The 217,500-nt window shown below is 42.2% G+C and overlaps 14 protein-coding genes, 1 long non-coding RNA gene and 3 other non-coding genes across 20 annotated transcripts in view; 6 read left to right on the plus strand and 12 right to left on the minus strand.

Annotated features, from left to right (window-relative positions):
* Positions 1-19,852, minus strand: part of mipol1 (mirror-image polydactyly 1) — a 36,270-nt gene extending 16,418 nt beyond the window's left edge. Inside the window, exons 1-10 of the mRNA XM_084743129.1 lie at positions 19,767-19,852; positions 19,566-19,609; positions 19,153-19,249; positions 18,889-19,080; positions 16,963-17,086; positions 16,628-16,733; positions 12,177-12,303; positions 6,448-6,481; positions 6,172-6,342; positions 1,029-1,082 (exon numbers count right to left, since the gene is read on the minus strand). Of these exons, the coding sequence (XP_084599255.1) occupies positions 1,029-1,082; positions 6,172-6,342; positions 6,448-6,481; positions 12,177-12,303; positions 16,628-16,733; positions 16,963-17,086; positions 18,889-19,080; positions 19,153-19,249; positions 19,566-19,609; positions 19,767-19,852 (1,035 nt within the window). The remainder of the gene's footprint in view (positions 1-1,028; positions 1,083-6,171; positions 6,343-6,447; positions 6,482-12,176; positions 12,304-16,627; positions 16,734-16,962; positions 17,087-18,888; positions 19,081-19,152; positions 19,250-19,565; positions 19,610-19,766) is intronic.
* Positions 19,853-30,704: 10,852 nt separating this feature from the next.
* Positions 30,705-34,039, minus strand: c18h5orf63 (chromosome 18 C5orf63 homolog). The gene is made up of 4 exons (XM_084743128.1): positions 33,909-34,039; positions 32,417-32,523; positions 31,384-31,440; positions 30,705-30,932 (listed from the first exon to the last, which is right to left on the minus strand). The coding sequence occupies exons 2-4, from the start codon at positions 32,516-32,518 to the stop codon at positions 30,762-30,764; spliced, it is 330 nt and encodes a 109-aa protein (XP_084599254.1). The 5' UTR covers positions 32,519-32,523; positions 33,909-34,039; the 3' UTR covers positions 30,705-30,761.
* A 2,937-nt stretch (positions 34,040-36,976) lies between these two features.
* On the minus strand, positions 36,977-50,244 carry traf3 (TNF receptor-associated factor 3). Its single transcript, XM_084743121.1, has 14 exons — positions 49,919-50,244; positions 43,563-43,725; positions 43,205-43,370; positions 42,898-42,949; positions 42,709-42,813; positions 42,120-42,284; positions 41,517-41,597; positions 41,350-41,424; positions 41,123-41,215; positions 39,533-39,673; positions 38,507-38,684; positions 37,956-38,299; positions 37,525-37,716; positions 36,977-37,018 (listed from the first exon to the last, which is right to left on the minus strand). Exons 2-14 carry the CDS (start codon positions 43,720-43,722, stop codon positions 36,983-36,985), a joined length of 1,788 nt encoding a protein of 595 aa, XP_084599247.1. The 5' UTR covers positions 43,723-43,725; positions 49,919-50,244; the 3' UTR covers positions 36,977-36,982.
* A 1,555-nt stretch (positions 50,245-51,799) lies between these two features.
* Positions 51,800-57,649, minus strand: rcor1 (REST corepressor 1). The gene is made up of 13 exons (XM_084743124.1): positions 57,013-57,649; positions 56,849-56,908; positions 55,928-56,008; positions 55,788-55,840; positions 55,551-55,712; positions 54,425-54,543; positions 54,210-54,288; positions 54,091-54,141; positions 53,867-54,013; positions 53,706-53,783; positions 53,504-53,561; positions 52,452-52,690; positions 51,800-52,348 (listed from the first exon to the last, which is right to left on the minus strand). Exons 1-13 carry the CDS (start codon positions 57,191-57,193, stop codon positions 52,304-52,306), a joined length of 1,353 nt encoding a protein of 450 aa, XP_084599250.1. The 5' UTR covers positions 57,194-57,649; the 3' UTR covers positions 51,800-52,303.
* Positions 57,650-61,083: 3,434 nt separating this feature from the next.
* Positions 61,084-62,750, plus strand: ankrd9 (ankyrin repeat domain 9). The gene has a single exon (XM_084742427.1). It carries the CDS (start codon positions 61,382-61,384, stop codon positions 62,207-62,209), a length of 828 nt encoding a protein of 275 aa, XP_084598553.1. The 5' UTR covers positions 61,084-61,381; the 3' UTR covers positions 62,210-62,750.
* Positions 62,751-64,629: 1,879 nt separating this feature from the next.
* On the minus strand, positions 64,630-86,472 carry tecpr2 (tectonin beta-propeller repeat containing 2). Its single transcript, XM_084742484.1, has 28 exons — positions 86,339-86,472; positions 84,668-84,817; positions 82,697-82,805; positions 82,274-82,414; positions 81,994-82,122; positions 80,021-80,152; positions 79,671-79,828; positions 79,393-79,546; positions 79,061-79,213; positions 78,807-78,939; positions 78,418-78,650; positions 78,097-78,319; positions 75,550-75,781; positions 75,241-75,463; positions 74,874-75,113; positions 74,690-74,757; positions 74,350-74,465; positions 73,970-74,143; positions 73,104-73,284; positions 72,474-72,615; positions 72,143-72,368; positions 71,959-72,048; positions 71,477-71,574; positions 71,245-71,380; positions 68,373-68,521; positions 67,403-67,544; positions 66,997-67,146; positions 64,630-65,852 (listed from the first exon to the last, which is right to left on the minus strand). The coding sequence occupies exons 3-28, from the start codon at positions 82,775-82,777 to the stop codon at positions 65,701-65,703; spliced, it is 4,056 nt and encodes a 1,351-aa protein (XP_084598610.1). The 5' UTR covers positions 82,778-82,805; positions 84,668-84,817; positions 86,339-86,472; the 3' UTR covers positions 64,630-65,700.
* A 54-nt stretch (positions 86,473-86,526) lies between these two features.
* Positions 86,527-93,154, plus strand: znf839 (zinc finger protein 839). Its single transcript, XM_084742485.1, has 10 exons — positions 86,527-87,330; positions 88,591-89,700; positions 89,810-89,941; positions 90,107-90,220; positions 90,327-90,419; positions 90,580-90,726; positions 90,816-90,920; positions 91,384-91,471; positions 91,563-91,689; positions 92,065-93,154. The coding sequence occupies exons 1-10, from the start codon at positions 86,527-86,529 to the stop codon at positions 92,525-92,527; spliced, it is 3,183 nt and encodes a 1,060-aa protein (XP_084598611.1). The 3' UTR covers positions 92,528-93,154.
* A 1,935-nt stretch (positions 93,155-95,089) lies between these two features.
* On the minus strand, positions 95,090-97,507 carry cinp (cyclin dependent kinase 2 interacting protein). The gene is made up of 5 exons (XM_084742487.1): positions 97,377-97,507; positions 96,194-96,371; positions 95,956-96,094; positions 95,735-95,864; positions 95,090-95,611 (listed from the first exon to the last, which is right to left on the minus strand). The coding sequence occupies exons 1-5, from the start codon at positions 97,381-97,383 to the stop codon at positions 95,409-95,411; spliced, it is 657 nt and encodes a 218-aa protein (XP_084598613.1). The 5' UTR covers positions 97,384-97,507; the 3' UTR covers positions 95,090-95,408.
* Positions 97,508-97,705: 198 nt separating this feature from the next.
* Positions 97,706-101,724, plus strand: LOC146310388 (uncharacterized). Its single transcript, XM_084742486.1, has 4 exons — positions 97,706-99,420; positions 99,511-99,705; positions 100,384-100,594; positions 100,881-101,724. The coding sequence occupies exons 1-4, from the start codon at positions 98,766-98,768 to the stop codon at positions 101,113-101,115; spliced, it is 1,296 nt and encodes a 431-aa protein (XP_084598612.1). The 5' UTR covers positions 97,706-98,765; the 3' UTR covers positions 101,116-101,724.
* A 1,421-nt stretch (positions 101,725-103,145) lies between these two features.
* dkc1 (dyskeratosis congenita 1, dyskerin) lies at positions 103,146-110,119 on the minus strand. Its single transcript, XM_084742488.1, has 15 exons — positions 110,027-110,119; positions 108,160-108,212; positions 107,987-108,073; positions 107,204-107,295; positions 106,929-107,113; positions 106,699-106,763; positions 106,134-106,260; positions 105,693-105,823; positions 105,317-105,460; positions 104,898-105,018; positions 104,568-104,686; positions 104,385-104,488; positions 104,029-104,071; positions 103,567-103,746; positions 103,146-103,415 (listed from the first exon to the last, which is right to left on the minus strand). Exons 1-15 carry the CDS (start codon positions 110,040-110,042, stop codon positions 103,350-103,352), a joined length of 1,533 nt encoding a protein of 510 aa, XP_084598614.1. The 5' UTR covers positions 110,043-110,119; the 3' UTR covers positions 103,146-103,349.
* LOC146310390 (small nucleolar RNA SNORD83) lies at positions 104,763-104,840 on the minus strand. The gene has a single exon (XR_014772372.1). It is a non-coding gene; the product is annotated as a small nucleolar RNA SNORD83 (small nucleolar RNA).
* LOC146310391 (small nucleolar RNA SNORD83) lies at positions 105,179-105,256 on the minus strand. Its single transcript, XR_014772371.1, has one exon. It is a non-coding gene; the product is annotated as a small nucleolar RNA SNORD83 (small nucleolar RNA).
* LOC146310392 (small nucleolar RNA SNORD17) lies at positions 107,629-107,826 on the minus strand. The gene has a single exon (XR_014772381.1). It is a non-coding gene; the product is annotated as a small nucleolar RNA SNORD17 (small nucleolar RNA).
* A 4,478-nt stretch (positions 110,120-114,597) lies between the features above and the next one.
* On the plus strand, positions 114,598-173,435 carry crybg1a (crystallin beta-gamma domain containing 1a). Its single transcript, XM_084742357.1, has 25 exons — positions 114,598-114,938; positions 143,016-143,157; positions 148,385-149,841; positions 151,886-153,021; positions 153,656-156,009; positions 156,313-156,367; positions 156,968-158,655; positions 159,908-159,946; positions 160,050-160,168; positions 160,312-160,489; positions 161,020-161,159; positions 161,641-161,767; positions 161,869-161,904; positions 163,390-163,550; positions 163,643-163,769; positions 164,007-164,152; positions 166,851-166,977; positions 167,167-167,196; positions 167,308-167,420; positions 168,297-168,429; positions 168,558-168,697; positions 170,048-170,171; positions 170,397-170,555; positions 172,343-172,505; positions 173,038-173,435. Exons 1-25 carry the CDS (start codon positions 114,613-114,615, stop codon positions 173,124-173,126), a joined length of 9,309 nt encoding a protein of 3,102 aa, XP_084598483.1. The 5' UTR covers positions 114,598-114,612; the 3' UTR covers positions 173,127-173,435.
* Positions 173,436-174,292: 857 nt separating this feature from the next.
* rtn4ip1 (reticulon 4 interacting protein 1) lies at positions 174,293-188,691 on the minus strand. Its single transcript, XM_084742762.1, has 9 exons — positions 188,255-188,691; positions 186,085-186,236; positions 184,327-184,395; positions 182,442-182,566; positions 182,038-182,086; positions 181,491-181,627; positions 179,534-179,717; positions 175,242-175,334; positions 174,293-174,496 (listed from the first exon to the last, which is right to left on the minus strand). The coding sequence occupies exons 1-9, from the start codon at positions 188,535-188,537 to the stop codon at positions 174,371-174,373; spliced, it is 1,218 nt and encodes a 405-aa protein (XP_084598888.1). The 5' UTR covers positions 188,538-188,691; the 3' UTR covers positions 174,293-174,370.
* A 130-nt stretch (positions 188,692-188,821) lies between these two features.
* Positions 188,822-196,944, plus strand: qrsl1 (glutaminyl-tRNA amidotransferase subunit QRSL1). Its single transcript, XM_084742761.1, has 11 exons — positions 188,822-188,971; positions 190,194-190,353; positions 190,437-190,535; positions 190,627-190,723; positions 192,147-192,308; positions 192,406-192,581; positions 193,735-193,847; positions 194,288-194,480; positions 195,300-195,417; positions 195,616-195,821; positions 196,467-196,944. The coding sequence occupies exons 1-11, from the start codon at positions 188,918-188,920 to the stop codon at positions 196,682-196,684; spliced, it is 1,596 nt and encodes a 531-aa protein (XP_084598887.1). The 5' UTR covers positions 188,822-188,917; the 3' UTR covers positions 196,685-196,944.
* A 13,056-nt stretch (positions 196,945-210,000) lies between these two features.
* Positions 210,001-212,114, minus strand: LOC146310396 (uncharacterized). Its single transcript, XR_014772272.1, has 2 exons — positions 212,037-212,114; positions 210,001-210,727 (listed from the first exon to the last, which is right to left on the minus strand). It is a non-coding gene; the product is annotated as an uncharacterized LOC146310396 (long non-coding RNA).
* Positions 212,115-213,800: 1,686 nt separating this feature from the next.
* Positions 213,801-217,500, plus strand: part of iars2 (isoleucyl-tRNA synthetase 2, mitochondrial) — a 30,275-nt gene continuing 26,575 nt past the window's right edge. For 2 of the 3 annotated variants that reach the window (XM_084742022.1, XM_084742024.1), the window contains exons 1-7: positions 213,801-214,084; positions 214,489-214,611; positions 214,792-214,945; positions 215,031-215,179; positions 216,135-216,184; positions 216,302-216,411; positions 216,567-216,657. In XM_084742022.1, coding sequence (XP_084598148.1) covers positions 213,812-214,084; positions 214,489-214,611; positions 214,792-214,945; positions 215,031-215,179; positions 216,135-216,184; positions 216,302-216,411; positions 216,567-216,657 — 950 coding nt within the window. In that variant the 5' untranslated portion in view covers positions 213,801-213,811. The remainder of the gene's footprint in view (positions 214,085-214,488; positions 214,612-214,791; positions 214,946-215,030; positions 215,180-216,134; positions 216,185-216,301; positions 216,412-216,566; positions 216,658-217,500) is intronic. The other variant, XM_084742023.1, reaches the window with a different exon arrangement.

Here is a 217,500-nt window from a genome sequence, read left to right on the forward strand (position 1 = left end):
TCTTGGAATATACAAAGATTCTGGGTGGAACCAGCTGGGTGTGTTCTTGATAAAAACCCTTTAAATATAAAAAGGGAGAGGGGTTCTAGATAGAACCTCCAGAGAGGGAGACCATCTTACAGGGCTTCTAGGGGAAACCTTTCACAGATGGTTCTAGGTAGAACTCTTTCAAAGGGTTCCAAGTGAACTTTTATAAAAAAGTTCTAACAGGAACCAAAAACGGTTCTCCTACGAGGACAAGCTGAAGAACCCTATATGGTTCTAGTTAGCACCCTTGTTTCTAAGGGTGTGTGTAATGCTGTCACAGAACGTACCACACATACAGGAGTTTTGGGGTTTTAGAATCAACCCAGGGGGTTCTACCAGGAACCGTTTCGTATTATGGAACAAAGAACCCCTGAAAGAGTTCCTAAGAGATTTCAACAATCCTTGAGGAACTCTTTCTTCTACAACAGGTTCTGTGGATGAAAAGGGGTTCTTAATGGAACCCCTAATGGAACCTTTGACAAACCCTTTCTTCCAAAAAGAGTTCTTCAGAAGCAGATTGTTCTGGGTAGAACCACAGCCCTTCAGGAAGAACCCTTTTGGAACCCTTATTTCAGAAATGTCCCACAGAGAACCGTTTAAATCTGAGCTGGTCCTCACAGAGATAGAAACACACACACACACACACACACACACACACACACACACACACACACACACACACACACACACACACACACACACACACACACACACACACACTCTCTCTCTCTCTCTCTCTCTCTCTCTCTCTCTCTCTCTCTCTCTCTCTCTCTCTCTCTCTCTCTCTCTCTCTCTCTCTCTTGCATATTAACTGGTGGTCTCTGTGTTGAATGATGATGATGGGATGTCTGCTCCATCGTCATGACAACCTGCCGTGGAGACGCTGCAGCTTGTTTGCCAACAACTTGTTATTCAAACAGGGTCCCTGTGTGTGTGTGTGTGTGTGTGTGTGTGTGTGTGTGTGTGTGTGTGTGTGTGTGTGTGTGTGTGTGTGTGTTTACCTCACTCCTCCTCTGCTCTCTCTCCTGAATCAGATCCTGTTCCAGTCGTTTACACTGCAGAGACACGATCAGGATTATTATTGATCTGATCAGCTGATTATTAACATCATATAAACACACCGACAGGAAGTGACACCTGCTGACAGGACTGATGACATCATATATTACTGTTATATATCTTGTAGCTAAGGCACCAGCACCTTTACACACTTTTCATTGTACATATTTTTAATAACGTGTAGTTTGACCAACGTCATACTGAAGTAGAACCAGCTGGAACAGGCCTGGGAGGTAAAAACATGAAAAACCTGTCAGGATAGTGAAGCTTCACATCGGTCGATATCGATACTTATTGATCATGTAGGTTGTGACTTATGACATGTTGTGTCCTCCAAAGGTTGGAAGCAGCTGAGGTGATAAAATGAGTACCAGGAAAAGTTTCTCCTGATCGTCTAAAGATAAACTCCTAAAACTGTCCAATGACTTTTAAAGAGACAGACATTAGAAAAAGTTTACAAAAGGGCCAGATTGAGATCACTAAAGGGCCCGGATTTGGCCCACGGGCCGCAGAGTGTGAACCCTCCGTTTGTCATTGAACATTTTAAAGTTTGTCATCAGAAGTTTTTCATCACGTCTGTTTGATACAAATATAACCATCACAAAGTTTTAAAAAGTAACGGTACCCTCAAATCCTGCTGGACGCTCCACCAAGCTCCGCCCGAATCCACCAAGCTCCGCCCGAATCCACCAAGCTCCGCCCGAATCCATCAAGCTCCGCCCAAATCCACCAAGCTCCACCCAAATCCACCAGGCTCCGCCCAAATCCACCAAGCTCCGCCCAAATCCACCAAGCTCCACCCAAATCCACCAAGCTCCGCCCGAATCCACCAAGCTCCGCCCAGCATGTTACAACACAAAACAACAGGAAGGAGAGACCTCACGGAGACGTAGGGCGAGAGGAGACAACATATAGATGAACTTTAGACAAAACATTTAACTGAAACAGTAAACGTGTGTGTATGTGTGTGTGTGTGTGTGTGTGTGCGTGCGTGTGCGTGCGTGTGTGTGTGTGTGTGTGAGTGTGTGTGTGTGTGTGTGTGTGTGTGTGTGGGTGTGTGTGTGTGAGAGCTGTCTTGTTAATGCAGACACATAAATGAGGGATTTAATGAACATAACTGAAAAACATTTCACACTGCGAGATTCTGACAGAACTGCAGGTTTCTGTTTATTTATGAATTATTTATGAAGTTAAATCGATTCTGTTCGTAGCTCAGACATTTTTCAGGTTACAAACAAACTGCTGGGAAATTTTACACTTAAACAATTTATTAAGTTCAACAGAAATACTTACTTATTGTATAAAATTACATATTGACTGATTTAAAAAAATTCCCAGTATATATTTTATTCCATTTAGATGTAATCAGATTAATCAAACATCATCACTGTAATCAATCTGACATTAATCCATTATTCTGTGGTTGTATAAACATTTAATTATTATTAAATTATTCCTGTTTTCATTTGAGTAAACATGAAGATTAAAATAAAAACTTTTGAGATCTTTAGTATCAACATAATCTGCCCGGCGACAGGTGACTCCAGCTGTTAGCAAAAAACAGTGGACTGGTCCTTTACAGAGCAGTCTGTGGGAATCAAACCGACAACCTCCCCATGTGACGTCCAGGTGAGCTTTAATAACCTGTAATAACCTGTAATAACTTGTCATCACCAGATATTAACTCAATAAAAAGCAGCAGCAGCTGTCATATGAGACGGCCGCAGACAGACACACACAGACTGGGAGCGCTCAGGGAGATGCCTCCCCCACTTTTCTAATATTTCCCAGAAGTCCCGGCTGCGGCAGGGAGATAATCCCTGAGAGATGAGGAGAGGGAGCGAGGGATTGGCGAGCGGCGGGGGGGAGGAGAGGAATCCTCCAGCATGGAGTGTTCTCTCTCTTCTTCTTCTCCTTCGAGGATTACAGCGGCATTTGAAACATATTTCAGCACGCCGCGGCAGCGGAGCGAGGGCGGGATTAAGGTGTTACCATGGAGGGGTGGTGTTAACGCAGAGGGGCGGGGTGTTAAAAGATGGCGGAGCGGTGATATTGGCGGGGGTTAGCAGCAGTAGGCTGGGTGATACTGAAGTGATACCAGAACAGACGGGAGTTTTGTGAGGTTAATGGAGGCAGGGGTGGGGGGGGGGGGGTGTTCAGGTGTGAGGCGGATGGGGGCGGAGCCAAGACAAGCAAAGATGGAGGTGGTTTCACACTTAAACAGGTTCAAAGGTTTGTTTCATCTCTACAACAACCGCTTCATCAGTACAAGTACAACCTCATCTTTACAAGTACCACTTCATCTTTACAAGTACCACTTCATCTTTACAAAAACCACTTCATCTTTACAAAAACCACTTCATCTTTACGAAAACCACTTCATCTTTACAAAAACCACTTCATCTTTACGAAAACCACTTCATCTTTACAAAAACCACTTCATCTTTACAAGTACCACTTCTCTAAAAGTATGACTATCATTTCTAAAAGTACCACCTCACATCTACAAGGACTGAATCAACACTAAGAGTACAGCTTCATCTCTACTACTCTACCACTTTATTTCTACAAGTACCCCTTTATTTACAAGTACCACTCCATCACTACAAGTCACACTTCATTTCTCATTTCACTTTCATTACTCTACATGTACTTCTTCAATTCTACATGCAGTGTTTCTATAATTACTGCTTCATCCCAAATATTGCCTCATGTTTCTGAGTATCACTTCACCACTACGAGTACTTTTTCTTCACTTCAAGTACCCCTTCAGTACTACAGGTACTCTTCATCTTCATCATCATCTTTCTCCTATAGAAGCGACGTTCTACCTGTGAAGACAAAGCCGTACTCGTAAAGTTCCTCTTTAAAAGTACTACTTCCTCTCTAGAAGTACTATTTGTAGTACTATTCTTCACTCTGTTCCATTCCTCCTCTGCTCCCCCGATGACGGTTGCCATGGTTTCCGCTGTGCAGCAGTGCTGCTGTGGGTCGGTTACCATGGTGACAGCAGTCCATCACAGTGAGGGAAAAGATGAAAGTTTCTGATCTATCAGACACATCAGGCGGAGGCGGAGCTTCTGAGCCACTGCTCGGCATGCTGGGAGCTCCGCCCTCCCTCTCTCACTCTCTCATCTTGCCCCTCGATCGTCCCCCTCTCTCTCCCTCTCTGTCATCCCTCCATCAGTCAGACGTCTCATCTTTTTCATTTCTGCCCCCCCCCCCCACCCCTCCCCACACTGATCCTCCCACAGAGAGCAGTATATGAATCCAGATGAATTGTGGGTAATAAATCCAGGACTCTGCAGGTTTTGGTAATAAACTCTGTGAAGTGAACTTCGATAATAATCAGCCTCCAGAGGAGTGACGGACGGGAAGACGAAAATCTGGATTTTCTTCTCCAAACTTCTGAATCATCCTCTGAACATCAGCTTCGCTTATTGATTATCGACTGACACTTTAACCTGATGTCATCACCGATTAGAACCTGAAGAAAACAAACCTGACGGAACGTTTCTGCTTCAGAAATCCAGTCCAACTGATCACACTGAGCAGAATATACAGTAACGTACACGACTGATACTGTAAGAGAACGCATCAGAACATAAAAACACACCGCAGTACTTTATTTAAATAATCAACCAACAGATCCAACGTTTCTTTTTTCTATTTCAAACGTCAGAATTAATTTTGAGTCGCAAAAATTTTCATCTCCATCTGCTGATGAAGGTCACATGATGGAGCTGATGAGAACTAGCTGTACAGGTGTGTGTGTGTGTGTGTGTGTGTGTGTGTGTGTGTGTGTGTGTGTGTGTGTGTGTGTGCGTGTGTGTGTGTGTGTGTGTGAGGACTAATGGATTTGCTCAAATTATTATTCTTCAGTTACATTAAAAAAATGAATATCGGCCAATAATATCATCCAGATTTTTTTTAAAGTGTCCAATCACTACGTGTGCATCAAATATTCAGCACGTCTGATAAACTGGAGAGGAAACTGTTGACATCACTCAGGTGATGTCATCCAGGTGAAATAACAAGGCGAAACACACACACACACACACACACACACACACACACACACACACACACACACACACACACACACACACACCTGCAGAGCATCCGTCTGTCTGATTTAAATGTGTGTCCATCAGCAGCTCCTCCGTCTCTGAAGCAAACACTCAGCAGAGAGATTACATTCAAATAACACACACACACACACACACACACACACACACACACACACACACACACACACACACACACACACACACACACCTGAGCAGACAAACAGGTGTATAAACAGCGAGTGTTCAGCAAACATCCGTCTCACGTCAGCCTCGTCAGGTCGACTCAACCTGACTGTCAATATTTGTCTCCGCACCGCTTTGTTTTCACACCGTTTAAAATATTCATGTTCAGATTCAAACTGCAAATATTTGAGGTTTGGGCTGCCGGGGCCTCCGTAACCCGGCCGCCGCTACGCACCACGCAGAGCGCCACGACAGGCGCCGCACCGCGCCACAACAACCAGGTTAAAGAGACGACTTAGAGGTGGTGTTACCTGCAGACAGACTGAACTCAGACAGGGACAGACTGACAGTGGAGAAAAGTCTCAGAGACTCTGAGGACACACAGAGAGGAGACAGAGGAGAGACAGACAGGAGACACAGAGAGGAGACAGAGGAGACAGAGGAGAGACAGAGAGGAGACACAGGAGACACAGAGAGGAGACAGAGGAGACACAGGAGAGACAGAGAGGAGACACAGGAGACACAGAGAGGAGACAGAGGAGAGACAGAGAGGAGACACCGTCTGACGGGGGACACACATCACTGTTTACACTGTTCTAATTAAAAATATTAAAGTTTGAACATTTACTTTCACTTTAATGAATTTACTCAAAACATTTTTTAAATACAATGTTTCTAAACTTCGAAACGTAAATTATCTCAACAAAAGATCAGCAGCTCGTGGAAATTCATGTGTGCGGACAGACAACTTGAGGACATAATGTCTCCAGACATGGCTGTCACCTGATTATACTTACAGTAAACAGACAGACGGACAGGTAAGTGGACTCACCTTGGCCACAGAGCCGTCTCTCTCCTCCATCACGGCCTTCATCTCCTGAGCAGTGATGTCATGTCTCCGTTGCCTCACCAACCGCAGACGCTCAACCAGAACTGAACCAAACTGTTCGACTTCCTGGACGGAGTCGGCGTCGCAAACACACTGAAGGAGCTCGTCAACATCCTGACAAATAAGAAACAGGCATCTGATTAGATCAATAATCTGAGTTTAAATCACAAAAACAACAAGCACACCGCTGTTATATTGATGTCATGTGAGTGTTTTTACCATGTCAGAGTCCTCAACATGAAAACTGTCCAACCTGAAGAGAAAAAGAGAGAAAGGTTTGGTATTCTTCATCAGATTCAGGATCTGTTTGAAAAACTGTGGTTTCAAGGTCAAGTTTATTTATATAACACATTTAAAACAACCGAGGTTTGCCAAAGTGCCGTACAATCGAGAAGCACTGAAGTATTAAAATACAACTATAGAAATGGAAAGTAGAATATTAGAGTGCACAGTACACAAAACATGTAACAATAGAAAACAAATAAAGTGCATAATAAGCACAAAGTTCAATAATTCATTCAATAATTTCATATCAACATTTCTGTAAATCTGACGAACAAAAGCCAGAAAGACATTTGAATAAGAACTGAAGACCACATCTGATAACCACCTACAGCTGACTGATAACCACCTACAGCTGACTGATAACCACCTACAGCTGACTGATAACCACCTACAACAGACTGATAACCACCTACAGCCGACTGATAACCACCTACAGCTGACTGATAACCACCTACAGCTGACTGATAACCACCTACAACAGACTGATAACCACCTACAGCCGACTGATAACCACCTACAGCCGACTGATAACCAGCTGACTGATAACTGACTGATAACCACCTACAGCTGACTGATAACCACCTACAACAGACTGATAACCACCTACAGCCGACTGATAACCAGCTGACTGATAACTGACTGATAACCACCTACAGCCGACTGATAACTGACTGATAACCACCTACAGCTGACTGATAACTGACTGATAACCACCAAAACCTGACCGATAACCACCTACAGGTGACTGATAACTGACTGATAACCACCTACAGCTGACTGATAACCACCTACAGCCGACTGATAACTGACTGATAACCACCTACAGCTGACTGATAACTGACTAATAACCACCTACAGCTGACTGATAACTGACTGATAACCACCTACAACAGACTGATAACCATCTACAACAGACTGATAACTGACTGATAACCACCTACAGCTGACTGATAACCAGCTGACTGATAACTGACTGATAACCACCTACAGCTGACTGATAACTGACTGATAACCACCTACAGCTGACTGATAACTGACTGATAACCACCTACAGCTGACAGATAACTGACTGATAACCAGCTGACTGATAACTGACTGATAACCACCTATAGCTGACTGATAACTGACTGATAACCACCTACAGCTGACTGATAACTGACTGATAACCACCTACAGCTGACTGATAACTGACTGATAACCACCTACAGCTGACTGATAACTGACTGATAACCACCTACAACAGACTGATAACCATCTACAATAGACTGATAACTGACTGATAACCACCTACAGCTGACTGATAACTGACTGATAACTACCTACAACTGACTGATAACTGACTGATAACCACCTACAGCTGACTGATAACTGACTGATAACCACCTACAGCTGACTGATAACTGACTGATAACCACCTACAGCTGACTGATAACTGACTGATAACCACCTACAGCTGACTGATAACTGACTGATAACCACCTACAGCTGACTGATAACTGACTGATAACCACCTACAGCTGACTGGTAACTGACTGATAACCACCACAACCTGACCGATAACCACCTACAGCTGACTGATAACTGACCGATAACCACCTACAGCTGACTGATAACTGACTGATAACCACCTACAGCTGACTGATAACTGACTGATAACCACCACAACCTGACCGATAACCACCTACAGCTGACTGATAACTGACTGATAACCACCTACAGCTGACCAACAACTAGTAATAGGTTACAATAAGCCACCCAGAGGTCATAGAAGTTCCAAATGTTCTGTGTGGCCATATTTTGATCAATTGACTGATACAAACTGAACTGAGCAAAGGCTTGAAAGAGGCTCCTGCACTTCTGCATGCAGTCTGTCAGCTGATATGTTTATCATTTATGTTCTTAAATTTCTACACATTTAGAACATGTAGCGATTTCTGCTCTGGGGCCCCTGGTACTTTAATCCACGTTGCCGCCGCTGACCAAATTAAAGCTGGACCTCCGCAGCAGCCTGTTAGATGACCTGAGCGCCGCGCACGGCTGCAGCAGCTGTGCAGTAATTTCGTCCTGCGCTCCCCGAAGTCCACCTGAAACTCTCCATCATTTTAAAATCACTGCAAAGCTGCGAGGGCGTCGGCCGGGCGGACCGCTCTCCTGTTCAGGAGTTTATTTCTTCCTCTGACAGCAGCCATGATGGTGGCCGTGGAGCTGGTAACTAGCTGATCTCCTGCCTCTCCTCCTGGGAAGCTCTTTTCATTTAGCCTGCTGCTGTTTTTCTGTAATAAACTGTAATAAGGTGGCCGAGGCGGCTCCGCTCTGCAGGGAACAGCAGGTAATGAAAGACCAGCCGCCTCCAATAAAGCTCCTCTAACACCCTGCTTACAGCCCATCCAGCCCGGCTCAGCTCGGCTCGGCTCGGCTCGCTCCACAGTCGTCATTAACGCTCCCACACACACACACACACACACACACACACACACACACACACACACACTCAACAGAAACACAGACAGCAGCCATCAATGGGATCCATTGATCCCAGTGAGAATAAAATCTTCATCATCAGTTCAGAAAAGTTTCAGCTGTCAGAGGACACAGTCTCCAAAGGGACTCTGTTATGATGGGCAGCTCATGTTATTTTAAAGTTTCTACTGACGGGACTTTAATGTATGTACACACGAATACTAGTACGAGGCTGACTGCGTCACGTGTCTGCGTCCTCTCTGTGTAAAACAGAGACGATGTTTGTTAAATGCAGGGACGCTGAGACAAAGAAAAACTTCTCTAAGTGGACAATAACGTATGTCGTTTTATATCGTGGACTGAATATCTCATCTCATGATAAATTTACCCAACGATATCTACAGAGACACGACAGATTCTGCTCTTTTTTTAACTTAATCTGCATACAAAAAGTTTTATTTCACCGGACCCAGACTTGATAAACTCACAGTCTGTACAGGTTTCGTTCAGTTTGTCTCCATCACGTCCTTTTACAGCAGAGTTTCCCAACCCGAGACTCAAGATCCCTTCAACCGGTCACCAGATAATAAAAGGAGATAATGGACAGTTAAATTATTACATTAATATCACTGATGTGCAACGATAAGTTGAACTAATAACTATAAGTCGATCAGGAGAATCTTTAGTCGGCAGCAGCTCCTTCATAAAAATGAAAACAAGTCTGAACTCGAGCTGCTGAAGCAAAATAATGCTGAATATGTTTATTAAAACAACGAGCTGCTAATCTGGGATTACAAGGGTTCTTTGTTCTTCTGCAGTTTTGCACATAATGTTTCTTTTGTAATTGTAAAAACAAATAAAGTGGAGAAATTTTTTTTAAAAAGTTCACTGTATTAAACATTTAAATCTACCTTCACAGATCAGTTTTTAAAACCAGCCTTATTTAATAGGCAGGAAGTAACTAAGTAAAAATACTACATTACTGTTCTTCAGTAGAGTTTTCATGTTTCTTGTTACTTTAGTTTGAATGACTCTGAGGTTATTGATTATTGTTATTTTGCATCGTGTGCCGCCTTCAAACATCAAAAATGATGGACGGAACAATAAGACAGAAAATCCTATTAGTGTCAAACAAAACAGTCAAATATATGGAAAATCACTGCGAAAGAGACATAAAAGAAGTAACAAGATGAAAACAACATAAAAGACGTAGGAAGACAACAGTATGAAAGACAATGTAAAGACCGAACAAAACAAAAATGACATAAAAAAAGAGCCTGAACTTTTTCACTTTTACTACAGTAAACAAGTTGAATCAGTACTTCTACTTTTACTCAAGTATCTGTACTTATACTGCAGTAAAGACTGAGAGGACGCCTTTGGCTGCAGACTGAACAATTACTATATTAATTCAAAACTAATCAGCGGATTATTGAATGAAATCATAATCATTACATCGCCACGACAACTGACTGTTACGTCATCTGAATGACATCGTTGGCCATCTTTTAATCACCTGTAATGACCTCAAACTATTTTCTGACCTTTTATGGACAAAATTAACGATTGATCACTTAACTGTCAAATAGATTGATCGATTAAAAAAGGCAGATATTTCCTGTTTGATGAATGAAAACAAACAGCGGCTTTACATCATTCACACACACAAACACACACTCTTCAGTCTGAAACACACATTTACAAAAGGTATTACAGGCCGCCTCTTTCCATTAGGAAAACACACACACACACACACACACACACACACACACACACACACACACACACACACACACACACAGAGTAACACACTGTGGGTGCTGACAGATGGAACATGCTCCTCCATATTCGCTCCCTCATAAAGAGGATTGTGGCCTCCAATATCAATTACCCTCTCATCCTGGGGGGTGGGGGTGGGGGGGGTGTTGATGGAGTGATGGAGGACAGGGGGAGGTATAGACGGAGGAGGTGGGGGAGGGGTATTATCTGTAATTAGATTTTCTGGTCTATTTGGAGGCTCCTCGAGGAGGACGAGAGCTCGTTTCACAGCTCTTAACAAGACTGAGGAGGTGAATAATGAAGAGGAGGAGGAGGAAGAGGAGAGGAGAGTAGGAGGAGAGGAGAGGAGAGGAGAGGAGAGGAGAGGAGAGGAGAGGAGAGGAGAGGAGAGGAGGAGGAGGAGAGGAGAGGAGAGGAGAGGAGAGGAGAGGAGAGGAGAGGAGAGGAGAGGAGAGGAGGAGAGGAGAGGAGAGGAGAGGAGGAGAGGAGAGGAGAGGAGAGGAGAGGAGAGGAGAGGAGAGGAGAGGAGGAGAGGAGAGGAGAGGAGAGGAGGAGAGGAGAGGAGAGGAGAGGAGAGGAGAGGAGAGGAGAGGAGAGGAGAGGAGAGGAGAGGAGAGGTTTGCTGTTTTCCTCCTGCATATAAACACATGTAAATAAATGAATCAACATGTTGGGGTTTGTTTGTTTGTTTGTTTGTTTGTTTGTTTCCTCTGAGGACAAACAGTCACCTGATCACAGAGACCTGCAGCTCTTTTTAAACATCCATTATTGATTATTCATTATTATGTATAAAACTGTGATATGACTTTAACAATTTAAACAACTTGTGTAAAAAAAAATAAATTAAAAAACACAACTTGTAAAAAGTTTTCAACCCATGTTTGATTGAACAGAACAAAGATATTTAATGTTTGACAAGACAAAAACAACATAAAAGATGAAAAAGGGGTAAAAAAGACAAGAAATGTCATAAAAGATGTGACAAGACAAAAACCATAAAAGTCAAAAATAAAACAAAAACAACATAATTTAATATTTAATGATCAAAGTGATAAACTGTCCATTAATACTGAAAGGTTCATACGGGGATTCAGAGAGACACGTGCCGCCATCACTGACGTCTTCCTCAGAGACGTCCCTGATAATTTCAGAGAGACGATGCTGAGACACATTGTGGACGTGTTCCAACAGCGTGTCTTCGTAGTAAAAGAGTTCAGGTACTAGACTGACCTGCCTGAAGTTACCTTTAAAACTGGACATTTACAAAAAACAATAAATTATTAGTTTGAACAGGAAACACTTTGTATCATTGTTTTTACACTTGTCTGTCTGACGAAGGGACTCTGAGGGTCAGAGGTCATCATGGTGACTGTGTGTGTGTGTGTGTGTGTGTGTGTGTGTGTGTGTGTGTGTGTGTTGCGTACTCAGAGGCCTGCTGCAGTTGGCGCGCGCGAAGCACGGCCTCGTCCCTCTCCTCATTGGCCAGCAGGAGTCGTGACATCAGAGCCTGATCCCTGTCTTTCTGAGCGGCCAGCACCTCCTCCAGCACAGCTGAGGAGACGAGGACAGGAGGAGACGAGGACAGGAGGAGACACGGAGAGGAGACAGATCAGTCTCAGGATGAATTCAGCGGAAACATCAACCTGCTTCTGTCTCTCCTCAGACCGATCGTCCAATCAGAGCTGAGACGTGTTTATTAGCACTGATACTGTGTGTGTGTGTGTGTGTGTGTGTGTGTGTGTGTGTGTGTGTGTGTGTGTGTGTGTGTGTGTCCTGTGGTCCAGGTGTAATAATGCAGAAATGACCACAGCTCATATGAGACTCAGAGAATCACGATGATGTGGCGCAGCAGTCATGAAACGGTCTGAAACGATACCGTACCGCCCTCTCATTCGTCCGTCAGGGTGCAGCCTGGGTCGCCATGACAACAGATAAAATACCTCCGTTATGAAAACATTGGACCGATCTCACATCTCAGCTGTACCTGAAACAACCCGTCTCATCATGGCCGCCGCACCCTGACCTTTTGACTGACAGCTCACTTCAGCCAATAGGAGCATCCGTGTCCTGACCGCAACTCACAACAGCCAATGAGAGTCCAAGATGACAGGAAGAGGACGCCGTTCTTGTTAGGCTGAATGAATTAGGATAAACATCTAACTGTGATGATTTTGACAAAAGAAGAAGTAGATGGAACAACGCGAACAATTACGTGAAGTACGTAACAAGATAAAAGAACGCGAGAGATGTAACGACAAATACATTTTGTAAAAGACAAAAACATATCAAAAGATGAAAAAGATGTAACAAGACAAAAAGTGGCGTAAAATACACAACGTCCACGTCTGTGTCAAGGCAGAGCAGTCATTACACTGTCATAACTGTGTCATTACACCTGCCATGAGCATGAAGGAGTCCTTACGAACGTTTATGACTGTTATGTCACATTTAATGTAAAGTTGACTTTGCGTCTTTGTTGAGCTGAGCTTTTGTCATTTTACGTCAAAGTTTCCACCAGACAAAACCACGTCGAACAAACTGATCACCGCCCTGATTATTGATTCAATATCCATGAATACTTTTTTAATTGGTTACATTCTTAATAGCAATTAATTGATTAATGATTAATATCGTCACTCCGAACGTGCTGCTGCAGCGTTTTGTTTCTGGCAGGGATGGAAGTATCTGATTACAAATACGCATGTTACTGTAATTAAGTAGTTTTTTGGGGGTCCTTGGGGTAATTGTAGTACTCGGTACGCGACTATGATTTTAAAAGTAACTAAGTAGATTACATCTTGTAATGAATACTCGAGTAAGAGTAAATGTACAGACTTGAAAATCTACTTATAAAAGTACAAATACCCCCAAAAATCAGTCAGTTTTTTTTTCAGTGACACAAACTGAAGATGAAATCAAACGTGGACGAGACTGTTTCTGAGATAATCCCACACCCACACACACACACACACACACACACACACACGCACATGCACACACACACACACACACAGCTCAGTTAAATCAATATTACATGTGATTACTGGTTAAACACACACACAGTTCTGCTAAACTAACAGCTGCTTGTTAACTGTCACCTCGTTACCACTGCTGTTGTTTTAATTACTGTGTGTGTGTGTGTGTGTGTGTGTGTGTGTGTGTGTGTGTGTGTGAGTGTGTGTGTGTGTGTGTGTTGGTATTAAACACTGTGCATGAAAAAATAATTCAAATATTGAAGAAGTGGAGGTTGGATCAGATCTGATTAAGAGGAGAGTAAACTCCCAACACCTCCCTCCTCCCTCCTTCCTCCCTCCTTCCTCCCTCCTTCCTCCCTCCTTCCTCCTCCTCACCTGCAGGTCTCTCCCAGTCTCAGGCCTCCCTCTGCTCCTCCCTCAGCTCCCCCTCCACCTCCCACCTCCCTCCTTCCACCTCCCTCCTCCCTCCTCCCTCCTCCCTCCTCACCTGCAGGTCTCTCCCAGTCTCGGGCCTCCCTCTGCTCCTCCCTCAGCTCCCCCTCCTCCTCCCTCCTTCCTCCCTCCTTCCTCCCTCCTTCCTCCCTCCTTCCTCCTCCTTCCTCCTCCTCACCTGCAGGTCTCTCCCAGTCTCGGGCCTCCCTCTGCTCCTCCCTCCCTCCTCCCTCCCTCCTCCCTCCTTCCTCCCTCCTTCCTCCTTCCTCCTCCCTCCTCCCTCCTCCCTCCTTCCTCCTCCTTCCTCCTCCTCACCTGCAGGTCTCTCCCAGTCTCGGGCCTCCCTCTGCTCCTCCCTCAGCTCCCCCTCCCTCCTCCCTCCTTCCTCCCTCCTTCCTCCTTCCTCCTCCTTCCTCCTCCTCACCTGCAGGTCTCTCCCAGTCTCGGGCCTCCCTCTGCTCCTCCCTCAGCTCCCCCTCCACCTCCCTCCTTCCTCCTTCCTCCTCCCTCCTCCCTCCTCCCTCCTCCTTCCTCCTCCTCACCTGCAGGTCTCTCCCAGTCTCGGGCCTCCCTCTGCTCCTCCCTCAGCTTCCCCTCAGCTTCCCCTCCTTCCTCCCTCCTTCCTCCTCCTTCCTCCTCCTCACCTGCAGGTCTCTCCCAGTCTCGGGCCTCCCTTTGCTCCTCCCTCAGCTCCTCCTCCACCTCCCTCCTCCTTCCTCCCTCCTTCCTCCTCCTTCCTCCTCCTCACCTGCAGGTCTCTCCCAGTCTCGGGCCTCCCTCTGCTCCTCCCTCAGCTCCTCCTTCCTCCTCCCTCCTTCCTCCCTCCTTCCTCCTCCTTCCTCCTCCTTCCTCCTCCTCACCTGCAGGTCTCTCCCAGTCTCGGGCCTCCCTCTGCTCCTCCCTCAGCTCCCCCTCCACCTCCCTCCTCCTTCCTCCCTCCTTCCTCCTCCTTCCTCCTCCTCACCTGCAGGTCTCTCCCAGTCTCGGGCCTCCCTCTGCTCCTCCCTCAGCTCCTCCTTCCTCCTCCCTCCTTCCTCCCTCCTTCCTCCTCCTTCCTCCTCCTTCCTCCTCCTCACCTGCAGGTCTCTCCCAGTCTCGGGCCTCCCTCTGCTCCTCCCTCAGCTCCCCCTCCACCTCCCTCCTCCTTCCTCCCTCCTTCCTCCTCCTTCCTCCTCCTCACCTGCAGGTCTCTCCCAGTCTCGGGCCTCCCTCTGCTCCTCCCTCAGCTCCTCCTTCCTCCTCCCTCCTTCCTCCCTCCTTCCTCCTCCTTCCTCCTCCTTCCTCCTCCTCCCTCCTCCTCACCTGCAGGTCTCTCCCAGTCTCGGGCCTCCCTCTGCTCCTCCCTCAGCTCCCCCTCCACCTCCCTCCTCCTTCCTCCCTCCTTCCTCCTCCTTCCTCCTCCTCACCTGCAGGTCTCTCCCAGTCTCGGGCCTCCCTCTGCTCCTCCCTCAGCTCCCCCTCCCTCCTCCCTCCTTCCTCCCTCCTTCCTCCTCCTTCCTCCTCCTCACCTGCAGGTCTCTCCCAGTCTCGGGCCTCCCTCTGCTCCTCCCTCAGCTCCCCCTCCACCTCCCTCCTCCTTCCTCCCTCCTTCCTCCTCCTTCCTCCTCCTCACCTGCAGGTCTCTCCCAGTCTCGGGCCTCCCTCTGCTCCTCCCTCAGCTCCTCCTTCCTCCTCCCTCCTTCCTCCCTCCTTCCTCCTCCTTCCTCCTCCTTCCTCCTCCTCACCTGCAGGTCTCTCCCAGTCTCGGGCCTCCCTCTGCTCCTCCCTCAGCTCCCCCTCCACCTCCCTCCTCCTTCCTCCCTCCTTCCTCCTCCTTCCTCCTCCTCACCTGCAGGTCTCTCCCAGTCTCGGGCCTCCCTCTGCTCCTCCCTCAGCTCCTCCTTCCTCCTCCCTCCTTCCTCCCTCCTTCCTCCTCCTTCCTCCTCCTTCCTCCTCCTCACCTGCAGGTCTCTCCCAGTCTCGGGCCTCCCTCTGCTCCTCCCTCAGCTCCCCCTCCACCTCCCTCCTCCTTCCTCCCTCCTTCCTCCTCCTTCCTCCTCCTCACCTGCAGGTCTCTCCCAGTCTCGGGCCTCCCTCTGCTCCTCCCTCAGCTCCTCCTTCCTCCTCCCTCCTTCCTCCCTCCTTCCTCCTCCTTCCTCCTCCTTCCTCCTCCTCACCTGCAGGTCTCTCCCAGTCTCGGGCCTCCCTCTGCTCCTCCCTCAGCTCCCCCTCCACCTCCCTCCTCCTTCCTCCCTCCTTCCTCCTCCTTCCTCCTCCTCACCTGCAGGTCTCTCCCAGTCTCGGGCCTCCCTCTGCTCCTCCCTCAGCTCCCCCTCCACCTCCCTCCTCCTTCCTCCCTCCTTCCTCCTCCTTCCTCCTCCTCACCTGCAGGTCTCTCCCAGTCTCGGGCCTCCCTCTGCTCCTCCCTCAGCTCCCCCTCCACCTCCCTCCTCCTTCCTCCCTCCTTCCTCCTCCTTCCTCCTCCTCACCTGCAGGTCTCTCCCAGTCTCGGGCCTCCCTCTGCTCCTCCCTCAGCTCCTCCTCCACCTCCCTCCTCTGCAGCTCCTTCTCTTTCTGGACCAGCTGATCCTGCAGCTGGAACACAGCGGCATGTTCGACACGTACGTTTGCAAAAAAACACTTTAGGTACAGGTGAAAAAAACAGGCGGAGCACACAGACCACACGCTCCACCCGTTTTTCCACTGACAATTTTGTAACAGGATCAATTAATTGATTCATGTATTGATAATAAAAAATAACTGTTACAGGGAACACTTGAGTTTTATGATGTAAACTCAACTGTACATGAGTGCGTGTATTTACCTTCTGGTTGATGTCTCTCAGAGCGTCGAGCTCCTTCAGCAAAAACGAGACGTTCTTGTCTCGGTCAAAACTCTGAACTCGACCGGACGCCGTGATTGGTCCAGGTGTGACCTCCCACTGAGGGCTGCAGGAGACAACCGTCGGTTAAAACAGAGCCGACTACAGACACGGTCTGAACTTTAATCTGCTCTGTCAGTCTGGACAGTCGAAAATATCCATTTGGATTAACGCAGCTCTGAAATTAGTCAGAAGAAAATCAGCTGCTAACTGTTTTGATAATTGATTAATTGTTTGATTGAATCACTGGGCCTCGTGCAAGAACCACCTGTACGAACAGATTTGTTCTTCAGTGACTGATTTTAGGATTTTCTTGTAATTTGAATTTTCTTTCAGATACGAACAAAATGGACGAGTGGTCTGGACCTCTTCTGTTTTCATGAATGAGCTCTTCCCGAGATAAAAGGGCAGGAAGTGCATCCATATATGGTATTATTGTGGCGTTAATTATGCTAATTTCCAGTCTGATGCACATCTGTAAGTTTAACCTGACATGGCGAGATCGTGTGAGCGCTACACGAAAAAAGTACGAGAAATGTCCGATAAGAATATGAAAACGTTCTAACATGAGGTTCAACATCTGGTTGCAGCTTCTTAAAGGGATAGTTCACCCAAAAAAGAAAATTCAGCCATTATCTTGTCATCTTCATGCAGACTGAAGGTCAGGTTTAGTTTTTTTAAGTCATATTTTTAGTTTATTTTTTCAGGCCTGATTAAAGTTCTACATGAAAAGCTTTAAAGATTTGAAAAAAAATAAACTGTCAGATTGTCAGAGCTGAATATTCTCGAGATGTTTCACCTCCTCTGCGTGAGCGAGGAGCAGGTCAGCTGGTGGTCAGTGAGGCTCCGATTGGTCAGGGCTGTGGTGACATCATCTCGGTGAGTGTTTCATTAGAGGTTCACCTGTGTGTAGTCGGGTCAGGTGTTTTAACCTCACATTATCAGCCGTGAGGAGCGGAGATGAAGGTGGCGGTGGCGGCGGCGGCGGCGGGTTATGAGGCGTTGGTTGCTTTAATAAGCAGCGACTGATGTTCGCCTGTAATTCTCTCATATCACCTTAAAGGTCAGACTGCTTCTTAGCGTAATAAAGCGGGTAAATAAGACACTGAAATATGGCTGACACTGTCTTCTGTAATTGACTGTTTCTGACTTTATAATATCAGCTGCTTCTAATCAACTTTGCTCTCCTGCCGCTTCGACTGCTTTTACTATCTTTCTATTTCTGTGCGCCTCTCTGACGCTCGCACTAATCAAATCAAATCTAAATTTAATAGGTCACATTTCACACAGTGATGCAACTCAAACTGCTGCACACATTTCATTTGAAAATGCACCAAAAAGACACAAAAGACATGAAAAGAAACACACGAATTAAAGAATCTAAAAAAGGCTGAAGTTTAATGAAAAGCAATAAACTTTTTAATAAATCTGCTCCTCACTGTAGAAACATTATAAACATGTTAACAGTGTGAAAAGAAACCAAAGAACGTCAACCAGATTATTATTTAGACCTTTTAATAATCTATAGATCTGACAGACCAGCTCTCTTTTTTCTTTTTGTTCTTTAGAGACCAAAGGACACGAGCACTTTCACTTCACAGGACACTTTCATACTTTTCACTTTCACTTCTTCAGTCTCAGAAAATTAAACTTAGACTGGTGAACTAATCCAGAGCAACATCTTAGACAGCATTAATTAAATATTAATAATTAATTTAACTGAGCAGAATTTCTGGTGCCAGACGACTAAACATGAACACTTTGACTCCTTTCACCACCTCCACCGTTTCTCCTTCAATGAGCACACACTCCTGCACGCTACAGACAGAGTATTAGTAGTATTAATAGTATTAGTATAGACAATCTCACCTGTCATCAGTGCTGACCAGGTGTCTTCTGAGGGCGGGACTACCAGGACCTCTGGATGCTCTTCCTCCATCAGGGCCGTCTCCATAGCTCTCTGCCCGAGGAGAGGGGCCTCGGCTGGGGACAAGGTCCATCTCCATCTCCCCTGCACCTCCTGGAGGCCTGGAGGACAACAAAGAGACAGGAGAGACAGACCTCCTGTCTTTGAGAGGAGAGACAGGAGAGACAGACCTCCTGTCTCTGAGAGGAGAGACAGGAGAGACAGACCTCCTGTCTCTGAGAGGAGAGACAGGAGAAATGGACCTCCTGTCGGCCAGAGGTGAGGGGGAGCAGGAGGCTGGACGCTCCTGGAGGTGCTGAGGGGCTGGAGACAGACAGACAGACAGACAGACAGACAGACAGACAGACAGACAGACAGACAGACAGACCTTTCTGTCAGACAGACTTTTCTGACAGGAAACCACCGTTATATAAAACAAACATCACTCTCTACAAACCAACCAAACTCCTCTGACAAAATCAGTCATTGTAGCTGACAGAACAGAGGAGTTGTTGGTCTGCTGCTGCCTCATCTGTTAGTGTGTTTGTGTTACTGTGAGACTGATTTTGTCAGAGGAGTTTGGTTGGTTTGTAGAGAGTGATACATGGTCAACGATGGGGTGAGAACAGATGGACGTTACCTTGAGGCCAGTCAGTGTGGTCCAGACTCAGGCTGATCCCAGATCTGATGTAAGAAACAACAAACAGAAGATTAATCAACTAATCATTGCAGCTGTGACAGAAGGTGGTGAATTTTCCCTTTAATGACGTCCCTCTCAGGACAAACTTGTCTGCGTTCAGACTGCAGCTTTAATAGAGACCATGAGACGTGTTGTATGTACCTGTCAGCGCTGCTCAGTCTCTGTGTCCCAGCTGACGGGAGACGCTGTCTCAGCTCCACGTTCACTCTGGGATTAGCTGAAAACATAAAACACACACTGAAACAAACTGGAGACACAACAAGTGTTCACATCACACAACCTGTCTGTCTGTCTGTCTGTCTCACAATATCTTGTCTTTCTGTCTTGAGTTGTCTCTTGTTTTGTCCTGTTTGGTTTTGTTTTGTCTCGTCGTTCTGTCTTTTTTGTCTTGTCTTTCTGTCTTGGTTTGTCTCATTTGGTCGTACCTGTCTTGTCTTGTTTTGTCTTTCTCATTTTCCTGCCTGTGTCTGTCTGTCTGTCTCTCTGTCTGTCTCTAGTGTTCAGTAATCCTGTCGTCATGTCGAGATTTCTAAATACTTGCAGCTCATCAGCAGAACAAACACAGCTTTAATATCTCGTTAGGCCTCGTTAAGGATGGTTGACGGCTCTCGTTAAAGAAATCCACCAATCAGAGCGCAGCTCCTCAGGTGTAATTAAAACAGAGGCAGAAATCACGTTAAACGCTCGTTAAGTCAAAAGTAAGCAACCACACACAGATCTCACACACACACACACACACACACACACACACATACACACACACACACACATACACACACACAGCAATTAACACACTGACAGCGTGTGTGTGTGTGTGTGTGTGTGTGTGTGTGTGTGTATGTGTGTGTATGTGTGTGTGTGTGTGTGTGTATGTGTGTGTGTGTGTGTGTGTGTGCAGCAGCAGTCTGTCCTCTGCAGGAACCATGTAGAAGACAGACAGGTGGACAGATGGGTGGGCAGACAGACAGACAGGTGGACAGACAGGTGGACAGACAGACAGACAGACAGACAGGTGGACAGACAGACAGACAGACAGGTGGACAGACAGACAGACAGACAGGTGGGCTGTTGTACTTAACGAACCAATGAGCTTTGAGTCCTGCAGAACGTTTGAGACAGAAAGTGAACGGAGCGATGACATGAAAATTATTCAGACTGCCTCGTTTTGTTTTGTCTTAACTGTGACCGGATTAATTAATTGTGAAAATTATTGATAGATTAATTGATCATGACAGTAATTGTCGGGTTTATTCATTGATCCACAGCTTAGAAACAAACCAGTGAAACAATCAACACCGTGAGGCTTCAGCCATCAGAAGAAGACAGATCCTCGGTGGCGGTCTGATGAGGTCACGGCTGGAAACTGTACATTATCAGTTAATGGTCTTTAATCAGTTACAGCGAGTAATCAATTATTAATACCTCTCGACCAGGTCAGACTCAGAACAGGAAGAGGTCCTTCAAAGTAAACTTCAACCAGAACTTTTGACTGATATAATTTGTGATGTTAGAATTAATGATTGTTTTAGTATTTTAAACATGTTAAAATGAATCTGAACGTGAACCAAACAAAGATGTTTTTTAGAATCTGATGTGTAGGACAAGACGTCTCTGTCTCACCACATTCATTCAGTTTAACATTTAAAGACACATTTAGTCTTGAACAAATATCACTCCTCCTGTGATGTGAACGTTATAGAGAGTCATATTGTGATTTCGATCAAATCTGGATTCACTGTGAACTCGAGTTTTTCAAACGTCTAAAACTCTGCAGCTCAGACCAAAACTGTCCAGGCGGACAAACAACACTGCAGGTCAACATGAGGTGAACTGTCCCTTTAATGTGTCTTCAGTTCACCTGTGATGGTGGAACATGAAGCAAAATCTGAATCTGTGGAACACAGTCTGGTTCTGCCACAGTTTGTCTTATTTTATTTTGTCGGTCTGTCTTGTCTTATCTTGTCCATGCAGATGGACAGATAAACATGTGGTGAACTGTCCCTTTAACGTCTCTGTGACGGTGGAACATGCAGAACAATCTGAATCAGTGAGAACCAGTCTGGTTCTGGTTCTGTTACAGTTATTGAACAATTTCCTCTTTTTTTTTCATTGTCACTTTGAAACTTTTCTCATTTCCTGTCGTTCGTCCTCTGCCCCCCCCACGCCCCCCCCCCTCGTCCGTCCCCCCCTCAGTGTGGACTCAGAGCTAATTGAGCTGTGCGGCGGCTCCTCTTATTATTCATGTACAATTACAGATGTGATAATGTCTTAAATCCTTCTAAATGACCGTTCATGCCTCGCGCTCGCTTTGAAGTCTCGTCAAAGATGGAAAAATCTGCAGAAAAAAGGGAAAATACAAAGGCCAATCAGAGGACCAATCTGCATGAGCCAATGAGGAGAGGAGGGGGGGGAGGCAGGGGGTGCGTGTCCCCCCCTCCTCCCCCTCTTCTTCTTCATGTAATATAAACTAAAGTCCATTAATTTTTTAAGCTGTATTTAATACATTTTGTGGGGAAAGTTTGGTGCAGAGAGTGTCGGGTGTTCCAGCTGACTGCATGAATATTAATGACGGTGTTACGATGATTAAAGAGGCTTCAGCTCAAATCCAACACAATCCGCCTGTGATCCGCCCGCCACACCGCCGCCGCCACGCCGCCACCGCCACACCAGCACCGCACATGAATTTAGATACCGACATTAAGCCCGAGAGACACACACACACACACACATATGTATGTTAACACACGCAAACATACAGTAGATACTGATGTACACACAGGTTTCATCCTGTTAAAGTTTCTTCAAGCTCATCAATCAATCTGATTAATCAATTAATCTTTTCTACTGAAAAATAGATCCAAACACGTGAGAACAGGTGGAGCTCCACCTGTTCTCACATTAATCCATTGATCGATCAGTTGTGACCACGGACGTACACATGCACACGTCACATCGCCGCCATGTTTGTTAGGTCCAGACTGACCTGTGAACAGATCCATCTCAGTGAGGATCTGTGTGTGTTCAGAAGTCGGTCTCGACCCGACAAATATGGCGTCAGCATCGATGCAAAATCCAAAGAAGAAGACGGCGTCTACATATCAGTCACAACTTCAACGACGATCAATAATTATCGATAACCCACCCATATAAAACTTTCAGCCGTATCACCCAGGCCTAACATAATGACTAACTTAATACACACACACACACACACACACACACACACACACACACACACACAGGCCGGTCAGTAGATTAATAACATGACAGAAGATGACAACAAAGGCCGAGCGAGGCTGAGAGTGAATGAGGAGAGAGAGGGAGGAGATGGTCGTGTGAACTGTGTTTAATCTGCAGAGTGGGTGGTCCACGCACACACACACACACACACACACACACACACACACACACACACACACACAGTGTATTGTTAGATGAGGGTGGGCTGCAGCCTCTGATTTGTTTGAACAGACTGAAGTAGCTGCTATTCATGTCCCTGTGCAGGAATGTGTGTGTGTGTGTGTGTGTGCGTGCGTGCGTGCGTGCGTGTGTGTGTGTGTGTAGCAGCTGCTCAGTGATCAGTTCTACTTGTTTGTGTATCAATAACGTGTCATTAAGATGATTAAAGGTGTCAAACTTTATTTGCTGACAAAAAGTTTTGACTTTAAAATGATGACGAGCAGAAGAAGAAGAGTCGACAGCAAATCTGTTCCTCGCTGTTCTTCACTGTTCCTCACTGTTCCTCACTGTTCCTCACTGTTCTTCTCTGTTGACCTAAACACGTTAAATAAATCAGGAGTAAATATCTAATCTATTATCTATATTGATCAATGTAATCACCATCATTGATGTAGAACAGTAGGGTTCTCTGATCTGGTTCTACAGCTCTGGTTCTACAGCAGGAGACTCCACTGATGTTCTGGTTCTACAGCAGGAGACTCCACTGATGATCTGGTTCTACAGCAGGAGACTCCAGTGATGATCTGGTTCTACGGCAGGATGATCTGGTTCTACAGCAGGAGACTCCACTGATGATCTGGTTCTATGGCAGGATGATCTGGTTCTACAGCAAGATGATCTGGTTCTACGGCAGGATGATCTGGTTCTACGGCAGGATGGATCTGGTTCTACGGCAGGATGGATCTGGTTCTACGGCAGGATGATCTGGTTCTACGGCAGGATGATCTGGTTCTACAGCAGGAGACTCCAGTGATGATCTGGTTCTACAGCAGGATGATCTGGTTCTACAGCAGGATGATCTGGTTCTATGGCAGGATGATCTGGTTCTACAGCAGGATGATCTGGTTCTACGGCAGGATGATCTGGTTCTACGGCAGGATGATCTGGTTCTACAGCAGGAGACTCCAGTGATGATCTGGTTCTACAGCAGGATGATCTGGTTCTACGGCAGGATGATCTGGTTCTACGGCAGGATGATCTGGTTCTACAGCAGGAGACTCCAGTGATGATCTGGTTCTACAGCAGGATGATCTGGTTCTACGGCAGGATGATCTGGTTCTACGGCAGGATGATCTGGTTCTACAGCAGGAGACTCCAGTGATGATCTGGTTCTACGGCAGGATGATCTGGTTCTACAGCAGGAGACTCCAGTGATGATCTGGTTCTACGGCAGGATGATCTGGTTCTACAGCAGGATGATCTGGTTCTACAGCAGGATGATCTGGTTCTACGGCAGGATGATCTGGTTCTACAGCAGGAGACTCCAGTGATGATCTGGTTCTACAGCAGGAGACTCCAGTGATGATCTGGTTCTACAGCAGGAGACTCCAGTGATGATCTGGTTCTACAGCAGGAGACTGTGACTGACCACTTCAGCGTCAGTAATAAATGATATATTTCTATATTTATTTGTGTCACTGCTCCTTTTTTCAAAGTCACTTAACAGAAACGGTGGAATTAAGACCAAATATTCCACTATTGTTCTAATGTATGTGTCTATTTTTCATGATTCTAATTAGAATTAATAAATAATTACTTCTTATATGAATCAAATAATTTAAAAATAGATTTGACCATAACAGAGGAACAAAGCCGCCTGATGTTTTACATGTTGTGGAACTTGTGTTCCTGCGGTGTTTCAGTTATCTGATATTTCCACTGCTTCTACTTTTAATATGTAAATGTGTCGCAGAGTGACGGGAGTCAGTATCTGTTTGTGTGTCTGTTGTCGCGTCTGTGTGCTCTCAGTGTTTGTATAAAGTCATGTGGACCTCGGAACATTAGGAACCTCCACTGCGGAGCGTGAAGACGATGCGAATGAAGAACAGAGTCTGCGTTTTCAGAGAACCGCATCCATCACTTCACTGATCTGCGAGATTTTGCGTTTGCGACAGACTCGAGGCGACGGCGCTTCTCCTCGTCTACGGGAGGAGAGAAACAGGAAACGGAGGGCTGAACACCACAGAAGAAGAGAGACAGAAATAAATAAAGGCCACATAAGGGAGGTGATCAGAGTCTGGCTGAACAACTGAATACAGTTTCATATGGAGTGTTTGATCTGGGAGAGAAACGCCGACAGATGACGGATTATCGCCGAGAGACAGACAGTTTCACACCAACACACACAAACACACAACTGAAACATCGACCCGACGAGACGACAGCAGATCTGTCTGCGTGGGGGAACCGGAGGTTCTCCAGCACAGAACGCGGCTGCACGGCTCAGACTCTGACAGCAGGGTTCCCGCAGCTCCTCCAAAGCTCAATTCAAGCACTTTTCAAGGTGCATTTTCAAGCTTTTCCAGCACCGGAAAATTACATTTATACACAATTTAAATATATGATAAAAAAATAATCCCCATTTAATTTATTCTCCTCATTAAATCAGATTTTATACATGAACAAAATTATGTTTTGTGTTAAAATTCTGCAGAAGGGTGACAAAGAAAATAAAAAACAGGAGGTTTAATCTTTCAAAATGTGCCACCTGCCACAGCAGCAACGATTAATCAATTATTAAATTAATCACCAACTATTCTGATCGACGATTAATTGAGTCACTTTATAATCAAAAGAAAATCCAAATTCTGTGATTCCAGCTTCTTCAATCTGAATCTGTTCAGGTTTCTTTACTCCTCTCTGACAGAAGGTTCATAAAAGATCTGACGTCATCTTGAAGGCCGACTGAAATCTTTCACTGTTTTCTGACAGTTTATTGATCAAACCACTAATCGATGAATGGAAAAAATGCTCGACAGATTGATCAGTAACATAAAATAATTGTTTCTGTTTTTATCTACAAATCAAAGTCTTCAGTCAGAGACTGACGGACCAGTTTACGAAATAATGCAGCGACTTTTTGAAGCGCTTTTCAAACCTTGAAAATTCTGCATTAAAATTCAAGTGTTTTCAAGGATTTCCAGCACAGAGTGAGACCTCTGTGAGTGTGTGTGTGTGTGTGTGTGTGTGTGTGTGTGTAAATGTGAATTTGAGCGCCCCCTCCTGTCAGCTCAAGCCGCAGCAAGCAGACAAACTGTCAGCAGACACACTGGGACGTCTCCAGTTCTCCCAGCTGAGAGTCACTAGTTTATAAACTACAGAGTGACGGACGGACGGACGTTTGTTCTCATGTTCCTTCAGACTGCAGACAGACAGAACATCAGCCCGTCACAGCTGCAGACATGAAAACTTTTATTCTTTCTTTTTTTTTTACTGTTTCTGGCAGCATTTTATGTCTATTTCATCCATTTTCTTAACTTTTATGTGTTTTTGTATTTATTTACAGTTATTTATACTTATTAGGGATAAAACACCACCAAAAACTCAAGGAACAATAATACCACAAAAGAATATTTAAAAAAGAGATCAAATCAGAAATCAGATGTTTACAGCTATTTTTTTGTTCGTATAAAACATGTTTTTCCTTTTAACTTAAATTGCTTCAGCTTCCTGTTTTAATAAAATAACAAACCAAATTAAATAAAAGATGCAGCCATGACATAAGCACTGCAAAAAGTGTCTTTTCCAATGAATATCTGAATTATGTACGACTGAAAAACAAAAACACTGCAGTCCTTTTATAAGTGAAGATATTCAGATATTTTGTACTGCAGCACGGTGATATTTATTAAATTGTTACGTCAAAAATAAGTTGAACGTTTATTGTTTAACTCAGTCAGACTCCTGCAAGACAAAACTCAGGGACGTCCACACGAGGGTCTGTCAACCAATCAGACACAAACAAACAGATGTTCCAGGTGAGCGACTGTAACGGCGTAACAGAACCTGTAAACCGTGGACACTGAGGCTGGACCGATTGTTGCCGTAGTAACTGATAATCATTGATCTCCAGCGGTTTGATCCTCTGAGTTAACACCAAAGCTCTCAGACGGCAAACAGAACGTCCAAATATACCGACGTCCTCCACACTCATTTACACAGCAGATTACATCTGATCAACTGACGGAACCCGACGTTCTCCGCGCTCGTTTACACAGCAGATTACTGAGCAGACACTCCGCCATGTTGGAGGAACTGATCATCATCATCAGAGTACTGTCCAACAGACGTTCCACCCCGTCTAACTGAAGGAACCAGACGTTCCACCCTGTTTAACTGAAGGAACCAGACGTTCCACCCCGTCTAACTGAAGGAACCAGATGTTCCACCCTGTTTAACTGAAGGAACCAGACGTTAAGGAACCAGACGCTCCACCCTGTTTAACTGAAGGAACCAGACGTTCCACCCTGTTTAACTGAAGGAACCAGATGTTCCACCCCGTTTAACTGAGGGAACCAGATGTTCCACCCCATCTAACTGAAGGAACCAGACGTTAAGGAACCAGACGTTCCACCCTGTTTGACTGAAGGAACCGGACGTTCCACCCCGTCTAACTGAAGGAACCAGACGTTAAGGAACCAGACGTTCCACCCTGTTTGACTGAAGGAACCGGAAATTCCACCCCGTCTAACTGAAGGAACCGGACGTTCCACCCTGTTTAACTGAAGGAACCAGACGTTCCACCCTGTTTGACTGAAGGAACCGGACATTCCACCCCGTCTAACTGAAGGAACCAGACATTAAGGAACCAGACGTTCCACCCTGTTTGACTGAAGGAACTGGACGTTCCACCCTGTTTAACTGAAGGAACCAGATGTTCCACCCTGTTTAACTGAAGGAACCAGACGTTCCACCCTGTTTAACTGAAGGAACCAGACTTTCCACCCTGTTTGACTGAAGGAACCGGATGTTCCACCCCGTCTAACTGAAGGAACCGGACATTCCACCGTTTAACTGAAGGATCCAGACATTCCACCATGTTTGACTGAAGGAACCAGATGTTCCACCCTGTTTAACTGAAGGAACCAGATGTTCCACCCTGTTTAACTGAAGGATCCAGACATTCCACCATGTTTGACTGAAGGAACCGGACGTTCCACCCCGTCTAACTGAAGGAACCGGACATTCCACCGTTTAACTGAAGGATCCAGACATTCCACCATGTTTGACTGAAGGAACCAGATGTTCCACCCTGTTTAACTGAAGGAACCAGATGTTCCACCCTGTTTAACTGAAGGATCCAGACGTTCCACCCTGTTTGACTGAAGGAACTGGACGTTCCACCCTGTTTAACTGAAGGAACCAGATGTTCCACCCTGTTTAACTGAAGGAACCAGACTTTCCACCCTGTTTGACTGAAGGAACCGGATGTTCCACCCCGTCTAACTGAAGGAACCGGACATTCCACCGTTTAACTGAAGGATCCAGACATTCCACCATGTTTGACTGAAGGAACCAGATGTTCCACCCTGTTTAACTGAAGGAACCAGATGTTCCACCCTGTTTAACTGAAGGATCCAGACGTTCCACCCTGTTTGACTGAAGGAACTGGACGTTCCACCCTGTTTAACTGAAGGAACCAGATGTTCCACCCTGTTTAACTGAAGGATCCAGACATTCCACCATGTTTGACTGAAGGAACCGGACGTTCCACCCCGTCTAACTGAAGGAACCAGACGTTCCACCCTGTTTAACTGAAGGAACCAGACGTTCCACCCTGTTTAATTGTTGTAATTAAATAATTTTGGGTACATGCTGCTGTTGATAAAATATTAAACATCACTGTTTAAAAGTAATTAATACTCTGAGTACTTTTTGAGAAGAGTACTTGCTACTTTTACTGAAGTATTGTAATAACAATAGTGGCTTAACTTGTATTTGAGTAATACTTGAGTAAAGTAAAAGTAGTTGAGTACAGTACTCTCTCTCTCTCTCAGTGTGTGTGTGTGGTTGCTGAGCTCAGCTGTGTGAAGGAGAACAGCTCCACCCGATGGACAAACTGACTCATTACAGCTCTGATGGTCACATGGAGGACACAGACTCCTGACAGCAGAGACGTTTGGACGTCAACTGTGGGTCAAACTGTGGTTCCTCAACATTTGATAACCTTTAAACAACCTTTCAAACCTGAGACTAATCAATAAAACTAATTAATAAACTCATTGATGTTTGACGAGTCACATGATCAGGTTCCACTGCAGAAAACAAACTTCTTCCTGTTTTCTGTCTCAGTTATGATTAAACTATCTGTTACCATAGTAACCAGTAAAACCAGTTTACCTGCACATCCCTGCTCCTCTGTACCAGTATTTTACATGGGTACATGTGTATTTGTAGTATTTATAGCAGTAGTAGTATTTTACCTGTGTACATGTCCACCAGAGAGTCCCTGAGCTCCTTGCTGGGCGTCCATGTTGACGGACTGGTCTCCAGTTGACTCTCTGAACTGGTTTGTCTGGAAACAGAGAAGTGACATGAGGGCCACCTGGAGGACTCAGATTCTTCTTCTACACGAACGACAGCAGCAGGTTTGACCATCAGACCAGTCAGACCAGTAAACACAGACCATCAGACCAGTCAGACCAGTAAACACAGACCATCAGACCAGTCAGACCAGTAAACACAGACCATCAGACCAGTCAGACCAGTAAACACAGACCATCAGACCAGTCAGACCAGTAAACACAGACACCGACCTGCTGTTATACTGAGTTCTGTACATCTGATCACATGATCGCCTACAGGTCACATGGTTGTTCCTGCAGCTTACTGGCTGTTTAATCTGTACCACGCTGTGACAGTTTACCCAGCATTCCTCTGTGCTCCTCACTGCTGACACGTCTGGTTCTCCTGTATTGATCCCGTCAGTGAGCCGTCTGTAACTTCTTACATCTAAACATCTAAACATCTAAACATCTTAAACACTCTGGACCAAAAAAAAACTCTCTTTTCCAGGTTCAACCCTCTAGCCTCTGACTCGTTCGGGTTTGACCCTCTAGTCTCTGACTCGTTCGGGTTTGACCCTCTGGCCTCTCTGACTCGTTCGGGTTTGACCCTCTAGCCTCTGACTCGTTCGCGTCTGACCCTCTGGCCTCTCTGACTCGTTCGGGTTTGACCCTCTAGCCTCTGACTCGTTCGGGTTCGACCCTCTGGCCTCCGACTCGTTTGGGTTCGACCCTCTAGCCTCTGACTCGTTCGGGTTCGACCCTCTAGTCTCTGACCTGTCCGACTTGTTGCTCAGTTGCTGCTGCAGGTTGCTGATCTTCTTCTTTGCTCTCTGCAGAGCGACCTGAACGTCTTCAGCTCTGCTGCTGCTGGACGCCATCAACACACCAACTCAGCTGACCGTCTCCACGACAACGAGAACATTCTACACCACCTCACAGCACTTCCAGGTCACACAGACGGAGGAGGGCTGTGATTGGCTGACGGCCAGAGACTCTGAACTATCAGCTGGTGAAATATTGATGAGCTCACGGCATCAGGTGAGTCAGGTGAGTCAGGTGAGCCGGGTTTAAATACACACTTACATACGTTTATAAAGCTGTTTTCTAAAACTGAAATATTTTCCTTTATTAAACTGCTGAAGTGACATTTTGGACTTTTATTTTTCACTTTTACAGATGAACTTCAGAACAAAAGTGCCTTTGAAATGCTGATTAACATCAGAGCAGCAGGTGAGGTTCAGAGTATCGATGAAGTCACTCTAAATGTTATTGATCAGGGTCAATGACGACAAAAAAAATAAGCCCAGAAGAAGAAGGAGACACCAAAGACACATTTATCAATTATCATCTCGTTTATTCATAATGTTCAATAATAAGCAAATAAACATCCTCATTTTTTCTGTGTCTCAGCGTCCTGCAGCAGTTTGTCCAGCAAGGTGACGTCCACCCGATGTTTCATCACAAACTGTCCATTCAGGTGGAAGACGGGTATGTCCCACCTGTACCTGTCGAACCACACGCTGTTCTCTGGAAGGGTGATGTCCACCTGCTGCAGGACAAACTGGAGACAGACAGACAGAGAGACACAGAAACAGACAGAAATTATGACTTTTTTTTTACATTAATTTTCAAATATAACACAAACGGACTCAAATTATGTCACTTTTAATACAAAGTTGACATAGTTTGAGATGTTTTTGTCTCTGGTCTGAGCCGGGTTAGCTTAGCTCTTATCCCGGTTCTCTTCCTGTGGTGATCGTGGTCCAGCTGGTCTGGCTGGGTGACCCGTCTCAAGGTCCGCTGCACTAATCGAGTCCCTGCTCTTCCTTTTCCCACATTAACGAGTGTATTTCTGTCTTCTATCATGTAGATATACCTGCTGTATTTCACCATCTGACCAATGTTAGCTGAGATGTAAGCTAGCTTTAGCCTCAGTCTGTTAGCATTAATGTTATATCATGTACGCAGCTGTTAGCTAACTTTACATAAACACTTCATGCACAGAGACTCACTCTGTGTTTGAGCGGTTCCAGCACTTCTTTAGCTTCATCACACAGAGGACACGGATCCTACAGACACAAGAGTTAATATCATTATTATACTGAATACACACAGGATGGACATCAACACTTATTATACGTCTGAAATCATTACAAACAGAACATTTAATGCATAAAAACTCAAATAAAGGACAAAACATTCAAACTGAACATTTGACAAATGTCAATAAACTGACTAATGCTAGTGAGATTACTGACTTCAAAATAAAAGCATCTATAAATGCGGTGACTCGTTCCAAAGCTTTACTGTCCAAAATAAACATCAGTTAAATTGTTTACATTATTAGAACCTTTAGTAAACGTCTCAGTTCTAGCAGAAGTTTAACATTTTTTCTTTTACCAACCCAACATGCTAATGTTAACTAAAAAAAATTATTTCCACCATGTTTTTATCCTGAATCTTCGCTTTTGGAGCCACATTCACATGCACACTGTCTGAACTGTGTGTGTGTGTGTGTGTGTGTGTGTGTGTGTGTGTATGTGTGTGTGTGTTTGTGAGTGTGTGTGTGTGTGTGATGTGACATGTGACGTGCAAACGGCATGTTGGGACTTTAGGAGATGTGGATTACAGCAGACAAGCAGCATGGAGGATTTTTGTGTTTTTATTCCTTTTTTTTTAACGTTCGAAAATTGGTCACCATTCACTTCCATTGTTTGTGAGATTCTGTTTTCCTGTGAAACTCCAGCAGAGTTTTCTGAACTAAAAAACTAAAGAGGAAAAACAACATGTGACCGCTGAGTGACTGCTGAGTGACTGCTGAGTGACTGCTGTTTGGTGAAACCAGATAATCAAACATGTTGAGGATTTGATCTCTGCTGGATCAAAACGCTGCGATGTTAAAACTGCTGTGATCAGTTCAGTCTGCAGATCTTCTGTCTGACTGTCACCTTCAGGTTTCAGTTTTCACCTGTAGAAGTGATTTGGAAGTGTGAGAACTCCAGAGCCTCTGTGGTAGAACAGAGGGAGGAGGTTCTGCGATGTTACCTTGGTGAACAGAGTGAGAGTGGGTAAAGGGTTGGTAGAGGACAGTCGGAGGAGCTGCAGAGCTGCAGGTCGACTCAGAGGAAAAGTCTTCAGGAAAAACATTTGATCTGATCGGAGAAACACAGAGAAACAAAACTGTTACTGACCTCACAGCGCTGCCAGACGAACCAATCACAGAGCAGGAGGGAGGAGAACCACCGAAACACCAGCTGAATGGCGACGCGCACGTATAAACATCCTCGTTTCCGGTCTCCTGTGTCCTCTGAGACGCTCCACCGAGGACGGACGCAGGAAATCCTCAGATGCCGCGTTTTACCGAAATGAAACGTCTGTTTCTGTTTCTGAAGTTACAGACGAGGATTCAGCTGGAGAACGGTGGAACAGCAGAACCAGAGCTGGTTTAATGATACTGTCTCTGCAGAGTCTCCGTCTCTGAACATCCTGTCTTCACTGTTTGTCTGTCCTGTTTATTTATTCCTGTAATTTAAATTTGTTTATCATTGATTCTTCAAGTTTAAATAAAGGTTTGTATCAGGGCTGAACAGTTTAGAAAAAAGATCTTAATTATGATTATTTTGACCGATATTTAAAATTTGATATGATTTGTGATATTAGAGGTATTGATCATTTTTACATCATTATTCTTATTTTGACTGAAAAACAACACATTCAGTCTTCTTCATTAACTTTGACGAAATAAAAAACAAAATGCTGCTGACTTTTCCGAACAGTCTGTATTTTTATTTAAAATGTTTTTTATATAAATGATACGAAAGACAAAAGAAAACGAGATCATTTTTATCCACAGACGGTCAAACAGACCCCACAGAAATTGCTGCTGTTTCAAGCTGCAACATTTAATTGATTGTTAAATTAATCACCGACAATTTTGATAATCGATTAATTGTTTTGAGACATTTTTTAATAAAAATTTCCAAAATCTCTGATTCTCTCTCTCTCTCTCTCAAATATTCAGGCAGATTACAGATGAGCTAAAAGTTTTTCTTCTTTTATTTCAAAGTTTATTTCAAAACAGAGTTTGAGTTGGGCTGGAAACTGTCTTGAAATTTTAAGTTGCCTCAACATTTTTTTTTAGGTTTGTTTTCTTGATGAGAGGAAATAAAAACAATGAGATGAAAGTTTATATTCTTTTACGATTTAGTGTTTCTATATTAATATTGTTATATTCTTTATTATTTTCTTTTTTGTTTCACTTTTAACATTTACTTTGCTGCTGTAACAGAAAAGTTTCCCAAAATCAATAAAGTACTAAATAACTATCTATCTACTTTATATTATACTGTATGATTTGTGTATAATGTGACTTTTTGCTTTGGCAACTTGTTTGATGTAAAATGTCATGAAAATAAAACTGATTAAATTAAATTAAGTTTGGGAAACTCTGGTTTAAACCGGTTAGCCTGTTAGCTAACACCTGGAACACGGATGCTAACCTGCAGAGCTAACGTCTCCGTCCCCGGGTTAAACTCACCGAGTCCCGCTGATCGGTGCCGGTCCGGTCCTGAAGGAGATCCCGCTGAAATCCGCTCGTCCCGTGGGTTTGATTCAAGTTTCTGTCAAACTTTGATGGAAGTTTGGAGACAAACACAAACACAAACACAAATACACTGCTGCTCTTCTTCTTCTTCTTCTTCTTCTCCTTCTTCGGCTTCTCCTTCTTCTTCTTCGCGTGTTGTTTTTTTGGCAGGTTACAGATGTTTTACCGCCGCCTGCTGGACAGGACGTGTGTTTTTCTTCATTAACACACTTTTTTCTCTGAACTCTTCCCGGATGAAACTCCTTCATTTACTGCTGATGTCAATGAACTTCTTTCGTCATCAGTCGGTAAATCTTCGACTGTTTCCGGTTTCCGGTCTGTGTGAAGTGCAGAAGGGTTCAGTGTAACTTTTGGTTCATTGGATTTTCTTTTCAGAAACAAACAAGTATGAAAAATCAAAAATGAGGTTATTTGATTATCGTTATAAAATACAAAAATTAAAATTGAAATGTGCCTTTTTTTTCAGTTTGCCATTTTTCCTCAGTTCTTCACTTTCTTCTTTCTTAAATGTGAATATTTTCTGGTTTCTTTCCTCGTCTCTGACAGTAAACTGAATATCTTTGAGTTGTGGACAAAACGAGACACTCGAGGACGTCATCTTGAACTTTGAGAGACATTTTATGAACCAAACAACTGATTGATTAGTTGAAAAATTACTCCCAGATTGATCCCTGGTAAGAACTTTTTATTATTCTAAGAGTTTTATCTAGAATCAGCTGAGGAGGTTCTACTGAGACACGCGTCCCTTATTTTTCAATTGACAAGACTGTGACAGAAAAACAAATCAGTCAATAGAAACTTTCTCAGCTCCACTGAACTGATCTGACCCGATCAAATCAAACACACACTGCAGTTTTTCTTTATACTTATTTATTTTCACACTTGAACAAACAGTCAAACTGTGCAAATGAATCCGATGAATTCTGTCACACTGGAAAAACTCAAAAGGCCACAGAGGAACTCCAGCAGACTGACTGGGAACTAAAACAAGACTCCACCGGTTCCTCGCCACACGTCAGACGAGGCAGTTGCACGGGGGCCCTGCAGCCACCAGGGGGCCCCAAAAACAGCGTGATGTAGTGATGATCTGCGCTCAGTATCAAAAAGTAAGACTGTCCAGAGATCAGCGGGGGAAAGCTTTACTTACTCACACGTCACTCACATGAACACACTTAGCAAGAATGCTAGCAGCTAGCTGGGTTATTTGTTTATATTTCATTTTGTAATAGATGAGCATTTTTCATGACAAATTTGAATAAACTGAATAAATTCTCTGTTTCAGTTTCTTAAATGTGAATATTTTCTGCTTTCTTTCCTCGTCTCTGACAGTAAACTGAATATGTTTGAGTTGTGGACAAAACGAGACATTTGAAGACGTCGTCTTGGACTGTGATCAACATTTTCTGACACTTAATGGACCAAACAACTAATCGATTAGTGGAGAAAATCACGGACAGATTACAGGAAACGCTTGGAAAAAAGTTGCAGATGTTTGGAGGTATCAAGTTTTGGGGACTAGCTTTTAGTTGCAGAGTATATAAAGTTTATGACCAATCAATTAATCAGTTTGAGTCATTTTTGAGACAAAAAAACAACATAAAAATTCTCAGATTTCAGCCTCTTACATGTGAATCTTTCTGCATTCTGTTGTCCTTGATGGCCGTAAACTGTGGACAAAACAAGACATTTGAGAAAATGACGGACAGGTTGATCATTAATACAAATAAACATTAGCTGCAGCCCTAGTATATAGTTGTTTATAGGTTATTATGCACTGGTTTTACTGGTTCAGTCCACTTTGGATCAAATTTAACTGCACGTGGCCCCTGAACATGAACTAAGACCAGTCTGACACCACGGGGGTTGAAGGGATTTTGTTTTTCATTCCATTTCTCTTTCTAATTTGTGAACACTAAACACATGGACACTGAAAGTCAGTCAGGTCTTTATAACGACCCCATACTGAACAGTTTGTGACAAATAATGAGTCTCAAAATAATTAGAAACTTTCTAAATGAATGAATAATGATGAGTGAGTTTCTCATTATTTCGATAAATTTTCTTGTTATAATAAATTACAGGACCTTTCTCACCTTCACATTGGCTGTAACTAAGGCTGGGCCATAAATCAATATCAAATCATATTGTGATATGAGACTAGATATCATGACACTAATACCATACTGAGGGGGCACGGCTACTATATCAACCAAATCTCACTCTCCACAAACCAACCAAACTCCATTCATAAAATCAGTGACTTTAGCTCACAGAAGTCAGGAGTTGTTGGTCTGCTGCTGCCTCCATCGGTTCATGTGTTTGTGTTACTGTGTCACTTCAGTGAACTAACCCTTTAAAACACTGAACGCCACAAATAATATTGGTGAGATCAGAGTAATCGGATACTTTTAGTTCGCACTGGAATCTACTGGTCATTACAACAACTGGGTCAGTTTTACTGGTCTGCACTGAGTCTCAGTTTCTGTACTGGGTCCTGCTGGTCTGTACTGGTCTGTACTGGTTGTCTGGGATCCTCTGTGGCTGCAGTGGATTTCCCAGCATGCCTCAGTAAACAGGTAATAAACAGGAAGTAAAGCTCGATGCACAGCATCAGTAACGAGCAGCAACAATGTTCTGGCTGCAGCGGCCATGTTGGCTCTGAGTGATATCACCATGGTGATGTCATGGTAACACTGATCCATTCACACACACATACACACACACACACACACACACACACACACACACACACACACACACACACACACACACGCACACACACAGTTCAGTTCATCAGCCAATCAGAAGAGGACCCGCCCTCCGGTCTCTGTAAAGTTCACTCTGATTGGCTGCTTCCTGTCTGACTTCTACTTCTTCTCTTCTGTCGGCGTCACTGTCAGAAAGACGAGCCTCCTCCATCGTCACTGATCCTTCCCATGATGCTTTTCTCTGCCGGGCGTGGACAGGTGAGCTGATCTCAGACCAGCAAGGTCAGATGGGTCACAACATCACGGGTCAGGAAGGTCAGAGGTATCCACGGTAACCTGCAGATCAATCAATCAACATTCACTTACAAATTGAACAGATGATTCCTCAAACCTATGCAACTAGTCCACAAAACTCAAGAACTAGTCCCCAAACCTCTGAAACTAGTCATCAAACCTCTGAAACTAGTCCTCAGATCTTGGTCACTAGTCCCTAAATCTCTGCCACTAGTTCCCAAACCTCTACAACTACTTTCCAGACCTCTGAAACTAGTCCCCAGACACCTGCAACTAGTTCTTTAGTCCCAAAATCCCTCCAAAAATCCTCAAACATTGGTAACTAGTCCCCTGACCTCTGCAACTAGTCCTCTAGTCCCCAAACATCTGCAAATAGTCCCCAAATCTCTGCAACTAGTTCCCAAACCTCTACAACTACTTTCCAGACCTCTGAAACTAGTCCCAAGACACCTGCAACTAGTCCTTTAGTCCCAAAATCCCTCCAAAAATCCTCAAACATTGGTAACTAGTCCCCTCATCTCGTCTTCTTTGCATCAAGTTTCAATCACCTTGATGAAGATGGTGTCATCTTTGATGTAGCTGCCGCTCTCCAGGACGCTCTGAGACACAAAGAGAGGACAGCCGGAGGCGATGTTCATCTCTGCTGCAGGACGTCTGAAGCTGCTGCTGTTTGGATCAGGCTTGAAAGCATCACCCAAGTGTTTCCTCGACGGACCCTGGTCCATCAGCATCAGAGTCACCTGACAGACAGGAAGTGTGTTAGCATCATGTTGGCCGCCAAAGAACAGAGAGTTAAATCTGTTTGAATCCAGAAAGCCTCACTTATCAAACACCTGGTTAAAGTGTCAGTAATCTGTCAGTAACCAGACAGTGCCCAGTCAAGAGACCTACAAAACCAGCCTGTGGAAGGGCCAGGGTAGTGGGGCAATCAACCTCAGTAGGTAACCAGTCAGTAAACCAGTAAGTAACCAGTCAGTACCTTCTGTTTGAAGGGCCAGGGCAGCAGGGCATCGTATTCGCCCCGCATCACCACAAAGAACAGCGACAGGTGTGTCCCCTTGCCCATGCCGTCTCCGTTCAGGTAGACACGGGCGCACATCTTGTACCCAAAGTACCCGGTGTAAAACGGTTGCGAGTACAGTGACAGCGTCTTCGCCGCCACTGCTTCCTGTTTCCGTCTCTTGTAGTCACGAATCTTCCAGATCAGAGTTCCATTGTAGCTTGCCGTCTCCAGCACCTGGAAACGCAGGTCCATGTCGGCCAATCGTATGTCATGGACACTCAGCATGTCGTCATGGCGATTCATCTGAGTCTCCAGGGACGCTGTGGAGAGGTGGACATGGGTTATTTAGTTACCGACTGACTGTGTGCAAGTCCCCTGGCCTCTACAGCTAGTCCTCAGACAACTACAACTAGTCCCCTAACTTCTGCAACTAGTTCTTAGACTCTTCAACTAGTCACCAGGCCTCTGCAAGTAGTATCTGAACATCTATAAATAGTCTACAGTCCACAGTGTGTGTGTGTTCTGACCCAAAGTATGTGTTGTGGATCCTGTCCCACTGCGTCCTCCTTGTTCCAGAGCGTTCAGTCTCGTCCGAACGTTCTCCAGCGCTCCCCTCAGGTTCTCCACCTCGTCTCTGAGCACGCGAAGAGAACGCAACTCCAGCTCCACCTCCAGGAGCTTCTCTGAGTGGGAGCTCATTAGTTTCTGTGGAAGAGACACGTGATTGGCCGATGTATCTTACAAATCAAATGATGACCTTTTAATCATGAAACAGATAAACTAACAGAATAAATACGTTAATCTCTGTCTGGTATTTATTGTGAGAGAAAAGAGAGTTTGAAGGTCAAAGGTCAAAATGATGTTGGGATGGATCAACTGTTTGAATCAGGTTTGTTTTAACACCAGTCTTTTCTCAGCTCGACTGATAAACCTCTCAGAAAACTACAGCTTCCTCATAACGCAGCAGCCAGTTGACCATCAACTGATGTCATTTCAAGGTTTTAATCCTGTGACTAATTTGTCTGATTTTGGTGGAAGTTTAACACTTTCAGTGTTTCTCAAACTCTCAGTAATCTGTTCCCTTTGGGGGTTTTCTTTTCAGCCAAATACTCACTGACCAGCAGAAATAAAGTCTGTATAAAGAGGGACAGAACAGTCCTGCGCCGTCAGTTTCGGTTCGTCGAGGTAAATCCCAGTAAAACGGATTCTTCCTGATGATAACGGGGTTTTGTTGGCTCCGTTTTCACTTTCTTTTTCGCTTGTTCCTCCGTGTTTTCAGCTGTAAAACTGCTGCGTTTCAATCACTAATCCATCTGGTTGACTTTTGTCTGTTATTCAAACAGAAACAGAAACTGTGGTGGTCCTTATTTATTTATTCATTAATCCTGTATTTACCCAGAAGGCCCCACTGACATACAAGATCTCTTCTTCCTGTGACAGTTGAGACTTTTTGATTAACAACTGTATTTTAAAAACAAATATTGAACATGTGGTTTTAATTAGGTTGGTTTCACGTGAACATCTCAGTAGAATGAATTTTAGATTGGTGTTACCTGCATGGTGGCCAGTTTCTGCTCCATCTGTCGGTTCTTCTCTCTCAGCTCGTCTTTCTCGTTCTCCAGTTCGGACAGACGGCTGCTGAGAGCTGGAAGAACTTTATACCTCTCCAGTAGCTCACCTTTAACGTCCTCCACCTGGACAAACCAGACACACATCGGTCAAAGTCAACCTTCTGCTGCAGGTACGGTTACCATGTGAACTGACCCTCTGTCTCTCTGTCCCTGACCCTCTGTCCCTGTCCCTCTGTCCCTGTCTCTCTGTCTCTGACCCTCTGTCTCTCTGTCTCTGACCCTCTGTCCCTGACCCTCTGTCCCTGTCTCTCTGTCTCTCTGTCCCTGACCCTCTGTCCCTGTCTCTCTGTCCCTGTCTCTCTGTCCCTGTCTCTCTGTCCCTGACCCTCTGTCCCTGTCTCTCTGTCCCTGACCCTCTGTCTCTCTGTCTCTGTCTCTCTGTCCCTGACCCTCTGTCCCTGACCCTCTGTCCCTGTCTCTCTGTCCCTGTCTCTCTGTCCCTGACCCTCTGTCCCTGTCTCTCTGTCCCTGACCCTCTGTCTCTCTGTCTCTGTCTCTCTGTCCCTGACCCTCTGTCCCTGACCCTCTGTCCCTGTCTCTCTGTCTCTGTCTCTCTGTCCCTGACCCTCTGTCCCTGACCCTCTGTCCCTGTCTCTCTGTCCCTGTCTCTCTGTCCCTGACCCTCTGTCCCTGTCTCTCTGTCCCTGTCTCTCTGTTCCTGACCCTCTGTCTCTGACCCTCTGTCTCTCTGTTCCTGACCCTCTGTCCCTCTGTCCCTGTCTCTCTGTCCCTGACCCTCTGTCCCTGACCCTCTGTCTCTCTGTCCCTGACCCTCTGTCCCTGAAGAGGACACACCTGTTTTTATTGTCCACAGTCCACAGATTCTGTTTTGTAGTACAAGTTCAGATACTTAAATAAAAAAAGTAGAAATACAAATTCATCTTGTTTAAGACTCTGGAATAACTGAACTTCACCTTTCTTCGTCTGTTGTCGCTTTCATTTTCTTACGTCTTTTCACTGTGATACGTGATACGTCTATGTCTACTTTGTTTTGTTACGTCTTTTATGCTGTTTTCTCCTCATTGGGTCGATTTAAGATTCGTTCTGACTTTTTGACTTGTTCAATCTTTTTCAACTTTTTTTACGTTGTTTTTTTCTTGTTATATCATTTTTTGACTTGTTACCTTTTTTGTCTTACAACATTATTTTTACGTTGTTTGTCTTTTTCATCTTGTGTTGTTTTCCGTCTCGTCCCGTCTGTCCTGTCTGATGTCCTCTGATGGATCCTCCAGTCAATCGTCTTTTCTATGTCTTATTGTTTCGTCCATTTAGGTTGAAATCAGTCTAGATGATTGAAGGCGGCGCACGATGATGCAAAATTACAATAATCAATAATTCACCTCAGAGTCATTCAAACTAAAGAAACGAGTCTGTTTAGAAAATGTGAGGAGGAGAAAGTTCAGATATTTGTGTTCAGATGTCAGAAAAATAAATGCTGAAGTAAAAACTTGACTTCAGCATAGTAACTAAGTATTATATAGTTAGTTTTCTCGGTCTGGTTGCTATGGTTACCTTGTTCTCTAACGTGGAGTTCCTGGTCGCCATCATCCTCAGGTGTTCAGCTGCGAAGGTCGACTCATGTTGCCTCATGTCCTGATTCAAACCCTGAAACACAAACAAACACAGTATTTGTATCTGTGTGTGTCACATGGGACACACTGAGAAGACAAGAAGAAGAAGAAGAAGAAGAAGAAGAAGAAACAGAGGAAGAGAAGAAGAGGATGACGATGAAGAGTTACCTTGAAGGTGCAGCCGTAGCGATGAAACTGACAGCTCACCTGAGCTTTGGGACAGTCGTGTTGATGACTCGTCAGCTGAAACACAAAACCAATCAATCAGTCAGGTTTATCAATACTAACTGCTGCTGTCTTCTGATTGGACGGCGGAGGACAAAGTGGATCAGTACCTCGCTCCGGGGCAGGGAGGAGAAGGAGCAGTGGTTTGGACACGACACCGGGAACGCCGGACACACCGTCTCTTTGTGTTTCTGAAAACAGACATGTTCTTCATCATCATCATCATCATCATCATCACATCAAAAACCTAAAAAAAAAAAATCAATATCGTAATATTTTCACCTATTTATCTTTCTGTCAGACAGACTTTTCTGACAGGAAATCACTGATAAATAAGACAAATATCATTTTCTACAAACCAACCAAACTCCATTCATAAAACCAGTGATTTAACTCTCACCAGTTTCACACCTGCAGTGGCTGATGGGTAACGGTTTGATAACTTCTTTAATCTGTATGGCTGCTCTTCTATTTACACACTGACAGAACAGAAGATGCTGTGACACTGCAAAGTATTTCCTGTCTTAATTATGCGTAATTAAGTGGGCGTGGCCTCTTTGAGCGACAGGTGGGTCACAGGTGGCTAGCCGCTTCATTCGGTCGCCTCAGCTCCACCCACACCTGAGAGTTTGCCGAGTCAGGCGCTGACAAGATGGAGACGTGTTCTCTACAGGTGGGTGAGCTGTGATGTCAGCGGTGATGTCATGAAGTACCTGCAGGTCGGTCAGGGGCATCTTGGTCATGCAGAACTCGCAGCTCGTCTCTCTGTGTTTACACTTCCAGCTCAGGTGGTCGGGAATCTCCTTCCTCATCATCCGCTCTTTACATTTACCCAACGGACAGGGAACCTCGAAGAACGGACACACATTCAGGTGGTCCTACAGGCAGACAGACAGGTGAGAGACAGACAGGTGAGAGAGAGAGACGGACAGGTGAGAGACAGACAGACAGGTGAGAGACAGACAGGTGAGAGAGAGAGACGGACAGGTGAGAGACAGACAGGTGAGAGAGAGAGACGGACAGGTGAGAGACAGACAGACAGGTGAGAGACAGACAGGTGAGAGAGACAGACAGACAGGTGAGAGACAGACAGGTGAGAGAGAGAGACGGACAGGTGAGAGACAGACAGGTGAGAGAGAGAGACGGACAGGTGAGAGAGAGAGACGGACAGGTGAGAGACAGACAGGTGAGAGACAGGCTGAGGTGTCCTGATATCATCATGGTGATTAAACTGTTTGATTAATGCAGGACAGCCCACAGCCAATCAGAGAGCAGGACAGCGTCACATGTTGTTTTGCTCACAGGTATCTGCTGCAGACTCATCTGCTCCTGACAGCCGTTCGATTCACTGCGACAGTAAACCTTCAGCGCCATGATCTCCCGATGGCAGCAAACGTCTCGGAAGATCTGAAACACAAGGAACCGATCAATAATCGACCAATAATCAACAACGACAACCTGATCTCTGCTGTGATGTCACTTCCTGCCCACCTTGTCTTTGAACAGAGGCTCCATGTCAGCTGGACATACCGGGTTCGGATGGCTGCAGGACAGAGGACATGAAGTTACTGAAGACGAACAACGTCCGTCTGCGTCGTATTTTTCAACCTTTGATTTTCCAACTGACGAAACTGTGACAGGATTAATTAATCAAACTGAGAGAAAAATGAACAGATTAATCGACAATGAAAATGATCTTTGGTTGCAGTGAAGACCCACTGCTCTTTACGGTGAAAGGTGGCGTAACACACACCTGGAAACCAGTCCACCTGTCTACCTGTCCCTGTGCGTGTCTCACCTGAGGATGTCGTTGATGCAGCTCTGACAGAAGCGGTGTCCACACTCGGTCTGGCGGGGCTGACACAGGACCAGCCTGCAGGCCTCGCAGCAGTATTTGGCTTCTGGAGTTTCTACGAAGTGATCTCTGAATCCTCCGTGAAGAGGCAGGAAACCTGCGGGGACACCTGGACACAGAGACACACCTGAGCTCAGACAGCCTGGACACAGAGAGTCCGATCGCAGCAGCATCCAGTGGACGTCTGAGGACCTGCGGCTCAGAACCGTGCTGATTGGACCTGAACAGAGCTAATTAATTGATACAACTCTTAGCCAATCACGGTGCGGGGCTGGGACCAGCTGATGATGTGGGTGTTTACCTTGTGAAGCGGTGGGGTCGCCGGGAGGCCAGGGATTGGCCGGGCGGTGAGAGGGCGGTGTGATGGGTGGGACCACGGAGAGGGGTGTGGCCAGGGAGGGCGCCACCTGCTGGAGGGGAATCTGCACCTCCCTCCCGTCAGCACTCCTCCCCGCTGACATGACCTGAGGAGGAAATGAAACAGTTAACTGTCTGCACATGCTCAGTGGAGGCCAGCAGAGGGGCGTGGCCAAATTAAACGAAACTTTCAACACTTCAGCTCCGTTACTTCAACTTCAACTGACACGTCATCAACTTCATAAACTCAAATACATTAAAATAAGATCCAAAAATAAAGAAACGGAAAAACTTTCTTGCAATTTTCACTTCAACAACCAACTAAAAGCTGCAAATGTTTTCAGAAAAGCTGCTGTGAAAAAAAAAAAAAAAAAAAAAAAAAATGAGAGTCAAAATAATCACTATTAGAGATTTTCTCTGAAATGTTCAGCTGCTGTCTACACGTCCTCGAATGTCTCGTTCTGTCCTCAACTCAAAGATCATCAGTTTACTGTCAGAGACGAGGAAAGAAACCAGAAAATATTCACATTTAAACAGCTGAAATCACAGAATTTACATTTATTTTTATTATTTTCTATTTTACTTTATGATCCTCATTGTTTTCTTGTCGTTTTGAAAAAAAAACAGCCAAAGCAGCTGAAGTTTCTTCATGTCAACGCAGAAGAAAACTTAAGTGAGCAAAATACAAAGAGATGGCCTTTGACCTCTACCATGACCACACAGAATCAGCTGTTCTACACACACACACAGACACACACACACACACACACACACACACACACAAGAAACAGAAACACACATCACTTCCTGTCACGGCTCAGCTGTGGGGATGCTAGGGGCTTTTCCATCGCCTGCATCATTAACACACACACACACACACACACACACACACACACACACACACACACACACACACACGCTTACTTCCTATGCGTGACATCACCACAGACTCTGATTTACTGACCAGACTTCAAAATAAAAGCCCCGAACGATTCACCGATCAGCAGATATGATCCCGTGTATGTGCAGATGTTTATCAGTTTGTTACCACGGCGATCACATGTTCACCGTTTCCTGAGCTGCAGCTGCAAGATTGAAAAAAAAAAAAAAAAAAAAAAAAGACTAAGAAGAAATTAATTTATTAATTGATCCTGTCACGATCTCGTTAGTTGAAAAACAGGTCCAAACGTGTGAAAACACAGAGGAACGTCTCAGCAGAACCTCCTCGGCTGATTCTAGATAAAACTTCTGCAATAAAAAAAAAGTTCTTAGCAGAACCTCCTGGTTCTCCTATGGCAACAAGTTGAAGAACCCTTCGTTGTTCTAGTTAGCAGCTTCATTTCTAAGGGCGTGTGTAACGCCGTCAGAGAACGTGGAACATGTTGCCATGGAAATAAAACTTTGATTGAGGGGCTGTTTGCTAAATGAAACAGTTTTAAGATTTTGTAAGTCTGATTAATCGATTAATCGATTGTTAATTTTACGGACAGAGCTGACGGTTTACAGTCCGAAAAAAATTCTTTATTTAAATTTAATAGATTTTTAAGGCCGACTCAAACTCCTCAGTTTTACCAGCTCATAATGACACCATTAATTCACTGATAAAAATTCTCTGGTTTCAGCTTCTTGGACTTTGGGAAACATTTTTCAACATTTTCTCAAGCTTCTGAGATTTTATGGACCAAAAAAGAATCAATTAGTGGAGAGAATGATTGACAGATCTGCTTTCCAACTGCTGATCATTATCGATCAACAGATGAGGTGAAAACGTGGATAAAATAAGACGTTCTTTCATTCGTTCCACAGCAGAGACATTTTCAACAACTTCTGACAGATGTCGCTCTGAATGCTTCACGTGTTTGCACCTATTTTTTTAACTGACAGGATAAATTAATCAATTAATTGAGAAAATAAAGGATAGATTAATCAACAATGACAACAGTCGTTAGTTGCAGCCCTTCTTACATGACATCTAGAACATTTTCACCACTTTATCTTTCTGTCAGACAGACTTTTCTGACAGGAAACCACCCTAATATCAGACAAATATCACTCTGTACAAACCAACCAAACTCCATTCATAAAATCAGTGATTTTAACTCAGAACTCAGAGGTTGTTGTTCTGCTGCTTCATCTGTTAGTGTGTTTGTGTTGTTGTGTGACTTCAGTGTTTTAAAGGGTTCAGATTCACCGTCTGTGTGTGTGTGTGTGTGTGTGTGTGTGTGTGTGTGTGTGTGTGTGTGTGTGTGTGTGTGTGTGTGTGTGTGGAAAATCCCTGTCAGCTCTCTGAACTTCTGCCTCATTTGTTCAAAGTGAAACTTCACCTGATGCAGTTTTCACTTCAGCTCGGACATTGGACCTTTTATTGGAATCATCCACAGATTATTATTATTATTATTATTATTATTATTATTGTTGTTGTTGTTGTTTGATTAAAGTTGTGATTTGTGATATGATGAGTAGAAATGATCATTTGTGCATCACAATGTTCATTTTTACTGAGAAAATCAAATCAGATCATGATGATGTAACATTTGTTGGCTTCTTTCACCTGGAGAACAAGATTTTTTTCATCATGTTTTCTCACATTTTTCTGTTTTCAAAGCATCGTGATCTGGTTCCGGTTCTGCGATTTCAATATTACCCATTTTAAATGAAATATTGTGATGCCGCAGAAACCAATACATCATTCTCTAGAACAGTGATTCCCAAACACTGGCTCGTGACCCACTGGTGAGTCGCAGGAGGTTTTATTTGGGTCAGCAAATAAATAAAAGACTGTGGAAGAAATTCTGAAAAACTGAGGATTTATATCTGCGGTACAGATTTTATAAAACATTTAAAACGTGTGTATTATTTGACGGATGAGACAAAAACAAAAGCTTATTACTTCCACCTAAAATCACTAATTTATCCTCGTTTATGAAGTCGGCTAAAATGTCCTGCACTGTAAAAAAATAACTCTGAATTGTGGAAAACTTACTTGATTTTTGAGCTCAACTCAACTCAAAGACGTCTTTTTTTTTTAGATAATTTATTTTTCTTCTTTAGATAAACTTGAATTTGAATTTGACATTTAGAAACCCACAAATATATATTTCAGATATTACTGAGTAAACCTCTTTAAGTGAAAATGAATAATGGTTGATATTTTCATATTTTCAGCACAAACATAATGACAAATCAGCTCACTGTGGATGTTTTTTTGAGTTTCTACACAAGAACGAGCTTCAAAAAGCCTTGAAATGGAAAGCAATAACTAATTATAATGTAAAATGATTAATATTTCGATCAATAATAATCCATTCATTGTTTTGAGTTGTGGACAAAACGAGACATTTGAAGACGTCATCTTGGACTTTGAGAGACATTTTATGAACCAAACAACTGATCGATTAGTGGAAAAATTATTGGCAGATTGATCACTGGTTGAAAATGTCCAAACATGTGAGAACGTGAGAACATGTGAGAACATGTGAGAACAGGTGGAGCGATCTTCAGACCTGATTTTCAATGACAGGATTGTGACAGGATCAATTAATCGATTAATTAATAATTTAAATAATAATCACATCGTGCAGCTGTGGCTCAAAACAAAGATGTTTTGTTTAGTTCAGATCCCTGAAAGAAAGAAAAAACACACACTTCAGTGTGTTTTTCAAAGAAAATCTGATTAATGATGTAAATTTTCTTTTTGCAAATCATATCGAATCTGAAATATCAGTCACAATATTTGCAATTTATATATTTCTTTATATATTCCTTCAGTCCCAGCTTACAAAGATCAAAGTTTCCCCTCTGGTACATAATTTGCAGAAGTAATAAAGTACAATATTTATGTCCTCAGAATACTCAGCGTGTTACTAAATATTTAAAAGTGTAGTAATATTGAGGCCTCTGGTCCTTTTATTTATCGTTATTAAAAACACCAGTTTTTAGTTTCAGCCCCGTGAATATCAGCGGCCGTACGTCCGTGAGCTCCACCTGTTTTTCAACCGGTGATCAATCTGGCAATGATTTTCCCAACAATCGATCAGTTGTTTGGTCCATAAAATATCAGAAGATATTGATCACCTGCTGATTAGTAAAACATACTGAGGGCAGGTAGATTTTCTGACCAGACAAGTGGGGAAAAAAACAACGTTGAACTCGGTTTGGACACTCGGACACTCGGAAAGACCTGACCTGTGACGTCAGAGGACGTTTTAAATACGTCGGACTGAAGGGCGGGACTAAGACAGAACCTCGACGTCCTGCAGGCAATCCTGCTAAAAAGCTTTTTTGTCCCTCCAACAGACCCGTAGTTTGACTGAGCAGTTACTGATCTGATTCTGTTGTCCTCAAATCATGAATCAATTATTGAGACAGAAGGTGGCGAGACGTCCGACATCATCCTTTCATTTATCAATTATTCATCCTCGTTAGTCGTTTAAAAATCTCAGAGCTTCTCTTTTCTTTCTGTTTTCCAGTCCTGTTTTTTTATACTGCGTTCAAACTATCGTCATGACAACAAGATCCACCATCATCACGTTTTAATACTTAATAAATACTTTAATGATCCCAGAGAGTCTCCACCAGTAAACTGTTCAAATACTAAATGATAATAATCAGAAATAACTTGATAACTAAAAATAAAACAGCGGTTTTCTCATCCACGCATTCAGGATGTAGGAAAATATCGATCCAGATGATTACAAAGATATCACGTTTCCTGATACTGTATCAATTTTTAAAAAACTGTATCATAATTGGGAGTGCTACAATTTCAATATTAAATCAAAAATCAATCAAAATGAGCTTTTGACCTCAGTGATCAAATGATATCGACTTTAGAAGAGAAAACTTCACCAAAATGTTGATGATTATTTAACATTTTAAATAATTTAATTAAAGAGACAAACACTCAGAACATATGAATAAATGAAAACGATGATGAATATTTTAATCCTGTCGACGTCAGTTTGGAGGAAGAAGCAGCTTCTCAGTATTCATACGAGAGCTGCAACGACGTATTGATTATTAAATGATTATTGAATTAATCACCAACAATTTTGACAATCAAACGTTTCGAGTCAATTTTTAATAAAAAAAAAAATCCAAATTCTCTGGTTTCAGTTTCTTAAATGTGAATATTTCCTGGTTTCTGTCCTCGTCTCTGACAGTAAACGAGACGTCGTCTTGGACTTCGAGAGACATTTTCTAACATTTTATGGACAAAAGATTATTGCCAGATTGGTCACTAGTTGAAAAGTAGGTCCAAACACGTGAAAACAGGTGGAGCGCACAGACGTCCGTCCATGTCCCCCACCTGTCCTCACAGGTTTGGACCTATTTTTAAGTTGACGAGACTGAGACGGGATTCGTTTTTCACTATTTTCAGACATTTTATGAACCAAACAAGTGACCGATTAATGGAAAAAATGATCGACAGATAAATTGACAATGAAAATAATCATTTTTTTATCTTGCGTCTTTTTTGTTGTTGTTTTTCTTGTCACACCGTTTTTTTGTCTTCGGTCTCTTTTGTCTTTTCTCGTCGTCTTACATCTTTTTCATCTTGTCACGTCGTTTTTGGTTTGGATTGATCAGTCAAATAATGGAGAAAATGAGACATTTGAAGACGCCATCTTGGACGTTAGGGGAAACAGATGGACATTTTTCACCGTTTTCTAACATTTTATGGATCAAACAACTAATTGTTTGTTTCCTCAACAGATTAATTGATTAACTAACTATAGATCCACTGTCGGTCTACTTTTAATAGATAATAAAGACTAATAAATGAACAATAATTCCAGAGCATCTCTATCAGTCAGTGTGAAACACAAACAGTAAAACTTTGATCAAAAAGAGATTCAAATAATCAATAATCAAACGTCTGAGTTTCTCTGTCCAGGTTTCAGGTCACACTGAAACTTTCATTTACTTTCACTCTGAGTTTGATTATTCAGGTCTGTGTGTGTGTGTGTGTGTGTGTGTGTCAGATTTAACAAACACTTCTATCACGTTTAACTCTTTGATTCTTCAGTTATTGATCTGATATTGGTGACTGATTTCTCTGAAACTCTGATGTAAACACACTGATGCTAACACACTGTTAGCATCTTTAGCTTCTCTGCTGTTTGTCCCACACACACACACACACACACACACACACACACACACACACACACACACACACACACACACACACACACAGAGCTAGCTGTAGCATCTGTTGTATTTCCCTCCACACACACACTCAGCTAACATGTTCTCCTGATGTTCTCCCGGTGTTCTGCTCGGGTTCCGCGGACTCACATGAATCTGCTCTCAGGCCACAGCTCGGCTCCTGTCTCCTGTCTCCTGGTGTCCTCCTGCTGTCGGTCTGTCCTCCTGTCCGGGATTCAAACCGTCCTCCCGCCGCTGCCTCGGAGCCTCCGGGCCTCAGGTGGACTCCTCATGGTCCGGGTTCAGGTTCTGCGTTCTCCGGGTTCTCCGGGTTCTGTGTGCGTGTGAGAGACAGAGAGACAGAAGCGACTGGGATCCAGTTCAGAGATCCAGCGGGGAGGACTGGGCTGATCACACTGGAAACCCCCTCCGCTGCTTCCGCCCAGGAAATCCCCCAGCTGCCCGGAGACAGGAGCGGCCACAGGGGGCGCTGTGACGCACGCAGGCACGCTGCTCCGGGCTGCGGCACAATGAATGGGGCGGAGCCTGGTGGGGGCGGGGCTTCGCGACTGGCGGGTGGGGCGGGGCCTACGTTAGCCTATTGAAACGAATAACACCATCTGCTGGACGAATGAAGGAAACACAACATACAAATCTGGATTCAACCGAGACGAACTTTAATTTAACAACAACCTTCCACTAATTAAATCTATAAATATATTTTAAAAACACCTTTTTACTAAGAAGATATAAATCTATACTCAGCTAATGGAAACTTAGATTTTAAAACAACTAAATGTATAAATATAAATAAAAAATAATATTTAAAATGAAATATAAATATTTTAAAGTACAAGATATACATTTGTACTCAATTACATATGATGTTAATTTATATTTAAACAACTCCCCGCTGATTAAACGCATACATATATTTTGAATGAATCCGTTATGATCTATTTTTAGATGTACTTTGTTTTATTTAACATGTATAATGTGGTAATATTACACACAGAGCAACGGGGTTCACTAATATTGTTTTAAGACGTAAGTCTGATACTTTCTGTACTAAATTGATTTAAAATATTTTGTCGATCTTAATTATATACTTCATAACTTTAAAGGCACTCCTCTTTGTCAGTTGTTTTAAGAATAGAAGGAAAAGTTTTTTCATTTTCATGCCACAAACTTAATGTTGATATCTGGATTCTCAACTATTTTTAATGTTAATAACTGGGTTCTTCGCACTGATATCTGACATAGAATATAAATATTAGCAGCTTTAAATGCTCAGAAACATCCCAAACCATTGAAATAATTAGATTTGAAAAGTTACTTGGAACAACACAAGTGTTGCATAAAATAATAAGAAATGCTGTAGATAAATAATAATAATTGACTTCATTATCAGACTGAGGATTTGATCATATTTGGTAAAAGTGACACAAATAAAAATCTTTTTTCTCAGTCCTGCTTGTTTCCTCTGTAGGGCAGAAATGGTGCTTTCACAAAATATTAACAAATAAGACTTTTGATCAATAATCTTCAGTAATGACTAAGTGGGTAAAGACACATAATGGAGCAGCTACAACAGGAAATGACATCACTTTACTTCAGCCTTCTTTTCCTGTCTGCTAAACATGAGCATATTAGCTCACTAGCATGACTGCTGGATGTTTATTATTGTGACTCAGATATCAAAGTAAACTTGTTTAATATAAATTATTGAAATTAGTTTTTTGTAAAATATAAAATATAAAGAGTTCAGATGTTTCTGACTGTAATATTTGAATTAAAGTGTTTGATAAAAGTAGCTTTAGCACAAAGAAAATGAAATCAGAAACATTGAAATAAAACTTTTCCTGATTCCTGTCAGCGCTGTGAAACACTTGATTTTCACATGAAGTAACTTCCTGTTTCCTGTTGTTTTTTGTGTCTCCTCGTCTTTGTGTTGATTATATTAAATATTTAATTTAACGTTTGGACGTTCAGAAAACAACAAACACGAGTTTAAAAAAAAAGAGATGAAACTGAGGAAGAGAGAAACTGATTTATTGATGAACTTTGGTTTTATTGTCACTCCGCAAAAAGATCATAAAATCCCTAAAACAGGATGATGTCATCAGGAAGGACAGGGCACACCTCCTACCTGGGTGACATCATCCAACATGGCTGCTTCAATTCACCCCCCAAAACAACCTCCTACACACACACACACACACACACACACACACACACACACACACACACACACGCACAAACAAGGAAGAAAAATTATTAAAAACAGAAAATATCGTTCAGAAATCAGAAAAAAAATAAAAGACAAAAACAGGTCCCAACCACTCTTTGATTGACAGGCTAGGTCTGATTTCTGATTGGTCCAAAGAGAGCAGTGATGACAGACAAAACACAAACCTCATACCTGATCATTTAAGTCCAACAGACTAACTGATAAACTGAGAAAATAAAATAAAATAAAATAAATTGCATGATAAAAGCAGAGGGGCGGGGTCAAAGGTCAGAGGTCAAACAGTCTCAGGAGGCTTGAGGCTTCTGGGAGTCTGCTGGAGAGGACGAGCCCTGCAGCAGAGAGCACAAGTGCAGTAGAGTCACAATAGAGTAAGCAGAATCACAGTAGAGTCAGTAGAGTCACAGTAGAGTCAACATGAAACCTTGTCCTCACCTCCTTCGTCTCCTTAGCAGTGGCCTCCTCCTCCTCGGCAGGACACACCTCCATCTTGTCCTCCTCTCCTCCTCCCCTGTCTCCCGCCTCCATCCCATGTTCCGCCTCCCACTCTTGAAGAACCTCGTCCAGGTTAAATCTCCGTCTGTAGTTTACCAGGAAGTTCTTCACCTGAACCACTGACTTGTTACCAATCACGTCTGAGATCGCCTGGAAGTCCCGCCCATACTTCCTGATGGCTGTCATTGGATAAAAGGAAGAGTCACTGATTAACAAGTTTCATTACAGTAATGAAGGTTGAATTCATCCAGGTGTTTGTTAGTTTCACCTGGTTACAGGTAGTTCGGGAGTGTGAGTGTCACCTGCTTAGAGGTAGTTCAGGTGTGTCAGTTCACCTGGTTACAGGTAGATCAGGAGCGTGAGTGTCACCTGCTTTGAGGTAGTTCAGGTGTGTCAGTTCACCTGGTTACAGGTAGTTCAGGTGTGTCAGTTCACCTGGTTACAGGTAGATCAGGAGCGTGAGTGTCACCTGGTTACAGGCAGTTCAGGTGCGTCAGTTCACCTGGTTACAGGTAGATCAGGAGCGTGAGTGTCACCTGGTTACAGGCAGTTCAGGTGTGTCAGTTCACCTGGTTACAGGCAGTTCAGGTGCGTCAGTTCACCTGGGTAAAGGTAGTTCAGGTGCGTCAGTTCACCTGGTTATAGGCAGTTCAGGTGCGTCAGTTCACCTGGTTATAGGCAGTTCAGGTGCGTCAGTTCACCTGGTTACAGGCAGTTCAGGTGTGTCAGTTCACCTGGGTAAAGGTAGTTCAGGTGTGTCAGTTCACCTGGTTACAGGTAGTTCAGGTGCGTCAGTTCACCTGGTTACAGGTAGTTCAGGTGCGTCAGTTCACCTGCTTACAGGCAGTTCAGGTGCGTCAGTTCACCTGCTTACAGGCAGTTCAGGTGCGTCAGTTCACCTGGGTAAAGGTAGTTCAGGTGAGTCAGTTCACCTGGTTACAGGTAGTTCAGGAGTGTGAGTGTCACCTGCTTAGAGGTAGTTCAGGTGTTACCTTGTACAGCGAGCAGCTGCTCCTCTGTTGTCCAACGAGTGTTAAACTTCTGAGTGACCTGAAACAAAACACAGGAACACTGAGACACAAAGATCAACAACTACAGCAACAACACACAACAACAGACAACCCGCACCCACAGACAGTGTTTTCCTACAGGTGGTTACTATGTTGCTGCATGATGCTGTGTTGCCGTGGTTACCTCAGGCTGTCTGAACTCGTCGACTCCTGAACTAATTTTCTCCTTCAGACAGCTGTTTGACTGTTTGATGGTTTGAATCTGAAACACAGAGGGAGAGACAGGTGAGGAGCGAGAGACAGGTGAGAAGAGAGACAGGTGATCACACAGACAGCTAGACAGACCTGTCTCTTGATGGAGACCAGCTGACAGTCCAGCTGTCTGATGAATCCCTGAGGAGACGAGGACGAGAGCGAGACGACATCCTCCTGATTCAAAAACATTCCTTTGGGAGGACGTTTCTTCAACCGCTGAGACGCCTTACTACCTGTCTACAGGTACACAGAGAGACAGGTCAGAGACAGACAGGTATGGTACAGGTGTTCAGGTGTTGATCATATGTTATTACCTTCAGTCCAGTAGCTGGTTTGACATCTGACCTCTCTGATCCAGAACTCACCTGAAACAAAACCAGAGTCAGACAGAACCAGCCAGTAAACAATGAACAGTCAGTAAACATTAGTTTACCTCCTTCTTGTCGTCTTTATTTGGGTCGAACTCTGAGTCACTGGAAGGATTTATGTTTCCATCTTCAACTTCATCGTCACTGAAACAGAGTCAAAATGATATCTTAGGATCCACCAATCACATCACAGGACTCGATTTACAGTGTCCACCTGTCACGTTGTGTTACCTGAAGTGTTGTGTGACCTGTCTTGTTACCTGTGCAGGTTGCAACTCACCTGTCACCTCTCTCTCTCTTGTGTTTTCGTGTCTGTCGGTCCATCAGACTCGTTTTACTGCGAGTTTTCTTCCAGGAGTAATAAAACCGAACCAGACTGGCCATCGACTTATCTGGTAACTACAGACAGAGAGACAGACATCATACAGCAGAATATAATGTACAGCGTCTGTACCGGTCACAGCGTCTGTACTGGTCCAAGTGTCTGTACTGGTCACAGCGTCTGTACTGGTCCAAGTGTCTGTATTGGTCACAGCGTCTGTACTGGTCACAGCGTCTGTACTGGTCACAGTGTCTGTACCGGTCCCAGTGTCTGTATTGGTCCCAGTGTCTGTACTGGTCCCAGCGTCTGTACTGGTCCCAGCGTCTGTACTGGTCCAAGTGTCTGTATTGGTCCCAGCATCTGTACTGGTCACAGTGTCTGTACTGGTCCAAGTGTCTGTACTGGTCACAGCGTCTGTACTGGTCCAAGTGTCTGTATTGGTCACAGCGTCTGTACTGGTCCCAGCGTCTGTACTGGTCCCAGTGTCTGTACTGGTCCCAGTGTCTGTATTGGTCCCAGCGTCTGTACTGGTCCCAGCGTCTGTACTGGTCCCAGCATCTGTACTGGTCCAAGTGTCTGTACTGGTCCCAGCATCTGTACTGGTCCAAGTGTCTGTACTGGTCCCAGCGTCTGTAGTGGTCCAAGTGTCTGTATTGGTCCCAGTGTCTATACCGGTCCCAGTGTCTGTACTGGTCCCAGCATCTGTACTGGTCACAGCATCTGTACTGGTCCAAGTGTCTGTATTGGTCCCAGCGTCTGTACTGGTCCCAGCGTCTGTACTGGTCCCAGCGTCTGTAGTGGTCCAAGTGTCTGTATTGGTCACAGTGTCTGTACTGGTCACAGTGTCTATACCGGTCCCAGCGTCTGTACTGGTCCAAGTGTCTGTATTGGTCCCAGCGTCTGTACTGGTCCAAGTGTCTGCACTGGTCCAAGTGTCTGTACTGGTCACAGTGTCTATACCGGTCCCAGCGTCTGTACTGGTCCCAGCGTCTGTACTGGTCCAAGTGTCTGTATTGGTCCCAGCGTCTGTACTGGTCTCGGTGCTCTCAGGGCTGTAAATGAACTGGTTTTAGTGGTCCCCTACCATCTGCTGGATGCGGTGGAAGCTCTTGCCGTGGAAACTGAAGGCCTGTTCGAACAGGACTCTGTCCTCCACCGTCCACTCGTCAGGAAACGGAGTGAAGTTTGGCAGATCTGCCAGAGATTTCTCAATGTTGTGTTTGTGCCAGAAGAGCATCCCCAGAGCCTGAAGACAGACACACAAACCGTCAGAGACACCGACTCTCAGTCGGCACGCAGGAAGTCGAGGATCAGAGTTTACCTGCTCCATATTGTAGCCATGTTTCTCTTTGGCGATGGCGATGTACTCGTCCACTGGAGGAGAAAACACATGGTGACCGTCTGAGACAACAAACAGCAGCTTCTTGTTTTATTCTGTCAGTTCAATCTGCTGTTTCTTACACTGAGTCTGGTTCAGACAGCTGCTGGGGATCCAGACCAACATGCCGAGGTTTTCTCTCAGCTGAGCTGCTTTGGCCACCTCTGACAACACAAACCAAACTCTGTTATTATCAATAACAGCAACTTTATTAACAACAGGTCACGTTAACAGCTTGCTCAGTCTTGTTACGTCTTTTGATCTTCTTAAGTTGTTTTTGTCTTGTTATGGCTTTTTGGTCTTGTTTTGTTGATTTTGTTTCATTTTGTTGTGTGTTTTATGTTATTTTTCAAATTAGAACTATGAGGACCTTTAAAAAAATAAAACGGTTGCTCACTACGACTATGCTGTGAAATTAAAAATGGAACATGGTGTTGATTCTGTAGGACGTCAGCTCTGGCGGGGGGCGTCCCTGTGGTTCAGTTGGTGGATCGTGCACCTCGTGTACTGAGGCTGTTATCAAAATAGTTGGTGATTAATTAAATGATTGATTAATCGTTGCAGCTCTACAACAACCTTCTGACTGCTCAGTATCTCCAGAGCAGAACTGGAACCAGTGTGTCAGAACCAGTATGACAGATAAACTATAGTACTAGAACCAGTTAGAGACACTGATTAATCATTTTGAGTCATTTCTTGGGAAATGAAAACCAGAATTCTCTGATTTCAGTTTCTTCAATATGAACATTTTCTGGTTTCTTTACTCCTCTCTGACACTGAGTGTCTCTGAGTTGTGGACAAAACGAGACATTTGAGGACGTCATCTTGGACTATGATCAACATTTTTCGACATTTTATGGACCAAGTAGCAAATCGATTACTAAAGAAAATAAATAATAATCGTTGTTTGCAGCCCTGCTGCTGATCACTATCATGTACTTCAGTGCTCGTGTTGTTCGAGGCTACCTCGTCTCCAGGCTACCGAGCCGTGCTCAGAATCTTACCCGGGTCAAAGTCTGGAACCACGGCCTGGTACTGCGGTCCAACCCGCATCCCTCCTCCACCTGCACACACACACACAAACACACACACACACAGTAGTACTTAGTAATAGTACTGAGAAGTACTCGCAGTACACGGCTGTACTACAGTGATCGAGGCTACCCACCATGCTCCTCGTCGCTGCTAGAGCCTGAACTTCCTTCTTCCCAGCAGCTGGTTCCATTACCGGACAGACTCTTCCCGCCGAGGTTCGCTGCTGCCCCGGGCCCGCTGCCCGCGCCGCTCCCCGGGGCTCTGCCCCTCCGCTTCCCCGGAGCCTCCGGGTTCCTCTCCAGCATCGCCGGCATGCCGGGGACGGAGACAGCTCGGGCTAACAACTAGCTGCTAACTCAGGCTAATAGTTAGTTAGCTAGTTAGCTTAACGTAGCTGTTCTGCTAACGGAACCGAGCCTGGTGCTGAGCCTCGGAGCGGAGCTGAGTGTTGACCCGGGGAGCAGCAGCAGGTCCCGGGGTGAATCCGCAGAGACTCCGCGGCTGGAGACACCGAGCCGGTACTGAAGCTAACAGCAGATTAAAGATGCTAACAGACGACCCGAGACCGGAGCTTCACACCGAGTCCCAAAAGTTCCGGAACGAGCTGCCAGAACCAGAAGAAACCAGATCAGACCAGACCGACATCCACAGACAGACCCACGGACACCAGGACAGACTCAAGTATCGATCAGGACCGATATACAGCTGATCAGAGCTGATCAGACACACTGAAGCTGATCGATCCCACTGGAGGGGGGAGAGAGAGAGAGAGAGAGAGAGCGAGAGAGAGAGAGAGAGAGAGAAGCTGTGTGTGTGTGTGTGTGTGTGTGTGTGTGTGAGAGAGAGAGAGAGAGAGAGAGAGAGATCTCTGCTGTCGTCACAGGTCACACATTAAAACATCAAATCATAATAAAATCTAATAAACAATAACAAATAATTCACGTTAATGACATTTAATCCGAATCCGTTTTTAATATTGATCATTGACTCTGATCAGCTAATATTTTTTAAATCCTCCATCAGCTGGAATAATGGAATAAGACCTCCAAACGATCAATTGATTGACAATAATTGATGAATCTGAGAGAAGAATTTCTGAATGTAGCTTATAAATGAGTCAGCAGCTCAAATTACATTATTACAAATAAAAGTGACAGTTTCAGAGCTCTGATGTCTTTATGATCAATGAGGTTTATTGTTGAACTGTGAAATATTTTGCCTCCGTTACATTTCTTTGTCATGACAGTTCACTTTTAAGTTATCATTATTATCATATGTGTTTATGTAAAACTGCAAGGATTAACTGATTAATCAATTATGAATTGATTATTAAATTAACTGCCAACCATTTTGGTAATCAATTCATTGGTTTTAGTCATTTTTTTTTAAAGAAAAAGTTTCTTAAATGTGAATATTTTCTGGTTTCTTTCCTCATCTCTGACAGTAAACTGAATTGTGGACAAAACGAGACATTTGAGGACGTCATCTTGGACTCTGGGAAACTGATTGACAGTTTTTTTTTTTTTTGAAATCATTTTATGAACCTCAAAATCCATTAATAGACAAAATGATCTGCAGATTAATCGACAGTAAAAATAATCGATAGATGCAGCCCTAATATCAGTATCTTGATGTCAGAAGTTCTTTGCTCTCTAACATGTTGTGTCACATGACAAAACCAAAAAACTGTTATTTAAAAAGCATTAAGACTCAACACTCATCCACTTAATTCAGCCGATCCACTTAGTTTGAACCAATCAGACGACAGCAGAGAACCATGAAGAAATAAACGCAGGGGTCTGCAACCTCCCGACATTTTAATTTTCTCTCATCATTGTCACACAAACACAAACGTTTAGTAAACTCAGAACTTCAAGGCAACATGCTGCAGTAGACTTTTTTGAGTTTTGAGCCCAACTCAGATTCAAAGTTTTGAAAAAGTTTGATCAAGTACTGATCTTTAGTTGAGATAATTTACTTTTCTTCTTTAGATAAACGTTAAATCCCCCAAAAAACTTAAAAAAAAAAAAAAGATTGAGCAAATGCATTGAAGTGAAAGCCAATGATGTTGAAGTGACATTTTCATATTTTCACATAAAATATTAAATAATGACAAATCAGGTTCACAGTTCATTGGGGCCAACTGGTAAAACGGATTTTTTTTTTTTAAACTGAAAGGTTCAGTTTTATCTGAAAAGCAAAGTAAATCATCTCAACTCAAGATTATAGGTTGTCTAAACTTTTAAAAGTTTATTTTAAAACTCAAAAAGTTGAGTTGGCCTCAAAGCTCAGAAATCTATTGCAGTACTGCAGCTTGAGTTTTCTCGACTACTTTTGTACAGTGTAAAATGATTCTTACATTCTCCAGCTGTAAAAATACGCAGCCTAAACACCACAATTTTCAAATTTTTTTAATATTTTATCAACTAAAACGTGCCAGCATCCGTGGCACACTGCCTCTTCTTGGCGGAGTCTCCATAAAGTAGCTATGGATGTCAAATTTTAAAAAGAACAAAAGTCTCAAGGCAAAAGATGGAATCTAATTGTTGCAGCTTTAGATTAATTTTTTGTCCTTTTTCGGACAAAAAAAATAAAAATGACACCGAAGATCATTTTGTTGAAAAATTCTGAGGTGGTCGATTAAAAAATGAGCTGCAAGATGAAACCAGAGATGCAACAACTTCCAACTTCATTCAATATCTGAAGTTTCACATAAAAAAAAAAACTGATGGTAAACTGACAGCATGTTTGGCAAAGAGACACTGGGACTCGTTTAGGACTCGAAACTCAAGTTTAGGACTCGTGACGATGACTCGGTCAGTCGGTGAAGGGATCCAACACAGGTACCAGATCAATAAACCAGTCACTGTGTGTTTACAGAAGTGATCAGCAGCTGATTTCTGGTTATAACCTCTGAACTCTGAACGCTGCGATGTGATTGGTTCTAAAACATTTAAAATGTGTGCAGTTGCAGCCAATGAACAGCAGGGGGAGAACGTCATCATGTTTCATGTCCACTGTTTTCACTCTGACAGCAGATCAGCTGCTGATGATGATGATGCTTCACTGTAACTGAGACCTTCATCTTTATTGATCAGCTGTACTGATGTAATAATCAGGTATAATCAGTTTATGAACGTCTAATAAATGGTTTATAAAGCTCTCGTTCAGTTTCACACTTTTCTTACAGCTTCATATCTCCAGATGTTTCTTTTGTAATAATGTCGAGGTCAGTTCATATTTATCAACCGGTTGATTAGAGCTCCAGGAAACTCTGAGTTTGTTTACAAAGTTGTTCATAAAGCTGCTAGTTTGTTTATCAACACAAAACTGTTTTCACCATCTACAATCCATCATTATAGAACTTCATTGTCTCCGCTGTTGATTGATGTCTTGATTAATTAATTGGTTAATTGATCCTGTCACAGTCTTGAAAAATAGATCCTGAGTCACTGAGTGTCAATAATCAGAGACAAAACCAAACCAAAAAGTCTCTGCAGGTAATCAGCTGGGAAAGTCCAAGAAACTACAAATTATTCCAAAAACACCAGATTAAATACAGAGAGGCTGAAAAACACAGGAAATGAAACAAGGAGAAGGAGGAGAACTTCAAAATAAAACAAGAAACAACTCAATTAAACCCCAGAATGAACACTGTTACTCAGACTATCAGTGTTTTATTATTATCATTATATTATCACATTTCTGCATTGATATATCTGATGTATTAATTGGTCATTTCTCCCCTCTGGATGATCAATAAATGATCGTCTTATATCGTATTTGTTGTCTTCCTCTTCTTATCGGCTTATATTCACATTTGAATCCACTGAGACATGAACTTTGTGTTGTTTCTGCACCGAAAACCAATAAAGTTTAGACTGAAGATCAATAACTGATAACGGACTGAGTCATGTGACCGATATCAGGTGAAAAACACGTATCTGCACAATCCGCGAAAAGTTTTAAAACTTTAAATGTAAAGTGTTTTTGTGTGTGTGTGTGTGTGTGTGTGTGTGTGTGTGTGTGTGTGTGTGTGTGTGTGTTAAGCAGCTGACTGTAAACAAACCTGTGTCCTATTTCATACACACACACACACACGAGGCCGCTATGTTCGCTATGTGAGACACTCTATCCGCCCCGCCCCTCCGCCGCGGCCCCCAAAACAAACATCCACACATGGAGCTGAACTGGCCACAGGAGGAGGAGCGGTGCGGTGCGCTGCGCTGCGGTGCGGAGCGGCAGAGCGGCGGATGAAGCGGAGAGCCGAGCGCTAAGATCAGCTGTACACAGCAGGAGGAGAGAGGAGCGGCACGGCGCGGCAGAGCGGCGAGGCGGCGGAGGAGCTATAAAAGGGGTTGAGGAGCAGAGAACAGTGTTTGACTGAGAGACAGACTGAACTAGGACAGGAACAGGACATCACAGGAGCAGGACCTGCAGCAGGACAGACAGATTAAAGGTCTCAGGTGTTAGTCTCAGACCAGGTGATCAGGTGCATCATCATGCCGTGGGTGGTGTCCTCTCAGCTGGACTGTCTGTCCTCGTCTCCGTCTCAGCGGCAGTGTGAGCGGACAGCGTTCTCGTTCTACTGCGCAGTCCGTGAGCAGCTGCCGGTCTGGACTCTGGAGGACATGCGGTCCATGGAGGTCTTCTGCTGGGACGATGGACGCCCACGAGCCTTCCTGCCATCTGAGGCGCTGCTGTATGCGCTCGTGCACGACCACCAGGACTACGCACGCTACCTGCTCAGCAGGTACTCGGTGAGCGCGCTCAGAGCACCACGCTGCACCTTCTGCTGCTGCCGCGGCAGCGGCTCACCGCACCTCTCTGTGGCGGTGCGCTACGACCGCGTGTCGATCCTCGCTATGATCGTGGAGTCTCTAAAGGACTGCGACGCACAGACCGGGTGGGACTACCTGGACGGCTGCGGCGGCTGCTCACACGTGGCGGACTCAGGGAAGACTGCGGTGCAGCTGGCGGTGGAGCTGTCGCGGCCCGACTGCCTGCTGCTGCTGCTGGTTCACGGCGCGCGGCCCGACGGTCTGGACGCCGCGCTGCAGCGCCTCGTCTCCTCTGACACGTCAGAGCGACGCCACGCGCAGCGTTGCCTTGACTTCTTGCTGCTCTTCCTGCCCAACCTGCCGGCGTTGCCCCGCCTACAGGACGAGCCGCAGCGCTGGAAAAGCCTGCTGGGAAACGACGTGTTCGGCTGGCTGTGTGGACTGGCCCCGCCCCCTCTCCTGCTGCAGGCGCTCAGGTGTTTGGCGCGGTCTGGCCCGGATCAGATCGCCGCGCTGCCCGACTTCCTGCAGCCGCACAGCTGGCAGTGACAGCATCTGTCACCATGGCAACACACCGCGGACCGCTGTGATTGGACGGTGTGTTGATGATGTAAATAAAATGTAAATAAAGACTAAAATCAGACTGATTGCTGAAACCTCGAATCTCCTGACAGGCTTTAGGACCCCGAGGAGAGTCAGCAGATGTGAGGTTTTAATTTGACGTCATGAGGACGAAGATGATGAAGATGTGACTGTGATGAGTGTGTGCTGTTTCCTGAGGACTTTTATTGCGAAAGAGTGTGAAGACTGAGTCACTTCCTGTTAAACAGAGTTTCTACCTCAGACTCAGTCGAGTGTCTTCACGTCTCAGTTGGACGTCTGAGACAGACTGTGAGACATCAGTCCTGTTTGATCTGTGGCAATAATAACATCATATTGATCATATTGATCAGATTAGTGGGCGGAACACGAGACCACATGTGAACTGATCCACTTTGATGTCTGTACAGTTTGTGTGTTTGTGACGTCAGTGAGGACTCGGACCTGTAACTTATTTCACTGTAAATAAAAATGCTGACTGACAAAAAAACGAAGTGCGGATGTGTCTTCAGCCCTGAGTTTTGTCTGCAGGTGTTCCTGTCAGGCTGCATGATAAAAGAGTTATTGTTATGTAGTTCCTTCATGCTACACACAAAATACAACATAAAGACAGATTAGATAAAAATTCAGAATAGAACAGATGAACTTTTTTCTTTTCGTTTTTGAATTCCTACGTCAGTGAACATGTTTGGAAAATGAGGAAAAATCTGATCTGCTCCTCTTGAGATAGAAAGTTTCTGTAATATGGCCCCTGGCCTCCAGGGGGCACCCAGGAGACACAACCCTCAGACAGTAATCAATAATCAATAATCACTGGTGTCAGTGTTTAAACAGGTTTATTAAGTTAATGAATCACACAACAGGTGAGTTTACACTGAATCCAACCTATCAGCTGACAGCACCATGACATCATGTCATACCTGCTCAGGTTTCCATGGCAACACTGTCAAGCATTGAGGATGAAGAGTTGACGTTTAAAGGACCATTCCAGAGGGTTTTTTAAAAGTCTTTAATTTAAATAAATCCAGTTCAGACCTCCAACCTGAACCAGAATCCACCAGGGTCCATCAGAGTCCACTATAGTCCACTACTGCCAATCAGGGTCCGTCAGAGTCCATCAGGGTCCCCCACCACAGTCCAAGTTTTGTTGATTTCAGGAGTTTAACTCGTTTCAACAAACACAGACGTTAATTTAATTTACATTTTTACATTTTGTTCATCCGTCAGTCCCAGTGGGCCCGCCTCCTGCCTGTTGTCGTGGTAACTGTCAGACAGGCGGAAAGCATGCTAGTTCAGTCCAGTCTGATCCCAGTTAGAGGAGCAGGATCAATTCTGGACACCAGTTTAGCCCAGTGCAAACCCAGTTTAAGCCAGCGTGATTTCAGCTGAGTGGACAGAGTTTAAACAAAGAAACACTCGACTGGTTCTCTTCAACACATCAGAACCTGTCAGTCGACGACTTGTTCAACTGCAGAGGAAACATAACTGAAGAAGTTCAACAAAGAAGAGGAAGACTCAGATGATTAAAAACATGAAACCAAATTTAAACAGACAGATCAGCAGGTTGTTCAATACAAATCAGACATGAAGGTCCAGCTCACTTATTAATACAAATGATCAAGTCGCACATTCATCACAGAAACTGGAGTAACGGTCTGTGAAATGTCCCTTTAACAATAAGCTTGAAACTAACTGATAGAGAACCAGTTAGAACTGGTTGGAACCAGACTGAGGCAGAATAAACTGAAGTAAACATGTTCCTCTGCGGTGAAACGTCCCTTTAATGTCCTCATACAGAACCAGAATGAACTGAACTGGGATACTTGGAACTGATTTCAAACCAGTTAGAACCAGTTTGAGCTGCACCAGACTGGACCGAATGAGACTGAGCTAAACTGGACTAAAAGGTGGCAAATTTAAAACTCATAAAAACCAGTTTGAACCAGTCAGACTAAACTAAAGTCAGAACAAGTTAGAACCAGGTAAAAGTCAACTTCACTAAACTACGAGATGTCCCTTTAATTAAAATAACCTGGGAGGTAAATAGCCAAGTACAACCAGTTACAGCTAACTGGAACCAGCCACTCTAAACAAAACTGGTTGATTAGTTGATTGAGAAACCGGTTACATCTAGTTTGAACCAGTCTGAGCTGGAGTAAACTGGAGAATGTCCCTTTAATACGCTCACATGGAACCAGACTGAACTGAACTGGAATAAACTGAGCTGATTTCAAACCAGTTAGAACCAGTTTGAGGTGATCAACACTGGACTGACGGACTGAACTTAGAACCCATAAAACCAGTTTGAATCAGTCAGATCAAAGTATTGAGAGCTGATCTGAACAAGTTACAACCAGTCTGGTCCAGTCAGAAATGAACTTAACCAAACTATGAGTTTACATTTTACTTGAACTGGGAAAAATGAAACACTTTCAAACAGTTACAACTAGCTGGAACCAGTTGTAACCCCTGTAAACCATACTGGATACAAATTAGTTGACTGAGAAACCAGTTACCATCAGTTTGAACCAGTTTGAATTAGTCTGAACTGGAGTAAACATGTTTCTCTGCAGTGAAATATCCCTTTAATGTTCTTACACAGAACCACACTGAACTAAACTGGAATGAAAAATGAGCGGATTTAGAACCCATAAAACAGTTCGAACCAGTAAGAACCTGTAAATCAGACCCAGTCTGAACTAAACCAACAATTTAGAACCAGTCAGAACTAGTTGTAACCAGTCAGATCTAGTCAGAACCTGTAAATAGGACCCAGTCTGAACTAAACCAATGATTTAAAACCAGTTTGGTCTAGTCAGAACCAGTTAGAACAAGTTAGAACCTGTAAATATTGCCCAGTCTTAACTGGGCCATATATCAACTTAAACAATGATTTAGAATCAGTCAGAAACTGTTAGAACCAGTCAGAACCAGTAAGAATGAGTCAGAACCTGTAAATATGATGCAGTCTAAACTGGTTTAGAACCAGCCAGAACCACTTAGAAACAGTGACAACCAGTTCCTGTAAAGTCCACTGTCCCTGTCAGAACCAGTCAGAATCAGTTAGAACCAGTCAGAGCGATTTAGAACCAGTTTGGTTGAGTAAGGACCAGTCAGTACCGGTTAGGACCGGTTAGAACCAGTCTCTGTGTAGGTTAAAGTGCTTCCTATTAAAACAAAAAAAATAAACAGTCTTATTTCACTTCATTTCCCAGCAGCCACCTGTGCTCCCTGTGTGTCTGCCATCTTCTTTCAGAACTGTCACAGGAAGTGATGTCACCTGCCTGCTCAGTGACATCAAACAGCCCACTTCCTGCCCATGCCTCGCTTCAGGAGGACATCTGGAAACAGGAAGTGGTCTCACTGGTCACTGTGACATCACAACATCCCATCAGACAGACGGACACCAAACGGTGGTGACGTCACAGTGACATCACGATTCAGATTAGCTCCCACTCGTCGTCAACGTCGTCCCCGCTGAGGGAGGGGCCCGGGGGGGCGGGCCTGCAGGGGGTCTGCGGGAGGAGCTTTGTCAGGCGACGCGACAACCCACCAATCGGAGTCACCGCCCACAACTCGTCACCCGGGGTCACTGAAGACAGAGAGACATTAGAGAGAGACACCTGAGACAACAGCTCACCTGAGCATCAGTCCTCCTACATACACACGACTAATTTTCCCACAAAACAAAAAATTCATGGTCGGATACTGTGACGATAAAAAGTCCACGATATGATATTTATTAAAAGATACAGAAACATGTCGACTTGAAAAAATGTCCACGTCCACAGTATTGTTGTTCTACAGCTGCGTCCATCTGTTGGTGTGTTTGTGTTGTTGTTTGGTTGGTTTGTACAGAGTGATATTTGTCTCCCTGCTGACTCTGTCCTCAGCAGGACATTGATTAACTTCCTATACCAGTAACTCCTGCTGCTTCTCCAAACTGGAGGCGGGTCGACAAACTGTCCCTTTAAAGTTGACCCTTGCAGCTCGTCTACAGTCTGAAACTGGCAGTTCCACTCAATTAACATGAAAAGAAGTAATTCTGATGAAACAAAACTAATAAAATCTGCGTTTGGAGGCAGCAGGACGTCAAACCCTGAAGACGTGAGGATGCCGCAGAGACAAACCGCAGACGCAAAACATGAAGAGGCAGCGCAGAAACAAACTGAACAGCAGAAACTGTGTTATGTAACTCCAGGCCTGCAGTCATGAGGTGATTATACAACAACACGGCGTCTAAAGCAGACACGCCGTGGACCGCATCAACATCACGGACGCAAGGTTCCTGGAAGACGAACATCCGAGTAGCACTGACTGACCTAAATATAGTGCTGGACGGAAATCAAGGTGCCCGTGACTGAATCCAGCCGGGTTCCTCCAGGGGGAGAGAAACCAGAATCTGCATAAATCATTATACTTTTTTATACTTAAGTGTTGCATGAATTACATTCAAGGCAACTTTACCTACATGACAAATTTCCTGCTGTGGGTAAATTTAAAGTAAATTCACAGATAAAGCAGAGGGACGTGACATCACCTTGTATAATGTTTACGATCCAGATTATTGACTTTAGGTCAGACAATACAAATCATTTATTGCTGCAAAATGAAGTTACATCAGTGGAGCGTCTAACTTTAAATCTGATCATTATCCCAGTGATTATTTTGGAGTTAAACACACTTCCTTCTGTGCAGTGACGCATGTACGTTCACCAGTACGATCCCCGTCTTACCAGTTAACCAGTTGGCGTTTCCAGGGATCTTCTTCCAGTAATCTCCTGCAGGGTTTCTGTCGGAGACGCCGTAACGTCGAGCCAGGTCTCCGTTTACACACCGAACCCAAACGGTCCGCAAGCTGAGGACCAGCTGACTGACGGCTAACCCTGAAATACACAAATATACACACATTAAAGTGCAGTTTTACACACACTAATCAATCAGTGGAAAAATTATTGCCGGATTGATCACTAGTTGAAAGCAGGCGGAGCGCACAGACGTACCGGTTTTCACATGTTCGGATCTACTTTCAACTGACAAGATTGTGAAAGGATCAATTAATCGATTAATGGAGAAATTGCATCCTGTTATTATTTGTCCTGTTCACACCTGAACAGGTGCACAGATCAGACAGGTGTGTACCTGGTACCAGCTCCCAGTCCGTCCCCACAGGCATCTCATCACTGAGCCCGGTCCTGACAAAGACACTTCCTCTGTTGTCCAACGCCCAGAGGAGACGATCGTTGGGACTCGTCTGAATACTGACCAGCTGCACTCCTATTGGCTGCAGAGATATGATGTCACAGTTACTTGGACAGGTGATGCACACTGTGTACAGGTGGTTCTATGTGGACCCAGTATTACCTGTACAGGTGGTTCTATGTGGATCCAGTAATACCTGTACAGGTGGTTCTATGTGGATCCAGTAATACCTGTACAGGTGGTTCTATGTGGATCCAGTAATACCTATACAGGTGGTTCTATGTGGATCCAGTTGTACCTGTACAGGTGGTTCTATGTGGATCCAGTGTTACCTGTACAGGTGGTTCTATGTGGATCCAGTAATACCTATACAGGTGGTTCTATGTGGATCCAGTAATACCTGTACAGGTGGTTCTATGTGGATCCAGTAATACCTGTACAGGTGGTTCTATGTGGATCCAGTAATACCTATACAGGTGGTTCTATGTGGATCCAGTTGTACCTGTACAGGTGGTTCTATGTGGATCCAGTGTTACCTGTACAGGTGGTTCTATGTGGATCCAGTAATACCTGTACAGGTGGTTCTATGTGGACCCAGTATTACCTGTACAGGTGGTTCTATGTGGATCCAGTAATACCTGTACAGGTGGTTCTATGTGGACCCAGTAATACCTATACAGGTGGTTCTATGTGGACCCAGTATTACCTGTACAGGTGGTTCTATGTGGATCCAGTGTTACCTGTACAGGTGGTTCTATGTGGATCCAGTAATACCTATACAGGTGGTTCTATGTGGATCCAGTAATACCTGTACAGGTGGTTCTATGTGGATCCAGTAATACCTGTACAGGTGGTTCTATGTGGACCCAGTAATACCTATACAGGTGGTTCTATGTGGACCCAGTATTACCTGTACAGGTGGTTCTATGTGGATCCAGGCTGGCAGCATCATGCTCGGGTTCAGAGGTTGGGTTCCGACTCTGAAGTAAACGACTCCTCGACTGTCCACGGCCCAGACGTTCTGACTGCCGCAGCTCACACTGACCAGACGAACACCTCCTGGAACACACAGGTGACATTTGACCTCAACACACCTGCACACACGTTTACACAACAACATGTGACCAAAGAACACTTTGCACCTGAGACAGGCGTGTAGGAGACGGGCGAGAAGACCAAAAAGACTCCTGCTCACCGTCTACCTTGTAATGTTTCAGCACCTTCAAAGCTTGTTTGTTTCTTTAGGTGGTTCTACAGGTTCCTACGGCAGTTCGACTGGTCCTTGAGGATGATGCTAGAGTGGCCAGTAATGCAGTAACGATTTCAAGCCGTTTCAAGCACTTTATCCAAAATCCAAGCACTTTTCAAACCTTGAAAACACAAGGATTTACAGCACCCTTAAGAACCCTGTGGACCCCCAAGGACTGCCTTTAGGACTCTAACCCATCCTCTGGACCTGAACCTGTTTTTGATCCGTGGAACATCGTTACGACTCTCTACATAATCTTCAAGGACCTCTGGAACCTACTGTATCTTTTCCATTTCCATCTTCATGTACACTTCAAATCTGAGTTTTTAAAATGAACTGCCCCTAAATGTTGAAGTTAAATTTGGTATTTTGTTTGATTTGATGTCGATCAGGTCACGTGCAGCGCCGTCCAAACAAAAACGGGATCGACTGACCGCAGCTTCACTCACAACAGATTCCAGGTCAGCCTGTTTTAGGGAAACAGCCTCATAGCTGAGGTCTGACTGACAGGCTGTCCTACTGACCTTTGACCTCTGAAGGCCTCACCACCGTGCTGCTGCAGCAGTCCACCATCTCTACCTCTGCGTTTATGTCTAAAATCCACTGGTCAATGTTAAAAACAATATTACAACAGACTAATAATAAGAAGAGCTCCTGAATCAACAATTTAATTTAATTTAATTTAACTTGGACACAGCGCTTGTCAATCAGAGATTTGACTCTTTGTTGACTCAGTGACGTTTGCTGTAACATTCAGATGAAGTTCCTGAACAGCTGATTGAGGTTCTCTGGATACTAACTGATGAAGAGAACCTGCGGCTCCACCGTCCACAGAGTCGGGACGATTACTTTAAAAATGTATTTCGACACAGTAACTAATTATCCGTTAAAACCTGTAGTTAGTCTTTCTTTCACCAGAGGTCAGAGGTCAGCTGTGTGTCACTGGTAGGATATTTGATATATTTTAAAACTGTAATCCTATTAATAATACACAGTTTTACTGTGGACATTTTACTGCAATGTTCTTTTTTTTGGAGAGAGGAAATAATATTTATAAGTATGATATTTAAAAAATGTCCACAGTGAGCTGATGTGTCATTATTTGAGTGTTTGAAAATTAAAAGTTTAGTCAATAATATTTGCAATGTAATTTCTGGTGGTTTCTAAAAGTCAAAGATTTATCTAAAGAAGAAAAGTAAATTATCTCTGAGATTTTATTTGGGTCACCAAATAAATGACAGAGTTTGGGAATCACTGGTCAAGATGACATAAGGTGATGATGATCATTTATGCACAAATTAACTCTCCCAAGATTTATTGATGAGGCCTGTCGTGAATCAGGTCGTCATGGTTTGTCATTTTTAAAAATGTGGGTCACCAGAAGAAAAAAAAAAGTTTGGGAAACACTGGTTTAGAGTCACATGACTGTGAGAGTTTATTCGTCTGTGGTCAATTTTAAAGAGCAAAGAGACAGAGACAGAGAGAGACAGACAGAGAGAGAGAGAGACAGAGAGAGAGAGAGAGAGAGACAGAGAGACAGAGACAGAGAGAGAGAGAGACAGGGAGAGAGAGAGAGAGAGAGACAGAGAGACAGAGACAGAGAGAGAGAGAGAGAGAGAGAGAGACAGTCATGTGGTCTCTGATAGTGAGAAGGGCAGTGTAACTAAAAACAGATCTGACCCAGCAGTCAGGTTACATTATGACGTACACACACACACACACACACACACACACACACACACACACACACACACACACACACACACACACACACACTCCATGTTGACCTCTGAGTTACTAACCTGTTACACAACCTCCACCTGTCAAAGTGACAGAGAAACACAGCTGACAGAGTGTGTGTGTGTGTGTGTGTGTGTGTGTGTGTGTGTGTGTGTGTGTGTGTGTGTGTGTGTGTGTGTGTGTGTGTGTTTGTGCGTCACACTGAACCTTACAAAATAAAAGACATTAAAGGGCAGAAGTCAGATTGTTTCATGTGAGCTTTGAACACTGAAAATCTTTCTTATTCTGTATAAATATTAAGACACTACACATCATATTTGATATATGAGCGTGTTTGTGGTTCTTCTACACAAACTGATTGCAGATTTATACTGGAGTCTGGTTTGGGGGTGAAACCTCTTTATTAAACAAAATCTAGCTTTTTCTTAATTTTTACACCAGCCTGAGTCTCCGAGTGACGGATAGGCCTGTAACCATAGTAACACCCACACTGCCTACCTGAGCAGCACATCTGCATCTCTGCACCTCTTACTTTTAAGTTTTTATTTTATTTTAGTTCTATTTTTTTGGGCATTTTGGCTATATTTGATAGGTGAGAGCTGAAGCCATGACAGGAACGCGGGCTGATGGCCTCAGTACAGAAACAGACTCAGGAAGTTGGTCTGCTTGTATGATTCTTAAACTTGTCGGTTGTAAACACACGGTTGAATGGACTGACGGTAAGTCAGTTAAATACATGTAACGTGATGTCAGACTCCACCCACTGCCCACCTGTATGACTCAGGTAACGTACCGAGCTGACTCAAGTCCAGGGGGGTCCAGTGGAGTCCGACTGGACAAGACGGGGACAGCGTACGAATACTGACTCGGCCGTGAGTGTCCAAACCCCACAGAGCATCGCGACAGGCAGACAGGTGAGTCAGCTCCACCTGAGCACACAGGCAGAACACAGCAGAACATCAGTAGAACATACAGGGAGATAACAGTAGAACAGTAGAGTCAGAATCAGAGACAGGTGTTTTTACCTCGGGTGGTAGAGGGACAGATGAGGGGCGGAGCTCTCCATCCTGGTCCCAAACGCAGAACAGATCCTTCCTGCTCTGAGCCAACCACAGGAACGTACCTGAGACACAGGTGACACACACAGGTGGGCTTGTGACCAGGTGTGTCTTCATGTGTGTGTTTAGTCTTACATATCAAAGAAAGGCAGTGCTCTACTGTCCACACGTCTGGGGACTAGTTGTTGAGGTCTAACGGTTAGTTATGGAGAGTTAGGACTAGTTGTTCAAATCTAATGACTAGTTGCAGAGGAATGGGGACTAGTTGTTGAGGTTTAGGGAATAGTTATTTGAGGTAAAGGCTAGTTTTTAAGGTCTAAGGACTAGTTGTTGAGCTCTGAGAACTACTTGTTGAGGTCAAATGACTAGTTAAGAGGTCTGAGGACTAGTTTTTAAGGTCTAAGGACTGCTCATGAGGTCTGGGTGAGTGCGACGTTCAGGTGTCAGACCTTCTCTGTGAGGAACAGCTGAAGATGTGATGAAGGTCCACCTGGTGGCTGAGACTGTTCCTCTTGGAACAACGTTCTGCCAGAACGTTCCTGAAGGAGCCAAACACAAACGGTTGAGAAACTGCTAACTGTACTCTAGAAGTCTACGTTTCTGTTAAATTGGATTCTACTGGATTCTACTGACCCACAAGGCTGCCGCGGGCCAGGTGGAGCTGGTTCCGTCCTGAGGCGACCCAGACTCCACTGGCATTGGCGCTGACCAGGCTCGGCTGGCACTGCGAGTACTGTGACAGGAAGGCCACCACCCGCTCCACCGGGGCCCTGGTTACCGTGGCAACACTCTGAGTGGCCTGCAGCAGCGTCTGGAACAGACTGCCCTGATCGAAGACTACATAGTCCGAAATACTGATCTGATGAAGATGGATGGACAGACAGACAGACAGAGACAGTTCAGTTGTGCAGCTTGGCAGTCTGTCTGTCCATCTGAGATGAGAAAAGGACAAACTTCTGTCTACCTGCCACCAGTGGTCGTCGTCTCCCTGCGGTCTGGATGAACAGATGCCGGTTCTAAACCACAGGCTGCCGCTGGCATCCAGCGCCCAGGCTGTACCACCGTCTCCCAGGGCAACACACATCAACTCCAGACCCTGAGCCTCACTGTGACACAACACACACACACACACACACACACACACACACACACACACACACACACACACACACGAAATATGATTCTGTTTCAATAAGGGAAATGAACTGGTGGCCATTCTTTCTTGATATTCGACTTCAGCTGCTCAACAGTCCTGAAGTCAGTGCTGGGAACAATCTGGATGGTCCTCTTCCTCTTTAGCCCGGAGGACACGACGTCCATGATTAGTGAAAACAGTCTGAAATGTGGACTCGTCAGACCACAGCAGACTTTTCCACTTTGCGTCCGTCCATCTCAGATGAGCTCTGGTCCAGAGACGTCTGCAGTGTTTCTGGATGTTGTTGATATCTGTCTTTCTCTTTGCATTGTAGAGTCTGAACTTACATTTGTAGATGCAGAGACAAACTGTGTTTACTAAATTCCTGCAGTCTGCAAACTGTTGAACTATTTGCAGATTTTTTACAAAGTGGTGCAAGTACCGTAGCAGGAGTCTTACCTGACGGTGTCGTACTTCCAGCCCTCGCCCTCGCTGCAGTAGCTGTTCAGGCCTTCTCTGTAGAATAAAGCTTTGTGTTCACTCAGAGCCCAGACCACGCCTCCTCTCACACACACCTGGCTGAACACGCAGGGGGAGTCCACCTTCACAGAGCGAGCGCAGGGTCGGTCCACACTTAGACCTGACGGACACACGGAGATAACAGTTGCTATGGAAACAGCACACAAGACGTCCTTGATCACCTCCAGCTCCTCCAGGAAGATCAGTAAGTGTCCCATGTTTCCCTCCATTTATTAATGTACATATGTGTCATATTATTTGAATTAACTAACACGAACAAATCATTAATTAATCAAATAAGACATATGTATAATAACTGTCCTCCTGTAGTGTGACTGAGCCTGCAGAGTAAACCTCAGCTGTAGGTTCAGTTTGACACAGACAGCAGCAGGGCGCCCCCTGCTGGCCACACAGAGTCATTACAGCTGCAGGAGGCGTTTTTCAAAGATCAGTGAGGACAAAAGACGTCCTGTTCATTATACAAATCTGCTATTTAATGTTTAAATAAAGTTTTTTAACAAAGGCAGGAAAGAGATTCTGGCTGTGACTTTTCTAAACTAATCTGATAATTCTGCTCCCCGCCTTGAAGCAACTGTCGTAGTTTATCGTGTTAAAGCCAGACAGTTATCTTTCCACAGAACAGTCTAAAACAAGACACGTACTTCCAGGTGGGTAGTCACCTGTCTGCAGGTGGTTAGTCTCCTGTCTGCAGGTGGGTAGTCATCTGTCTGCAGGGTCACCTGTCTGCAGGGGGTTAGTCTCCTGTCTGCAGGTGGTTAGTCACCTGTCTGCAGGTGGTTAGTTACCTGTCTGCAGGTAGAGGTCTCCGTTGGTCCTGATGATCCAGGCAGAGTCGTCACTCAGAGCCACGAATCCCGTCTGCTCCACAGCTTTGTACCAGTGACGTTTTCCTTTAACTGACACTTTAGCACAAGCATACGCCGTCATGCTCTTCTGCTCCACCTTCCACAGCAGATTACCTGACAGAGTTAGCAACAGTTAGCATTCAGCTAATGCTAAATACACCTGTACACCTGTTTAACACAAATGTTTTAACAGGAGTCTGGTGATATTTGAAAAACAAAGTAAAATCACAGATCACTGACAGTTTGACGTTACCAGAAGCAGGTGGTGCAGTACAACCTGCTGTTCACAACAAATGTCAGGTGTGATGTTAGTAACTCACCTGAGGGTGATAACGCCATCTGGTGGACGTTATCTTCAAAGCGCTGCCACGTGAGTCCAGTTTCAGGCAGAGTGCTGCAGAACAGTCCTCCTTTAAAATCCAGACACCAAACATACCTGTAACACACGTCACCTGTTAGATACTTATAAGAGACCTGTCTAACACCTGTATGACACCTGCCAAATATCTGGCCTGTGAGACACCTGTCAATCAGTTGTAAGACATGTATAAGACACCTGACAGACACCAGTAAGAAACCATAATGAGTCGTCCCACTGACAACAAATGAAGTGAAACACAGGTCATAATTTATTCACCTGAGAGTCAGCTGACCACTCACCTGTCAGTCACCTGCAGGCTCAGTATTCCACATCCTGGTCCTGAGTATCCCATCCAGCTTTCTGCCAACTAGACAGACAAAAGAAAAACATATGTCAATACACCTGCTGACAGTCTCACCTGTGTGTGTCTCACCTGGTCAGGTTTGTGTGTGTCTCACCTGGTCAGGTTTGTGTGTGTCTCACCTGGTCAGGTTTGTGTGTGTCTCTGTCCTGAGCATCCTGGTCCAATTGTCTGTCTTTTGTCCTCTCCATCTGATTGGATGGACAGTTGAGGATGTCCCCCCTGCTGCTAGCAGGCGGCACAGCGTGACAGTATATGTCTCCCTCTTCATCACTGGACATACTGGGTTTCCTGTCCAGACTGGAAACAGTGGAGTAAAACATCTGGTCCATCAGACCAGCAGGGGGCGCCAGGTCATCACCCTGCACACAGACACAGAGGAGACAGAAGATTTCACGAGTCTGGACCGTGGCATCTTTTTTGTTGTCTAAAACACCGAGCGGATGTGTGAGGAAAGGATCAAACTTTGTCTTTATTACATCAACCCACCTCCTCCTCGTCCTCCTCGTCTTCTGGTCCAATCAGAGGGCTCAGAAACTCATCCTCCTGCTCCTCCATTGGCTGCTGCTCCTGTCCATCGTCCTCTTCAGTATTCTGCATGTAGGAGAAGGTGCACTCCAGCAGCAGGTCCACGTCAGGGGTTGGGGGGACGACCTCAGTCTCTACACCAGGACCTAGATCCGGGTTGTTCAGACCTTCGAGGAGCAGGGAACTGGGGACAAGAAGAAGACACGCATGAGACAGACAGTCAGGAGGAAGTACAGCAATACTGTGTGTGCCTGTGCTCTTCATACTAACCCAGACTGGCTGAAGGACTCTTCTCCATCCTTCACACCTCCACTCTGTCCTTCCCGTGAGTCCTGGTCCTGGCTCTGTTCTGGGGAGTCCTGGTTCTGAAGGTCCAGGCCGACAAGGGACGCTCGGTCGCTCAGAGGAGTCCCACTTCCTCCGTCACTGCAGCTGCCGTCCTGGACTATAAACATGGAGTCTGAACAGCTGCTCTCAGAGAGACGGTTCCCACTGCTGCTGTCTGAGGACAAAGACAGAGACACAAAACACTCAGTCAGTCTGTCTCTGTCTCTCTGGGATCTATTTTCTGTCCGTTGTGCAGGTAGTACACGTATTTGTGCTCATCTTAAAATGAGACGCGCTCTGGGCCTTTCAGCTGCCTCGTGAGAGCACTGCACCGCTAACCAACAAAAAAACTGGTGCGAAGTCAACGGTGCAGAATTTCTCTGTCCTTTAAAGGACACACCATTCAGACAGTAAGATAAGTCTTAATAAGAAGGTCCACAGTGCACATACACTCCGCAGTTACTCCACAAATCATACAAATTAACATCAGAATCAACATTCTGATTGATAACAGATGATTACAGGTGGGAGAAATAGGGAGAAGGTGTGTACGCATTTACACACGAGGTGCAGCAGCTGTAACTTTTTTAGTTTTTAGTTTTGCTGCTGAAATATTAATGACATTTGCAGTGTGGAAACATTTGAAATGATGGAAAGCAGCCATCCTGGTCACTGAATCATCTTTTAAATGATGTCAAGTAAGGATGTGCGTGAGTAGTCAACCATACGATTAAACGTTGCCAGCCTCACCAGTCGGCACCAGAAATACGAGTCAGTTAAACTATTTATCGATATTTTTTTCACACACAATGCCAGTTAACTGTTGCATCTAAGGTGTTATGCAGCCACCCGCCACTAGGTGGGACTGCAGCCCCGTCAGATGGCAGCCCCTCTCTCCCAGTGCCTTACCCTGATGGCCCACCCAACACCTTATTTTATTATCAGCAAAGCTGGGCAGATGACGGCCCGTAAAACCAGTGCGGTTTGTCAGTGTTTTAATCTAGAAAATGAAAATAAGGTTGAAGACAGGCTGTGACCGAATAAACTGACATGTAATCACTCAACAGGAGCAACATGTGACCACATTCAGCACAGACACAAACATTAATCTGCAGGCTGCTGCTGCTGCCAGCGCTGCTAACATTAGCCACATGGCTGCAGCTAGCATCAGGTAAACAGTGTAGTTTACCTGCAGCGTCTGTGACCCTTTTTGCTCTGAAACACATTTAGTGAGTTGTTGTCATGTTTTGTAGGTTAATGTGTGATGTTTATAATGACCAGCACAAAGTACCACACATTTCAGCAGCATTTAAAATATGATTTGGTGATTCTAGACTGTGATCAACAGCTTCAAATGACTCTTAATATACACAGTATTTTTCATACAGTGTATAACATTATCAATTAATAAACTGTGTTCAATTTTAACTGTGTACTGAGTGTTTTCTTACTGTCAAACTGGTCTAAATTACAATTTGCGTCAGGGAAATTAGTCGCCAGGAACATCCTGAGCAGCGCAAGCTTTCCAGGTGATTTCTGTACTTTGTATTGTGTTGATGTCTGTGTTTTCTTTAAAGGGATAGTTCACCCAAAAGTTTCACAGGAAAGCAGTGTTGCAGAATCTCCCAAACAATGGAAGTGAATGGTGACCAGTTTTCAAACGGAAAAAAAAACCAAACAAAAAAAACATAAAACACCTACATACTGCTTGTGTGATGTGATCCAAGTTTCCTAAAGCCCCGACATGCAAAATTGATTTGAAAGTCATCATTTACACCGTGTTTTTAGCTTGACTCTTCACTGTAGATCTTTAGCTTGGAGCCACGTTCACGTGGGTGTCCACAGTGTCTGAACTGGGTGTGTGTGGTGTGACGGTGTGCAAACGGCATGCTGGGGCTTTAGGAGACTTGGATTACACCAGATGAGCAGCATGGAGGCATTTTGTGCTTTTTTTTTCATGTTGTTTTTCCCATTTAAAAACTGGTCACCGTTCACTTCCATTGTTTGGGAGATTCTGCAACACTGTGAAACAGAGTTTTGTGGAATAAAAAACTAAACGTTACCATCAATCAGCATGAGGGTGAGTACATAATGACTGAATTTTTAATTTTGGGTGAACCATCCCTTTAAAGAAAACAGTCAGGCATCAATACAACACACATTACAGAGATCACCTGGATGCTCGACATCATATAAAAGCTGATTTAATGATTTTTCTTCTTTTGAGTAGGGGGTGACACGGGAGTGGATTTCTGCCCTGGTCTCGTCCCACTCTCATAATAATACTCCTGTCCTGTCCCGGTCCTGGAAGAATGATTCCTGTCCCATCCTGTTCCTGTCCACAGCATGATGAACTGTGAAAGTGACTCCTTTATTTTGTGATCAGATTAAGCCCTGTTTAAATAGCAAAGTGGAGTTGGACACGTCCTCAATACACCACTATAGATTGTATGAATAGAGCGTCTCTCGGTCATTCGGTCTGTCTCTTGCCTTGTCGTCTCCTCCTCCTCTTCTTCACTCTGATGGCCTTCACCACGAGCTCCTGCTGCATCTCCCCCTCTCCCAGGGGGGCGCTGTAGCGTCTGGAGTTCAGCTCGCAGGAAGCGGTCACCGGGGCGTTTCCATGGAGACTGTCCCAGGAAGTGACAGAGCTGCTGCGGCTGCGAGAGCTGCTGGTCAACAAACCGGAGCGCTGGCCGACCTGCTCCGTCACCTGGACAAACAGATCACATGACACAGACGGTAACAGGTGAGTCGACCAGTCTGTGAGCAAATGTGTCGACCAGTTAGACCAGTCTGCTCATCAGTCACCTCCAGCTGCTCCTCTGCTTCCTCCACCTCCTCCACTCCGTCCTCCTCTTCCTCTTTCTCTCCCTCCTCACTGTGCCTCTCCCATCCTCCTCCTCCTCCTCCCTCTTCCCTCCCCCCACCTTCTACGATGATAGCCATGGTTCTGATTGGCTGAGCCATTTCCACTGATCCAGTTGGTGGGAGGAGAGTGGGTGTGGTCAGCGGTGAGGACAGTCGGACGGAGAGCTCAGACACTGAAGGACAGAGACAGACAGGTTAAAAAATGTCTGACGATCAGTCTTAATGAGCCGTCAGTCAGGGCGACTAAACATCTTCACTGTCAGCTGGTAGTGACTGGTACTAGAACTGGTACGATTACCAGTAGTAGTAATCGTACCAGTAGTACTCACAGTTGGAGGCCAGTCCCTCTGGGCTGTTTGAGAGACGGATGATGTCTCTGTCTCCTTTCAGGATGAAGATCTCATTGTCACAAGACGACACTGACACGATGTCTCCGCTGCTCTCCAAGGCTCCAATTATCACCTGAAAACATTAAACACAACACTGATCAGATATTATACAACATATTAAGACAGCTGAGGACATAAATACTGTACTCGTTAATAGAGTACTATAAGTAGAGTACAGTAAGTCATTTCCGTACCTCGTTAAGACAGTCGAGGACGTAGATGCTGTATTCGTTCCAGCTGAGGATCCAGCCCTCTCTGAGGAAACAGCTGAGCAGACCGAGCTGCCTTTCTGCTGGACGGTAAGCTCCGATTGGACCGGGACGAGGAAACAACTCAAACTGAGGAATCTGGTTAAGACAGGAAGACAGACAGGAAGACAGACAGGTAAACAGACAGACATGCAGATGGTTATTATCAGTCCCTTTTCTTGGAACTGTGACAAAGTACAAATAGATACAGTAGCACACGTAGCGTAGCATGATTAAAAGTACGTGTTGGCAGTACGTCCCCAGTGTTTCCAGCGTACCTGCGCGTTGAAGAGTGGTTTGAGCAGCCGGGTGTCCTCCACCTGTCCTCTGACATCAGACCTCCACAGTCTGAGTCCAGGTCGAGCAGCAAACACCTGAAGATCGCTCTGTTTACAGAGGCCTGGCAGGAAGCAGGCGCCGAACCTGCCGCTGCTGCAACATAAAAAGTATTGCTGTAAAATGTGTACTACTACTGACTCGACATAAAACTATCATCAAAACATGTACAACTACTATATCACATGTGTTGTGTGTGACATGTATGTAGCGTGCTGACCTCTTGCGGGGCTTGGTACCCAGCTGCTGGACTTCCTGTTTCTGTGTGCAGTAAAGCAGAGACCTCTGCTGTGTTGAGACCAGCAGCACCTGGTGACTGTACTCCATCTGAACCACACCTGAGGACTCCTCCAACAGCAGCACAGGTTTACACACCCCCTGCACACACACACACGCACACACACACACACGCACATTTAGGATGGTGTGTATTAGCTAGAGCTGCAACAATCACCTGATTAATTGATTGGTTAATCATTAGCTTCGGTAGCATATAATAAACTAAATTTCAATAATCTCAATAAATAATATTAAAACTCAGTACGTGAGAACATCTAGTGTTGGTTTCACCTGGTCCAGATCCAGAGAGGAGAACACGATTCGTCCTTTATCGTCTCCAGAGAAAAGTTTCATCCCATTGGTGCTCCACGCCAACGACGTGACGGAGCCTTTGTGGAGGCCGACCACATCAAAACGCCTCAACTGCACACAGACAGACAGAGAGACAGGTGTGTCAGAGCTACAGAGACAGAGAGAGAGAGACAGGTGTGACAGAGCTACAGAGAGAGAGAGAGAGAGAGAGAGAGAGACAGGTGTGACAGAGCTACAGAGACAGAGAGAGAGAGACAGGTGTGTCAGAGCTACAGAGAGAGAGAGAGAGAGACAGGTGTGACACAGCTACAGAGACACACACACACAGAGAGACAGGTGTGACACAGCTACAGACAGAGAGAGAGAGACAGGTGTGTCAGAGCTACAGAGACAGAGAGAGAGAGACAGGTGTGTCAGAGCTACAGAGACAGAGAGAGAGAGACAGGTGTGACAGAGCTACAGAGACACACACACACAGAGAGACAGGTGTGACACAGCTACAGAGAGAGAGAGAGAGACAGGTGTGTCAGAGCTACAGAGACAGAGAGAGAGAGACAGGTGTGTCAGAGCTACAGAGACAGAGAGAGAGAGAGACAGATGTGACAGAGCTACAGAGACAGAGAGAGAGAGAGACAGGTGTATCAGAGCTACAGAGACAGAGAGAGAGACAGGTGTGTCAGAGCTACAGAGACAGAGAGAGAGAGACAGGTGTGTCAGAGCTACAGAGACATAGAGAGAGAGACAAGTGTGACAGAGCTACAGAGACAGAGAGAGAGAGAGAGAGACACAAGTGTGACAGAGCTACAGAGACAGAGAGAGAGAGAGAGAGAGAGAGAGAGAGGTGTGACAGAGCTACAGAGACAGAGAGAGAGAGAGAGAGACAGGTGTGACAGAGCTACAGAGACAGAGAGAGAGAGAGACAGGTGTGACAGAGCTACAGAGACAGAGAGAGAGAGACAGGTGTGACAGAGCTACAGAGACAGAGAGAGAGAGAGACAGATGTGACAGAGCTACAGAGACAGAGAGAGAGAGAGAGACAGGTGTGTCAGAGCTACAGAGACAGAGAGAGAGAGACAGGTGTGTCAGAGCTACAGAGACAGAGAGAGAGAGAGAGAGACAGGTGTATCAGAGCTACAGAGACAGAGAGAGAGACAGGTGTGTCAGAGCTACAGAGACAGAGAGAGAGAGACAGGTGTGTCAGAGCTACAGAGACATAGAGAGAGAGACAAGTGTGACAGAGCTACAGAGACAGAGAGAGAGAGAGAGAGACACAAGTGTGACAGAGCTACAGAGACAGAGAGAGAGAGAGAGAGAGAGAGAGAGGTGTGACAGAGCTACAGAGACAGAGAGAGAGAGAGAGAGACAGGTGTGACAGAGCTACAGAGACAGAGAGAGAGAGAGACAGGTGTGACAGAGCTACAGAGACAGAGAGAGAGAGACAGGTGTGACAGAGCTACAGAGACAGAGAGAGAGAGAGACAGGTGTGTCAGAGCTACAGAGACATAGAGAGAGAGAGACAGGTATGACAGAGCTACAGAGAGAGAGAGAGAGAGAGAGACAGGTGTGTCAGAGCTACAGAGACATAGAGAGAGAGACAGGTGTGTCAGAGCTACAGAGAGAGAGAGAGAGAGAGAGAGAGACAGGTGTGTCAGAACTGATTGCCATAAAAAAGAATTGCTGGGAAGAACAGAAAGAATCTGTATGCACTGTGGAACAGGAACCTATTTTGTCATAATTTTCCCCCAAAATAAAAAAAAACATGGAGAAATGTAAAACTATCATTAGAAGGTCCTGTCTTGTTACACGTCATTTTTATCTTGTTCTGTCTCATTTGTCTTGTTCAGACCAGGCTGACGTGTGTTGGTGGAACAGCTTGAGCCTTGAGTGAAAATCAAAGTTAATTCAAGTCAGGCTTTCCAAACAATCTGAAACACACCTGTCAAAGTTCTCACCTGTTTGTTTCGCCCAGGAAGTGGAGACACCAGCTGGAACACCGCAACTCGACCAGATGCTGTTCCCACGGCAACCAGATCATCAAAACAGCTGAGCAGCTTCACAGCTGTGATCGCATCACTCTTTCCCTGTTATACACACACACACACACACACACACACACACACACACACACACACACACACACACACACACACACACAGGGACAGCCCATGTGAGCACTGAAGCAGGTGTATGGACTAAGCACCACAGAAGAAGAAGAAGAAGAAGCGCTCTGACCTCCAGGCTGTACTTGTTCATATGTGCGAGGCGGCGACAGTACAGGTAAAGCATGCCGATGCTGCTGCCCACTGCCAGGAAGTCACTGCTGCTGTCCAGAGCCGTCAGGTAGACCAGGACCGACCTGAATCCACGCTGCACCTGCAGCGGAGAGAGACAGGAGCCTTCATCACCATCATCATCACATTCATCATCATACCACAGCAAATTTCATCTCTCCAGGCTTCAAGTTATCTGTTTGTGTCCACACCATAAGTGGTGCATCTGCTATAATACCCGAGTGTCCAGTGCCCCCTGCTGGGAGAACAACAGAACACCTTTACAGTTGGCACAAATAACTGGATGAAGTCCAGCATGCTGACGGATGATGGACCAGTTCAGAGGTTCGGAATGGTTCCGGTTTTAAATGGAAAGTTTTGGTACCTTGGCCGGGATGGCGTTCAGCAGGTAGTAGAGCGGGCAGAACTCTCTCAGGACGGACGGCGGGGTCGGCTGGGCTGCCATGTTTCTGCCGAAGTGGACTCAGCTGGTCCTGAAAGTCAGTTTGAGACCTCCATTATAAAAAAAAAAGACACATGAAATTAAGCTGAGAAGAATCTTACATCATTACTCTTATTTTGAACATGTTAAAATGACTATGGTGTGCTTTTTTTCTAGGAATCTGTACCAAATGAAGATGTCTTTTAAGTCTGCAGGAGGACATCTTTAAACAAACATTGCACCTCCTGTGATTTGAAAATTGCAGAAAGTCAATTTGCCATTTCAACAAAATTTCAATTCCTGGTGCAGCCCTGTTGTTTGACTCTGTGGATCAAAACATCCTTATTGCATAATTACAAACCACGTTTTTAATGATTTTTTTTTTTATTATTTGAAGGACAGAGAACACTGTGTATTTATAGACAGGCAAAATTCAAACAGAGCTAGGTTACTTTGTGGAGAACCTCAGGGTTCCATCCTTGGACCTTTCTTGTTTTGGATATACATAAATAAGTGATCTACCCTGGGACTGCAATAACGTACTGCCTCTTTTATTTTCTGATGACACACGTTTTGTTGCTTCACATGGAAATTTTAGCACATTGAAGATCGAGAAACTATTATCCATTTGTAAATGTTTCTGATGAGCAAACTCTCTCAATATAAAACATGTAATTTTAAGATATTTTGTAGCAAAACCTTTTTTAAAAGTATGCTAAAGAAAAGTCAATACTAAGACAATATTAAAATAATTCAAATCCTCACATCAAATCCCTAGAAATCATAGTAGATGAAAAATGAACATGGAAATAGCATACTGAATTTGTTTGTAAGAAAAATAGTCCACTGATATTTTGAGCAGAATTCATTCATTGATAAATCATTGTTGTACCATTATTTATAAACATCTGAAAAGGTATCTTATTAGCAAAGCCAACAATTCTTGGACCACACTGTAATCAAAATCAATCAATCAATTAAATCCAGTAAACACACACGTCTGTGTAAATTGTTAATTTTTTAAAACTCTTTATTGTATTACTGCTTAGTCTATGTGCAAACAAACTAAACCGAATTAAAGTTAACTCTTCACCACATCGTTAGAAGTCTTGCTTCTTGTCTAGTGGGGAACACACCTAACTCAGCTGTAGAGATAAGTATATTTGACGTTTTTTTTTAAATGAAGTTTGGTCTGACGAGTGCCATGAACGTTCTGCGCCCTAATCAGCTGGTGAGAACTCTGCACCAAACTCGGTTTCAAAAATGTGCCGTTTACATTTCCGCTGCCCTTCGTCTAACAACACAGAACACTGTTGGAGCAAGACAGTAAGAGCCGTCGGGAGTCATTTAAGACAACGCCATTAAGCATTCTCCGACAATAAAAGTGAAGATTCATGATTTATCTGCAGTTTCTCCTGCACTATTGTGTCCTTACTTGAGTCACAGAGGGCGGTAACGAACAGCATCAACAAACGTAAACAGCTGAGATTTAACAGCATGTGAACGCTGTTTGGTGGACTAGACATATGCCGAACTAAATAGAACAGTTTGTGGACGTATATGAAATGTTACAAAGTGCGCTACATTACAAGTATATTAGCCTAACTTGAGATAAACGTTAAATAGACGATTTGTTGAATGAAGTTTGGTGTGACGCTGTCTCTACAGGAGATGACGGCGCCGTCAGATGAACGATAGCTCAGCAGGCTGTTCTGAAACCTGACAGCTGCCGACAGACATCCCAGAAACAACGTGTGATGTCATTAACAACAACGAAAAACGAACAAACATAATGTTGTGTATTAAGTTAGCTTCTCAAACAGCGAGTCCAGGCTAGCTAGCATCATATGAAAGGAGCTAACTGTGAGTTAGCAGGGCAGGCTGACGTCAGGAGGAAGACCGCGAGTCACTTACTCAGAGTTCACAGGTTACACTCAGTCAGATGTTGGTCCAGATGTTTGGATCACAGCTGGATGATATTAAAGAGGTGACATCGCCCTGTTTGTCTGACAGCTTTCATCCTGATACTGACACCTGCTGTCTGTCAACAAACTGCGCCCCCTGCTGACAGGACACACAATGACACCCGTTACTTTCTCTTTAATTTGTCTCTTTTCATGCGGTTATTCAGTTTGTTGTATTTCCCTCCAAATACGCCAGAAAAGCGCAGATTTTCTGTAGTTCACGCTAACTTTAACGATCTCCACCTGCAGCCGGAGGATCATTTCATCAATAAATGTAGAAATGAATGACAGGAAGCGGAAACTCAGTCACTGCTGTTTGGAAAACCGGGAAACTGGATCTATCCTTCCATTTCAAGTCAAACCAACTCCTTAAACCCCAGTTTAGTTTTTAGTCTAAACCAAGACTAAATTTAGTTCTGTTGCAACAAATCATTCAACTCCAATTTAAACTGTGACCCAGTATTAACTTTAAATTTACACTGGATGGGGTGTAACTTTTAAAATGGCTAAAAAAAAAAAATGAGTAAAAGAATCAAGTTTCTTGAAGAAAGTTAAGGGACAGACTGAACTCAACTCAGTTTTATGCTACATCTCTTTTTTTCACTTTCACTCCAGTTAATAATTTAATCAACAAGGTTTTTCTGAAAAGGAAGAATTAGAGCTTCTCTGCTGAGCCATCATCAGTAGGCTAATTAGGCTAACTAACTTTTTAGTTGGCTGATGAAATATGTTTGGTTAAGTTTTAAGCTATATAGAATATAACATTTTTCATTTTAACTTTTGGCTAAGTAACAGACTTTACCCTGCCTTAGATCCCCGTCTTAGCTTATACTTAGCTCCTAGGGTCTCAAAAGAACTCAGTTCATTTATTTATTTATTCATTTATTTGTTTATTTTGTTATTTATTCATTTTAATTTGAGTAAGAGAGTGCTACCATATTGATTACACTATTTTAAATCTTGGTGTACATCAATAGACTTTGATTTACTGAATGTACATTAGTTTTTAATCATGCAATGTTTAAATAAGTCTGGATTTATTCATATTAAACTTAGTTAAAGCGAATCTAAGATTAAATTAATCTGTATCAGTGCAACATGGTCATAGAATTATTTCCCTACCAAAATGTCCAGTTAGGAGATTTTTTTTTATTTCTCATCAACATCATTAACATAACCGAGCACCTATTTACAGTGTGTTGCTGGGCACAGCTTAGCACAATTTCCCTGTAATCAGTACAATTTTTACCCCAGTAGATTTTACATAAGGAACAACAGTAAAATTCAACAAATAAATCAATTCAAAAAATTAATGATTTTATTCTAGTGGAATGATGATTTTTAAATGTAACCTTTTATAAAATAAAAATAAAATTATGTTTTGTAATTTATTTAGAAATAAGATGAAATATGCTTTTGAAAACGTTAATGTGAAATGTATTTCATATAATAACATATTTAATTTTACATTCATAATATAACTAACTTTAAATAGTTTAGTTTCATATTATGAGTCCGTTCCGTTGGTGGCTAAACTCCGTTCCGGGAAGTTCGCGCTCCCCCTGCTGCCTGACGGCTAACTAAGCTAGGCTAGTACAAAACGCCCCCAGCACCCCGTTACCTGCTCCCGGTGTCCCCAGTCCTGTTAATGTCGTCCTTCATCCCTCTGAGCGGAGCGTTTTATCCACCAGCACACACAGCTTTTGTCACAGAGTATCGATTCGGTGATATCGATCGACGATCAGGTTAATTTGATCCACCGACTGGCCCCCAGTCTGAGCTAAGCTAACAGTTAGCCTCACAGCCAAAATGGCGGACAACGAGGATGACAGCGGTTCGACCAGCACAATAACAGCTCAGCCCCCCGCCGCTCAGTGCGCCCAAACCGCGGAGAATGTATCTGCAGCGGCCGCCGACCAGAGCAGCCAGCCAGGGGAGAGTTCACAGACAGTTACCGGTGCAGGGGGCAGTCTGCCCGGGGAGGGTTCACAGACAGTGACCGGTACAGGGAGCAGTCTGCCCGGGGAGGATTCACAGGGGGCTGGATCTGGAGCTCAGCTGACGGACTTGTTACAGAGCTGCTCGGAGGAACAGAGCATCCTGGTGGGCACAGAGCTGACCGGCCTGGGCCCGGAGCTGGTCAACACCACCATCATCTACGTGCAGCCCGACGGCAGCCTGGTGGAGGGCTCCGGACTGACCGCCGAGGAGCAGCAGGCTCTGCTGGACCAGCTCACCAAGCAGCAGGTCGTCCAGGTGTCCGACACCGAGGCCGCCCAGCTGCTCCAGCAGGGCCAGCTGGTCAAAACCATCCCCGTCCACAACACCGCAGCCCTGGACCCGAGTCAGCTGCAACAGGTCATCAACCAGGTCGCCAAGTCCCAGCAGCAGGTCCACGTCCAGGTCCCCCAGCAGACCCAGAAGCAGCAGGTCCAGGTCCCGCAGCAGGTCCAGAAGCAGCAGGTCCAGGTCTCCCAGCAGAAGCAGGTTCAGGTTCCTCAGCAGAACGTAAAGACCAGCAGCACCCAGAACAACGCCTCCCAGCAGCTGAAGAGTGTCGCCCAGCAGTTCGCCATGCAGACCAGCAGTCCGGTACAGGTGGTCCAGAAGGTGGTGAGTCATTTTTTAAGGAAAAAAGTCCAGATTCTCTGATTTCAGCTTTTTAAAGGGATAGTCCGCCTAAAAATGAAAACTCATTCATTATCTCCTCACCCTCACGCTGACTGAAGGTCAGGTTTAGTTTTTTTGATCCACAAAACTCTGCTGGAGTTTCAAAGGAGAACAGTGTTACAGAATCTCCCAAACAATGGAAGTGAACGGTGAACAGTGTTCAGATATGATGTAATCCAAGTCTCCTAAAACCTGTAGAGTTTTAGCTTGAAGCCATGTGCACACTGTCTGAACTGTGTGTGTGTTGGGATGGTGTGCGCACAAGGGACTTTTTTAATTAAAAACACTCTTTCGTGTTGTTTAATGAAGGAACCCTTCCTAACATACAGGCCTCATGGAATTATAATGTATTACTATTATTATTATCCTGGTTTGTAATTCTCATGAACACACAGATGTAGATCTGGGTATCAGTGCTCAATACCTTTAAAGGCATCGATACTCATTGCTCGTATTTCCGTGGGTAAATGACGTGGTGCGCTCGTACGAGCCCACCATACAAAATAAAAGCGGGAGAAAGTTAAGGTCAGGGCTGCAACTAACAATTATTTTCATTATCAATTATTCTGATGATTATTTTCTACAATCGTTCGTTCAATAAAATGTTTTTAAAAAAATGAAAATGCTTGCAGAGCCCAAAGTGATGTCTTCAAACACGGCCGAGCAATTTTGAAAAAATATCTAATTTGTTATTATTTTGACTGATGTTGCAATTGCAATATGATTTGTGATATTAGGAGTAATACTAATTTTTTACCTCATTATTCTTATTTTCATTTAAAACATATTATTGGTGTGATTTTTGCAGAGATTAAAATGTTAGTTCGACACACATATTGCACCTCCTGTGATATGAAAATTGCCCCGAGCCATATTGAGATTTTGATAAAATTTCGATTAATTGTTCAGCCCTGTTTGAAATGTCTTCTTTTGTCTGATCAACAGTTCAGAACCCAAAGACTCTTCACTTACTGTTAGAAATAAGAGAGAAAAGCACCAAATCTTCATATTCTAGAAGCTACAAACAGAAGATGTTTGATATTTGTGCTCGAAAAAGGTCTGAATCGATTAATCAATTATTAAATTACCTGGTGATACGATCACATGAGTAAGATTAGAAAACCAAGTGATTGACCCTCAGATCCTGATCTCTTCAGTAAGAACTGTGTCTCTGACTGGTCATCTGTTTTTCTGTCCTTTTAGTCGGAGCCCGTCAGGATCCAGATCCAGGTGCCCTCCAAACAGGAAGTGAAGCCCGGCTCCGCCCCCCAGCAGAAGACTGTAGCTGTCAGTCATCCGCAGGTGAAGCTGTCGGCCAATGGCAGCGTGAGCAGCGCTCAGATCATCCACATCCAGCCTGTGGTTGGTCAGCAGGGGCAGCAGTTCTTCCTGCAGCAGCGCCCAGGCGACGCTCCCATCCAGCTGCTGCTGCAGAGCCCCACCCCCGTCGTCGGATCTCTGCTCCCATTGGTTCACAAGGTCACAGGTCAGACGACGACGACGTCGGCAGGCACCGCCTCCGGTCCAGGTCAGAAACCTGCAGCATCGCCCATCAGAGTCCAGGCGCCCTCCACTGTTAAGACCCCTCCACCCTCTATTGTCAAGACCCCGCCCACATCTGCTGCTAAAACCATCAGCATCCCGCTGATTAAAACAGCTGCTAATGGCACGACGACAACTGCCTGTAAGAATCCCGTTAAACCACCTGTCGTCATCACGACGGTCCCGGTGCAGACTGCCACACCCGCTGCTGCCCGACCCGCCACAGTAGCTGCGCCCCTGGTGACCCCAGCCGCAACAGTGAAGGACAGAGACAGAGAAAAAGAGAAGGAGAAGAAGGCGAAGAAGAGAGAAAAGAAGGCTGTAAAGGTCCAGACTAGATCCGGTCGTGTCTCCAGACCGCCGAAGTACAAAGCCAAAGACTACAAGTTCATAAAGACAGAGGACCTCGCCGACAGCCACCAGTCCGACTCCGATGACTACTCCGACATGAGCGTGGAGGAGGAGGAGGCCGCGAGAAAAGATGTTCCCGTGCCTGGCTCCTCCCCCTCCCTCACCTACAGCCACAAGTCCCGGTCCCACCGCTGCCAGACCTGTGACAAGGCCTACATCGGCCCCGGAGGCCTGAACCGGCACTACAAACTGAACCCGACCCACGGAGAGCCCGATCCACCAGGCGACCCGCCCAGCAACACGCCGCGCCCCGTCAGAGACGACAGCCAATCGCAGGAGACGACGGCAGGAGCGGTCAGAGTGGAGGAGGAGGAGGAAGACAGGAAGGAGGACAAACCTGCTGCCACAGCAACAAACAGAGTGAGAGACATATCCACCAATCAGAGCTCAGATCTGGGGGGATGATCACATTTCTAATGATTAATCTGATTGGTCATTTACTAAGTAGTTTATTTTATTTTGTTTTTAGGTGGAGGGGGGTCCAGCAGCAGCTGTAGGACTTAGGGGCCTCCATTATCGAGGCCCCGGCCGGCCCCGCGGACGAGGGAGAGGCAGGGGACGGGGCAGAGGACGGGGTAGATCATTGGGACCGCCTCCTAAGGTGAGATCACTTAGAACTGCGTTTTAGAAACTGGACCTTTATTGATCATTTTGAATCTGATCACAAACGATCGAGTCAGGAGGTGTTTCATTCAACAGGTGAGTTAGTCACACCTGTCCAATAAAACAGTTTCAATCCGTTAATTTGATTGGTCGATTCTCTCAGGTGACGGTGGGCCTTGTCAGTAGGCGGGGCCGTCGCGGCCGGCCTCCGAAGATTGCCGTCACTACGGTAACCGCTGAGCAGCAGGCAGAGAGGAGACGAGACCGGCTGCAGGAGGTAAGAGGAAGGAAGTGGAGACACAGACTTTCAAAGTAAAGCCTTTCTTTAAGATGCGATGAAGTGACCATGATGTGTTTCCATGACAACCACGCGTTGTTTACAGCTGGTGGAGCAGTGCGAGGACGAGGAGCTGATGGACACTGTTCTTCCTCGTTTGACGAAAATGTTGAGTCTCTGGGAGCTGCTGCTGGCAAAGGTACGCATTCTGTGTGTGTGTGTGTGTGCGTGCGTGCGTGCGTGCGTGTGTGTTCATATATCCAGTGAAATTCGGCTGCAGTCTGAATTTGATTTTGTTTTATTTCTTAGTCATAAAAGTGATTACAAGAATTTATTTCCTCTATGTCCTCTTGTTTCAGGTGGAGCGCGGCGCTCCGGCTCGCACTCGGTTTCCAGACATTTACCGTGAGTTTGAGTCCCTGCAGGCTCAGGTGAGACAGGCGGCTCAGGATTACATCATCAGCCCACAGGCCGGAGCTGCGCCACTGGAGGTCCGGAACATCGAGGTGAGTTCTACCGTCCTCTACTCTGTGATCTACTGCGATTCACTCTGTGATCTACCGCGTCCTACTCTGTGATCTGCTGTGTGCCGCAGGTCGCCAGGTCTCTGGGGATCCTGGATGAGGTGAACAGGATGAAGGTGGTCCCTGGAGCGTCTCCCAGCTCCAGTCTGACCAGTAAGAACGTCCGATACATGGAGGTAAACACGCTGTCAGGTTCAGCAGGATCCAGTTTTGATCTGGTTCCAGTATGTTTACCGGTAGTCTGGTGTCTCTGGAGGGTCTCTTTAATGTGTTTACACCAGAGACAGTAGGAAAAGTGGGCGGAGCCACTGTGATATCACCCATTGGTATGTGGAAGACCGTTCTAAAGCCTCAACTTTGGCAATGTAGGGGTCGCCATCTTGTTTGTTTTTTTTTTACAACCAGAACCTGCTCAGAAACAGAGCTCATAAATCAACGGAGAAGTTTTCAGTCAGTGGTGTCGCCCCCTGCTGGACCGTAGTGAGAATGCAGATTCAATTTTCAGAGCCAGAAGCTCCATCCACATTTTCCTCCGCTTTCTTTGGTTTGTAAACTTCAGAGTCTGGTTCCAGAGACCCAGATCTGTCAACTGGTTCAGTCCAGGTTCGGTATTATTCACTCAGAAATTCTGTCTCCCAGAATTCCAAGATGCTGCCACCTTCAAAGAGATTTAAGATGGAGAACAGCGTTACAGTTCACCAGAATGGCATCGAGACGCCAAGAACAGGTACAGCTACTGCATCTGTACCACATCTGTACCGAGTCAGACAGTTTGAACTGAACTGATCTTTATGTCTTCCCGCCATCTTGTTTCCAAGGTGAGACTACTGTGACCCCTGTGACCCCTGCGACCTCCTCTCTGAAGCCCTGCTCCGTCTCTGTGGCCCCTCTGGTGATTCAGGCTGGATCCAAACCGCTGACCACCACTGCCGACTCTGCCTCCAGGTGAACTGACCCTGTCCCCTGTCCTCGAGTGTCCACCTTGTCCTTTTGCTGTGATATGTCAACGCTGCCGCCATATTGGTTGAGGCAGGACTGACCTGTGAACAGATGCATGTAAATGAGGGAGCTGCGGCTCCTACAGGAACCAATAATTACAGACTTTCAGTTCCCAATCATACATTTTTATTTACTTTGTTTACTTGTATTTGTTTACAGACCAGTCTGATCTGGTCCAATATGGCGGCCGCGTTGATGTACGATGGCCAATGCAGCGTCTACGTGTATATGTCTGTGTGAAGAACATTCAGAGGTCCACTCTGGTGTGTCGAGTCTCACACCTGGACCAGGTCTAATGATCTTGTCTCTCTGGTCCTTCAGCTCCTCCATCCAGACTCCGCCCCCTGTCACGCCCATGGACGTGACCCCAAGTGAGAATCAGGGGGAGGAGCCTCTTCCGGTGAGTCAAGACCAGGTCTTGAGCACCACCGACATCACAGCCCAGATGAAGGAGCTGGAGAAAGCTCTGGGTTCAGATCCGGAGACCACCCCAAAGACACCTGAGACCTGCTCAGCCCAGACCCTGTCCTCCTCCCAAACCCAGTCCCAGTCCACCTCTGCAGACCACAGTGAGCCCAAACAGCTGCAGGAGGGTCAGGAGATCTACATCCAGACTGAGGGTCTGACAGTCCAGATGGCAGAGCCTGGACTAGACCGGATCGTGATTGTCAACGGGCCGGACGGGACTACCATGCACATCCAGACACCAGAGGGGGTCCCCCTGGAGGCGGTCCAGGCCCTGCTGGGCATCGAGGCGTCTGACGGGGCCAAAGCCCCACAGTGAACCCGAACACAGTCCAGACTGATCTGGACCGGACCTGAACCACATCACACCGACTGGAGAGTCCAGAACCACAAGGTGGTCTGAGCTCTGACCTGCAGGCTGCCTGCAGGGGGCGTTGATGTTTCTTTGCACCGCCGGTGTCAGGTGTTTCTGTTGTACGCATTTCACACCTGGAGAAAAACTGCTCCTTTGACATCACACCGGCGTCAGCGTTCACACCGCCGCCGTCGTTCAGTCGACGCGGCGCTCTCTCCTCATCAGACTGGGCCTCCTGAAGGTTTTCTCGGATCGAGGCTCCTCGTGACCTCATTTTCATGTTCTTATTGTTTTATTGTTCGCTGCTCATATTTAATATTTAAACGGCGTCAACCTGAGAGAACAAAAACGTTTTCTGATGATCGGGCGTCTTTACAGAAACTTCTTTTGTCGAGTCTTGAGTTAAGATATGAAGCATCAAAGACTGGATTTATCCCAGTTTGGTGTCACAGAAGCAAACTGTCTTCATCTCAGGAAATCCTGCAAATTCAATCCAACATCGCTTATTCCTTTTAAGTCTGTTACCTAGCAACCAACACTTTATTTCTCATCTCCCCGAGTTAAGCTTTAGAAATGTTTTTTTTTTTTTTTTTTTTTTTAAACAAATGGAAACACATTGAAACATAGAAAAAAAATCCAAAGATGTTCTTTTTGGTAAATTTACACTTAATATTATGACTACAGTACCGTTAGCTACTGTTAGTGAACATTACCGTTAGCTGCCATTAGCTGGTGGGTAAGTTAGCTACTGTGGCTAATATCTGCAACTCAGGCAGCGTCCGTAATTCAGCCCCGGTGTTATCAGTAGACCCAGGGCCATGTTTCAGACATTTAGTCATTTGCAGAGCCTGTCTAACTGTTTGGTAACCATGGTAACTGGGACTCCCAAGTTTAAATTCCTAGCTGAAGATAGGTTTTATTGTTTTACACAAGCGCTATCGTCCCGACTTTACAGAATCTGAAATAAACTCTCCAAACTTCAAGTTAACTTTAAGTTTTACACCTTTACTAGCAGCCAACTTCATGACTAGCTAACGGTAGTGTTAGCTAACAGTAGCTAATAGTAGTGTTGGCTAACTGTAGCTAACGGTGGTTTTAGCTAACTTGCTGAATTTGTATGGCTGCTCTTTTATTGCGTTGACACGGTCTTTTATTTCCCGAGTTAGTTAGTTAGATTTAAAGTCTTTAGATTTCTCTACAGACGTTAGCGACCTCCCGCACCTCTGTGTCAGTGAATTTAAAAAGTTACAAGTTGTTTTGTTCAGTGACATGAGAGAAGCAGCCATGTTGGATTGAGTCTTCAGGATTAATATATCTGAAACAAGATTCCTAACGATAATTAATATATGCTTGTCTAATCAAATTGATAAGGAAAGTCCTATCTTAGACTCTTCATATCTTAAGATACAAGAGAGAAAGTTTCTGTAAAACGACCCCTGATCAATATCTCCTGATCAATGAACTCCTGACCTCAGGTTAACAGTCAGCATCAAAATATGAGCAACGTTATTAGAAGGAGAATCAATTAGTTCCACCTATTGTCCTCTCTGGGCTCCTGTACTCAGCAGCCACGAACAAACAGTCTTATTTATCGTCTCGCTTCAGCTCGTCGTTTGATTGGTTGGCTCAGTTCTCACCTGTGATGATGTCAGCGGCGGCTGGTTTTTAAGGAATCTGGAGTGATTGTAAATTTGTAAACTTGTTTTTTTGTTTGTTTTTCAGTGTTTCCATATTTGGATTTGTTGTTCATTTAAAACTAGAAACTGATTAGTTGGCTGTTTATATGTAGATAAATATGAAAAACAAAGTTTAAAAAAAGTTGCACTATTTTATTACTTTTTATAAAACTTCACGGCGGAACATTTTCCAAACGTCAAGTGAACGTTTGTCTTTGTTTGGAGAGTCGGTGTGAGGACGGACTGAAGCAGTTTGGAGGACATTAAACCGATGTGTCATGTTGATCGTTCGAGTGCTGAATGCATTAAACACATTTCATGTTCCTCCAATAAACAAATGTGACAAACTCGACTCTGTGGAATGATGTCATCGTGATGTCATCAGACAAGGTGACCGTGCACGTTTCTGACCTTGCTCAGAGCCGTTTCCTGTTTTGTTTCTTGGACTACAGATTGAGACGTGACGTCGGGACGTCGGTTTATGTTTTCCTCTCGTCGCTCTTCGGTTGCCGTGTTTCGTTCGGCTGTGGCGAAACAGGAAGTCCGCCATCAGGAAAAACTCGCAGTGGCGTTTCAGGGTCTCTGCACATTCTGATGGAGTTTTATTTCAGTTCTAACCTTTAAGTCAAAATTCAGAGAAATGTCAGAATTCTGAGAAGAAAGTTTTGACTTCACTTTTAGAACTTTTTTAGAATTTCTCTCAGACTTTGGTTGTTATTCTCAGTGCGCACTTTAAACTCAATCTTGACTTTATTCCCTGAATTTGGACTTTGTTCTCAATTCAGACTTTTGTTTTGGACAATTCAGGAAGAGAACGTTTGAACCTTTTGAAGGAAAACTGCAGCATCTCTGCTATATTATACATTTATTTACTTTCTGATGGCAATTAATAAATATTTAGACATTTCTAAATATTCACATTGAACTCCAGGCTTCAGAGACTCGAGCGGCTCGAACAGAAACACACCTGCAGACGGACGTCGAAGAGTTAAAGTCAATCAGCTGATCAATAGAACAGTTCTGGTTCTACACCTGTTCAATAAACCAGGTGTGTTCATCAGACAGTTTCTCCCTCGGCCTCTGGTCTCTGGGCTAAGCTAACAGGCTAACACCTGTACCCTTGGGGATGACCACGATGTTGATCACGTGACTCTGGAAGACAGATGACATCACAGTGGGCGGTGCCCGGTCTCCAGCAGCAGAGCCTCCAGGTTCAGCCTGGTCTGAGGGGGCGTGAAGGGCTGGTGCAGCCAGCAGGACAGGTAGACCATGCAGAGGTCAGAGGTCGCGGTGTGAGCCAGTTCCTCCAGGATCAGCTGCTTCAACTTCAGTTCCTGACGGAAAGACTCCAGCAGAACCCGAGACGACTCCTCTGAAACGAGAAGAACCGAGTGAGACGCCGGAGGACTCCCCTGGTTATGAGACGTCTGCTGACATCAGTGAGTCCCAGTGAGACGCTCACAGCCGGTGTGTCACGGCGAACAGGTAAACTCACCAAACAGTTTGGTGTTCCAGCTGTGAAACAGAGGAAACTTTCTTCCTTCGGGTCCAAACTGAAACTCCTCCAGATCCTGAATGCATCGCTGTGATGTCATCAGACGCTCCATCTTTGTCACCACGGCGACCTGAAAACATCAGAAACAAACACTGGCTGTATAAAGTTTGTTCTAGATATTATAAACTGTGACTCGACTGAGCGTGTGCAGGAAGAGTCACCATTTTGTCGATGACGTCCTGCAGTTTGCGGCACTCGTCCTGCAGCTCTGCAGCGCCACCTGTCTGCTGCGACGGAGCAGACGAAGACGATGAGGGCGATGAAGGCTCGTCCACCAGCAGCAGCTGATCGCCCCGAGAACTGACGGAGAGACAAGTGATTAAAACAGTAAAAAAATTTCCTGATACAACAAAAACTAAAACAAAATGAAACTTGAGTAATTAAACTCCTCAAACTCACCGTGACAGCCTCATGTTTACGATGTTTCCCGCCACACTGAATCCTTCATCGTTGAGTTTTTCCCACCTCATCATCAGGTTGTGCCAGTCAGCAGCATTGTCTTTGATCTTTCGGGCACTTCCTGTGACAGCAGAGCACTTCCTGTTTGCTGACGTCGCTGTGATGTCACCTGGCTGACCTGAGAGACACACAGACATGTTTACGACCAAAGTTATTTGTTTTCATAGTTTTAGTCTCACAGAGAATAAACTGTAGAGACACCTGGAGGTGGACAGACGTGGACAGACGTAGATAGACAGACATAGACAGACAGACGTGGACAGACAGACAGATGTGGACAGACAGACAGACAGACAGATGTGGACAGACAGATGCGGACAGACAGACGCGGACAGACAGATGCGGACAGACGTAAGGCTGAAAACAATGTAAAAGGTAACGATGAAGAAGATATAACATGATGAAAAATGTTCTGTGGAGGTTCTATCCAGAACGTCTCTACCTTTCTAAGGGTGCTAACAAGAATCCACCGACGGGGTTCTATTGAGATCCTTCTTTATATTCCAAGGGTTTTATCTAGAACACATGCAGGGTGTTCTACCAAGAACCTTTTTATATTATGATAGAAAGAACTCTTGACAAACCCTTTCCTTCCAAAAATGGTTCTTCAGAAGAAAAGAGTTGTGGGTAGAACCACAGCCCTTCAAGAGGAACCCTTGGGAACCCTTATTTCTAAGAGTGGAGCCTCTGAAACATATAAAGAGCTTCATGTTTCACATGTTTCTGTAATAGTGGCTCGATTAAATTTTACATGATTGATCAAATTATTAACATCCAATTAATCAATTATCGATGAATTGTTATTATCCCTAGTAACAATGTATCCTAGCAACGCACGCTGCCAGGCAACAGCCACAGCCTGGTGTGTGTTCACTTTGCTGAGACGGAGTTCAGACAGGATTAAGTCTGGTCGATGTAAAGTCCAGTCTAAAGACTGGTCCTAACTAAGACTGAGCAGTTCGGACCAGGATCAGTAAAGCTGCTGTTTAACACGCGGAGCCTCGTGCAGGTTTCATCCTCTCATCAATAAATCTATCGATCACAGGTTACAGGAACACCAGACAGAGCTGCGGGTCGACGATCGATCATGTGATCATGTGCGGGTTTGTAAATAGTCACTCACCTTCCATCTGATCGATAAATCTTCTCAGCTCCACATCGAGCTGTGCACTTCCGCATTTCTTCTTCGTCTTTCTGCTGCCGCGCTTCTTCTTCTGTGGTGGAGCTCCTCCTCCACGGCGCGTCAGCGCCTCCTGCTGATCGAGAACTTTAACTTGTACTTTTGGTTTCTTTGAGTCCATTTACACTTTATATTTTCCATACAAAATAAAAAAAGATAAAAGGATTTAAAATAGATTTTATCATTTTAACCGCGAGTTCACTTTTTATCATAAAAACAATTAAATAAATATATTTTTTTCCCTAACAGCTGAACTGCAGTGTTTTAAAGAAATGTTCTACTTACAACAAAATAACAAATACATTCCTATAATAAATGACTATTAATGAATATTTTCGGCTTCATTACTACAAAAGAAATTATATTTTCATATTTTCACATAATTTTGCGAACACCTGGTTAACTGGATTAATTAAATGTTTTGTTTCTTTGTTTAGAGCTGTGGCTCTCTTTTTTTTATTTTTTGGTCTGTTAAGCTAAAAAAAATCTAACAAAATTAAATCAAATTTACCTCAAACGCACCACCTCATGGCAATAAAGACCGGAAGCTGCAACAGCAAACCTTCTCTGAATCTCTGGAATTCTATATTTCTTGAATATTTTTTAATTAAAAGTCTGTTTTCATTTGTGTCACAAACAAAATATTATTATTTTTAAACCCAGCTGTCAGTAAACAATGTTTTATTTTATATCTAAGTTCCAAATTGAACCTCTGTGTTGAGAAAATGTGTTTATTAAATTATTACTTATTAATTGATGATTATTAAAACATAATTTATCTTTTCTTTGTTTATAATATTTCATCTAACTGTCACAGGATCATGTTTAACGAATCAGAATCTAAACATATTCAGACCGTCTCGACAATCTCAGTTACAGTCTGCTCCTTTTTAGGGGTCATTTTATTAAACTGTCCCTGACGTCATTTACTGACAGTGACGTCATCACGTGGACGGGATCTTTTATAGCTAAGAAGAGGTCTCACTCTGTGTCCTGTCCGAGAGCAGAAACAAGATCAACGTGAGACAAAACACTGACAACATGCGATCTCTGCTGTTTATTATATTCACGCGCGTGCATTAAATATTATAAATATCACCACAACATCCTGAGCTCAGCAGAAACAGTCAGAGTGAGACATCTCTCCGCTGACACACACTCTCTGCTCACGGACACAGCCGGAAGTAGCAGCAGAAGAAGAAGAAGAAGAAGCAGGAGAGATGTGGAGAGTCACACATCGTCGGAAATTATCAATAATCGATTCATTGAACTGATGTGGCGTTCAGATCTCAGTGTCAGTTGCTGACGTGTTGTTGACGTGTTCTCGCCGTGATGACGTCAGTGCTGCAGCTTCCTGCTGAGCTGTGGCTACAGGTGTTCAGCTTCCTGTCCTGGAAAGACAAACTGAGCGTGCGCTGCACCTGCTCTCACTTCAGACACCTGCTGGACAAGTCCCGCCCCCTTTGGCGAGGTTTCAGTGTCGTGCTGCGTCAGTTCTCGCGGTACAACCATCCGTTCTGGCGCAGCCTGGCTCAGAGGCACGTGGGCAGCGTGTCAGTGCGCTCAGGTAAGAGGAAATACCTGAAGCAGCTCTCTACCTGGCTCCCTGCTCTCGATGCCCTGCGATTGGACGACTGGAGGGAAGGCGGAGTCGATGAGCTGAACCTGTTCCACTGGCTGCAGCGTCTGTCCATCACTTCTTGTTCCACACCACTGAAGAGCATGGACTTCCTGTTTCCTTTAAGTTGTCAGCTGACGCAGCTCAGCCTTTGTAACGTGCAGCTCACCTGCTCCGCATCTCACCTGCTGGCCGCCATCAGTCAGCTGACCCGTCTCACCTCGCTGCTGCTGCATCACGATGGCAGTCTGAGAGTCCCGACGCTCAGCGGCGTCCTGACCCACCTGACTGAGCTCAAACACCTGTCCTGGACCATGATCACCTACAAGACGCTGTCACATGACTTCTTCAGCCCCGCCCACCTCACAGGTAAAGACACAGACACACACACACAGAGATAAACGGTTAGTTAAACAGTTAATCAGGTGTGCTGACAGGTGTGATGTGTTTGTCTTCCAGCAGGTGACGGCACTCTGCAGCTGACTGACCTGCAGTTGTTGAACTATGACGCCGTGGTGACACAGGAAGTTCTGCAGCCTTTGTCCCGCCTCCGTAACCTGTCAGTCTTCCACCTGTACTCCGTACCTGGACCCACCTGTCACCTGCAAACATGGCTGACATCACTACCTCAGCTCCGCAGCCTCAGTGTGCACGGTGGGTCTCATCATACTGTCACTCTACTGTCACTCTACTGTGAGTCTACTGTGATTCTACTGTCACTCTACTGTGAGTCTACTGTCACTCTACTGTCACTCTACTGTGATTCTACTGTGAGTCTACTGTCACTCTACTGTGATTCTACTGTCACTCTGCTGTGATTCTACTGTGATTCTACTGTCACTCTACTGTGAGTCTACTGTCACTCTACTGTGATTCTACTGTCACTCTACTGTGATTCTACTGTGAGTCTACTGTCACTCTACTGTGATTCTGCTGTCACTCTACTGTCACTCTACTGTCACTCTACTGTGAGTCTACTGTCACTCTGCTGTGAGTCTACTGTGAGTCTACTGTCACTCTACTGTGATTCTACTGTGAGTCTACTGTCACTCTACTGTGAGTCTACTGTCACTCTACTGTCACTCTGCTGTGATTCTACTGTGAGTCTACTGTCACTCTACTGTGAGTCTACTGTCACTCTACTGTGATTCTACTGTGAGTCTACTGTCACTCTACTGTCACTCTGCTGTGAGTCTACTGTGAGTCTACTGTGATTCTGCTGTGAGTCTACTGTCACTCTAATGTGATTCTACTGTGTGTCGGCTAACATCAGCTCCAGGTGAACTGTGTAGTTTACCTGCACACTCTGACCTCACTCTGTCTGTCCAATAGGAGGCCATCCTCTGGTGATGTACGCCGACCTGCTGCCATCCTCCCTCCTCAGTCTGACTCTGTGTGTGGATCTGCAGCCTGAAGACCTGCAGGTGGTCTCACACAGAGCTCCTCACCTGGAACACCTGCACCTGGAGCCCTGGGGCTCCTCCTCCAACCTGGTCAGGCTCCTCCCACAGCTGTTCCCTCACCTGAGGACGCTCCGGATCAGGTGAGTCACTGTAAGAGAAAGGGAGGGAAAAACTGTGTGGTGAGTAACTAGTAACGACCAAAGGAGCAGACAACACTTTGCAGGAAGGAAACTCAAGCAGAACTAAAAGCATGAAGTTAAAACCAAACACGCAATAAAAAACATTTCAAAGTGTCAGATGTTACATTTGATTAAAATAAATCAAAGTTTCACTCGACTTTTATTGGTTAAATAAACAAAAACTACAGAAGGAAACATACAGTAACCATAGCAACCTGCTGGTTGACCTCGTGTTTCTGTGTTTCAGACACCATCACGTGTCAGACGATGACTTCCTGTGTCTGCAGCAGCTGCAGCGTCTCGACACTCTGGAGGTTCTCGATTCGTTCTACAGGCCCGACCCGAGCGACCCGAGCTGGGTCGTCTACGAGCCGAGTCCTCGTCTGCTGCGGCTGATCTCTGACCTGCAGAAACTGACCGGTCGCAGAGTCCGAGTCCTCACCAGCTCGCACAGAGACCCGCTCACCTGCCACTGCGTCTGATTGTTTGAAATATTTATTTTATATATTTGAAATAAATGTGCCTTTTTGTGTTTGACTGCTGTCAGCTGCCGTCACTGCTGCATGATGGGTAAAGTTGTTCAGCATCATCAGATCAAAGAAAACTCCATAATTTCAAGGCAACTGTCTTCATTAAATTAAATTTATATTTTATTTTGGGCCGTGAATCAAACTTAAACTCTTTTGGGATAATTTATTTTTCTTCAGAGAAAAACTAGAATCTTTGAGTTGTAGAAATAAAAAAATATGTTGTACTGTATGCTAAAACTGCGCTTAAAAATTGTTGAGTAAACTCATTCAAGTGAATATTGATTAATAATTGAATAGTTTCAATTGCAACTATTTGTTAAAAACCCAAAACTAAATTATCTCAACAAAACATTACAGCTCAGCACAAGTTTTTTGTTCATCTATGTAAAACTTAAAACTCAAAAAGAATATTTGCCTTGAAGTTTTTTTTAGAGTATTTTAGTAAATGTTTTAAAAAGTCATGAAAAAGTCTCTTAATGTATGAAGTCATTCATGTTAATTATATTAAACATCAGTGAACACAGAGCCTGTGGGCGGAGCCATGACAGTTTCTGCTCCTCGCTCCGCCTGCCTCCAGCCTGTCGGCCAGAACGCACCAAAAACTTCAGTATCTACACGTCAGTTTTCTTAATGAACTGATGTATTGATCTACTTGATCCACAGTGAACATACAGATGAGGAGATATCCTGTTCCACTTGAAGTAAATACAAACTGACGCAGTGAAAAAATAAGTTCTCTCTGCACTGAAACTGTCTTTTAAAAAGATTTTAAGTGTCATAATCAGCTGGACGTGTTAGTCGTCCTCAACAGCATCAGTCATTTTTGTTAAAGTGAGACGGTCAGATCAGATCCACCAGATGTTACTGTGGCTCGTCTGAAACTGAAATCCTGGTGCTGTTCCTGATCCGAGGGGAAAAATCTTCACTTTTATTCAGATCAGTCTATATAATGAATGAACGGTTTTTGATATTCATGGTTTTATATTAAAGCAGCAGGATAATTTCCATCAGTGAGGATGTTTTAGATCACAGCAGACAGTAAACACACCGAGGACATGAAGAGGAGAGACACAGTCTGGACTCTTCATCATGACAGAGACGAGCGTCTGTCTGTTACTGAGACAGATATTTTAGTCTGCAGTGTATAAAGTTTTAAATCATGTCAACACTTCATTAACACTTGATAAAGTATTCAAAAGTACACAAACTGGACTTGAAGTAAAACGGACGTTCACCTCCACATTATTATCATCCGTTAGTTTTACAGAGTTGATAAACCACCGTGACCTCAGGTTCTTTTTTAAAATACTTTGTGAACTCGAGATTCCACCAGCTGAGGTTTGACTGAACAAAGTGTCAGACATTCGTCGCACTCGGTGTGTGAGCGCTGCTCCACTCCTCGCTCAGCTCACACGGATTACAATCATTAAAAATTATTCTTTCATTGTTTCTGGGTAAAATAAATGGCTGCACGTTTTAAGGGGTGCAAAGAGGCGGGGCCTAAGCAGATCAATACCACCAAGACACTATAGAATATATTGCTCTGGAAAAACAGATTAGGCTCCTCCACACTTGTATTTACATGTTTCATTTAAAAAAATAGTCTGGTTGGAACAATTATGTGTCCGATATCTTTATTCCACAAAAAGTTATGAGGTCACTTCGTTTCACAGAGACGTCTCCACGGCGCTCAGCGCTGGATAAAAGTTGGGTTCCTCACATTCTGCTACAGAGGGGACAAGAAAACAAAACACCACCCTGCTTTATTTGCATTTCTTTAAACCAATCAAACAGCTCAGGTGGAGCCACGCCCAGGAAGCAGCAACGATGCTGCTGAAAGTTTCCAGGAACTTTTTTTTTCTGGAACATTTGAGGTGAAAATGACATCACTGTTAGCTTGTTTATGTTCATACCATTAGCCTCCCTGGTGCCAATTTGTTATAAACAGCAGACTGACAACTGAAGACAAATACAGAAAACACTTTTATTTTGAAAATTACAAACAGACTTCCTGTTCAGGTATTTACAGCTGAAAAAACAAAATAAGATTTATATAAAAAAAACAAGACAGCCTCTTCTTCCTGCGTTCATGCAGTCCATTATTTAACTCCCAGAATGCTTTGCATTCAGACAAGCGTGGCAGTGGGCGGAGTCTGACAGTTTCCTCTTCACCCGTTGATCTGTCATCACTCTGACGCATCACCGTCTTTCTGTTTCTTCTTCTTTTTCTTCTTCTTGGCGCTTTCAACAACCTGCAGGAGACAAACTTCATGAGTGGACTGAAACTGAAGTTTTAAAACTTAAATTTGATTTATGATGTCACAATGCAAGAAAAAAAAAAATTGAATAAAATTAAATTCCAGACTGTAGGAACCCTGGTTACCATCTTCACTTTAAACTCACCTCTGTCTCAGGCTCCGCCTCCTCGGGCTCTGCTGCTGCTGCCTCTTCAGGCTCCGCCTCCTCCAGTTTTGCCCTCTTCTCTTTCTTCTTTTTCTTCTTCTCTTTCTTCATGTCTTCTGCAGACGGCGTGTTGGGCGTCGTCGTGGCTTCACCGTCGCTGTCTGTTGCTTCTCTCTTCCTCTGCAGAGCACAAAGGTCAAGGGTCAGAGAGCGTTTTACAGCCTCCTAAAACATCCTGTACCGCCCACCTGCCACCTCACCGTCATGTGACATCACTGACTGACAGGTACAACACCTTTTAAAATGTCAGGTGATCGATCTATCTATCTATCTATCTATCTATCTATCTATCTATCTATCTCTACAGTTTGTATTTCAGATCTCTACCGATAACCAGTCTGAACCAGATTCTACCAGTACCTGTTCAAACAGTCACATGATTCCCTGATAAGGTGAGCTTACCTTTGCTGTAGTGTCACATGACTCCTCTGTTGCCTTGGAGACGCTGTCAATCAAAACAAACACTTTTTAATGAAGGTTTTAAACATTATCTCAACATTTAAATTGAACATGCAGAGCAGTATGATGTCACCACTCTGTGACATCACTGGTCATGATGATGACATCACTGTCTTCAGGGGAGCTGCAGCTCAGCGAACAGCGGAGCAAAGAGGCTCAACACCTGAAAGTTTCTGTAGCAGACTGACTCCCTCAGAGAGCACAGCAGCTCGGTGAGGGATAACTGTCTGCGCCCAGGAGACACCCGTCTGTCTACCACCGTTACACGTATCTGCCCCGCCCTCCTCAGGCGAGCGTACCTGTAGTCGACGTATTGGCTCTTCCAGTCGTCCGGCGTGCTGCCGTTCGGTTTCCCGTGTTTGTCGAGGAGTCCCTTCTGGATCATGAGCTTCTTCTGACTCGCCTGGTAAAAGCAAACTCGTTAACACCGACAATTTATTAAAGAGGTCTCGACAGGAAGTGATCGATAACTGAAGGCGTACCTTAGGTCCCAGGCCCCACTTCCGAGGATACGTATCCCTCTCCATGATGACCCTCTTTATCTTCGCCACAACGCCGTGATCACAGGTGGAGATCACAGCTGTCGTCATCAGAGCCACAGCTGGAGGAGAACAGCCTCGTTAATAATTTAAATATTAAAGATGATTTCATCTGAAATGAGTTCTACTCCTCAGTGAAGCCATCAGGAAAGGGTGATAGATAGCAGGTCATCACAGCCCAGAGAGCTACTGACGCTACTCCCGTCATCATGTGGCCCCACACACACACACACACACACACACACACACACACACACCTGTGTACAGCCTTACCTGTGCAGATGGCCTCGCCCTTGGTTGTTATGACGACAATATCCTGGTTCAGCTCGATGCCGTCTTCATACCTGAGGACACCCGGCAGCATGATCTTAGCCCCGTAACAGATGGCGTTCACCTGGAGACACGACGACAGTTATTTTTCGTTGTTGGTATAAATCTAGTTAGAACACTGGATTGTTTCATAACCGATTCATTGATTGATCGGTGCAGCTCTAATCTCATCAGCAACAAAAATCCAGCATCTGTCACATTCGGCTCACGAGATTTAATCTGAAAGCCATCAGGAAAGGGTGATAGATAGCAGGTCATCACAGCCCAGAGAGCTACTGACGCTACTCCAGTCATCATGTGGCTTCACACACACACACACACACACACACACACACACACGTTCGAGGACGATGAAGACTCACAGCGCTGTCCTTCATCACGAGGCGTTTGTGGGACACGAGCAGCTTCTCCAGAGGGAAGATGACTCTCCTCAGGTACGACTCGTCTTTGTTGTGATCGAACTGCCACTGAGCGTCCAGCACGTCGTGCATCGTAACCATGTGGTCCTGACAAAGACAAGACATGATGTCAGTGTGATGTCATCAGCGACAGAGCGAGGTCATGATGATGTCAGCAGCGGTGAGGTTCCACAGTGTCTACAGGTGATGTAGTCTGCGTCTCTGCTGCAGCTTTCTGTTCCAAAGTTCAATTAACAGACCCGCACCGAGCAGCCGGCCTGAACTCAACAACTTTGAGATCGACCAATCAGGTCACAGCTCGACAGGAAGTGATGCTGACCTTCTCGCCCAGCACGCCTGACCGGACCCGTCGCAGCTCCTGCATCTGACCGCCGACCCCGAGCATCAGGCCCAGGTGGACGCACAGAGTCCTGATGTACGTCCCCGCCTCGCAGCTCACCCAGAAGATTCCTGCAACACAGTCATGTGACCTGTGACATCACTGAACTGCAACCCCACCGTTCCAACACAAAACCCCAAACAAAAAAAAAAACTTCAGACTGAACAGAGTTTGCATTTTAAATTCTTTGACATTAAAACCAATTGAGACAACTTATCGATCAATCAAACTCATCGATCAGTTAGCAGTCGATTTAACGTTATAAAAGATTTGATTTGCTGATTTAAACCTGTGAAAACTAAAACCTGAACCAGAGTCTGATGGAAGAACTAACGATCAACATGCACATATTGATTATTAGGTATTGATAAATGATCCTACCCAGCCTCCTCTCAGGGTCGTATTCGATCAGTTTGCTCTCGTAGATCGTTCGGACTCTCAGCTGACGTTTCACGGCGGCGATCAACGGTGGCCGCTGAAACAGAGCGCCGGTCAGCGTCTCCAGCGCCTGCAGACAAGAGTCAGCGGGGGGTCACATGACAGACACAACCGACCAATCAGAGCGAACAATCTCAGTTTCTATTGATTAAACTACAGGCCTGTTTGTACTGAACAGAATCACGTCTCATTCTGAAGTCACAGAAGTGAAAAGTGTTCCATCGCCAACCAAACGCCATAGGTGAAATCACCAATTCTACCTCACAACACAGGGGTTGTTGGTCTCGTCTTGTTTGTTTGTTATTGTGCGACTTTGATGAGGCCGAATTAAAGTTTTAAAACACCAAAGTCACACAACACCACAAACAAACAAGACCAACAACTCCTGTGTTCTGAAGTAAAAATACTGATTTTGTCAGTGGAGTTTAGTTGGTTCTTGTTTCAAAATGGTTTCAATCAGTTTGTCAATCAAATCGATCAGCCGTCCAGCAGAAGTTCTCACACTCACCCGAACCAGAGTGTGTTCGCTCTCTATCGCATTGTGCAGCCGAACGATCCCCACATACTCTTTACCTGCAACACACACAGAGAGTAGTGAGGGGGGCCGCTGGGTTTTACTGTGCTCACACGCCTGCCGGCCGGGTGGAGACATTCACCATCACAGAGATTAGTTAAAGGACAGTTTTACAAGCTCTTATTCCGACAGCAACAACAAACAGGAAGTGGTCGTCTCTGTACCGGCGCTCTGCTGGGACTTGACCAATCGCGTGGCCCGATCCACACAGACGATCAGACAGCCGGTGACCTTTGGGTCAAGCGTCCCGCTGTGACCCGTCTTCTCTACCCGCAGGATCCTCCTGATCCACGCCACGACCTCGTGAGACGACGGGTTCGCTGGCTTGTCCAGGTTGATGAAGCCCGACCTATCAGGAGGCAGGAAACACGATCAACATGATTGGATGTTTCTATTTAAAGAGACCAGAGTGGTGTTAGCATGTTAGCTTAGCATTTACCTGACATAATCCTGGATGTTCCTCTTCAGTGGGTTGCTGCCGCTCGGTAGAGGAGTGTAATGAGCCGTCCGGATGTTCAGTTTATCAAAATTCTGCAGGAAACAAAATTAAACGTCAGACTGTTTGCAGGTTTGTCGACTTCCTGCATGAAGAGGATCGACAGGAAGTCAGAGCCAGACTCTTACTTTGATAGTCCTGTCCATCTTTTGTCTGCAGCTCATTGATTGCTCTGAAAGCTGAACTGCTTCATTTAGATTTTTAACATTTTAAATTGAATTTTCTGTTCTATTATTTAGTAATTCATTCTACACAAATCTATTATTGACTCATTAATTATGAAAACATGAATAACGTAAATGTTTTGACTGATTATTGTGACCTAAATGGATAAATGTGTTCTGGTTCCCTTAAAGTCTCAGCGTCATGTGATCAGAACAAGAAATCGTCTTGGCGGACGTCACATCGAGTCCTTCTCTCCATGTGGTTTCCGGTCTTCGTCCGGCAGAACGCCGGAACGATGTCGGAACCACGGCGGAGAGGCCCCGCCCCCAGAACGGGAGCAGAGGCACAGACCACGACGAGACGGGCGCTCAGAGAATGGATAAACTGATTCATCACTTCACAGGCTGAAGACTCCAGGACAAGTTACAGATTATAAAGATGTCAGACTGGATAAACAGATTCATCTCTTCATACACCGACGCCCTCCACCAGAATCATGATTCCATTTTTATTTTCAGTTTTATCCGTCAAACGTTCAGTAGATTTTAGTTCAACAGTTACCTTCAGCAGCAGGGGCCACTGGGACGTGTCCAGAGAGGCGACTTTAGACTCTGGTTTGATGAAGAAGTCTCCGCTCTGTTGAATCTCCTGCTCGACAACAAACAAACAGTTTTCATTTCATCCAGAGGAAAAAAAACACCTCGGCTGGTTTTATTAAAGATCGTCGCACTCACCCCGACTTCATCGTCGCCGACTTTCTTCACCTTCTTCTTCTTCTTCACTGATACTGGAGACACACAATCACACAAACAGATTCATTATGATGGAAAAAAACAACCTGAGGTTAAAAATCAGATATGTTCAGGTCGTCCTGACAGAAGAAGAGATGAGAAAACATCCTGCTTTTATTTTATCACTTTTAAAGTGAGTTCATCTGAAATCGGGACACATGAAAGTAAAATGTTGGGACACAAATTGTGATCTTATTGTACTGAACTGTGAAAATAGCTGCTGCAAGATTACATTTATTTTTTTTTATTATTCATTTTATAAAAGGCTGACCTCCGACTGTTGCAACTATAAATAATTTACACGTTCACTGTCAAAGACTGCTGATATTTTTTGCACATGCTCAGGTCACGGCTTCTACTTTTACTGCATAATGAAAACAAAAGCACTTTAAATTCAGAGTGAAAAGCAGCTTTACACATTAAGTTTCTTAATAAAGGACAGTTATTGCAATAAATATCAAATCACTGATTTCTTCATCATGGTATTACTGTACCGCAACTTTTTAGTGTTGTGTCTCTATTGATTGCAGTTAATTTAACCAACTAAAAATACATTTATCAATGAATGTTTCGTTCTGCAGTTTCTCCAGAACTTTCATAGAACTAATGTGGCGAAGAAGAAGAAAGATCTGCAGATCAGGACGTCTCTGCAGAACGTCATAGTTCTGTTTTGTTGCAGTTTTAAACGTTTTTCAAAGCTTTTTCTCTTTGAATATTGTGATGGTGACAGTATTTGATTAATCAGGCAGCCCTGATCTGAAATTTAAGAGATGCTCGAGAATCTTTGGCAACTGGTGATTTCAATTCTGTCTCATGTTTCATCTCAGTTTCTTTAAAGTTTTTCAGATTATTGAGGATCTGGTGCCTTTTTATTTTGGGACCAACAGGATTTATCTCGCTGTGAATAACAAATATGACAATTTCATTTAAAAGATTCAGGATGAAACACCACTGAAACCATCTCTTCACCAACCTTGAAAACACAAGTTAAAATTTACTAAACTTTGTACAAACGCTTAAGTTTAAATGTGAATAAATCTGAATTAAAGAGAAAAGTCTTAAATGATCTAAATATTTCAAAGTTTGTTTTCATTTGTTTTGAGTTTCTTTAAAGTTTGTTTCAGCTTATTATTTATTAATGAGGTCCTACAGAAAGAGCCCACGTGGACTCTCCCACAACACGTGGTTGTTAGCATCATGCTAGCATGCAGAGCTAACAGGCCAGTGTGAAGTGTTCAAACAACCCAGAATTGATCAACATGAGACACACGGCAGAGATCGATACAGGAAATTGATCAGAGTTTGACGATCAATAACAGATCGACTCAGCAGAGACGCTCAGGTTGATTCTCGAGAGTTAAACGTGTCTGAGTTTGATTTCTAACCGGTTCGTTTCTGCACATTCAGAACTCGCCTCAGATTTTGGTCATATCTGAGCCTCCACACGTGTCTCCTGCAGGAGGAGTGAACAGGCCCCCCGGCTGGAAAACCTCCAACAGTCTCCACATTACTGAGAGTTTACACACGAAACGGGCGCCGAATTGTCAAACAGCAGCGTGTGGGTTAAAAACCACAACGAAACACCGAGTGGCTTTAATTAAAATGTGCGCGCATGTTAAAATAACTTTTTTCTGTATGGAGTTTGGCGTCAGACGCAGACATAAAGAGCGCGAGGACGAGTTTAAAAAGCGGACAGTAACAGACTCCGTTCGCGCACTTTAACCAGCTTCGGTTAAACGTTACGTTGTTAATGCAAATGTTAAATTAGAAAAAGTTCAGATGTTTCCAGAGAAACGTGCAGCACACTCACCTTCTGTGTCCGCCATGTTGAACTGAGAGACTGAGCGCACGGAAACACTGCGACGTTCTTCTTCCGTCTCCTCCCCCTTCTTCTTCTTCTTCTTCTTCTTCTTCAGTGGTTTATTGGTGGACTACAAACAACCGCCACCTACTGTACGGAGAGTGTAACATCATGACTTTATACTGAAGTGTAATGTGTAGAACCTTTAAATGTTCTATAGGCTAGGGTTCCACAAGAGTTCTTCCTGAAGGGCTGTGGTTCTACCCAGAATAATTTGCTTCTGAAGAAACCTTTCTGGAATAAAGGGTTTGTGAAGACTGGGTTATTGGGTTCTTCATAAAATCCTTGGAATACAAAAACGTTCTCAGTGGAACCCCCTGGGTAGGTTCTTGTTGAAAGTGGAAAGGTTCTGGATAGAACCTCCAGGGAAGGTCCCTTGTGGATCCATTACACTATAAAAGGGTTCTCAGTAGAACCTCTCACAGGGGGTTCTTGGTGAAACGTGTCACAGGTGGTTCTAGGTAGAACCTTCCATGTTAGCTACAGTTTTACTAATAATAAAAACATTTTCTGAAATTATCTTCATAAACAAACCTCGTCACATGACGGACCAGTCAACGTGAGCGTTAACGCCACCATTTTGTCCCGTGACAGCCACCGTACTCTTGGAAATGGAGGGGTTGCAATCTGCAGTCTGACCACTAGATGTCACAAAAAGTTACACACTGCTCCTTTAAGTTAGCTAACATTAACAGTGATGCTACAGAGAGGCTGTATGGTAAAAAAAAAACAGGTAAAACAATTTCTTAATAATAATAATAATAATAATGATAATGATAATAATAATAATAACAGAAGAAGAAGGAGAATAGCTTTTATTTAAATAGCACCTTTTATACATAACATGCAACTCCAAGTGATTGATAGTATGTAGTTAAAAACAACAACACTGAATAAAAAACAAAACAAATATGCATAAATTCCTAAATTAAATAAAATGAAAAAGAATGAAAAATTGAAAGTATTGCATTAAAAAACCTATAAAGGGAATTACAAAAGGTAAATTCTTAGAACTAAAAGATCTAATAAAAAGCAGAAAACTGCAGGTAGTAAAAGTGACAGAGCAAACTAGACATGTACTTCATTATTATAATAATAATAATAATAATTATTATTATTATTATTATAGACAATAGTATTCAGAAACCTTTGGCCATATTCTGTGTCTTTCAGGTGAATCATATCAGTCATCTTGACAACAAACACACTCAGTAACATGATGCTTTTTTGTTTAATATCCAAACCTTTCATCTGAATTTTAGTAGCCAATCAGGTGATCTGATCACAAACAGGCCAATGAAAACCAGGACATATGGATGAAAAATAAAACACTGCAGCAGCACGATTAATAGATGAATCGATTAATCGCCATTGAGAATTTAAACAATTACAAATGTATTCATGGATATTTAATCAATCAGTCAGAAATGGCACTGCACCTCATTTCACATTGTTTTATCTGGTGGAGCCATTTGTTAAATAAAGAAACTTAAACTTAAAATGACCAAAAAAAGCATCTTATAAATGATTAATGATTAATTGATTGTTGGCATTTTCAACTATTAATCTATCGGTTAAGGAAAACACAAAATTTGCAGCCCTAGTTGGAGGAGGTGAGGGTGACATTTCTAACACCAGTACTTTCACCTGAGTCATAGTTCTGTAATGGAACCGTTCTTGTACTTGAGTATAAATGTTCAGTCCTCTTTCCATCACTGGTTTCAATCTGGACCCTGTCTTCACATGTTTCTGTGTGTAAGTGACTGATGGAAACAACAGTTTTTCAAATTCATGTGTGACAAGATAAGAGTGATGAAGGAAGAAACTTTCTAATGTGACCAGTGAACAGGTGTCGTAATGATGCTCGGCGTTGATTTGGACTCAGACCAGTTTAACCAGAACTCTGACTGGGAGTGGAAAAGTCAGCACTGACACTGCAGCCTGTTTGTCACTCAATACTTGTCTTTGTTTCTCACTTCGACACAAAAACTCGTTACCCATTAAATGCTATCATGCAAAAAGCAGCACATGATGATGTTTGAGGAGGAAAAGCAGCTGCGTTTAGTGAAAATGAAGTGAAACAGATGTGGAGAATCATTCAGTGCAGAGCAACACGTTAAAGTTGTGTCTACCTCAAAGACAAAGTCGTCAAATCCTGAAATCAGAGCGAGAAGAAAAACACAGAGAAAGACAGACAGATTTACATCAAACATGACATTAAAGCGTGACTGTGGACAGCAGCAGTGTCTCGCCACAGCGTCCATGTCTCTGGGACTGACGTGCTGCATCAGAGCCTCGTCTTCATGTAGGCTGTCCTCTCCAGGTTCAGCTCTGGAGCTGGAGGTCATTAAACAGAAAGAGACCGTTTGATTCAGATTCTTTATTTAACAGTAGTATATACCATACTTTAGAAATACTTTGAGTTAAAGTACATTTGTGTCAGCAAGGTTTATTTAAAGTATCAAAAGTAAAAGTGCTTATGATGCAGAAAAAAAGACTTATTTTTACTACTACTACAGCTGCATCTGTCAGTTATTCTTTTGATTACTCGATTAGTGGTTTGATTCATAAAATGTCAGAAAATAGTTCAAGTGTGTTTCCCAAAGTCCAAGAAGACGTCTTCAAATGTCTTGTTTTAGATATTCAGTCTACTGTCAGAGAGGAGAAGAGAAAACAGAAAATATTCACATTTAACAAGCTGAATTTTTTCTTAAGATAAAACAATTATCAAAACAGGTGGTCACTGATTATTGATGATAAGCAGCTCTAATTTCTATGTAGTTCTTATCAGTGGTGGACAAAGAACTCAAACCCAGTACTTGAGTCAGAGTACAGAGACTCCTGGTCAAATATTACTCAACTACACGTGAAAGTTGTTCAGTCAACATTTTACTTAAAGGAGTTAAAATACTAGAGTTCTTGCTTTTAAAAATACTTAAGTATTCAAAAGTACAAATGACAAAGTACATTTTCTACTATCAGTACATGCTGTATTGTTTTCATGATGCGTTTACAGAAGCTTGTTTGTAGAACCACTCTGCTACACAAAGTCTATAGAAACACCTTTAAAACCTTCAGCATAGAAATGAATTTGAATGAATTTGTGAGCTGCATCAGGCAGGAAGCTGAAAGTTAAAATGTTGCTTTCAAAATAAAAGCTGTTAAGTGCAACTACGGCGTTGAGCTGGACAGAATAACACAACTCATACTGCTGGTGGCTAACAGCGGCAGAGGTGACACATCTATGGATCCTAGATGGTCAATCCAGCCATGTCCGTTTCTATCCTCACCTCCTCATCTCAAACAAATTGATATACATATTGGATGGATAGTAGGAATTCATGCATTAATACATTTAATATCAAGTTAGAACATCGGTGCATTAGCAGGGCAGTAGCTACACACGAAGCACACTGAGGTCAGGGAATTTTAGCAGCCTGGGGGCAGCTGACACTAAACCAGGGTTGAAATTATTTTAGTTTTAGTAGATATAAAGTTGATTAATGCATTAATTCAATTTCGTCAGTTATTTTACAATGAAATGTCAAGCAAATGTCAAACATTCATTGGTTTTGGCTTGATGCTTTTCTCTGTTTTATATTATAGAAAAGTGAGTATCTTTGGTTTGATCATCAGATGAAACAAGCATTATAATTATGTATTCTTGCATAATTTATAGACAAGAATGTTATCATCAAAGAAAATATTGAGAAAAAAAAAGTAGATTAACTGACAATGAAATGCATGTCATGGGTTGATTCTGGTCTTTGTATATTTCTTCATTATTTAATGAATTCTATTTGTGGTGGTATATTTTTTGTTGAAAGAGAGTTAAATGCATAAAGAGCAACTCCACAGAGAATTCTCTCTCATTTGTCTATTATTTCACATATATATCGCTATTAAAAGGTGGGAAAATAAATCTCTCCACCGTCTTCTTATGTGTTTAATTTTCAATAGACCTTTTCAGTGCGTGAAGTAATAGTGTAACTACTTACTAAGGAAACTAATTAAAGGTTCTGTTTCATTCAGGTTGGCTGTGATACACTGAATGGAATGGGACCTTTAGTAACACCTGTATTTACTGTTTCATATCAATATGGCTGCCGTCAACAGGGTGTACCATGGTGTATCAATAGTGTTTTTGGTTCTTCAGTTTGTTAAACAAAAATGTGAAAAATCAGAGTAAATAAAATATTGGTTTATTACTGTCAATGGTGATGTCTATCATTATGAAGTGACTTTCTTTTCTTTGTGGTTGGAGTCATGACCTCAAACAATATAGCTTGGTACGGTCAGTTATTCGTTAAATAAATAAAGGCATTTTATTTTGAAAGCAGGAGTCGGAAGTGTAGTGGTATTTTATTTCAGCTGCACCTTCATCTTACCTGTTGGTGCGCGCGACTGGTGTGGGCCAGTCCGGAGTGTGGCGGCGGTAAGTCGCCGTGCAGGTTCTCCCGGTGAGTCAGTCCTCCAGCAGCTACAGACACAACAACTGAAGCTGTCAGTTAACTGGGACTTCAGTCACAGACGCCATGAGTAAATCCAGCACGCTCAAAATAAAAGGCTTGTTTAAAATAAAGTCAACCGACAAAGACAGTAAGGAGAAGAAACGAGATGGAGCAGCGACCACCAGCCCCGGAGACAAGTCCGGAACTTTACCGACGAGTCCCGGGCCCCTCAGCCCGGGAGACAGCGTCACGTTGCCCGGTGATGTTTTCCCCGTGTCCCCGAAAGAAAAGAAGGGAAAGAAGCTGCTGTCGTTCAGGTTGAAACGGAAGAAATCCAAACGCAAAGAGGCTGAAGGAGGAGACGTGTTGTTCCCTGAGACTGATGAGCTGGACAGCTTCAACACCTACAGGTGACATTATTATCCAATCAGTTTCAGTCCTGTTCTAACAATGTCGTAGTTTTAAATCAACAAACCACTGCAGGTACAGTGTTGACAAGTAACTTAGGACATTTACTGCAATATTTTACGTAAGTACAGTTTGGAGCAGGGGTGGAGGTAAATAATTACAAATACTCAATTTACTGTAAGTAGTTGGGCACTTTGAATAAGGAAACCTAAACTTCAAACGGGAAAAACGGGAAAAATTAGAGGAAAAAAAAGCATTCTTTGTATTTTATAGCCCAAATTATTAATGATAAATCGATTGTATTGTTGAGTATTTTCAACTGTCGTTTAATGCACACAGTTTGAGGAGGTGACTGAGCAGAATACAGAAAGAACTGGAAGTAAATTAGACTGAAGATTTGCAGAAACAGAAACCTTGTTTATTGAAAAGCTGATATCGATAATATATTAAACTTAAACGGGATAACAGTAACTAATACACCGAGTAGTTTTTGAAAAGAAAACTTGGCACTTTAGTAGTTTTCTAACACCAATACTTGTACTTGTGTTAATTGAGTAATGTTTTACTAATTCACCAGCACCTGTACTTGATTACAGATTTTCAGTACTCTTCTACTACTGGTTTTGAGGTACTTGCACTTTACTTTAGTATTTCCATTGTTGCTACTTTATACTATATATATTTGACAGGTGTAGTTACTTTTCTGATGATTTGACACAATGGATAATACAGAAATGCTTAAAGATAAGATACAGCACAATATTAGAGATTAAACCAGCAGTTTGCAACCTTTTTGGTTTTCGAGCTCCTGCAGAAAACAGTTTGTTGTGGTAACATTTCAGTTTTTTTCCTCTAAACCTCTCACATGATTTTGTCTCATTAAATGTTAAAAAATATTCATACATTTTAACAAAAAAAGCAAAGATCAGAGAAGAATTCTGAAAACTCTCCCATTAATCATCTCACAACCCCTTAGATTTATCTGGCGACCCTTTGGAGGAGCTTGACCCCTAGCTTGGAAACCACTGGATTTAACTGTATAACTGTCAGGCCAGACTGATACTGGATGTTTGGGGCTGATACTGATACCGATATTAGGAAATTTAATAATTCAGATATCAATATATTGACTGATATTCTTTATGTAGTATGTTCGAATAATTAGAATACAGATACATGTCCACTGGCATTTTTAATGATTTTAAATATCTATAAATAAGAAAACACAAGCAGAGCGTGGAGGCTGCCTTGTTGCACCACCATCTGTCTACAGCAGTTACATCTATGTATATGTAGAGACATGAAATGAAAACAACAATTCTTATTTTCAGCTGATTATACACTAATGAAAACATACGTATGAATATTCGTCCCATTTCTCACATATTATGCAAATAAATCCCTGTTATTCTTACACACTGGACCATTAAGACACAGAAACAAAATGCTGCCTATGAAATTAACAGATACAAACAAAACATGATTTCATATTGGTGCACGTCGGATAACATACAGCCGATACTGATATAAACCAGTTCAAACTAGCTCCCTCTGCAGCAGCTACAGCAGTAACATGCAGCACACTGAGGATGTACCTGTGACTAATTTCCCTGTTGGTTAGACACAGATTTGAATTTAGATTAGTCGACTTGTCCGACAGCAAGAAAACTCTCAGAAAGCACAGTTTATTAATTAATACTGATAAACCTCGTCCCAAAATCCTGCGCGCATTACGAGTCATTTGAAGCCCTGAATTACATTCTCTAATGATCTAATCGTATTATAAATGCTGCTGAAATGTGCGCCATGCATTATTAAGATTGCACATTATCCTTAAAAACATAACAGCAAGTCACGAAATGCTTCAGCTTTTCACACCGAACAGGTTCGCAGCATCTGCAGGTGACAGCGTTCTTTACCTGGAGCTGATGTTAACAACACCCTGTGGTTAACGTTACCTGTGCTAGCATCAGCAGCCTGCTCTGCTCGCAGGTTGATGTCCCTGCCGGGACTGTTTGTGGTTCCTCACCGATGCAGTTGAGTGGTTATATGCCAATTTATTCTTACACTGATTACATTCAGTCTTATTTTCTTTGTCTGCGTCAAAATACTGACGAGCTGTGCTGTTGAGCTGCCATCTGTCCAGTTTTGCTGATAAGAACATCTGCCAAGCCACTGCTGCAGGTGGGCGGCTGCAGAACAGCTTAGAGGCAACAGGTAGCTGGCATTGTACTCGAATAAAATATTGATGAGTACTATTTCTGGTGGCAACGTGTAATCGTAGAGACGACTAATTTCATACTTAGAATTAAGTAGAATTTTTCATGCAAGACTTTTACTTGCAATGGAATATTTTTACTTCGCTCTATTGGTGCTTTTACTTTTTAATACTTCTTTCACACTGTACAGATCACAGTCTCTCTTTTACAATGATAGTCTTAAGAGCCCTTATCAGGAACTATCTTTGCTGTGAAATATAATCTACTTATTTCTATTAGATCAGTTTACTCTGGTGGTTCAGTTACACCTGAGCAAAACCATCAATTCAAACCAAAATCATACATTTCTTATATGTAAATAGAAGTCAGTTAATAGTGAAGTGCACGGGACTCCTGGAAGTTTTTAGGCCACTCCTGTGGAAACCAGTGCAGCGTATTTGACAAGCTGACTGAAGTGAGGGAAGCAGTGAAGTGTGCGAGTAGAAACCTCTCGCAGCGCGGCTGTTTCCCCCCCGGCACTAACCACCGTGGCACTGAGCTGTGGCTGAGCTAGTTTAGTCATGCATCGCTCTTGTTGGTTGCCAGTTTGAAAATGCAGAGAGGTAAACAGACACGGTGCTGAGAGCGTGTAGCTGAACAGGCTTCACATTATGCAGTTCACATATTTAATTTGACATATCGGTCTCCTCCTCTGCAGGAAGTTGTGGAAACACAGATTGATTCCATCCTGATTAGGTACCTTTGGGCAAAATATTTGGCCCCCACCTCTTCATTCGTTTCTCACTGGCCAACAGCACCAGACTGCGGCGCCTCCATGTGAACGTGGAGAAGTGTGTGACTGTGAAGCAGTAAATATCCACTCTGAGTCACTCTTCCCTGGATAAATTAAAGATTCAAAATAAGCTGGTTAACCTCAAGTGGTCACAATAATGACAGAAGAAAAGTTTCCATTTCTTTATTTATCCCAGATATTCCACGTCTCTTTTTATTTTTCTTCCAATGTGTATTCAAATCCATATTTGTCTTTGTGCTAACCAGCTGTTGATTGGTTGTGATCTTTTGCATCTGACTCAGGCGCTATTGTCACATGTTGTCAGGTTAACCTACATTTACAAATGCTGTTATGAAATGAGAAAAGCAAGCATTGCATAACATTCAGCGCTTATATGAAAAACCTGCCATGCAGGTATGACACATTTTCCTGCTCAGTCCAATTATACGTTGTTCAGCTGAGTTGATGTTGTGTCTAAGCTGGTCTGGATCTGAGTAAACATGGCTGAGGACACTTGCACACATGTGAAACTGTGCACAAGGTGAGAGAGATCAGATGAGGTGAAAGATATGAATTCCATTGTCGCTTTTTTATTAACTTTACATCATATGATGTAGAGATGCACATTTCATTTTGTGACTGATTGTCCCCACTCAGCCCAATCAGGCGTAATGTTGTAACACTGTCGCTTTGTGTTTTGTGCTTTGATGCATCAAATTAATGGTCTTTATTCAGAGATAAACCCATTAATCACTAACGTTAGTTTCAAAGCTGCTGTGATTAACTGGTCTTTGCTCCCCAAACATCTGCAGGCAAGTCCATCTCCATTACACTGGGAACTTTCAAGTGCAATATGGCGTCTCTTTATAGATAAAAACGCTTTTTATTTGACTGCTCACTGTGGTCGCTAAGACTGATGGCGTAGGAGAATTGTAAAACAAGCTGAAAGACACACAACCGTACCGTAACAATGATGTTTAAAGTTGTCATGGCTCATACGTCCAACACAGGTGGTGAAACATACTTGTCTCATTGCAGTGATGCTTCTGGGCTCCTGACCTGCGTTTCAACAGTTCAGCAGTGATTATAAGACATTTAACCAGCAGGCAACAAACATTTCAATCCAATATTTTCACTGGAGCTGAAACAATTACACTAGTTGATGAACAGATTAGCTTATTGACAGAACTCTTCTTTACAAAACTGCTCCCAGCAGTCTGCCTGTCTGTCTGTCTCTGTCTGTCTGTCTGTCTGTCTGTCTGCCTGCCTGTCTGCCTGTCTGTCTGTCTGTCTGTCTGTCTGTCTCTGTCTGTCTGTCTGTCTGTCTGTCTGTCTGCCTGCCTGTCTGCCTGTCTGTCTGTCTGTCTGTCTGTCTGCCTGCCTGCCTGCCTGCCTGTCTGTCTGTCTGTCTGTCTGTCTGCCTGCCTGCCTGCCTGCCTGCCTGTCTGTCTGTCTGCCTGCCTGCCTGCCTGCCTGCCTGTCTGTCTGTCTGTCTGTCTGCCTGTCTGTCTGCCTGTCTGTCTGTCTGTCTGCCTGTCTGTCTGTCTGTCTGTCTGCCTGTCTGTCTGTCTGTCTGTCTGTCTGTCCATCTAGCCACCTAATTTACTGTACAGTTTTGGTATATAGGTTGCTGTTTTTGTGAGTAGCATAAAGGAGACTACAACTATCACGGTGCTGTCAGATAATAAACAAATGAACCTTGTAAACGTAGAACTTTATTAAGCCATGCACACTAGAGTGACCCTGCTTTTTTTTCCTCTAAGTGAGGAAATATTCACAGATGGCACAACATAATTTTTAGCAGCAGTTTGGTTTGTCCCTGACTGCGAAACCTCTTTATCAGCCTACATGAGTACGTTTTACCAGTAAGACTCGTGTTTTAATGCCTTTTTTCATCATCTTTGAAAAACATCACATTTTCACACAGTCAGAGAAAGTTAAGTTTTGCGTCCTGTTCAGTTGTAAAATCAGGCATCATGGAGCTTCTCCTGGCTGCAGACACTGTCTGGCGTCGCCTGGCCTGCACGCTCTGCGCTGTCGTGCCATGAATAAAGGATTTATTTTGACCAAACCAGAGTTTGTATCGCTTTAAAAAAAAGTCTCACGCCGTAGTGATCATTTCCATAATGTTGTCAGACACAATCTGAGCCTGTCAGTGGCAGAAACACACAAACAAGGAAGTGTCACTTGCCGTTCACACTTTGTAGTGAATTCTGGTGAATTGGCCGACTGCAGCCTGCCCTTTGTTTCTATCACTCTTCTCTGTTCATTCACAGTTATCTTTGTGGTTTGTGGTGATTTAGAGATGCTGTTTGTCAAGTTTATAGTCTGTCATGGTGCTTTGCTCCGTACATCGACGCTCTTAAAATACAAGAACTGAAACTTGTTTACCAGCCACTTGTTTTACTTGTCTCTCAACAGCACATGTTGTCCTGATGACTTAAAAAAGTGTCTCAGCTAATATGAAAATATATTGATGATTCCCCTTATTTTTAATTCCTTATTGAACTGAACTGTGTATTTTTGTAAGTTTCTGTCTGCTTTACCCTGTTATTGTAATGCACCTGACTTTCAAAGGAATATTCATACTCCTTCCTACACTTTTTCATGCATTTTTCAACTTTCATCTACAAGGGATGTTCCTGGTGACTAATTTCCCTGTCGATTAAATAACAATAAGAAAACACTCAGAAGGCAGTTAGAATTGAGGTTAATTTATTAATTGAATCTGAAAACATACTGTGTGTATTAAGAGCCATTTGAAGCCGTTAATCACAGTTTACAATCGCCAGATCATGTTTTAAATACCACTTTGCACTGTGCAGTACAGACATTACACATTAACATACAAAACATGACGACAACTCACTAAATGCTTCACTTTTTCAGACCAAAGAGGATCACAGTGTCTGTGGGTAAAGGACCCAGAGCTGGTGTTAGCTGCAGCCTGACACACAGTGTGTCTAACGTTAGCGTTAGCTGCAGCCTGACACACAGTGTGGCTAACGTTAGCGTTAGCTGCAGCCTGACACACAGTGTGTCTAACGTTAGCGTTAGCTGCAGCCTGACACACAGTGTGGCTAACGTTAGCGTTAGCTGCAGCCTGACACACAGTGTGTCTAACGTTAGCGTTAGCTGCAGCCTGACACACAGTGTGGCTAACGTTAGCGTTAGCTGCAGCCTGACACACAGTGTGGCTAATGTTAGCAGTGCTAACAGCAGCAGCGTCTCTGCAGGTTGATCATGTTTGTGTTCAGTGTGGTCACATGTTACTCCAGTCGAGTGATTATATTCCAGTTACTGGTTACAGTCTACATTCAACATTATTTCCATGTTCTAGATTCAAACACTGCCCATCTGTGCTGGTTTTACAAGCTGTCAGCTGTCTGACTTTGCTGATATAAATTACCGGGTTTGCCTGGGGCATCGGGGCATCTGCACTCAGGGTGTACGCCGAGAGGGGCTGCCGTCTGACAGTGCCGCAGCCCCAACTAGTAGCAGGTGACTGCATAACATCTTAGAGGCAACAGTTAACTGGCATTGTGCATGAATGAAATAGTGTTTAAAAAGTTTAAACGACTAGTATTTCTGGTACCGACTAGCGACGGTGGTGACGTTTAATCATGTAGTTGACTAATTGCACACATCCCTGTTCGATTGCATGGCTGCAGTAAAACCATCTTTATAAGTGATAACTTGAAGCACATAAAGAGGAAACACAGGCAGGAGTGAGAGCAAGTTGCTGTGTTCATGGTTATCCTCTGTGTTTTTGTCACTTTGAAACTTTCTAACAAATAATAAGTTTTTAGGTTAGTATGACCGTACAGAATAATGAATGTAATTGTACCTCAATGCTGCAATCTAGTATTCTAACTTAATTTTACATTACATTTTTGGTAATTGTTCGTTTATTGGAGGTTTATTTAACTAAGAATTCCCTTGAGATTGAAATGTCTTTTTTGAGGGAGACCTGGCCAAGAAGCACACTAGTTATAGTTTAAACAGACAGGAAATACAAAAACACGTAGACCCCCGAACAACAATATCATCGTCCACCGTGATGTTTGATTGTGGACATTGTCATATCCCAGTTCAAAAGATATCTCTCAACCCTAAAGCTTTATTTAACTTTTACTTCAGTTCATCATCAGCTTTTTGTCATCCAGCATTCACGCTGCAGTTTCTTCAGAAATTTCTTCTCTAGTTCTGAAATCAATCAGTGCAATCTATTTTAATCATCTGAACCAACAGGAAGTTCGTTATTGTGGTTTGGCTTCTTCACCAACACAGTCGATGCAGTTTAAAAGTGTGACTTCATACCTGATCTGTTTGTTTTGGATAAAATGGACCCTGGCCATTTGCCCAGTTAGTATGGATTGTTTGAGGTGGTGTGGAAGCTGTCAATCAAACCCTTCACTTGAACAACTTGGACCAAGATCAGTTAAAAAAGTGGGACTCTGGAATCTGCTGACATTTGTTTGTAGTGTGAAGGCAGTCGAATCAACCACAGAATTTTATGACAGCAGATGTGTGATTTTAAAAGCTAAACTATTGATCAATCCATCTTCTGATTGTGAAATCTGTCCAGGAAGTGATCTATACTGTAAGCATATATGGGCTGTAAAATTATTTTAGAAATAGTTTAATAACCAACGTAAAATATATACATGTCAGCATAGGTATTTTCACCGATTAATAGGTCATAAGCTTTAACTCTGTATACTTTGTCAGTTCATTAAGTCCATTCTCACAGTAATATACCCAGAAGCCTCAGCGTACATGACACCTCCTTTTTGTCTTGTCTCTAGCTGTTAGTCATGATTATAACATGCAGTCAGTTTGCTCTTTTTGAGAACATGGAACATAAACATCAGAGAACCCTGTCGATCACCAGAATTTGATTTCCCAAAGTGATGATGCACTGATGATGCAGGATGACAGTAGTCTAAACTGTCCAATCACCGTCTGTAAAACTTCATGTTTTTACTTCTCTTAGTTTGTTTGAAAAAAAAAAAAAAGGTCAGTGAGTGTTCCTGTACTGTAAATCCTGTTGAGAGATGAACAGGTGAATGTGTGTCTTCGTTAGTATGAACTGCTAATTACGAACTCGTCAATCCGTACTATGACTTTTTATGATGCCATTTTGCCAAAATGTAAACAGTTACAGGCTGGGGAAAGATGGAGCTCAAGTTGTTGCCGTCAGCTAACTCACCGACTCATGCAACATTATACTTCCTGTTCACATCACCCAAAGCACTCAGGTTATGGGAACTGTAGTTCTAAAACTTGAGCATAATTATCCTCTAAATTGAAATAGAGGGTTGATGGGGAAGTTTCTTGATTTGTCAAGTGTCTAACTTGCTGGTTAAAACACATTCCTTATTATTACCTGCTGCCACAGCACGTGGCTGGTGTTGTTTTCACCGTGCGCGTCTGTGTGCGTGTCATTACGGCAAAATGCGGTCCTGGAGTCACCTGCTTAAGTGGGAAATACTCGAGTTGGCTTCGAATGCTTTGCCAGGTGTGTCTATGTCAACACAATAGTGTCAACACAATAGTACAGGTCTGTAGTTGAGATCAGAAGGAAAGCCATATTCAAACATGGGTGTAGTCAAACCCATGAGTACCCAGCATTTTTCGGGCAAGTGGGTCAGAAATCCGCTCAACGTCAATTTTTACTTGCCCCTGTATAAATTATTAGTCGTTATCAAACGACAGAAGAAGAAAGACTTAAGTCGATTGTCATGTCTAATGTTAGTGGTTGATTTTGTGTTTTATTTAAACCCCTGACCGCTAAACAGCAGTGTTGTTATGCATCTTCCCTGTTCAGATTGCATAAACACTAAAACTTTTTAAACTGATTTTATTTGTATGGTGGTGTGTTCTTTACACTTTGACAGTTTTCTTCAAATTAGATTTAAATAATAGCATTATGTCACCTTGCTTACAGTATCAGAATATATTGCAATATATTTAATCGTACAGTAGAGTTGGACTATATGTTAAAATTTTCCAAACAATCGTTGTCAGCCCGTCCTTCAGTGATTGGTGATATCTTCTTTCCCCTCCCACCTCCTCCCATCCTCTCGGGTCTCAGCTGGGAGATGAGAGCAAACGGTGAATTTCCTGTGTTACACATGCTGTGTGCGTTCACTACATCCAATAGACAAAATAAACTCCATTCAAAATTTGGTCTTACGCTTATTTTCCATTTTAAACGGAGAAATACAACCGTACACCTTTTGAATTCAAGTTTCTCTCTTTTATCGAATTAAGACGACTTTAAATGGCTTGTTAACTCCTTGGAAAACACACTTAATTCAAACTTCACAGAAAAACTCACCAAACTGTCTTTGTTAGTCTGTCCACTCTTCCAGCGATCACCAACTCTGGTTTGGTCAAAATAAATCTTTAATTGGCCACGTGAAAAGAGTGTAAAGAGTCTGACTCTGCAGGCTGTTTACGTCTCACTCCTCACTTCGCTCACTCATGGTGGGCTGAGTGGGCGTGTCCTGCGCCGCTGGATGAGAGCGCGGTGCAGAGCAGAGGCTGTCAGTCTGCAGACTATTACATCAGAACAATAAAATAACAAATATCACTCCAACAATTGGCCTAAAAAGCAACTGGTGATCGATTCAGCCCATCGACGATAGACAGTATATTCATCCAATCGCCCAGCCCTATTTTACAGCCGGATTCTTGCCAATAAAAAGCCCCGATGGTTATCAAAACAAAACTGCATTTCATGATAGATGCTTTTATTTATATCAACCACTTCTAGTGGCCAAAACCAGATTTATTTTTTGTGCCATACAATACCATCCTTTATGACGAAGGAATACGAAGTTCATTTACTATGAAGTAATAAATAAACGTTATTATTAATTACACTGCTGCAATTTGCTAGTTTGAAGACAGATTAGACAGATTTCAGTTCCAGAAGTTAACAGTTAAAGACTCTTAACTAACTAGCAGTGTTCACTCATGTAACTGATAGACCAGTCTTTCCACATCTCTAAGCTGTGGTGTTCATTGACAACCGTCACTATCAGTAACATAAATTCAACTGCATATGACAAAACGGTGTTTGTTTTCACCTGTCATTCAAAGTTCAGTCAGTGTCACACTTTGCTTCATTCACACTTAATGCCACTGCATGTTTTTACTGTAGATTTACTGTTCCAACTTTTGAGCTTATGAACTTTTTATCCATGCCAAGAAACTGACAGGCATCAGTATATCTGGTCTCCATCAATGGGATTCATGCTTAGTAAGTTTGTGCAGGGTTGAGCAAACACACACACCTGGACCATTCAGGCATGCATTCCCTGTATTTTGTACCTGTGGCACAGAATGAAGTACAACACTGTAAAACATACCTGGCTTTTGCAAAAGAATGAGAACACTTTAGTTTGAAGCATGTTTGTTTGTCAAAACGACAGAGGTGAATTATGTCACAGCACTTTTCGTTTTCCAGGCCTGTGACTTCCTGGAATCTGAGCAGTATAGCACTCCAAACCTCTCACGTTCTGACGGAACAGGAAAAGTACAGTCTGTTCCAACTCACTGATAGAACCGAGGGATTAGAAAACACTCAGTGTGTTGGTGGCTTGTTTGTTTGAGTATTAAGGTGTAAGAATATGTGCTTGGGCCTTTCTTCATAAAAAAAAAAAATCTGTATAACCCCATTTCATTGGACAGCTTTAAACCAATGGGTGGAAGCTCATGCAGTGTTCCAAGATAATCTAATCTAGCAGACTAGATAAAACCGTCACACCCTTCATCAGAGGCTCCTGCCACTATAATCTTTAGAGGTTTCTTAAGGTGAAGGTGTGGAGTTTGAAAGCTAAGATGAACAGGTCATAATTTTTGTGGTCCCATCAGAATACAAGAACTAACAAGTACATCACCATTAATGCAGTCACTCAGGCCTGTATTTGGATCAATTAAAACATGAATATGATGATCCTGACTCAGCTTCATGTTGTGCAATAAGTGTGTATACAGTATTAGCGCAGTTTATAAAGATAGCTCAGCTTACTTGGAGATTATCTTATTATTTTAACCAAGTTTTATTCATGTCTATTCAGATTATTTCAATGCATTTTGAGCTTTTTGGCAAATCTGTGTCTCTAAGATTCTGACATTGATCGTGTCTTGTAAATATGCAGGAAAAGCCACCTTAACACAAGGACGGTGTTCGTATTTTGGAATAAAGCGAACAGGGCTGTGTTAAAAAAACGGATTAATTGATTCAAGTTGATTTTCCTTTACCTGGTTTGATATCATTTCATAAAATCCCAGACTCGATCTTTTAATATTGGAGGTAGGGTTGTTGGTGGTGCTTATTTACTTGCGGTTAGCAAATAACAACACAGACTAAAGTTAGTTCTGATGTGTGGTTTTTCAGAATCCAAGCTGATGTCTTCAAATAGCTTGTTTTATCAGTAAATATGATAACAAACTAAGAAAAATAGGAAATCTTATTTTAAAGACTGAAAACAACATTTTCTGACATTTTTGCGTAAAAAATACTTCAGTGATTAATTAATAATTGTAATAGTTTAATATATATATTTTACCACTTACCCAGTTGAGCAAGCAAGTTGCTAGATTTACTAGCCCATCAGTTCCTAACCTGGGGTCCAGGCCCCCCTAAAGCTGGATTTATGCTCACCATAGTGTGCCTGGTGCACGAAAAAACATCATATCCCGTGTCAGCTCAGGCACCAGGGCTCCAAAACGTGTCATGTAACTTGGTTGTGCACCTCTGGATTTGTGTAAGCTGTTGGCCCCAGCATGAGCCGCGCCTCTCATTTCAACAAGGAGAAAGACTGGCGAGCAGGATCACATGTACAAATATCATATGTTAAGACCATTGTGAAGTGATGGGACACTATTATCTCAGCTACAGAAAGATTTAAAGATGTCTGCAGTATATAGTGTCACTGCATGTGTTCAAACAAGATAAATGATAAAATGCCTGTGATATAGTGTATAATAAAAATAATTATTGTAATGAAATACCCTTCAGTCTCTCCTCAGGGATCCTACAGCCTTTTATGAGTAAAATTAAAACACTTTCAAGGTATCAAAACAAAAAAAAATTCCAGAGTCTCTAAGCCTTTATTATCTCATCTAAATTATTATGAATGCAATTACAAATTCCTTTATACCCACAGAAATATTGTCACTTGATTCTACCAGCTGTTCATAACTGTGATTGTATGTTTTGATCATGAGCAAGAGATCATCTGGACTTATTTATGAATGACAAATATGATGATGAGATTTTAATGTGTTTCATGGTTTACATGAGAGGTTATGTATTTTGGGAACTTAATTAAGATTACAAAAGTTAAACAGCAGTGTTCAGGTACCAGACTTATTGTATGTATTTCATTTTTATTTTTGATTTTGACTTGATTTGTTAGGAAGAAGTTAATTATTTATACATTCAGCTATATGATATTCATTTATAGTCATGTTTGTGTCCACCTGATGACTTTAAGTCCATTAGTCACTGTTGTATGTGTCTTTGGTCTTGACCAACTCATCCTAATAAAGAATATTAATAAGGTTTTTACATGCTATATGTATCTGCAGCTGCATGTCCTTGTCAGTAGGATGCATCCTCCTCACGATATGTCTGTATTCTCCAATGAGATGCGTCTCTCAACGTAATAGTCAGAACATCAGCGACAAGCTTCGGTCAGCAGGAGCAGACACATAGACGAACACTCACATTCACACCTACAGACAATTCAGAGTCACCAGTTAGCCTGCATGTCTGTGGACTGTGGGAGGAAGCTGGAGAACCCGGAGAGAACCCACGCAGACACGGGGAGAACATGCAAACTCCGCACAGAAAGGCCCCGCCCCAGCGAGCCGGGGATTGAACTCAGGACCTTCTTGCTGTGAGGCGGCAGTGCTGACCACGGCACCACCGTGACGCCCCGAAAACTGCAACATGCTGAGCGTAAACATCACCATGCCGTGTGAATTCAGTGTTTTAGCTAACTAAGTTGCACTCACTCAGTCGCAGTGTGCTGATGAACTAGTTTTAGCACCACAGCATCCTTGGCCTCAAGATTCCTTACATAAAAAATGCGTTTGCGTTAAGATGAGATGCTGAAAAATGAAACTGAGAACATAAGTGTAACTATTGATTAGCTGTATGGTAATGAGGGTAATATCATGTGATAGATGGAGCTACAGCTCACTACAAACTTCTAAGCTAAACATTTCATCACAGTCAACAGTTAATATAGAACTGACTAAGAGTTCAGTGCTGAGCAGCTGAGCCGATTTACTGAGAGGACAAACCTGTGTTGTTAGATCTGGAGGCTCAGACTCTGAAAGTGAAAGTGTTCGTGTGCATAATGTGGTGTGAGAAGCGGTTGGCTGGCTGTCCTGAGCACATCTGCTCACACCTGCTCATTCACATGCAAACAGAGACGACACAGGTCTTCGACAAACGGCGACATTTATAAAATGATGTATGTCATTTACACATTCAAATCGAGGTACAAGTAAATATTCTTTATGTTAAAATTTCCATTATGTGTTTACGGGCTGGTTCACACCTGAAGTCTGGTTCCTGAATCAAACCGGTATGAGATAGTTGCGCTGTTTCAATTTTCCAACTGATTCAATTTGCATTTACAAAGGCAAAACTCAAACGGTCCAGAAATTGTAAACACAAGTCACGATGGAAATAACATTCGATTATTGGTCATTCATTGGCACAAACATCCATTTGGACCTTATTAGATTCGTAGCAAAGGTTGTCGTAGGCAACTGGACTTGATAGTCCATCAAGTCCAGTTGCCTACGACAACCTTTGCTATGAATACCATGACCTGGATGACTGAGAGCCTTCACAGACACATTATTAGATTATTAAATTAGACATTATTAGATTACGGTCAAGGTCACTGTGAACTTAAGTTTGTCCTGTTCTTGTGATCCAATGTCTCAGGAATGTCTTTGTCTTCTTCAGACATAGCACAAATGACCACTATATATGTCCTTTATAAAAGCCTCGTTGAGATTAAAAATCTCTTTATGAAGAGCGACCTGGCTGAGAGGGCGGCATAACACACTGTTACAAGTTACGACAACATGCAGACATTTGCAGCTGTCACACACAACAAGTGAATGAAACCACAGTAATATGACATACAAGGTCAAGCACAAAACAATTAGGACACAGGTACAATTCTAAAATGACTTTAGTAAAAATGTAGGAGTGATCACATTGACCAACGGAGCTGTTTTCTCAGTGCTTTATATTATATACTTGAATTCCCCCACAGAGAACAACTCTGTCAGTTTCAGATCCTTCTGTAAATTATTCTGGGACCAAGGAGGAGCATCTTCCAAAGCTTTTTCTTTCTTTTTTTTTTGAGTTCGGTTCTCACTCTCCAGACCAGCATTCAGGTGTGAGAGCGAAGGCCATATTGATTTTGGTTTGTACACATGTAAAAAGACAGATAAGAAGAAACCAGGTCAAGAATAGATTTATATATAAAAACGTGGAATCTGATTAGATTTTGATGGTCAAAGTTCACTGTGATCTACAAAACATGTTTTTGGCCATAACTGAAGAGTTCATATGTAATTTATGATAAAAATCCACACCAATGTCTAATAAGATAAACTGATGAGGTGATGACATTTTATATCCAAAAGGTCAAAGGTCAGCCTCACTGTGACATCGTAATGTTCAGCTCTCTATCAGTCTTCTGTACTCTATACAAAATATTCTCTTAAGTGAGTTTTTCAGTTTTTCAGTGGAAACGACTGCGGCTAACCATCGTTTTCATCAATGATTAATCTGTTTTTTTTCCTCAGTTAATCAAATATTCAAATTTAAGAAGCTGGAGACAGAATTTTCTGCTTTGTTCTTAAAATTACTGAATTGAACTGATTAATTGATTATCAAAATATTTGGCAATTAAATTGATAGTTGATTAATAATGAATTAATTATTGCTGCTCTAGAAAGTAGAAAATCATACATTTCAATATAGTGATAACTTCCATTTTGCCAAAAAAAATCACTCCGTATTGTATGAGACTGGTCAGAAAAGGATGTAAACAGCACCTTCATTGGTTGGCGAATTATATGAAATGTCAATGAAATGACACATGCGATGGTACACTTCTGTTATTGATTCCAGTAGTGTTCACACCAGAAACAAACCTCTCCGGGGTTCACCTGACAGCAGTCCAACACCACCCCTTCAAGGCAGACCAGAGAGTGCAACTTTGGCGTTCACACCAACGCAAATGAACGGCTCTAAGGGCTTAAATGCTCCAGGGTTTGGCTCAGCCAGACTAAACGAGGCTGGTGTGAACCCACCTTTACAAACTCTGCCAGAGCTGTTGTTGTGTTTTGCACCCTAAAGTCTGAAGACATGGATTTGTTTTATCTTTTGGAGCAAAATAAGTCCTGGAAGTTATTAGTGAGAACCGTGGTGTGTGACACAGAATGGAAAAAGATGAACCGGACTTTACTAGTTTTCTTTGAGAAGTTGCAAACTATTGTTTGTTGTTCCTCTTACGAGGAAGAAAAAAATCTGATAATAATCTTTGCTGGCAAAACAGTTGAGCATCAGATGATGAGCAACACATAACTTTAGAGTGGCACACAAAGCCAGTACAGACATACACCAGATCTTGCATGAACAAAATGTGTTCAGTCATGTTCTTCACATCAATAGATCTTCATTTGGTTTTGATCCAGTCCGTCCCTCTACCTGTTCTCTTTTTGTCAAGGATGTCTCACTGTAGGAATGCACTTAGCTAGCAAAGCTTTGGACAAGTAGCACTTTCCATCAGATCAGATAATAAGTTATGATTCACTGTCACTTCACTCACTGTTGCTGCACTGCAGTTTATAGCAACCACTGGAACAACACTGCCAAACCTTTAGGCACCTTAAAGGGGCATTTCTCTTCTTAGAAAGGACACATGGCTTTTTAAACTAATGACTTTTTGTCACATGGTCAACCAAACAGCTATAGTTACATTTGTGACATATCTAGTATTGAATATTGGGCGGTTGTGGGCTGTCTAGATTAGTTCTGATCAAGACAGATTTTGCAGGAGGACAGGGAGGAAAGGGCCGTGCAGGGGGGGTAAAGGAGGTATGTGCTGTAGGGGGGTTGGGAGAGAAAATAAATGAATTCACTCCCATGTGGAGGATATCGCTCCAGGGGGCAGGTTGTGAAATGTGTTTTATGTTTTAACCGTTGAAAGGGAGTTTTCTTTCTGAGGTTTGAAACAGGTTCGTAGGTTGAGAAGCAGTTGATTGCTTTACAGGAACTGAAAGCAAAATTGATGACCATATTTCACTGTTCTTCAGTCTGATGATAATCTGTAATACATGATTGACCGGCTGTGTGTACAGGTTGTTCCTTTTGTTCTGGCTTAATGAACCAAATGTTTGTGAGAAATGTCTCCTGTCCTTGGGCTTCCCTCCATAGTGACTGTCAGGTGAAGTTAAATAAGATCCCATGTCATAATATATCTTCTTCCTTCTGCTTGATTGTAGTTGACAGGTCTGTCTAGAGCTAAATGAGAATGACGCTCAGAGGAGTTTAAACCACAGGCTACCTGTATTCTTTAGCCACGCTAGCGACTCGGGATGACATGTCAGTCAGTTGATTAGTTCACCACTTTGGTTCAGAGTGAAATTTCCTGGTATCACAATAGGAGATTGGGGGCAATTATAACATGTTTCACTGATAACTCACAGACTCCTTGAAATACACTTGTCATATTTTGTTATAAAAACATATATGTGCACTAATTAATATGTATGTATTATTATGTATTTTCAGTATGTAGAGACACACCACGATAACACTTTAACAAAGGGTATTTTATTAAATAACCTAACCAAATTAAAAGGCCACATTAAATAATGATGTTATGAGGTGTGTAAATCAGTAAATCAATAGGCTGCAGTGTGTATGAGAGGTGGGTGCGGGTGTTGTAGAGTGCAAACAAAATATACGGATAACTTAAACAAGCATTAAAAATGCATTTGAATTTAGTGAAATATGCTCATTTTCTAACAGAAAAGTATGGCAGCACAAACAAAGTGGCCCTGTGGCTCAAAGGCACTTAATTCACAGTGTTACAAACGTCCCTGATCTTGCAGCCATGATGAAATCTTGTGTGTTAGCTGGCAGCATCTATATTGGCAGTTCATGTTCATTTATAATAACCTACAGATAAAATTGATGTAAGTTTAAATTCACCGTCAAAATTCTAAACAGTTCAAGAAAAATACTGAACATCCAGAAAGTAACTTTCAAACTTCAAATTATTTTTTTTGTTCAAAACATCTGCCAAGGTGAAATGATCTTGCTCCTTTTCCACAGGCAGGTAGATAATCCTCCTGAACGTGTGTAGAGTAAGTGTCATCACTCTAGTTTGTTTCTGGTTAATGAATTGAGCGTGTTACAGCTGCTCCCTGTTACAGTTTCCCCAGTCTCCCCCATAAATTCGATGTAACACGTTTAAAAATATCGATATTTGATACCATTTTCAATACCACGGAAAAATTTACTCAACAACAGGACTGAGGTTGTAGCCCACAGAAAAATCACTGTTTCCATGGCAACATCATACTTACTATCTGCATCCCCCAAAGCTCCAAATTCCTGCAGCTGCAGACGGGATGGGCCGCAGCGTCAAACCCCCGTCATAGCAAAAACTGTTCTTGCAAGCTGTACTCTGGCTATGTGAGGCTTTGAACCTGAACCGAAAATTATTTGCTTTCTGTGTACATGTAAATGCAGTGTGTACATTCTGTTATTTGATCAACCAGGTCCAAATAGAACAAATGAATGTCATCTGATAAGTTGGATCAGCCGTTATTTAAAACGAGTTACCAAATTACCAAGTTAAATTTAAACAATAATAAGTGGGTTTTAAAATAACAGCCACCACAGCCGATACATCTCCAGCACCATCTCTGCCCCCAGCTTCTCACAAGCTTAGTACATATTATGTATTACTACTGTGGTGACAAAGTAGGACTGATAAGGTTATAATGGCTGAATAAACCAGGTTGGTTTAGGACCTACAATCTAAAATTCAGATCCTACGCCGTGACTGTTAGTGCTTGTGTGAGTTGTGTAATACATCAGCTGTACTCTGCTCAGTTTGTTTCATTTATTATTTGACGAAGTCTTAAAAAGTGATGCACGTGAACAGCTGATGCACGTGAACAGCTGTTTACCATGATTCTGTAGAGGTTGTATTTCTATCGCTCACATGCAGAAGTTGCTATCTTGTAAGCACATGTGTGTATATCTCTTTTTGTGTAGGGCTCAACAATCAGACTTGCCAACTTGCCTGGGCAAGTAAATGTGGCAACTAACTTGCCCGACTGGGCAAGTGGTAAAAAAGTTAGACTATTAAACTATTTTGAGCCTCTCAAAGTTGGACATGTCCGGCTTTGCTTCATTTGTTATTTTATTAAACTGAATATGTTTGGATTTTAGACAAAATGAGACATTTAAAGACCTCACCGTGGACTTGGACATTTTAGAGACATTTCACCCAAAAATTAAACATGACAATTCATTTTTGTCTTTGATGTTACTGGATAACTTCTGATAAATAAAATAGTTTGTACATGAGGAAGTAAGTATTAACTTTGGATAAGAAGATATCTGACCCAGGAAACAACATGAACACTGAATCCTGTTGTACTTTGCATAAATGTCTTTATGTCTTAAATATCTCATTCATTCAGTCAGTATTTTCATCCTGAATCTATTTTGACGGACCTTGTTGGCTGTGTTCCTCATAGTGGATGGCAGTCAGGATGGTTGGGTGTTAACTCCAGCGTAAACACTTAACCCATTGTTACCCTTTTGTGCTGCATTCGGCTCTCAAACACGGTTATTAAAATCAAACTGAGGGAGCAAACAGGCTGGTATAACTAAAGTCAACATGACCTGGCTTTGGTCCTGATTCTCAAAGTGTGCGTTTAATCATTGGTGGGTTTTTTTTTTTTCAAGGTTCAGATGGAATTAGGCAAACACTGTGGGCTGAGTCAAGTTTTTCCATAGTAAAGAAAGTTCTTATTGTTCAAGGAATCTGAGGAATATTCGAGTTCATCATCATTATTGCAACACACTGAGCTCAGGAAGCATCTGTGGGAATCTGTGCTGCCCTATACAGTGTGTATGAAAAAGAAAAGAATAAGTCTGCTATTTCCATTGATTTGTGAAAAAGTATCATCTTACATTGCATTAAAGGACCAGTGTGTAGCATTGATTGGCACTCTTGCAGAGTGCTGCCTCACCCTTCCCTTCCAAGCAAAGCCAGCCTTCAGTGGCTGTTAAACTCTGTGAAGTATTTGGTTTGTCCATTCTGGGCCACCGCAGAAACATAGTGGTGCAATATGGCGGTCTAGGTGAAAGAAGATCTGCACCTCTGTAGATATAAAGGCTCATTCTAAGGTAACAAAACAAAACAATTCTTGTTTTTAGATGGCTCTATTATAAACTAAAGAAAACATACTGATGAACTGTATAATCCATTTCTTCCATGTTCTGTAAATAAATCTTGCATACAGGACCTTGAACTCATCTTCAGTTTGACACTTCTACAGGTGGAAGCCAATTACAGATTTGTGTGGAGTATTAATTAGGCAAAAGTGGAAAATATTCATGAAGTCATGAAGTCTTTGTAATATATATGAAATAGTACATCAAAATTTTGACATACTAAGTAAAATATTTGAGAAGAGTAAAAAGTATCACATGTAAATCTATGAATTTTGTCAAATATAATGTTTACGAATCCGCAAAGTCCAAATTTATCTTATTTTGACTTGACATGAGCAGTTAGCCACATCCGGACCTTATCAAGCCTGTAGAACTGCTGAAAATATTGCAATATTTATATATTTACAGTATCACAAACGTTTTATGTGCCGAATGTTGCTCAAAGAAACGCTGTTGTAAGTTACTGTTGTTGCAACCCAGTTAGTTCCTGCTGCTGTGGCTTCACCTTAAGAAACATTTAAACTAACTGAGCCTTAGTTGACTTTTATTATGAAGTTGAAACTAGAATTACTTTGTCATTAAGCCTAGATTTACTGCTGTGAAGAAATGCATCTACAACACAAGACAACTGTCATTTGCAGCATTTTTTGACAGTGGATCAGTTTTAAATATGTCAGCAAATAATTGAACAAGAAGGAGCCACAGTCAGCTGGTAGATAAAGAGCCGCAGGCAAGACACCTGCAGTGACTATAACTTCTCAGTGAGGTAATCACTGAGAAAAGTACAGTCTGTTAACAGAATTATGCCCTGTGCAACATCACATCAGTCACGATGATCACATGATTGCCAATTTTTGACTGACTCTTTAATTAAAATGACAGTCATTTGTTTTGCTGCCACATAATCCTGAAAATTCTGATTTAAACCACATCTGCTGTTACCACCAGTATCTACAGGTGCCACACGCGCAGTAACAGCGTACCTGCACAACAGCATCAAAACTGGTGTAAGTTGATTAATATTTTCTGCCAATCAGGACTAGAATTACAGATTTGAACGATCTCTTCTCAGTGGACTGTCTCCTCGGCAGAGAGAGAGAGCGTTTTCAAATTAAAGGAACATCCATATATTTTTGTATCCCACTTTAATTATCTTTATTATTACATCAAAAGTAAGATTATCTAAATAAAAATCTCCTCCTGCTTGATTTTAACTGCCTAACATACTACTAACTGTAACTTTGGCCCAACTTTGGTCATATCAAGGCATTATTGATAAATTGAGACTGATAACCAGTTAAAAACTCCTTGTAGTAGCTTTAAGTATCTGATTGTCATTAAGGATTTTCCATGTTTTGTTTTTTTAATGGGACACTGCTATAGGCCATTAAAAATAACACATTTTATAATTTCTTTGATTTGAAAGTCACAATGCCTGCTTAGAAACAAAATGAAATGATACAGTATCAGTATTATCATAGTTATACTTTTTTAAATTTTTTCTGACAGAAAATGTCTTCCATGTAAATTCGAGTAAGTAAACTGGGAATGAAATAGAGTGTTAAGAGATAAGAGTGTTAGAGAGAGAAAATAGAAGATGCCACTGTGGGTTTCCTCCTCCCTTTCCAAAAGACAATATATCAGCATTCCCAGCTGCCATTATGACATTATGACATTGTGACATTATGACATTGTGACATTGTCATTTGTGTGCGTGGGCTGTAGTTTTTCAAAAGATGCATCACGTCTGCACTCTGCAGCTGAAGCACACGCTCAGAAGTATTCACAAACATGTTGGCCTTGTTTCCATTGCACGCCACCACACCAGTTACTGGTCCAAGTGGAACTGTAGTGGCTGCAGCCTACTGGTTGTTGCAGACCCGCCCAGCATCTGGCAAACACTCGGCTCTGCAGCAGCTGTTCCAGGCACGCCCTAATGCACAGCGCTCCTACAAACAACGGCTGTTTTTCATTCATAGCGTGAAGCCAAGTTAGAGCCTATATAGATGTTGTCATTTAGCACTTCAGGCTAGTGTATGGATTTATTTTGTAAATGTGTCGCTCAGTGCTTAGCATCACATGGCCCTAAAGGAAACTGCTGTGTTGTCTGACCATGAAAGTAGAAAAGTAGATTGATTGCAGAGTGTGAGCATTTCTTTTGCAGTGTTATGCTTCAGCTTAGTGGGGAGCTCCAAGTTTCCTGTTGGGCAACTTGACCTTGGAACAAATCCGTACACGAGGCAACGGTCCAACCATGTCTAGTCTGTTTGTTCTTATTGTGTACAGCAGTGAAATCCAGTGTGGTCTGGGTTTTTAGTTTTCTATCTTCCATCAGCAGCCTCAAGTGACTCATTACACCCCTCATATTGTATGCCTGACTGAAGGTGAGTCAGTAGTTGAATCTTTTCCATCCCTTGTTTGAGTTTATTCAGTAGCTCTGCACAGGTCTGCAGGTCTGCAGGTCTGCAGAGTTCGGTGTTTGTTTTATTTGCCTCGTTGTTCCCGAGCTGTGAAGGATGACTTTGTGTTCATAACCTTTTCTCATCACCAACATGTTGTATTAGTTTTGTTGTATTTTATTGTATTAATATCTGGGTTAGTTGAGATCCTGCAGTTGTTCAAGTTCATGGAGTTTTAATGGAAGTTTGTGTATGCATATACCTGGTTAATGTCCTCTCAGTTAATAGTTAATGTAGCTCACATACATACAATGTGTATCGAGGTCTAGAGCTGCAACTAACACTTATTTCATAGTTGTTTAATCAGTCAATTATTTTCTTTTAATAATAGTTATTTGTTTTAAAATGTCAGGAAATTATGAAAAATGTCAGTGTTTCCTAAAGCCTAAGATGACATCATCAAATGTCTTGTTTTACTCACAACCCAAAGATATTCAGTTTACTGTCAGATAAGAGTAAAATAACAGAAATATAGACATTTAAGAAGTAGGGAATCAGAAAAAATATATTAAATAATATTCAAGACGATTAATCGATTATCAAACTTTAATAATTCATTCATAATCAATTGATAGATTAATCGTTGCAGCTCTAGTTGCAGCCTTGTGGACACAAGTCCTAAGTGAGTCCCAGGTGGTTGCATTTCGACCTCAGTCTGATGACAAAACTTCAAAGAAATAAGCAAACATTCATATTTAACAAATTGTCAGACTGTCTTTAGGTTAACGGGACTCAGGGCAAGTTAACTGCCATGTCGGGTAAATCTGGCAACTGTCTTTCCCAGCTGGGCAAGAGCTAAAAAAGAATGAAACTACTTTGGTAACTGATTAATTGTTGAAGTAATTTTTCATGCAAAATTGCAGAAAATGACGTTTTTTCCGTTCCCACTTTCCTTTGTTAACTATCATATTAAACTTAATGGATTTGAGCTTTAGACTGAAAAAAACAAGACCTTTAAGAACATCACCTTGGACTTGGAAAAACTGGGATGGACATTTTTTACTATTTTGTGATATTTTATATATGTTGAAACCCTAGATTAAAGATACCAATTAACTTTAATTTGTTGTTATTTAATAACCATAAGTTAAATAAAAATATAAGTAAAAATTGACCTTGGGCAAGTAGATTTCTGACTCAACCCTAAACGCAAAAAATACTACTTCAGCTTAGTGTGTTGAATGACAAGCTAACAGGTGACGTGGATACTGTAATGCAACTGCACTTTCAAACAAACTGTCTTACGTTTAGCCACCATTTTCCACGGATGTGTGTCTCTATCATACTTGTGTGTCTCTGCTTGACTGTTTGCATGATTATGCTGTAAATAAAAATACCCAAGACGGCCTAAACCTGCATACTTGAGCTGCTTCCCATGATTTTGCAGCTGTTGAAGTCATTAAAACATTAACGGTAGCGCTGGTTTTGAGAATGTAGAAGTGCAACATTTCGACATTGTCACTACCTCCAGAGTGCATCATTCCTGTTTATCTGCAGTCTTTTTAAAGATCAAATAAGATGACAAGAAAGATAAGCTTAAGAGCAGCCAGCCAACAGCTTTCCAACTGTTTGTCATATCTTCTCTGTACTGTATTAGATCAAATCTTTTAGTTCTCTGTAAGATCAACTTTTACCCCCAGAAACATGTTTGTCAAGTTGCCATGGTGTGTCAAAAACTTTACAGTAAATATTCCTCGTAAAATCACATAAATTGTGCACTTGCAACAGTAGAGCTTTTGTCTGTGGTACAACAAAGAAAGAGACGGTTCAGACAAGTTGGAGCTGGTTTGTTCCTGCACATTGACAGCTGGACAGATTTCACACAATTGATTCGGTAACTTTCCCTAACAAGGTCAGGGGGTTACTCTCAAAGTTATTTACTGTTAGGTAAGAATGCATTAGTAGTGAGCTGCCACTGTTTTTGCCTTCAGACATATGTGCTTTCAGACATTCAAACTTTTGAAATACAGCCTAAAGGTTTTGTTAAGGTCAAAGGTTACAGAGCGTACTGGTCACTTTTTCCCTTCACAGTGAGCTTTTACTGAACTCCAACCTGCACAGCTCTAAATCCCAGCCCTCACCATTTGTGACGCCTCGTGGTTGTGCTTGTTGTATTCGTTGTTCACTTTTATTTGACTTTGAGATGCTCATAAATACGGCTGCCCATGACTGAAGAGTTCCCCTGTAGTAGTTATTACTTAAAGCTATTAGTCGACTAAACGTTGCATGTGTTGGAACAACCAGGTTTTTAAAATCTATTTCAACACATTATAACCTTGTTATATCACCAAACAAATACATCATGGATGATGTAAACTTACAAATTAGCTCGATATATTAAAAACTCGCTCCTGAACTGCTTCATGCCTCCTGACCCTGCCTGAACCCACGCTTTGACATGTGAGAGAGAAAGTAAAATGAAGTTGTTGCTGCTGGTCATTACTGTGTCTCTATGTCCCGTTTGTCGTTTCTTTGTTAAACCTGCGCAGATACACACACCTTATATGCTTGGTTACATTGGTGGCAGCAGTGTTTTGTGTCCGCACTCTCTGTTATTGTGTTTATTTTAATTGTGCAGTTGTGAATTGCGCTATTGATTTCTTAGCTTAGCTAAGAAGCTAGTTAATCTGTGTGCTACCTTCAGTGATAATGGAAGTGGTGGTGATGATATCATCCATCACGATGTTTCACTGTGGACATCGTTACGTGGTAATAAAGTAGGCATCACCCAATTATAGTTGTATTTCATTGGTCAAACTGGCCTCAGTCAGTGTTCCAGTTTAATATCACCAGGTGCTGGTGACTACAGTGTTACAAGAGTCTGTGAGTCCATGTTGCAACGATCCCCCGAGCTAAACGACAAGGCGCAGCTCCTTAATGCAATTTGACTAACGAATAAATGAAAATGTGGTCGACTAAAACTCACTGATTAACACTTTGGTCAACTATTACACAGATTTCACTAACAACTGCAATGCACTGCAAATACAAGCTAGATGTTTTTAAAGCTGCTATAATTCTTAGGTTCTTAGGTTTAAGTATAGCTGTAACATGCACCTCCTAAAAAAAAACACTTGTCAAGATCACAACAGCTATGGAGATGCAAGTACCGTGATTCGTCAGCTGGGACTGTTTGTCTCCTATTCCACTGAGATTACTGATCGTAAAGGCATCAAACAGGTTGAAGAAGTGCTGAGTAATTGTCCTATTTCTGATCTGAACTGAGCAACTGAATACATGACAGAGCCTGATACTGTAGGGCACAAACATCTACTGTTGCACTGGCGCCATGGCAGTGATCGTGTGAAATCCCACATCAGACTATAAATCAATTCCCATGCTGGAGGCGTCTACTGTACGCCAGAACACTTGATACAGCAGCATTAATCCAGGGTGAAAACTGTGGATGCTGTTGCCTGATACTCTCTTCACCTACATGTCTAAACATGATCAGACTCTGGTGTTGTTTTAACTCCCACGTGGCCGTGTGTGATTGGAAACAGTTCATGTCTGTTCCTTGAAGGATGTTTACAGGAATTTCAGGAAATCAAGACAGGCTGAAGCAAGGGCATCAAAAAGTACAGTACATTCATATATTATAATATTTATGGTGGCTGGTGTCTGACTTAGTTAAGGGATGTGCTGCATAGCAAAATAAAACAATAACCTCAAAAACTTGATTTAAATCATCATTAATGGATAAGTCTATGATAAGACTTTGCATATCTTCATTAGGTTATGTAAAAATCATTATGAGGTTTTAATAGCTCCAGCAAAGTGCATAATCAGATGATTAGTCTGTTTTATCAAGTGGAAACTTGAAGCTGCGGAGGATCATATCAGACGAGGCGTGGTCGATTCATCCCACAGCTCAGCCTGCACAAAGAATGTCAGGACGGTGGACGGTCTGCTTACACGCCTCCTGTATCTGCTGTTCTAACAATGTTCCACCAAATAATCTAATGTCCACATACTGTACATCACATTATTTAAGATGACTTCACAAAGTAGGTTACTGTATCTGTTTTTACACCAAAAAACTCCCATGAGAAAGTTTGGTGTTTTTCTCAGTGAGCACACGAGTTAGTCATAAACTGCAGAACTTCATGTCTTGGCACATTTTCACACAGACACATGTTGCAAAACAGTAGTTTGTGTGAACTGAATCGTCTTTCTGCCAACATTCCTGGAAAACCAATCTACTTCTGCCCTCTTGTGGGGAAACAGTAACACTACATCATCTCATCTCGTGGCTGAGGACAAGGTGCTGCTAAACTGAGCTACTGAAAATTTGCAATGATCCCTCAGAAGTGATTATCGAACGTTTGTAACAAAGATGGAGTTTTTCAGTTAAACAGTAAACTTCAAGTGTACTGCACACAACAGTAAACTTACTGTAAATTAAATTATTTATCATCAATCATCATTTAATCATCTTTTATTTTTAACTAAACTAAGTTTTATGAACTGAACCCCATCACCACTACTTTAAGTGGGGGTACGGAGCAATAAAAATGTTTTGCATTGAAAACAGAAACTTTTACTGTAAAGATATGTACATGTACACGTACACGTACATGTACATGTATGTGTCAGTTGAAGGGAATAATGTTAAATTTCAATGATGTTGCATTCTGTGTCTTAATGTGTTGATCTTACTGCAGTTCACAGTAATAGAATATTATCCATATATTAACATCATAATTAGATCTGCGGCAGTTAATCAATTAATAATCCATTATCAATTAATCAACAACTATTCTGATAATCAGTTAAATGATTGGACAAATTCTAAAAGAAGTCTAATTTCTCTGATTTCAGCTTCTTAAATGTAAATATTTTCTGGTTTCTTTACTCTTTTAGGACAGTAAACTGAATATCTTTCAAGACAACTGCAAATCAAGACATTTGGGAAAAACTGATCAACATTTCTGATATGTATATATAAACATTAATATTATAAAACTAGGTACCGGTGTGAAAATGTACTTAGATAAAAGTAAATATACTGCTCTTAATGTTATGGCATTACATTTTGGGAAATATTTTTTTCCTGAATAATAATAAACAACTTCTGGTAGAAGAAATATGTTTCCACTACTTTGCTTTCCTGAATCCAGTGTTCAGATTCAGGGGCGTCCCAAATATCCATTAAACTACATTTCTAAATCATCCCAAGAAACTTTTCTGCATTATGTTCTGTAAAAGAAAAAATGGTTTTAATATTGGCGTGTACTGGACAGCACATGCACAGACAGCGATACGTCCCTGATAGGCCAGTATCCTGCTGTATATCTACTAACAGCCTGTACCAGCACTGAAGCTGGGTTCAGCATGTTTCACTGTGGGAGAAGAAGTCACGTCACACCTGGAGGCTGCAGGTGATTATGTCGAATGACAGTCCTGTCTTGTTGACACAGTTCAGCTTTGCTTGAAGTGTAAATGTAGCACATGTATTGTTTAAATGAGGTGGAATGTGTCTGTCGTTCTGTCATTGTATTCTGCTGTTTTGGCTCCAGACTGGGTGTGATTTGCTCACAGCTGACTAACTTCAGCCGCTCCCGTTCACCTCCTCATGCCTCACATGTGTTCTACAATCCTCCGTGGCTCTCTAATTGCTCAGCGTGTGCGGTTTGTCGCCGGGGAGTGAATGTTGTCTGTCAAGTGTCATATTGTCTGTTTCTTCGGTGTGTTTTCCAACTCAACGCAAACGTCACTGCAGCTAACAACAATAGACCTGAGAGCACATGAACACAGACTGGAGCAGGTTTGGGTCTGAGGGTCTGACCGGAGACGGACCCTGATCCTGTATGCAACCTTTTGGACCAACTCAGCACCTTTTGTTCAAAACAGTGCTTTCATGCTCTTGTGGGTGTATGTATTACAAAAAATACATATATTCTACTCAATCCATGCTATATCTATCAAAAATGTCATAAGTTGTAGTAAAGCTTCATGACAAGAATACACAGCACCGTGAAGACATAAGCACAGTATATTGTGAGGAGAAACAAAAGCCCAGTGACATAACATCCTCTCTCTCTCTCTCTCTCTCTCTCTCTCTCTCTCTGTTTCCTGCCTCTCTCCACCAGGAGCTACGACCAGATGAGCGTTTCCACAGAGTGCAGTTTCCGGACTGAATCGGACTGGGACCCTCATGCTGAGTCCACCTCCATGATGAGCTTTGACATGACTCAACCACACAGCCCCACTTCTCCCTCCAGATTCTTGAAGGTGGGTGTTTTTCACTCATTTCTCATCAGAGTTAGACTGAAAGGAGACGACAGATAGTAGAAAGATGTTTCAGATTAGTGTGTGTGTGTGTGTGTGTGTGTGTGTGTGTGTGTGTGTGTGTGCATTTTCCACTTTTCAAAAGTATGGTATCTGCAGTAAAATAACAGTTTTTATAGTAACTGTAAAGTATGACTTCAGGCCTTTGACCTTTGACAGTTAGTGTTGTTGCCGTTTCATGCTAAGTATATTTAACTTATTACGCTTATTGTTTTTCTACTTTCTACTTTTGTGAACTTTTTCCTACTTATCCTGTTCTTGTTCTTAGCTGTTATGTCTAATACTGAGGTGTGCTGACATCACTGTATGTCTGTACACATCTGGTTCTCACATTTGTTACTTTTCTACAGCTAACGTTTTCAGTAGTGAAATATGACAAAACATTTAGTACTTAGTACTTATTAAGTACAGTTTTGACATACTTATATTTCACTGTAGTATTTCCATGTCATGCTTCATTATACTTCAACTCCGCCACACTTCAGAGGCCAAAGTTGGCTTTTTACTCAATTACATCAATTCAGCAGCTTTAGTTACTAGTTATTGACAGTTTGAATACAAAACAAATGATGATTTCATAAAATGTGCTGCACAATAAAAGATAAACAAAATAAGAAATCAGAAATGATTAAATTCAATAATAAATATTAGTAGTATGTTTACATTTGATTTAAAAAAAGTCGTTGTTCTTTTAATGAAATTATTCTGTTAATGAACACAAATATGGAAATCCTGAGAGGCAAGTGAGAAGAAAAATGGCGATTCATGATGATGATTTTTCTACGCTTCTTGTTTAGTTGTTGTTGTAATACTCATTTGTTGTTGTTGTAATACTCATTTGTTGTTGTTGTAATATTCATTTCGGCACTCTAAATGCAAGGCACATAAATTGTGTGTTGGCAAGTTATGCCACATTACTGTCATGTCTGTTTTTGTTTTGGCTGGAAATGTATTTTATTTTGCACCACCATCTCTTGTGGCCAAAATAAGTATCGCAACAACAAAAAGTTCACTTTTTTCTAAGAAAAGAAAGAAAATCACATGCTTTTCACTGGTTTCCTGGGAAAAAGGTAATTTAGAAAAATGATTCTGGCACAAGTTTTGTTTTTAAGCTGTTTTTAAATCCTAAACACAGGAGAGAAAACCAATTTAGATCAGACTTAGAAAATGCATTACCAAGACTTTCATACACAAATACCTTTAACAGAAAATACTGCATAATACCTTAACTACAATTATTATTTCCATAAAATTAATTAGGTCACAACTTGAAGTTGTGGCAGCATACAGTAGAGAATAATGTTTTGTGTACCTGTACACTAAATACTGAACAGAAGACACAGCTACAGTACGGAGCGGTAAATAGCAGTATGTTATAATCTTTACCACCTTTCTTTAGCTCCTTTTTCCAATCCACATCTTGTGCCGCTTCCACATTTAGGTTAAGAGCTAGCTAAGAGAAACAGCCATGCATAGCTTTCTTTCCCCACAGCTGCACAACGCCACTGCTGTCACACTGTTTTCTCTCATTTCTGACTGCAGGCGACAGTAAATGTTCACTGACAGACCAGCCTGTCAGGTAACTGATATCAGGGGCTGTAAAGTGTACTTCCCCTTTAAGAGAAGATTCAAACAATCCTATGGGATCAAATTGTCCATGGGCTATTTTCCATCCCCTCGAACCTGTCAGACCTGCTCTCACTGATAGTTGTGTCAGTGGGACTCGTTAGGAAATGATGCTTCAGTTTAATCCCATGTTTAACAAACCTTTTCAGGAATTCACTCAGGTCATATGTAGGAAGACTTTACATTTCTTTGGGTTTGTAGTGGAGATAAAAAAAACTAAATAAAACCTCAACCAGTTGTGTTTACACTTTTGCAGCTCCAGCGCCCAGAACTGTTTAACTGTAATTAAGATCAGCATCATAGTTCCTGTGTTTTCCTGTTGTTATTATCTGCTGCTCAGATCAGAGAGTGAAGCAGAGCTTTGGCTGGCAGATAAGGAAGTGGGTCACACTGCTCACAGATACGCTGCTATATCCACCTACCTGACGTTTGTCATCGCTGTGAGTAAATACAAGGGCAGTGCGGAGTGGACAGCTAATAGTAGGAGTTCTACCTGCAGACAGAGGATACTTCATTTATGCTCTTTTTAAATTTACTTCAGCACGTTGGATTTGTGAATGAGTCAGAACGGCCTGGAGGTACAGTATCACTTCTTAAAGAAAAAAAAAAAAAACATGAGCCAGGCTGTTCAGTTAGGTTTCATTGTATTTAGACATGAACTGGAAAACCTTTACCTGCTGTTTGCTCAGTGAAATTACACTACAGCGTGTGTCCAAAACAGGTTTCTGAGCAGCTAACAGGGTTTGTACAAAGTTTTTAAAGTTTGGGAAATACTTCAATTTAACTGGTATATTTTCAAGGTTAGGAATATGCTTTAATTTGATGATTTTCAACATCATGTGGTGTTTCATCTAGAGCTGTAACGATTCATTGATTATAAATGGACTATTTAATTAATTTGATTTGATCATTTTAAGTCATTTTGTGAGAAAAAAAATATCCAAATTATTCAGTTCAGTTGTCTATGACAGTAAACTGAATAAATTTGAGGATGTCATCTTGGGGCTTGGAAAACACTGATCACCATTTTTTTTTTATATTTTATAAACCAAACAACTAATGAATTGATCAAGAATGACAGTAATTTTTAGTTGCAGCCTTGGTTTCATCCACACAGTCGCTCAAGTTGTCAGATCACGATCAAATCATACAATCAAAGTTAATATGAACAGCTGATAAAATAAATAAAGGAACTATATCTAAAGTGTTACTGTAAATATAATAGTATTTCTAGCAGCGATTCAGATGTGATGATAAGGGTTCTGAGAGTCTGAAAAGTTTTAGTATAGGTACCTTTTTCTTTTTAAAAGCTGTACAAACTGACTTAAGATGAATGCAACTTGGATCACTCATGTATTTACTTACTTAGCTACTTAACACTGGATTGTGGAACCTTTGACCCATTTCAGCGCCCAGCTCGTATCTGAACGACAGCTTTAATGAGTCTGAACTGATAGAAGCTGAATTCTTCTTGAATAAAGGCACAGCAGAGAACAGACGTCCCATTGATTTTCCCCGGCTTCAGAATGAGGAAGGGTGGGGTTGTCTCCAGCAGGTCTCTCCACACCCTTTCAGTTTGGCTGGATGGCGAATACTTTTTGCCTGCTGGCCTCGTAAACCATCTTTCACAATCGTTTTTAAACACTGTAGCTGTGATGCAAACGGCCATGCCCTCAAGTCGCTGGAACATTTGACTGTAGACACACGCAAGTCATCGCAGCCAGGACTGCTCGTCTGCTTAGGAGAGAAGTCTGCTGTAGTTATATTTAACTTTATGAACATCTTTGTAACTGCATAGTTTAAGGATCATTATGTCTTATAAAAGATATGCATTTTGACTTCTTTTATCTGCTACTTTTGGATCTAAGTATTAATTAGACTCCAGGGGAATTCAGTGGTTTAGACTCCAGAAAGGCAAAATGGTATGTAAGTCTTATGTTTGTCCTAACGTGTTCTTCACTCTGACTATATTTAACCAGGTTTTGCAAAGCAGGATTTATACTGGCACGGTGTTTTTCCTTTGTGTCAGGTCTTCTTGGCCGTGATATAAATCCTGTTAATAAGTGCCATGGCAGCACTGAAATGTGGCTTGTAACTGAAGAACATTTGGAAGTCGGTGCCGTTTCATTCAGGACCATATGTTAATTAATAATTTAGTTGATTTGATTGATAATTATGCTTTTTTTTTTTTTTTTTTACATAAGCGTGTCTTGATTGACCTTATTTTACCTGTTTATGTACAATTAGCTGTGATAACTGTGATAACTTTGCCGACCTTTGAGCTGAGCATCAAAGAAGTTTTATGTCTGTCTGGTTAGTCATTAGTCGTCCCACTCCAGCCAGATTTATCACTGTGTTGTTATTTTCACCAGGGTGTCTGCATTGAACCGCTTCACCTTGGTTTAGTTTGGAGCTGTTTTACAGATTTCAATAGATTCTGTAACTGGTCATAGGTGTTAGAAATGAGAGGTTTTAAAATAAATGACTTAAACATGCTACAAGGAGTTTTAACGGCTTATAAATTAGTGTAAGTTTAATGCAGATGCCTCTGTATGATCGACATAAATGAACAAGGCCATCAGCGCGATGGCTGCTTCTGTATATTTATTCTTAATTCCCGGCACTGAGTCCAGTTCTCCTTGAAATTCAGAGCGGGAGAACCTGTGTTTACATTTCCTCAGGCAAAGTTACAGTGAGTACAATGATGCCAGATGAAAGAGAAGAAGGAGGAACTTTTTCTTTAGACAGTTTTAATTTTCATATTTTGTGGTTATTACAGTGGAAACATTTCTCCAAAGTCAACACAATATGAAAGTTTCTTGCTCTGATTTATTTGCTGTATTTTTTTTTTTTATAATTGATTGAATCTATGTCTGGATGTGTATATATAAATATACAGAACAAACAATGATACATATGTTTGTTTTTCATAATGAAACCATTTCTCTTCTCTTCTTCCATGTAAATTCCCTCTTAAATTAATTTACTGTGGAATATATGTCATATAAAACTTATGTTGTTATTCTATCTGGAGATGCAACAATTAGTCAATCGATGGAGAATAATTTCCAACAATTCTGATAATCTATTCAGCCTCTAAAATATGGAGATGTCCAGCTTTTCTCTGCTGTTTTCCCTCATATTTAACTATATATCTGTCACTTTATAGACCAAACATTAAGTTAATTCATCTAGAAAATAAGCAGCAGATTAAATAATCTTTAGTTGCAGCTTTAATTCTATCTATCCAAAATCTTTTTTTTTTTCAAATTCTGCTATTACTTTTTTCAAAAAAGTCTTTAACAATAAGAAAAACAAGAAAGATGTCTAAACGAGGGATGGTTTTTGCCACATTGTTTCAATACTTTTTGCATCAGTTTTTCTCACATAGCTTTCGGCTACATATCTGTCGAACAGCACACCTTTTAGTTTTAATTTTCTGTTTTCTGTTTAGGTTAGCATAGCCAGAGAGAAAAGGGTTTGCCAGCTGCTCTCGTCACATCAATATTTACTTTCTCTCTGCTTCCTTTCTGCCCCCTTTCAGAATTCGGAGGAGAAGAAGGGTGTGTTTAATCGCCTCACCAACTTCTTCAACTCCAAGAGAAAGAAGAGCAGCAGTAGGCAGCATTCAGACGCCTCCACTGATACAAGTGCCCCAACGTCCCCCCTGTCCCCACGTTCACTCCAGTCTGAACAGGAGGACGGGCTAAAGACTCCCACCCCTACTCGAAAAGACGGCGAGCTGACAGCGACTCGTTACGCAGGGAGCAGAGCTGGATCGGAGCGCGATGACACATTCAGTCAGAGCTCGAGTCCGAGCGCTTCGAGTGTGCTGACGTCTGAAGCTGAGGTCCCGTTCGCGGACAGCGACAGCAGCGGCCGGAGCAGCGTGAGGCAGGTGCATGTGTGCAGGGTCAGCACAGCCAGCGGTGAAAGGAATTCTGGGAATGTGACTCCCACCTCTCTGGACCTTGGAGCTGATCCAAGTGCAGATGTGAGCTCAGAACTCAGCTTTGCAGAGTCGGTGGCGGAGGAGGTGAGCAAGAGGTTGCATGTCAGTTTAGATGAAAGTAGCCTGAAGAATACAGAAGGTTCCAGCGAGGATGATGTTAACCAGACTTCACTCTCAACACTTAAAATCCCTGTTTCTAAGGCTGCTGAGGCGCCAAAGTCACCTAATTTAACCTCTATTAGCTTAGCATCAAAGAAAACATCAGTGAAAGTTGGAGAAAATGGGCACAGCACCACCTTAAGAGGAATAACTTTAGGTTCTCCATCGTCCACCTCACCACAACCACACCTCATCACGACTCAACGGGACGACAGAGACTCTCCAGACTCATCAAGAGAAAACTCAGGAGACAAGAGGCGGGGCCAGGTGTTCTCTTGGGGAAGTGTAGCCGCGGCGTGGGATTCTTCAGCTGAGAAAGAGCAAGCACCCCGAGGTGATTCCCCTGTCCAACTCCACAAAGCCATATGGGTGGAAACACACCTGGGAGAGGAGGAGGACTGGGAGAGGGAGAGGGAGGGGGGGAAAGAGAAGGATATAACCAAAGAGGGGGAGGAGGTCTTCAGAGCAGACTCGCCTCCTGTGCTGGCCATACCTGTCACAGTAATTCCTGAGGACGACTCAGCCCCTCAAGGCGCCGCCGGCAGCCCCTCTACCCCCTCTACCCCCTCTGAGGCTTTGCCGTCCAGTGGCAGCTCGCCAGAAGCAGCCATCTCCTTGGCACCGGCTGCAGGGGAGTTCCAAACAACCTCACCGCAACCAGAGAGCCCCGACACTGGCAGGCACTCAAAGGAAAGTTCACTTCAGGAGAAACGCAGGTCGAAAGAAATCCGTGTGACGCGCAAGACTGTGAATCTGCCTCCGAAAAACAAGGTTTTCACCCACAAGGTGTGCGTTACCCCGGAGCCAGGGTTGGATGGGAACGAAGCTGAAGGAGAGGAGGACAGCGGAGATTCCACTTCAAAGACTCCAGACACAACAGAAGTAAAACCGTGAGTATCTGTCTATTTTAATTTTCTGTGGTTACTGTTTAATCGTCCCTTTGATCCTGGGAGGAACAAAAAAGCAGGGGGGGTTGAAGAGAGCTAAGCCTGCGTGCAACCTGAGCTCTGAGTTCCCATGGTCCATTGTACCAGAGGAGAACAATACAGGCTAAAACCACACAGAGGCACTGAAATATTTATATACAGAACATCTAATCATACAGAAACACTGAATATTTAACTTAAAATCCCTAAAATTATTAGTTGCTTACTAAACAATAAATGTAGTTATAATAAAGTCAGGTTTAGTTTTCTTTTTGTCATGTTGCAGTTGAAATGAAGGTGTGTTTACTCATGGTGTATCTTCACTACATGAATAAGTTAGTCATTACAAAAACATGCCTGCACACTTTTGTTTGATTTTAGGGTTTCATGATTACACTGAACAAAAACATGCCTATAGATAAAAGGCATGGCGGATGTACAGATACTGCTCTTGACAGAAGGAAGAATGACTGCAGTAATACTTTAAGAGTTATTGTACACTCCAGGCTATGGATGGTCATACCTAAAAAATACCTGAAGACTTAGCTTGATTTATAGTTTCAGAACTTCTGCAGGGGGATTCTTTCACATAGCACAAGTTTTACCACACAGGGGTTTTAACAGTGGTTTCTCAACACATGACAGCTTAAAAGTAAAGGACCATTTAGACATTTTTGAAAGACTTTTATTCCCTTTCTTGTTAAGAGTATGACATAAAAGATTTATATCACTCCGAATGGACACAGCAACCATGGCTCTGTCCAACATGGAAACAGGTAGAAACAGCAAAGTTCAAAGTTATTAAAATCTGCCCAAAAAAAAGTTTGTGCAAATGTAAAAATCATAAATTCACTGTTTTACAAGGGGTCATATGCCTGCTAGGGAACAGTTGGGCACATAACCCCCCGTGAAACCTCAACTTTTTACACTTTGGTCTTTGTATTCAGATCAAATCAGGCATTGCAGCACTCAGAAAATAACGTTAAAACGATAAATATCTCTGATTCAACCGCTTTATGGTTACAAATTGCTCACGCCCTATTCACCCCCCACCCCTCTCTACCAAATGTACATACATTAAAGGAATCTTGGTATCACTATCTTGTAGCAGAAACAGATGTAGAGGTTGGGCACATGAAACTTCCTGCTGTAGGTCCCTGCATCATCCCCTGCATTGCCTCAGCACACCCTCAGATGACCTTCTGTCATCAGAGGTTGTACGTATAGGCTCTGTGCAGACATCTACACAGATCTCATTTATTGTGACCATGTGTGATCATGTTCGGTGAAGCCACTCCGCTACAATAAGCTAGAATACATGTGTGAAATGTGTCCTTCAAGCGGACAACAATAGGTAGTATCAGTGGAACTTCTTAACATCCTTGTACATGTTCCAGTCTTTATGCTAAGCTAAGGTTACCAGCTGCTGGCTGGCTGTGAGAGTGGTATTAAGCTTAGGGCAAAAAAGCTAATAAGCATATTTCACAAAATGTCAAACAATTCCTTTATGATATTTTACTTGCGTGTAGTTACCTTGTCATTCCAACAGAAGAATAAAAATGAATGTATGGTTTATTTTTCTTTATTTAAAGGGCTGGTTCTGGTCCCTATTTTTTGTTTTTCTAACATTTTGTACCTTCACAGTGGTGTTCCTATATATTCAAATATGTACAATCACATTTTGGTCAAAATATGTATGTTTTAGCACTGCAAAATCTTTTTTCCCAAGTCCTTCTAAAAACTTTTTCCCATGTTACCTGATGTAGGTTTCTGCATGATGAAATGATTGCTACTTATACAAATATACTAATAAATATAATATAAATCTCAGAGGTTGAGGAAGGAGGGGGGATGATCATTGCTGTAACCTTCGTCACCATCAGAGACCCACACAGTGGGAATTTCCATCTGGGAAAGAACAGAGTTGGAGTTGTCCTTTAAAGACTCATGTCTGTGGTTATTAAGGTTACTCTAAAACATTTCTGTTAATGTTTCTCTCTTCCTTCAGGCTGCCAAACCTCCAAAGCAATAATGTGGAACTCACGGAGGCCAACCTTGAGCCACTTCCAACAACAGACGAGACTACACACTCTGACACAAATACTCCTGAACCCCTAGTTAAAGAAAAAACAGACTCTGAGGCCTCTGACTTTGATGATACCTCTGCAGCCTCGGACATGTACAGAGCAAAGTCACCAGCGGTCGGGACTGGGGTAAGAGGCCAAGGGACTAACCAAGCTGCTGCCTCTAAACGAGGGGTTAAATCAGCATCAGAGAGTCGACATGCCGCAGCAAGTGGAGCAAAGACCCCATCCTTTGCAGCTGGCAGCAAGAACAGAAATGTTACAACAAAGGAGAAGGCCTCCACAGAGAGCACAAAAGTGGGAACTTCGAGTGATGTGCCACCACAGAGGGAACGTGGAAATGATAAAACAGCTTCTATGTTACCAGCATTAAAAGACCCAAGTGCCAGTGGTCCCTCAGGTGCGACAGGTTCAAAGTCTAAAATCCCCAAGAGGTCAACATCAGATGCTGAAGTGACATCACCAGTGACACCAGATAAAACACCATTGACTGATGCCTCTGGGTCAGGGGTCACTTCCAAACTGCAGAAACAACCCAGAAGCAAAGAATCTTTGAAATCTCCGGTGACTGCAACCAAAGCTGGCAAGAAGCCAAGTTTTGAAGAGGCAAAGGGAGGGAAAACTCCAACAGGAGACATTGCTCCCACAAAAATGGCACACAAGACGGTAACAAAGCAAATGAAAGAAAAGTCAGACGAGGACAGCGATTCTAAAAATCTGGTAAATGGTGTGGAGAAAGAGTACGAGGAGAGTAGTATTAAAAGGGAAAAATCAGCTGACAGGGAGAGCCCAGATTTCAAAAAACAAGGGCAGAACAATGTTGAGAATAACACCTCTTTGGTATCAAGCAGTCGGTTGCCCGTTTCATCTCCAACAAGAAAGAAGAACAATGAGATCACTGACACAAGTGGCACCAACTCTAAAAAACTGACATCCAGTCAGACAGACTCAGACAGACCCAAAAGAATCCAAAAGTCCAGTCCAGAGCAACAAGAAGTAACTCCTGCTGAGAGACCTGGTAGTGAGACACCACCCCCGCTCTCTGAAGGTCCAAAGAAAGGTAAGACAATATGATCACAACATTATAAGTCATTATAACAAAACCGTTGGAATCATCATCATTTTCTTAGATGCAGCTCACTTTGAGGTTTAAAATTGTTTTTATGTCAAAGGAATAATTTAATATTTTGGGAAATTATTATTATATTATTATTTTTTATTTTTGCTGAGAGTTAGAAGATTTATATCACTGTCTTATCTGTGCAGTAAATATGTAGCTACTGTCAAGAGCATGCTTGTCACTTAGCACTTCAACTGGGGGTAACCAGCTAGCCTGGCTAGCTGACTAATTAACATGGTTTGTGTGTTTAATGTGTGTTTGATCTGGACAAAAACCTGTCCAAGAAATAGTCTCCCAATTAGCCCCCCATAAAACCACAACATGTTGTATTGACGCTTGTTTTTTGTACGGATTAAACAAATTACAAGCTACATTATAAACTAAGCTAACTGGCTTCTGGCTCTGGCTTCATATTTAGCACTCAGATATAGGAGTGACATTGATCTTGTCATCTAACTCAGCAACAAAGCAAATAAGTGTAATGAAGGCATTTTATCATTTAAGGTTTTTTTGTATTAAAACTGTGTGTGTGTGTGTGTGTGTGTGTGTGTGTGTATTTGTGTGTTTCCAGCAGGGAGCATGCTTTCAACAAGACCATCCAAACTTCTCTCTAAAAAAGCTGGTACCCATAAAGAGAGTGAAACACCCATCTCCTGTGTCTCTCCACCGCCGACAAAGCAAGAGAAGGGGGTTTCGTTGAGGCTCTCCAAACAAAGCGACAACATCAAACAGAGCAAAAGTCCAGTAAAGGATTCATCCGATCCGTTATCACCTGGAAGCAAGCTTCCTACGAGAGATCAGAGAAGCTCCAACAAAGCAAAATCCAGAAAAAATTCAGCATCTGAGAATACTCCAAGCACATCTACATCTAAACAGGGGGACACGAATCAGAAAACCACCACAGAGACAGATGTAATAGCAGATCAAGCGAAGGACAGTGCCAGCAAGTCTCTGTCAACAGAGAAAGAAAAACACACACTAACCCTCACAAACAATCAGTCCGGTGCCGGTGAAATCAAACTGAAAGAAAAACAAACAAAGGAATCAGAGGGGAGCATAACTAGTCATACAACTGAAGAGAATTCAAAAATTCAACCAATTCAAAACAATGATGCAGTTAGTAATACTCAAGCAAAAGTTACAGCGGTCACAGACACAGGAGCTGAAGCGTTGCCTAGCACCGAGGTTGTCAACGCAAGTCCATCTGAGCCACCAGTTACCGATGTTAATAAAACTGAGGCTGATAGTCAGGGAGGACAGCATGAGACCAAACAACAAATAAAAGTTGAGAAAGACATTTTAGAGACAACCCAACTAATAAGTAAAATAAAGCCAGGTTTGATCCAGGAGAAAGGCCTTACAGAGCCAGAACCTGCCGTGTTGGCTCAGGACACAACACCAGCTCATGAGGATGTAACTGATATGTCAGCCAAACCTGTTTTGGTTGACAGCATTCACTGTGACATAATGTCCCACTCTGATGAGGAGCGTGTTGTGCCTGGCAGTGTTTCCCTTAAGAAAACAACTAAGGTCGCTTCTAACGAATGTCATGCTGCTGAGCCGAAAGATGTACTTTCAGCCACTTCAGTCCCTGTTTCAGTAAATTCCAACGTGGCTAGTAAAGAGCAGCAAAATGAGGTTTTGAAGGACCAACCTACGAATATCATTGAAAAAGATAGATTGCCCAAATTCAGCAAAGATTTAGTTAAAGATGTTGAGGTAGGGGAGAAAAGTAAAGAGGAGATTGGCAGAAAACCAGTAGAGGCTTTGGCCACTCAAACAGAGACTGTGACTGTTTGTGAATTGCCCAAGAATGTTGAAAATCAGCTGGACAAAGAGCTTCTTTTATTGGCAGGAGAATCTGAAAGACGGGAGAAAGACTCGAAACTGAATGAAAGGCTGAATGACGCAGCGGCGGTGGACAGCACTGACTCACAGAACGGTTGCAAAACGGAGCTCAAGGGTATAACTACTGAAGATGAGGCAGAGAAAGGCATTACAAAACCAGAGAAACCAATACGTCTATCCTCAGAGGAGAAATGTTTACAGCCTGAGTCAGAGGAGGAACCACAGATGGAAGTAACAGTTGCCTTAGAAGAGAAGAAGACGGAGACAGAGCACGCAAAAAGTGCACTTCATGAAAATACAGCCAATGCGGTCATTACAAATCAGGAGCATGAGATTCTCATAAAAGAAAATGCAGAAAATGTTGATAAGGAAACAGATGAACAGATGAAGACAGTGAAAAATGAACAAGAACACAAAGAACTTCTAACCAAAGATGATGAGGTCAGGGATAATGAATCAAATCAGGAGGACACACACACTGACATTGTAAAGAAGAGTCCCACTCCAGAACTAAAAACCTCAAGCACCAAAACTCAGAGTGCTGAAGATGCTAAAGAAGAAAGTCAAACAAGGACATTTGGCAAGAATTTACCAAATGAGATTTCAAATGAGACTGATGTTAGAAGTCGCAAGGACCAGACAACCACGGCTAAAGACCAAGATGAGGACACTGACAAAACTGAGAAGAATGCTGATATATCAGCAGAAATGTCCAAATGTCCAAATGCTAGCGCAGAACAGCAAACAAAAACAGAAAAAGCTCCAGAGAAGACAGAAAGCCAGGTTTTACCAACAAATACAACACAAGAACTAACTAAAACCCAGAGGGCTGAAGAAACTAAAGAAACCAAGGATTCACCAATAACGAGTCTGTTGAATGAGACAACAGTTAAAAATAAAAGTGAAATAAGTTGCCAGCAAGACCACAAGTCCATAATTGTTGGAGACATTACAAAACCAGAGAAAAACAAATCAGTAAAATCCAAACGTCCAAATGCTGACCTACAAGAGGAACCAAAGACTGTAACAAAAGAATTTCTAAAGAGTAAAGAAGATACCAAATTACCTGAAAAGTCAAGTGTTTCCACAACTGAAAAAGTAGCTAGTAACACTGACAAGAAACAGGAGCAGAAACGCCTCTTTAAAAAGGGCGTTGAAGTTGAAAATAAAGTGACAAAGCAGAGGGATCAGAAGATGAAGGCATCAAAGACAGATGCCAAGAAAGAGTCAGAACCAGTTTTTGTAACAGATGCAAAACAAAAAGACAAACCCACTGTTCCAGATAAAATACTTAAGAGTACTGATGCTGAGAAAAACAATCAAGACGCCAAAGATGAGGAGGTCAGGGATAATCAGGAGGACACACACGCTGCTGTTGCAAAGGAGAGTCAAACTCAAGAGACAAAAGCCTCAAGCACTAAAACTCAGAGTGCTGAAGGTACTAAAGAAAAGGCTGAAACCAAGCATTCATCAATAAAGAATTTGGTCAAAGACACTGCAGTCACGGACGCTAAGAGTGAAGCTGAAATCCAACACGACCAAGATGAAAATATTACCAAACCAGAGAAAAACAAATCAATAAAAAACAAACAGGAACCAAAGACTGTAACAAAAGAATCTCTAAAGACAAAAGAAGATACCAAATTACTTGAAAAGACAAGTATTTCCACAACTGAAAAAGTAGCTAGTAAGACTGATAAGATACAGAAAAACCTCATTAAAGAGGTTGTTGAAGTTGAAAATAAAGTGACAAAGCAGAAGGATCAGCAGATGACGGCATCAGAGAAAGATGCCAAGAAAGAGTCTGAACCGATCTTCGTAAAATCTAGCAAAAACAGTGGCGGAGAGCAAAAAGACAAGCCCACTGTTGTTCAAGTACTTAGTGGTACTGAGAAGAATAAAAAAGAGACCAAAGAGCTTCTAACCAAAGATGAGGAGATCAGGGATCAAGAACCAAATCAGGACAAACACACTGCCATTGTGAAGGAGAGTCAAAAACCTTTAAGTGCTACAGCTGAGAGGACTGAAGGTGCTAAAGAAGAGACTGAAACAAAGGATTCATCAGTGAAGAGTTTGGTGAATGAGAGTGCAGTTACAGATGCTACAAGTGAAGAAAGTATCCAGCAAGAACAGAAGCCCACAGTCGTTATAGATCAAGACAAGGACATTACAAAACCAAAGAAAAACAAATCAATAAAATCCAAGGGTCCAAATGCTAATCTAGACCAGGAACCAAAGATTGTAACAAAAGAATCTCTAAAGACAAAAGAAGATTCCAAATTACCTGAAAAGACAAGTGAAAAAGCAGTGAGTAAGACCAGCAAGAAACAGGAACAGAGAAACCTCATTAAAGAGGATGTTGAAGTTGAAAATAAAGTGACAAAGCAGAAGGATCAGCAGATGGAGGCATCAAAGAAAGATGCCAGGAAAGAGTCTGAACCAACTGTCTCGAGCAAAAAAAGTGGTGGGGAGCAAAAAGAAAAGCCAGATAAGGCACTTCATAGTACTGAATCTGAGAAGAATGATAAAGAGAAAGCAAAAACAGATGCTGGTTTGAAACAGGAACTGCAGACCTTAAGAGAAGATAAACTCATACACCTCAGTGAGCCGCAAAAGCCCACAAAGCCAACACTCAGTGACAGTTCAGCTTCGTCAGCTACAGTGAAACCAACCAGTCCATCTCAAAGTCTTAAGCAAAAGAAGGAGTCTCCATCAAGCTGGTTAGATGTGGAACATCATCCAAAACAGAAGAAGGAGCATAAAAGAAGGCTGGAAGCCTCAGCCAGTGAGGATGAATCTCTTGAGCTTGATGACTATGATGATTTTATCAGGAGCATCAAGGAGGGCAGCACTCCTTTCTTAGAACCTCCGAAGAGGCGCATCCGTAAACAGTCCCCATCTCCACCCATGCCAGCCATCAGGGAGGATCACTTTGAGAGAACGTTCGATCCAGAGGAATTCAAGTTTGGCCTAAGACAGACTGGCAAAAGTTTCATGGATCTTTCCCCAGGTATAGTGATTAAACACAAAGCAGCTAACAGGGAAGGACGCACTCTGGAGAAACGGGCGCAAGATAACACAGCAAAAGGCCAAATGAAATCACATAATGAAGAGGAAGGAAAAGATGGAGTCAACGAGGGGACAAATAGTGGCGCAGGAAAAGAAGAACAACAAAACAATGGAGAGGAGCCTGGGAAGCCGGCGTCACGACTTGGAAGGATATCCATCCTGTCGAGCTTACTGAGTTCTCCTCGGTCCTCCAGGAAGAGCAAGACGGAAGCTACCTCTGCCTCAAATAGCACACTTTCATCTAACCAACAACAGGACCTGCCCTTGGTTGGAAAGCAAGAAGTTGTTGATTCACCTCTGCGTGGTGCTGAAGCAGATCAGGAGGGCACAGATCAAGCCCTGCTTGTGGGTGGTGGTACAGGTACAGTCAGTGAGTCAGCATTCAGCCCCTCCTCTCTTCCTCCTGTGCCCTCCTTCGCTGAGATAAAGCTGCCTGATCATTTAGAGAAATACCTCAAGAAGAACAAAAGAGAATCTGAGGCCTCCCACAAATCTACAGAGACAACTGAAACAAATTCAAAGCACAGCACTGTGATGGACCAGGCCTCAAAAGCAGGACCAGCTAATGTGGACCTGAAGGGCCGTGCAGGACTGCCTCCAACCAGCAACTACAGCCAGAAGACTTCTCGAAATGGACTTTCTACGTCTAAGACTAAGGTAGGAATTTCAATATTTCAAATGAAAAGCTTCAATAAAAACAAAGGTTATGTACAAATTATTACTCCCAGTTTTTAGCAACAAACAGCCCAAAGCCTGAATGTGTTTTGTCCCACTAAGATGTTACACAAAGCATATGTCCTACTTTTATTTCCACGGTGATGTGTCTGTTTTATATCCTGTTCTTTTGTTGTCATGCTGGTGCAACAGACATGAATCATTTACAAGTGTGGACAGGTGAGACAGGACGCATGCCCTCAGTCTGGAATTTTCGCACAGGACATCGTGCCAAGATCAGCAAAAGCTCAACACTATGAGATATTTGCATCAACATGCAAATGAAGCAGAACTATGCAAAAGATGTTGTTTTTAGGTGAACACTGCAGTGTGCATCACATGTACCCATTTCTCCTGTCATTACAACACAATTATTTTGGTTTCTTTCAGTCAAAATGTATATTCTGCTTCAGTTATTCCCAAACAGACCCTCCTGGCTTCTTCTGCAGTTGTTAGAAGATATGAGGAAAAATTGTAGAGTAGCTCAACTAATTTGATAAAAACAGAAATTACAATTTGATTGATGAAATATATCCACCTTTTGAGTTAGATGTAACACCTGGCCACAGTTAGCTAAAAATCATGGATAAACAATAGTTAGTTTTGAGTATTGATGGTTGGTTGTTATGAAATCCACCTTTTAATAATTGCTTTTGAAGTCTAAAATTAATGAATAAATTGTTAAAGTAGTTAGCTAAAAGTAACAGATCATTAGGTAGGTGAAAATAAAGAAAAAATATTTAAAAAGCACGAAATGATGAATAAACAGTTGCAATAATTTAGCTTTAAGTATTAAAGGTTGAATTAGTCAAAAGTAATAGCTAAATGTTATGTTGCTTTTAGCACTAATGATAATGTATAAATAGTTCAAATAGATAGCTAGAAGAAATTGATAAACTAAAAGCTCATTAGCTAAATGAAAGTAATTATTTAACAGTTGAAATAATTAGCTACGTTACTGTAACAATGCTGCTACTACTTTTATATAATCAATTGTGTTTAATAACATTCAGTTTGAAATAAATTCAAATGACAACATTTGGAACAAGATGGATGGTGATATGAAATGTTTCCTATATCTTGAAATAATTTGGCTTGGAAGAGGCTAATAAACTACTGAACTAAGTTTATCTCTACGATAGAAAACTGAGATCTCTTTTTAAATTCCTAATCAAATTATTACATTTTCTTTCAGATTCCTGTGGTAAGAGGGTTTCACAAAAGGCCTGGAAAGGTATGCTTACATGTTAGTTATTTAGTTTTTTCATAATGGTTTGTGTTCATAATGCATTGTTTGCTGCTACATATTTTAATAAAATGTCTGTTTTCTCGTCCAGATTATTATACATGAACACGCTCAGTTTGGAGGGGAAGCGTTTGAACTCCACACTGATGTAGAGGATGCGACTGCAATGAAGCTGTCACCCGTCATTTCTGTCAGAGTCATCAGGGGATGGTGAGGGGTTTTTGCTACTTTTACGTCCCTGCGCATTTAATGCTAATGATCATAAGCATTTGAACCTGTTACCAGTCAGCAATAAACTAATGATAATGGGAACCGGTTCAGATTGATGAAGATATATTTTTCTTTTTCTTTAGCTGGCTCCTCTATGAAAAACCTGGTTTCCAGGGTCGGATCATTGCCCTCGAGGAAGGTCCCACAGAGCACATAGTGAACATGTGGGCAGAGGAGGGAACTCCAACAACAACAGACCAGATGGGTCAGTCTATACCAACAGCACCGATGGTCATAGGTTCTCTCCGACTGGCAGTCAGGGTAAGTACTTTTTTTAAACAGAAATGTCAAACATTCGGCGGCTCCAACTTCTTAAATGTGAGCTTTCCTGGTTTTCTTTGTCATTTATGTCAGTAACTGAGTTTTATATCTTTGGGTTTGAAGCAATTTGAAGATGTCACTTTGGGATCTGGGAAACTGTGATGAGCATTTTTTACAATTTTTGTCACATGATGAATCGATTAATCGTGAAAATAATAAGCAGGGTAACTGATAATGAAAATATTAGGTATTTGCAAAATGTGCCCTTCTCATCAAGTATCAAAAACAGTTAAATACCAAAAGACAATTCCTGATATAAATCATAGTCTTGACAGTTTTAGACTGGATTTTATTTTATTATTCTTGCTTCTTTTGTTAAATGACAAAAACATATAGTAGAAAAGAAAAATAATAATGATAATAACTCAGAGCAAAGTGTCAGAAGAAGGTATGAAAAACTTCTAATGAAAGCGTGTACCATGTGTAAATATGAATTTTCTGATTAAAGACTTTTGTTTTGTGTTTGACAGGACTACAGTGTACCCCACATCGACCTGTTTGCAGAGGTGAATGGGATGGGGAGGATGTCGTCTTACTGTGACGACACCGTAGAGATCGGCTCCTATGGGATCCCACAGACCACGGGCTCCATTAAGGTCCATTCTGGAGTGTAAGTTCAGCTGGAACATTTACCAAAGGCTCCGTTGTGTCTCTCATTTAACAGACAGGCGTCCGTACGGCCGATATCTCCAAAACTATCTGGATGGATTAATAGCACTACAGGACAGAGTAAAATGTAGTATTTTTGATTTTGGGATGAACTATCCCTTTAAAGCTCCCAAACATGCAAAGTGTCTGGAGACTGGAAGGGAAAGAGTGAGTGTTCATCTGTTCTCTGTCAGAGGAGGAATCCTCCCTGCAGGCTGGAGCTTGTGGTTGACAGTTTTAACTGCTGCTGATTACTGATGTTTAGCACTGAACATTTTTCATGTATCGTGACGTAGAGAGTGAAAGTAATGTATTTATTCCCTTTATTATGTAACAGGTCACTAAACGGTCATTACTGTGCCGTGTGGCGTAGCTGTGGGTTCCCCACTCACCTCCTCTTCTTTTCCTCTCTGTCTTCTCGTTCTGTCTCCGTGTGTCTGTAGCTGGCTGGTGTACACTGATCCAGGGTTTGGGGGTTTTGTAGGAGTGCTGGAGGTGGGGGAGTATCCCTGTCCAGAGGCCTGGGGCTTCCCTGAGCCCTTCGTTGGGTCTCTGAGACCCCTCCGGATGGTACGGCACATGAATTATTTTTGTTTTTCTTTGCATTATGCCGTCTTTTTTTTTTTTTTACATTCATCTTAGTCTGACAAACGTGTGTTTCTTCTTTCCAGGGAGCAATAAGGGTGGAGCATCCTAATGAATTCAAGGTTTGTTCTGCATTACATTTGTTGCCTCTTATCAATATCTGCTCCTTATAGAAACCACACACAGGCTGAAATGTCAACACAAGTCTTATACATTACATTTGTTAACGAGCCCTTTGAGAATCTCGTTTAGAGGCAAACCATGGTTCAACTTGTGGATATTGGGCGGGTACCATGAATCATAAAAGTTTAGCCGAGGCATGTTTAACAGATATGATTCATTCATGTTTGTGGCTCAGATTCACGTGAAGTCGCAGCTTGTTCATGCAGGAATTTGAAGTACCGCTAAAATGTTTAGCTTTACAGAAACACAAAACTAATACCATCATGTATGTCACAGTTTAAAAGATGTGATATGACTTCCTGTAAATATTTTGGTTGAAAGGGGGAACTTGTTTATGAGGGGTTTTCTTTTTTAGCTGAAAAAAGTACGGAAGCTGGGAACAGCCATGTTTGCAATTATTTTTTGATGCCATTATCTCAAGATCACTTGTCAATCACTTAGTTATCGCGAGAAAACGAACAGTCTTATCTTGAGATATTCAAGCCATCATGAGAAAACCAAAGGTTGTTTCCACTTGTTACTTGTAATGTAAAGATTTGGTGCCAACATGCACAGATGGCGTCTTGACAACTATAACCACTAATTTGAGCTGAAAATGTCAAATCATCAGTTTAATAATAGTGATCGTTTTCTCATGAATATGTCGAGAAATCTGCCTTTTGCTTTCTCGAGATGAATCATCAGGAGAGAACAAGCTTTGTTATCTTAAGATACTCGAGGTAATAATGGTATTAAAATGGTAATAAAAAATAAAGTTCAGCCTTTCTCAGCTTCTGCACTGAAGACAATATTCAAAACAACTGTGACGGAGACATAATGTTCAGATTCTTGACACCCTCCTTATCAACAACTTCCTGCTTTACAAGCTGGCAGAATAGAAAATAAATCAACAACTTTACTGATAATTGATTGATTGATTGGTCATTCAGGCAAAAAAAGCCAGATATTCTCTGGTTTCAGCTTTTCAAATGTGAGGATTTTCTAATTTTCTTTGTCATATATCACAGTAAATATATTTTTTAAATATTTTTTTCACCGATTTTAACATGTTAAAGACTAAACAATTAGGAGATTCATTGAGAAAATAATAAATAGTCATTAACTGCTGCCGTAACATAACTGTGTCAAACCTGTTCATGAAGACCAAGAGCTGTTTATTTAATTTTGAGATGAAATAAAAAAACCAAAAACTTAAACTTTATTGTGTTCCTGCAGCTGTTTGCTCCTGCCTGAGACAGAATCTGAGATATGTTACAATATATATTACACTGTCATTGGTGGAATGAATGGCATTCTGCCTTAGGACAGAAATCACACACACACACACACACACACACACACACACACACACACACACACACACACACACACACACACACACACACACACACACACACGGCTCATCTTTAACTCCTCCCGTCCAGGCCTTAGTGTTCGAGAAGCCCAGCTTTGATGGAGAGTGGATAGAGGTCGACAGCGACACGTACAACCTGCAACAAGAACCAGAAGAAGAAAAAACGGACAAACCAGATGAGAAGAAGAAGACACTGTCCACAGTGGGCTCTGTAAAGATACTTGGTGGTCTGTAAGTGTCATCATCTGTCTAACCATTTAGATATTTAGTCTTCTTAAAATCAAATAAGATTACAGTAACAGTAATATTTTTTCCTGTTGTAGCTGGGTAGGCTATCAGGAGGCAGACTTTGAGGGGCAGCAGTACATCCTGGAGGAGGGGGAGTATCCTCACTGCAGCGACTGGGGGGGATCTGAGGACGGGCTGCTGTCACTGCGACCTGTGTGCACAGTAAGCATCACCCGCAGTATTACAGACACGCTGAGGTGGTCACCTGCAGGATTTCTTGTTTCATCTTGTTTCCATCTTTGGCACTGAGGTGTTTCTGAACTTCCACAGTTCAGACGGGTCATTTAAACAGTGCAGCTCTGCTCCTGTTGATTCGAAATCAACTGGAAACATAAAAGAGTTTTTTTTTTTCCAAAAAACCAGCTTCTAATTATTTCACTGTGTTATTATCTTCCCAAGGATTTCACGTCCCCGCATGTTAAACTGTTCAGTGAGCGGCACTTTGATGTCATGGGGCTCAGCATCGACTTGATGGGTCCCGTCGTCAACATGGAGGGCATCGGCTACGGCGTCAAAACTCAGTCTGCCGACGTCATGAGTGGAGTGTAAGTCAAAGCAAAGAACACACCAGAACTCGCACCTTAAAAATCATTGGGAGGGAGAGAAACATTTTGACCGTGTTGTCCACGCCCCTGTAGGTTTTATAAGGGCGTGTGCTTCTCAACCTCTCAGGTGTGACTAAGTGTTCTGTCATAAACACACATGCAGCCCTAGAGGATGTAATTATGAATTATGACGGATCATTCAGGTAATTGATAGCTCTTAAGGGCAAATATTTACACTTATGGTATGAATGAGAAGAGTGAGTCTTTAATTTATATTAAGGATATACAGTCCTTAACAACCACCTGTCATAAAAATGAGAAAACATCAATATTTTAGAAATCTTTCAAAAACTTGTTTAAAACTAAAAATGTTACTGTTATTTATTTGGCAAATAACAAACTGAAACAACTAAATAGTCTTTTTCAAACATAATAACCAAAACACTGGCCTTGATCACAGCTTGCATTCTTGCTGGCATTGTTTTTATGTACTTTTCTCTTTTGTTACTGAGTTCCAGATAGTTTCCCACAGACTTGCTTTAGATGAAACTTTTGTGCGATCGATCTTTGAATCTACTAAATTCCAAATCTGGACTTGGACTCGGCCAGTCCATCAGTTCCAGTCCTCCAGATTCCTTTTTCTTGGTCAAATAGTCTCTGCACGGCTTTGAAGTTTGCTTGGGCTCATTATCTTGTTGGTATACGAACCACGACCAATCAGATTCAGTCCAGAAGGGATCCCATGATGAACTAAGATGTTGTGGTGGACGTTTGTGCTCCCCGGCAAATCTGAGGCGTTTCTGGATGTTTGCAGGCCTCAATAATGTCTTCAGCAGCTCGTCTTCCCTTTAAGCCTCGTTCCATCAGTCGTCTGCTTCTGGTCGTTCTGGAGACGTTCTCACACTCTGATCAAGAATCATTTATCTCTGTCTGAAGATCAGCAGTACATAAATCCAGATGGAAAAAGCTATAAACAAATAAATGATTAAATCCAAAAAATAAAAACAATAAGAAAAGGGAAAACATGTCATACATTCTTCATTCATTCAGTCTTCCATTTTAATGTAAAGCTGCAAGGATTAATCGATTCTTAATCAATTATTAAATGATTCACCAGCTATGTTAGTAATCTATTAATTAATTTGAGTATTTTATAAGAGAAAAGTCACTTCTCTCATTTCAGCTCCATAAATGTGAATATGTTTTGGTCTCTGTGCTCTTTTATGACAGTAAGCTGAATATCTTTGGGTTGTGAGTAAAACAAAACATTTCAGGACGGGTTAGGGTCTTAGGCTTTGAGAAACACTGACAACAAAAAACCCAAACAGCTCTTCATCGATTAACCAAGAAAATAATCGACTGATTAATCGACCATGAAAATAAAGCCTATTTTAATGAAAGCCCAAAATCATCCCAGCGACACCCTCAGTCTTTAAATAAAAAATTTAAGTTAGTGATTTATCATCACGTGTTTTTCAGTGAACAGATTTTTGTCAGTCAGCCAACTGCACGTTGAGACTGAGTCACTTTGTTCAACCTTTATCTACACCTTTATGTAACGTGACACTGCTTTGCATCTGCCTCGCCTGCAGAATCATTTTATGACCTTTTAGAGGCATTGACTTCCTCTTTTTATGTCCATAGCATACAGTTCAATACAGTGATTTGATCAGAGCCAATCACATGAGCGAGGCCTGGGTTCTTACAGGAGAGACGGCTTTACACAGAGGAGTGATTTAAATAGTTAGATTTAGATTTTATTATATTATATTTTATGTCCTCCATTCATGATTTAAGAACAGATGAAAAAAAGGTTTTGCCAGGATAATCTTTCCAACTTCTTTTTTTTTTTTTAATCTGTGAGAAGGGTGGAAAAGGGTGATGTATATAGATATATTTTTTATTCTTCAAGTTACCTTTTCTGTCTGTGAAAACTGAAAAACAAAAGTATTGGCATTTTTCTAACTCTTTGTTGTTTTAATTCTCATTTTGTCCATGTTTTGCATCACTACACCGTGTTCTTCACGTTTTGTTCATTTCTACTCTTATTGTCACATCACTCGTGTAACATTGTTGTCTTTCATTGGCTGCTGAGTTTTGGTGCAGATTAAATAACATTTCTTGCCCATTTTCCTAAGTTAATTTATTTTGAACTGTTCTCACAGGTGAAAAAAAGGAACTTAGAAAAATTATCCTTGCAAAACTTTTTTTTTCACCTGGTCAAACTTTTTCCCTCATCTGTCTAACAGATGAGACAGTGAAAGAAAACCGTGTAGATCATACTGTATCTGTCTGTATCTGTCTGTACTCTGTATCTGTCTGTACTCTGTATCTGTCTGTATCTGTATCTGTCTGTATCTGTCTGAATCTGTCTGTACTCTGTATCTGCCTGTACTCTGTCTGTATCTGTCTGTATCTGTCTGTATCTGTCTGTATCTGTCTGTACTCTGTATCTGCCTGTACTCTGTCTGTATCTGTCTGTACTCTGTCTGTATCTGTCTGTATCTGTCTGTATCTGTATCTGTCTGTATCTGTCTGAATCTGTCTGCACTCTGTATCTGCCTGTACTCTGTCTGTATCTGTCTGTATCTGTATCTGTCTGTATCTGTATCTGTATCTGTCTGTATCTGTATCTGTCTGTACTCTGTCTGTATCTGTCTGTACTCTCTCACTCATGTTGTGTCTGTGTCCCTGGCAGGTGGGTGGGCTTTGAGAATGCTGGATTCAGTGGAGAGCTCTATATACTGGAGAAAGGCCTGTATGCAAACCCAGAGGACTGGGGAGCCCAGAACTTTAAGATCTCATCCATACAGCCCGTCTTCCATGTAAGAAATTATTCAAAACAGGATGCGACGTATAAGTTTTTTCAAATGTGTTGTTCTAAGGAAATCGTGTCCACCTCTGTGATGTTTTAAGTAAATGTTTTTTAATGTCAAGTTTTAGCTTTTAAAACAAACCAACTGTATTTTTGTAGAGGTTCTGTTGTTAAAACCTCCCTACTCTCTGTTCTGTAGGACTCACTGATGGGAACACCAAAATTCAAGGTATCTGCTCTCCATTCAAAGCTTTATATAAAACAGATGAACCCATTTTTCCTCGGCGTCCTGGCTGTCTGTTCTGTCTGGGTCACTGATCTCTGTCTGTATCTGTCTCAGGTGCAGCTGTACTCAGAGCCGGACTTCCAGGGGAGGCTGGTGGCTCTGGACGACAGCACAGCAGCTCTGGATGAGGACTTCATACCCAGGTCCTGTAAGGTTCTGGCTGGCAGGTAAGCAGAAGAGAACTGGCACCTGGAACTGTCAGTGACATTATAGAGACAACTGACATGATGACAGGTTAGATGAAAAGTTAATATTGTATTTAACTGGAGCGAGCTAAAAATGTGTTGATCAAAACCTTCTTATTCAGCAAACTGATTTGACTTCCACCTCTGAGTGCTGAATCACACTGATTCACACTTCTTGGAAGAAGTATAGAGCTCAGCTAGAAGAAAACTAGAGCTGCAACGATTCATCAATTATTAACTGATTGATTAAATTAATCGTCAGTTATTTTGGTAATTGATTAATCAGTTTGAGTAAGAAAAAAAGTCAAAATTCTGTGATTCCAGCTTCTTAAATGTGAATATTGTTTGGTTTCTTTACTTTTCTGTGACAGTTAATTGAATATCTTTGGGTTGAGGACAAAAGTTTTTGACATTTTATAGACCAAACAGCCATTAATGGATTAATTTAGTATGAAGATAATTGATAGTTGCAGCCGTAAAGAAAACATTAAAGCTTTTAGTCCTTTGTAGAACACGGGGCAGTGATGCACTTCAGCCTCTGGTGGCCAAAGTGAATATTGTAACAACAAGCACTTGAGCAAAACAAGGGAATAAATCCAGTGACACAAAAAAGACCTGCCAAAACTTTTTTACTCCTGTTTTCACAGATGAAAAAAGTAATTAACAAAAATGAACCGTTCTTAATTCATAAACAGGACAGAAAATGATTTAGACTTAAAAAAAACAGTGTTTAGTTTCCTGACTTGCCGTGGAGTTGAGCGTATCATCATGCAGTGTTGTAAGACATGATTTTAAAGTTATTTGCAAAATTGTAGAAATATATGACATGAATAATGTGTTTGAATGTTTGTGTGTCAGCTGGGTAGCATTTGAAGGAGCCCAGTTCTCAGAGAACATGTATGTGTTGGAGAAGGGAGAATACCCCAACGCAGAGGCCATGGGCTTCCTGTCCTCAGACCGCATCGTCCGCTCCATACAGACCGCCGGACATGTGAGTGTTGTGTGTTTGAAACATCTGGGTGCTGTGCGATGCTCTCGCTCTGCCTTGTCGGTGATGAAAGAATCGTTGTTGTGGATGAGACTAAAAATGAACTGACCCCCTGCGGTCTTGCTGTCCAGGAGCTGTCTCTGCCCTCCATCGTCTTGTTCAGTAAGACGGGCTGTCGAGGTCGCAGGCTGGTGTTGACAGACGGAGCCGTGAACCTGCTGCAGGCCGGCCTGGACGCTCGCGTACGCTCCCTGGTGGTGGAGGGAGGAATGTAGGTCACTACTTTAACTTTTACACTGCTCTGTTTTTGATATCTTTAAAGGTGTAATCTGAATGTAAGTGGCAATAAGACAGTATTAAAAGGTTAGAAAATACATATACTAAGAACAACATTGAAGTTATTCATTTTTTATAGTTAAAGATGTTTATCATCTGTGTACATTTTAGCATTTTGAATAATTATCAACCAATTAAAAATGTTGATTTTCTACAACTTCATCTCCTCAGCTGTGTTTATGAATGTACCTTAAATTTATGTAGTAAAAGTTGTCATGATGGTAATTTAAATAAATATTTACATTAGTTCAGTGAATTAAGAATCCTTTAGCTAAGCTCTTGTGTGTGATGTGTGGAGGAAATTCAAAAACATTCAAATGTTCATTTTACTGCAAAAGGTTTGGCAGAGACACATGAAATTCCCTTAAATGGTGTTAGCTTAGCTTTTAGCATCGGGCACGTTCTAATTCAGAGCAGTAAACATGTCAAAGATAAGAAGAAGCCACCAGTCAGTCAAATATGTTTAAGGGACAGTTCAGATTTATGGACGTGAGGTTGTATGAAGTATTTAATCCTCAGTCGGTGTGTTACCGACAGTAGATGGCGTGCAGTGGACAGCTGAGGACAGGGTCAGCAGCAAAACACATTAGACACTTACAAGAAACAATATCAGTTCAAGTGTGCTATTTTAAAGTGTATACTATATTTACAGTGTTTTTCATTGCTTTCTGATAACAGGAAACCACAGTTTTATAAGCTCAGTATTGCTCTCTCTCCACCACCAGACTCCTTTGACAAAAACAGTAATTTTACCTCTCAGAACACAGGAATTGCTGCTCTACCGCTGCCTCACTTCGTTTGTTTGGGTTAGTGTGTGACTTTGGTCAATCAGAACTAACCTTTAAAACACAAGGTCACAAAATAACACCAACAAACTAACACAGCAAGGCAGTGGTAGATCAGCGACTCCCAGGGGGTTTTTGCAAATAAAATGAGTGTTTTTGTCAGTGGAGTCTGGTGGCTTTGGAGAGAGCGATATAACAAGTGATATAACTGTTTTTTTCCTGTTGGAGAAAGTTGTGTAACAGCAAGGTAAAGCTGTGAAATACTCTAAATATAGCTTACACTTAAACTGTTTTTTTTAAAGAAGTGAAGTAGCATTGCTTAGCTTCCATGCTGGTACTCCTGTCTTCTCCAAACTGAAAACGTGCCGACCACCATCTACCGTAACACTCTGACTACGGATTCCTCATAATCCAAACTATCCTTACAGAATGTCCATTTTTGACTTTTCTGTCCTTCGTTGTCCCACATTGTGACACACAGCTGATTGTCTTGTCCTCAGGTGGGTGTTGTATGAAGGCAGTAACTACGGTGGTCGACAGCTGCTCCTTCAGCCAGGTGAAGTGGCTGATTTGTCCCAGTGCAACAGTTGGCAGCGAATAGGATCCCTGCGTCCGTTACTCCAGGTAAGGAAGGAGAGACATAGGCCAATCAAAACTTGTTTCAGGAAATAGTCTCATTCATCAGATAAGAGTTTCTGCTTGTTTTTTTTCTCATGAATAAGAGTTAAAAATGAGGAATATACCAAATAAAACAGTTCAATAAAACAAGTTACACACTGAGCTGTAAAAAAAACTTCTATATGTAATGACTGAAATCTAACCGTGTGGTTTTCTGTTTCCGTCCAACAGAAGCAGATGTGCTTCCGTCTGCGGAACAGGGAGACAGGAAGTGTGATGTCCCTGACAGGAGCGTTGGACGACATCAAGCTGATGAGGCTTCAGGCTGTGGAGGAGACGGGAGGGGTGGAACAGATCTGGCTCTATCGGGACGGACAGCTTAGATGCAAGGTACAACACACTGCAAACAATCAAAGTCTTTCCTTCACCAGTACTTGTGGTATAACCTTAAAAGTCTAATATTTACTGTATTATTCTCACTTGGATGCACACTCACCCTACAGGAACAGTGTCTGTGCCACGCATGAGCGCTAAATATAATATTTTTGCATGTGGTCATTTAGAAACAGGCAGGAACTGATGTCAGTTGTTTGAACAATGTCTGTAGTGAAACAACTTTGCCGTCTGACAAAGTTCTAGTTTACTGTGTGCCTCAAAACAGGGGTGTGACCAAGACAATATGCAAAGCAGGAAAAAACACGTATTCCCATCAGACTTCATGCGCTCCACTGGTGACCTCACACACGTTCAGTTTTTCTGCCTCTTTGGTGTCAGCAGGATTTCAAATGCTTACTCACTACTTTATTTAAAAAAAAGGTTTGAAGGATTTCCTGACATCCCAACAAGTTTTTTTTCAGAAATGTAAGTGTGGATATCTCTTATTTCATATTTTCTTTTCTCCTTCTTTGATTTGAAACAGTCAGTGTAGAAGAGAGGGTTACAAGACAACTGACTGACTTGAGATCTGTTCTGTAGGGGCTGATAAACTCATTCCATCCTTTCCAATATTTATCAAACATGTCTGTCTCAAATGTTAACGTTTCCATTACAAAAGTACTGAACATTGCATTAATCCAGTAACTGAAAACAAAAGTCAGTCTTTTTATGATCAGCAGTTTATTGAATTTTAGACATGGACATAAGGACAAGAAAAGACAGAGGAATATAGACACATGAAACAAGAAGTAAAAGTCAATATATACATATACATCTTCAAACAAATGACATTAGACAGAAGCCAACAAAAATCAAATACAGCAAGATAAAAGAAGAAAAGAGGCTGAGCTGTAAATCAGACCAAAGAGGCAGGTGACTGACTGTGTACGTAGAAGGGAGACGAGCTGTCGGTGTGTCTCTGAGGGTCTCCGTACTGAAGACATCTCTCCCGTTTCACATCGTACCCGTCCGTCCTACACAGCAAAGAGAAGGACACTCTTGACTCTCATTGTTGGACCAACAGTTCTTAACAAAAGTCAATCTTGATTTTTTTTTTAACTTATCTCTGATTGTCTTCCAGCAGCTGTGAGTCTCAGAATGTCCTTCAAACACGCGGTAACGATCGACTCCCACAGACCCACAGCACGCCGTCTGACACGCCGTCTGACACGCCGTCTGACACGCCGTCTGACACGCCCTCGACCGTTAAAGTGCTGGTGTTATTAAGAACCCGACCTTATTTAATTGTGGATGTCTGAAATTAAAACTCCAGTGCACTGAGTTGCAAAACTGATGTCATTTGTCCTTGGAAGAATGTCATTGTGGGTATCTGAGTTCTTTTCAGCTCTGAAGAATTAAATGACAGATATCTGCAGTACATATCCAGTCCAGCTCTTACAGCCTGTTAGAGATCCTACGTTTAGTTTAGTTTTGTGGAAATCTTTAATTACCAGTCTGACTAATGAGAATACAATTTTGAAAAGGAGTCAAAAGTGGGAGGAGCTTCAATTAAATGTTAAACAGTTTAACTTTTGCACTTGCAAAAATGACTAAAGAAGGAATATGTTGCAGAGTTTTAGAAAGTCTCCATGTAGATCATCACAACAACAATTTTCCACAATAAATTTTAAGCAGCAAGGAAAAATAAGCAGTTTTTATGAATACCTCTTCATCCTCCATGTCCTCCATGTCCTCCATGTCCTCCATGTCCTCCATGTCCTCCATGTCCTCCATGTCTCCAGCTGGTGGAGGACTGTTCGCTGCAGACCACAGGCGGTGTGGTGATGGCGGGCTGCAGGCTTTGTGTGTCTCCAGAGCCGGGCAACGACAACCACCTGTGGAACATCACCCCAGACGGACTGGTGCGCTGCCACCTCAAACCTGGCCTGGTCCTGGAGGTCAAAGGTCAGACAGAGTTGTTCTAATTTTGTATTTTTCATTGTTATTTTGTTTTTCATTTTTGTATACAGTTCAGCATCAGTAAGTTTTCAGAGATTTTATTCTGATATGGAGGATATTTATCAGACTTTTTCTGGTCAGTTTTATTTGGTTACACAGTATCTTTGCAGTTAGTTCTCGTTTTTAATCAAGTCTAGTCACTGAAATGTTTTTTCACCTCTAGTTTAGTTGTAGTTAACTATAATAACCTTGTTGTCGAGTCATGCTTTATGAAAAAAATGGACAAGGCTACAGTTACCTGGCAAAGTACAACTCAGTGTGTTTGAGAGTCAGTCCTGATCAAACAGCTCCATCTCCTGGTGTATCGAGGAGGTGCAGTGAAGGAACATACCTGTTTGCATGAGTGCAATCACACACACACACACTGTTTTGTCTTTTCTAAAGAAGTAGTTTAAACACATTGTGTGGTGACTGTTAATGCATCATTATTTTCATTCTTGAACTTGTCAACAGTCTAAGTGTTGTCTTTGTTTCTCAGGTGGTCACCAGTATGACAAGAACCAGGTGATCCTCAACACATTTGATGAGAATAAACTTAACCAAAGGTGGACTGTAGAGATCCTGTGATCCCCACGGTGCAGCTCTGCAAGGGCAGTGAGCCTTGTGACGCAGCTCTGCTGTGGAGCCCACACCACAGAAACGAGCCCAGTATGGGTATTTTGCACAAACACGGCACTCTTTTCTAGTATTGTGACTCTTGTTTACTCTTGTTGTGGAGGGTAACCACTGACTGGATCTACATTACGACTATTAACCAGAGTTAGAAGAATATGCGCTCTCATAGCCTCTGATGAAATAACATTTTCTTTTTCAGAATGAGTAATGCAGAACGTTGCTTGTTTGTAGCCACTGGATTTTGAACGCTGTAAACCAAAGACTGTGCAGCTCTGTGTAGGTTTTCACTGCATGTAGTGAGAACTCAGCCCTGTTTTAATGCTGCACACTTCTCTTCACTTCACGGTACTTTTCTACTGCATGTCTGTTTTCTCATCATTATGTTGGCAAATATGAATGTATACTTTACTGTATGCTGACAGCTGCAATATGAAGTCTGATGTGTCTACACTCCAAAGATCTTTTCTTTTTGTAATTACTATAGATCAAAAATGATCTATTGTAAAGTTTTGATATCTTTTTAGGCTTTTACACAAACTGTACTTCACTTTACTTTACTACTGTACTTTTAGGTTGTACATAAGCAAGTGTATAGTTGAGTTTAAGAACTGCAGTGATAATTCTGTCCACTGTTGATTGTAAATATGTGAATGTAAAAGAGAGAACTGTTACACAGACATACAAGATGTGATTTTCTTTTGTGTCTTTTTTAGAAAATAAAACGTCTTTCTTTGGCTTTTATTTACCTTTTGTTCTCTGATTTTGTAAAAGTAGTAAGGTGATCCATTATCCATGGATGTGGGGTGGAAATGTTTTCACAGGAATAAGTTATGATCACATGATCATTTGTTATGATCCAAACATGCAACATAAAACACCTCCATACTGCTCTCTGGTGTGATTCAAGTCTCCTAAAGCCCCGACATGCCATTTCTTTGTGCGTGCACCATGGTGTAACTGATGTTTTTCAAGTCAGCTTGGCATGCTGGGACTTTTTTAAATAAATTGACACTTTATTTCAGTTTATTTACTTTTTTATTCAAGCCATTATAAAAATGTACAGCAGCTGTAGTGTTTTCAGACACGTTCAACAACCCGGAAGCAACAAAACCTTTTGCACTTCCAGATAGAATACGTCAGGACGTTGCCTTCACATTATTATCGTTCAGTTTGGTTCATGATAGTGCAGAAAGATGCTAGAAGTCTTCCCCTCCTTTGCTTATCTGGACCACAGTCTTTCCTCGAGCGTGACCCTTCTCCACCTTGTCCAGGGCCTGAGGAACCTGAGAGAAGCTGAACGTCTCCTCCACCACGGGACGGATCTGCCGGAGAGCAGACAGACAGAGGAACGATGAGCAGAGGTCTAACGTGTTTCCATCAACGCACTTTTAAGCGCGTTCTTAAGAATCGCATTACAAAAGGCTTGATGGAAACGACAAAATTCACAAGAACTTTTTTAAAAAACTTGCAGAATTTCACAAAAGCAGTTACTTTTTTAGAAAAGAGTTAATGCTCTTAATGGGAGATAGAAACCTTTTCATTCGTCAACAGTATCTTTATTGATTTTAACAGAAAACACACCTTACATTTACACCAACTGTAAATCATCACTGTGAAATTTTTGCTGCTTTTATTTATTTATTATTTTTTTATCCATATATCTGTCCATATATCCAAACATCTCCATATATCTGTGTAAGTGAAAGGTGTATATAGTCTTGAATCTATAGTTTGTTAAATGTAATACTTTGTATTTTTTAATTATTTTATATTTTTATTTTATCTGTATTCTATTTATCACTCACCCTTTTTTCTACCTGTAATGTTTTGAGCTGCTGTGAATTTCCCCGTTGTGGAATCAATTAAGTTTATTTTATCTTTTCTTATCTTATTTTATCTTTGTTTCCAGTTTTCGAGCTCCACTTCTAGTCTGTAAATTTCTGATGAAGCTCTGCTTCGTGGAACCGACTTTATTTGCTATAAACCAGTCGATGGAACCGCGTCCAACTCACTGTTTGTCCAACATTTCATATGTCAGTGTAAATCCCTGGACAGTTGTTACCGAACCTGTCCTGCGTCCACCATTTCCCTGATTTCATCCAGTGCAGGACCACTGGGTGCGAAGAATCCCCAGCGGTAGTGAACTCCTCTGACGAGGTGCTGCAGGAAAACAGGAGAGAAAAAACATGAAGATGGTGTAACTGTGTGCAACAGCAAAAACTTTGATGACGATAATGTTAACTTGACAATGTACAATAGTTCAGGTCTAAAACTGTAAGACAACAGGGAATGTTGAACTGGTCAAGTTACAGCTGAACTTCTAAAATACTCTCATCAAATAGTTCCTCCTTTCTACATCAGGGCACGTAGATGTCTATGAGCCAGCGTTGACACGATACTGACATTTATAACTTTGATACGATACCTTGAAAAATATCGATATTTCAATACCATTTTGATTCCACAGGGACAAACTGATATAAGACTGATGACATTTTTATTAAAAATAAATATAATAAGGCCATAACACGACAAGATATGACTTTTCTTGGCTATTAGCAAACAGCAGAACGACTTATGTTAATGAAAATGTTCTTGAGGTAGAGCACATGTTCAAAAGCCTCTGAGACTGTCACACATTTAAAAGACAATCTTATGCATTTTCAAGTAACACCTGAGCTACCAGCTGCACCCTTTCTGATTTGCCATGTGATGTAATTTTGGGCTAATTATTTGGGGGCCAAAGCAAAACAGTACAGAAGCGAAGACTGACCCGCTCTTTATAACTGTGGATTGGTTGTACACCTACATGAACAGTTTCTGTGTGAAGATGACATAAGTCAGTGAAGGTCTTCATCCACAGAGTGTCAGACAACAGCAGGGTGGAGATTCAGCACATTTCCCCCGAAGCCTTTAACAGCTGGGTAGGATTCATGACAAAAGAAGAAATGAGTCGACTCAGTCTTTTGTTAATCCTGACCCCGTCTGTGTGAGTCTCTGTGTCGCGGCTGTATGGATTTTCAATATAAAAGAGTTACCTAACATGTTTCCTTCAGGCCTATTTAGAAATGAGGGCACTGTGACAACCAGGCCAGCTGTCGGCGCTCAAGTTTTCCTTTTACTAACAGCACAAGGAGATGTGTGCAGGATCTTTCTTCTTTTCGTTTCTGCTCTGTAAACCACATCTGCCTCCCATCCTTTTCACTCGATGTGTCACCGCTCTAATGTAACTGTCTTTCCATACCTGCACCAACACCTTGTCAGCTCTGGCTCAAAACCGCAGCTGAAACAAAACCTCAGCAGCTGGAATTAAAAAAAAAAAAAAGATACCTGTGCTGCGTCAGTCTGAATAATCAGTCTGAGATCTTGGCTCTGATTGGAGGGACGGTGTGGCTGCTAATGAGAGACAATGCTGCAGTAAATGAGATCCTCCCTGTGGGAGCGCTCCTGTCCTGGTCTTACTTCTTTGTCATTGTCTGAAGCATAAGGCGTGACCGTGGAAAAGAAAAGCACAAATCAGCTGAGCGCTGCACGGCTCTATTGAGGGAGTCGAGGTGAATGTGAGCGGGCAGGTATGTGGGCCACACGGCTGTTCACGGCATCTCAGTGGAAACAGAAACAGAATGAACGTTTCTAAAGCGCCATTAAGGCGTCACACCACATGACACACTATCCTATCAGGTTACAGTGAGCCAGAAGACGAGGAGGAGGGTTAAAGGATGAGTAGAAGAAACTGGACACTTTCTTTCTGTGTGAGAGGAAGTGAAGAAATTCAGTGTCCACTGAAGCAGCACAGACATTCAGCTGATACTAAAGTTGTAATCCTCCGTCGACATGATATTGTGCAGCATGGAAAGCAACAAACACGCAAAAACTCCCCTCAGAGTTTTGCATGTACAGTTCTGCTTCATGTTATTACCCCCTCGGGGCAAACCGCTCGGTTAAATTTAGTCATGTAACCCTTCATTTAGCAAGAAAAAAATAAATAAATAAAGGGGCAAATGTCTCTGGGGCTGTCCCTGCCCGCTCTCTCCTCTATCCACACACCTTTTCTTAAGTTTCGACTTCATGACTAATTTAAATCCAGGTTTACTTAAAAAAAAAGCAGTGAGTACAGAAGAGTATCAGTTGTTTTTATTGGTGCATTTTGAGAACATTGTGTTGGATTCAAATTACTCATCGACTCTCTTTTTTTTTTTTTTATTTTAATGCCAGGCAGTAATACTGAAAGTGTGACTTAATTCTTAACATTTTGACCTGACTCTCAAAATAAAAAAAAAGTCTAATACTCTTTCATCTTCACTGCTTTCAAGTAAATCTGGACTTAAATTACTCATGTTTTGTTCTCACTAATACTGTAAGTTTGACTTTATACTCAAAAGAAAAAAACTACGTCCTGATTTCTTTATGTATTTTGTCTTTACCCGAAAACAGGAAATCTGACTTCATTTTTGACATTTCAACTTAACTTTCAACATTTTGACTTTATTCTCGACATTTTATTAACTTTTGTGTGTGTTTTTATTAATATGTTTTTTCTGTATCTGTCTCTCTCTTTCAGAGTTTGGGAAGGATGGAAAGTTGGAAGAAGCTTGTCTTTTATTTTTCTTACTGTTAAATTAAAACAACTCTGGAACTCTGGGAAAAAAAACATATATATATATATATATAAATATATATATATATAAAAAAGACTACAGAATATGTGCCAGCAAATGATTATGAGCAAAGTGACTTTATAACACACTGGAACAACTTTCTAAAGTTTTCCACATTACTTTCACTTCACATCCTGTTTCAGGTAGAAATGTGTCAAAACACAGTGCCTTTGTTTCTGAGCACTGTAATGGAAATGATTTGTATTATGCTCTAATTACTTGAAATTACCATATAGCAGTTGTGTGCGATTGTTGCTCAGTAACTGTTTTCTATCCACAGAACTTCCTACTATACACACATAATACCTCTACTTCTTATTACATACTAAACATAAACCCCAACTAATAAAATGACAAATTTGTCCTTTGGTGTAACCTGTCACTGAACCGAGGAAGTCGAGGTGTTACTTTAATGTGCGCTTGCTGCCACATGACATTGAGACATTTTTTTTATTCGTAAGGTGGATTGTGTGGTTAAGACTTGAGTGGAAAAGCGTGTTGCCGGCAGTGCAAAGCCACAAATGCACTGCATGCAAGTTTCTCTCTGCAAGTGGGCAGGATGCCACAGGAGTGTGTGTGTGTGTGTGTGTGTGTGTGTGTGTGTGTTGGGGGTAAATGGTGTTATATTCTAAATCTGTCCTGACTCTGAAAACACATGTGCTGCACACACATTAATCTATTGCTCAGGAAGGATGTTTTAATCTGTTACACTGCAGACTGAGACTGACCGAGATACGCTGTAGCCATAGCAACTGGAAATTATCATGACATCTGTGGTGCTGGCAGCTTCCTTTCTTATCTGAATAGAAATAACTGAAGCATCTTCACACAGTTTATCTCACAACTGTTTAGCTGCTGTTTAGACAAGATTATGGAACTATGTGAGCAGCCAATCACAACTGAATTATCTTGTTGTTTGTGTTAGATATTTATCCACCCGCTTTTTCATAAAGCCAGTTTTTAAAAGTCTGATTACTCTACACTGTACTGGTTGTGTCGGTGCTCAAAAACTGCAGAGTTAAATTTAACTTGTTGAAACCTACAGAAACCCCATTTTAAGTATTTTTGTGCTATTGAACTTGCCTCAGTATTGGGAAATAAGTGCCGTAAGATACTAATGTCATAAATTAAAAATTCATTCCTAACTTTTTGTATAGTTGTATATCGCAATAATAATGTGATGCTGGTGGTTAGAAACCCCCACGTCACTCCCGGGCCGCGACAACTGTTTTCCTGTGAGTCCAGCAAGTTTCCCAGTTTGGTGGAAGAACTTGACCAGCCTGCACAGAGGCCTGAATACTACAACTCACATCACATGAACTTGACACTGTGAAGTTGTCACTCAAACACACTGCTGGATGACACTGCATTGTGTTATAGCTGAAGTTGAGTCACTGTCTGCACAGCCGTCCTGTTTCAAAGAATGAGGAAGCTTTTTTTTTGCTGCTAAATGCAGCCAAACTGAACTGAATCATCTGACGGTGATATAACGTATGTTTTAGCAGGGAAGAGAACCCAATATTTAAAATTTTTAAAGTTTGTCCAAGTGCAAAGTACAAATCAATAAATTAAGTCCCATTCTTACCACACAGAAACAGAAATCATTCATGCATCCTTCCATAACACACAATGTGATCAACATCTTGCCTTTAGATCACAGCCAGTGTGGTAATGATATAATTAATCTAAGTGTGTGTTTACCTTTAGGGCTTTGGAGGCCATCGTGGCAGCGGTCTGCAGCATGCCGTCAGCGATGCCCAGCCTGTCGGTGTTCTGCAGGAACGGCGTTACGAGGGTCACATATTTGGCGCCACTCCAAGGCTTAAGCAGACCCAGCGCCCACCGTTCTGTGTCCCCACCGACATTATCCAGGATCAGGTCAAATCTGGAGGTGAAGACGGATCGGGGTTGATGAAAACAGAGACACACAAGCACAGATGCATACATGTCAGGGTCAGTGGACATGAAAGACAAAGTAAATGAAAGGGAGAATTTAGAAAAGTGAACAAATAATACAACTTAATACTTCTACTATTAAATTGAGAGCAATCCTACTGGTGCAAACACACAAATCAAACAAATTAAAAAATACAGAAATATAGAAAAGGTGCAAAAATATATTATAAATCAAACGAGTAAGAAAAAAATCTAAATATGTAATTACTTTAACCTGTAGAACAGTAGATACTGAGATATTGAATTTATGGGTATTACACATTGGTGAATTTTTAGTGGTTCTACATACAATGTGAAATTTCCATTCCAGTACAAAAGAACTGTTTTAGTTCGCCCATTTCATGATTATTAGACTTCAGAGAAATGCCGAATGTTCACTGAATGATCACATGTCTGTCATAAGAAATCAATAAATCAACAATAATCTTTCAAAAGGATTATATGTTTAAAACTGTTAAATTGAGCAAAATGTTAATGGAGTTTGGCAGGCAGTAACTGAACTCCCTCTCCAGAGTGTATTTTCAGAGCTTTTGTTTTCAGGACTACAGGTTTGACTTTGCACTGACAGACAACTGACAGTTATAAACAGCTGATAGGTGGAGGTTCCCATTTTTCAAACATTCACACCTGACAAAGATCAAAGTGAGATCAAAATCTAATGCCAGAGTTTAGAATCCTGTTTCCAACACGTGTCCCTGTAGCTACAGCTCATTCACTCTAAGACTACAGAATATGGGCCAGCTAAAGATTATGAGCAATGCAACCTGATACGCCAGTTGGTTTGTTTCACACAACCATCAGAGAATTTGTCCTTAGAAACTGGAAAAGGGCAGGTACTTTTAAAAAAAACACTTTGCAGGTGATTGATGGACCATCGCAGGCTAACTTCAACCAGTCAGTTCAAACTGTTGCCGAAGTCGGTCAGAAGAAGAGCAGAAACATTCTTCCATGGAGAAAAGCCTTCAGTGACGTTCTTTGCTCTTCTTTCGATGTTGTGATGACATCACAGTACCTCCGCTAACCTCCTCAGGAGCTGCCACTGTTTGTTCGAGGCAAGTCTCTTCCGTGGACGCTCCTCGCTGCCGTCACACCTGAAACCACGCCTGCAGCTGCCAGAAGTCCCTCCAAGGACAATGACTGGCTGCACCACTTTTCGTGACTTGAAGCCTGGTGACATGGATTCATACCTTGCAAGGTATGAAACACTAGAACAATTTTCTGAAGTTTCCCACCTCACATTCTGTCACAGGTAGTGTGTCAAAACACATTTCCTTTGTTAGTAAGTAATGGAAAAATCTGCATTACAACTCGCTTCAACTATAGATATTATATTAAATAGTAATTCAACATCTTTAAGATACAGTCTATGGCTCAAACTCACTATCTGACCTGCTGGACTCACTGATGAAGCCTAGCTGTTGCTCCTTTAAGTTACATAATATTTTGTGGGCTGACTTGCTTCACTAACCCACCAATGATCTTTTCCTGAATGTAACCAAACTGCAACCATTTCACAACGTTAGCCACATGTTTCTTTTTGTTACCATGACGATAAAGGTCACCTGACTATGGCTCTGCTGCCCACAGATGTTAATGGGAAGGTCTGGTGTATCACCTTCGCACAAAATTGGGCTTTGGCACAAGCGCCGCACGCCGTTTGAAAGTGTACAGTTGTGTTATGTGTGCGCAGACTGACACTCACTTCTCCAGCACACGGAGCAGCTCCTCGACGGGTCCAGCAGTGTAGTCCACCACATGGTCCACCCCCAGGTCCCTTACAAACCGCTCGGCATTCTGGGAGCAGGAAACAGTCACATGGGCTCCCCAAGCCTTCAGCATCTGGACACAAATGATAGTATCAGTTCCATCTCTAAATAAGATCACAAGGATAAAGTGTGTCAGAACTGATATGTTTACAGTTTGTGCAGGAACCACACAGTAAGTCTGTCTGTTACTGCAGGGAGCAGAATGTTACCCAATGTTTGTGAAGCACAGAGAATATATAATTAATGAGATCAAGTGTTACATCTGCGTAATGTGAGACACATTATTCAGGTCACCAAGCAAAGACTGAAACCTGACAGGCCAAACACACTTTTTATAACACGGCTGACACCACATGATCACTGCTCTCTTTAGTTTTTTACACTGCTGGCACAGAGTGTGAGTGAACATGTTGTTTTTTGTATTTAAAGCAGGCTGCTTGGTTCCATGATGTGTAAAATATGCAGGTCGGCTATCATCCGTACCTGGATAGCGAAGGTTCCCACTCCCCCGGAACCTCCCAGGATCAGAACCCTGTGTGGACGAGCAGAAGTAACACACGTACAGTGAATGTGTTAACAGTGTTTTCCACGCTACTGCTGTGCAGACTCTCCCTCATTAGGATTAATGTCGGATGCACTCTGGGCTTCAGCGTGTCGAGTTCACTGCGGTGTGAGGGAGCGTCTGAGCCGCTGCCAGAGGAGCAGAGCACATCACCCAGAGGCTCATTACGGAGCGAGCTAACAGAGGCCAAGCTTAGCAGGAGCTCAGGGCCAAATAATTGGCTAGATCAAAGACAGGAGCTTCTTCAGGGGGGTCAGGGATTAACAACAAGTAGAAACTGTGTATGTGTGTAGCAGTGTGGCAGTGTTTGTCCACGTCCCCTCACCGCTTCTTGGCGCAGTTGTCCTTACTGAGCCCACCGGTGTTGACCAGGGCCGACCAGGCTGTGGTCGCCACGTAGGGGACGGCTGCTGCCTCTGTGTGGCTCAGTGATTTTGGTTTGTGGGATACCTGAGCACAACATAACACCAGTTATAAAAGTAGCACTGCCTCAACACCTTCCAGCCGCACATCTGCTGAGTCATTGTGAGAGAGCACAACTGTGCCAGACTGAGGCCGACAGGCTTCAGCTAGAAGCAGGCTGCCTTTTAATATTAGAAGAAGAAACATACATATTTCATATCCTGGGGCCAGTATTTTCAAAACTTTTTATCTTCATCAGAATCATCTGAATTGGAATAAATCTCTGATTTGGGTGTTTCAAAACCAGGAGATGTGATCCTACAAAATTGGGGTGTGGATTTGTTGATCCAACCTTATCCAGAATCCAGATCAAACGTTATTTCGGGGGCGTTCAGAACTCTTGCTCCAAGTGTGAAGGTGGATGTATCGAAATGTAGGGCTCATTGGATGTATTTTATTATTGTTTTATTAATCTCTTGCATATTAAGGTAAAACAGATCATGATAAAACGATATCCATTCTAAATTAAGCAACCAATAAACCAATATTTTCAATTTGATCGCCAAATAAAGTCCAAGCTGTTTTGTAAAAATGGCTCCGTGCAAAAGCTTTCAATTTCACATTCATCCCCTGAAAGAGCAGCGTGCAACATTAGAAAACCAGTAGAAAACCCTGACCTACTGCAACTGAAATGAAATGTTACTTTGACCAACAGATGGAGGCCGATCCGAAGACCGCAAATCTAGATTCTGTGATCCTGATCGTGTGGTACCTGGATCAGAATGACCCCATCTGAAAATTCTTTGAAAAACCAGAACAAAACCTACAGGATCAGTTGTGTCTGGGATGGCAGGGAAGGGATTACAAAACCTGGATAATTCTAGAAGAAAAGTTTTGAAATACTGGCCCCTGAAGATGAAACTGACGCTGATTCAGTTACTCCAGGAGTTACTACTAGCTAATACTATATGTCTGAAGTATCTCTTTAAACAAGCCACAAACATTTGGCTTGTTCTATGTCGTCACTCATGTAAAATTTTTCACTTCTAGTCACTGACCCTCTGTTCAAACTGCTTAGAGGCCCCCTGGGGAGGCTCCTGAGCTAATATTAGCTAAACGCTAGCTGATCCAATGATTTTCAAAGTGGTGGAGGCCAGGGGGCCCTCAGCAAAAAGATAAAAACTAAACTAATTTATTATTATAATGTGTATTATTATAAATGATAATCCTAATAATATATAACATCTTAGTTTAGCTTGCAGGCTGTAAGATAACGGTCTAAAACCGTCCAAACTTCAGCGTGACTTGTAATAATCACCTAGCAGAGGTCAAATAAACAGTCCACTGTACTGTAGGTTTCATCTTGCAAAAGTGGGGCCCCAGCCATAAGCTAAAACCATCTGGGGGCCTTCATAAGGACAAGTCTGGGGAGCTAATCTACATCAATCGTTAGCTAACTAGGTACATGTCATACATAATGACAGCAAAATATGAATTAATCAGATCGATAATCTACGTCAATTGTGAGCTAACTAGTTAAATAGTGTTTTGCTAACATTTGCTGACTTGAGATGTGACCATATGTCACTTTAACAAGTCCTCCTGTAACATGTTTTGATCATCTTCAAAATGTGGTTTTCTCTTTGACACATTTAAGCACAGGAAACAGGAAATGAGAAAGTTTATTGAGGTTCCACCAAATAACATGTTTGCTTTACTGGTGCACAGAAGGGTCAACTGAGAGAATTAGTTGCAGCACTAACAACATTAGCTCAAAGCAACAACGCAGTCAGTGACATGACAAATACCTCGTTGGCGCTCAGCACCACAAACTCGGCCAAACTGCCCTGCTTCCATGGTGGGATGGCTGCCCACACCTGAGGGAGACACACAGCAACACCACATCCTTTAAACAAAGACGTCAACATCTGTGTGTCTTTAGACTGAGTTCATAATCACTTAGTATGATGAGACTGTAGTGTATCAGATCTCCTGTCAAGAGCAGCAGCAGTGTGTGACGCCCCGCAGTGGGTCGTTCTCTACTTCACGGCTGCTTGAGTGAGTCGACAAACATGTGGTGACAAAAAGCAGAACATGATTCATGGAGTGCTAAAGAGTGCCTAACTTAAAGCCCAGTTTACCGTCTCACACACGGTGAAGATGAACCGAGAAACCCAACAAGAACTGCAACTAGTTCAAAAGAGAAATGAAAAAGCACAAAGGTCGATAAGTCTGCAACTGACAACTTTTTCATCAAGCTGGCAGTTTTTTTCTCAATGAATCAAATAATCGTTTGTTCCATAAAATATTAGAAAAAGGTGAAGAAGGTCCATCCCAGTTTCCACTGCCCAATGTGATGTCTTCTTTTTTCAGTTATTTCTATTGCACATACATTCTTTCCTTTCTAATTAAGAAATCTACGCCACTCATTTTTGAGAACCGGGACGAATTTTTACTCTTCAATTATGCTGGGAAAATCTATTTTATTAGACCTTCTGATGGAACAACGTCCTGGTGATGATTTTTTATTAAATGTGGACCTGTGGTTGGAAATCCCCTGTGGTTTAAAAAAGGCAGGGACACTACTCAAGCACCGGTAAACTTTCTATCTTTTGACAAATTCATTAAATAATATTTCTATCAGATGTGTGTCGACAGTAACATGTCAACTTTGTCACCCTTCTAAATCAAAGAATTCTTGTTTAAAATGTGTGTTTTAATTAGCATTAAGAGACTCTGAGACACTGTGAAATTAAAAAAAAATGTTATATTGTCAACTCCGACAGATTTTCCTTTTAACAAAGATTATCTCTACATTTATTAAAAAATGTAATCATCAGGCGGTTGGTCTGTTACAAGGTTTAATAGCCAAGAGTTTGATCTTTTAAAATATATTTTCCAGCATGATTAAAGAGTAAAAATCAAACACCCCCTCAAAATATGGTTTTGTCCCAGTTCTCAAGAATGAGTGATAATATACTGCAAGTTAGGAAGCAGCTGCTAATAAAGGTGATCAGCTGATCAAAGTGACCACATCGAGTCATTTTGACTCAACAGCATCTTCTGCCTAAAACGTTCTTTTGGCCTGAACGAGACGCGTACAGCCTCGAGTCACATCATGGTTGTAAGCCAGGTTGAGGTGACGGTGCATGATCCTGGTGGAAGGATCGTTGTGACAAAGCCTGCGCTGTGGCCAAGGATGGGCGACCTCGGTCGTCCACGGCAGGATGATGACGACAGAGAGCGATGTTAGCCAAGAAAACACTCCCACACCGTTACATCACCAGCTGTTTATGTGCTAACACTGTTCACTGTCCATCAGCATTAGAAGTGTTAAGTGACGTGTCTGGCTGATTCCTGTCCATCTAATCTAATCTGTCTTTCAACAAGGTGTTTCCACTCACAGCTAGATGTTCTGCTTTACAGCAGCCTGACTGCATCATTTACACTCATACTTTATTCAAACATGACCGACTGAGTGCACAAGTTGTTTCCGTAAACAGTTTAATGACGTGGTTACTGAGCGCACACACACGTGTCCATCATCTGTTATTTCCTCAGTTTACCTCATCCCTCTCTTTGAAGTATTTGACATCCAGACCGCACTCCATGACGACCCCGGACACGTCCCTCCCCAGGATGAGAGGGAACTCGCTGCCCGTCTGTTTGATATTCAGAGGGTCTCTCTTCACGGACATTGTCGCAGCGCCGTAGCCACCTGACAGGGAGAGAGCTTCTGATCACAACTCCAACTCAAACAAGTGTCAAAAATATTCGCATATACTTAGATTCTGGATTTTTCAATGTGGGAGAAGGAGTTCAAGTCATTTTTAAAGGGAGAGTTCACCCCAAAATTAAAAATCCATCTTTTCCCCCTGGCCTGTAGCACAGTTTACCCATCTAGCTACTCAAGATTATCTCAAGGTAATCCACAGACTTTGTTGTGAGCAGTTTTATGTAGGAACTACTTTCTTTCTGCAGTAGAATCCACCAGAACTACTTTAGAATCCACCAAACTTACTTTTTTTCTAATAGAAAAGGTTTGTGGATTATCTTGAGTAACCGGGTCATGATTTCTGAATTTCAAATGTATTTTTTTTTTTTGGTGCTTTGAGCTCCACAAGCTGAGTGCCAGATAATTCAACTATACTGGAGAGAAGGCCGACATCTCTACAGCCGATATCTCCAAGACTCTGCAACACCAAAAAAATCCCAATCAGTGTTTCTCAGACTTTTTACACCGTGTACCACCTCAGAAAATACTGAGCCCTCCGACTACTGCGTTCCTGTTTTGTGCCGTCTGGTGCTACGCAGGTACTGCACACTTCACTGGTACTTCTTAAGAAGCCACTATCAGTTGTGTGTGTGTGTGTGTGTGTGTGTGTGTGTGTGTGTGTCTAATCATAGATGACATTCGGACGCTACGTGTGGGATGTGACTTTGTCGCAGGCTGATACTGAAATGAAAAGGAACAGAAAAGACAAAACTTGTTTAAATTACATTTCAGAGATCTCATTTTATTTAATTGAAAATTTTGTCGTATTTTGAGAGTATTACATGATTTAAATTAATTTATTTCATTTTTTAAAAATATTTATGACACACCACTTGAGGCAGCCTCTGTACCACCACTGGTCCTTTAACAAGGTGACTTAAGTGTTATTGATGATACAACAAGATAAGATAAGATAAGATAAGATAAGGCATGTTTTTTACTTTAGGATGTCACAACATTTGGCAAAGGGACAGCCAATAAAAACCAGTCTTTAGCTAGCTTGCATTTACATGTGTTTGAATGTTAATTGATATTGTTCTTTTTCAAAGAAAAAATAAATAAATATAAGATTCAAGTTGTCCTGTTCATGTTAGTCATTCCTATATGATTACAATTCTTCCAACATGTAATTATCAAAAGTTCAATCCTGTTAGAGAAACCTAAATTTCCACTAAGCGACCTCAGAATCTATCACGCCATTTGCCCCTCTGTATCCACCCCCACACTAAACCATCATCGCCCTGAAGATCACGGTGTGGTATAACTGTCTGTGTTGGAGGAGGAGGATGGGCTGCACCAACATTCAACCACAGGAAACATCAGTCATCAGTCTGAGAACACTCTGTAGACTCACTGTTAACCATTGATTTTGCTCACAAAGTATAAAAAAAGGCAGACGCTATCAGCATCAAGGTGTCAGCAGCCAACAGCGCTATTTGCACTTCTGCCAAGGAGGATTTGTCACCTGCATGGCAGAGATGAATCATCTTTTTTCCTAAACTTAACCAAGTAGTTCTGTCGCCTGAACCTACTCTAAACTTGGGAGCTGGGTGTAAATATATAATGTAAATATAATAAATAGCTGATGTGTGACTATTCTCACCCAGGTGCAAATAGACACTCCAAAAGGGGGAAATACCCCTCCACTCCACACAAATCATCCATCTTTGTTGATCGGAGCATTTCTTACCCTCAGATGTGATAAACTACAGGTTAAACTTCTTTTTAAAATACAAAAATGTGAATTTATTGGTTATTGTGTCAACTATGAGAGGCTTATCAGTTAAATAATAATTGTTATCATGATCAGCTGAAAACATTCATCTTGTGCATCCTTACCTCTCATCACACTGTATTTTGCAGTCTGGTGTCAGATGTGGACTGATTGTCAGTTTTATCACTTTCATCTCTGCCTCAGGATCAAATGTGATGCTGCTGTAAACATGCAGGCTGTCACTCACCTCTCATGCTGACGTCAAGTGGGTTCAGTCCTGCTGCAAACACTTTGACTATAACTTCATTTGGGTAGTTGATGACGGGGAAACTGGCATTTTTAGTGAACCTTAACACATCATTGCTTCCGTATCTGTCAATAACCCAGGCAGGCATCACAGTCCTGCACGTGTTTGTAGTCCTGAACTGTCTTGTCTGGCTGCCGTGCACGGACAGGGGTGTGTTCACGTGTGATTTACTAAGGTGTAACAGCCACCTGTTGTGCACCAGTTGCCTAAGAGAGCACATCATTCAACTTAAAGGCTTAAATCTTGTCAAAGAAAAGGTAACTGTAAACCAGCAGTTCCTTCGGTCTTTGTGTTTGCGAAGTTAAATCCCTTTTTTAAGTTCTTTAAAAGCCTCGACTACCTTCTGTCTGTGAACGTTTACTTTCTATACACACGTGTTTATCGATAAATGCATTGATTCCGAAGTCCATTATCAATTCCCTGCCCTCTTCCGTAACATGCCACTTCCTCGACCGGCGTCTTGGACAGCGTCCTGACACTCCGCCAATCAGAGCGCGCCTTCCTCAACTGCTGTCCAATCAGAGAACGCGCTGCTAGACGTTGACTATCCGAAACAAACATGGCAGCCTGCTGGTGCCGCGCGCTGTGCCAAGGTTGCTGTTAATGAAAGGTTGTCCCAGAAACACCGTGAACATGCTGAGCCTGACAGTAAGAGAGGTTAGTACGCGCGCGCGTGTGTGTGTGTGTGTGTGTGTGTGTGTGTGTGTGTGTGTGTGTGTGTGTTAAACCAGAGACAGACAGTTGTAACTTTCTTTGTGTTACACGGTTGGATGAAGCTACCTTGCTGTTTAATAGACGTTTTTTCATGGCGGCCATGTTCATATTAAACAGCAGCGTAAAACACAGGTGTTACCAGTGATACTGATTAAAGTCCTGTTAGATTCACTGTAGCAGAACCGTTCCACTGAGCCAACATGCACAGCAGCAGAACCCTGACTCTGTTTGACCTGAATGGAAGGAACATTAATTAGTATCACAGGTGACGCTTGTTTTCAGTCTGTTTCAGGTCATAATGGCTGCTGTGAAAAAAAAAATGTCAATAAGTCTGTTTCACAAACAAAACAATGACACCACTTGTTTTGTATTTGTAGAAGTAAAAACAGCAGTAAGTTTATTAACACTCAAGTAGAAGTACATGTATAGAGCTTTTTCATGGTATAATATAACACAGGTGTCAGCACTGATATTGATTAAGCTCCTGTTGCACAGCAGGAAAAACACAGTTAATGATGGTTCAGTTCCATTAAACGTCCCAGTGATGCACAACAGCAGGACTTCCCCCAGGTGAAATGCAGCAATCACTAATACACCTGTGAGTGTTCTGCTACGACAGGTAAATGTCGTGCGTGCAGTTAATCCACAGCAGCACGTTGAAAATAGTCTAGTCTTCCTGATGCATCGATCTTTTATTTGCAGGAGGGAATGTGTGGCCCAGGCCATGACTCTTAAATATCAAAATCTGCTGTGATGGCGCCTTTTCCTCCCACCCTTTGTTTGGTTCATTCGTAGTGAATGAATAATATTCTCTAAACTATGGTACGCGCTGAAAAATGCAGCACCAAAGGAGTCATTAATGAGTTGGGCCGCTGTTGACGGGTCGCTAGTCTGTATTATTTCATGAGGATATTTTTGTAAAATCTTAATTTGCAAAGTAATTTGTAATAAACTGTCAAACAAATGTAGTGGTGTAGCTGAAAATAACGAAGTTAAGTTGGCTGCTTCCTTGTATTGCGTGTGCTGGCTCACTCACTGTCACGGCTTCGTGGGACACTTGAAGAGAACGCAGCCTTTGTTATTGTTGTTTTTTTTCCTTCTATACAAAACAAAGTGGCTGCTGGGAAAAAGGTCTGTTGAGTAAAAGAACTGAGTCTTTCTCCAGGTGTCTTTGGCGCTCAGGGAGGGAAGAATCTCCCCAACAGAGCTTTGTAGGAAGTGTCTGAACCGCATCAAGAAAACGCAGCATCTTAATGCATACATCACAGTGACGGAGGAGGCGGCGCTCAAGCAGGCTCAAGAAGCGGAAACCAGACTGCTGCAAGGTGTGGACACGGTGTGAGCATTTCTGTATGTTCTGTCTCGAGTCAAACTCTAGGTGTTACCGTCAGGTGTTGTTTTCCTTCAGGTGTCCCCAGAGGTCCTCTGGATGGAATCCCCTTTGCAGTCAAGGACAACTTCTGTACAGAAAATATCAAGACCACATGCGCTTCCAGGATGCTGAAAGGTCTGTGTGAACGTCCGTGAAAATAAATAATACTCTGACGTCTTTCACTCTCTGTCAGCACGGTAATGATAAGCCTCCGTTATGTCTACAGACTACAGTCCACCTTACAGTGCCACAGTGGTCCAGAAGCTCTTAGACCAGGGGGCTGTTCTCATGGGGAAGACCAACATGGATGAGTTTGCTATGGGGTAAGTCCTTTAATTAATATCAGCTCTCTGCTCACTGCATGCATTTAAGAAACAGCTCATTAAATGTAGGGATGTAACAATAACTTGTGATGAAAGGTGCTTTTGCTTTCTTTCTTTAGTAAAATAAAAGTAGGCAGCCGTGACGTAAGCATCTGCAAAAAGTTAGTGTGAATTGTTTTTGACACAGCTTCATATCAGAGTTAACTGTCAAGTCATTACACTTCATTTTCAGAGAAACAGCCAATCAGTGGATTCGAAGGACTGGACCCTGACAGTTAATGCTTAAACTATTCTCTGCAACTGCAAAACAAAAACAATGCAACAGTCAGGCGCGGTCTTTAAAATGAAAAATGAAAATAATAATAGTATCTGTAGATCACAGTGAATCAGAAAAAAATTACTGTGAAAAAATATATCCCGACCATAGAACTGCTGCTTCTAGAATGAGCTTGGTTCAACAGTAAGATATGCATATTAAGATAATAAACATTATCAGTCTAAAGAAACAATAACAACTTTTTATATTATGTATTATATTATTTTTATATATTAATAATTTAATAATATACTTTAGTTTTATATAATATAAAAATGTCAGTAACACATTCTCAGTCTAGATGACTAAACATGTAGTTCGAGGTATTCTGACTTCACAAGAGAAATATCCTCCAGCATAACAAGAACAAAAGACTCAACTGTGAATTTAGAAGGAAAGTTAATCCCCCAAATCAGAAATACGTAACAATGTCTTTTTCTAGAAATCATGACCTGGTTGATCAAATAATCCACAGACCTTGTTGTGAGCAGTTTCATATAAGAAATACTTTCTTTCTGCTGTGGAATCTACCGGACAGTAGTTCCTACATGAACCTGCTTATAACACATTTATTTATTTAGTTATTTTTAACGTAACTATGTAATTCTTATGATGACCTTTCAAACAGGTGTGTTGTGCACTGGGCCGTGTGCAGTTTGTTGGCTGATGGTTGTCTGTACATGTGAATAACGACAGCTCTGTGTGTGGATTGTACGTATGTAGGAACTGTATGTATAAACTTTTTGTATCTTTTAACAGCAGATACTGCATGTATCCAAGACAAATTTCCTTTGGGACAATAAAATCTATCTACAACAGGTCATGATTTTTAGAAACAGACACTGCTTTTGAATTTTGCAAATGTATTTTTTGGTGTATTGAGCAATACAGGCTGACATCTCTACAACCGATATCTCCAAAACTCTGCAACGCCAAAAAAAAACTCTAGGTGGATAAATAGTACTACAGACAAGGGGACAAGTAAGTATTTTTGATTTTGGAGTGAACTGGCCCTTTAACTCACTACAATTTTCAGTAAGCCAGTAAAACAAAATTTTAATTCTCCAAATGAACACAGTGTCGCGGTGTTATGTATTTTTGTGGCAGTTCGGGCAGTACTGACGGTGCTTTCGGCCCGGTGAGAAACCCGTGGAGCTACGCTGCTCCCTACAGAGAGCAGACGGGGGCAGAACCAGACGCTGACTGGGTCGTCAGTGGAGGGAGTTCAGGAGGCAGTGCTGCAGCCGTGGCCTCACTCACCAGCTACCTGTGAGGGAACACATTCACGTCCTCGCTGTGTCAAACATACAAAAAGACAAAATGACGTTTACAAATCCAAAGTACTGTTTTGGTCTTTACTGGGCAGGGCTTTGGGGTCAGACACCGGTGGGTCTACTCGTAACCCTGGAGCGCTGTGTGGCGTTGTGGCCCTGAAGCCCACTTATGGTCTGCTGTCCAGACATGGTCTCATCCCCCTGGTCAACTCCATGGACGTCCCCGGCATTATGGCCCGCAGCGTCGGTGACGCAGCCATCATCTTAGGTAGGAAACTGATGACCTGTCGTTACGCTGCAGACGAGTTTGTTGTGGAAACTCGTCTCCTTTTATTGCAAAATAGTGACTTACTTCTGTTGATTATTTTGAGAAAGCTTCTCATTCTTTGAGACATTAAGTCATTATTTTGATGATTTACAGGAAAAGTGCTTCTATAGTTTGGTGTCTAAGCAGACTAAAGAACTTTACATGTCACATGACTGGGTGTCTCCTATATTTGACACTTATTGCTCTGTAGACTGGCGTTTGTCTAACGTTGGCGTGTTTAGAATTCAGCAGGTAGCCTGACTTCAGTGGCTGTTCAGAGAGATGAATGGACAGATTCATATCATTATCACCATATATTATTATTATTATTATTATTATTATTATTATTATTATTATTATTATAGCATTACTGTCAGCAGTACAAAGTGAAACAACAACTGAAAGTTTTTTCTTTTCAGTCAAGTCAAGTTTTGACTTTTTATAAAGTTGTCAGACCAGATGTCAGATAGACATGTGCTCATTTTGTTTTGGTGTGTTGTTTTCTTCTGGCTCTGATGATATACTGTTGTTATTTCCTATAATTGGTCATAAAGTCCAATCCATCCAAAAAGAAACATCTCTCACTAGAAACAAACCAAACCAACCGCTTCTTTTTGCTGTACAAAAGCCTGGTTTTATTGGCCTGGATCATGGTCCTTGGGAGATTTCACACCTTCTAAAGTCTGAAAGTCCAGACCAAACAAGGTAGTTGTGAAAACACCCTGAATGTGGCACTTGAGGCAGTTCAGCATATTTGGTAGAGGAGTTGTACTTGCATCACTTTGGATAAAAGCAGCTAAATAAATGTAATGTGAATCAAAAGTGTTGGGTTTGTCTGTTCGGGGCCGTTATAGAAACATGGTGTCTGCCCTCTATAGATACAAACAAAAACACACTGATTCTTATTTTCAGGTCATTATATAATTATACACACTGGACCTTTAAATTCTTTTAAAAAATTGGTGTTGAAATTTTTCATGAGGAAGGAAAAGCATTCAAAACATTTGTCTGACCTCAGAGATGCAGACAGTTTTAGTGAGGAACACTTGAAGTAAACATAAAGTAAAACATCAAATTTAAATTGTTGACCTCATTTTGTTGATATGTCACACAGGGATCCTCCAGGGCCTCGATATTAGAGACTCAACAACAGTTCCCGCGCCCTCGTCACTGACAGAGCCGCCTGAAGACTTTGATGTCAGGAATATTTGTGTGGGCGTCCCCAAAGTGAGTTTACCTCTACATTAACATCATCATCTCTTCTGTATTGTCTCAGCATCACTAAAATAGTAACAGTCAAAAACCTTAATATTTAAAAAAAAACATTAATAACTTGGGTTTGTTGTAAATATTTGTGTTTGTGTTTATATTTATCAAACCTTGTTTCAGTTGTACAAAATATGTTCAGCATTAACATTCATTAATTTAACTGGAAAAGAAATGATGGTATATATATTATATGTTGCCTATTTTTTGTTGTATTCTACTGGAAGCCATGAATTGATGTGCTGTACCTGAAGTGTCTTAGCAGTGACATCACCAGAACAGTTTCCTTCTTGAGTACATTATATTTACATTAAGATGCTTTTGACTCAGTTTTTTGAAAGTGTCTCCATGAACACAGACGCACTGATTTCCTAAAGCTTTCTGTGCGTTAATGTTGTCAGGAGTATCACGCCCCGGGGCTGTCTGACGAGACCGTGGCGCAGTGGAGTCGTGTTGCCGACATGTTTGAGAGGGCAGGGGCGAGGGTGGAGCAGGTGTCCCTCCCCCACACCCAGCACTCCATTGTGTGCTACCACGTCCTGTGCCACGCCGAGGTGGCGTCTAACATGGCCCGTTTCGACGGCCTAGAATATGGTATGAACCAGCATACAGGATATTAAAGGGATCACACATGAGGTTACACAGACAATTTAGATTATTTTACAGTGTCAAATCAGAAGGTAGTAAAAATATCTGTTTCTCATTATGTTTGTTCAGAGAAAGTTACAAATAACTGAACTGCTTTAAATACATAAACTCAGAAAGAATGGAAGGCATCTTTTAGATTGCAAAATAATGAGACAGAATATGCTGAAAACAAATGATAGAAAAGGTACTTAATGTTTTTATAAAAAAGGAAAGTCTATGACCACTATTGTTATTTTATTTCCTCTTACCTGTGATTCTGTTCATCCATGTTGATTGTTGTGGTGTGAGTTGAGAGATTTCTGCTTTCTCCCCAATATAATTTGACCAAATGGCACTCAGCCTGTGCTTCTCTATCTATCTTACTCAAGATAATCTACAGACCTTGTTGTGAGCAGTTTCATGTAGGAACTATTTTCTGTCTGCTGTAGAATCTACCAGAACGTTCCAGCGGACAGAAAGTAGTGAACTGCCTTGAATAATTGTCTTCCTCCTCCATCAGTGCTCCCTTAAACTATGACCACTGAATTTTAGTGAAAACTGAAAGACAGTAATGCAGTTATGAATGAGTGTTGCACTGGTTTAGGGTTGGTTTAAATTTGTAATTTGGTTTGGAGGGGGTTAGAAATGTACGACTCACTTGTTGATTGATTGTCAGAATTGCGTATCTTTTGTTTTTCCATTTGTATTTTGTGAGTTAATTATTGAGAAAGAAAGAAAGAAAGAAAGAGAATGTAATGCTATGGATTTCCCTCCTTCTTCTATCAGGTCATCGTAGTGCGGTGGACAGCTCGACGGACGCCATGTACGCCTCCACCCGACATGAAGGCTTCAACGACGTTGTGAGAGGGAGGATTCTGTCTGGGAACTACTTTCTGCTCAAACAGTAAGACAACAGATTGAACCAGTGTGTAGCTGACGGTATGTCACCCAATCACTTTGACCTTGTCTCTGCTCTGAGATCTCTATTGTCATCAGACCCCGCAGTTATGAGTACACCTGGACATTAGCCAAGTTGTAGGAGCTGTAATATTCCCTAAACATCGAGAATTAACTGTTGAAATCCTCGCCATCATTTTGCCAGGAATTACCAGCACTACATTATACAGGCTCAGAAAGTCCGGCGGCTGATCGCGGACGATTTCAAGCGCGTGTTCAGCTCAGGTGTGGACATCCTGCTGACGCCCACCACTCTGACTGACGCGGCCCGTTACTCCGACTTCACACAGGAAGACAACCGAACACGCAGCGCGCAGGAGGATGTTTTCACCCAGCCCGTCAACATGGCAGGTACAGCGAGAGAACAGAACTGTTCATGCATGTATAGGAAGTGTGGGAGGTTTCAGGAACTTATATATTCTGCTTGAATGGATGAACAGACATACTGTACACCCACACATACAGAACCAAGAAGTTTTACCTAAAACTACTTCAGTTTCTGCTTCTTCTTCTCCATCCTGTTAAAGGTACAATGGAGTTTGAATGTGGTAGTGATATTCAAAGGGGAAATGAGCAAAAGTATTTCTCTCTTTTTACTGTAACCTGATGGCAAAAATATATACATAACCTGGTCAATACAGAAATTTAGCTCGGATTGAAATGTACCTCAGAACTTTAAAGGGATAGTTTGGATTATTTGAAGTGGGGTTCTATACACTTGTTCTGCCTTATTATCAGTCAGTCACCTTTTAAAAGCACTTTGAATTGGATTAACCTGTTTGATTGATTGATTGATTGACTGGTCCTGTCCACAGCAGTGCCTCACACAACCCCACTTCAAATAATCCACATGGTCCCTTTTAAAGGAGCATGTTTATGTTCAGCTGAACTTTCTCCGGCCTTTCATCACTCTCCAAACTAACCTGTAACTACCCTTGAGAGCTAATCATTGCCTTTTCCTGAACTTTCCTTCACCTCCCTTTGTCTTCACCCCAGGTCTCCCTGCTGTTACCGTGCCAACTGCTTTATCAAGACGGGGCCTCCCCATTGGTTTACAGCTTATCGCCCCCGCCCTCCAAGACAAGAAGCTGCTTGGTGTCGCCCAGTGGATCGAGCGAAGGGTTGGGTTTCCCTCAATCAGTGGCTGTGGAGACGCCAGTGACAGCGGGAACAGCACAGGAACGACCAAAAGGGAGCAGACGTCAGCTGCATGAGAACTGAGGACTGTGTGACCAACTGTTCACTAAATACAGACACACAATGGAGTGTGGCATACAGTGGACATTCAGCCAACAGTCCAGCACTAAAGCTTCAAGTTACCTTGATGGAACGTAGTTACAACATGTGATAAACTCAACATTTTACAACTTGCATCATACTTTAAGTCCAGGAGCATTGTGTTCCCTCTGTCACCTGCGGCTGCATGTGTTGCCTGAAGGTGCTGCTATTGAATAAATGCAAGTTGTGTGATTTATTTTTACAGAGTGACATTTATCATGTGTAACCTTTAAGAAACTGTCATTGCACTTTTTCAAATCAAATAGATTTTCTTCTAAAAAATACGTTTTCCACCAGCAGAGAACTGAAATATCTCCACAACTATTGAAGGGATGTCCATGAAATCTTGTACATTCATAGTCTTCAAATGATCCCCTGACTTTCCCTCTAGCTAACAAATACTAACATTTGGTGTGATTTTTGGTGAAATGTCTCAACAACTATTCAGTGGATTTCCATAAGATTTAGAGGATAAATTGTTGTTCAAAACCTCTGTGCCTTTTAGTACTTTTAGCTCTGCTTTGGCGTGGCGCCAGGACTGGGAATGTTGGTCTGTCAGTCAATTCTTGACGGTTATTGGATGGGTTGCCATGACGTTTGACATAGTCATGATCACCAGAAGATGAATTATGAAAATGTCATAGTACAGTTCTACTACTATGACTAAATACCCTCGAAACTAATGTCATTCCCATCAGCCTCAGCTGTACTGTGTTCATTTAGTGAATATTTCACCTGCTAATTGTTTTGCATGTCTGCATTGTCATTGTGAGCTTGTTTACATGCTGACATTAGCCTTTAGCTCGTACCACTGCTGTGTGATATGTTAGCATATTAGCTATAACTTCTAAGCATCAGCATATTAACATCGTCATTGTGAGCATGTCGACGTACGTTAGCTTAAAGCACCACTAGCTTATCCATGGCCTAGATTTGTTTTATATTAAAGGACCAGTATGTAGTATTTAGAGGCACCTAACCCCCTCTATATCTATGTTTCTTATTCTAAGGTAACAAAATTCTTATTTTCAAGTGAATATATACTTATGAAAACATACTTATGTATATATATTCTATATTTCCAATAGATCCCTGTAAATCTTACACACTGGAACTACAAATGCTAAGTTCAGTGTGAAAAGAGGGATATCGGTGACAATTATAGATTAATCTAAGACTGGGCAATATATCAATATTATACTGATAGTGTGATATGAGAGTATATATCGTATTAGATTTTGGTTATGATATGTTAAGTGTTATCTTGTCCTTACAGTAAAGTGATGGAGTCCTCTGAACTCACCAGACCGTTCTTGCTGTTCTGTACATTACTGAAAAATCTTGTTGTGTTAATATATTGTAGCAGTACGTTTGGGTATTTGGTCAAAAATATTACCACATTCAGTTCTGTCCATATCATCCAGCCCTAGATTAATATATATATACTTGTAATCTTAGAATAAGTTTGTCCTCCTCCTGTCACATTTGTGTGATGGTATCCGGTGCAGTTGTTAAGCGCTGTAAAGAGGTCAGCCCACCTCACTTGCTAAGACACACATTGTTTGGCATTATGTATACCTCAAGTCTAGACCCTGTCTCAGATTTCTCTACACATTAACACATTAAATGCATCTTTTTTCTGCAAGTGCATGAGCGGTAGAACAAAGACCAAAATGCAGAGGAGAGTTGGGTAACAGTTTTGCATGGTCAAACACCTGCAGACTCTTAAAACCACTGAGGCTCATGCAGAGACTTTCCCTGAAGTACTAAGACTGTCCAGTCAGCCAATTACAGGGCTGGAAACTGACCTAAAGTAAGGTGCTGCACCAAGCGCTTACAATCTGCAATTGACTCCAGGTAATCCTGACCCATTTCCCTGCAGGTGGGAGTCTATATTGGTCCTTGTAACAGTCCTGGTTAAGCTTGTTGCTGTGATTCAGCAGTTCAGTTCAGTTCGGTTCAGTTAGTCACACAACGCACAAAATTTCTTCTTCTTCTTTTTTTTTTTTTACAATTATTTTGACATACTATTACATCAAAGCTTTTTTGTCGTAGAACTGTTAATAATTGCTGGACCTTTATTGCGTTCATATGACTGACGCCTTATGTTTCAGATGAGAAATTAACACGCTCTCAAATCCTCCAGCAAATGATTGGCTAATGAGTTTGATCATCTCAGTTCCTTATGCTCACTGCTGTGACCAAGCATGTACCACTTCCTCTTTAGCTCTATAGATAACCCTTTTCATGCCTGAGAAAATCATGTTTTAGTAAATATCTGACACAAATCTTGGGCAGAAATTAAAAGGGCCAACATTTTCATAGAAAATTCATTTCAAAACAAAGATGATATATCATAATAGCACTTTTTTATACCTATGTTATCAATAGGTATTTGGCATTAGTTTTAGATTTTGAAGGTTTATAAGACATTTTTAAATTGTTTGAAGTTGTGAGTTCTTGTCAGGGACAAGGCTGTTTTCTGGTACAGAGCAAATTTAGAAATTAAAAAAATTAGAGCAAAACATTTCATAAATTACATATTTCATATAGCTACATAAATCCCCAAAGATTACATTTTCACCCAAAAATCGAGATTAGAGTGTGATTTTGATATATTGTCTGGCCAAGAATGGCAAAAACAAATGTTTACTTCCTTCTGTATTCTTGAGAAAGACATAATTTCAAAATTCTTGCTTCACATCACTGCATTTCAATGACTACAGACAGAAATAACTTAGGAAAAACGTTTCTGTGTGGTGTTATTCAAGACCAGGTTCTCCATTGTTTCAGTGTCCAGGATTCCCCAAATCCCAGCTAACTGTTGCTACAATTAGCACCCAGCTAGCATGCTTCCTAACTTTAGCATAAAACCTGTTCTAAATCAGTCTGATCAAGGTCATTTCAGGCTGAGAACAACACATCTATTTGGTACTTTACTGTATTTAATTTAGCTAGAATCCACATTAAGACAATTAAGAAACGGATTAAGAGGCTAGTTACGGCTTGTGCACTTTTGTCTGTAGGTACCTCATGGAATAAGAGCCTCATCTTTAAAGCTGATGAGCGTAGGATTTGGGGCAGCGGGTCCTCCACATGGATGTATAATAGACTTGATACTGGACCCAAAGATGGCACCTTTTCAGTCCAATGAGTATTGCTCGCCTGGTGAATACACCACAAAGGTTTAAATAGCATTTTTTCAGCTTGAGAAAAGTTTTACATGTATAAAAACTCCATGAATAACTGACTGTTTGCAGTTCAAGGTGTCCTGTCAATAGTTTTACAGATTTTTGGGCAGGTTGGGATTTTTTCACTGCAATACCTTAAGTGTCCACTGGAAAAAGTTGGCAGTAAGTTCTGAGCAGCGACACCCAGTCCAGTTCTGTTGTAAGTCTATGGTCAGTCTCTTTCCCTTCCAGGTAGTTGCTGGAAGTAAGCCCCTGCAGACCAGAATAGGAAACCCTGTCTATTCACTGAGTGATGCATTTTCACTTTGATTTTTTTTTCCTTGGTGAATGGTGGATGTCCTGTGATATGTTGCTATGTGTGAATGTCTACCTGGCTGGTGAATTATACATGCAAATAAACACAAAAAGACTGAGAACTAAGTAGAAAAGAAATGTGACGTCATATCAGTAAACTGTCGTTCTCGATCTCTATGCTCAGGGTTTTTGGGCAGACCTGAAACATGGCTGAGTGACGGTCCACAGCCACGGTCCCCCAACACTGTATGAGCCTCACAAACTGACACACGAACCACACCGCCCCCCCCTCGCCTCACCATCCCTAACGATCAGTTATGAACATACCTTCAGGGACTCTCTCAGTCTAAATCAGCCGGGCAGCTCACTTCAATTCCAACAATCCGAAACAGAAGAAAAAAATATACCATCCTGTCACCGTCCTGTGGCTCAGACATCTCTAGATATTGGTGTTTGACACTCCCCTCGTGCTTCACAGCAACAATTTTTTAATAATTCTGAGACCTAATTTTATATCCCTAGCGATTTTTTAATGTTTCAGATTTGGCTGGGTGGCAAACACATTTATTGTTGCTTAACAGGATGTTACAGAGTGTTTGTGCCTATTTCCTAAAATATGCTAATCAAAGCTGGGTTCTAAAATGTGAAACTATTCTTTAAAACACTCCTATGTCACATAAACAGGCGAAGCCTATTATAAATGTCTAAACTGGCTCATTTAGTGAAGTGTAGTAGCAACATTTTCACAGATTTGAGGATTCTTATAACGAAAGGAAACCAAACCACAGGTCAAGGACGTTACAACGTGAAGGAAAGGTTGGCTTCTAACCAGTCTGTAACCTGGGTATCTAAAAAATAAATATGTAATAAACGGCAATGCGGGCAAAATGTAGAGCTTCAAGTCACATGTATTGTGCTACTTTTGTTGTTTCCAACAACTCACACATAAAAAACAAAGCAGAACACAGAGTCGGTGCTGGGCTCTTGTTTCCTTTGACATTCTCCTCTCCGGATGTGTGGATTTGTGCGGCATCCCCTTCTCCCCTCTTTCATCCTCACTCCATCCCTCCCACCTGCCCGGCTCTTTCCAGTGCTTCTCACTTGATCCTGATCTCCGTGTTCATTTACGCAAATGTCGCCCTCGCTCTCGGCTGACAGAAAAGGACGTGCTAATGAAATCTCAGCAGAGTGAGGACTCCTCACACGCTCACATAAGCCTCGTCTCTTCCACAGACATAATTCTGCTGCTCCTGCATGGTAATATGGTCCCCATGAAACAATATGCACCTATAATGTCTGCTTCACAGACACTCGCCCTTTGATACCTTCGTAAACTCTCTTTTTACTTTGGACTGTAAGACGTTAAACACTGTGTTTACTGACACTGAAGAATGCTACACCTCAGACTATGAATATAAAGAATAAAGATTGTACAATGCTCTAACGGTGCTGAAGGAAGGAAGTGTTTGGTGTCAAAATTTGAGGTTACAGAGATTGTAAAATGAGATAGACACAGCAAAAGCAGTCACCACAACAGTGACGACATCCGACAGTTTGAGACGGAGCGAATAACAAGTTGTATCTTTCCTGGAAAACCAGGGTGGTATTGTATATTAAAGGAGCATGTTAGTGTGTGTGTGTGGGCCTGTTCCTCTTTAAACCAGAGGATTAGTGACACAGCTGGGTGGTGCCAGGTGAAGGGATTTCCCCAACACAGAATTTGGTTCCCTCGCGTGCTGCATCTTCAGTAGATTAACCTGGTTGCATAAGCTCGGGATTCTTTAAAAGGCTGCTGGAATGGCGTTCAAGGTCATCGTGTCTGTCTATACGCGTAACCATGTGATGGACCGGTGACTTGACCAGGATGCACCGCGCCTCCTGACCAGTGCATGCTCGGATAGCATATAATTCTCTGCATGGATGGATGGATGGAGTTACTGCAGACTTTCTTTTTGCCTCTGACAAAAGACAGATACTATCAGTGAATGTAACTATACAAAACAGGTTTATATAGTAGGTCACTGCCTCACTCATGTGTCTCCTTTATCAAGCAAAGAAAAGGGCCTTCCACACTGGACTTACACCAGGGTTAAGGTTTAACCCTTTTCACACTCATATTGTTAAGCCAAGGTTAAGCTAAGTCCAGGGCTTTATGAGTCACACACAAACTCTGGGCTAACCCTGCCAGAATATTCACATTAGTTGCTAAACTAATGGACATCTGACAAGTCGTCCTTACAAAACTGTTTGGAAAAGGGCAGGCACTTTAAAAAAAACCACTTGGCATGAGATTGGATGAACCATCTGCCTATCACGTCTAAGACAGGCTAACCTCGACCAATCAGATCAAACTCTTGCTGAAGGCGTTCAGATGAAGAGCGAAAACATCTTTTCCATGGACAAAAACTTTCAGTGCTGTTCTTTGCTCCTCTTTTAATGAAGAAAAACTCTCCAGTTCTTCTATAACTGACACTATCTAACTGACACTAACGCCGCCATTGTTTGTTCAAGACGAGTTGTTTTCATGCAGACTTCTCGCTGTCATAAATCCGTGCCCGTACCTTGCCAGTAGTCCCTCCTAGGATGCTGATTGGCTGCACCACTTTTGCAGATAACTTGAACCCTGGCAAAATGCTTGATTTGAGAAGTTTCTCCACTGATTTGATGAATTTCATAAAAATGATTGAAAGAGAACAATAACAGACAACCGAGGCTATTTGGATAAATGAAGCTTTTTGTGGAAAATGGTTTCAAACAATGTGTTTTAGAAAAGCAACACATACTGTGGAATGAGGAAACCAAGATGACTTACAGATGGTTGCCATAGTAGCCAGATAATGACAGCCCTGTCATTACCTGCTGGGATTTGTTCCTTGTACAGAAAGACATGTTTGATTGACAGTTGGCTTACCATGCTAACAGCTGGTGTCCAATACACAGGCCAGGAAAATGTGATTTTACAGTAATATAGGTGTAAAAAACAGGAACAGGAAAGGTGAATTTGACTAAAATGCCCCATAGCTCAACTAATATTGTAAATGAAGTGAGGGGCAGAGGGTTAGAGGGGGTGGGGGGTGGGGGGGATCTGGTGGTTAACAACACTATGCCACATCTGCAACATCACATGGCCTTGCTGAAATCAGCCAAAATTGTACACCCTGTGTGGGAAATGGGGAAGTGTTGGTTATTCTCTTTGAATTCTCTCTCAAGTTCCCTTTTTGATCAAGGTGTGGTAACACATCTGAAGTTCAGTAGAGCGATGATGCAAACCAGTGAATTAACAATAGAAGGGATCTTTATTGTAGAATTGAAAAATAAGGACCAATCTGTGTAAAAAAGTACCACAGTGTGTTGCTTCGAAGCCATAAAATGTGACTTGGTGAAGCTTGAGTGTGTACTCTCACACTCACACACACACACACACACACACACATACACACACACACACACACACACACACTCACACACACACACTCACACACACACACACACACACACACACACACACACACACAGTGGTATAGTTTAATCACTTCCTCCTTTGCCACAGTGGTTAATGGAGGTGTGTCTGTGGTACATCAGTTGTTGTCCTGTGTTGCCTACTCTCTTCATTTCTCAGTCTCTCCATTCAAATTCAAATGTACATTATGGCTTCATATCACGAGGTTGTCAGTTTGTCTCTTTCCACTACTCTCATCGGCCAGGATGTGGTCAGTCGGTCCATATTTATTTATGTCTTGTTTAGTTTCTTGTCACATACAGTATTCAGATGTCTACATGGTGGTTGTACTTTTAACAGGTGGTTGTATAGTAAAAACAAAGGTAAATGAATACAACAATCAATATCTGAACTTAATTGAGGACATCTTAGCCTGCATTAAATGGATAAAGTAATAGCAAGACGAAGGGTCTGCAGCCACGCTAATGCTGCTGTACTTAGGGACAGTGGTGGTATGAGGTAAACGCTAATGTCAGCATGCTAACATGCTCACAATGACAACGCTAACATAGTGAATGTTTAGCAGCTATAATGCTTGCTGCGTTCACGATTTTAGTTTAGTCTGCTAGCATGCTAACATTTGCTAATTAGCACCAAACATAAAGTACGGCTGAGGCTGGGAATGTCATTAGTTCATTTACCAGGTATTTTGTCATAAAGTTTGACCTGATGATTTGTGGAAACATTTTACTCAAAGAGCAGTGACGCAAACCTGCTGCTGCTGCGAGGGGAAAAGTCCAGGGATCACAAAAATCATGATCATTAAACTTAAGTTTAAGTGCCAAAAACTGCAGCTCCTTGAACTGCCATTTGAAATTGGCTCCAAAAGCAAGTCAGTCCCCACAGACAAACATTTGGCATAGTTTCTCAAAGTGTTTGCGGGCCAGAAACATTTTATGTGACCCTCAAACGCAACATAAAATACGTGCATTATATTTTAAGGTAATCCTCTGCAGTTGATTTCAATACTTTTTCAGTAGTCGCTCTTGTAACACTGAGTCTGGGTCCCCTGTATCCCACTGTCTAAGTAAGAACAGTAAGAATAATTATCCATTTCTTGCGGTTATATGGTGCTGTGCTAACACCAGGTTACTCAATCAAAGTATTTTAATGATAGTTGTCTGTATATCCATGGATACACTGCAAGTAGCAACTACTAATAGCTAATTTGGCTACTTTTAGTTTTGCTAATTTGCCAAATATATAAACAAATATTGGTATTTTATGATGTTTTTTGTGCACTAGTACTTTCAGTGCTATCAGATTAAATGTACCCCTGTGACAAAACAACTGGCCCCAGTCTGACTCCCCCAGTAAAACTGGTCTATAATCTGCCACTGATCACCAAAACCATCAGGATCCATCATCTGGTGATCATGAATGTCTGTACAACCAGTCTAATAGATGCTGAGGGACAAGAGGGAAAGTCAGAGGATCACCAAAGTCGTTTATTTTCTGGGCCCCATCTGTATCTGTACCACGTTCTGTGGCAATCAGAGTGACGCTGCCATCCCTTTACAGTAGAAATGATCGGTTATTCTCAAATGTACACTTGCAGCTCAACAAGGTCAAACTTTTTCACACAGTAGCAAATCATAGCAGTCTCACTTCCCTCAAACAGTAAATTAAATTCATGAACTCATTGTTTCACTTCTCCACAGTCTAATTAAAAAAGTGCAGCCCGTGCAGAGACAGAAGCTGCGTAACAACCCTGCTTGAAGCTGTTAGGTGACGTGAGTATCATGCCGAGAAGCCAGCGAAGGTGACGTATATCTGTTTCCTGCACATGATAGTCTTTGACTTATTGATAAGCAACAAACTCTGTGCTGTTGTTTTAGACTGTAGGGACACTGTGAAATGAACCCTGCATCAGTGTTGAGGGACAAATCTTGCTCACCAACAATGATTACTAAGATTAGTTCTTATCACATTCAGTGATAAGTAAAACCATATTTAAAATTAAGCAGAGCTCTGTTGTAAAAACCAAGTTTACTGATGTAAATTTAGTCAGTGTGAAGATGCTTGCTTACCCAAAGAGGAAAATAAATAAAAAATAAATTTTGGTGCTGTCAGGAGCTAGAAAGTACATGTACTTAATAGGATAATAGTTAGAGTTTATTAAAGTGATAATACTTAATTAAGTATCCTTAATGATCTGTTACATTGTTTGCCTGCTCGCTAAAAAGTAAGTAAGTAAAAACTAAACTAGGCTTTAAAGTTAATCTTTCTTCATTTGAAGATAGTTTCAACTTTTGGTGCAACATATTTTTATGTTAAATGATGATTTAATCAGGTTTAATCAGATAAGATGGTTGTGCTGAAAAACAGCAGTGGAACCAGAGGCTTGGACATCCTGGTTTGGAGGGTTTTGAAATGCAGATTCCTGCAGGGAAAAACAGCCAGAGATGTGTGGGAGGTTGTCCACCTCAGTGCTGAAAGCTTTGGAGTGTCCTTCACCTCTCCCTGACTCCCCCCCCCCCCCCCCCCTCCTCTTGCCCTTCTCCTCCCTCATCCCTCTTTTATTTGTTCCCTAGCGTGTGCTCCCTCCACCCCTTCTCCACCAGTGAACAGACATCTACACCTGAACTCAGGTTTCTCCTTACGTTTCAGGTGGATGGGAGGACATGGGTGGAGTGGCTGGAGGGGAGGAGGAGGAGGGCCTTAAGTGGTCACACTCTGGCGGTCAACTAAAGGAGAACTCTTCTCTTGATCACCTGACCGCACTCCAGTGGCATTAAAGTTTCACGGCTGTGCTGCAGGAATGTGGCTAGTGCTCCGTCAGGCCTCTCCTGCTTTAGATTATGAAGTAAAGAAAGAGGGAAAAGAGGAAAGATGGAGATCAGGGGGGAAGGTCATCTAATTCAAGGTTACCTTAGGCCCAGGCAAAAGTTGTTTTTCTTTTCACATTATTTATGTCTTCCTGAAAATTTGAGTCCGACCAATATGAGATGATACTGAGGGAAAATTAACCCGTAACCGACATGGTGATGATTTAAATGAGACCTTTTCTGTCTGGATTGTGTATTGATTTCACAGTGATAGGCCATTGCAAAGGTACTCAGAAAGCTGATTTCTTAAGCAATTTCTTAAACTGATTTATACTTGCTGGTTATTTTAAATGTTCCCCTTTGTTGTCCAATATAAATCAAACCCTAACCATTGTTTTCTGCATCATATGTTCTGTAAAAAAAGTAAATTTTAATATCGTTGCATATCAGTAAACATATACACCGATGTTATATATCTATGATCAGGCCAAAATTATAAATCAGTTGGGCACGACTAAAAATCTATATATTAAAATGGTGTCAGAATGCTTAATGTCTTTACACTAAGTGTCTCAGGGCCTCGCCAAAAAACTATACCATGATCTTACTGCGCTTCTGCAAAGATGATTCAGGAAGACAAAGACCGACTCGTGTTCATTAATTGTTGTGTGGTGTACAGACTGGAAAAATGAAGCAAAGCTACCTCCAGGCTGCTGAGAAAAGGAAGCTGCAGGAGGATACTAAAAGACAATACTAAACCCTGCAAATCACAAGTTTAATCATGACGTGATATTATCGATTCTTTGGACAATGATACAATATTTGCTTATATCACAAAGTCATACAATCTCCATTTGATTTTAATTCATGGGTCTGCGATTGATATCAGATACCGTATGTCAATATATCAGTCCAGATCGATGTATCGGTAAATACCCTCCCCATCGATCTACTGCCACACCACCAGACTGAAGAGCAGCTTTTTTCAGAGGCTTTGAAACTCCTCTGCAAAAACCTCCACCATGACTAACTGTTTATTTTTATGACTTGAAGGGGGGACAACAAGTGATGTGGAGGGCCCCATGCCTGTGTTTGCCTAAGGCCCCAAAATGACTAAATCTGCCCCTGGGGCCCCCATGTTCATGAGGAAGAAGCAGAGGTACCTCATGAAGGAGAGGAGGGTGAAGGGGGGAGGGAATGATGAGAGGAAGGCTCACAGAGCAAAGGTCCTGATCTGAGTGTAGCTCTGGAGCAGATAAGATGAGTGCCACAATACAGCCTTTGTCATGTGATCAGGGTGGGATGCAGTTCCCACACAGATCAAGAGTGGGTGCACAAGGGGGGGGGGGGCAACAACAGGTGAATTCCATCAGTCTTTCAGAGGTAGAGAGGCCCTTTGATGGCAAAGCCCCTGCATTATGTGAAGGAGGAGGCCCAACACACCAGCCTTTCAATTATTCATCCGTCTCACTTAATTATTAAACTATTGTTTGTTTGTCTGGTACTCACATCCTCCCTTTGTGCTGAAAAGACAAATATTTACTGTTATCACTTTGGTTTTTGTGGCCACCTGATGTATATATACACATATATATTTGAAAAAATCAACAGCAGTGTCTCTTTCTAGAAATCATGGCCCGGTTAAGCAAAATAATCCACAGACATTGTGAGCAGTTTCATGTAGGAACTACTTTTTTTCTGCAGTAGAATCTACCGGAACTACTAGAAAATAGTTCCTACATGAAACTGTTCATAACAAGGTCTGTGGATTATCTTGAGTTACGGGTCATGACACTGTTTTTTTTTTTTTTTTTTTCAGATGGTCTCTTCTTGGTGCTTTGAGCTGAGTGCCATTTAGTTATATTAGAGAGAATCTCTACAGCCAAAATCTACAGACCCCTCAACTTTGAACTGTCCCTTTAATTATCCAGTCATACCATATGACAGAGTGAAAATGTGAGTGTAAGTCTACCTGAAAAAAAGGTCAAATACACAAGATAAATATTAGGGTCATGAATGAAGAAAAATAAAGCAGCATGATATTAGCTGTTGACCATTAAGATGTGCAGACAGTGGGGATGAACTTTCTTTCCTAGATTCAGGAAATTTCCAAATATTCAACTTCAGTATTGTTATTCCTCACGGTGACGTTTGTTTACCTGCATCGGCTCATAGGAGGTTAGGAGCCGAAGAGTCTGAGGCAGATCCTGAAATATATCTCAAATCCTGTGTGCAACCAGGACTGAGTTTCTATATTCTCGATTCAAATGACCTTCCTCGGACATTTTTTCCTCTGCAGCCTTTGACATGAAATCGTAGGATAAACCTGTTCATGTCAGTAGTCGAGGTGCTGCTATTGTGTGTGTCGGCTCACCAGAAAGGCTCTGCTACACCAAGGTAAGATATATATTTGCTAAAAACACATACACACCCCTAAGCATCTATACACATCACAGCTGCCTGCGTATTCAGGCACACCAAGAAAAAATACTTATTGGCAAAATTGTGTCCCTGGTTTTAACATTTCAGTTTGTTGTTTTTTTTCATCTGCTGATCCAATCAGGATGCAGATACAGTTAGAAATCAGTTTACTGGGGAAAAAAGATGAGACAAATGCATTGTAAAAACTGAAATAGTTAATGTAATAGAAATAAGATAAAAATAAATGTGATAAAATAAAACTGAATACAAATATTGAATCTCATAACTTTACAAAACTATGAAAGGAAAGAGAAAAATGTACATTTATCTTTCAACTTTTCTCATTTTGGGGTGCTGCCATAGTAGATCTAATAAAAGGGGAATGGGGTAAATCTCATGTTCTTCCATCACAAAGAATTTGGGGTCAGATGTCACACACACCCAGAGAGCTTCTGATAGGTCAACAAGTGAGGAAGACTGCCTCTTATTACCAACAGACTGAAGGGCATCATGGACTGGCAGTGGATGGTTAATAACCACCAAGAACCATCAGTTTGAAGCTGATAATCACAAGAGCGTTCGCTTCGTTATGCAAAGTTTCTGGTTCCGTTTATTCTAAAGTGGCAACTCAATCTGGGTAACAAGTGTCACGCATGAAATCTGTTGTCACAACTTCATGTTTCACTTGCAGTCATCTGCAAAGTGGCTTCACGCCAGTCAACTTCTGTTTTCCCCTCAGCCGTCAATTTTACATTTCCTCTGAGTGGAAATAATTAGCATTAGACAGTCAGGGGAATAATAAACTGCCAAATATGGGTTTTACAGCAATCGTTGCAAAATAGTAAAACCTACAGTTACTGGATTCATTATAACACCAGTGTTTCATGTATATCCCTGCTATATAATAGCCTCTAAACTGGTTGAGTTTAATGGCTCAACATTTTTTAAATCCCAGTTCACTACAAGTTTAAGCAGATCAAGAGAAACTTCACAATTCAGATTTGACCACTTGCCTCGAGATCAAATACTGCACACTTCCCTCATGTTATACATCAATAAGCAGAAGACAGTTCACCTCGTCACTTACAATTCAAAGCTTTATTGGACTTACAAAATTTAAGATCTAAAAGCACAATCACATTAACACGCATTTCCAGAATCTGTAATACAAAACTTTTCTAAACTTGTTTTACAATCACTTTTAGGCCCCAGGCCTGGTGTCAAGTATCATGACATGATTTTTTTGTGTACAGTACAGAGGGCATACAAATATATTCTCTCCCACTCCACAGAAGACAGCAGCCTCAATCAAGAGACAGCGTCTTCCCAGAAAAGGGGAATTTTCATGTAGTTCATGAAGGGGCTGCGTCTTTAAAGACCAGGACATTGATGAGAGCAGCAGGACGCGCATCGCCGTCGGTGCGTACAAACGCACGCAGCACGCCGAGCTGTGGCGGTGCACGCTCCTTTCAAAGGAAATTCCCAAAATGAGGACAGAAATTCTTTGGTGAAATCCAAATGCGTTTTAGGAGTGAAGGGGGTTTTAAATAACTGCTCTTGGATTGAAGTTGCCTCCCAAGTCCAGCCATCTTGGCGGCGTGTGTACAGTGCAAAGAGCCATCAGTCCGGTCACTGGGACCAGCAGTGGAGGAGGGAGGTTGCCAGTGCCAGCGGGAGCAGCAGTGTGAAGGAATCCATTCTCCCACAGTCATTCTTGTCTGTCGTGTTCATCATACCACCGACGGTGGACGCCATGGTGGGGGTAGTCATGTTCATGGACGACGTGGCGTTTTGGGCCTGAACCACCTGAAACATACAGGAATACATTAACTCCCGTCTTTAAAGTCATGCAGGGCAGCAACTGTAGCAGTTAACCCTTCCTACATCCTTCCTACATCCTTCCTACATCCTTCCTACATCCTTCCTACATCCTTCCTACATCCTGCCCCCGTCTGCTCTGCGCTCCAGTGACAGTTGTAGCTTTGCAGGCTGCCTCAGTCAATTTTCTCCTTTTATTCACCAATAAACGGTTTATTTTCATTCATTATTGCATTTTTATGTTTTCCTGGGATTCATAATATAACATGTAGCAAAACTGACCTACAAGGATTATGAGCTGTAGTTCCCTCTTTGATCAAAGTCTATCATCAGTTCATTTATGAGCAGATAAACATCTGATGAAGCATTTAATCTGAATTTTTAGGCTAAATGCTCTAGAACACTGAAGTGTATTTGTTGTTTTGCTGAACCTGATTAGAAAAACTAAATGAACATTTGAGAATTTAATTTTTTTTTGTTGTAAGGATGTGCAAAAGCTACAGGTTATATTAACTTTAAAACAAAAATGTGAAATTATTGATTCTCTTATCAGCCATGAGAAGTAATTATCGGGGGGGGGGGGGGGGGGGGGCAATTTAAGTAGTTCAGAGTAAGAATTACAATTAAACTAATTTTGTTTAGACAATTTATAGTCATGTAGACCGACAGTCTCAACCTTCCTGCTTGTTATGTTGACAAACGAAAAACTAAAGCCATTATCTTTACATTTAGTTTTTCAGTGTGTTTTCCCTCTAGAGTCTAGTTTTTATTTCACTCAAATTTCTCAGGGGACCCATCTCTTAAACTACCGACTCTCAGCTCCGTTTTCAGCTTTGATATTACTTTTCAGATAAGAAATCTATAGTTTTAAACTGTTTTAGCTTAATTAGGATCAACCAATTAATGAACAATGAGGCAAAGGTTGTTTTGCCCCCCCGCCCCCCCCCCCCCACACACACACTACAGGGATTGTCTTGGCATGAGTTTAGATCCTCAGGATCAAGCATTTTAAATTACTTAAACTTAAATTCAAAATCGTAAAAAAGATTCAAATACTAGATTAAAAACTCGGAGATTTACATTTTAATTTTTTGTTAAAATAAGACCACTAGATCTCGTCATGTTCTTAATAATTCGCAGGTCATTAATTTACAGCAAGAACATTTAAATTTTAAATTAAGGCCACCTGTGACCTGAGCGCACGAGGCGCGGGGATAAAAACTCTCGTTCATAACTTTTCTCAGCACCAAAACAAATAAAAGTTAATATCCAGAGAGGAAAAAAAGCCGAACCGAACCTGTGATGAGAGGAGATGAAGAGTCAGCAGGAAAACTCCGAGGTGAGATGTACTCATCATCATCATCATCATCTTCTTCATCTTTGTGTTCAAGTGTGAGGAAAAGCTGCCGAGTCGCTGCTCCTTCTGTACGGGAATGAAACTGGAGAGGCAGCCGCGCGCTTTATACCGCCGCTGACGTCATCAGCCACTCAATACCACCTGCTGCGACCGGTATCTGCTGCGTTCAGGTGCTGTCGGATATATACCATCTATAGCAATGCGCACGTGAACGGGTGTAATTTCCCCTTTACTCTTTAAAGCAGAAGTTTGTAAGAATGTGTCTAAGAAGGCAGTGAGTCTGTCCATCCATCCTGTCACTGCTGTGTCACTGCTGTGTGAAACAAGTTAAGGGGAAAAAACTGATATGAATTGATAATAGTTTTCAAATTGAATGAAGCTGTTGTTCGTCATCAGACTGTCAAGACAGAAAAGCAACAGCTCGACAGAACATTAACAATACTTATCGCCTGATATCGGCCTGTTACAGCTATATTGGTATTGATTCCTGTCATTGTCATATGAAACATTTTTCTGGAAAAACTTATGCATAACATTATGAAAATATTATTCTAAATACACAAGACAGACGTCAACTCCAACAATGTCAACAGCATACACACAATTGCGGTGAAAACTGAAAATATTCTGTCCACCCCCATGTGTATATTATGCATGCAGATACATATAGATAGTACCAGTAAAATGAATATCAATAGAAATATCGCTACCAAATATATGAATCTGTATTAATAGGACTCTGACTCTGACTGAAGAATATGCAGTTCTCCATCATGACCACCAAGAGCAAGATAATAATAATGTACAGAAGGTTTCAGATATCTTTTGAAAAATATTATTATTATTATTATTATTATTATTTATTCCAAATCTAAATTATTTTATTTTTCATACACTCTGACTGAATGGTGTGTGTATGTGTGCTCTCCTTATTTTTATGTTTCATTTTATTTCTTTGTTTTTGCTCCAATGCACCTTACAGATGTAGCAAACAATATACAATTTCGTTGTATAGGTGTCTGTACAATGACAATAAAGACTATCTTATCTTATCTTATCAAGTAAAGATTGCTATATTACTAATTTTTATTAATCCCAATTTCTAAGCAGATGAAATTTACTTAATTAACTTGGTGAATATCTTAGCAGAATTTTATAACCAGAAAATGATATGGCATAAAACAATACCATCCTTTCATATTTTTTAAACAAACTAAAAAAGAAATCTGCAAAAACTACTTGTTTTTTTTAAACATTTCAAATGTAGTCCAACTGTTTAGTGGATCCAGAAGATTTTTGCATTTGTTTTTTGTTTTTTTTTCCTTTCTGTTGTTTGTTGTACATTTTAATTTATTTATATATAAACTGTATATTGTTTAGTATATTTACAGTCTTTCTAACAATGATAATAAGTCGACAACTTTCAAAATAAAATAGCTGAATCACAATTCATCAATTCATGCTCTTCCATCTTAGTAATTTCCCTCGAAGATCAATAAATGGCGCCCTCCAGTGGCCGTTTGTGTCATTTACTGAAAAAAAAAAGCGACTGCTGGTTACTGTTGATCCATTTGAGTTTCCGTAGTTGTCCTTCCTACAATTTCTTCCGGAGAAACACAGAAGGGCGGAATACCTGCACACTGTCACAACAGAAACAACACAACATTTCTCAGTTTTTTGTGGTTTTCTCGGCCGCACCGCTGCCTCGCCTCTTTATGCTGCTCTACCGGGTGTCGGCAGTCAGCCAGACGCTGGCGAGATGGGGACGGAGGTCACACCGGGGAGGCGGCCTCCTCCTCCACCGTGCTCTGTCCCTCAGCTCCGGCCGCTGTCACGGTGTCAGCTCGGAAGAAGGCAACGCTCAGCCCGCAGAGGCAGCTGGCAGAGCTCAGGGACTGTACCGAGACACAGTGCTTCTCCCCCGGACTGACTTCCCCATGAAACTGACCGGACAGAAGCTGCTGGACCGAGAACTCGAGATACAGCAGGTACGAGGAACGACAGACTGACGAGTGACGAAACTCCTCTCAAAAAATAGTCAAGTTAATATCCTCCCTGCTTATTGACCGCTGAACACATATTGTAACACTTTACTAAAATTTTTCTACGTATATTTAGGGGCCAGTCTTCAATTCGGCATGTATCAGATGAGTCAAGACTCTTGAAGTTATTATAAAACACGTTTCTGAATTATGCAGACTGAAAATAGGCTAATATAGGATCACTGACTTAGGTTTGGTGACTTATCCCCCTCCAGGTGCTCGTGTGTATGCATAGATTTGTACAACACAAATCTACCTATCTACTGTCTCTTAATGTGTCAGCACTGCTGCAGACAGCTCCATATTAATGGTGCTTTTATCATATTAATATGTCAACACTACTTTTGCAGGAATGTGGATTCGCAGATTTGTACTCTTGGCAGAGAGCGAGGAAGGCCAAGAAGGAGTTCTGTCTTCATGATGGACCACCTTATGCCAATGGAGACCCTCACGTGGGACATGCACTGAATAAGGTGATCAGTCAACAGTGTTGTTGTGGTGTTTTTCCATACTGTTATGGTGCATCATAATAAATACTAAGCACCCTGCTGCTACCAACATTTGCAGTGTAACATATATAAGCTTTCTAGTGACAGTGACAGTCCAAACACACCATAGTAATCTTTAAATTCACTGGATCTTGTTTGATCCAGATCCTGAAAGACATCCGTAACCGCTTCGAGATGCTGAGGGGGCGACAGGTCCACTACATTCCAGGTTGGGACTGCCACGGCCTGCCCATCGAGCTGAAGGCTCTGGGAGAGGTGGGGACCAGCGGCCTCGGCCCACTGCAGATCAGACAGAAAGGTAAAGATGGACACGAAGCTGGATGAACATGAGACCTCTTAAATTTACAACTGCTATAAGGTGTTGTTGTTTTTGTACCATCCAGCCCAGGCGTTTGCAGAGGCGGCCATAGCTCGTCAGAAGGCTGCTTTCCAGCGCTGGGGGGTGATGGCTGACTGGGACCAGTGCTACTACACATATGACGGGGCGTATGAGGCTGCTCAGCTTAAAGTCTTCCAGGAAATGCACAGCAAGGTGGGCAATGATGTAGGGCTGCAACCAACAGTTATTATTTTCATAGTTGATTAATTGATGAATAGTTGCTCATTTGAAAATGTCATAAAATGGTGAAAAACATTGATCGCTGTTTTCCAAATCCAAAGATGACGTCCATCAAATGTCTTCATTTGCTCATACCCAAAAGATATGCAGTTTACTGTCATAGAGGAGCAAAGAAACCAAAAATATTCACATTTAAGAAGCAGGAATCAAAGAATTTTGACTTTTTTCTTTTGAAAAATGTCCCAAACCAAGTAATCGATGAGCAAAAGTGTTGGTGATTAGAGTGATCCTGTGAGCAGTGCAGTTGACTGGAAATAAAATCATGGACGAGTTTTTCAGCGTGCTCTTGAGGTAAAATGTTCCTGACTTTGGCAATATTTCTTAAGTGATAAAGTCCAGTTCTGACTATGCTGCTGATGTAGCTGTCAGTGTCCAGTATGATGCTAAGGTTTCTGACCTGTGTGATGCTTTACAGAGACAGTTCAGACTGTTTAGAAGAGATTTCCTCTCTGGTTTGCCTTTGGCTGAGATCCAGGATTTCTGGCTTGTCACTGTTTACCTGCAAAAAATGATGACTTTATTAATATCCTTGATACATTCTGACTTTGTACTGAGAGCAGTTAGACTCAGGAAAATGTATATTTGCATGTCATCAGCATAATAATGGTAACACACATAACAAGTGCAGGCTAAGCATTAATGGGCCTAATATTGATCCCTGAGGAACACCACATGAGATCAAATGTCTTTTGGAGCTAAAATTCCCAAAACAAACACTCTAACTGTGTGATGAAGACCAGTCCAATGTAGTAAGCACAGGGAATGGGATAAAAACTGAATTTTCCTCTGATTGGTTGTAGAATTTAATATTATTACTTTCTTTTTTTTACACAGTCTAATATTTTTGTTCCACTTTGTTGTTCTTCAGGGGTTCATCTACCAGGACTACAAGCCAGTCTTCTGGTCTCCTTCATCAAGGTACAGAGTTTATGTGCTTATTGCAGATGATGCAGCGTGGAGGCATCAGTGCTTTTATTTTATTGACATTAGTACAGTAACTGTTGCTGCCTGAATCCTGTGTCTGTCCCTCTTCAGAACGGCTCTAGCAGAGGCAGAGTTGGAGTACAACCCCGAGCATGTGAGCAGAGCCGTCTACGCCACGTTCCCTCTGAGCACACTTCCTCCTAAGATCGCCTCGGAAGCAGGTAATACAAACACACACACACACATCCTGGTAATACAGAGCTTTTTAAAAGATTATATGTCTGATTGTGTTGGGAGTCTTTTAACTGTGTGTGTGTGTGTGTGTGTGTGTGTGTGTGTGTGTGTGTGTGTGTGTGTGGTGGTTTGTGTTCCTCAGCAGGTTTAGAAAATGTCTCTGTGTTGGTGTGGACCACCCAGCCCTGGACCATTCCTGCAAACCAGGCTGTCTGCTACATGCCCAACACACAGTAAGTACCTGCATCCAACAGTTACATGAGAAATACTGAGCGTCTTCCTGTCAAACATTTGCTGAACTTTCATCTACGTCTGCTGTCTTTTGTCAGCTGTGGCTCCCTCTTGGTTGGTTTAGGTCCGCTTGTCAAACTGAGCTCACTGATGTTGCAACATTTCACATCGTTTGCTGTTACAGTACGTTTGTGTTTGGATCCACTGGAAGCCGTGTGAAATAATGACATCGCTTTTACTTGCAGTTGAAGAACAGAACCTCCTGGTTTTGTTCCATAAAGCAGTTGGCAGTCGGCTTGATTGTTCAGTAGATGATGCTTTATGATGCTATCTTTTGAAAACTCTGGACTCAAAATATTTAAAACATAAATAAATACTAAAGGTTTTTAAAGGTAGAATCAGTATGATTTATCTTTGCATATGCGAGATAGTTGATTGTTGAGTCTCCACCACCACTTTGGTTTTGTAAAGCGTCCTGTGCACAGAGAAACAATGAGAAAATAACATTTATTTTCATTATTGATTAATCTGTCGGTTATTTTCTTGATTAGTTGATTAGTTGTTTGGTCCATAAAATGTAAGAAAATGGTGAAAAATGTTGATCAGTGTCTCCAAGATGACGTCGTCAAATGTCTTGTTTTGTCCACAACTCAAATATATTCAGTTTACTGTCAGAGAGGAATAAAGAAACCGGAAAATATTCACATTTAAGAAACTGAAATCAGAAAGGTTTGATTTTTATTCTTTAAAAATTATTCAAAACTAATAAATTGTTTATCAAAATAGTTGGTGATTAATTTAGTGTTGCAGCTATAATTATTTTGTACCTTGAGTCTGTATATTGT

The sequence above is a fragment of the Lutjanus erythropterus genome, chromosome 18 (genome assembly GCF_056507025.1).
Source record: "Lutjanus erythropterus isolate fLutEry1 chromosome 18, fLutEry1.hap2, whole genome shotgun sequence".
Taxonomy (NCBI): Eukaryota; Metazoa; Chordata; class Actinopteri; order Lutjaniformes; family Lutjanidae; genus Lutjanus; species Lutjanus erythropterus.

Coding starts and splice junctions, on each gene's coding strand:
- c18h5orf63 (XM_084743128.1), bottom strand. CDS start 32,518: ATGTTTTTCCTGAAGACTTTTCCTCTGAGTCGACCTGCAGCTCTGCAG. Junction 31,441..32,416: donor CTCTCACTCTGTTCACCAAG/GTAACATCGCAG, acceptor TTGTGTCTGTAG/GATCCGTGTCCTCTGTGTGA. Junction 30,933..31,383: donor TGGAACCGCTCAAACACAGA/GTGAGTCTCTGT, acceptor GTCTGTCTCCAG/TTTGTCCTGCAGCAGGTGGA.
- LOC146310388 (XM_084742486.1), top strand. CDS start 98,766: ATGACGTCAGTGCTGCAGCTTCCTGCTGAGCTGTGGCTACAGGTGTTC. Junction 99,421..99,510: donor CAGCCCCGCCCACCTCACAG/GTAAAGACACAG, acceptor TTTGTCTTCCAG/CAGGTGACGGCACTCTGCAG. Junction 99,706..100,383: donor CCGCAGCCTCAGTGTGCACG/GTGGGTCTCATC, acceptor TCTGTCCAATAG/GAGGCCATCCTCTGGTGATG.
- crybg1a (XM_084742357.1), top strand. CDS start 114,613: ATGAGTAAATCCAGCACGCTCAAAATAAAAGGCTTGTTTAAAATAAAG. Junction 160,490..161,019: donor CTCTCCGACTGGCAGTCAGG/GTAAGTACTTTT, acceptor TGTGTTTGACAG/GACTACAGTGTACCCCACAT. Junction 170,556..172,342: donor ACGGACAGCTTAGATGCAAG/GTACAACACACT, acceptor CCATGTCTCCAG/CTGGTGGAGGACTGTTCGCT.
- dkc1 (XM_084742488.1), bottom strand. Junction 108,074..108,159: donor TCGGCGACGATGAAGTCGGG/GTGAGTGCGACG, acceptor GTTGTCGAGCAG/GAGATTCAACAGAGCGGAGA. Junction 105,019..105,316: donor TCGTGATGAAGGACAGCGCT/GTGAGTCTTCAT, acceptor TCGTGTCTCCAG/GTGAACGCCATCTGTTACGG.
- ankrd9 (XM_084742427.1), top strand. CDS start 61,382: ATGCCGTGGGTGGTGTCCTCTCAGCTGGACTGTCTGTCCTCGTCTCCG.
- tecpr2 (XM_084742484.1), bottom strand. CDS start 82,777: ATGGCAGCCCAGCCGACCCCGCCGTCCGTCCTGAGAGAGTTCTGCCCG. Junction 79,214..79,392: donor AACCACTCTTCAACGCGCAG/GTACGCTGGAAA, acceptor TGTCTTAACCAG/ATTCCTCAGTTTGAGTTGTT. Junction 75,114..75,240: donor ACGAGGAGGACGAGGAGGAG/GTGGGTTGATGT, acceptor GTCTGTGTGCAG/GGTGATGACCTGGCGCCCCC.
- znf839 (XM_084742485.1), top strand. CDS start 86,527: ATGGCGGACAACGAGGATGACAGCGGTTCGACCAGCACAATAACAGCT. Junction 89,701..89,809: donor CTGCCACAGCAACAAACAGA/GTGAGAGACATA, acceptor TTTTGTTTTTAG/GTGGAGGGGGGTCCAGCAGC. Junction 89,942..90,106: donor CATTGGGACCGCCTCCTAAG/GTGAGATCACTT, acceptor CGATTCTCTCAG/GTGACGGTGGGCCTTGTCAG.
- cinp (XM_084742487.1), bottom strand. Junction 96,095..96,193: donor GTAAACATGAGGCTGTCACG/GTGAGTTTGAGG, acceptor TCTCTCCGTCAG/TTCTCGGGGCGATCAGCTGC. Junction 95,612..95,734: donor CTGGAACACCAAACTGTTTG/GTGAGTTTACCT, acceptor TTCTCGTTTCAG/AGGAGTCGTCTCGGGTTCTG.
- qrsl1 (XM_084742761.1), top strand. CDS start 188,918: ATGAAAGGTTGTCCCAGAAACACCGTGAACATGCTGAGCCTGACAGTA. Junction 190,724..192,146: donor ATGGATGAGTTTGCTATGGG/GTAAGTCCTTTA, acceptor TTTTTGTGGCAG/TTCGGGCAGTACTGACGGTG. Junction 192,582..193,734: donor TGACGCAGCCATCATCTTAG/GTAGGAAACTGA, acceptor TATGTCACACAG/GGATCCTCCAGGGCCTCGAT.
- rcor1 (XM_084743124.1), bottom strand. CDS start 57,193: ATGCCGGCGATGCTGGAGAGGAACCCGGAGGCTCCGGGGAAGCGGAGG. Junction 54,544..55,550: donor TCCACCGCATCCAGCAGATG/GTAGGGGACCAC, acceptor CTCTGTCTGTAG/TTACCAGATAAGTCGATGGC. Junction 52,691..53,503: donor GCAGCTGCTCGCTGTACAAG/GTAACACCTGAA, acceptor ATCCAATGACAG/CCATCAGGAAGTATGGGCGG.
- traf3 (XM_084743121.1), bottom strand. CDS start 43,722: ATGTCAGCGGGGAGGAGTGCTGACGGGAGGGAGGTGCAGATTCCCCTC. Junction 39,674..41,122: donor ACTCCACGTTAGAGAACAAG/GTAACCATAGCA, acceptor TGGTTTGTCCAG/GTGGAGGACGTTAAAGGTGA. Junction 38,300..38,506: donor ATCCACAACACATACTTTGG/GTCAGAACACAC, acceptor ACCTCTCCACAG/CGTCCCTGGAGACTCAGATG.
- rtn4ip1 (XM_084742762.1), bottom strand. CDS start 188,537: ATGATGTGCTCTCTTAGGCAACTGGTGCACAACAGGTGGCTGTTACAC. Junction 181,628..182,037: donor TGGGAACCTTCGCTATCCAG/GTACGGATGATA, acceptor ATTTGTGTCCAG/ATGCTGAAGGCTTGGGGAGC. Junction 179,718..181,490: donor CTGCTCCGTGTGCTGGAGAA/GTGAGTGTCAGT, acceptor CTTCACCTCCAG/ATTTGACCTGATCCTGGATA.